Genomic DNA, 288,358 nt, shown 5'->3' with positions numbered 1-288,358 from the left:
TTATTGTGAAAGCTGAGCTCCGGTTTCCAAGTTCCGGTTTCCGGCTTCTTCGGCACCGCCGTTGAGGGGACAGGTGCAGGAGAGGTCCGCTCTCCTCCGCTGAGAGGAGACACCCTTTTTACCACCATGGGGGACTCAAGGAGTAAGTACTGTATACATGTCATATCACTATAATGGAGTACAGGGGAGCTGGGATATACATTACTGTATACATGTCATATCACTATAATAGAGTACAGTGGAGCTGGGATATACATTACTGTATACATGTCATATCACTATAATGGAGTACAGGGGAGCTGGGATATACATTACTGTGTACAGTTTTATATTTTGGACTCTTTATTCTAAAGAAAAATTAAATTTCATAAGCTTTAAGGGGGCATGGTTGGGGGCAGGGCTGGGGGTGGGGTTGGGGGTGGGCCGGGGGTGGGGTTGGAGGCAGTTCTGGGCAAGGTTGGGTGGGGCAACTGGTGGAGAGTAAGGTTTGTGCCTGGCTAGTAGGTCTAGACTTGAAATTTTAAGCCTTGTTCTAAAATAATGTACCATGAATCCAAAGTAGGATTCTTGATAAAAGGAAAGAAAACATGAAAAAAAAGGAAAAGAACACTTACAACTATGTCACAAACAAAATAATGGGCAGCACAGTGGCTAAATGGTTAGCACTTCTGCATGGCAGTACTAGGGTCGTTGGTTCAAATCCCAGCCCCGGTACCTCCTGCCTGGAGTTTGCATGTTCTCCCTGTGCCAGCATGGGTTTCCCCCAGGTACTCCAGTTTCCTTCCACACTCCAAAAGACATGCTGATAGGTTAATTGGATCCTGTCTAAATTGGCCCTAGTACGTGTATGTATGAATGTGAGTTAGGGACCTTAGATTGTATGCCCCTTGAGGGTTAGGGACTGATGTGAATGTACAATATATATATATATGTAAAGCGCTGTGTAAACAGATAGCGCTATAGAAGTACAGTTGCAAGAAAAAGTATGTGAACCCCTTGGGATTACGTGGAGTTTTGCATGGATTGGGCATAAAATGTGCTCTGAACGTCATCTAAGTCACAACAATAGAAGAACACAGTCTGCTGAACATAATACTACACAAACATTAGATGTTGCCATGGTTTAATTGCACATAACATGTAAACATTCACAGTGCAGGGAGGAAAAAGTATGTGAACCTTTGGACTTAATAACTGGTTGGCCCTCCTTTGGCAGCAATAACCTCAACCAAACGTTTAATGTAGTTGCAGATCAGACCTGCATAACAATCTGGAGTAATTTTGGACCACTCCTCTTCACAAAACTGTTTCAGTGTAGCAATATTCTTGGGATGTCTGGTGTGAATCGCTCTCTTAAGGTCATGCCACAGCATTTCAATCAGGTTGAGGTCAGGACTGGGCCACTCCAGAAGGCGTATTCTGTGCTGTTGCAGCCATTGTTTTGTTGAATTACTTGTATGCTTTGGGTCATTGTCCTGTTGCATCACCCATCCTCTGCGGAGCTTCAGTTGGCGGACAGATGGTCATACGTTTTCCTGCAAAATGTCTTGATAAACTCTGGAATTCATTTTCCCATCAATGACAACAATCCGTCCAGGCCCTGAGGCAGCAAAGCAGCCCCAAACCATGATGCTCCCTCCGCCATGTTTTACAGTGGGGATGAGGTTTTGATGTTGGTGTGCTGTGCCTTTTTTTCTCCACACATAGTGTTGTGTGTTCTTCCCAAACAACTCAATCTTGGTTTCATCTGTCCACAGTATATTTTGCCAGTAGTGCTGTGAAACATCCAGGTGCTCTTTTGTAAACTTCAAACATGCTGCAATATTCTCTTTGGACAGCAATGGCTTCCTCCGTGGTGTCCTCCCATGTACTCCATTCTTGTTTAATGTTTTCCTTATTGTAGATGTGTCAACAAAAATGTTAGCATGTGCCAGAGATTTCTGTAGGTCTTTAGCTGACACTCTGGGATTTTTCTTTACCTCACGCAGCAGTCTGCGCTGTATTCTTGCAGTCATTTTTACAGGACGACCACGCCTAGGGAGAGTAGCAACAGTGCTAAACTTTCTCCATTTGTAGACAGTCTGTCTTACTGTGGACACATGAACATCAAGGCTTTTGGAGATACTTTTGTAACCCTTTCCAGCTTCATGCAAGTCAACAATTCTTGGACGTAGGTCTTCTGAGAGCTCTTTTCTGCGAGGCATGGTTCACATCAGATAGTGCTTCTTGAAACCAGTAAACCCAAAACAGGTGTGTGTTTTTTAAGGGCAGGACAGCTGTCAGCAACACATCCAATATCATCACACTGATTGGAGTCAAGGTTGGCTCACTCCTGGCTCCAATTAGCTCTGGGAGAAATCATTAAGCTAGGGCCTCACATACTTTTTCCTCCCTGCACTGTGAATGTTTACATGTTATGTGCAATTAAACCATGGCAACATCTAATGTATGTGTAGTATTATGTTCAGCAGACTGTGTTCTTCTATTGTTGTGACTTAGATGACGTTCAGAGCACATTTTATGCCCAATTCATGCAAATCTCCAGGTAATCCCAAGGGGTTCACATACTTTTTCTTGCAACTGTACATGAAATAAATAAATAATGAAGAATACCATTTAACATTCTATTGGAAGCTTATAGCAGGGACAGCATCAAGCTTCTTCTTAAGCAACTGCCGCAAGGGCACATTTCTCAGTCCAAGCAGAAACTCATCATGTACTGGCCAGTCAGTCTCTTCTACTTCTCACAAGTAGCTTGTGCCTTTCCTTTGCAGACCCACCATAATAAACTCCTGCAGAGAATCTGCAAACTGAGTGGGTGTTTCCTCTTTGCTCTGAAACTGGGAAAAGAAGCATTTGCATACCACAACATTCAATGAGGTGTCTCCATTTAAGTTCCCCAATATACTTTTGATGTCACTCAGGGTTACTGCAGTGGTGTATTTTGGTTTTGTGCTGCCCTAGGCAACACTAAATTGAGAACTACCCCCCCCCCATCTAAATTGGAGCGAACGGAGCAAAGAGAGTAATGGAACATAAAATAATACGAGAGAGAGACATACTGCTGTATATAGACAGCACTACATCCATCATCAGAGGGGAGATCAATCAATGAGGATCTGACAGATTATCCCTTGGCAGGGAAATGCCCCACCTACCTACTCAGCTCACTCTCCACCCTGGCTGACAGTCAGCTGGTTTTCATGAATCATCCCATTCCGTGCTCCCTATTCCCAACACATACCTAGGGTGTGTACACAAAGATGGGATGGTAAGGCCACCTCCAACCTACCAGATCTTGTGTACACCCTCTGATGGACACCGGTGCCCTCCTGCCTGGCGTGGCCTTCCTCCACTTGATTCGTAACCTGGGCTGTGGCTCAATCACCAGCCTCATAGATATCACTGCTGCCAGGGGGTGGTACTGCCCCCCTGAAAAGTGAAGCCCTAGGCAAACACCGTGTTTGCCTTGCAGTAAATACGCCCCTGGGTTACTGTATCCTCTGGAGGTTGGAACAATAACATCTCCCTCCGGCATGTTAAGGCTATCTCTGCTTGAAGCTTACCTCCCCAGATAAATTTGGAAATTATTGCCTGAATTGCTTTGAAGAAGGTATGGTAATTGTTCTCAACAAGTACAACAAGGAGGAAAAACACTGTTTGATCCTGACTTCTCTGATCCTCCTCTTCTTCCAATGCCCCATTCTTATGTCCTGATAAGACATATTGTGTGGAGCCACTTTGCATATGCTCAGTTTGGTGTGTATTGCTAGAGAGGGGGTTTTTTATCACTGAGAGAGTGCATGTGATCAGCACTGGGCCAATCAGCACGGTCCAGACAGAGGTCAGGGGTTCTGCATTGTCCTAAAGCAAAATTAAAACTCCTCCTACAAGCTTTAATATGTGCTCTGCTGGACACTGATAGAAGTCACAAGACTGCTCTAACCGCTGATGAGAAAAGGTATTTAGCAGTTTATATTGACTAAAATAATTGCATGTCCATGTTGTGTGTACTGTAGGAGACCAGATATAGTGAATGCAGGGTCCTGGGTTTAGTAACACTTTAAATGCTGGGATAAGTGTATAAATGTAGCAGGGATTTATACAGCTGTTATCAGCTATTTAAGGGAAGGGAAGGGGTTAATGGTGACATCATTGGCTAAATATGGAAATTCCCAGTTATGTAAGGCAATAGTGTCAGTGAGTAGGAGCTCCTACGGAAGTGGTTGGGCGTTCAAATGAATGAAAAGCCAGCAGCACTTTAGGTGCTAACTGCTAACACATGCATAATAGATGGCAATGATCCAACCCTCGGTTCCACTGCGGCATTGCTTTCAAGCAATATAAGCTTTTAGTCACTTTTTGTCAGCAGAATTTATGAAGTGTCTCTTCTTCCTCCTGACCATATTGGATGAGTGGGTGCTCCCTCCTTTTTTTCCCCTTTGAAGTTTGGAAGCACTTCTTTTTGGTTTTGTGGACATTTATTCGAGAACGACTATATACTGTATGATAGACTTTATTTTCCATTATCACTTTTCCTTATTGTATCACTATGTTTTGTTTAGCACTGCACTTTTTAGATTGTATTTTTTGAGGATTTTGTTTCCATTAACCTGTGCTAGCTGTTTTTTTTTTCCAATCCTAGCGCAGAAATTCACTTGGTATTATATGTGTCAGTTATCCAGGATCAGGCGTTCCACGTTTTCAGTTTGTTGATCTCCCCATCTGAGGAAGGCTGCATCTCCGGGACATTATCCATAGGTCATTCATACATCAAAAGCCTGGCCTCTCCCTGGTATTGGCCCCTTGGAGAGTTAGTACTTTTGTCTTCTGTAGATATCTTCAGATTTTACACCTTCATTCACAAGAAACTTCATCACCACACGCTGTTCCGTGTATGCACTAACACTGCTATCTGACATCTTGATTGACTCGGTCTCTGAACTGGCCCGTGACATGTGCGCCGCCTATCAGTAATAGGACAAACTTGCCACTTACTACTGCATGTAGTACCGCCACGCTAGCATCCCTTTAAAAATAAAAGTCACAGTTTGACTTTAGTAGCCCTCGTATTTTAAAAGGGTAACCAACACAAAAAAATAGGGATTTTAAACAAAAGTGACATTTACAAAGAAAAAAATACAGTTAAATTATCAGAAAATTGCATTTCTTTGCTGATATTTTTAAAAAAATACAGACCCCTCCAAAGGTCCCCCAAAATGCATAGCAGACCATATGTCTGCTATGTATTTGGAGGTCCTTTGGAGGGGTCCATGTGCCTTTTTTTTTAAAGAAGCTAGAAGAGAGTTGTAATTTACTGACAATTGAAAACTTTGCTTTTGTAAATGTCAGTGCTTCTGCATCACTTTCTTTGCATCATAGAGATGTGTCCCTTCATACACAGGATTAGAGCATCCCCCAGGCAAAAGGAATTGGATATTTTATAATGTTTCACTTTAAGCATTTAAAAGAAATCACTGCTCCCAGCTGAATAGAATTTAAAACAAATGTTTGCATTGGTACATGTTACCCAGGACAGTGCCCACCTTCCATGCTATTTTTTGATAGCCTCTTGCCTATTAGTGCAGAAACATCAATAGGGTTTGGTTTTGGCATCTGAACTTCTATAAAGTTTACCAAACCTTGCTCTGCTCAAACTGAGTCCAGGGCATTTCATCTCATTCCTACTTGGTAATATTATAGCAGGATAGTCGACAACATACACTTGGAAAAAAAAACAAATGTTTCCAATACTTTGTTCAGATAAATCTGATGGATCCTGTCAAAGGCTTTTGCTACTTCTTATGTGAGAATTCAGAGAAAGCACCTGATTGAAGTTGGTTTAATAAAGTATATTGACAATCCTCTTGGTCCCACCTGGGGCCTGTCTTTCCTGCACAAAATTGACTTGATCTGGGTGGTTGTGTTCTGGCAGCACCTATAGTACCTATAGTAATTTGCTTGCTGAAGTTTTCACATATATCTTTGCATCTTTGTTTAGTAAAGAAATAGGACAATAATTCCCGTGGGAGAGGGGTCCATATTGGCTTTTGGTAAGACTATGATAGTCTCCTGGAACATTTCTTTAGGAAATTTCTTTAGGATGTCTTGAGGAAGTTGAATGATGAAACGTGTTGAGCGGAAATGACGGCAGCAGATTTGATTAGATGTGAGAATAATAGATTAAATAAACCACTTCATATTTTTAAATTGGTTACTCTATGAAGATACCTTTGTTTTGGTGCCCGTTCTGAGCTGTGGAAGAGCTAAGGGGTAATAGGAGTCATTCTAACACCTGTCCTGTGCAGTAGACGAGTGAAGGGGTGACTATACATGGAGAGTGAAATTGAATGGTATATGGTGGATTCCTTGTGAAGAAGGAGATGACCTGGATGTTTTACTAATTGCCGTTACCTCATAGAAGTCCAGTGAACCTTTCATTTACTCAAAGTGTCTGGGGTGGATATATTTAAAGAGCGGTTATATGGTGATTGCTATGTAATTATATAAAATTTTACTGTCTGGGATTTTAAAACGTGCTGCACTACAGGTTATTCTTTAGTTGTGATGCTGGTTCTAATGACGAGTTGAGGTTATCATGGTCCTGTATGCATGAAGAATGTTTAGTGAAAAGAAGAATAATTTGGATATCCTGCTGATCTTATGTGAAGTGTGTGCTTTGGACTTGCTTATAACTAGCAGGTCATAAACATCTGATAAGCCTTCTACCTACCCATAACAATGGGAGTTGAGAGGCTGTTGTATTTGTTGTTCTGTGAGCAGACCATTACATGTGATTTACATAAGTTTGGGGTAGATATTACACTATGAAGTTGTTTATGTTTTCATGCCAGTGCTATACTGAGGTGAAGTGGAGCAGAGGAGTTGGAGTCTGTTCTGTTGACCTGTCTATGCCTTGTTTGAAAGATCTGGTGGAAAGGAAAAAGCCTGGATTTCCTGCCATTCATAACCCTTTTGTGAAAAGAATTTTCATGATCCACATATTTTTAGGAGTCATGATCATCTGGCAAGCCTTTTACCTATCTGTGAAATATACAGCAGAACACTGTTGGATTTTAATTTTATTTTGTGAACAATATATCACTGACATTATTTAGTCAGATTCAACATGTTTTGAATGTACTGCATACTTGCACTATATTGTTTTTGTATAGCTCTGTTGTTTGTATATATATTTTTTATGTCACCGGCACTGGTTTCTAGTTTTTTATTAGTTTGAAAACACCAGGGGGTGTTATTGTATTACTAGCAGCTGGGGGATTATAGAGTAATTGATTTTTACTGAGCGCAGGAAAGAGGAGTATTTAATGTTTTAATAATTTAAACACTATATTGCCAAACGAATTGGGACACCCCTCCAAATCATTGGATTCAGGTGTTCCAGTCAGCTCCATGGCCACAGGTGTATAAAATCAAGCAACACAAAAAATGTCAACTGTCCCAACCTATAACCAGCCTCAGCAGTAAGGTGCACATGGAAGGGCAATGCACATCACAAACAAACAACGGATTTCCCAGCAACACTTACCAGCCAGCCTGCAAAACAACCATTGGTTGTTTTGCAGGCTGGCTGGTAATTGTTGCTGGGAAATCCTTTGTTTGTTTGCGATGTATAAAATCAAGCACTGTGGTACCGTGATAGGTTACCACCTGTGCAATAAGTCTATCTGTAAAGTTTCCCTGCTACTAAATATTCCACAGTCAACTGTTTGTGGTATTATAACAAATTGTAAGCAACTGGGAACAACAGCAACTCAGTCATGAAGTGGTAGGCCATGTAAAATGACAGAGCTGGGTCAACACATTCTGAAGCGCACAGCACGCAAAAGTCGACAACTGTCTGCAGCGTCAATAGTTAAAGACCTCCAAACTTCAAGTGGCCTTCAGATGAAAAAACAGTGTGTAGAGAGCTTCATGGAATGGGTTTTCATGGCTGAGCAGCTGCATCCAAGTCTTACATCACCTAGTGCAATGTAGTGGTGTAACGCACGCCTCCACTGGACTCTCGAGCAGTGGACACGTGTTCTCGGAAGTGATGAATTACGCTTCTCTGTCTGCCAATCCAATGGACCTGTCTGGGTTTGGCAATTGCCAGGAGAACGGTACTTGCCTGACTGCATTGTGCCAAGTGTAAAGTGTGGAACACCTGTCTTTACAAGCACATGAACTTTAATGGCATCCCAATAGGGTTCCAATTATGAGTTGGCACAGCCTTCCCAGCCACATTTCACATGAAGCATATTTACAGAAGTCTTTTGCTTGCATCTCTTCTCAGTTAAACAACTGAACCCTATATCAAACTTGGATAGGACAAGATTCTTTTGAACATTTCAACAGTCTACAAGTATATGCTTGTGACATTTGTTTAAAGCCCAACTCTGGGCTCCATGCCCCCCTCCATCCCCCAGTCCCTGGCCGCAACTTGGCTGTATTTTTTTTTCTTGTAATGCCTACCAGTCAAATTATGCTGCGGGGTCACCTTCTTCCTCTTCACCTCTTCTTTAGAAAGGACAGTCCTTACTGATATAGAGTGCAGCGCTGATGTCACCAATGCTGCTGTCTCTACCAGTACAGTGTGAAGAAAGGATGCCATGGTAAAACCCTCTTGGGGGGCCATGATGATTCAGTCACTGACCCTCACAGTAAGTCCTACTATCCCTATATAAAACAGCAAGGTATACTCTAATATAAACCATATAAAAGATCACTTTTGATTTCCTTGACTTGAACAAAAACATGCTATTGTACATGTTGATACTACTTACTGACAAGGAAAGTACATTATCTTATATTTGCAGAAAGATAACAAAGAGCACATAATACTTTTCAATATCTGTATATAAAAGCACTGTATCTGGGTACATTTTAAAGTAAGAAAAATATGTACAGACATTGTAGAGTGTAGTTTTTATGCTTTAATACAAATATGCAATTTTCAAAATGATTTATCTTGCAAAACAGTAAAAAGATTAGATACACTTTAGAAAAATACTTATACCATAGGAAAAAATGCATTTTTTGCTATATTTTATGTAACATGTTTGTAATTATTTATATTAAAAAAAGATGTTTAGAAAAGGTATACTAAAAATGATATCTCATCTTTCATGATGTGCATGATTTAGAAATGTCCCCAATTAGCCCTTATCATTTTGTTTTTGATGTTTTCTACCAGCGATGGTCACCTGTATGAGCTGCTGTCAGCTTTTCTATCTGAAGGTTTTCTGCTTATACTGTATGGTGAAAAGGTGACCATATATGGCACCCTGTGTTTATAGTTCTCTCATGTAATGTGAATGTCATTACCTGTCTTTCAGATTTGGCCAACGCTTAGAATGGCCAAATGTTGCCTGCTGCTGAGCATGAGAAATATTTTGTGGGCCATTTTTTAGATGTAAATGCAGCCTAAAGGTAGGTTTAGATGGATATTCCAAATCTCTCTGTCTTGGATGATGTGCTCAAACTCTGAATCAGGGTTTCTTAACCAGGGTTCCTCCAAAGGTTACTACAAAGAAAATAAAACAAAAGTGCACCGGCCTAGCACATTAACCTAGATACAAATTTATTGCAAACATATTAGATATACTCACAAACCAGTGAAGACTAATTACATAGCAAGTGGCAGTCACTGAGTATGTGTTCCACAGGGAGCCGAAAGCCCCGACATAAAAAAAGGGCCATACTAGGGCCAACTAAAGGCTGACGTGTTTTGAGGGAAACCCCTCTTCCTCAGAGCCAAGGGGACCAAACCCTCCTCTCTCAATATATCTCTTAGAGTCAAGAGCAGCTGACCCAAGGCCCCACCCTCCAACAAGGTGCGAAGTCAATAGTACATACATCAAACAAGGATGCTCTTACAATGTAAGACAAACATGGTGGATGAACATGTATACATAAATACAATATATGCACATATTAAAAATCCATATACATAATATATGAAAATATTAATAATAGCAAGTATATTCCAAAGGGGCATATTTGTTTTATTTTCTTTGTAGTTGCCTCTGAACTTCCCCAGTCGTATACGAGAGCAGCAAGGAGTTGCAAAGGGGTTCTTTGAGCAATCAGCAATTTCTGCCTCTCAGATAAGTTCCCACTGACACATTGATCTTTTTATCTACCTGTAGGAGAGTAATTCCTCCCAATGACCACAAGTGTAAGGAGCATTCTTCTCATTGGCCATCACACTAATGTATCAAGGGTTGTATATATAGTAAAGCTGGAATTTCCTGAGACTAGAAGTTATTTCAAGGGTTCCTTTGTGTTGGAAGGGTTGAGAAAGGCTGCTCTAAATGGTAGCTGAAATTGTTCCCTTACCTGCTTGGTGTGTTGATTTCATTGAACCCTTGCTCCCAAAGTGTATACTGTTTCACTGTTGTGGTCCATCTACAACATATACATATTTTGCAAAATGCATACTCCATAGCCTATACTAGTGCCAACAAGAGCACTTTTAAAGGTAATAAAAATATGCAGGCTGATAACTAGTAGGTTGCTGAGGTACAGACCTAGACTTGTCACAAATGTCCCAGACTTGTTCCCATCCAATGGTCCAGAGCGATGTTTAGGTGGGCATTATGCTGTTTAGATGTGTCCCTTGGAAATGATAACTTCTTGGAGCAAACCCAAATGATCTCCAATCCAAACACATTCTTTAACATTCTAATTTAATTTCCAAAGTAAACTTTAGTAGTTTTAAATTTGCAGCTTTCTTTAAAATAATGCCTGGCGATCCTACCAAGAATGTCTTTGTTGAAGCACATCCTGGTATAGAATAAGAAGGCTCTATTGTTGTCTCCCAATTGTGATCCCACATTGTTACCTTGTTACAAAGGCTTCTGATGCAAGCTACCAAGCAGCCATTTCAACACAAATTTTGTAGGCATAGCTCATCCACACTCCCTTTCGCCTTTGTAAATTTCGTTACAGACTTTTATTTAAGCAGAGACAGTCTGAAAGAAAACAACCACTGCCATGCTCTCTCTTTGTGATAGCAGTGACATGGGTTTACCCTGTATTAAACATCTATTTTTAAAATAAAGAGTTGCTATTTATTGTTAATAAAAATGTAATTAAAATTACATTAGCCCAAAACATTTTAGTTTCACTTAAAAATCTCTGGTGTAGCTTAGTCTTCAAATTTACATAATGCTGCACTTGACTCCAAGTTGGAAACACATTAAAGATTAATCCCTTCCGTGGATCTCAGAGGAAAAAAAATAATACATTCATGAGACTTGTTTTCTATTTAAAGTATTCCTCGATTATTATCAGCCTAATCTCTCATCAGTCTCCCAATACTCCCTTGCAGTGGCACCAAGGGTTTTTATAAATCTTAGGAATTAAAAATCACACGAGTAGCTTATAGGCATAGCCTAAGGAATCATATACACAAAGACTACCCCTCAGAAGCACATTAATAGAGTATGAACTAGGCCTTTCTGATTTGCTTTGAACTGGTTCAAGTTGCTATAAGTTGCTTTTTTATTATATGGGGAAGAAACACAGCTCAGATACAAACAATGGCCCACGTATGTTTTGGTGATGACAACTGCAATGTGGATGGTTGCTACAGTATGGGTCACTTACTACATTGTTTTATTATTAATGCACAGACTGCTAACATATTAAAAATGTAGATTTTTTTTTCTCAAACAGTTAACATTTGAAGAGTTAGAATGATGTGATGTTCCATTGGCAACATAAGTAACTAATATAAACAATTCCTTTAGACTAAGGGAGCACTACAGATATCAGTTTTAACCTTCAGAACACACAATATAAATATAAAATGATCATGGCTGACAATGGGAATCCTGTTGACCAATACATTTTGAGTTTTTAATTATATTTGCAGAGACACCAGCAGTAAGAAAGATTAGTCGTCTTTCTTCCTACACCCACACATTCTTCACATTAATCAGAGACTTATTAAAATAGACACACTTCTGATAAGCTCTCCAGACTCTAATCTTACTTTTGTGCTTTTAACAGAAATCTTTCTCCTTCAGGTCTGTTTAGACACTGAACAAAGCTTTAATTGAATTGAGAGAGAAGTAGATTAGGTGAGGTTCTTTAAAGATTATGTGCAGTTCTTTGTACTTTGAACCATTTTTATTATTAATAATTATATAAAGTTAAGCTAAATCCATTATATACAGGATGGAGATTAGACAAATGCCTTCTAGGGCAATGCTTCTGATAGAGAGGTCAGAAGACGACTGTCAGCTCTCAAACCCATTACTACTGTCCATCAATGACAAAGAGATCTATAAATATGAACGACAAACATGACCAAATATTACCGTGCTTTACTACAACTTCTGTCTCAAAGAACCTTTTGTAGTGTGTTTTTCTCATAATGTGCTTTACTTCAACTGCTGTCTCAAATACAATTGCTATATTTTGTTGTCAAACAGGTTAAAAACATTCTTCTGCTAAATACAAGTTATTGAAATGTATCTAAACCCAATAACTAAAGTCTCATATAATAAATAACTGGTGAGTGTACATTCAAAAGTCATTTTCATTTTTTTTAAATGGATGCTTTCATTGAAATAACACTTAGGGATCTGTTTTGAAATGCATAAATTGCATAAATGTCAGAAACATTTGGGCAAACTGAATGAAATTTCATCTTTTGTTTATGAATAGATTAACTCCTGTATCATCAACTCCATCTAGTGGCCAAAAATGTGGTATATCTCATTGAGGTATTTCAGAACACAATACTGTATTTTGGCCACTAGATGGAGCCGATGATACAGGAGTTAATCTATGTGAGAATATCGGGTGATATTTAGTTCAGATTGCACAAATGTTTCTGACATTTACATTGCATTGCATTGCATTTCTGACATTTGCTTTTGCATTGTCACCAGTCAAATCTGCTTTCAGCAGAGACTATAAGTGGTTATGCCAGTACTCATTACACTAACATGTTTCACTGTTGTCACCATTGAGAATCCCACCCTAAACAATTATACTTGGGCATGGATATATAAACTGTACGTGTAGGATGGGGCTTGGAACTGGCCCTAGCATTTTCCTCTTTGGCCATTAGATATCCCCATTTTCAGGGGTTTGGAAAGATTCCAGAGTTAGTAGCATTAATAGAAGGGGGGGGGGGCACCCTAGGTAAAGACTTAATAGAAGACAGAGAGCTTCCTGGATGTGTTGCGATGAGGAGAGTGATTACTGGTTTTCTCTATGTGGGTGGACCAGACCAGATCAACAATAGGCAGTTGGGTCTTATTCATTTAGTTTCATCTTACGGGGAAGCCTGTAATTGTGAAGGACTGTATGCTTTTTATAGGACTTCTAGCATACCCCTGTTTTGGCAGGCTGGCCGTAGGATGTACTTTAAATTATATGTTACCTTGACATTTGATATTTCTAATATGTGCCTGTTGTACTGTGTACCTGTGTTAAAAAGTATCCCCTTTTCTTTGCATTGCTTTCTTTGTGTCATATATCTTGTGATCCTGAAAGTTTCCCTTCTTTCCTATTTCAAAGTGACCATGTTAGGCATGGTAGCACATCCATTCCAGGTCAGTTTTCTGGCTTTCTTTGGAGTACAGTTGGCCTGTCCTCCAAAGGGCAGACTATCTGACATGCACCCCCCTTCCCCGCACAGGTAATGACTGGGAAGATCAGCATACTGCTGTATCTCTGTCCCCTGACTACATGCCCCCCCCCCCCCCCACAGTCTCCATCCCCAACTCTCCAAGCCCCTATATGAATAGGGCCCTGATGTGGAGTATGGGTAGCAGCAAGGCTGTCATCCAACATTACAGATAAGATTAGGTGCTCAGGCTTTGACCTTCACTAATGGCACCTTGTCTTTTACCTAAGCTGAATTATGGTAATTAATCTAATCAACATGTAAGATCTCAAGGTTAGTAATTATGGAGGCAGTTTGTTCTTGTCTTTGGATATCCTTTCCAGTTCCCTGTGGAACTTCATGGTACACTCTTGTGGTATCACATATATACAGTTTGAACTATACTCTCTCATACTGTCTAAAGAAGCAGACTTTGGGCTGAGAAACAAGTAACAACAGTACCACCATCCTACTATTTTTATTTTGGTGTATTCTGAAGGATAAAAACAAATTGTGCAATAACAAAAAGTAATAACGTATTTAGTCGGTGGCAAAGGGTATGTGTATGAGTAGATGGTAAATTCATTAGTGAAACTTAGGCTCCATATATTGGGCCTGGGGATGAATGCCCAGAACGCAGACTGCTTGCTGGAAAGTCCCTTTCCAGCAGTTGTCAACCTCTCATAGAATTTTACAGGCTGCTAATAGTAGGGCTGGACTGTGCACCTGTGCCTGCTACCAATACCTAAATGTCAGCCTTCTGCACTCACTGGGCCTTATATATGTGTGAACATTCTACATTTAATGTTTTATGAGATGCAATTTTAAAGGTAATTGTAAATAAAAATGTTTTATATGATTGGTTGATGGATATGTCTTTTTCACAATAATTGACACCTTTAAAATCCCTATAAGTGTAATCTACAGATAATCTACAGATTACATATTCTAAGTGGTGTCTTGACTCCTTTTTCTGGAGACAGTCCATATTTTTGAGTATCCTTAACCCCCAGTGGTTTGACCAGAAACTGGGAGGAACACTCTCAGTATACTCATGGTAAGAGGCATTAAAGAGGCCATCAATGTATAACTAGAACAAGCAACACTTCATCCTCCATCTGTCATCTACATAAAATGCTGGTCTAACATCTCTATTCCTGGCAAGCTGACAACAAGAAAGCTGGGTACATATGGGCCAAAAATTGTTCAAAAACAGATAGTTCAGCAGGAACCAGATGATTTTCGGCCCATTTGTACAGTCCATTGTCCGACATAAGCCAGTCTCACGGCATGCTTCTGTCGAATGAGCATATTGGAAAACCAATGGCTGCAAGCACTGATCAGTATGTTCTGGTGGGGGGTTGTCCCCCTGTCAGAATAGAATAGCTGGGAAGATAGTCTCACAAACATCACTTGGGTTAGGTCAGCCATAGACAGTTCGAATCTCAGGAACAGCCGAGATTCAAACCATGTATGGGCAGGCTGAATGTATCAAGTTGATCATTCGATTAACTTGGATCCAAGCAGCATGACAGATTTTAGATGTGATTATCACTAGTGTAATGTCAGATTTGATAGCTTTATAGTTTGGTGCTGCCTAAAGAATAATTGTGTGAGAGTAAGTATGTATTTAAGATATCTGTACAGTAATGAATTATACATAAAAAATAGTCATTATTGTGAAAATTATTGGTGGCAACAGAAGGGACTGCAACCTCTGAAGAACAGATTTTAATTAGACTGCTTTTCTTGGTGTTACTTGTATATAAATGACCTTGAAGAAAAAGGTTTATGAGTTCTATGTTTATCATATCTTTGTATTTTCCTTTACCAAATTATTTGCATCAAAGTAATGACTAAAACCAAATTTCCCTAAAGTTTCATAGTTACATCATCAAGCTGAAATCAGACACCTATCCATCAAGCTCAACCAACAGAAAAATGAAAAAAGATCTAGATTGAAAACCTGCATTAACAGAACCCTAAACGTACAGCTGATCCATTAGCATTCATTCCACCGTGTTTACATAGAATCTAAGAGTGCTGAGTATTATAAAGCTATGTTACAGTTAGTTTAAAGCCCAACCTCAAGCATAGCAAATTTTATGTATTTCAGATCTTTAGTCAACACATAAACAATGTCTTTCTTTTACTAATTTAGGAGTTCTCTAAGATCCATTGAATGGCACAACAGAGTGAAGAAAAAAGAGGCACAACACCAAAACTGGTGTCAATCACAGACCCTGTTCTGATGCAGTGGGAAGCTGAAAGTGCAGATCCCCACAGTATCTATCATAAGCTCTAAAAAAAGTTTACGGACTTTCTGTTGTAGTGGAAAAAAGAAAGTTTGGTGTTGATTAACCCCTTCCCATCAGCACCTCCCAGCCCTTTAAGAGTTTCAGAGGCGGGGCGGTTGGGGCGTGGTTTAGGGATCATGTGACCGCCGTGATGCGTCGTCACGTCGGTCACATGATCGGGAAAGGTTCCGATTGAAAAAGCGGACCGGGACCTTTCCGTGAGTACCGCACATGTGTGCTGGGAGCGCGCAGGGCGCGGGCTCTCTGCACATATGTTTTTTGTTAGATGAAAGCAAATGTGCGCCGCTCACCGTCTAGGCCCAGACTCCGGGAGGCCGCACATTTGTGTGCGGCTGGCGTAAAGGGGTTAACTATAGGCAAGCAGACTGGGCACTTTGCAGTTGCAATTGCTCCAGAGTGTAAATGAGATAAATCTTGACTGTACAAAGAATACCCAATCACATGCAAGGAAAATAAAAAACAAAAAACAGCATTTTTCTTGCACATGATTGGATATTGGAAGTCAGTAGAGCTCACCCTCATTTACTAAGCTTTGGAATAACCATACTTGCAGTGCATAGTCTTTTTGCCTTTAGCAAATCAATCCCGTAATGTATTGGTTATAATAAAACATGAAAGTTGCTGTGTGTGAAGTTGAGCTTTAACTTTGGCCAAGAAAGGTGTTTGGTGCTGAATCTGCATCACTACATAAGAAGCATTTCTATCCAGCATTCAGGGCTGAGGCAAGCCAAAACAGTTCCTGGCTATGCCAAAGACTTACTTCTAATAATAAAGATGTAAAAACTAATTGTATATATAGTGATAGTGTAAAGAGTCAAAATAACAAGAACATTAGATATCATTCAAAATATATGAATAATTATAATTCTGGTCAGATATGTCTTCAGGGTGTCTTCTACCCCCATTTTCCAGTAGATGTGTGAATTATATGACTTTCCAGGGTATTGTTGTTGGTAATGCTAAGCCTGGCTAATTTGGCTATATTTGTTAACTGCATTCTGAAATTTGACATTTTCAAAACTTTCCTCTGTCTCCAACACATGCTCCTTTAAAATGTAAGGGCCTATTCATACTGCTGTTGTGGTAAAGAGTGACAACATGCTTTACATGTATTTACGTAATGTGGTGCCATGCACATTCTGCATTTGTGTGATGTTGTGCCTTTCATTCATTCTGAGAGGCACCCTAACACACCTTGCCAGTGGAATTGTGCTGAGGTGCGTGGTGTTGCCAAAAATGATACAGGCACCTTTTTTTATGCATGTGATGTGGATATAACAATGCATGTTCATGTGCATAACAATGCATGTTAATGCACCTGTTCTGATGCAACACAATGGTGTAACTTAATGATGAAAGTACCAGTACAACTATCTAGGAGGAGGAACAAGTTTGTTGGGGTTTGAGTGCATATGATGACATCAAGGCACACATTTTTTGCAACAGGATCAAAGACTAAACTTCAGGGAGCGCATTCCCTTCTCCCCCCCTCCCCCCCCCCCCCCCTTAGTACTTTTTAGGAGGTTTTTTACAGAGGAATCCTCCCTGACACTATGAGGAAAGCCTTGACAGTACTTATTTTAAAACCTAGAAAGAATCCCACTAAAAGTGACTCCTAGAGGTTTATTTACTAAAGCTGGAGAGTGCAAAATCAGGCTCACTTCTGCATAGAAACCAATCAGCTTCTAACCTCAGCTTGTTTAATTAAGCTTTCACAATAAAACCTGGAAGCTGATTGGCTTCTATGCAGAGGTGAGCCTGATTTTGCACTCTCCAGCTTTAGTAAATGAACCCCCTACTGTCCCATCCCTCTTATCAATGCAGGTGTAAAGGTTTTGGCTAAATTCCAGTCCCTCAGATTAAATAGATGTGTTAGTGAACTGATGGAATTGGACAAATCTGGCTTTTTCCACTCTGGTATTTACAAACCTTCAATTTCCTCACACTACACATGAAGCGTTTAATAGTGTGAAATGTCCTTACCACCTTCATGTTTTCTGCAAATGTCATTTTGAGTCCAGATTTATTCACTGAAATATTATATTCTGCCCCTGGGGTGAGAATTAAAGCTAATAACTGTATTTCCGACCCTTTCTCCATTTATTGGGGAACCAGACAATGCTATTCTCTCTGGTCTACTCTTTTTTGCCCTTTGTCATGGAGCCCCTGGCAATTTTGCTGAGGTCCTCCTATACTATCAAAGGCCTGACCATACACTCACTAGAAAAATGTGTCCCTCTATATGCAAATGAAACTTTGATTTATTTGGAAGAACCTACAGTAAGTAATCTAAAACCTGATCTTTTAATGCTCCTTAGAGAGTTTGAGATTTAGATTAATTTGGGAGTAGTTTTACTTTTTCCTCTTCATTCAGAAACAATATGTGATACACAACACCTCAAGTTCAACAGCTCAGATATCAAACTTTTTTTTTTCATGTATTACATCTACTGTATTCCATGGGTATCAGCAGCATTCTCTGGCTATATAAACAGCACTTTTACACAGTATATCTGTTCTTACTCTATGATCCCTGCTGTACTTACTTCTCGGATCAGTGTTAAGCTGGCTGGCCTCTGACCCCATGGAGTTCATATCCATCATATGCTTCTATAACCCCATGATGTAGAGGTCCAGTACTTCTGGTAAGTATTTTGTTTACACATTGGTGGTGGAGCACTGAAGTTGACACAAATGTGAAGTTGCATTTTCACAGAGTTCTACGCTGGATATACTCTGAATGTGTTTTTTTTTCATATACTATCAATGTTTCAGCACATTTATTAATTAATTAATTAATTAATTAATTAAATTTATTAATTAATGCACATTTCAGTTTTGCATTTTGTTGCAGTTTGATAGTTCTGTGTACACATTCTAATTTATATTGTTTGAGTCAAGTGGCACTGTTTTGTATTCAAATAAATTGGGCGCAACTCTCCCATTAAGATTGATTTTCACGGATCTTTTTCAGGGTTTGTTTTACCACTATATAGACTTACCTCGACTAATATACTGTCCCCATGGAGGCTTTATTAAAATATGAGGTTCGCGGAATACCTCTCTTACAGCTGCAGCCCTGTATACTCAGTAAGGAGAATATATTATTAATACTTTGGCTCTGTATGGTATAGACTTCCCTTAATTTGTATGAATCAGCCATGCCTGTTATAGCATTTCCTTTGTTTCCAGTAGTAAAAGAAATGAGATTCTGTTTCTTTTGTTATAATGTTTTTGCATAAATTGAATACACACTTGTTTGTTTTGTATGTTATCTTTAAAAGTTAGTTAATAAAAAGAATAAAAAGCATAAGTAAAAAAAAAAAAAAAGAAAGAAAGGAAATTAATTTAATTTTAATTATTGAGTCACAAGATGAGGGTGAGGTTGCTAAACTACAGTAAAGAAAAATCAGGTCCCCCACCCAGCCAGTGCTGTGTGACATAGCTGTGTAAATTTCCAAGAATTGCTGCAATTTAGTTTTAAGATACAATAGATAGTTTACAAGCTAATCATGCATATAGATTATATACAGTACAGCAGGGGCGGACTGACCATTTGGGAACTCGGGCACTGCCCAAGGGCCCGGGGTCAGTAGGGGGCCCGATGAAATGCTCCTGGTACCTTTCATAGGCTTTTTTGAGTGTGGTTTGAGTGTGGGCGAGGACATAGGGGCCCCGTGATCCCCTGATGCCCGGGGGCCCCATGAGTTGTCAGTCTGCCCCTGCAGTACAGAGGTGCTGAATACAAAAGCAGAGCGAGAACCTAGAATGCTGCATGTTACCTAAGGGGAAAGCACTTTCCCTACCTAGAAGATCTGGCCCAGCTGACTAGTACAACTAGATGTAAACTGTGCTGTCAGTACCTAAAGACTTTGAGATCCACATTATTGTCATTGTGGCCCTTACTACCCAAACCTGTCGCTTCATATGTATAGAGTATATAGGTATATTTGCTGTTGTTCTCATTTGGTTCAATATATCTTTTCTGCTATGGGTGACAATGTGCATCAAGTGCCTCCTTTTGTGTGTGCAGACACATAGGGGTAGATTTAATGAAACTGATGTACTCAAAATCTGGTGCAGCTGTCCATGGTAGCCAATCAGCTTCTTACTTTAGCTTTTTCAATTAAGCTTTGGCAATAAAATCTGAATGCTGATTGGTTTCTATGTAGAGCTGCACCAGATTTCGCACTCTCCAGTTTTAGTAAATAAACCCTTAAGTGTGATTAGGTTAACAAATATTACACATGGATAGGTTTAAAGCAGAGCACAGGCAAACATTTAAGTACACAGCTGAATAGCATATATGGGAACTTTTTTTGGCCGACAAAGAATTTGTGATCCAGTAACCCCTGCCAGAACGTATAGCCAAGTCACTGACTTCAAATAAAACTAACGTCAAAACTCTTTTTTTTATAGAGTGGAGGGGAATTACAACACCTGTCAGTTTATATTGCTTTCTGTGCCACTATTAGGGAGATTCACCCTCTCTATTAGGTTTGTTTATCATTATCATGGAAAGTAAAAAATAATCTCAAAATTGGGGTGTGTTTCCTGAACAGGAAGAGTGGAGATATCTTCCAATAAGAACACTGGTTCTGGTGACCCTGATGATGACCAGGTGTTACTTCACTTTGGAGGGATTTTCTCCCACTTTGTTTTGGATATGGACATTGATGTGAAGGGGAATTTCCTTAATGGGACACAGATGGAAAAGATAAACTTTCCGGGGCTTATAACCCTCACATTCTCTATCCAAAATGAAGAAAAAGTTTTAAGTTTAGTTCTACTTTCAGTCTTCACCACTGGCATTAAATGTATATGTGTATCCAAATGACCATTTGGAAAACCGGGCACTGCCCGAGGGCCCGGGGTCAGTAGGGGGCCCCATGAGATGCATTCAAAAAAAGGGGGTTTGTGAAAAGAGATTCACAGAAAAGCGGCTACATTATGAACAGACCGTGACACTCAGAAAATTTTCCAAAAATTATGCTTTATTACACAGATATAAATATGACATATGGGCATTCGCCCTGGTTTACCATCACCTCAGTATGAGACAATAACACACAGACCTAAAACCATATAAAATGACATCAAGACCGGTCTAAATGTATGTGCAACAGAAAAAGTGACTGCAAGAGTCTAATATCTCTGTAGTACAAACACATAGGTAAACACTTCCCTGAAGAGGTGTATCCAAAAATTATACCATCGGTATACCATAATATTAAATAATGAATTACACCAATATCATAATGGTGAATCCCGAACAGGGAATCCAAAAATTATACTATGGATATACGTATATCACATGTATGAAATGCAGTAAGCACAATAAGCGTAAAAGAGGGGAACAGTAAGCCTCAGGCCTGTTTGGAAAAAGACATAAATGTCAAATATATGATGCAATACATTCCTGTGCCGGCACACGTGGTTGGGGCCCGTTCATCTGTTATGTGAACAGCTGTATCATAAAGCTCTTGAATGGAAATAAGCCCCATTTATTCCCAGGATGGGAGAAAAGGTGCAGATTGCAGCACTCTGCTTGAAATGGTGTCTTCACCACTGTATGTGGACTACACACCACCCTTTGTAGGAAAAGCAAAACATATCCCAAGGAATCTTCTGCCTGTTGAGCTATATGCGGTATGTCCTGTATCCTACACAAAGCACCATAATGTCCCCATCCTGTAGTGAAACAAATAATGTGGGAAGTCACTGACAGAGCTTGCACTCAATAAGATATGTAGGTCATATTGATCACAGAGGACCGTATATCTAATGTCCTGTAACAATCCACTCACCACCTGTGCCGTGGATAAAGGGAATGAAAGAAATGTCCTTCATGGATATTGCCAAACACGGCCACAGAGGCCCAGGAACCACCGCTGACATCCGCCGATATACCGCGGGTTCCAGCCCCCTCTCAGCGCCTGTACTGCTCACGCTTGCCTCATGGCATGTGAAGATGGCTTCCTCCTTATGGGTCAGCGTGCGTTCCACCTAGTGCGCATGACCGGAAGTGACGTATCTGACGTATGACGTCAACACGTTTCGCCGATGGGCGTATCTCACTCAGCTTCGTCAGGACCAATGGGACAGCTGCATTTCAATATCCTATTTATAGTGGGTAAAGACCCACCCATTTATGCAAAAGAGGTGACCTGCAGTTGTTCCTAATGGAAGAAAACAAGGGGGGGGGCTAAATACTTAGCACAGCTACTGGTCTTAATTAAAATTAAAAAGGCAGGCGGCTGGAGTCCACAGGGAGGGGAGAGGCTTAGTATTTTAACCAAAACATATATTAATCAAAGGTCATAAATTATATATACCAGTCTGTTGGGGCTTTTATCACACTTTAACCAGGAGATGGCGATATAAATCAAAGAATCACGAATTCCATCCACTGAATCGGGTTCTTAGGGAGACAATATCAATTATCAAAAGATACCAATAAATACCACAAGATGGCAATATAATCTGAAAATTCACATGAGGGTCATTATAACAAAAATACCCCAGTTTTTTACATCCATCCTATGGTATGGTTATTGTTCAGAGACGAAAGGTATTAAGGGACATATAACCAGACAGTGAGTCCTTTTGCATTATTTAGAGCTATATAAAAGACTCATATCGTAATGTCATCCATATTTACGTTGATATTCCCAATATACACAGGTTTATCGCAATTCCAGCCATTAAGAAAAACTGAGAAATGCCATCAACTAACCGCCACATGGCAGTAAATCAGAAAATCAACAGTTCCATCTACTGAATCGGGTTTTTTGGGGGAGACAATGTCAATTATCAGAAAATACCAACAAATACCACAAGATGGCAATATAATCTGAAAATTCACATGAGGGTCATAATAACAGAAATACCCCAGTTTTTTAACATCCATCCTATGGTATGGTCATTGTTCAGAGACAGAAGGTATTAAGGGACATTTACCCAAATAGTAAGTCCTTTTGCATTGTTTAGAGCTGTATAAAAAACTCATATCATAAGATCATCCATATTTTCATTAATATTCCCAACACCGGTACATAGTCCCATAAACCTATTTTTCCAAAAACACTTGGAGATCACACTCCACATTTAACCCCTTAGGGTACAGTGTATCAAGTTTATATATCCAATGTTTCTCCTTTTTAAGCAGTTCTCTATCAAAATCACCTCTCCTCTGTGGGAAGTGCAGTGCATAGAAACCTTTTACTTTAGTGCCGTCCAGTTTACCTCCATGATATTTAGCGTAATGTTGGGCAAGGTTACTATCAGGATCATTTGATCTAATATCTCTAAAGTGTTCACCAATTCTTACTTTAAGTTGTCTTTTAGTCTTACCTACATACATCTTTTTACAGGGACAGGTTAAGATATATAATACCCTTACTGTGGAACAGTTTATAAGACTCTGAATCTTATAGTGAGTGTTATTTCCTGAATCATAAAAGGAATCCGTGCGATCCACATATTTGCAGATTTGACATTTTCCACATTTAAACATCCCCTTGGTACGTGATTTTAACCATGTTGTTCGTTTTAATGGTTGATAGTCTGAATGAATAAGGAGGTCACCAAGATTTGGTGCTCTTCTTGCTACCATCTGGGGACGTTCACCTACAATCTTACTCAACCTGGGGCATTGAGTAAGAATCTTCCAGTGTTTTTCCAATATTAATTTAACATCTTGCCATTGAGCTCCAAATTGAGATCTCAGGGATTCCAGTGGGACAGTTTTTGAGATGTCGGAGAAACTGCTCAAACATCAATGATTTTAAAAAGGAAGCTCAGGATCTCTATAGAAGATTTAGGGAAAGGGGGTATTCCCACTCCCAAATTAGAAATGCTCGGAGACGGGCATATCAAACTGATCGTGAGGATTTATTATCTACCAAAAAGGAAGTGAAGGCTAGATTGAGTGATCAGCCTGTGAGAATGATTACCCAATTTGGAGCTCAATGGCAAGATGTTAAATTAATATTGGAAAAACACTGGAAGATTCTTACTCAATGCCCCAGGTTGAGTAAGATTGTAGGTGAACGTCCCCAGATGGTAGCAAGAAGAGCACCAAATCTTGGTGACCTCCTTATTCATTCAGACTATCAACCATTAAAACGAACAACATGGTTAAAATCACGTACCAAGGGGATGTTTAAATGTGGAAAATGTCAAATCTGCAAATATGTGGATCGCACGGATTCCTTTTATGATTCAGGAAATAACACTCACTATAAGATTCAGAGTCTTATAAACTGTTCCACAGTAAGGGTATTATATATCTTAACCTGTCCCTGTAAAAAGATGTATGTAGGTAAGACTAAAAGACAACTTAAAGTAAGAATTGGTGAACACTTTAGAGATATTAGATCAAATGATCCTGATAGTAACCTTGCCCAACATTACGCTAAATATCATGGAGGTAAACTGGACGGCACTAAAGTAAAAGGTTTCTATGCACTGCACTTCCCACAGAGGAGAGGTGATTTTGATAGAGAACTGCTTAAAAAGGAGAAACATTGGATATATAAACTTGATACACTGTACCCTAAGGGGTTAAATGTGGAGTGTGATCTCCAAGTGTTTTTGGAAAAATAGGTTTATGGGACTATGTACCGGTGTTGGGAATATTAATGAAAATATGGATGATCTTATGATATGAGTTTTTTATATAGCTCTAAACAATGCAAAAGGACTTACTATTTGGGTAAATGTCCCTTAATACCTTCTGTCTCTGAACAATGACCATACCATAGGATGGATGTTAAAAAACTGGGGTATTTCTGTTATTATGACCCTCATGTGAATTTTCAGATTATATTGCCATCTTGTGGTATTTGTTGGTATTTTCTGATAATTGACATTGTCTCCCCCAAAAAACCCGATTCAGTAGATGGAACTGTTGATTTTCTGATTTACTGCCATGTGGCGGTTAGTTGATGGCATTTCTCAGTTTTTCTTAATGGCTGGAATTGCGATAAACCTGTGTATATTGGGAATATCAACGTAAATATGGATGACATTACGATATGAGTCTTTTATATAGCTCTAAATAATGCAAAAGGACTCACTGTCTGGTTATATGTCCCTTAATACCTTTCGTCTCTGAACAATAACCATACCATAGGATGGATGTAAAAAACTGGGGTATTTTTGTTATAATGACCCTCATGTGAATTTTCAGATTATATTGCCATCTTGTGGTATTTATTGGTATCTTTTGATAATTGATATTGTCTCCCTAAGAACCCGATTCAGTGGATAGAATTCGTGATTCTTTGATTTATATCGCCATCTCCTGGTTAAAGTGTGATAAAAGCCCCAACAGACTGGTATATATAATTTATGACCTTTGATTAATATATGTTTTGGTTAAAATACTAAGCCTCTCCCCTCCCTGTGGACTCCAGCCGCCTGCCTTTTTAATTTTAATTAAGACCAGTAGCTGTGCTAAGTATTTAGCCCCCCCCCTTGTTTTCTTCCATTAGGAACAACTGCAGGTCACCTCTTTTGCATAAATGGGTGGGTCTTTACCCACTATAAATAGGATATTGAAATGCAGCTGTCCCATTGGTCCTGACGAAGCTGAGTGAGATACGCCCATCGGCGAAACGCGTTGACGTCATACGTCAGATACGTCACTTCCGGTCATGCGCACTAGGTGGAACGCACGCTGACCCATAAGGAGGAAGCCATCTTCACATGCCATGAGGCAAGCGTGAGCAGTACAGGCGCTGAGAGGGGGCTGGAACCCGCGGTATATCGGCGGATGTCAGCGGTGGTTCCTGGGCCTCTGTGGCCGTGTTTGGCAATATCCATGAAGGACATTTCTTTCATTCCCTTTATCCACGGCACAGGTGGTGAGTGGATTGTTACAGGACATTAGATATACGGTCCTCTGTGATCAATATGACCTACATATCTTATTGAGTGCAAGCTCTGTCAGTGACTTCCCACATTATTTGTTTCACTACAGGATGGGGACATTATGGTGCTTTGTGTAGGATACAGGACATACCGCATATAGCTCAACAGGCAGAAGATTCCTTGGGATATGTTTTGCTTTTCCTACAAAGGGTGGTGTGTAGTCCACATACAGTGGTGAAGACACCATTTCAAGCAGAGTGCTGCAATCTGCACCTTTTCTCCCATCCTGGGAATAAATGGGGCTTATTTCCATTCAAGAGCTTTATGATACAGCTGTTCACATAACAGATGAACGGGCCCCAACCACGTGTGCCGGCACAGGAATGTATTGCATCATATATTTGACATTTATGTCTTTTTCCAAACAGGCCTGAGGCTTACTGTTCCCCTCTTTTACGCTTATTGTGCTTACTGCATTTCATACATGTGATATACGTATATCCATAGTATAATTTTTGGATTCCCTGTTCGGGATTCACCATTATGATATTGGTGTAATTCATTATTTAATATTATGGTATACCGATGGTATAATTTTTGGATACACCTCTTCAGGGAAGTGTTTACCTATGTGTTTGTACTACAGAGATATTAGACTCTTGCAGTCACTTTTTCTGTTGCACATACATTTAGACCGGTCTTGATGTCATTTTATATGGTTTTAGGTCTGTGTGTTATTGTCTCATACTGAGGTGATGGTAAACCAGGGCGAATGCCCATATGTCATATTTATATCTGTGTAATAAAGCATAATTTTTGGAAAATTTTCTGAGTGTCACGGTCTGTTCATAATGTAGCCGCTTTTCTGTGAATCTCTTTTCACAAACCCCCTTTTTTTGAATGCCTTCTTTGGCTACTGAATGGAAACCAAACATTGGGTGACACGATAACTTAATTAACAACCTCTTAATAACTACCTATAATATATAGGCCCCATGAGATGCCCCTAGTACCTTTTTCATAGGATTTTTTGTGTTTGGGCAAGGACACAGGGGCCCCATGATCCTCTATTGCCCGGGGGCCCCATGGGTTGTCAGTCCGCCCCTGATGTGTATTAAACAAATTTTATGTATTTTATTACCTGTAGAAGCTCTCCTTCTGTAGACATCCAAAAGCCCTGAGATCCCTGAAAAAGTCCAAACTATGTGGACCTGCTGGCGGGCCTTTAGTGATTCTGCAGATTTTTGAGCCCTTACTTTGTGGTAACCTGTCCAGTTAGCCTAACTCTCAATCACCTTTGAGCATCTCCAGAGTCTTTACATTCCTGATTCTCCCAGAATTCCTGTTGTCTTGAGCTGACCATGTCCGGATTTCTCCCATGGTTTTTTTTTCTTCCTCATGTGTTATTATTTCATTTATGTTATTGTTTTCCTATGTTATCTTTCTAATGTCATGGCCTTCCTATGTTTTGCAAAGGCCCTTTTAAATGGTAAGTTCGCTTTTTTGAAAAAAAAAATAATAAATGCACATTTTTTTGCAGGTAAAAAAATATGCATTTATTTATTTTTTTTCTAAGGATCCTGGAGAGTATTGCATCGTGGTTGCAATCTCTGGCTCTTGGAAAACTCTCAGGATAGCTGTCTGCCCATGTTTTATATGGGTAGGCAGATATCTGAGAGCAGGAAGATCAATGGACTACAAGAGCCAGTGCCCTTCATTGAGAACTACAAGCTGTCAGCCACAATGGCTGTTGATATTTGTAGGCATTCATTCACAGGAAACTATATACTATTGTATGTATTTTCTGAACATTAGTAAATTTACTTTGAATTACCTTAATAAAGAGTTACGTGACCAAAAGCCCTGAGACTGCTACTGGTTACCGCCATCTAGAATGTTATGTCAGCAGCGTTCAAGAGGCACTCTATAGTATTCCCCTTCACTTCTCCCTTGGCATCTACAGTATATATAAGGTTGTGCAGGGAGGTGAGGGGAAGGCAGAGGAGTCAGTTTTGCACAGAAAGGAGAGGTATATAATGTAAAAGGAAGCAGGGGGCTGTGCTCAGAAATCGTATTTTCCTGGAAAAACAAGTTCAAAGACACATTGCAAGTGAATAAATAAATGATTTTTACAATTTTCATGCTTTCACCTGCAGTTTTTAAATTGGTAACAGGGTCTCTTTAAGCAATGAAACCTAATTAAAATTCTACCCCTAAATCAGCTTATTAGGCAACCAATGATATTCACATCTGTTTCTTCTTTCTTTCTGTCAGCAAGCTTCCATTGTTAGCTTAAAATCAGTATGAGATGTGGCATAACCTGATTGACTCGCCGCATGACCCTTCCATCTTCTCGTCCTGCTATATAAAACCTTGCAATGAGCTAATAAAAAGACAGATTCAGATGCCTATATTAACTGTATTTAACTGAAATCTATACATATTTTTAACCAACACATAATTGGATTAAATTGAGGTTGTATATATCTGGCTTGCGTTCAACTTTAAACCTCTAACATAATTTGCAAGCTAATGTGATAGGATAGTACAGTGACTTAGTGGCTAGCACATCTACCTTGCAGCCCTAGAGTTGTCAGTTTGAATCCCAACCATGTCACTACCTGCCTGGAGTTTGCTGTGCCTGCTTGAGTTTCATCCCCCCACTCCAAAGACATGCTGGTTGGTAATTGACTTCTTTCATGGCCCTAGTATGTGTATGTATGACCAAAGACATATACAGAAAAAAGAAATATTAAAATATGAAGAGCACATATCTTTTGAACATTGATAATCAAAAAGGCACATTGCCTAATAATCCATAAGTCATATATAGTATAATACAGACATTCAAACAATAAAAATATGCCTCTCTTATAATAAAAGAAAGGAAGAGAAAAAAAAATAGAACAAAATTTAGAGAGGGAAAAAAAGGGGAGAACATGCACCTCTGTGTCTTTTCCTATTTCTAGTCTTATACTGCAATCAGGATGTTCAACCATTTAATCTTAGCTATCTGCATGGAGTGAATCTCTTATTAGTACCACAGAGAGTATATTGCCCATCCAGTCATTATAGGTTTCTGAGGTTTTAAAAGTTATCCAGCCTTCCCAGATGGAGTAAAGAATCAAAAAATTGGACAGCTTGACAATTCTAATTTCCTCCATCAGACAGATTCTGGACATCCTCAGCAACCATTCACCCACAGTAGGTGGATTTGTTGATTTCCAGTGCTTAGGGACTAAGCTTTTTGGCTGCATTCATTAAATGGGGTAGCATTGCTTTTTTATACTTATGGACTGAAAATTGAGTTTTATGGAACAGGACCAAATGGGAGGAAGATAGATGTGATCTCATTTGCTAGTTCAAGAATTTACTTCCAATAAGCATAAATCAGAGGGCATTACCACCATATATGATATGGTACTTAGTTTATTATGTATTGTAATGAGTTGCTTTGTGATATTTTAATAAAAGGAGAAGACTAATTATGGAGGTGTAGCGCTACCCTCTTGAGGGTTGCTGAGTTTTTTTAGTCCCCCTAAGCCCTGAACAGCCAGGCAACAAACATTTTCCACACTTTCATACAAAGGCTTGGGGTTTTTTTTGTTGTTTTATAGGAGTAACCAACTTGATTGGGGTCTTAGGGTATATGGGATGCCCAGTGGCAAAATGGCAAGAATCCAGCAAACAGAACAAAATGGTTCCCAGGCTCTCTACTTATTCAGAAGTGGCATTTCCCTTTTCACAGATTAGCACACAGTTTTTGCAAGGAGCACTTGGTCCTCTTAAATGAACCTTCTCAGACCCCAGATGAATATTTCCTCATCCACCTGGCTGACTTGAAAATATCCCAGGGCAAATGATTTTGAGACACACAAAGAATATGATTCCAGGGAGAACTAGTTGGGTATTGCACCCAACCGCCCTCTCCCTTCTTTGGCCCAGGGGGTGTAGAAGTACTAGCACTGGCTTGTTCCTGTTGTCTAATGGGTTGCAGCTGCTTTCAGGCTGTACGCTGGACTGGCTCCTTCCCTGTTGACAGTCTGTCCTTCCCAGGTATACTGTGGGACAATGTAGGCCCTTCTATCCAGCTTCAGCCTGTAGGCAGACCCCTCCTTTTCTGGAGCCTCCTCCCAGGCTCTATACCAGCAGCACTCACTCACTTCATCTTCCGTCTGACTCCCCTGCTGGACAGACTTTCTCATATTTAAGGGCTGACCTAGCCACCATGCCAGGCCTCCTGCCTGGGGATTAACATGATTCTCTCCAAGTTTCTAGAGCAGGGGGAGGTAGCAGAAAAATTACCTGCAGAGTCCTCCAACCTAACCTAAAGTAACCTTGCTGACTCACTCCCAGGCTTACTCGTACCCAGGCTTCTAGAAAGCCTCTAACTAAACACAAATAAAAAACCTATGCACACTAGAGGATGTTACAGAGGAGATGTGAACTCTAAAGCCATTCCTTAGGGCCCAATCACATTTGTCCACACACAAACTGCAGCGGTTTGGACTGCAGAGTTTTGCGGCAAGCGTCGGTGGGATGCGCATTTAATCACATCAAACAGCTCCCTTTTCTGAAATTTTAACCAAAGAACACAAAGAGAAACGTCATTCATTTTACCAAGCAGCAGCATGGTGTGCCATGCTTGCTGTGCGGTGAGATGCAGGCCATCCAGAGAGGTGCAATATTATGCAAGCATGTTGCATAATATCCCACTGCTCTGGAATGCAGATAAACACGACACACAGAAAACTATTGTTTTAAGTGTCATTGTAGTTGCCTGCATTTCTCCATGAGAAAAAAATGCAGGTATCTGCAAGTCTCTTAAGACTGCAAGGCCCTTAGACTTGACACGGTTCACTATGTGGCACAGTTTGTACTCTTGTCATAAACATTCGGTGACCAATGCTGATCATACAGTAAACTCCAGGTCACAGGCGTGGTAAACAGTTTATTCTGGACAAATTCACTCAATCTGTTCCAACACATGAAAGCAAATTGTGCTTGGATCTCCTGTATAATCCTGTTTTCTATAACATAAGTATTCTTGTAATCTTTCTGTTGCTGCACGCAGGGTCTGTCATATTTGTCCTGCTTCCCTGTCAATGCATTACTTAAATCTGTCACAGCATAAAGGCTGTCTACTGGATGATTAATAAAATGTGTTATTATGAACAGGCTTGAAGGTTTTTCTTCTCATCACTAAGATGCATGGCACCTAACTCAGTATTTTGTAGTTGCGGCACTGGGAACACAAAGCCAATTGGGAGGTTCTGAAGAGCTGCCAGGTTTTCAATTTACCTATTCTTGCACATGAAGAAAAACATATAATATGTTAGTAAGGTATTCATAGGCAGATTAATTTCAAATAAAATCCAACTTTTTAATTAGGTTGGAGATCTTTAAGGTGTCCAATGACTAAACAATTTGCTAAATTATCCAATATGATTAAGATATGGACACCTATTACAGTTATTTCTTAGCAAGGACTGGTAAGGACTATTGCAAAATGTTACGTATATCAGTATTTCCATCATTCCAGGATCAAAAGTTGCCTAAACTATGAAGCAGAATTGGCCTGATCAACTCTCAAGGACAAATTATATCCCCTTCGATGTGCATGTATTTATACCACTGAACTGCTGGATCTGTTCATTCATCTCAGGTGCTGATGTTTAGAGCCAACAAATTTTTCCATATTTGGTAATTGAAAGATCTTTTATAGTCAGGTAAATGCAGATTTCAACTTTTTCTGCAAAAATGTTATGTCTTAAAAAAAAACCTACATCTATATGATCTGTGATATTTCTAAAAGTAAAACATTGTTTGATCGAATGTCTGCTACATAACTGTATATTATGTGAGCAGTCTTAAAAAATATAATTTCTTAACCATTTGGTTGGTTTATACAAGAAAGTCTTCATCTTCTTGGTGGTCAGTAGAGCAGCTTTATTGTGTAGTCTACAACACATCCAAAATTGTGATTTCTTTTTCCTGGAAATGTGCATTAGGCTTCATTTTCTAAAGGATGCCCGGTCATATTTGTTCCCTATATTTTACAGTTAAAAGAGAACTAAACCCTTCTATCTTTTTTTAACCAAGGAAGCTGCTATCTTAGCCATCTTGACCTGTATCTGCCATGGTACTGCATATGTGCTCAGTTATGACACCAGCCATTTGATGGTTTTACAGTTTGGTTGAGAACACAAGCTAATGTGACAGTATTCACGACATGGTGGGAATGTAATTGTTTTTTGAAACTCATAAATCAATGGGTTTAGTTCCGCTTTAATACTTGGATGAATAATTGAGAGTTTATTTAAAGATTAGGTGCATTTTATTCGAAGTGGAACCAATTGTAATGGTTTCCCAAAAGAGTTACATTCAAAGCATGTCTCTGATATGCAGGGAAAAATGGAACAGTCATTTTATATATCAAACATTTAGTTTTGATTAATTAGATGTATATTGATATATTGGATGTATATTTTGTTATTAGAAGTCTTATTGTGTACCAACTGTATTTCTTGTGTTAGAATGCTATTTACACCTCCAGCTCAGAAGATTGCTCGCTCTCTTTTGAAGAATTGCTCCCTCAAGGAACTACTGGAAGTAGCATGACTGCTTGAATGTCCATTTATATTTCAATGAACTCCACCTGAAACCAGAATGAAATTTAAAAGTAGTTAGAAAGTTAGGTTTCCACCCATCTTAGGACATAAATTGTATTAGATTTCCAAGCCAGTTAGAGCACTACTTTTGAATCCAACACTATTTATTGTGCTGCTCTCCCTGAATGAAGGTCTAACTACATGCTTGTACATCTACTTTTCAATCTAGCTTCAGGAGTCAAAATGTTACTGAAACCCATGAATTTGGGTTTCCCCCATCAGATTATAACAGCCACAGTTACTGGTGTGTTTATGTCAGCTCTCAACTGAATTTTAAGCCTCCTGATTGGTTGGTGTCTTAGCTGCTTACATGTGCACCACCATGGCAATCGCTGATCTAAACAGAGGCTAAGATGGCGCCATCTTCAGCTGCAAAGGGTAGGGGGGTTTGGTTTGACACAAAACCCCAAAGGCCATACCATAACTCACTAGGAATGAACTCTGTAATACCCTGTGTCTCTGCTTTGTCCAGTGCTTGGTTATGCTTCTTGCCCACAACCAGTGAAGTCCAGCTAAATAGTGATGAGAAACTGACACAGATAATAATGTCTTTCCCCTCCTGCACTGTAGTGAATTGCCATTATTTACAGTGATGATACTCTCTCATCACCCAATGTATGCTACATGCTCGTAAATATCATACTTGAAAAATACAGGTAAGGTGTCTTATAGTGATACATAAAATGTACTTCTCTTTTTAGTGTTTGGTGTACTTTAACCTATACTAGCATCTAAGCAATAAGCCTTCACTATCTTAGATTTGGTGGATTTATGCAGTGAACTTGATTTTGACTGACTGTGCTTTGTGACAGATTAAAGAAAACCATTTGGCCTCATCCTTGATGCATTTCTAATTCCTGGAAAATGTTGTTCTGAAGGGATTTAACATTACAGTTTCTTATTTAGTTTCCTATATTGCTTCTAAATGTTCTTTTGTGTTTCTCAGGGGACCATCTTTCTCACTAATGAAGACTGTCACTTGTTTGACCTCATCTGCACTTGTCTTAATTCTGTTACTAATCTAAGATCATTAACTCTACCCAATATACCACTTCCTTTTTACATAGCCAGATCCTTGACCTTGTCAGTCAACTGACAGTGTGCATCTGTTGTAAGGAATTTGCATTCTTACGTTGTTTCTAGGCCAATGAATATCTGTTGGGTTGCTGATTATCAATTCTACATTTGGAACTTCTGTGTAAATATCTTAAAATCACTAGTAAATGAAAAGCAGCCATGCACAGCCCAGTCTATGAAACAGATTCTTCTTCCAGTTTGAACACTGCTTGCAACAATCAATTTATGGATTGGGAGAAGGCCTAGGAGAGATAATGAATGCTCCTGACTGCTGGAAATGTTCAATATCATGGAAAGATTTCTGACTTGTTATATGGAATGGATCACGTATTTCACCATGTGTGTTCAACTAACACAGATCGGTTGGGTAGAGAAGAAGATTGTGGTGATTCCTAACTCTTGTCAACTTGCAAAAGAATCCCAACAAACTATGTATAAAATATTTAGTTCAAAACAAAGGTTTCTGATTGGATATGTTGGCAAATATATGAGAGAATGATATTCCAAAATCAGGGTGCCTCTGCACAGTGTGGTCCCTACAGTAATCTTGAGAAGTACCCTTCTGGGATACATAATGCAACAAATACACTTTAGGCTACGTCCTTACATGTGTATGCAATCAATACAGCAAACACACAAAATGGCAAATGCTAAATTTGTTAATAACCATTGGATGCCTGATGATATACCAGGGGATATTTTTTTCCATTACCTTTCTCCCAAATCAATATTTTTGCTTGTGATTATTATTTTATTAATATAAAAATAATCTCATTCATTGCTTTCCTTAATAGACAACCCCTGTGAACTCACAGTAGATTTATTAAAACTGGCACACTCAGAATCTGCTGCATGATAGCCAATCAGCCTCTAAGCTTGTTCAATTAGGGTTTAGCACCTATGCAGGTTTCAAAGCAAAATTGCACCAGATTTTGCACTCTTCAGTTATAGTAAATCACCCCCAAAGTGTGATAACCTGCACTATAATTTTTGCAATCTGACTTAGCACGTAGAAAATAGCACAAACTGTAATAATATAATACGCATGCAGTATATTTAATTGATCAGTGAACTAAACCTTTAATCTTTATGTAAAAAAATGTTTTTGATGGAAAACATTTGAACATAATGTAATGTAATAAAAATACCATATGTTGTATGATTTAGAGAATTGACCATAATGTGTTTTTTTTCTGAACAGGAGCTCTAAACTATAGGTACCATGCAGAATTTGTACTGCAGGTATAAATAGCTAGGCAACCACAGTCTCAACAGCTACTTATACCTGCATAATGTAATTTCACAGAGGCAGTCAGTTCTTTAAAGTGTTGCTGTGTTTACTATGCAGTTAGTCTAATGGCCTTCCAGAAGGGAAATTGATCAATTTCAAACAATCAAACACTTGGAAGGTCTTCTTTTCATCAATCTTGCATATCTGTCCTTCAGTGCAGGTCGATCAGCTCATAGAAGCTCTCAGCTGCCAGTGTCTTATGGCTGTGGCTTATCTTTGGAATCTCAGAGCACAACAGAAAACCATGTAAAACTAGAAATCAGAGATGCTGCCAACATTCTCTGCTGTGAATGTTTACTGTATGTCCCATACCAGGAAAATGCAAAGATTTTTTTAGGAATAGATGGTCAAATAAAATAAAAAAAGGAATAGAAAAAAAAACACCCAATACTTAAATAGTTGTAACGGTAAGTGACTTTGACACAAAAACATTAGCCAGTCAATGGGAATCAGATGCCTTCCCTTGAACAGCGTCTCTCTTCATAGTGGAGGAACAGCACAAGAGAAGGGTAAAGTGGTGTCAGCAGTGTTTATTTATTTATAACAGGTACTTATACAGCGCCATCAAATTATGCAGTGCTTTACACACATAATATAGTACATTTGCATCAATCCCTAACCCTCAAGGAGCATACAATCTAAGGTCCCTAACTCACATTCATACAGACACATACTAGGGCCAATTTAGATAGGAGCCAATTAACCTACCAGCACGTCTTTGGAGCATGGGAGGAAACCCACACAGCCACAAGGAGAACATATAAGCTCCAGGCACGTGGTGCCAGAGTTTGGATTCAAACCAATGACCCTAGTACTGCTAGGCAAAAGGGCTAAACATTTAGCCACTGTGCTGCCCCCAGTGGTGAGAAACAATTGTGCTACCATTCACATCTGATGACATTCACATCTGATGACATCACAAAGGTGGGTTTCTCACCAGGTGTCTGTACAGCAGAGACAGCCATTAAGAGGGGCTTTGCAGTGTGATAGTGATATTGCTATTTTGACATAGACATTGATTGCTGACAAGTGGCAGAAATGCAGCATGTCAATCCACATTCTTTTTTGTCCTGTAGCCATATTCTCCACTACACCCACATTTTAAAGCTTTGCAAGACATATTCTTTTATTTTTTTGTGTTCTCCCCTCCTCAAAAGCCACATGTTATTCCTCCAGTTATGTTTCCCCTACAACACACCGCATTTTATTCTGCTTGCTTGCCTTTTCACAGCAGTGCACAGGCCGTGCAGTGGAAGGGCAGTGCACTGTTTTGGAACACCATCTACTATCATACCTGCCAGAAAAAAAATGGCAGCACCTATGAGCAACCATCTGGTATCACTATAATGGAACTAACCCCGAATAAAGAGCACAGAACAATAATTATATTATTAAGCTGAAGGTATCCAGGGAAGGACATTCAACTGCTGGACCTCATTACTATTATTACTGTACTTATTACTGTATAAACAGGTGCACTTCCTATTTAATAGCCTATATAGTAATATGTGTTAAAAAATAAATAGATTAATAAATATACAAAAGCAAATAATTTGTATATCGTAACAATCAATATTACAGTGTACAAATACATAAAAAGTGCTAGTGCATATATAGACCATGAATAGACAAAAGTGTTAGTGCATGTTGTGACACGGGGTAGTTAGCTCTCGTGATATATGCGTTATGTCAGCGAGTCCGTGGCAGACAGGAACTATTTTTAAGGGCTTGGTATCTCACTTTTTTTTAAAAGAAAGTGAAAGTTCGCAAACTATATATATATATGACTAATATATATGACTATATATGACTAATCTAAAACACTGAGTATAAAATTTATGTGAAAAGCTCAAATACTCATAAATTACCAGTTTTAAGATAAACAAGCTGTTATCAAAAGTCTACTAAATTTTATCAGTTTAGTCAATCTATTTATTTTACCTTGTTTTTATATTACCAGTTCATGTAGGCTTTTCTGCAAGAGAAGTTCATAAAAATGCCTGGTGATTATCCACCATAAGAAGTAAAGGACATTGCACATGTTAGTCAGTTAAAGTCAAAGTGCTACCTGCTGTATGGGAACATTTAACATTTTTTGGCTACCAAGCCAAACTCTTAGTGTGGCTACAGAACTTCAGTAGAGTAGAAGAATTACTTGTCTGTAACCAACATGATACAGATCACACCACAATATCTGTAGCATTCATGAGTGTTTCAGTTATGTCTATATTTAAACTAAGTGTGCATATTGTGGAAAGTTATCAGCTTGATAAAACCCTTTAAACCCTAACCTGTCGATAGTCGTAAAGCAGATTACCCTGCCCAGGCAAAATCTGTGTTGAACAAGAATTTTGGAAAATTAGGTCATCATTAGACTGCTTCTCTTGTACCCTGATAATGTGGAATTTTGGCCTGGCATGTTAACCTGGATAGGTGAGTTGTGCCTAGAAGAATAAACATAGAGCCACAAACTACCAAAGTCTGGTTTGGATGCCTATTCTGTATTTTGGCAATAGGAATAGATTTCAGAGAGGATGAGGAGGTATGCAGAGTTAATAGTAAACTATAGAAAAAAAACTCTTCAAGAGTTCTTCTTCCAGGCCTTATTCCCTAATGCACTTGGCACAATACTAAGCACTAATGCAACCATTATAAAGTCTCTCAACAATGAAGAGGTTTACTAAAACTGAACACACCACAGGCTACTAGCATTTACGTGAAATGTTTGCCAAAAGAATCATCATCATTAATATGGATGCCAAGCAGTTCCCGCCAAGTCATGAGGCTTTCAGTGTGCAGCTGTTTCTGATCACCCAGCTGGTCAGATGTTTTCCAGGGCTAATGACTTGGCTTCAATTAAGAAAAATAAGACTTCTGTTTAGAGAAGTAAAATGGATTCTTCTATACTATATGTCATAAAAGATAAGGATGTGATTTGTTTAAAGTGTTTTACTATTTACTCAAAATACTGTCAGTTATGGTTGTGGAGATTGCTTAGCAGCCCCATGAACAAAATATGGCAGGCAGGTGCTCTTGTAGGAAACATTCACTGGATAGTTCAGAAGATTCATCCTAACTTCTTCTCAGAAATAAGTGTCCCCAATGTCCCTGCCATCATTGAATGCCCTTTCCTTAGTGCAGAATCTGACAATACAGAATAATGGAATTATCTGGAGCACATCATTCTCACCAGAATATGCTGCCCTGGGAATGGTTAGATCAACCTCCAATAACAAATGGCTTAAAGTACACTATATTGCCAAATGTATTGGGAGGCCTGCCTTTATATGCACATGAACTTTAATGGCATCCCAGTCTTAGTCCGTAGCGTTCAGTATTGAGTTGGCCCACCCTTTGCAGCTATAACAGCTTCAACTCTTCTGGGAAGGCTATTCACAAGGTGTAGGAGTGTGTCTATTGGAATGTGTGAACATTCTTCCAGAAGTGCATTTGTAAGGTCAGGCACTGATATCGAACGAGAAGGCCTGGATTGCAGTCTCCACTCTAATTCATCCCAAAGGTGTTCTATCGAGTTGAGGTCAGGACTCTGTGCAGGCCAGTCAAGTTCCTCCACCCCAAACTTGCTCAACTATATCTTTATGGACCTTGCTTTGTGCACTGGTGTGCAGCCATGTTGGAACAGGAAGGGGCCATCCCCATCTTGGTATGCTGACGCCTTAAGAGTTCCCTTCACTGGAACTAAGAGGCCAAGCCCAACCCCTGAAATACAACTCCACACCATAATCCCCCCTCCACCAAACGTTACACTTAGTACAATGCAGTCAGGCAAGTACTGTTCTCCTGGCAACCAACTAACCTAGACACATCCATCGGATTTCCAGACAGAGAAGCATGATTCGTCACTCCAAAGAACAAGTCTCCACTGCTCTAGAGTCCAGTGGCTGCGTGCTTTACACCACTGCATCCTACTCTTTGCATTGCACTTGTTGATGTAAGGCTTGGATGCAGCTGCTCGGCTAAGGAAACTCATTCTATGAAGCTCTCTATGCACTGTTGTACTAATCTGAAGGCCACACGAAGTTTGGAGATCTTTAGATATTGACTCTGCAGACAGCTGGCAACTTCTGCGCACTGTGCGCTTCAGCATGCGCTGTCCCCGATTTGCCATTTTACGTGGCCTACCACTTTGTGGCTAAGTTGCTGTTGTTCCCAGATGTTTCCACTATGTTATAACACCAATAACAGTTGACCGTGGAATATTTGTATCACATACCTGGTGTTAGAGGCCGATGGAGAGAGGACTTTCCTTGCGGCTAAGTTTCAGTCTCCCCTGAGAGTGGGAAAGCAGGAGTCTGTAGGAGTGCTCGTTGGTGGTCCACCCAGGAGCACAGCTGATGCCCTGAGATTGGATCTGCAGACAGGTGGTGCCTGTGCGAGGTATGCAAGCCTTCCGGGAAACAGAAGATCACAGGATAGCCAGTTCAAAGCCGAGGTCAGGTACATGTCTCAGGCACAGACGAGTACCTATCATTGGCAAAAAGTGGGCCATTTTGTATTCCACACAAACTGAATTTCATCTATAGGAAAAATAGATCATTGAGAACAAAAATAGTCCATAATGTACTAGACCAGGGGTGGGCAAACTTTTTGACTTGAGGGCCGCAATGGGTTCATATATTGGATCCGGGGGCCGGACCAAGAGTAGATGAATGATGTGTATGTGTCATCCATAGTAAGTATAGTAATATTCCCCCATAGTAAGCATAGTAATTAATCCCCCATATAGTAATTCATCCCCCATAGTAATTCATCCCCCATATAGTAATTCATCCCCCATAGTAATTCATCCCCCATATAGTAATTCATCCCCCATAGTAATTCATCCCCCATATAGTAATTCATCCCCCATAGTAATTCACCCCCCATATAGTAATTCATCCCCCATAGTAATTCATCCCCCATATAGTAATTCATCCCCCATATAGTAATTCATCCCCCATAGTAATTCATCCCCCATAGAGTAATTCATCCCCCCTATAGTAATTCATCCTCCCTATAGTAATTCATTCCCCATATTAATTCATCCCCCATATTAATTCATCCCTCATATAGTATTTCATCCCCCACAGTACTATTCCCCCCCAAGTAGTAAGCCAAGTCCCCCCTGTGTCAATTCACTTACCTTTGCTCCGCGCGTTCCTCTCGCCGTGTTCCCGCATCGTTCCGGTCTTCAGGGCGGACTGTGAGAGGAGCCTAGCTCCCCTCCCCTCACGTTCGTCACGCTGCCCCGCCTACACACATCCTGACAGCCACATTCGCGGGCCGGATTAAAAGGTCCGCCGGGCCGTATACGGCCCGTGGGCCGTAGTTTGCCCATTGCTGTACTAGACCCACCAAAGGAGATAAACTTTTTTTCTGACTTTCATGGTTTTTTCCATTGCAATAAATGCAAAGCATGTGAGACCACCAATAAATCTTCGAATATAAAGAAAAGAAAGAAGTTTGTTTCAGCTATAACAAATAAGGAATATAAAATCGATTCCTTTGATTCTTGTAATTAGTCACATGTGGTTTATGTTTTGGAGTGCCCGTGCCATCTCCAATATGTGGGAAGAACAGGGAGACAATTAAAAACTAGGATTGGTGAGCATTTGAATAATATCAGAAAAGGTTATGATAAACACAGTGTGTCCAGGCATTTCAAATTAAAACATAATAGTGACCCAAAATTAGCTACCTTTTATGGGAATGAAAAGGTAAAAAAACATTGGAGAGGTACAGATATAATTAAGGAGATATCCAAAAGGGAGACCTACTGGATATATAAATTAAATTCCCTAAAACCGAAAGGTCTGAATATAGACATCGACTTAAACTGTTTTTTGACAAATTCTTAGACTTTGGTTCAACATATTTGGGGAATAGAGGTTGAGTATATTGCAGGGTTCACTTCCTTGGTTTCCATAGTATTTATGGTAATTTCATAGCCTGCCTTTATATAAAGATGTAGACGAATTTGTTGTTTTGTTTTTTAGTTCGATATATTTGGGATATAAGGATTGAGTACTTTGCCAAGTTTATTCTCTCTTCCTTGGTAGTTATTATGAGGCAGAAATAGCTTGTCCTCATTATAAAGATGTTGGTGGTATATAGACCAGACGATGTTATTTTTTAGTTTATGTTTTTAGATTTATTTTAATATTTTTGGAGTAGAGGGTTTTTGATATGAATGGGGCTCCCCAAACAGATATCGTGCTGCTTTTGATAGTTTAATGTATTGTTTTTCTATTTTATTATAAAATGTTTTTGGAGAACAGTTTTTTACTATGAGTATGGCCCTTTAAATTGTCTTTGAGCCGTTTAGAAATACATTTGTTACTTTTTGTATTATTTTTTGTATTGTATTTTAAGGAAGACTTACTTATGTACGATAATATTTAGACTTATCAGAGTATGCAGTTACATATACTGGATACTCTGTTAATTATGCCATGTATTAAGTGAAGTGTAGTTTATTCCACACCGCTGTGAGTGGTTAAATCAATGCCGCGATGCAGAGTGCGTGCGGTATATCTAGGGTTGGTCTGAAGTCTGCATCCAGACCGCCCCGTGAGGGCGTCGTGGTGACGAAACACGTAGGGCATGGCCAACTGGATGCTGATGTTGTGACACTCCTCCTGTGTCTGTCGGAGAGGACCCGAGGTGAGCGGTGCTAGTGATTTATGCCTATGCCTTTGATGCTGTTGTTGGTCTAGACACCTTGCTTATAAGTGTGTTACTACATTAAAATATGCTTTGGTTTTAAATACACTGCACTATTATGCCTTTTCTTTGCCTTTGAACATGGCTCCAATGCCTATGGAGAATTCGCATATCCATCTAGGAGAGAGTGGTTGCGGAGAGCTTTTCCATGATTGTCTGGAATCAATCTTTAGTACAGAGTGGCGTTTTTTCACATCCTAAGGGATTCAATACTGCAGAATATTGCACCCTATACCTGGAATCAGAATATTCATTGCTCCCAAAGCAATAGCGTTTATGCTGGTCAGCATATAGCTCTGGTGAGTTACCCAACTTTATTTGGTGGTGGATTGCACATGGTGGTTTCAAATTTATTCTGTGGGACTTTGTCAAAAAGTGTTTGGACTTTCACATTTTGATTTTTGGACACTTTATGGTTTATTCACAATTTATTTAATTATTTATTTTTTGAAATGTTCTGTTTTATTTCATATTGATCTACGCACAGTTTATTGGGAGATTTTTTATGTCTTTAGCGCATTCCTATAGTTGAATTCATTTTGGATAGCCGATCTATCACCACTAGGATGGTAGTAAACCCCTCAGAGGGCAGCAAATCCACAATAAAGTCCATTGCAACCATTTCCCAGGGGCGATTAGGAATGGACAGGTTCCTCAGCAACCCCTATGCCTTGGTTTTGTTTCCCTTGCTGCGTAGACACACTGTGCAGGATTTTACATAGGCTCTGCAGTCTTGACTTAAATTAGGCCACCGAAAGGATCGCTGGATCAGTTCCATTATTTTTCGAATCCGAAGTGACCAGCAAGTTGATGGTCGTTGTGAGGGACCGCCGAGCGGCACCACTAGCACTCCACCGGTCAGGCGTGCCCAGAGCGCGGAATCTAAGCCCCAGGGCACTTGTTCACCAGGGCCCCTGATGGTGGGGATGGACTTGTAATACCCTGAGACCAGGTCGCCTCTACTGAGCACACCTGTCAGTGGTAGGGGTGTCCGCCAGGGGTTCCAACCAGGGAGAGCCAAATGTGAGGAGGTCGGGTGACCCTGATGGGATGGATGGATGGATGGCTGAGCAAGTGCGTAGTCAGACAGGCCGAGTCGGTAATGTAGAGGACGGTAAGGTACAAGGGAGCAGGCAGAGAATCGTCGGGTCACACGCCAGGTCAGCAACAGGAGGTCAGATCTACAGAGGGGCATCCAGGGAGAGAGGTCAGGCAAGCAAGGGTCTGGGCAGGAGAAATCAGCAAGGTCAAGAGCAATCCGGGTCAATAACTTACAGGATACAGGTTCACAGGATCAGGAATGCAGGTAAGACCAGAAGGCAATGAAATGACAGCTCAGGGACCTTTAAATATCCCGCCCTGCGCTGCCATTGGTGCCCAGCGGGCGGCCGCGGCTTCTACTGCGCATGCGCGAACTCGAACGCCGCGGCCGGCCCAGACCTAGTGCCCGTGTACTGGGAGGAGCAGTGCGCCTGCGCCGGGACCATCGAGGGACGGATCGCGGGGATCCCTGACATTGCCCCCCCCCTACGGGCAACCTCCGGATGCCCACCCGATCTCTCCACCACGGGTGATCACAAAGAAACCTCCGGACAAGCCTAGGTGCATGGACATTATGGGCTGGTTCCCACGAATTGTCCTCAGGGCCGTAGCCCTTCCACTTGATGAGAAATTGGGTCTGGCCCCCCCTTCGACGGCACTTCAAGATTGCCTCCACCTCGAATTCCTCTTCCTCTTCAACTGTTACGGCCTCCGGGGGCCTGGATTCCCATTCCGGGAAGGCATCAGGGACTACCGGTTTCAACAGGGACACGTGGAAGACAGGGTGGATCTTGAGTGTGTCAGGGAGAACAAGTTCATAGGCCACCTCATTGACCATCCGTTTGATGCAAAAAGGGCCTATGAATTTAGGTCCCAACTTTTTTGACGGGCAAAGCATCCTCAAGTTTGACGTAGCCAGCCAAACCTTCTCTCCGGGCTGCAACACCAGGTTCCCTCTTCGCTTCCTATTGAAAGCCCTCTTGTAGTCTTCTTGGGCTTGACGGATGGCTTCCTGTAATTTCTTATTGTTGGAGGTGAAGAAGGTCAGTGCATCCTGCGTCGCTGGAATCGGGCATTCCGGGACCAAGTCCGGGAGGAAGACCGGATGAAACCCATAGTTGGCGAAGAACGGGGACTGCCCAACTGCTGAATGGCAAGCGTTGTTGTACGCGAATTCTGCCAAAGGGAGGAGTGGCGCCCAGTCGTCCTGAGAGAATGATGTGTAGCATCGCAGGTATTGCTCCAGGGTCTGATTGGTCCTCTCGGTCTGGCCATTGGTCTGAGGGTGAAATGCCGAGGAAAGAGACAGCTTGATATCCAGGGCTTTGCACAGCGCCCTCCAAAACCGCGAGGTAAACTGCACCCCCCGGTCCGAGACGATGTCTTCGGGAACCCCATGCAGTCTAACGATCTCTCGAATAAAGACTTGTGCCGTCTCGGCTGCAGATGGAGTCTTCCGTAAAGGGATGAAATGGGCCATCTTGGATAAGCGGTCCACAACCACGAGAATTGCTGTGTGGTCCAGCGAAGGAGGGAGCTCGACTATGAAGTCCATGGAGATTCTCTGCCAGGGCCGTTCAGGGATGGGCAATGGATGTAGCAGGCCCCATGCCTTGTTCCTTGAAGGCTTGTTCCGCTGGCAGATGGCACAGGAGCCCACGTAGATCTTACAATCCTTGGCCATGTCCGGCCACCAGAAGGAACGCCGGAGAAGTTCCAGGGTCTTGACCGGTCCAAAATGTCCTGCCAGTGGGTGGTCATGGCAATGTCCCAAGACTAAGGTTCGGGCATCCTCTGGCACCACAATCCGGTCCTCCCTCCATAGGAGTCCCTCCTTGTTCTGGAGGGGGGCCCCATCGGAGGTAGACATTGCTGTGGACGCCCTCAGGATCTCGGAGCGAAGGTTTGTCTGAAGGGCCAAGAAATTTCCTGCCGGAAGAATAGTGTCGGGCACTGGGATCTCCTTGGTGTCCTCATACATGCGCGACAATGCGTCAGGCTTCGTGTTTTTCGAGCCGGGCCTGTATGTGATGTGGAACTGGAACCTCGAGAAAAACAATGCCCATCTTGCTTGTCGTGGGCGTAGACGTTTGGCCGTCCTCAGATATTCCAGGTTCTTGTGGTCCGTGAATATCAGGATGGGATGGGAGGCACCTTCCAGCAGGTACCTCCATTCCTCTAAAGCGGTTTTGATAGCCAGTAGCTCGCGATCCCCAATGTCGTAGTTCCTCTCCGCCGGGGTAAGTTTCCGTGAAAAGAATGCTACTGGGTGAAGTAATTCCTTGGCGCCCTTCCGCTGGGAAAGGATGGAGCCAACCGCGTTTTCAGATGCATCTACTTCTAAGATGTAGGGCAGGGAGGCGTCGGGATGACCCAGAATGGGTGCCGAGGTAAATAACCTTTTTAGTGCCTCAAAGGCTTCCTGTGCCTCGGGCGTCCATCTGAATCGCGTCCCAAGCTTAGTTAATTGAGTGATAGGGGAGACCAGACCCGAGAAGTTCTTGATGAACTTCCGGTAGAAATTTGCGAACCCAATAAAACGTTGGACACTTTTCCTGTCCGTGGGTTCAGGCCAATCTAGGATCGCTGAGACCTTCTGAGGGTCCATTGCGACCCCCGTGGTGGAGATAATCAGACCCAGGAATGTAACGCTAGCCTGTTCAAAGCAGCATTTCTCTGCTTTAGCGTACAACCCGTGCTGCCGCAACCGCCCCAACACCTTTGTTACATGTACCCTGTGCTCCCCCAGGGAGGATGAGAAAATCAAAATGTCGTCTAAGTAGACGATGACAAAGATGTCCAGGAAGTCCCTAAAGATGTCGTTTACAAAGTGCTGGAAGGTGGCTGGCGCATTGCATAACCCGAAAGGCATGACCAGGTATTCAAAATGGCCGAATCGGGTGCGGAAGGCCGTCTTCCACTCATCCCCCTCCCTTATGCGAACCAAATTGTAGGCTCCCCTTAAGTCCAACTTGGTAAATACTACCGCAGCCTTTAAGCTCTGGAACAATTCAGGTACCAGAGGTAATGGGTAACGATTTTTAATGGTGACCCTATTCAGCTCCCGATAGTCAATGCATGGCCTCAAAGTCTTGTCCTTCTTTTCTACAAAGAAGATCCCTGCACCTGCTGGGGAAGTGGAGGGACGGATGAATCCCTTACGGAGGCTATCCTCAATATAGTCCTTCAGGGCCCCTAATTCCAGCTCAGAAAGGGGAAAAATTAGTCCGAACGGGATTTCAGAACCGGGCAACAGATCAATCGGACAGTCATATGGGCGGTGGGGGGGTAGAGCATCTGCTCCCCGTTCACTGAACACGTCAAGGAACTTGTGATAGGCTGCAGGAACCACTTGTTTCAGGCTGTCATCCCCTTCAGAGCACAGAAGAACCTGGGGGACCCCCGGGCCCGAAGTTCGACACAGTTCCCGACAATATGGGGAAGGGAACGAGACAACCCCAGTTTCCCAGTCAATTTGGGGGTTATGGGCCCGCAACCAAGGGAGCCCCAGAATGACTGGGAAAAGGGGTGATGCAATAGCATCCAGGCGGAGGAGTTCCCGGTGCTGACCGGCAATGGAAGTCATAATGGAAGGGGTCTCCTGGTTGACTACTCCTGACTTTATCCGGGAACCATCAGCTAAAAAGATATGAAACCCCTTCTCCTTTGGGCGGAGGGGAATACCCTGCTGGTGAGCAAAATTGATATCCACAAAACAGCTGCATGCCCCCGAATCAACTATGGCCGACACCTCCACGGTCCTTTCGGAAAGCTGAAAGGAGAGGGGAACAACTAAGTACTGGGACGGGGTCATATCGCCAACAGATAAAGAAGATGAAGTGAACTTACTCAGTTTCTGCGGGCAGGAACGCACCATGTGACCAGCTTCGCCGCAGTACAGGCACAGATTCTGGGAGCGTCTGCGCTGGCGTTCCTCAGGCGATAGTTTAGGCCGAGCCAGGCCTAGCTGCATGGGTTCGGGGGCATCTTCAGCCGGCAGGTTCTGGATGCTTGGCCTAGTATGTTGACCGGATCCCTGAAATGACCCCCAGGGATTTCCGCGACCCTGACCAGACCTCTCCAATCTGCGCTCCCGTAGCCTACGGTCAATTTTAATAGTGAGTGCAATCAAGTCCTCTAATATCTCGGGCACCTCTACCCGGGCGAGCTCGTCTTTCAGAGCCTCAGATAGGCCCATACGAAACTGGTGTAAAAGGGCGAACTCGTTCCAACGAGTGTCACCCATCCAGCGCCTAAAGTCAGAGGCGTATTCCTCAGCCGTCCGCCGACCTTGTCGGAGTGCGTATAACGTGGCCTCGGCCGAGGCCGCCCGTTGTGGGTCATCATATAAGATGGCCATAGCGTTAAAGAAGCTGTCGACCGAAACCAGGTGAGGGTCATTGTTTCCCCTTAGTCGGTGGGCCCAGTCTTGGGGTTCACCCTGCAGCAGGGAGACAACAAACCCCACTTTCACTGACTCTGTCAAAAAGGTCCGTGGCTGTAGTTCAAAAAAGAGCAGACAAGAGTCACGAAATGACCGAAAACGTGTGCGATCCCCATGGAAGCGCTCGGGTAAGGGTACTCGGGGTTCCGCCATAGGGAGTGATGTGGGAGGCCCAGGAGCCGGCTCGTGGGCTGCTGCGACTGGAGGTGCAGGAGCCGGGGCCTGTGAAACAGGAACAGATATGGTGCAGGCCTGAAACCGATTCTCGATCTGCAGACATCTGTCCTGTAATGTGTTTACAGCTTGCGTCAGGGTAGACAGGTGCCTGCACACCTCGTCCAACGGGGTGAGTCCTCCTCGAGGCTCAGTCATGGCCTTCTGGTACTGTGAGGGACCGCCGAGCGGCACCACTAGCACTCCACCGGTCAGGCGTGCCCAGAGCGCGGAATCTAAGCCCCAGGGCACTTGTTCACCAGGGCCCCTGATGGTGGGGATGGACTTGTAGTACCCTGAGACCAGGTCGCCTCTACTGAGCACACCTGTCAGTGGTAGGGGTGTCCGCCAGGGGTTCCAACCAGGGAGAGCCAAATGTGAGGAGGTCGGGTGACCCTGATGGGATGGATGGATGGATGGCTGAGCAAGTGCGTAGTCAGACAGGCCGAGTCGGTAATGTAGAGGACGGTAAGGTACAAGGGAGCAGGCAGAGAATCATCGGGTCACACGCCAGGTCAGCAACAGGAGGTCAGATCTACAGAGGGGCATCCAGGGAGAGAGGTCAGGCAAGCAAGGGTCTGGGCAGGAGAAATCAGCAAGGTCAAGAGCAATCCGGGTCAATAACTTACAGGATACAGGTTCACAGGATCAGGAATGCAGGTAAGACCAGAAGGCAACGAAATGACAGCTCAGGGACCTTTAAATATCCCGCCCTGCGCTGCCATTGGTGCCCAGCGGGCGGCCGCGGCTTCTACTGCGCATGCGCGAACTCGAACGCCGCGGCCGGCCCGGACCTAGTGCCCGTGTACTGGGAGGAGCAGTGCGCCTGCGCCGGGACCATCGAGGGACGGATCGCGGGGATCCCTGACAGTCGTGGAATGTCTTGAAAACTTGGGATCTTACCTGGGGTACAAAGATCTTATCCTGGTGTCAAAGAAAGCCATCCTGCCTCCTTAACAAGTCATGTTCAGGTTCGACGCACCGTGCAGAGGCCTGTTCAATCGAAAACTTCAGACTGGGCTGGATTAAAAAAAAATTTTGGCCAGACAGGGTGGTATCGGGGGGCGAAGGTTCAACTGAATCCAGGAACATACGGGATAGAGCATCTGCCTTCCCATTTTTGGATCCTGGGCGGTAGGTGATATGAAAATTTAACCTGGAGAAATATAAGGCCCATCTAGCTTGCCAGGGTCTTAGGTGCTTGGCGGATCTTAAATATTCCAGATTCTTATGATCTGTGAAGATCATAATCGGGTGACTAGCTCCTTCCAAAAGGTACCTCCATTCTTCAAAAGATGTTTTGATCCCTAGAAGTTCCCTGTTGTCTATGTCATAGTGCCTTTCAGCTTGGCTTAGTTTCCTGGAGCAAAAGGCTACCAGATGGAGCAGAGCTTTTGGGCCTTGGCGTTGAGAGAGCACAGCTCCTATGGCCACCTCCGATGCGTCCACCTCCAGGATGAAGGGAAGTGTTGGTTCTGGGTGTTGTAATACAGGAGCAGATGTAAATTGCTTTTTTAATTGCTCAAAGGCTATTTGTGCTTCCCGGCCCCAGAGAAAACATGTGTGCTGGCGACTGAGTTGGGTAATAGGGGCAATAATGGTTGAAAAGCCCTTGATAAACTTCTGATAGAAGTTGGCAGAGCCCACAAATCTTTGGACCCCTTTCTTAGGTGCAGGCCAATCCAAGATGGTGGAGATTTTCTGAGGATTATTATTATTATTATTATACAGGATTTGTATAGCACCAACAGTTTGCTCAGCACTTTACAATATAACGGGAGACAATACAGCAACAATACAGTTCAATACAAGAGGGATAGGAGGGCCCTGCTCCTTGGAGCTTACAATCTAGGAGGGAGGGGCTAGTGGTACAAAAGGTAGTAACTGTGGGGGATGGACTGGTTGGAAGAGTAGAAGATTCCATTATTAGCTGAGGGCAGGATAGGCTTCCCTGAAGAGATAGGTTTTAAGAGATCGCCTAAAAGAGAGCAGAGTAGGCGATAGTCTGATAAATTGGGGTAGAGAGTTCCAGAGGATGGGGGAAGCGCTTGAGAAGTCCTGGAGATAAGCATGAGAGGAGGAGACAAGGGAGCTAGAGAGCAGGAGGTCTTGCGAGGAGCGGAGAGTATGGTTTGGGTGATATTTAGAGACAAGATTGGTAATGTAAGTTGGGGCAGAGTTATAAATGGCTTTATACGTTATTGTTAATGTTTTGAATTTGGGCAATGGGAAGCCAGTGGAGGGATTGGCAGAGAGGGGTGACAGATACAGAATGGTTAGCAAGGTGGATGAGTGTGGCAGCAGCATTCATGATAGACTGAAGACTGATAGACTGAAGAGGGGATAGCCTGCGATTAGGTAGGCCAATGAGGAGGGAGTTACAATAGTCAAGGCGAGAGATAACAAGGGAGTGAATAAGTTGCTTAGTGGTTTTCAAGGTTAGGAACGGGCATATCTTGGAGATGTTGAGGAGGTGAAGTCTACAAGATTTGGACAGTAAATGGATTTGGGACTGAAAGGGCAGATGGGATTACACCTAGTACCCTGGCATGAGGGGAGGGACTGATGATTGTGTTATTGATCTTGATGGGGAGGGGGCACGGACTGGGGGGAATACTAAGAGCTCAGTTTTGGAAAGATTGAGTTTGAGGAAGTGGAGTGACATCCATGCCGATATGTCACTAAGTAAGTTAGTAATGCGAGAGGAGATTGAAGAGGTGAGGGGTAGAAAGATAGATTTGTGTGTCATCAGCATAGAGATGGTACTTAAAGCCATGGGAGTTTATCAAGTGACCAAGAGAGGAGGTGTAGATGGAGAAGAGAAGGGATCCAAGGACAGAACCTTGAGGGACCCCAACAGCAAGTGGAAGTGGAGAGGAGGAGACAGAGTTATAGGTAACGCTGAAGGAGCGCTGAGATAGGTAGGAGGAGAACCAGGAGAGAGCAGAGTCTCTGAGGCCAAGAGAGTGGAGTTTTTTGAGGAGGAGGGGATGGTCAACCTTATCAAAAGCCGCAGAGAGGTCAAGTAGTAAGAGAATGGAGTAGTGGCCATTGGTTTTAGCTGTTAGTAGATCATTAGTGAGTTTTAAGAGGGCAGTTTCAGTGTAGTGGAGTCAGCGAAAGCCAGACTGTTGAGGGTCAAGAAGGTTGTTGTCAGTGAGGTAGGAGCTGAGGCGATTGTAGACTAAGCGTTCTAGGAGTTTAGAGGTAAATGGCAGCAGGGAGATGGGTCTTACGTTGTTCAGCTTGGTGGGGTCCAGGGAGGGCTTTTTATGTATGGGAGTGATGTGTGCATGCTTTAGAGGGGAGGGGAAGGCACCAGTAGAGAGGGAGAGATTGAAGATGTGAGTGAGGGAGCATAGGACGGAAGAAGAGGGTGACCGTAGTAGTTGTGAGGTGACAGGATCCAGGGGCAGGTAGTGAGACGGGCTTCTGAGAAAACCTTAGTGACCTCTTCTGTAGTAGCAAGGTCAAAAGAGGAAAGTGTTGAGGGAGGTTTAGTATAAGGTATGCTAAGTGGGATAGATGTCTGTGCAGTGGCAATGCCCCTACGAATTGTGTCAATCTTGTTTTTGAAATGATTTGCAATCTTGTGAGCAGTGAGTGAGGTACTGGGTGGAGGTGGAGAAAGTAGAGAGTTAAAAATAGAGAAGAGACAACGAGGACTGGGTGACAAGGTATTAATAAGAGTGACAAAGTAGACTTGTTTGGCAGCATGAAGGGAGAAATTGTATGTTAACAAAGTAGATTTATATAGGGTGAATGCTTGTTGAGATTTGGTTTTACGCCACAATAGCTCCGGCGCTTGGCTATGTCGTTTAAGATTTCTGGTGTCGTCAGTCTGCCAAGGTTGTAATGATCGGGGCCTGATGCTTTGTGTTGTTAGATGAGCAAATGAGTCTAATGTGGATGAAAGCGAACTGTTGTAGACAGTAGTGGCCAGGTCAGGGCAGGACAGAGGATAGAGTTGGTCAGTTGCAGAGTGGAAAGGAGCAGGGTTCAAGTTGTGAAGGTTTCTGCGGGTAATTGTTTGCTGCTTGGAGGGATAGGTGTTTGAAGACGAAACACTGTGAAGGTGATAAGATTGTGATCAGAGAGAGGAAAGGGGGTGTATGAGAAATTGTAGGGAGTGCAAAGATGGGAGAAAACAAGGTCTAATGTATTCCCATCAGAGTGAGTGGAGGACTGTATACATTGTGCTAATGCAAAAGATGAGGTTAAGTTGAAGAGTTGGGACGTAGACGGGTTGTTGACACTAATAGGGATGTTAAAATCTCTGAGAATGATAGTGGGTAGTTCAGAGGAGAGAAAGTAGGGTAGCCAGGCGGAGAAATCATCAAGAAAGCGGGACACCAGCCCAGGAGGCCGATAGATCACTGCAATCCTCAGAGAAATGGGAGAAAACAGCCGGATGCTGTGAGTCTCAGCCTCAGACATAATGGCTGGTTGATACTATCACAAACCTGGTGTCAGATTCCAATGGAGAGAGGGCTTCCCTTGCGGCTAAGTTCCAGACTCCCTGAGAGTGGGACAATAGGAGTCAGGCCCAAAGTGGCACAGGTCGCCTGTAGGAGTGCTCGATGGTGGTCCACCCAGGAGCACAGCTGATGCACTGAGATGGGATCTGCAGACAAGTGGTGACTGTGCGAGGTATGCAAGCCTTCCGGGAAACAGAGGATCACAGGATAACCAGTTCAAAGCCGAGGTCAGGTACCAGGTGGAATTCAGAGCAGAAGTAGTCAGATGGGATAGCAGATGTCATACACAGAGGAGCAAGAGGGAATATCCGTTAGCCAAGCCGAGGTCAGATCAGGGGTTAAGCAGAGAAGACAGGTCCAAGAGCAAGCCAAGTAAGTCGGTATCAGGAAATCTCAGATCAGGTACTGGGAAGCAAGAGATCAACCAGCACCTGAGAGAAGTGCAAGGCTTCCTTATAAAGGCCGTTTGGAGCCAAATTTGAGCCGATGTGAACGTCTGCGGCCATGCAAGGTACTGGCAGGGGTGCCAGGTCTCTTAACACCGAGGACAGAGCCCTGACAATTTGGTAGCAAGGAAATTTCACAGATGGAGTTATTGCACAGGTGGCAACCTATCACATGCTTGAATTCACAAATGTTCGTAGATGCAGCTGCATGCCTAGGTACTTGATTTTATACACCTGTGACCATGGAGGTGATTGGAACATCCAATGATTTGTAGGGGTGTCCCAATACTTTTAGCAATATAGTGTATACCTACACCCAAGAACAAAAATCTAATATATTGCACCTTACCACTTATTAGATGCTGTGGCTCATTCAATACTTTTTTTCAGGCTAGTTTTTTTTCCTGCAGGAACAGAAAAATACATGTGTGTCCTGTCACAAATTCAGCGTCTTTGTAATGTCCTGTGCACTGAACTGAAATGTTAAACAATGTTTTCAACCTTTACAGTAAACTAGAGAACACATTCCTCTATATTATAAAGCTGATGAGGAGGTGTCCTGTACTAATGTGCCAACAATGCTTCCTTATATATACAGTCTAGTGAATGAGAATTGTCAGCTTAGGGCTGAAGATCAGGTTACTGTCAGGATCAGCAGGATCAAAAAAAATGAAAAAAGCTTAAAAAGAACTAAATCATCCACCTATTCTAAAGACTGGTAAACTGCAATATAATACATTTTAATTGTTTGGTTTAGACAGACTCTTAGGCTACATATAGGCTACATATAGGCTACATATAGACATAAGACACTGCTAAGCAGACATGAAATGCATACTATTTGTAAATGTCTGATTATCTTAAAATGGAAAAACAGTCTTGTGAAAAGATGTACGAAAAAAAAATTCAGTACTGTCTGTGATACTTATTTTTATTTGTACTAACATATAATTTTTCAGGACAAGCTTTCAGGATATGTCCCCTTCTTCAAGGTCCAAGCAGTACTGGACCTTAAAGAAGGGGACATACTGTACCCCAAAAGCTTGTCCTGAAAAATTATATGTTAATGCAAATAGAAAAAAGTATTATGGACAGTACTCAATTGTTTCTGTCACAAGTGCACTAATATGTCTACAATCCCCTCAAGCAACAACACAAAACTTTTACAACAGAAAACAAATTCAGTTCCACTTTTTACAATGATGTACTGTTAAAAGGATTGCCTTATTCATAATTCACACAGTTTTTCTGATTTTTCTTTGATGAAAAACCAAATAATTTAAAGAGCTTTAAATACATTTTCCATATTTTACCCGTAGACCAAGCAGTCTAAAGCTCTCCATATAAGGGCTAAATGAGGGCTATTTTGTACCTTGGTTGTGGGTATCATCCACAACCAAGGTGCAAATTGGACATTCATGATCATTTTCACAGGCAGCAAAAGACTGTGGGTCACATTTGGGGGTTTAGAAGGTTTCTGGAAAAAAAAAAGAGATTTGGTATTAAGAGCACAGTGGATAGAGCACAAATGAGCAGATGTCGGGAGACCAGGGTCTAAAAAGGAAGACCAGATACATACAGTACAGGCTTCCCTTGGAGCACAGTTTCGTGAGCCTTTCAAGTAAAGTAGTAATCCGAGTGCATGTTAAAATTCTCTATAGGCAACCAAGGACGATATGTGTCTCCAATGGGCGGTGGAAAGCTGTCACCAAGGCACAGCTTGCAAAGTGTCTGGCCTTGAGCAGGGCTCCTGATAATGGAGACGGGTTTGACTTTAGAACTTCCAGGCTGATGCCCTAGGTCTGCCTTATAGGTGACAGTTGACAGTATAGACAGAATTGGACAGTATACTAAATGTGAGGCAGAATGGTAGTCAGGTTTAGGTGGTCAAGACAGTTGGTAAATAAACATTCAGTCAGTGATCCATCGCTGTAATCAGGAGAACAAAAAGTATAGAAAGAGCAGACAGGATAAAAAACTAAAGGCCATACAAGTTAGGAATCAAGAAAGGTCAAAGGGCAAACCCAAACACAGAAACAGAGGGATGGAAAGTGATGTCAGATTGTACTAACACAGTTCAACTAAAGCTGGCTATGCATTAATAGAATTTTGTTAGAATGTTTTCATTTTGAGAATGTTCAATCAATTTTCTAATTTTTATGGGGTCAAATAGACATTCACTTTCAACTTCAATGAGAAGAAAATTTGAAAAGAGCAGGATGAAAATATTTTCTCGAACAAAGGAACTAATTGTATATAGTTTTTGTTCCAGAATTAACATTCATTACAAAATCGAGTGTTAAAAGCTAATTTAAATTGGATGTGCTTTTGAACGACATTCATCCAGTCATCAAATGTACAAAGAAATGGAATATTTGTAAGAATGTCGGTTCAAAAATCTACTAGTGTATAGCCAGCTTAAGCTGAGACAACACATTACATTTGACTAGTAGAGAAAGGGCCTCTAAGTAACTACAAGCAAATAGTAGATGCAATACAGTTGTGGAAAGTCAAATACAAGTGCCAAAACATCCATATCATGCACAGGAAAATGTAAATTGCATGGATATGGCTCTAGCATAACTGTATTTCACATGCCAGCTATTCATTATCCTAGAAAATACTTTCCAGACTGGCAACTGCCCTTAAATGGCCTAGTTATAATTTAACCAAACCACACCCTTAGGATGTACTTGTATGTCCTCAGGTTGAAGTGGTTATATTGGCATAATTCCTCCCCCACCACAACTTGCCACCATTCCAGTGCAATCAAGGAGCCTGGCACAGCTGTGACTTGTCTGTCAAACTGCTAGAGGAGGAGCAGCAAGTATATACATACTAGCCTCTCATCTGTGATGTCAGAATCCAGAAGCAAGAGGTAATTGCATTTAAGATCTTCTCACCTCCAGTTTTGGTTTCTTGTTTACAAGCTGTTACTGGCTTGTAACGCTTCTGTTTAAATCAATCTCAGTTTGATCAGATGCTTTTGAAGGCAAAGGTGAGATCTGTGGTCTAATAGACCCTAGATATTTCAGTAAAAAATACTTGTCACTGCCCATACTATCACAAGCAGGGGCGAACTGACCATTTGGAAACTCGGGTCAGTAGGGGGCCCCATGAAATGCCCTTGGTACCTTTTTCATAGGCTTTTTTGAGTTTGGGCAAGGACACAGGGGCCCCATGATCCCCTATTGCCCGGGGCCCCATGAGTTGCCAGTCCGCCCCTTATCACAAGGCATGTTGTTCAACCCTTGAAAAAGCAATAACGTTGATTCCCCCCCCCAAAAAAAAAAAATTTAAGGGAGAGTGCAAAAAAAATGTAAATAAAATAAATAGAAGCATAAAAAAACTTTGGGTATTATATTGTTTTTGTGTGCACTAAAATGTATTAAATTGTATTTTTTTCCTGAACATTTGCTTTTAAAAATTGCTGCACAAATATTGCGTGACGTAAAAAATTGCAACAATAGTAATTTTATTTTCCAGGGCCTCTGCTTATAAAAATAACAGAAAATTTAATTCAAATACTTAATTTTCCTTTCCTGACGAGTGCCATGGCAGCACAGCTGGGTGAGGCCCTGCCCACCCCTTGCCTGATCAGGACGTAACTCAATACATTTTTGACCCACCTCAGCCTAGGAAAATTTTGATAAGTATTTGAGATTAATTTTCCATTTTTCTGATGGCTCCATGTCAGCACAGCTGGGATTTAACTAGCCGCACACGGGAAGGTAATGCAAAAACAATTTAATTTCACCTGGAAGCAGATGCCAAGACACCCCTACCGAAATCAGCTGTAGTCAAAGCTGCAGGTTCTATACAATAATGAGTCATGAAAGTATGGAGAGAAGACCATGTAGCCGCTTTAAAGATTGTTTCCGGGGAAATGCCCATGAGGTTGAAACCCCTCTAGTGGAATGAGCTGTGACCCCCTCAGGCACAGGTAAGCTTCTCTCTCTGTAAGCTAAAGATATGGTCTTGACCAGCCAAGTAGCGATTACTCTACTAGAAGCCCTCGAGCCTTTCCATGCACCATTAGGGATGGTGAAAAGATGCTCTGACTTCCTGAGCTCGGAAGTAGTGTCTCTCAATGAGCGCCCAACTTCCAATGGTATTGGGTCCTGTGAATTTTCCGAAAGGAGCATCGGGAGTGTAATGTCTTGCGTTATGTGAAACCTGGAGGCAACTTTGGGTACGAATACTAGCATCGGTCTAAGAACAACCCTATCTGGAATAAACAACACAAAGGGTTCTTTAAACCCTAAGGCTGCCAATTCTGAAACTCTTCTGGATGATGTTATTACCACGAGAAATGCTGTTTTCAGAGTAAGATGCCATAGTGAAACATGATGACTGAAGGTGTTTGATGAGAGCAAGTCCAACACCAGTCGCAAGTCCCATTTTGGGACAATCAGAGGCTTGGGTGGTCTTTGGCGGATACCTGCCTTAAAGAACTGAGCCATTAAAGAGTCTGATGCCCATAGGGTACCTATAAAAGCCAAGATGGCAGAATCATGAGCCTTCAGAGTACTCACAGACAGACCCATATCCAGCCTCGCATGGAGGAATTCCAATAAGTGGCAGATTCTCGAGGTATCTGGTGCAAAGCCATGCCTGTTTGCAAATTCCACGAACTTGCCCCATATCCTGCTATAGACTGTGTTAGTGCTGTCCTTTCTGGCTCTCATCAAGGTATATGTGACCTTAGTCGAGCCACCTAGATTGATCAGCCTTTGCCTTTCAAGACCCAGGCCATCAGCCTGAGTGCCGAATGGGTCCCTGCATGAGCAGATCAGGTGTTACTGGCAGAGGTATGGTTCTCTGATGTTCAATGAACAGAGTAGTGGGTACCAGGGTCTCTTTGGCCAATCTGGTATTACTGATAGAACTGTTACCCTCTCCTTTTGCATTCTTCACAGCAAGCTAAGAATCACTGGAATTTGAGGGAAGGCATACGCAGTCCTAAAGTTCCATGCCATAGTCAACGCATCCACCTTCATAGCTTGTGGGTGGCTGATCCTGAAGAAAAAAAAGAGGTAGTTTGGTATTCTCCGGGGAGGCAAACAGGTCTATCTCTGGCAGAAAGGCCCATGCCACTAAACTCCGAAAAACTTGAGGTGAAAGGCTCCACTCGTTGTTGTCCAAACTTGTTCTGGATTGATAATCTGCCTGGGTATTCAAGCGCCCGGGCACATACATTGCTGTTAGAAGTTGTAAGTTGGCCTGGGCCCATTCCATAATTGGAGTAACCTCCCTCAGGAGGGGAATGCTGTGGGTGCCCCCATGTCTGCGTATGTAGGCTACTGCCATTGTGTTGTCCAACTTCATCAGAACAGGTGCCCCCTGAATGATTTTTGTGAAAGTCAGGAGTGCTTGGAATGCTGCCCTCAATTCTAGAATGTTGGAAACAATATTGACAGCCCGAAATGGCCACTGGCCCTGGGCCCAGTGGCATCCACATAGGGCTCCCCAGCCCGCTTTGCTGGCATCCGATTGGACCACCTGCCACTGTATCTCAAGCAACAAATGGCATTGTAGGAGATTCTGTCATCTCGACCACCATTCCAGGCTCATTCTCATCTGGGAAGTGATTTGTATCTTCTGCCCAAGATCCTCCAATCTCCATTGTTCTAAGAGCGCCACCTGAAGGGGATGTGAATTCCATTGCACCCATTTAACCATTGTAACAGCCAAGGTCATAATTCCTAACAGCCACATGCATTCTATTGCAGGAAGCTGGAGCCTCTCCTGGGCTATTGACAATGTTTTCAGGATGCCTGACATCTTGTCCTCCTGTAACGCCACTGATGCTGCCCGAGTGTTCACTTCTGCGCCTAGGTATACCAGGTTCTGGGTTGGCACAAGGTGACTCTTCTCCCGGTTGATTAACCATCCAAAGTTCTCTAGTGTCTCCATGGATAACCTCCAGTGTGACAGATTCTTTGTTTTGATTCAAGAGCAGAATGTCATCCAAGTAGTGATATATTCCACTCCCTGCGACCTCAGGTACGCCACAAGGGCCAGAAGAATCTTCCAGAATATTCTGGGTAATGTGGTCAGCCCAAAGGGTAGGCATAGAAACTGGAAGTGGAGCTGCCCTACCCCAAACCGTAGAAATTTCTGGCAGACTAGAGCTACTGGTACATGGAAATACGCATCCTTGAGGTCCACTGATAGAAGCCAATCCCCTGGCTGAATGATTTTCAGAATTGTCTGGAGAGATTCCATTTTGAATTTGATTTTCTTGATATACATGTTGAGCCTCCTGAGGTCTATCACTGCTCTCCATGCTCCCGACTTTTTCTGCACTAGGAATAGAGGCATGTAGATTCCAGAAAAATGTTCTTGCCGGGGTACTGCAACTATCACTTCCCAGTTGAGGAGGGTTTCTATGTATTTCCATAAAACATCCTGATTTTCTCTTGCCAAAGATAATTTGGGCGGGACAAAGATTCTGCGGGGATGCCTCAGGAACTTCCAAGCATGGCTGAACCGGATGGTGGAAATTACCCAAGGTGGCTTTACCTCCTGTGCCCACACCTGACGGAACTTGAATAATCTGGTTCCTACGCGACAAGTATGAGCTGGCAGATAGTCAAAAAGACTTCTGGGACTCCTTACCCAGAGACAAAGTTGGCCTCTCTGACTTGGACCATTGACGATGAAATTGTCTTGCTGGCCTGTAAGACTTAGCATCTCTATCTCTGGTCCTTGGAGAATTTTTGCAAGCTGCATCTCTTCTGCGCAGGAGCCTCTGATCCTGGGGGATAAATCCCGACTTCCCCCCTGTGGCTTTTGCGATGGCAGTGTCTAACTCATTTTCAAATAGGGACTGCCCTCAAAAGGTATCTTAAACCATCCTTGTTTGGAGGCTGGGTCCGCCACCCAGAGCCCCAGCCATAGGGCTCTTCTGGCTGTCACTGCATTAAGCATGATCCTGGCCAACATCTTAATTAGGTCAATGGATGCCTCTGCCATAATGGAAGCTGTTAGCTTCAAATTGGAAAAGGAGGCCAAGACCTCAGCTTTGCTCAGGTCACTTCCCACTGCCGCTTCCGACTTCTGAACCCAGGACTCCATGGCCTTCAAAATAGCTATCAAAGCCATAGAAGGTTTTCATGCCCCTCCAGCAAGTGTGTAAATCTTTTTAAGATCCACTTCCACTCTTCTATCCAATACATCCATGAATGTCACTGCATCATCTAGCGGAAGGGTTACGTGTCTAGTGAGGCGCATAAGTGCTACGTCCACCACCAGAGGCTCCTCCAAACTCTTAAGACTCTCCGCCTTGAAGGGGTATAGCTTTGTGAACCAGTTCTTAACAGAGATTCTCTTATCCGCTTGGTTCCACTTATCCATAATTATGTCCTGAGTTTCTTCCATGAATGGGAAATTTACCCCCTCCTTTTTCATGTTCGTGAAAAACTTCCACTGCTTCTTCTGCGGTTCTTCCCCGACATCTTCCTAAAGCAGAGCCTGCCTAATCTCCTTCACGAAAGGCTGGACCAAGGCAAAATCAAAACCGTCATAATGGCCCTCCTCCTCCAAGGAAACAGCATCTGAGGCTGAAAGTTCCTGAGCCTCTGGAATCAATTGACTAGCTGGCGGCATCTGCGGAGACAAGGAGCTCGAGGTGGACGGCACTGGGGCGGCTGATGGCTGCAACTGTGATGCAAATGCTTTTAGCGTCTCCTCAAATGCCTGCTTCATTAACGATACCATCTCTGCCTTATCGGGCTATTGGTGTTTGGTTGCTTCTTTCTTGCTTCTCACAAGCTGCCTTGCCTGGCATGGCTCTTCTAGGGCATGCCCAGCATCCTCCTGGTCTGGGTTGGTCATAATGCGAATCTCTACCGTATAGTGATGGGCAGCACTGACCCCTAGAGGCTGAACGGGAACGAGAGGTCTCTGTCCTTTCCTGGGAATATCAGTCCCTTGCTGATGACCATCTCTTACTCCTTTCTGAGCTTCTTGTTTCTGACCGTCGGGAACGACCAAGACCCAAGGAGCTGGGGCAGCACAGACAAAAACAAAAATTAGTTGACTTAAAAAAAACACCAAAAAGAATATGTGCATCTGGTGACGTCTCCCCTAACTTCCCTGAGAATGCTAGTCTTTAGTGGGGGTAGGCATGTTATCATGCTGCAAAAAGAAAAAATCATGAGCATGAGGCAGAGCAGCACAGCGGATAGAACCATAGGAGCACAGCTTTGCAGGTGCAATGCATACCTGGAGGAAAGCAAGGAAATAGCAGGCACAGGCAGGCTGAAGGAGCACACAGCAGATGCTTTCAGCCAAAAGCATATTTTAAATTTTGGCTCCTTTAAGCCTCTCCCTGCCTCCTTTCTCCTGATTGGCTGAGTGGTCCACACATGCTCAGAACAGGCCGCAGCGTTCGCTCCACACTGGCCTGTACACACTGACCAAATGGCACCGGTAAGAAGCAGGGAGACCGACGCAGTTCCCCTTTAGAGCAGCACAGCAGATGAGCAGCCATCACCCTCAGCAGAAAGAAGGTTACCTCTACCAGCAGCCGCTGCTACCAGCAGCCGCCCCAGGAAAGAGATACCCCTACCAGCAGCTGCACGGGAAGGAGATTACCCCTACCAGCAGCTGCCGCAGGAATACTGACCACAGGTGCAACAACCCAAAAGACGGCAGTACTTTACCACGGCCTGATGCAGACCCGAGGACCAGCAACGGGACTCCCTGGTCAAACTGCTGTTAGCAGAGAAGTACAGGGACCATGCCCAACCTTTAGAGAAATTATGAATAGACAGCCAGCTATTAGACCAGCTAGGAGAGGAAACGCCACCTGTCCTGATTGCAGGAGGAAGAAAAAGGACCGCCTAGGCTGAGGTGGGTCAAAAATTTATTGAGTTATGTCCTGAACAGGCAGGGGGTGGGCAGGGCCTCACCCAGCTGTGCTGCCATGGAGCCGTCAGGAAATAACGTTTGGGGGGTTCTAAGTATTTTTCAGAATTGGCCTGTTTTAAAGTACACAAGAACACCTGAAATGATCTACATTCTACTAATGGTGAATTTGCATGAGAGCAACTTATAGGTTTGGCTAAATGGAAAATTTGGAATCTTGCCCTGGCATGACTAAAATTCTGCTGTAATCCATGGCTCCATGTAAATCAACGGAAGTTTAGGCTGTGTGTAAGAATAAATGAATCAAGAATTGTGAAGTGAAATGAAGAGAATTGAAGAGAAACAAATACTGTTAGTTTATTGTCAACATATATTCTAACGTCATTAATTTTTTTATTTCAATATGGGCTTACCTAATATTTGATAAACAGAAAAAGACCAAAAAATTTTATTTGTTTCTGTTATAACATTTTGAAAATAAATTATAGTTTTTTTATAAATTTAGGCCAAAATGTATTCTGCTACATTTCTTTAGTGAAAAAACCCTGAATTAGTGTATATTATTTAGTCTATAGGAAAGTTATAGAGTTCACAAACTATGGACTCTGTAGACCTGAAACTGTAGACCTGGAAATTGATCAGTCCCAATGTACGGACTGCCTATCTCAATACTTGAGGCCCTAAAATGCCAGAACAGTACACGTGTCCCCCAAATGACCCTTTTTGGAAAGTAGGCAGTCAGTCTTAGTAAGAGGCATGGCGCATTTTTTGAAGTTGTAATTTTTTGTCACAATTTTTATGAATATAAAGAAATTTAAAAAAGGGGTTTTTATTTCACTTTTTTTTTTTTTTACATACTGTCACCAGTGCAGGACAATTTATTTAGATTTTGTTTTCTTTTCTCTTTTTTTTTCACTGTGACCAGAGCAATACAGAGTTACCATAGTAACACTGTGCTACTCTGGGAATGAATTTCACTGCTACAAGCAAGCATTTTTACTGAATGAAATCGATCCATTCATGTGTATTGTTGTGATTAGCTGTGATTGGTCACAGCGATCACATGGTACCATGAGCAGGCCAGTACATTGATCAGTAATCCATTTCAATGTCTGATGGGCACAGCGGTTGACAGATGGCCCATGCGAGGCACATTCGCTTGAGGATGTCATATGATGTCCTCCCAGTACAATAGGGCTCCTGCTCGGCTGTCATTTTACAATGGCCCAAGAGGGAAGCAGTTAAAGAACTCTTTTTTTCATTTGAGAATGTTAAACATAGATCTTAATAAAAGTGCTGATTGTCACCTTCAACAAGCTACTAGCAGGCTTCAGCAGGCTTTCAACAAGCTTCATGTAGTGCTTAAGTTTACTGAAGCCTGTGAGCAGTTTGTTTAAAGTTAAAGTAAAAGTCAGGAATCCTATTAAGATCTGTTAACAATCCTAAACTGAAGGTAAATGGTGTTTTAATGGCAAAGAAAAGCAAAGGCCCTAACAGAGGAAAAACTAATGGGGCTTTTAAAGGCACCATACCATATGTAAACACTAGATACAAAGGAACATGTTTTATTATATATTTACATTTATATAAATGTCTTTTTCTGATTAAATAGGGGTGTGGAACCTATAAAACCACTACACAAGGACAGGTGAGATTAAATGTCCCTCCAGCTCCCATCCAATTTTCCTATCTAACAGGTGTTTTAAAGGCATCAACAAAGGTTGCTGAAAGCTCTGACATTTTCTGTATAAGCTTGCTGTACACACTGCTTTTATAGAAGTTAAATCCAGTATGAACAAGGCTGAAGAAAACAACAAGAAATGCAATAAACTGGCCTACTTTAAATTTTTCAAAACATAGACAAGGATCTGCAGTTTGCTAACATTACTACAATCTATGTAATGGTACAGTATATGTAACTTTCTTACAGTATCAAGGAAATATTTTACTAGTTTTCAAATGTCTCTACCAAAAGATGTTCTTGTCAAAGGACTATTTCATAGTTAAAAAAATTATTAATAATCTCATTAAAATACTTGGTAATATAGCGCATTCTTCATACAAACATAAATTATATCATAAACAACAGACTTTAAAGAAATTACTAATCAAGAAAGAAATCTAATAAATCAATCAACATTAAAGTTTGCTCTTCATCAGCTAAATTCATGGTACCTAGACTTATTTACATTTTAAACTGGATCACCTGGCTGAGCAGTGCTATTCAGTTAATTAACATAATGTCTACTGACATAGCAGAAGTTACAAAATTGCTGATTTAATTATGTTACTTTAATGGACGGTGAATAAGAAGAGCAAGAGATGAATTCTAATGAAAAAGGTGAAACCACATATGTACCACAATAACTTCCAGATTTTTTACTAAGGCAAAACAGATAGTCCATTGCAGTTGGGATAAATCCATTAACTGTAAATGGAATTCTTGTGATTTTGGCCATTGCCACAGTCATTGCCCCTCCATGTCAACTCTATTGCAGGAAGTTAATTTCTTAATGATTCTGGGCTTAAACTGGACCTTGCCTCTACTGACCACTTTTGAGCTCCTTTTTTGCAGTTTGGGTGAACAAATCTCCTGGTGTCTTTTCTTATGCAAATAGAAATTAATGATCTTGTTACAGTATAATTAAAAATGATAAATTAGTGATATATTTGGGGATATACAGTATCAAATTAGCTATAAATTGGTGATCTTGTTATAATCCACACCAGTTCTCCAACGATTTGCACAATCTTCTGCTCACTTATCTGCAGAAAAAAATGAAACAGCCATGATACTAGGTTTCAGTGTAGCTTGTTAGTGTGTGTGTGTGTGTGTGTAAACAAACACAATAATATCACCCAGTGAGTTACACAGGTTATTCACTACTGAAAGACATTTTAATCAAAGTATAGTATGAAGTCAATTAAACCCCTGGGGTATTGATCTGGTCAGTTAAGTAGCAGAGGGGGTTGTTAATAAGTTTCAGCTGCTTTGGTGTTAATGAAATTAACAACAGGTGCACTAGATGGGCAACAATGAGATGACCCCCAAAAACAGGAATGGTTTTACAGGTGGGGGACACTGACATTTTTTTCCCTACTCATCTTTTCTGACTGTTTTTCACTAGTTTTGCATTTAGCTAGGGTCATTGTCATGTCTGGTAGCATGAGGTGATACCTGGACCCTACAGAGGTTGCACAGGCAGTCCAACTCCTCCAGGATGGCACATCAATATATGCCATTGCCAGAAGGTTTTCTGTGTCTCTCAGCACAGTCTCAAGATCATGGAGGAGATTCCAGGACACAGGCAAGTATTCTAGGAGTGCTGGACAGGACCATAGAAGGTGCTTAACCCATCAGCAGGACCGGTATCTGCCAGAGCCCTACAAAATGACCTCCAGCAGGCCACTGGTGTGAATGTCTCTGACCAAACAATCAGAAACAGACTTCATGAGGGTGGCCTGAGGGCCCGACATCCTCTAGTGGACCCTGTGCTCACTGTCCGGCACCATAGAGCTCGATTGGCATTTGTCATTGAACACCAGAATTGGCGCCCTGTGCTTTTCACAGATGAGAGTAGATTCACCCTGCTCACATGTGACAGACGCGAAAGGGTCTGGAGAAGCCGTGGAGAACATTATGCTGCCTGTAGCATCGTGCAGCAGGACCAATTTGGTGGTGGGTCTTTGATGGTCTGGGAAGGCATATCCATGGAGGGACGCACAGGCCTCTACAGGCTAGACAATGGCACCCTGACTGCCTTTAGGTATCGGGATGAAATCCTTGGACCCATTGTCAGACCCTATGCTGGTGCAGTGGGTTCTGGGTTCCTCCTGGTGCACGACAATGCCCGGCCTCATGTGGCGAGATTATGTAGGCAGGCCCCCCACTCTCACCTGACCTAAAACACCTCTGGGATATCATGTTTCGGTCCATCCAATGCTGCCAGGTTGCACCTCAGACTGTCCAGGAGCTCAGTGATGCCCTGGTCCATCGTCTCATTAGGAGCACATGGGGGCCATACAAACTACTGATTAGCATTTTGAGTTGCTGCAATGAAATTTCAGCAAAATGGACTAGCCTGCTGCATCATTTTTTCACTTTGATTTTCAGGGTGTCTTTGAATTCAGTCCTCTGTAAGTTGAAAATTTTAATTTTCATCAAATGATGGGGCATCTTTATGTTCTTAACACATTACCCAGTCCATATCAGTATAGATATCCAGCATGATATTTTTCCCCATTGAGATATGATGTGTTTTCAAAGTGTTCCTTTAATTTTTTTTGAGCAGTGTATAATACGACAGTGGGAGTTGGTAAAAAATGACCTGAGCTATTGTTTAGCAGGCAAAGGTAGCTGAAAAGTGCTGCACAATCAGAACTTATTCATTTTGACAAAGGTCACTCTTTTCTCTTTATTATGGACAATAAAGTGCCTTGGTATGATAATTTAACCAGACACATGACATTGGGTAACAAAGCCAATGGTCATTTAAAAAAAAGTCCATTAGGTCACAGCTTTGATGACACAGGCCAACACACATTTTAGTGGCTCGAACACAAACTAGGCTACAGAAGAACAAGTTGATCAGCAAGATCTTTTCAAAAACTGACAAAAAAATTATAGAAATTTGACCATATCTAAGAAACTAGAGCTGACACAGTCTAGCCAATGCAATTGTCCTAAATCAGCTCCCCAAATAACCACAAGAATACCATAGGTCTGAAAATCAAGGTAACAACAAAAAATATTTTTTTGTTGGCCTGTGGATTCAGGGATCACTAAAATATCTAAAACTGTAGCTACCAGTGTTATTGCTAGACTTATGCAACTAGACCACATGCCACAGGTCTCCAACCCAGTGACTTGGGTTATAGGCCTGTGTTCACTATAAGGTTTAATGCCTATGTAATGCCTAATGATCAAAAAAATGATTGTGTATGAGTTTGTATGGTACTGTTTGTACTGACTGCTCAGAACTAGACATTCACCCACAGTGTCCATACCTTCCGCTCCCCGAAGGCTAAGGCATCAGCCAATCTCTACCCAGTACCATCTGCAGGAAAGCTAGAAAAGTTGCCTCTGACAAGAGTTTTCACTAAGACAGATGTTGCAATGCAGCACATTCCTGTGTGTCCCTACCAACCTATCCCAGGACTACACAGTGCACTAAGCCACTACAGCCCATTGGTGAATAGACAGGCTAGAAAAATAATTTGCATGATGATCCGATGTGGTACTGCATAAACGAGGGAAGGGGAATATACTGTCTAACAGATTATAATGTTGAGCAGGGAGCCACCTATTGCGTGTTCACTGCAATTGCAGCCTATTTTTATATCCCTTTCAAAAAAGACAGGAAGTGCCTCGTATTTTGTTAATAGAGTTTAACCACAAATCACTGCAGTACAATGTTAGATTCCAGAGGAACACACCTGTGAAGCTCTCTTCTTTTTCCCTCTGATACATACTGTACACTGTATGCTTGCAAGTCTATTTATTGTTTCCTAAAGTTATGATATATCTAGATTGAACAGTTATGTATCTGTTAGGGACCGACCGGCGTTAGCCTTTAGCGCTCAACAGACCGGGATTCCCCAGGGCGCGGAATTTAAGCTCCGACCTGCTTGTTCACCAGAGCCCCTGATGGTGGGGATGGACTTGGAGCAGGCCAAAACCAGGTCGCGGCCCCTGGGTGCAACCAGCTGTGGTAGAGGCACTTGCCGATGGTACGTAGCAGGTGAGAGCCTGATGTGAAGAGGTGGAGTGAGCGAAGTCAGACAGGCCAGGTCGGTAACAGTGGAGGCAGAACGGTACAAGCGGCTGGCAGAAGGATAAACGGGTCCCAGGCCAGGTTCAGCAACAGGAGGTCAAACGTACAGGATAAGACAGGAGAATGGTTGGATAAGCCAGGGATCAGGGCAGGAGACAGTCAACGGATCAGGGTCAGGCAGGGTAGGCAACAAGGCAATCTCTCAGGAACACAGGATAACAGGAAAAGACCATACGGCAACGTGAGCCCTACAGGAGCTGGTTTAAATAGCGTGCCCCACGCCATCATTGGTGCCAGGCACGCACCAGGCTGCGCGAGTGCGCATGCGCAACCGCAATTGCTGCCGCGGACGCCCCGGTCCTAAAGCCTGCATGTTCGTGTGCCGGCGTACTCCGCGCATGCGCAGACCCGCGTGCTGCAGCGTATTCCGCGATTCCTGACAGTATCTGATGTGGATTTGAAGGAGTGCTGTCTGCAAAGAAATGTGTTATTGTATGCATTTATAAGAGACCTGTGTGAAAAGCATATTGTAACCTCAGTTTATGTGATTGTATTGCAGTTTTACAGAACTATTCACAGAAGTAAATTCAGTTTTGGAATGAAACACAACAGTGCTTCCGTCAGCAGGGATGCCAATAAAGGGGTATCAATGGGCCTCTTGTAGGGGGCCCGGGCCCCGTCACCTAGAAGGGAGACCCAGCCTGCAGCTTCAGTCATATCAGTCACTGTGTATTTAGCTTAAACATACTGTGCCCCTCTCCCCGCAGTTTCCGCTGCCAGAGTCCTGGACAATCTTTCTCTCTGATGGGCGGGGGGGCTCAACTGTTCCCTTCTGAAGACTCTCAGCCTGCAGCAGCCAGGACACTGAGATTGCAGCTGTCGGGAACTTACACACACTAACTATCCTGTGCTGATGTGCAGGAAGTCCCTTGGTGCTTCCCTGATGGAGTAATACAGCTTGCCTTTGACACTGCCTGACTCCTTCAGCAAATAAGTGCTGAGGGATTCGGGCAGAAGATGAGCACTGGCAGACTGGCAGGCTGAGGGCAGCTGTATGAAGATCATTGTGCAGGTCCACTCAGCAGCCAGCCCAGCAGTGGAGACCCAGATTCCCGACTCTCAGAAGACAGGTACAGTGTCTCATGACATTACAGCACACTGCACACATATTTCCCTGTGCCATTTAGATGATATAGCAGGGAGCAGCAGCCAGATGTGATCATCATTATCGTCAATGATGATAGTCATACAATTACACAGTACAATGGCTTTGGGCCGCACCACCGGTTCTGTGTGATTGTCATGATGATAATGATGATGATCATGGAAAGAAGGACAGTGACATGCATTCCTAAAGTGGACCTTTAGGTTAAAAACAAAAAAAAAGGTGAACAGGCAGGAATTGTAATGCAGAACATACATGCTTTGACTCTTTTGCATTGAAGTTACCTACCTGCCTGTCTGCCCCCGTACAGTGAGCCACACATGCACAGCTCACTGCAAAAATTTGTCAATGCCGAATCTGGCTAAACTTCCATACATACGCAGGAATGAGGTCATCCCCACCTGGCCAATGTCAGTGACTGGTGATCAAGAACTGGAAGCCGGCTGCTCAAACAGGTCGATGGCTGGGCAGAGAGGAGCAGGACACCACATCACTGGAGCCAAGGTGAATATAGTTCCACATTAACCACTTGCCCTCCAGAGGATTTACCCTGCTCCCTGACCAGGCCATTTTTTGTGATACAACGTTGCGTTGCTATAACTGACAATTGTGCGGTCATGCAATGCCAAATCTGGTTGAACTCCCATACATGCGTAGGAATTAGGTCATCCCCACCTGGCCAATGTCAGTGACTGGCGATCAGAAACTGTAAGCCAGCTGCTCAAAGAAGTCAATGGCTGGGCAGGGAGGAGCAGGACACCACATCACTGGAGCTGAGGTGAGTATAGTTCCACTTTAACCACTTGCCCTCCAGAGGATTTACCCCCCTTCCTGACCAGGCCATTTTTTGTAATACGGCGCTGCGTTACTTTAACTGACAATTGTGCAGTCATGCAATGCTGCACCCAAATGAAATGTAAGTCCTTTTTTTCCCACAAATAGAGCTTTCTTTCTGTGGTATTTGATCACCTTTGCATTTTTTATTTTTTGCACTAAAAAAAAGACCAACAATTTTGAGAAAAAAAATAATATTTTTGGTATTAAGCATGTCCAGTAAAAACACTTTACAAATCAAATTTCATCATAAATTTAGGCCAAAATTGATTCTGCTACATGTCTTTGATAAAAAAAATCCCAATACGTGTAAAGTAATTGGTTTTTAATGAAAGTAATAGCACCTGGCACTGGGCAGGCAGGAGTTGAGATGTGGGGCGACTAAAGGGTTAACTGTGTTCTGTTTCACTGTGTATGTGCTTTGCACTGTAAGCAGAGCCATAGAAAGCAGTGTGCAGGAGCTGACAGGGGAGAGATCTGTGTTGTTTGTTTGGCCGTTACCTGGTGATTGACAGCTGAGGCTGTGAATGATGCGCCCCCTACCCGGAAATGCAAAGTCACGTATATACAGTTGTGTCCAAAATTATTCAACCCCCAATGCTGTAAAGGGGTTTAGGGACTATAGTGTACATTTGGAATTGTATTCAGAATCAAATCCTACAAGGACGTTGTAACTACCCAAATGCAACTAAAATGACATCAATTGTTTATGTAATACAGTAGTAAATGGTTCTTATGTGGTTTCTTCATTGCCACAATTATTCAACCCCTTAAAGACTACCACTCTGAAGAACAGAGGTTCATACAGGTGCTTTCCATCAGGTATTGAAAACACCTGTGGATGTCACCGAGCAGCAATCAAGCATAATAAGCACCAATTAGGCAGCTTTAAAATGACTGTGATACTCAGCTCCTTCTAGACATTTACTGGTGTGGTTACAAACATGGTGAAGGCAAGAGAATGGTCCAGGAAGACAAGAGAAGAGGTGATTTCTCTTCACAGGAAGGGCAATGGCTATAAGAAGATTGCAAAGATGTTAAACATACCAAGAGACACCTTAGGAAGCATCATTCGCAAATTCAAGGCAAAGGGCACTGTTGAAACGCTACCTGGTCGTGGCAGAAAGAAGATGCTGACTTCGACTGCTGTGCGCTACCTGAAGCGTAGAGTGGAGAGAAGTCCCCGTGTGACTGCTGAGGAACTGAGAAAAGATTTGTCAGATGTGGGTACAGAAGTTTCAGCCCAGACAATAAGACGCACACTGCGTAATGAAGGCCTCCGTGCCAGAACTCCCAGGCGTACCCCCTTGCTGTCTCCAAAGAATAAGAAGAGTCGACTGCAGTATGCCAAAAGCCATGTGGACAAACCACAAAAGTTGTGGGATAGTGTTCTGTGGACTGATGAAACAAAATTAGAACTGTTTGGGCCCATGGATCAACGCTATGTTTGGAGGAGGAAGAACAAGGCCTATGATGAAAAGAACACCTTGCCTACTGTGAAGCATGGTGGAGGGTCAATCATGCTTTGGGGCTGTTTTGCTTCTGCAGGTACAGGGAAGCTTCAGCGTGTGCAAGGTACCATGAATTCTCTTCAGTACCAGGAGATATTGGATGGAAACGTGATGCAGTCCATCACACACCTGAGGCTTGGGAGACGTTGGACCTTTCAACAGGACAATGATCCCAAGCATACCTCCAAGTCCACTAGAGCATGGTTGCAGAGGAAAGGCTGGAACATTTTGGAGTGGCCATCGCAGTCACCAGACTTAAATCCGATTGAGAACCTCTGGTGGGACTTAAAGAAAGCAGTTGCAGTGCGCAAGCCTAAGAATGTGACTGAACTGGAGGCCTTTGCCCATGAAGAATGGGCGAAGATACCCGTAGATCGCTGCAAGACACTTGTGTCAAGCTATGCTTCACGTTTAAAAGCTGTTATAACTGTAAAAGGATGCTGTACTAAGTACTAAGATTGAATGTCACTTGGGGGTTGAATAAAACTGATAATGCTGTGAGCACAGAAAAGACATTTGTGGTTATTTCATTATAACTGTTATGTTATATTTGTCTGACCTACAAGTGCCTCTTTAATGTAAATGTAAGCAAGATGACTGAATGATCAAAAGCAATGTCAAACTGGCCAAAACACTCAATTTCAGTGGGGGTTGAATAATTTTGGACACAACTGTATACATGATTTCACACATTCGTGCCACCCTGTAGCAGTATTTCTGATATAGGGCAAGCGGTTAGGCAGTTTTGCGTTTGAACAAAAAAACTGCAATTGGGCATTTGCTTCATCTGTATTTCAAGTGTTATACTGTAGAGTATTATATAGATTTATTAATGCTGCACCAGAGTGTCTCAATTTTCATTTGAGAATCAACAGTATATGAAGCTCTAACTGAATTTTTTTTATACAACTGTTATTTAGTTTATTTTGGCACATTTAAGGTGCCTGAGTAATGTCAAGCTACTGGAGATTGCACTCTGTATATTTTCCTTATATCAGGTTGTTTTCTCTTCATATTTAATATGTTTCATTCGTATACATCTTCCAGAGAGGCAATGTGGATGTGTGATTATTACATTTATTACTCTGCCACCTCATTTGGTGATTTAAGTGTGAAAATGTTTTCATAAGTTTTATGTACTTTTATTGGATTTTGGTGCAGTAAACCATCTTTAACTAGATCTGGCTTGTTGATGTGTTTTTCCACCTTTTTAATTTGTTTAGTTCCCCTAATTTGTTTCTTACTGCCTAATTCATGGTTGATATTATATGTAATTATTAAAGGTCTGTTGTCATCTGAAAATAGTATTCCTTTTAGATAACCAAATTTATAACACGGTGGAGAAAGATAACTATCCTTTGAAGATAAAGCTGCATTTTTTTTAGGGCAAGGTCAGTGGTGGGGTCAGGGGATGGATTTTGGGGGCCCCATCAGGTAGGCTATATGGGGCCCCATGATTTCTAACAGCGGCCTTGTCTGTCAGTTTTGTTAGCTTGCTGTCAGCCAACCGTTAGTAGGACAGCATAAGAAGTGTTATCATACAGGATAGAGCTGGCTTGAATACTCACCAGAGGGGGATTTATTGGCGCATTATTAGGCTGGGTTTGGAAGTAAGGGGGAGCATTAATAACTGATGTGGGCTTTGGATTTTGCAGTTTGGTGTCTGTAGGCAGGTGTGAGGCTTTGCAAGAAGAGATAGGATAGTTGGACTCTGAATGCTGAAATGAGGGGCCCTGGCTGATATTGACTCTCAGTGAGGAGACAGGGTCTGCTGATTAACCTTTAAAAGGAGGGGGACAGTCATGATGTGGACTCTGCATAATGGGAGCGGGGGTACTGGCAATACAGGGGATTAGAGTAGGTTGATATCTAGATAGATTTAGATACTTATATTGATTGCATTTACAACCATAATTATATTTTTAACCACATTTTAAAATGGTAGTAAGGTGAACACGGTATTCTGCAGCATGCTGAACAATACACCCTGTCCTTCCTCACACTGCATCTGACTTTTACATAAGCCCCTTAACCTCCTACTCCCCCTGTGCATGACCTGTACATAAATCATGAGCTGTATCTAAAGCACCATTACTAAACTTCATGTTTTAAGAGTCAGTCTATCCAAAAGTGATATCTGTGATACTTGGAGCCAGGTAGGCTAAGTCAGCAGTTTTCCTTTTTCCTGGATAATACAAGAATGTAAACTCTCTGCAAAATTTCCCCACTCTGTTCCTTTTCCCTTGTGAATTTTGAGTGTTCTTGCCCACCTTTCCATGTTCTGGCTCCTCTGTTCTATTCTCCATAATATAAGCCCTCATAATGACTACAGCAGGTATGCTGAACCAGGTACTAAGAGAGCAGAGACCTTTCTAATAGAGCCCCTGAGAGATACAGACAGACAATTTAAATCCCCAGCATTTACTAAATAGTAAAAGAAGAGTTTCAGGTGCTATTACCCTTTTATTGCCTTAGCAACATCATGTAGTATCCTAAATTGTATGGATATTTAATGGCATGTGTACTCTTGGAACAGCGTCAGAGAAGGAATACTCTTGCACTAGTGGTCAGTGGTTTGCTCATCTGAAAGCCCAGGGTAGAGTGCTTAATTAACAATTTGCAGCACTATGACTTTCTGAAGACTTGGTTGCTCACTGAGAAAACACTGGCTGAGCTTAGAGGAAAAGTGGGTACAGATCAGGGGCGGACTGACAACTCATAGGGCCCCCAGGCAATAGGGGATCATGGGGCCCCTGTGTCCTTGCCCAAACTCAAAAAAGCCTATGAAAAAGGTACCAGGGGCATCTCATGGGGCCCCCTACTGACCCCAGGCCCTCGGGCAGTGCCCGAGTTTCCAAATGGTCAGTCCGCCCCTGGTACAGATAAGTAAGACTTGGGTCAAGAAGTAGATAAGTGGGTTACATTTAATGGTAGGGAGAATTGCCAAGGAAACTAGCTCTGAACTGACATACCCTAAAAAATACTGTGTGTCCGATTGGCTGGTATTGGGGATGTACGTTCAGGTGGAGCAGTGTTGCCGCAGGTTATCACACATATTCACCCCCTTATTGTTATAATCAATATCACATGTGCCATAAACAGTTGAAAACATTAAAAATATGCGTGTTGAGCAATGTTAAAAAAAAAAAGTGTTCATGTATATGTCATTTTAAAAATCCTACAAATAATGAAGAAATTACACAGGTGGAATACTCTTCTGTTTTGTGTTCAGGTGCAACATCTCCACTGCCTCTTAAGGGTACACTGTCACCTTACTGACCTTGAAAATAGGAGGCCGTATGTGGATATTGCTTTTAGAGTCTGGACAGGGCTCTCATTGTCCATATCTCCCTGTCCTTGCCAGGTTGTAGAAGGGATATTTACATAAAACCTTAATAGCTGCTTATAGGATAATTTGACCAAAACTAGCATTCCCAGAGGCAGATACATTGATCTTGTAAGACTCAGACTGTTCATGTGAACACAAGTCCAAGTTGTGGCCTTACACATCTGATTCACAGATGCCTGGTGATGAAAAGTCCATGAAGTACTCACCGCTTTAGTAGAGTCGGCTTTAATGGGAAAAGGAGGCTTTTTATCTAGGAATTTTGCACAGCAACCTATCAAATCCACTTAACTACAGCAGACATAGAAGCGACAGAACCTCTCTCTCTCTCTCTCTCTCTCTCTCTCTCTCTCTCTCTCTCTCTCTCTCTCCCCCTCTCTCTCTCTCTCTCTCTCTCAAAACACACAGAAATTCTGTCTGCCTAAAAGAAGCAATGGCTGTGAGATAAACCCTAAAACCCCTCCTCACCACATCCCAGCAATGTAGAGAGATTTCCTTGCCGTAAAATAGAGCTGGACACAGAGAAAGTAACACAATATACTCATTGGGGTGACAAGAAGAGAACACCTTAGGGAAAAAGGAGGTCTTTGATTTTAAAAACAAAAGTGGGCTTGTGTAAAATCAAATGAGGCACACGACAACGCTGATAACTCAGAGACCTCTCTGGTCAAAGTGATGGCCACAAGTGATGGCTGGCCATAGATGGAGCAAAATTCAGCGGGTTCAATAGCAACCGTACTAATTTTGATCCATCTATGGGCAAACTGATTGAACTAAAGTCGATCTATAAATCAACTTCAGTACAACCAGCCTGTTGGGGTTTTTTCATACAATTACTGTAGCCAGCTATAGCTGGCAGCAACAGAATACAATAGCACAGCGTGAGGGATTCCCCCATTAGCACTGACTGTGTTGATGGGGAAATTAAGCGATTTTCTTTCTTTTATCCCATGGTTGAAGAAAAGAAAATTACGTACGTTATGGCCAGCCTTATACGATAATATTGGCAAGGAAGTGCCACAAATTGGTTTAAATGAGGGTCTTTGCAGCACTGACAATATTAGATTTAAATCCCACAGTTGGACGCTGGGATGAACAGGGAAAACAACATGTTCAACTGCTTGAATGACAGTATGAATTACTGAAATAATACCAAGAGAATGTTACATAGTTAGTCTGGCTGAAAAAAAGACAAAAGTCCATTTAGTTCAACATTAAAAAAAAAAGTTATAATCCTACACCCACAGTTGATCCAGAGGAAGGCAAAAAAAAGAGCAAAGCATGATCCAATTTGCTCCTGATCCCCTGAGAGGCAATCAGATATTCCCTGGATCAACTTTACCTATAAATAGTAACCAGTTATATTCTGTGTATCCAAGAAAGAATACAAGCCTTTTTAAAGCAATCCACTGAGCTGGCCAGAACCAACTCTTGAGGGAGTCTATTTCACATTTTCACAGCTCTCAGTTTGAAGAAACCTTTCCGTGTTTGGAGATTAAATTTCTTTTCTTCCAGACGTAAAGAGTGCCCCCTTGTCCTCTGTGATGACCTCAGGGTGAATACACCAAGTTTACTATATGAACCACTGATGTATTTATACATGTTGATCATATCCCCCCTTAATCTCCTCTTCTCAAGAGAGAATAAATTCAGTTCTTCTAATCTTTACTCATAGCTGAGCTCCTCCATGCCTCTTATCAGTTTTGTTGCTCTTCTCTGTACTTTCTCCAGTTCCCCAATGTTCTTTTTGTGAATCGATGCCCAAAATTGAACTGCATATTCCAGATGAGGTATAACTAATGATTTGAACAGGGGTAGAATGATATCTCTATCTCTGGAGTCTATACCTCTTTAATACAAGAGAGGATTTTGCTCGCTTTTGAAACCGCAGCTTGGCATTGAATGCTGTTTCTTATATTGTCAGAACTTTAATTTAAACTCCAGCTCTGCCCATTCATGGTAAACAACATGTTTGCTGTGGTCCCAACCTCTCCCCAGCATAAATTTCCTTTTACCCACTTAGCACCTTGGGAGGTCTTCTTCTTGGAAATTCACAAAACAATGCCTGGGGCTGTGTGCTTTGTAAACAACCTGGAGGAGATGGACATACAACTGTATTAATAGGGCCCATAAGTCATGCACTGCTTACATCAGAGTCCCACAAATCAGCAGAAGGTGCATTTCCCTACAACAAGCTAATTTGTGCAATAATGATGGAGTTCATTTCATCTTTAATTGCTTTATCCCATGTGTATTATTTCAGTTATATGTATTTTCAAAGGTATGTACTGACCTTTTAGCATCTAATAATATGTATTTTCAAAGGTATGTACTGACCTTTTAGCATCTAATAATATTAATTCCAAAAATGGACCTATTACACATTATCACTTACCATCTGATATTTCTTTATCTTCATTTTATGTGTGTATTTATGTGTACACAGTACTGTGCAAAAGTTTTAGGCAGACAAAATGCTGTAAAATAGAAATGCTTTCAAAAATACATTTTAATTGTTTATTTTTATTGATTTACAAAATGTAAAAGTGGGTGAACAGGAGAAAAAAATCATATCAATATTTGATGTGACTATCCTTTGTCTTCAAACCAGCATCAATTCTTATACTTGCAAACTTTTTACATTTACACAAAGTCAGGGATTTGGTAGGATTAGAGTCAGGTACAGTTGCAAGAAAAAGTATGTGAACCCCTTGGGATTACGTGGAGTTTTGCATGAATTGGGCATAAAATGTGCTCTGAATGTCATCTAAGTCACAACAATAGAAGAACACAGTCTGCTGAACATAATACTACACAAACATTAGATGTTTCCATGGTTTAATTGCACATAACATGTAAACATTCACAGTGCAGGGAGGAAAAAGTATGTGAGGCCCTAGCTTAATGACTTCTCCCAGAGCTAATTGGAGCCAGGAGTGAGCCAACCTTGACTCCAATCAGTGTGATGATATTGTATGTGTTGCTGACAGCTGTCCTGCCCTTAAAAAAGACACACCTGTTTTGGGTTTACTGGTTTCAAGAAGCACTGTCTGATGTGAACCATGCCTCGCAGAAGAGAGCTCTCAGAAGACCTACGATCAAGAATTGTTGACTTGCATGAAGCTGGAAAGTGTTACAAAAGTATCTCCAAAAGCCTTGATGTTCATGTGTCCACGGTAAGACAGACAGTCTACAAATGGAGAAAGTTTAGCACTGTTGCTACTCTCCCTAGGCGTGGTCGTCCTGTAAAAATGACTGCAAGAGCACAGCGCAGAATGCTGCATGAGGTAAAGAAGAATCCCAGAGTGTCAGCTAAAGACCTACAGAAATCTCTGGCACATGCTAACATTTTTGTTGACACATCTACAATAAGGAAAACATTAAACAAGAATGGAGTACATGGGAGGACACGACGGAGGAAGCCATTGCTGTCCAAAAAGAATATTGCAGCACGTTTGAAGTTTGCAAAAGAGCACCTGGATGTTCCACAGCACTACTGGCAAAATATACTGTGGACAGATGAAACCAAGATTGAGTTGTTTGGGAAGAACACACAACACTATGTGTGGAGAAAAAAAGGCACAGCACACCAACATCAAAACCTCATCCCCACTGTAAAACATGGCGGAGGGAGCATCATGGTTTGGGGCTGCTTTGCTGCCTCAGGGCCTGGACGGATTGTTGTCATTGATGGGAAAATGAATTCCAGAGTTTATCAAGACATTTTGCAGGAAAACGTACGACCATCTCTCCGCCAACTGAAGCTCCGCAGAGGATGGGTGATGCAACAGGACAATGACCCAAAGCATACAAGTAATTCAACAAAACAATGGCTGTAACAGCACAGAATACGCCTTCTGGAGTGGCCCAGTCAGAGTCCTGACCTCAACCCGATTGAAATGCTGTGGCGATTCACACCAGACATCCCAAGAATATTGCTACACTGAAACAGTTTTGTGAAGAGGAGTGGTCCAAAATTACTCTAGATCGTTGTGCAGGTCTGATCTGCAATTAGAGGAAATGTTTGGTTGAGGTTATTGCTGCCAAAGGAGGATCAACCAGTTACTAAGTCCAAAGGTTCACATACTTTTTCCTCCCTGCACTGTGAATGTTTACATGTTATGTGCAATTAAACCATGGCAACATCTAATGTTTGTGTAGTATTATGTTCAGCAGACTGTGTCCTTCTATTGTTGTGACTTAGATGACGTTCAGAGCACATTTTATGCCCAATTCATGCAAAACTCCATGTAATCCCAAGGGGTTCACATACTTTTTCTTGCAACTGTATATGTGATTAACCAATTATGCCACGCAGATGCTAATGATCACCCATTTCATATGTACTGTAGGTTGAAACAGTCATTAACTGAAACAGAAACAGCTGTGTAGGAGGCTTAAAACTGGGTGAGGAACAGCCAAACTCTGCTACTAATTGGTGAGGTTGTGGAAGACAGCTTCATGTCACAGGTATTTTAATACTGTTCGAAGTACGTGGTCGAATGTTCTGTAGGTTCAAATGTTCAACCGTGAACTGAACAGAGGAGTGTTTGGCCCATCACTATTTGGCTGTAGCAGGAGGCAGATTGTTCGCTGAAGGGCTAGAAAGCAGTACAATCATGAGTGTCTGCAGGCAACAGTGAAACATGGTAGAGGTTTGTCCAAAAAAGGGAAGCAGGGGAATTAAGGAATGTCGAGGCTGGTTCAAAGGATAACAGGAAGGTAGGAGTAGAGGGGAGAAACTTGAGAAATATCACAAGTAGATCAAAAACATCATAGGTCCAGAAATAACTGTAGACTCAACTCAGTGTTCCTTTGGTGCCAGTGTCCCCAGTTTAAAAATCCTTCTCTTTTCTTTCTGCAGGAGGACCATGTTGAAGTCCCCCCTGTGGTTGGATAGGTTCAGCATAAAAATCCCTTTACCTCAAGTAAATCTGGTGTTGAATTGTGAAAAGTAACAAAGTGTTTTGCAATTGGGCCCTTGTTTTGTTTGTTACACATACTTCAGAGATGTTCCCCTATGCAGTTGACGTTTAGTCTTGCCAACATATAATTTTTTGCAGGGGCATTCAAGAATGTAAAGAACCCGTGCTGTACTACAGTTGACAAATTGTTTTATGCAGTATACTTTCTGGCGGCGCATATCAGTGAACCTATTCCTTTGCTGTGCTTATGGGTCAACGGGCTGAACAATCATGAGTCACTGTCTCTTTCCCTAGTTGCCTTTATTAACCTATGGGTAGATTAATCAAAAATAATCCAGTGTGCTTAAAAGGGGCTCTGTATGATATTGGCGTATAACATGGTTCACTAGCCTTGTTTTGGTATACTGGGATGCCTGTGTAGGTGCCCACTTTGTACGACTTTATGTTCTTTAGCTAGTCCAACTTGCCTTTTTTATACAATATCTACACAGTGGGAGAACAAGTGAAAACTGTGACCAGAAGTCAGAGATGCAAATGAGTGCTCTGTGGGAAGACACTGGTTCCAAAATGATGAACCTAGTAACATGAAAATCATTAACCTTTCTGAATTTGATTTAAAAGAGAGACATACAGTATAAGGTTACTCCATAGGGGTTTATCCTTTTCACCCACGAATAGAATGGATAATTTTTAGGTATATAGGGACATCAACTTCTTTCTCTGGAAATTGTACCTAAGATTAGTCTAATCAGGAAGGGAAGATAATAGGGAACTTGTTGGATCCTTAGACGAAGGTGATAAACAAGCCATCAATGATTTAATCTCATAAATGGAGGAGGGAGCAGAAGAGGTGGATGAAGTGGAAAACCTTAGTAACCCCTGGAAAAGACAGGCCAAATTAACTATAAGATCTACTAAAATGCCCCAGATCAGAAAGAACCACTTGATATGGGTCTTTCTTGATCTGGTTCAGGAAGACCTACAGTTGTGTTCAAAATAAGAGCAGTGTGTTGAAAAAAAGCGAATAAAGCTCAAAATCCTTCTAATAGCTTTTATTTCCATACACACAAATGCATTGGGAACACTACACATTCTATTCCAAATCAAAACATGAAGAAATATATAACAAATTTGTGTTGTTCCTCTAAAAAAAATTGAAGAAAAGTGAATATTAGACTGTTCAAAAAATTAGCAGCGTTTGTATTCTTCTTTACAAACTCAAACATTCACTATATAAACTGAAAAATGTTTGAAGATTTTGCTTTCCTTTGAATCACTTAATTAATATTTAGTTGTATAAGCATTGTTTCTGAGAACTGCTGTATATCTGTGTTGCATGGAGTCAACCAACTGTGAACAGGTATTCCAGCCCAGGATGATTGGACTACATTCCACAGTTCTTCTCTATTTCTTGGTTTTGCCTCAGAAACTGCATTTTTGATGTCACCCCACAAGTTTTCTATTGGATTAAGATCCGGGGATTGGGCTGGCCACTCCCTAACATCAATCTTGTTGGTCTGGAACCAAAATGTTGCACGTTTACTGGTGTGTTTGGAGTCGTTGTCTTGTTGGAACACCCATTTCAAGGGCATTTCCTCTTCAGCATAAGGCAGCATGACCTCTTCAAGTATTCTGATGTATTCAAACTGATCCATGATCCCTGGTATGCAATAAATAAGCCCAACACCGTAGTATGAGAAACATCCCCATATCATGATGCTTTCGCAACCATGCTTCACTGTCTTCACAGTGTACTGTGGCTTGAATTCAGTGTTTGGGGATCGTCTGACAAACTGTCTCCGGCCACTAGACCCAAAAAGAACAATCTTACTTTCATCAGTATACAAAATGTTGCGCCATTTCTCTTTAGGCCAGTCAATGTACTCTTTGGCAAGTTGGGACTTTGCGGGGGCTTTTTGCAGATAGCTTGGCTTCACATAGGCGTCTTCTAATTGTAACAGTACTCACAGGTAACTTTAGACCTTCTTTGATCTTCCTGGAGCTGATTGTTGGCTGAGTCCTTGCCATTTTGGCTATTCTTCTATCCATTTGAATGGTAGTTTTTCGCTTTCTTCCACGTCTTTCAGGTTTTGGTTGCCATTTTAAAGCATTTGCAATCATTTTAGCTGAGCAGCCTATCATTTTCTGAACTTCTATATGTTTTCCCCTCTCCAATCAACTTTTTAATTAAGGTATGCTGTTCTTCTGAACAATGTCTGGAACGACCCATTTTCCTCAGAATTTCACAGAAAAATGCACTGTAACCAGCATGTACAACATTTGCTACCTTCCTTCCTTAAATAAGGGCAATAATTGCCACCTGTTTTTCAAAGAATGAATGACCTCACTAATAGAACTCCACACTGCTATTATTTTGAACATGCCCCTTTAAATTAGTGATTCAATTAAACAGAATCAGCAGCATGCATGTCATGACTGTTGGGTCTGTTGGATTTCTATTACTCTACTACACCTGCTAGTACATTATTTGCTATGTAGAAATATCATTTCTACCAAAAACAGTGATTGATCAGGTTAGTGGTGTCTGACTGCTATTATTTTGAATACAACTGTATGTAAATTAGATTAAGGTATGTCAGGAATTTATAATCTTGCATTAGATGAAAGATTAGCTCTTAAATAACTAAAGGAAGTACCCAATCTAGTGATAAAACCAACTAATAAAGGGGGAAGCGTGGTACTTTTGTCAAAAAAGGCCTAAGAACAGGTGGTTACGAGATAACTTGGGGACTCGTACACCTATGTGAGACTGAGCAGCAATCCGTTCCCTTCACTTGTTGCATCCTTGAATTTCAAACTGTCCATAGCATGTGAGGCTGGTCTGCACCAAAAAGAATAGGATTACCTACATGTGGAAGAATATAATACTACAACCATATATATCATCCCCAAGGTACATAAAAATTTAATAAATCCTCCGAGGCGGACCATTATATCGTCGGCCATAAAAGGTCCCTTGGAACGTACAGGTAAATACCTGGATGCACTAATTAAACAAATGGTGATGGGATTACCATTATATGTACTGGATACAAGAGATATGCTGGTGAAAATAACACAAGTGGAGGTGCAGACTGGGGTCATACTTGTTGGTATCGACGTTGAGTCCCTCTACACCTCCAACCCCCACCATTGGGGGTTGGATGTGGTGACCCGCTTTCTGGAAGCTAATTACCTTGGTATGGGTGCTCAAAATCAATTCATTTTGGAGCTTCTTGACTTGGCTTTAATAAAACAACTACTTCCACAGTTCTCAGGGGTTAGCTACCGCTAGGTCAGGGGACTTCCGTGGGGGCTCCTTGGGCACTGGCATATGCCTGCCTTCTTCTTCTTGGGTGGTGGGAGGAGGACACGGTCTTCTGTACCCCAATGTACTTCAATTTGCAGTTATGGCTGAGGTAAATTGATGACGTCCTGGTCCTGTGGCATGGATCGATAGGGGAATTGCAGGGTTTTTTGGCCAAGTTGAATATCAACAACAGGAACATCCAACTGAAAATTCTTCCTGCGCCAAAGAAACTAATACAGGATCTACCCTGCTGCTGTGCAATGTGATAAAACACACAAAATGTTCCCTTTAAATCCCTAAAAGGCATTTCATTCACCAAAATCTGGTGAGTGTAATTGATGTTGGTTTGCACGGGTGGAAGGTGGAAGTTTTCTTTGCATCTGAAGAATTTTTGGATTTCTTATCTTTACACAAATTTTTTGTGATTCACGAACTTTTGGTGTCTATTATTATGATGGACTTTCACTATTAATATTATTTATGATATATTTAGTATTATTATGCACTTTATAGATTGATTATATTTAGAGGTCTATGTTTGCGCTGTTTATTTATAATTGTAACAGGAACATCCAGTTGACATACACTGCTCAAAAAAATTAAAGGAGCACTTTGAAAACATCAGATCTCAATGAGGAAAAAAATCATGCTGGATATCTATACCGATGTGAACTGGGTAATGTGTTAGGAACGTAAGGATGCCCCATCGTTTGATGTTGAGCTGGAGTTCATTGTTTTCAGGCTGAGCTGGGATCACGTTGCCGTGTGCGGGAGGCTGAGGTGCCTGGAGAGCGTACAGAGGAGCCCAATGAGAGTCTGATGGAAAAGGCCAAGGAGCTGGTAAAATGAATATCCCCTAAATGTGCACTGTTTAGATGTTCCAGAAAGCAGCAGCCAGTGGTGTAAACGGCGCATGCGCTCCCGTGCCGTTCCTTCAGAGCTCTTTGCCATGCTCTGACATCATTGTTGCTCGGCCCATCAGACGGCCAGAGCCTGCGAATCCAGAAGGAAGACCAGGTGAAGATAGAAGCCCTGTGAGCAGTGACAGAGTGATCTTTGGTGGCCATGGAGGTTGGAGGCAGATTTAAATTCCAGTTTGGATTTCTGAGGTATATGTCTTACCTACAATTGGGGGATTTCTATCTATACCTGGAGATTGGAGGCTGATTCGAGGGGATCTTGGATTCCTGAGTCCAAATTTAAGGTGTTTTATTCACTAATATCTGGTGAGTGCGGTGTGTGATTAAAAAACAAACGGGTATGAATACTGGTCAAGGGTCTTGGAACAAGGACTTTATTCACTATATTTTATCTGTGTTACTTGGAGTGGGACTATCTCAACAAAAATTATTTTTTTTCTGCAATATTTGAGCTTTTGAGATGAATATAATATTTATTTGCACTGTTTTTATGTTTTTTTTTATTCCCTTAGTTGCTTTTATTAACCACTTGCCTACCAGGCACTTATACCCCCTTATGTACCAGGCCAATTTTCAGCTTTCAGCGCTGCCGCACTTTGATTGACAATTGTGCGGTCATGCAACATTGTACCCATATGAAATTTTGATCATTTTTTTCTCACAAATAGAGCTTTCTTTTGGTGGGCGCTTTACTTTTTGCGCTATAAATAAAAAAAGTGCAAAAAATTTGAAAAAAAAAAAGTTTCTTTGTTTCTATTATAAAATTTTTCAAACAGGTATTTTTTCTCCTTCACTGATGTGCGTTGATGAGGCAGCACTGATGGGCACTGATAGGCAGCACTAAAGGGCACTGATAGGCAGTACTAATGAGGTGGCACGGATAGGCGGCACTGATAGACAGCACTAATGAGGTGTCACGGATAGGCGGCACTAATATGCAGCACTGATAGGTGACACTGATGATGGGTACTGATAGACGGCACTGACTGGCATCACTGCTGGGCACTGACTGGCGGCACTGACTGGCACAACCCCTGGGCACTGACTGGTGGCACTGACTGGCAGCACTGCTGGGCTGCACTGGTGGGTGGCACTGGTGGGCAGCACTGGTGGGTGGGCACAGGTGGGTGGCACTGGTGGGCACAGGTGGGTGGGCACAGGTGGGTGGCACTGCTGGGCACAGGTGGGTGGCACTTCTGGGCAGAGGTGTGTGACACTGCAGAGTGGCACAGGTGGGTGCACTGCTGGGCAAAGGGGGGTGCACTGCTGGGCACAGGTGGGCGATCTGCTGGGCACAGGTGGGCGGAGCTAGTGGGCGCACTGCTGGGCACAGGTGGGCGGAACTTGCGGGTGGCACTGCTGGGCACCGATCATCAGGGCACTGATCATCAGTGCACTGATGATCGGTGCCGATCCCCGCTCTGACAACTGCCGGTTCTCGGCAGTACTTTCCTCACGATCTGACAGCGTGAGGAAAGTGCAGCCGAGAACCGGCACTTGCATTTCCCTCTGATCAGCGTGTCATTGGACACCGCTGATCATGTGGTAAAAGGCCGCTGTGATTGGCCTTTTACCACATCACGTGATCAGCTGTGTGCTGTAGGACACAGCAATCACGGAGATCGCCGGGTGCGCGCCCCCTGGGGCGTGTAGGAGAGCGCGTTCTGGGAGGACGTCATATGACGTCCACTCAGAACTGGCCGGCCGCAGTGCAGCCGTCATTCGGCTATCTGCGGTTGGCAGGTAGTTAACCTACAGCATGGGTGGATAAAAAAAAAATCCAGTGTGCTTAAAGGGGCTCTGCATAATATTGACTTATAACATGGTTCACTAGTCCTGTTTTGGTATAGTAGGATGTCTGTGTAGGTGCCCGCTTTGTATGACTTTATGCTCTTTAGCTAGGCCAAGTGTCTTTTATACATTATCTACTATTGTTATGATGATGTTAATATGATACTGTGGCTGTGTTCTCTGGAGATAAAATCCGGAAGTGCGTATTTAGCCTCTATATAAGCCTCCAAAACAACAGCTGCAGCATCCTGAAGAAGCTCATGTGACCTACTGAGCGAAATGCATTGTCATTTCACCTGCACTTCAGGATGCACCATGACACGTTCCAACATGGCGCTCCACAATGACTGCTAGTGACAATGCAATTTAACTTCACTGAGAAGCAGCTGACTAGACCATCGCATGTATCGGAGTACAGGCACCAAATACAGCTTGAGTGGGATTAATGTTGTTTGGAGCGGTGAGCTGTAATACAGTTGTGCTCAAAAGTTTGCATACCCTGCCAGAAACTGTGAAATTTTGGCATTGATTTTGAAAATATACAGTGAGGAACAGAAGTATTTGAACACCCTGCGATTTTGCAAGTTCTCCCACTTAGAAATCATGGAGGGATCTCAAATTCACATTGTAGGTGCATTCCCACTCTGAGAGACAGAATTAAAAAAAAATTCAGGAAATCACATTGTATGATTTTTAAAAAATGTATTTGTCTTGCACTGCTGAACATAAGTATTTGAACACCTGAGAAAATCAGTGTTAATATTTGGTACAGAAGCCTTTGTTTGCAATTACAGAGGTCAAACGTTTCCTGTAGTTCTTGACCAGGTTTGCACACACTGCAACAGGATTTTGGCCCACTCCTCCACACAGATCTCCTCTAGATCTGTCAGGTTTCGGGGCTGTCATTGAGCAACATGGAGTTTCAGCTCCCTCCAAAGATGTTCTATTGGATTTAGGTCTGGAGACTGGCTAGGCCACTCCAGAACCTTGACATGCTTCTTACGGAGCCATTCCTTGGTTATCCTGGCTGTGTGCTTTAGGTCGTTGTCATGTTGGAAGACCCAGCCACGACCCATCTTCAATGCTCTGGCTGAGGGAAGGAAGTTGTTGCTCAAATTCTTACAATCAATGGCCCCATTCATCCTCTCCTTAATACAGTGCAGTCGTCCTGTCCCCTTCACAGAAAAGCACCCCCAAAGCATGATGTTACCACCCCCATGCTTCACAGTAAGGATGGTGTTCTTGGGATGCAACTCATCCTTCTTTTTCCTCCAAACATGACGAGTGAAGTTTAGACCAAAAAGTTCTACTTTGGTCTCATCTGACCACATGACTTTCTCCCATGCCTCCTCTGGATCATCCAGATGGTCATTGGCAAACTTCAGACGGGCCTGGACATGTGATGACTTGAGCAGGGGAACCTTGATGATTTGAATCCATGACGGCGTAGTGTTCTACCGACAGTGACCTTTGAAACTGTGGTCCCAGCTCTCTTCATGTCATTGACCAGCTCCTCCCTTGTAGTTCTGGGCTGATTCCTCACCTTTCTTATCATCAGTGATACCCCACGAGATGAGATGTTGCAGGGAGACTGACAGTCGTCTTTAGCCTTTTCCATTTTCTAACAATTGCTCCAACAGTTGATCTTTTTTCACCAAGCTGCTTGGCAATTGCCCCTTAGCCCTTTCCAGCTTTGTGGAGGTCCACAATTTTGTCTCTGGTGTCTTTTGACAGCTCTTTAGTCTTGCCCATGGTAGTAGTTGGTGTCTGACTGACTGTGGGGTGGACAGGTGTCTTTAAAGAGCTCAGACAGGTGCTACTAAGTTAGATTGAGTGGAGTAGAGGTGGACTTTTTAAAGGCACAGTAACAGGTCTTTGAGAACCAGAATTCTTGCTGTTTCTTAGGTGTTCAAATACTTATGTTCAGCAGTGCAAGACAAATAAATTCTTTAAAAATCATACAGTGTGATTTCCTGAATTTTTTTTTAAATTCTGTCTCTCAGAGTAGGTATGCACCTACAATGTGAATTTCAGACCCCTCCATGATTTCTAAGTGGGAGAATTTGCAAAATCGCAGGGTGTTCAAATACTTCTGTTCCTCACTGTATATGTATGTATTTGCAAATGTGTGCTAACGAAACCCGTTTTTAAATAGGTTCATTTGGTTTTTGATAGTTGGCTAACTGGCTGGCAGATTGAACTGGCTTTCTTATCCCCCTTATTGATAAGTGATACCTACCCATGTTACTTGCTCATAATAGCCATTATTAGACTGGGGTTGGCTGGCAAGTTGAACAGGGTAGCCCTATTTATATTTTATATTGATTTTGAAAATATGACTGATCATGCCAAAAAATGCTCTTTTATTGAAGGGTGATGATCATAGGAAGCCATTTATTATCAAATAGTTGTCTGTCTCCTTTTTAAATTTTTAATAACAGAAATCATCCAAATGGCCATGATCAAAAGTGTACATACCCTGGAATGTTTGGCCTTGGTACAGACACACAAGGTGACACACACGGGTTAAAATGCCAATTAGAGGTTATCCTGGACAATTCTACTGTCAGTTATGGCTGCAATCTTTCTTGGTCTACCTGACCTTGGCTTGGTATCAAGAGATCCCTTAACTTTCCACTTTTTTTAACAGTACTGATTGGCATATTCAAGGCTTTGGACATCTTTTTATGTCCTTTTCCATCTTTATAAAGTTCCATTACCTTGTTACGCAGGACTTTTGACAGTTCTTTTCTGATCCCCATGGCTCGGTATCTAGCCTAATCAGTGCATCCACTTAAAAGCTTATAAACACATTGACTATTTATACACTGACACTAATCGCAATTTATAAAGCTACAGCCGTGGGACATTAACCTCTAATTGGCATATTAACCCGTGTGTGTCACCTTGTGTGTCTGTACCAAGGCCAAACATTCCAGGCTATGTAAATTTTTGATCATGGCCATTTGGGTGATTTCTGTTATTAAAAATTTAAAAAGGAGCCAAACAACTATTTGATAATAAATGGCTTCCTATGATCATCACCCTTCAATAAAAGACCTCTCAGCTTGATACCTTTGCTATCTCACTCTTGTCTACTGTGCTTAGCTGTAGCTGCATTAGTGTTGTTGTGGTCACCAACACAGCTCAATATTTCATTGATCCAGCAATGCCTGACACAGTGTCAGGACAGCAGGACTCCATTATACACTGCTCAAAAATATTAAAGGAACAATTTTTAATCAGAGTATAGTATCAAGTCAATTAAACTCCTGGGATATTGATCTGGTCAGTTAAGTAACAGAGGGGGTTGTTAATCAGTTTCAGCTGCTTTGGCACAATTGAAATTAACAGGTGCAACAGATGGGCAACAAAGAAACAACACCCAAAACAGGAATGGTTTTACAGGTAGAGGCCACGGACATTTTTTTTCCCTCATCTTTTCTGTTGTTCACTAGTTTTGCATTTGGCTAGGGTCAGTGTCACTACTGGTAGCATGAGGCAATACCTGGAACCTACAGAGGTTGCACAGGCAGTCCAACTCCTCCAGGATGGCACATCAATACGTGCCACTGCCAGAAGGTTTGTTGTAACTCAGAGCACAGTCTCAAGAGAATGGAGGAGATTCCAGGAGACAGGCAGTTACTCTAGGAGGACTGGACAGGGCCGTAGAAGGTCCTTAACCCATCAGCAGGACCGGTATTTGCTTCTTTGTGCAAGGAGGAACAGGATGAGCAGTGCCAGAGCCCTACAAAATGACCTCCAGCAGGCCACTGGTGTGAATGACTCTGACCAATCAGAAACAAACTTCATGAGCGTGGCCTGATGTCCTCTAATGAGCCCTGTGCTCACTGTCCGGCACCATACAGCTCTCTACAGGCTAGACAATGCACGGCGTCTTGTGGCAAGAATATGCAGGCAGTTCCTGGAAGATGAAGGAATTGATACCATTGAATGGCCCCCATGCTCTCCTGACCTAAATGCAATAGAACACCTCTAGGATATCATGTTTCAGTCCATCCAATGACGTCAGTTTGCATCTCCGACTGTCCAGGAGCTCAGTGATGCCCTGGTCCAGATCTGGGAGGAAATACCCCAGGACACAATCCATTGTCTCATTGGGAGCATACCCTAATGTTGTCGGGCATGCATACAAGCACGTGGAGGCCATACAAACTACTTAGTACCATTTCAAGCAGCTGCAATGAAATTTCAGCAAAATGGATAAACTTGCTGCATCATTTTTTCACTTTGATTTTCGGGGTGTCTTTGAATTCAGTCCTCTGTAGGTTGATAATTACGATGGAGCATCCTTACATTCCTAACACATTACCCAGTCCATATCCGTATAAATATCCAGCATATTTTTCCCCATTGAGATCTGATGTGTTTTCAGTGTTCTTTTAACCGCTTTAGCACCGCCCCTGCTACAGGGCGGCAGCGGTGCGCAAAATCACATATATATGTGATTTTGCATTTCCGGGTAGGAAGTGTGCACCCTACCTGCACTGCCATTCGCACCCATCAATCACTGGGTTCCTGACGGTGATTACTCGCCGGTGCCCAGTGATTGCAGAGGATCTCCGACGGTGGTGGGGAGAACTGTTAATAAACAAAACAGTTCTGTCAGTTCCTGCATATTGCTTTGCACAGCCATGAAAAGCAGTGTTTTTACAGCGAAGCACAAACACAGCACATGATGTGAAACGGCACACAGCACAGTTAACCTTTTTATCGCCCAATATGTTAACCCCTTCATGCACAGTGCCATTAGTACAGTGTCAGTGCTTTTTTTTTTTTTAGCACTGATCACTGTATTGGTGTCACTAGGGATCTCAGTGACACCAAGTCAGTCCCCCCCCCCCCCCCCACTATCAGAAGTCCCGCTATAAGTCGCTGATCGCCGCCATTACAAGTACAAAAAAAAAAGCCCAGTATATATACACCATTTGTAAACACTATAACTTTCACGTAAATCAATTAATTTACACATACTGAGATTTTTTTTTTTATAGCAAAGACGTAGTAGAATACATTTTGGCGTAAATTTGACAAAATTTGATTACAATTTGTTTTACTGAACATGTTTAATAGGAAAAAGTCAACAATAATTGTTTCTCAAAATTGTCGCTGTTTTTTTTATAGTGCAAAAAATTAAAAAAAACGCACAGGCGATCAATACCACCAAAAGAAAGCTCTATTCCTGAGGAAAAAGGACAAATTTAATTTGGGTGCAGCGTTGCATGACCACGCAATTGTCAGTTAAAGTTAATGCAAAAAATGGCCTGGTAAGTCCTCTGGAGAGCAAGTGGTTAATTTTTTTGAGCAGTGTATTTTAGATTCAACATGTGGTTGAATATCAGTACACTTAGTATTTGAAGATCTAGAGTCTATGGCAGACTATCAGTGAGTCCAACATTTTAAGTTATCTCAAGCAAGCATTGCCTTATACTTCCCACATGGGTTTAGATCAGGGGTGGGCAAACTTTTTGACTTGAGGGCCGCAATGGGTTCATATATTGAACCCGGGGGCCGGACCAAGAGTAGATGAATGATGTGTATGTGTCATCCATAGTAAGTATAGTAATATTCCCCCATAGTAAGCATAGTAATTCATCTCCCATATAGTAATTCATCTCCCATATAAAGTCCCCAAGTCCCCCGTGTCAATTCACTTACCTTTGCTCCGCGCGTTCCTCTCGCCGTATTCCCGCGCCGTTCCGGTGTAGCATGAAAATCTGTCTCCTATGAGGATCTGTCCCCCTCGACGTATCTGCGCATGTGCCACTTTCAGGCATTAGCAGCTGATCGGCGATCTCCGGCACATGCGCAGATACGTCGAGGGGGACAGATCCTCATAGGAGACAGATTTTCATGCTACACCGGTCTTCAGGGCGGACTGTGAGAGGAGCCTAGCGGGAGCCTAGCTCCGCGGGCCGGATTAAAAGGTCCGCCGGGCCGTATACGGCCCGCGGGCCGTAGTTCGCCCATTGCTGGTTTAGATTGACCGCAGATTCCGACTCCTTATGGGTATCTTTAACTAGTTAATGCTGGTAAACCATGTAAAATGACCGAGCAGGGTCAGCGCATGCTGAATCACAGAAGTCACCAGCTGTCTGCAGAGTCAATAGCTAAAGACCTCCAAACTTTGTGTGGCCTTCAGATAAGCACAACAGTGCAAAGATAGCTTCATGGAATTAGTTCCCATGGCTGAGCAGCTGCATCCAAGCCTTACATCACCAAGTGCAATGTAAAGTGTTGGATTCAGTGTTGTAAAGCACACTGCCACTGGACACTAGAGCAGTGGAGACATGTTCTCTGGAGTGATTAATCACTTCTCTGGCAATCCAAAAGACGTGTCCGGGTTTGGCGGTGCCCAAATGGTACTTGCCTGACAGCATTGTGCCAAGTGTAAAGTTTGGTGGAGGGGGATTATGGGGTGGGGTTGTTTTCCAAGTGTTGGGCTTGCCCTTAGTTCCAGTTAAGGGAACTCTTAAGGCTTCAGCATGCCAAGACATTTTGGACAGTTTCATGCTCCCAACTTTGTGGGAACAGTTTGGGGATGGCCCCTTCCTGTTCCAACATGACTGTGCACCACTGCACAAAGAAGGGTCCATAAAGACATGGATGAGCGAGTTTGGGGTGGAGGAACTTGACTGGCCTGCACAGAGTCCTGCCCTCAACCTAACAGACCACCTTTGGGATGAATTAGAGCAGAGACTGCAAGCCAGGTCTTCTCATTCGACATCAGTGCCTGACCTCACAAATGTGCTTCTGGAAGAATGGTCATACATTCCCATACACTCCTAAACCTTATGGACAGCCTTTTCAGAAGAGGTGAAGCGGTTATAGCTGCAAAGGGGGGACCAACTCAACATTAAAGCCTTTGGATTAAGGCTGAGATGCCATTAAACTTCATGTGCGTGTAAAGGCAGATGTCCCAATACTTTCAGCAATATAGTGTGTGTTTGTGTATAAATAAAACATACAGACACACACCTTGGATTCTTACTTTTTATGGCATAGAATCTGTACTTTGAGAGAGAACAGGGGTGTAGTAGACACCCTTATGTCCTCCCTTTTTTTATTTTCCTCTACTGTACTTCAGATACTTGGTTTTCTTGCCTGGAGAAATGATAGTTGTACACTATGGGGTTGATTTACTAAAACTGGGGAGTGCAAAATCTGGTGCTGCTGATTAGCAAGGTAGTTATTCAGGTTCTAACGGCAGCTTGTTCAATAAAGCTTTGACAACAAAAAAAAATAAATAGAAAAATGTAAGCTAGTTTCTGTACAGAGCTGCACCAGATTTTGCTCTCTCCTGGTTTAGTAAAAAAAACCCTATATGATTGCATTGTCATTCTCTCAAAGAATTTATTAGAAAGAAAATTAAAAAAATCTTGATACTTGTTTGAAGTCAGTAACTTAAGATGGCCACGAAAATAATTTATTTCAAAATTTTTAATTTTAAGAATGTTCATCTGATTTTAGAATTATTAGTGAGATCAAATGTAGGTTCATTTTAACCAGTGACAAGAAAATTTGAGTAGGATGGAATATTTTTCAAATTTCTCAGTGTGTGTGTGTGGACAGGTTGCCAACCTGGTTGTAGTCATGGAAATATTTACAAAAAGTGAAAAGTATTCTTCAATTGCAGTAACTTTCTGCAATGTAGACTATAATGTACTCAAAATAACTGAACTAATGTTAGGACATCGAATACATAGTTATTTTCATAAATGTACCATGAAATGATGTTAATGTTATTCTAGTTTAAATACAGCTCGTCATTACAGTGGTGATTCAAAAAATGTTTATGAATCTTAGGAGAAAACAATAGGCTGCAAATAGGAAGGAAGGTAGGGACAGTCCATCTACCTTTATAGTACAGTACAAATGTGTTTTCATTATGTCTTGTATTTTATGCTCAAGAGAAACAATGCGATAGAATGTAGGATTAGTTTGCAACAGCGAAAGAGTTATAGAAGCAGCAGTACAGAACTGAAAAAGAATTAAAGCATAGAAGGAAATAGTGAAGAAAAGGGAAGACTGCACACATGTAAAGACTGAGGCATTAACAAAACATTTAATATGTTGCTAATGGGTCTTTGTACTGAACACTATAGATTTTTTATTTCGAATATAAAATAAGGATATGGCTCTATGCATCAAGCTAGGCTACAGGGGAAAGAAAAAAAAAAAAGCAGAGTTTTGATATCAGGCCCATCAGTTAAAATTAGTATTTTGCTGCAATTTATCCAATTTTTAATCTTGCATAAAAGTAATAACCTGAAATACTGGTGCTCTCGCACTATGTGGGGTTAACTAAATTAATTTTAAATTAAACGAATATCAGGTTCAAAATGTAAAACCATGAGCTCTTTGCAATGGAACATGTTATCTCTAAAGGCAACCATATGAGATTGGGACTTTATACAAATACATTTGGCATCATTTCAACATACAAGATGCATAAGCCAGCCAAGTGATTTGTCGAACTGAAAATTCTCTCTGCAGGTCTGTAGATGGAACTTGTGTTTTGCTGTCAAGGAAAACAAGGAGCTTGCTCAACATGCTCAGTATAAGGATTTGTACTCTTTGAAAAAAAAAACAAAAACAAAAAACTTTTCTTGGAGTTAAATGAGGGACACAGGAAGTGTTTTACCTTTGGATTATACTGTTGCCTACAGGAGGATTGGACACTCAAACAAACTGTAGGCCAGCCCAAGATATCCCATCTTACTACCAGCATGTCTCAGTAGCAAAGCTGCACAAGAACATCATCAAACACAGAGGGGTGGGATGTCCAAAAGTAGACCAATTGAAGGGTCAGCAGCATACAAAAAAACAAACCGGACTACCTGCAACTGAAAGACCTTACATCCGAAGTTGTCATCAGGTGAAGCCACAATGTACACCTGGTAGAACTTGCCGATCATGTGAACAGAAGACCAGATGGCAGCCTGCAACTCTGGGATACAGTTACTTGATGTCAAAAAGACCAAGAGGCACTCACAAATCTAGTCAAGTGCGCCTTGACAGGAAAAGATAGAACAAGAACCTTGAAGACCATTAGCTTGGATGATGGTCTGTCTCAGACACCTAGAGACAGTCAAAAAAGCTGGTATGCCCTTATAGGGTTCATTCGGGACGACAAAAGGGGAATCAGTCTTCCCAAAGCAGTGGCTAAGAGTAGCATTTTGTGAACTGGTGCTGGACAGAGGAACAGGAGAGCATTATCCTGGTTGAGTTGAAAGGAAGAACCTAACCAAAAAGAAGAAAGTCCTTAGTCTCAACACCACCTTGTCATGGTGCAAAACCATAAACGGTTATTTGTAGAATAAGGTTATCTGTTCAGACACACATCTCACAGATCATGGCTACAAGGAATATAATCTAACATATCTAATATAATCTAACAATCTAATATAATAGAACAAGGTGTCTAATGGGTGCAAATGATGGTTTTCGAGATTAACAGTGGGAAACTGCCTGTGCAAAGGCCTTAATCAAGAGGTGAGAAGCCAATGGTTTCTGAAAGAGAACAGACATGGCAGAAACCAGACCTTCAATAATGCTGAGAAGCAAACAGTAGTCTAAACCTAGCTGCACGAAAGAAAGGAATTGTCCCCATGGAGAAAATTCTAGGTTGGAAGTGCCAAGACTCTCACCAAGTGAAGAAAGCTATTAACGTCGATGATGGACCTTGCAGGAGGTAGCATTCAAAACCTTTAGAATCATAGAAATCAGATTCTGTGATGCCTCATCTCTCAAAACCTAGGACACTTCTGGGTGTGGGGACCACTCCTCCAGGTCCAGATGCTGTTGACTAAGTTAGTCTACCTACCAACTGTCTACGCATAATATATGCATTATGGACAAGGCAGCAGGAACAGGCAGGTTATATCCAGGACAAGATCCATGGGTAAATTTTTTTTTTTCACCCTAGGTGCACTACTATGGTGTTGTCCAACTAAACCTAAAAAGATGACTTAGCAGAATGGTCCAAGGCTCCAGAGATATACAATACATCCTCACCCTGACAAGCTGGCATCCATCAGGTTGCTCAGCCATCATGCCAGAGACAGCCTGGTCCTCAATACCAAATAGGCCTATCTTGATTGACTTATCCCACAAATCGCAGAAGGTCTAGAGTGAGCTGGTCAAATCTAACTGCCTTGAAGAAGGCTACAATCAGGCCCAAGACTCATGCAAAAGCAGAAAAATCTCAAATCTAAGATCCTCGAATTTAAACACTGTGGCCTGACCTGTGTCCAGGACTAGATGCAAATTTTCCAAATTATTTGGTTCCAGCATCAATTTCTGAAGGTTAAGGATGCATCCAAACCATTGCAGGGGCTTGACGGTCCAAGATACGTTTGCCCAGAAGACCCTGTTGTGAATTCTTTCAACAGGAGGTAGTCTATTCCACACTGAGGATGCCACAAGAGTGAAGTAGTGCTAATACCAGGGTAAACATTGTGGGGAGCATCCAAGGTGCGGAAGAGAGGTCAAAGGGCAAAGCCAAGATAGGGCAGATGCCCCCCTACATTTGGGAAAGTAAAATCCTTGAATCTATTCTGCCACATGAACTGAAACAACGATAACCCAAAAGGACTTGATCAAGATCTGCTAATCTATGCAGTGAAAAAGGAAGGTTGTAGGTGAAAACCGAGGAGGGGGCAGAGAGCTAAACTCTAGTGTGTAGCCCTGGGATACCACCTTCTAGCATTCAAGCATCTAAGTTACAACCTGTTCAAGTGTTTGCAAAGGTTAACAAATGTCCCCCAGTTCTGGAAAGTGAAGCCTCACCTTCATACTGAGGAAGGCTTGTCTTCAGATTTGGCAGACAAAAAGCGCCACACGATGTGGGTGGACTGGGAACAAAACTTAGGGGGGTCTCAATACAGAGGGTGCAGGAGTACAGAATCAAAAGGGATGTTGAAGAGTTAAAGAGGGAAAGGACCTTGTTGTCTGTTCCTTGGTCTTCCTGAGGAAGATTGGTGCTCATAAGTAGCATCCCTAATAATGTACTCAAAGTAAATCCGAAAAATAATTTCTCTAATGCTACTTTAAGGTGAAACCACTTTTCTATAAAACCCTCCCCAAACAGATACAATGCTAATAAGCACTTGGGGGAACAAACAACTTGTTAGGATATTTCCATGCTCTATAGGGAAAGTTAGAGCAGTGGGTGCAATAGGAAAATATTTGTAGCCTTAGGGGTTCTAGAGGACACAAGACTGGAAATAGTACTGGTAGAAACAAAAGACTGATCCTCAAGAGTAAGCTCATCAGTGAAGACTGGAGCAACTCAGAAACAATGTCCGATGGCTCAGAAGCCACTAAGGACATGGTTAAATCAGATGCAAATCAAAGGTAAATAAAATAGGTGATTTGGGCCATAAAGTTTTGCATGATTGCATGAAAAACCTCACCCAAAAGGGCAAAGGAACAAGGCCCACACCTGACCAACCTAAGAGGCAATGAAAGAATAGAGTCTAGGAGCAGAGGGCAACAGGGTTCTGGGCTGCAGACATCTGGAACATCAGTATGTATGCTGCAAGTGGCCACAGATCCATTAGTAGAGTTGAGCTGGGGCACAAGTTACAGTGGGAGTCGTTCCTAGGTCACTAGGCAGCTATGTTGTGACTGCATGACAGCAAGGCCATGTAAGGCTCAGGGCAATGACAAAGCCTCAGGTTCTCACAAAACCCTGATAACTGGCAGCAGATGAGGGTTAAATGGCTTGGGGTGATGACAGACACGGTTTTAAAGGTTTTCAGCAAACTATGTAATTGAGATAGCTCACAAAGCAGATCTTAAGGCAGAGATGAAGGCTTTTTTTGAACAGAGTGCAAGTATGCAGGCTATTATCTCAGGCAAGAAATGCAATGTCTCTTTTGAGATAAAAACACACCTACCTGCCTGCTTGCAGTCTTCTGTGGCATGTAAATTAAGAGCATAAGTCACCATCACAGTCCCCGTGTTTCAGGATGACTGACTCCAGTGCAAGCTGGTCAATGGAGATGGCCAAAGACCAGCACCTGGGGAGAAGATGCTGATGGGGGACCTGAACCGTGTTAGAGAGGAGGCAAGTATATTGCCTTTAGTTCCGCTTTAAGATACACGAAAAGGATAAGGCAATGTTAGCAGATCTTGACCTGGAAAACGTTCTACTATCTTTTACCAAAAAAAAAAAAAAGTTTATAAAATGCATTATGTGGAACAAAGTCCCTGAAGGTCACTTTCAGGCTACCTTTGTACCATCCAGTCCAACAAGTTCCAGAAGCGCCCCCTAAAAGCCAAGCTAAGGACAGTCATGCCAGATGACTAAAATGGAAGAAACAAGCTCTAGCAGCTTTGTAAAGAAGAGGGCGGAAGAAGAATAAACTTGAATAAGAAAAAAGGTGCTAATAAAGCTACATTAGTTTCACACACATCAGAACTAAGAAGATATCCACCCTCTCAGCACCATAGCAAAAAAAACAAACAAACAAAAACATACTGGTAGGAGGGATTTGCCTGCGCTGCCTTACAGTTTGCTTTTTGTTTGTCAGCCACCAATTCTTCTGCAAGTAGCAACATACCTGAAGGTTAGATTTCTGTGACCCTCAACAGACTAGAAAGATGATCTATGTGCAGCTTAGGCAAATTTGGGTTCATTCAAAAAGTATGATCACTAGCAAATTTAAAATCCTATGCTATTGTGTACATCACTAGATTTACATTAGCTTCATATGTACCTCTACCTCTGTCAATCAGATGAAATAGAATGCAACAAATACATAATAATGTATTTTTAGTCTTAGAATCTCACAGTTATTTATTCCATTTTTGAGGAACTTCAATTAAACAAAAATTCTAATCATTCCACCATGCATTGTGCTGCAATGGTCACCAAAGTCTAGGAAACTCGAAGTCTTCATGAAGGCTATGACACAGTTCAAAAATGACTTCTTGTCAAGTCCCTAGGAACTTATGTCATAGGCTACTGTGTCTTGTGCTGGACTGGTCACCAAATTCTGGAGAAGCTTGTAGTTTTAAGTCACAGTTCAGACATTTTGTTGTATATAAGTGATCGCTAAGCTTTACAGGCAAGGAAGAATTATTTGCATCTGCTTATGTGTTATAAATTTATTTTCAGTGCCTGCGTAACTGACCATCATGATTAGCTATGTTTTCGAAAAAAACAATTTGCTGGAAATATCCATAAGCACAAAGCATGTTCATATAAAGTAATCAGTTGGCAACTCTATCGTGAAACTAATCTCCAGATGAATATAGGTTAGAAATACCATACCTAATTAGAATTGAAAAGTAATTACAACAGGGTGTATGTTGCTTTGTTAGATATTAGTTTTTTTTCCCATTTTAGTCTAAAAAGTATTTTATGAGGACAAGTAAAGATCATCACACTTACTAAAATCTGACTTTAAAATCTCCTGTAGTTCTACCAACAAGAATGTAGTGCAAGGGCCTGCCAGACTGAATACAAATTAACTGGATAGATTATTCACATCCCCATTAGTAACAAAACTTTGAAAGTTGATAGTATAAAAATTAGATGGCCATATTATAACACATGTGGTGAAATAAATAGATCCTTTTCAAGTTACAAGTCTTTTAAGATGGTGTGTGTATGAGGGAACTGTTATTTTTATAAAGCTAAATGCAAATGAAATGAAGCTGTAGCAATAGAGAATTAAATATCTAAAACAGAGTTTTTCAACAGCAGTTCGCAGTGACCAGCGTTGAGAAACTGATCTAATTCTCCAATTGCTACTGAAGAAAGAAAGAAACAGGTAATTATTAAAGGCAATGTCTGTAAAAGCAGAAGATATTCAGCAGGGTGGGAAAGTGTAGGCCATGACTACTGAGGTCGACCAATTATTGCCAACTCCAGTAAGTCATGGAATGTGTGATAAGAGCCTCTCACTTCACAATGTGCTACCAATTAAGGGTTTTTACAAATGAAGGTCTGTATATAAAATATGAATAGTGTTTCCCACCCTGGCAGAGAGATATGAATTATAAAGCACAGTGGAGAGAAAACAGAGCTGAAGAAAGAAGAGGCAGCAGAGAGAGACAGAAGAGAGAATACAGAGCTACAGAAGTGTTTATTGAGCATGCTACAGAGGTAAGCAGAGTACACAAGATGAAATCAAAACCACCATCAACCTCCCGACTTTGTTAGAAAATTAATTTTTAATTGTGCCGCAATCAAACTAGACTGAATTTTACATTTCTAATGATGTAAAAACTTAACTAATAGAAAATATACATGACCATTTTTTTTCCTACACAGATAAACAGAATCTATGAACTTCAACCAAATACATTAATTTCAGGAAAAAAAATGTACTTGTCCGAAAGAGAACCAAACAGCCAGCTCACTGAAGACATAAGCCGATTGCTGGATTCTAGTTAGTAGATTCTGAGCCATGTCTATAAGTCAGGTCTGTTTAAACATACAAAATAGTTTGAAGTTCTTTATTAAAACAGAATATTACAATGTAAGGTAAATTAAGACTAAAGGCACATAAACTTTGGTCCCACCTGGATGTCAGTTTTTTTTTTTTTTCCAAAAACTGCCACTAGTTTCTCATCTTTGTCAAAAAGGAGCTCCCTGCCATAAAGTACATGCACCGGTTTCTGAAATCACTTTACCAGTCTGCACATGCTCAGAAATCCACAACCATATTTCGAGTAGAATTACAAACAGCAGATGGCAAATATAGAGTTAAATGCACATCAGTCATGTCAACTTCAAAAACTACAGAAAATATTCAGCCACAAATAAGACGTTACTTTAGTTCTAACATTTAAATGATACGATTCACAAGAGAGTACAAAAAGATTAAGAGTCTACATTGTTTTCCGAAACAGGACCAAGACTTCTAAGGATCATCTCCTTGCCTTTTACAAAAAAAAAATTATGCTATTTTTTTTACTAAGAGACATCAAAATAGACCATGTCTAAAGGCAAACACCAACAAGAAAATAAAAACAGTAAGTTTTCCTCCCATTAAATGATTTGCTTTAAAAGTGAAAGAAATGTTGATGTGGGCACAGTACAGAGAGAACATGACTGATGCTTGTGTTGAAGTTCTGAGCAGGAGGAACCAAAGCTTAACCTCTTTACATATCTCCTGGTGCAAAATTCTGTAGTTCACATGTAACAATGTGCCCAAGATCATCTGCCTGCATTCTAAATGGTAAAAAGTTGGTAAAGAAAAAAAGAAACCTTACTATTTAAGGCACATGTCCATGGATTAAGAAAAAAAACAAAAAAACTAAAAATGTAAATGTAACCAGAAAATGTCTTCATAGTCACATTTGAAAACCTGCAGCCAAATGTATAACTGCAGTTTAAAATCAATTAATGTGATGAACCAAGGAATGATAACAGAGTGAAAAAAACAAGCCAAACTCTGGTCCCCACTTTCCTGAACAGTCTGTTGGTGGCAACACATGTAACAATGCGATTAACCCAGATGCTCTGCTTTTGTGTGTTTTTTTTTTTTTTTAAATTGTTGACTTGGAAAAAGAAACTCTCAGATGGTGGTTGTCGCCAATATTGTAGTTGTGGAGATCAATCAATGCCTGTATAGCTTCTTCCACTGTAGACATCTGCAGAAGAGCCATTTTATGGTCTCTAAAGATAATAGTGGAGAAACAAAAAGTTTGGTTACTAAGATCAATAAACAGGAAACCGCTCATTCCCAAAAAAAAAAAAAAATGATATTCTACATTTATACACTCAAAGACTTCAGCTTTATTGAAATTCAGAAGCATAATCAATTAACTAAGAGCCTGCATTTACGCTACTTCTCTAAGGCTGTCCACTATTTCAGGTGAGATGAAAACATGCCAAAGAATGAACAGTTGTGACAGATAAGTACTTACATGAACAAGGTACATTAAACGTGTGACATACAAAGTACAGGGTCACTTTACACGATCACATAAAATCTCCATAAAATACCCAAAAATGTGAGCATATAAGGGTATGTCTAAAGGCCCTTTATAGTAATAAGCATGCTACTTAAAGTAGATGTACACTCAAAACATAACACTAAACATACTCCATATACTAATTGCTATACATATCTGTTCTGCAGCCGCTCCAGTCTGGTCCTGTGCTGAGCTGTCAGCGGTGGCTTTGATGTGTAGGTGTGTGCAGGAGAGGCAGCTGACAATGGAAGCCCCATAGTAAGTCTAAGGGTGAATTCACTTTCCAGTTATTTCACTGCTGTTGTTGGTTCTCTCCTGCACACATCATCCGCCGCTGGAGACCAGACCAGATCGGCATCAGAAAATATAGCCATTTCTTCTTTACAGGGCTAGATAGATTAGTTTTAGAATGTGGCTGCGAGTAAAGTTAGTTTTGGATGAACTTCTACTTTAACAAGTTTTCCTGTGAATTACATATCTTCTTGTGTTATGCAAAATAAAGTACATCTATTCAGAGCAAAGGATTTTGATGCAGGGGATTTTGAAATGCACACAAATGTATATGGGTTTTTGTGCCTTTGCCACTCATTTTAATATGCCTGCTTGGCATGCATGAATGCAATAAAATGTGTCCTACTGTAGAACAACATACTATGCCAATGACCAAGAATATAAACTATCCACATTTTAAAGAGGAACCTCAATTGTGTATGCAAAAAGTCTACAGTACTGATGTTTGCGGACCCAGCAAATGTCATCCTTGCCTATGTGAAGAATAAGGCAGTGGGAGCAAGTACCTTATGGAAGTGGTACTTGCTAATCCCAAAAAACATAATTTTCAAATGTGTGAAGCAGAATATGCAAGAGACCAGAATATGCAAAAAAACCCGTAAATTTCTTTAATGAATGGGATTTCAATTTCAAATACATTATCATGTAGTTAAACATGGACCCTCAGTATTCTAAAAAAAAAGTAGACAGTTGCAAGAAAGTTTGTGAACCCCTTGGAATTAACTGGAGTTAATTAACTGCGGTAACTTATCATAAAATGTGATCCTCACCTAAGTCACAACAAATCGACAAACACAAAGTGCTTAAAGAAGAACCGCCCGGGATACCACCTAAAAATTACAAAAAGTAAACTGACCTATGTAAAACTTAAACTTTTAGTTTATTTATAAGCTTTACAATTTAGGAGAAATTTAGAATTCAATATCTGTGATGTCAGAAATCCAATTAAAAAAACAGCAGGTTCTCTCGGCAAAAGCAGGTGGTGTAAATTCAACCCATTTGCAGGGAAACAATGGCAGGAGGAGCTTCTAGTTCTCTGCTGTAGGTCACATGTTAACACATAGATGGCAAAAAATAAACTGATAGGGTTTATAACCCTCCCCTACTCTATCCAAAAAAAAAATAAGTTTTGCCAATAATTCCACTTTAACTCCAAGGGTCAATTTACTTTTTCCTCTAGCACTGTGAATGTTTAATGGGTCTGTTCAATAAAGACAAGAAATTAGAATTGTGTAGGTTATCAGCTTAAGCACATTGTGTTTGTCTCTTATGACTTAGATGAGGATCAAATAACATTCTATGCAAATTACTGCAGAAAACCAGTTAATTCCAAGAGGTTCACATACTTTTTCTTGCCATTCTAAAAGCAATGTTTTTACGTTATTAAACATATAGGATATCTTGCACACTGCCTATTTCTCTTGCCTTACATTCAAACTATTGCTAGGCTTTGCTGAATATGTGTATTACTCTATAGCACCATAAAACAATACATAATGGCATACAGAATTTAAAAAAACTTACTGAAAAAATTTGAATGCTTTGACAGTTCCTCCTGTGTTAGTGAACAGAGTGCGCAAATCTTCCTCAGTAATCGTTTGCCTGAAATGAACACAAAAGAAGTGGGAAATAAAACTTTAAAAGAAACACATTGCAAGTTAGAGTGTTTACAAATGGCGGTATATATACTGGGATTTTTAAAAATAATTTATTTTTTATTTTTTACTAGTAATGGCGGCGATCAGTGACTTATAGTGGCACTGCGGTAGACATTCTGACACTAGGGGGAACTGACTTGGTGTCACTGACAATCCCAGTGACACCAATACAGTGATCAGAGCTTAAAAAAAAAAAAAAAAAAAAAAAAGCACTGACACTGTACTAATGGCACTGTGCAGGAAAGGGTTAACATGAGGGGCGATCAATGGACTGTGCGCTGGGTGTGTTTTACTATGGGGCGGTGTCTGTGTGCTTCACTGTAAGCACACTGCTTTGGATGGCTGTGCTGTGCAAAGCCATCCAAAGCAGTGTGCCCGAGCTGAAAGGGAGGAGAACAGTTAGTAAACAAAACCGTTCTACTTCCCGTCAGAGATCATCAGTAATCACTGGGCGCCAGTGAGTAATCACCAACCAGGACTCGGTGGTTGACAGCTGTGGTCGCGAATGGTGGCGCGGGTAGGGATTGCGTACCCCCTACCTGGAAATACAAAAGCACACATATATGCAGTATTTCTGCTATAGGGCAGTTGGGAAGCAGGTAAGCATATAGTGAATACCGAATTTTATATACATTTTTTTCCATAGATAGGAGTATTTTTATTAAATCAATCATAACACAAGATATGTGTATTTTTAGATTTATGACTACTGATAATTTTATACATATTTTTCTTGTACATTATTTATGTTTAGTCCAATCGCATATTTTTAGTATACCAATAGAATATGAATTTGTTTTAAGCATAGATATGATATGCAATATGACCTTAGACACTTGTAAAGTGTATGATAATCTGGGGTCTTTATTTACTTGTGCATTCACTACACTGACAGTCTGGTGTCTAATATATGAGTAACCAGTAGGTTCAGCATAAGAAGGATTAAAGAATGCTGGTGTTGGGACCCTGAGAGGTTTGTGCTTCAGATCTTGGGAGGTTTACTTTAGTAAGTGCTGAGACAACACCATGGTGTGCAACTTGTGGGCTCAGCATAAGAAAGGTTAAAAGAATTCCAGCACTAGAACCCTGAAAAAATAATGTCAACCTAAATGACTATAACGGCTAAATATCACACATTAAGAACCTAAATATGTAGTGCATAAATCAGATATACTAAACAAAGTATATATACATGAAAACAGAATAATTGGCCACATACAATGGTGTCTAAATCAAACATAACTAATATATGCCATAAGTGAAAAAGACAATATCAAAGGTGAAAAAATATTCCATGCATGTGACTGTGCTTTAAGCTGGAACACACACGTGATCTCCACTTCTAAGTGCAAGTACTCTCCTTCAAATGGCAGCAATGCCTGCTCACCTCCCTTCCTCGACCCACACAGGGCCTCAAAGCTTTGAGGCCCTGTGTGGGTCGAGGAAGGGAGGTGAGCAGGCATTGCTGCCATTTGAAGGAGAGTACTTGCACTTAGAAGTGGAGATCACGTGTGTGTTCCAGCTTAAAGCACAGTCACATGCATGGAATATTTTTTCACCTTTGATATTGTCTTTTTCACTTATGGCATATATTAGTTATGTTTGATTTAGACACCATTGTATGTGGCCAATTATTCTGTTTTCATGTATATATACTTTGTTTAGTATATCTGATTTATGCACTACATATTTAGGTTCTTAATGTGTGATATTTAGCCATTATAGTCATTTCGGTTGACATTATTTTTTCTATCCATTAGAGGGAGTTCACATATTTTTAATATATATCGTGGTCACTTTGATTTACTATTATACTTTATGGAGACACATGATTGTATTCATGAGATACAAGCGCTTCACTAATTTTATGTTTATTTCTTGCACTTATTGGTATTAGTTAAAGTGACAGCAGCTGTATTGTGTCAGTTATTCCCATGAGCGCAGGAGGATCCCATACCATTTAACTAGAACCCTGAGATGTTTGTTCTTTGGCTTATGGGATTTCTTCAGTGGTTCAGTAACATCAAGCGGTTCCTGATTGGTTCCTAGCTTTCAAGAAGCCCCACTAAGACACGTGTCAAGCAGGATTGGTCCATGACATCAATGCACTACTGGAAGAAATTCTGATAGTCGCCAGGTGAACTAAATGACTGCTGTGCTGTACTGGAGTAAAAAGCACAGATGCCACTGCATGTACTATTACAAGTTCTGTTTACGTAAAATTTTGAGATATTTTATAAACTTTAAAGTGGTGTGTGACAGCCAGCCCCCCTGCAATACTTACCCAAGCCCCATCACGATCCAGCGATGTGCACAATAGTCTCGGCTCTCCGGGGACTCATCCTCCTCATTGGCTGAGACAGCAGCGGGAGCCACTGCTTCCCACTGCTGTCAATCAGGGCCAGTGAGCCAATTATGACAGCGAGGGGACAGGGCTGAGCAGTGGCTCTGTGTGTGAATGGGCATGCAGAGCTGCAGCTCGGGAACGAGCCTGCTTGGGTTGCGCCCATAGCAAGCCGCCTGCTCTAGGGGCACTAGGCAGAAGGGAGGGGCCAGGAACGCCATCAAGGGACCCGAGAAGAGGAGAATCAGAGCTACTCTGCATACCCACTGCACAGAGTAGGCAAGTATGATTTTTTTTTTTTAAATTGCCTTTAATATCACTTTCTAATGTTGAGGAATTGTTGCATGTGGTGAAAGCTATATTCTCAAGCAAGGTAATGTCTCCCTAAAATGTGTATATGTTGGAATTTCACAAGGAGTGTGTGACAGAAGGCCTAGCTATAATATCTATATGATGGCAAGTGTTTATCGACCTTCTATATACAGTATATGCCAATTCTTAATAGTGAGCACAATGTTTGTACATGTGTGGTGACCACAAGGTGACACTGAATGAAGAGGACTCTGGATGAATATTTATGAACATTTTGATTTCTTTGGACACTTTTAGGAGTTTATAAACACATTATTTGAGCACACAAGTTTGTGACACTTTTGGATGGAGAGACATTAACTTTTTTTTTTCACCAATTTTCGATCTTGAGAGTTATAGCAATTTATTTGATGTAAATGTTTTGAGTTGAGGGATTTGTTAGTAATTTTGTTGGTGCAACAATTGTTTTTATTTCATCACTATAAGATGTGGGAGCGCTACACTTTTTTTTTTATAAATTATACTTGGGGTATATATGATATACTCTTTGGTGGGAAGACTGGTGAAGGGTTAGAACCACGATCAGGGTACTGCAGATTACTGCTGTTATTCTGATCACCATTTTCACCAGCAATTTCCGCCAGAACAAGAGAGAGGAACTCTTCCAATGACAACTAAGTTGGGATTTCCATCACATTTGAAAGATATTATTACCATGTACTTGAGAAAGTAATCTGTCATCTTATAAACAAGAGTATTAGTGTAACTGTTTATATGTTGACATTCAAACTATGCACTTATATCTACTTATTTGCAAAATACAAGAGCCAGTGTATACCAATTTATTAAAAAAGACAAATATGCAGGCTGAAAAATGTATTTTATCTGCAAACCTTCAATACCACCCAGAATCTTATAAGTTAATAGATAATTATTAAAAACATTTTTCTTTTCTTCCTTAAAATTAAAAAAAAATAATAAGTTACTCAGTGTTTTATATAAAGTCAAGGGAACTGTAGTGATAGAAAAGTGGTACTACTCACGGAATGTTAGACAAATGAAGGGTTGCTGAAGGAGGGAATATATTCTGAAAGTTTTTAGAGCCAGGCTTCTTAAAACGATGCAGAGGGGAGTTGGCAAAGTCTTTTGTTAGCCCTTGATCATCAAGCCCTTCCCGAGGTAGCTGGACTGTTTGATGTTTAGACAATGTAACCCTGATTATTTTTCCATACATTTTCTGGCCATTGAGGTGGCTCATGGCTGCAAAACAAGCATATTAATGCAGTCAAGCTTTAGGATATCATTGCATCCATTCCAAACTATACATAATTTGCAAAGCAGGAAACCCAATCATTCTTAAATTAAACCGATTTACTCACCAAAGTACTTCCTAATTTCACATAAGACGAAATGTAATTTAAGAACTGTTATTAATCCAATTACAATCTGGAAGTGTGTCATCCAGTTTAAGTAAACAAGTATTATCCTGGGAGAAACGTAATTACAACGATTTGGATTTTACGTTGAAAAACAGAACAAAACAATGACTAATTAAATTAGTGAGTTATAAACACAAAGTTAATTTGTGCTTTAACTCAATGCGCTAAAAAACCCAAAACTCCAACAATACTACTTAATAACCACAACTAATCTAGTGAGAATGCTCGACTATTGAGAACATCTGTAACACAGTCTAACAGAAGCTGGTACGTTGGAATGAGCTTTAAAGTGGAACTAAAGTGCTTTAAAAAGGCAAACAGGTAGGCTTTTATTGCAGCACAGACTTGGTATGTCTTCTGCCATAAAAGCTTCTGCCTTTCCTGCTAGCAATTTTCTTTTGAGTGCATACTTACACTTTGTGTACATTTTGGGTATGCCTTTGGTGCTCGTATAATTAACTCCTGGAGAGATATACAGTGAGGAACAGAAATATTTGAACAACCTGTGATTTTGCAAGTTCTCCCACTTAGAAATCATGGAGGGGTCTGAAATTCACATTGTAGGTGCATTCCCACTCTGAGATACAGAATTTAAAAATCATGCAATGTGATTTCCTGAATTTTTTTTAATGAACTTATTTGTCTTGCACTGCTGAACATAAGTATTTGAACACCTAAGAAACATCAAGAATTCTGGCTCTCAAAGACCTGTTACTGTGCCTTTAAAAAGTCCACCTCTACTCCTCTCATTAATCTAACTTAGTAGCACCTGTCTGAGCTCTTTAAAGACACCTGTCCACCCCACAGTCAGTCAGATGCCAACTACTACCATGGGCAAGACCAAAGAGCTGTCAAAAGACACCAGAGACAAAATTGTGGACCTCCACAAGGCTGGAAAGGGCTACGGGGCAATTGCCAAGCAGCTTGGTGAGAATAGATCAACTGTTGGAGCAATTGTTAGAAAATGGAAAAGGCTAAAGACGACTGTCAGTCTCCCTCGGACTGGGGCTCCATGCAAGATCTCACCTCGTGGGGTATCACTGATAAGAAAGGTGAGGAATTAGCCCAGAACTACAAGGGAGGAGCTGGTCAATGACATGAAGAGAGCTGGGACCACAGTTTCAAAGGTCACTGTCGATAGAACACTACGCCGTCATGGTTTCAAATCATGCATTGCACGAAAGGTTCCCCTGCTCAAGTCATCACATGTCCAGGCCCATCTGAAGTTTGCCAATGACCATCTGGATGATCCAGAGAAGGCATGGGAGAAAGTCATGTGGTCAGATGAGACCAAAGTAGAACTTTTTGGTCTAAACTTCACTCGTCGTGTTTGGAGGAAAAAGAAGGATGAGTTGCATCCCAAGAACACCATCCCTACTGTGAAGCATGGGGGTGGTAACATCATGCTTTGGGGGTGCTTTTCTGCAAAGGGGACAGGACGACTGCACTGTATTAAGGAGAGGATGAATGGGGCCATTTATTGTGAGATTTTGAGCAACAACCTCCTTCCCTCAGTCAGAGCATTGAAGATGGGTCGTGGCTGGGTCTTCCAACATGACAACGACCCGAAGCACACAGCCAGGATAACCAAGGAGTGGCTCCGTAAGAAGCATAACGCAGTTATTTACCTGTTAACTGTATTTCCAGGAATCTTCTAGGACAGCTCACTTGAGAGATAGGCTCCTCCCAGGAAACACCCGCTCCACCTTTTTCCTCTATAAGTAGCCTCTCTCCCAGGGGACCCTCAGTATAAGAATATGACCGAAGGCCTAGGAGAAAGCATAAAAATGGTAGTAGAGACACAATGACGATTTCAAGCATGACGAAACCCTAGTACATAATCACACAGCAATCGGGAGGGAGTTACGCTGTCCTAGAAGATTCCTGGAAATACAGTTAACAGGTAAATAACTGCGTTTTCCCGAGTCATCTTCTAGGACAGCTCACTTGAGAGGAGTAGAATAGAAATACATGCTCTAGGGTGGGCCCTTTGTTCGTAGGACCTTCCTGCCGAACACCTGGTCCTTGCTGCCGATTAGGTCAAATCTGGAGTGTCTAGCGAAGGTGGCGAAACTGGACCATGTTGCGGCATTGCAGATCTGTCCAGGGGAGGCCCCCGCCTTTTCCGCCCAGGTGGCTGCGGTGGCCCTGGTCGAATGCGCCTTTAGGCTGGCCGGTGGTGACAGACGCAGCTCTATAACCTTCAGAAATGGCCTCTCTTACCCATCTTGTGATGGTGCCTTTGGAGGCACTGTCCCCCTTCCTTGGATCATCAATTCTGCTGTAGTCTCCCTCCAGGGATGGTATTATTATTTCCTGTGACTTATGAGAATGTGACGCAACCTTAGGTAGAAACGCCGAATCCGTGCGGAGGATGGTTCTGTCCCGCAGGCTAGTGCAGTATGGTTCTATTACCAACAGATCTTGCAGTTCGCTGACTCTGCGGGCAGACGTAATTGCTACAAGCAGGATGGTTTTAGGAGTCAAAAAGTCTAAAGGAGCACACCTCCAAAGGCTCAAAAAGGTTGTTGCTGAAAAAACTCTTCAGAACTGTGCCCAGGTCCCATGTAGGGTGCTTCGGCGTGGGCAGGACTCGGCGCCTAGAGATAGCTCTCAGGGACCTGATTACTAATGGGTCTGCCGCCAATCCTAATTCCAGAAAGTTTGATAGTGCTGCTACCTGCACCTTAAGGGAATTTGCAGCCAGGTTCTTATCTACCCCGGCTTGGAGGAATTCCCATGCTGTATGTAAGATGGGAGCCCCCGGCGACCCATTCCTATCTTTCCAGGCGGAGAACTTCTTCCAAGTTAATCATATACGGTGTTTGTCGATTTCTTCCTTCTGTCTAAGATGGTGGCGACCACTTTCTCTGACAGGCCTTTCCTGACTAGCCTGTCCCACTCAGAAGCCACGCTGCTAGGGAGAGTTCTCCTGGGTGAGGGTGTAGCACCTCCCCTTGCCCCCCGTAAATCGTGTGAGGGCGGTATCATCCATGGGTCCGTTGAGCTTAATTCCTTCAGCTGGGCAAACCATGGCCCTTTGGGCCAAAACGGTACAATCAGGATGACTTTGGCTTGGGATGACTGAATCTTCTGCATCACTTCCGGCAACAGTCTGAACGGAGGAAACCCATAGAGAAGGTCTCCCTCCCAATGCGGGGCTAATGCATCTCTCCCTGCACTCCTGGGGTCCTTCTGCAGGCTGCAGTACCTCCCCAGTTTTGTATTTTGGCTGTTGGTGAAGAGATCCGCGGAGGGAGTGCCCCATCTGGCGCAGGTTTGATTGAATGCTGTACGGCTGAGGCACCACTCTGTCTGAGTGACCTCTCTCCGGCTCATTTGGTCCGCCAACTGTTTGAGATATCCTTTCAGATGCGCTGCTGTGATGGACTCTAGGTTTGTCTCTGCCCAGCTCAGGAGGGTTTCTGCCAGATCCATCAGTCTCGGGGCCCTCGTGCCCCCCCTATCTGTTTAAGTACGTGACAACCGTTGTGTTGTCGGATAAGATCTGAACTTCCTTCCCCTCTCGTACCCTGGAAAGCCAACAATTCCTTGTAGTTTGATGATCTGCCCGAGATTTCCGCGTCCCACCTGCCCTGGGCCAGGCGGTCTTCCATGTGAGCACCCCACTCAGACATACTCACATCTGTGGTGATTCTTACCGGGCTGACCTGCAGCCATTTTCTCCCAGCCTCTAAGGTGTGGATGTTCTCCCCCCCCCCCCCTTTAGCGAATTCCTCATGCGTGTGAGGCGGATCCTGGAATCTAAGGCTGCTTGGCTGCCATCCCAGTGGGAGAGGACATGGTCCTGCAGTATTCTGGAGTGAAACTGTGCCCATTGCACTCCGGGTATGGCAGCTGTCATGCGCCCCACTAACCTCATTGCAGCACTGGCATACTAGGGCCAATTAACCTACCAGCATGTCTTCGGAGTGTGGGAGGAAACCCACGCAGTCACAGGGAGAACATGCAAACTCCAGGCAGGTGGTGCTGTGGCTGGGATTTGAACCAACGACCCGAGTACTGTCAGGCGGAAGTGCTAACCATTTAGCCACTGTGCTGCCCATTTGTGCAGGTCGCCATCCCCCGGAAGATCTTCGTATCTTGCTGCAGTCAGAGAGCTTTTTTTTTTTTTTTTTCCCCCGTTAGGTATAAGCGGGTATTCTTGGAATCCAGGGCATACCTCAGATACGTGATCCTTCTGGGAGGTATTAGCTGGGATATTCCCCCCCTATTGATTAGCCATCCCAAGTACTCTGGGAAGGAATTTGTGCACCGTACGTGGGATTCCACACCCCTCTCTGTATTTGCAAATAAAAGTAGCGGTTCTGCTCGGACATTGGTGAATATCCTTGGAGCCGATGACAGACCGGAGGGGAGTGCATGAAAATGGGAGTACCCAGAGGAAACCCCTGCAAGCGCGGGAGAACACTCAAACTCCATGCAGGGGGCGCCACGGTCGGGGACCGAACCCACAACCCATACACCGCAAGGCAGACGCGCCAACCACTATGGCTCAGGAGAGACCAGAACTCCTGGACTCAAACAGTCTGAGAGTCTCTGCCACCAAAGGAGCTGGGATTACAGATGCACGCCCCTGCATGCTGCCTCCGTTGAACTGAAATAGAATTGTTGCCCCTGCGCCTTCCAGCGCAACCCTGAGAAACTTCTCTGATTCCTCCCTTATCGGGACATGCAGATATGTGTCCTTCAAATCCATCTAAGCCATAAATACGCCCTGGTGGCAGTAGTTCTGTTCACTGTGTGTATGGTCTCCTTGCAAAACTTTTTTTTTTTTTTTTGGTCCCACGAACTCGTTCCCCTTTTTCAGGTTGAGTATCATTCCGCAGGTTCCCAACACCTTCCTTCTAAGGAAGAAATGGGAGTAGAAAACCACTCCCCCTCTCTTCCTCCTCCAGCTGGCAAATTACATTCTGCCCGAGCATCCCATCCAGGAGGTCTACTAACATGTCCGCTTTTCCCCTGTCCCTTGGCAGGGGTGTTGCGAAGAACCTTTGAGGGGGGGGGGGGGGGGTCTTGAGAACTCTATTCTGTAGCCATTCGGAATGCATCTAAGATAAAGAGTGATTTTTAGCCACTGTATGTGGAAGTGTCCCAGCCTTCCTCCCACTTGGCTCCTCCGGTCACTTGGACCGGTTCCTGGATCTATTCTGGTTGGGGTTGAAGAGGAAGTCTTCCATTCCCCTTGACTAATCCTTGATCCCCAGCCTGTGCCTAGTCTCCTTTTGTCGTATACTGCCTGTTGGGCCGAAACCCCCTCCGCCCTGTAGGCCTGCTTGGGGCTGGAAAGCCTTTCCTTCTGTTGGCTGACCTTTCCAGGACCGAATTTAGTACTGGCCCGAAGAGGCGTTTTCCCTCGAAGGGCCGACAGCAGAATTCGTATTTAGAGGCAAGATCCCCCTGCCAAGATTCTAACCAGATAGCTCTTCTGGCAGAATTTACAAGCGCAGTAGACTTTGCTTGTAAATCAAATAGCTTCCATCGATGCGTCTGCAGTGAAAGCCACAGTTTCCCCTAAGACCGGCAGCGACTTCCGGATCTCTCCTGCCGAGGCGCCTTGTTCTAGAAAGAGGAGCATCTGGCCTTGGGCAAGTTAAGAGTAGATTTTGTGCCTGAGCCTGGGTTTGAACCTGGGCCTTTTTGCAGTGATAGACTAAGTTGCTTCTCTCTGAGCCACACGGAATGCTGTCCCCACGGTGCAGCATCTTCTTCCTTGAATGGGAATCTCCACTTGAGGTATTTGGGAAAGAGCCTCCTTTTCCGGCTCTTCCCATTCCCTTCTGATGGTGGACCATAAAGTAGAATACGCATGGACTGCGTGGCCGCTCTTCTCTTTTTTTTTTTTTTTTTTTTTAGACCTGCATACAGCTGGTCATGGAGGGAGAGATCCGGTTGTTCCTCCTCCAGGTCATCTCCCTGAGGTGCCTGGTTGGGGCTTTGTCCTGGGCGGGACCCGGACTCTTAGAAATCAATGCATGTACAGGGAGAGCATGCAAACCATGCAAAGCATGCAGGAGGTGTCATAGTCGGGAATCAAACCCACAACCCATTCACTGCAAGGCAGACATGCTAACCACCAAGCCTCTGTGCCACCCCCCTGTGGGCCCACCTGGGGATGAGGAACATAGGGCACCCATCCGCCGTGCAGCCCCCTTGGGGCCCCTACGTGGCCCCCCAGCACCCAGAAAGCCCCTAGGTAGTGTAGGGAAGAAGGGCAGGGGGGAATGAGAGGGCGGGCGGGGTGGTTGTGGCAGCCAAAAAGGCCCTTACCTGCTGCAGGCCTCCCCCAGCCTTGACAGATCTGCCTCCATCCTTGCCGCGAACTCCCCCTTGGTGCGGCTGTTTTGCAGGGGTTAGCGGGCTCCGCCCTCTCCCTGGGGTCCTCATGCGCCGGCCTCCCTCTCACGGCCGCCGGTGGAAGAAGCGGCCGTGGTGTGGGCGAGTTCTACGGCCCGCCGCCCATAGCCCACATGGCGGCAGCGCCGCTTCCTGTTCCTGCGCCGGAAGTGACGTCACTTCCCGGCGCCCGGAAATGACGCGATTCCGGCGTCCTGCCCGACCACCGTCCATGCTGCAGAGATCCCGGAAAAGGTAAGCTCACCTCAGCCCAAGGGAAAGGCAATCCTGCCCAGGTCGGCGTAGCGGGCTCTGCCCCCCTGGAGAGCCCCGCTAGGACCATTTGGGGTCTGTCACCCCCACCCCAGAGGGGTTTACACGAAGGGGACCTGACTGAAGCCCCCTCACAAGGCCCCTGCCTTGCTTAGAAAAGGAGGAAAGGGTGGCCTCAGTACCTCGCCAGGTGGCCCTAGAAAAACAACAAAACGGGCGTAGCTCACTCCTGGCCTGAGGAAACACTAATACTGAGGGTCCCCTGGGAGAGAGGCTACTTATAGAGGAAAAAGGTGGAGCGGGTGTTTCCTGGGAGGAGCCTATCTCTCAAGTGAGCTGTCCTAGAAGATGACTCGGGAAATCAAGGTTTTGGAGTGGCCTAGCCAGTCTCCAGACCTAAATTCAATAGAACATCTTTGGAGGGAGCTGAAACTCCATGTGGCTCAATGACAGCCCCGAAACCTGACAGATCTAGAGGAGATCTGTGTGGAGGAGTGGGCCAAAATCCCTGTTGCAGTGTGTGCAAACCTGGTCAAGAACTACAGGAAACGTTTGACCTCTGTAATTGCAAACAAAGGCTTCTGTACCAAATATTAACACTGATTTTCTCAGGTGTACAAATACTTATGTTCAGCAGTGCAAGACAAATAAATTCTTTAAAAATCATACAATGTGATTTCCTGAATTTTTTTTTAATTCTGTCTCTCAGAATGGGGATGCACCTACAATGTGAATTTCAGACCCCTCCATGATTTCTAAGAGGGAGAACTTGCAAAATCGCAGGGTGTTCAAATACTTCTGTTCCTCACTGTATCATGGGCTGGCCAATCTAGATGCCTATAAACAACAAGCCTAGAAGAAAAATGGGCAAAGATGTCAGTAGGGATAGAACATTGAGGGAGATCACAGATATCGCATGTTAGTGTGCCAGAAAATACAAGTATGCTGTGCATACTTATGAAGAGTGCCCACCCACCACAGTTCTAATGGATAAGTTCACCTTTTAACCACTTCAAAACTGGGCACTTTCACCCCCTTTCTGCACAGGCTTTATTTTCAGCTTGCAGCACTGTTGCACTTTGAATGACAATTGCACAATAATGCAACAATGTACCCATATGAAATTTTTATAAATTTTTTTTTAGACAGATCAAACTTTCCTTTGGTGGTATTTAATAACCACTGGGTTTTTTTTTTTTTTAAATATTTTGCTTAACAAAAAAAAATTTTGAAAACAATTTAGTAATGTTTCTTCTTCTAGCACTGATGAAAAGTGCCATGATTATCAGTGTAAAAATGCTGACAGCCTTGCCGGGCATCAGCTGTTTGTTTCTCACAGACACAGTATGAGAAAAAGACTGCTGATAGCCGGCAAGTCTGTTTACATGTAATCAGCTGTGATTGGCCACAGCTGATGACATGGTAAAGGGAATGCAGTGATTGGCCCTTTGTCAAAATCTGTAATCAACTGTGTGCAAAAGGACACAGCGGTCACAAGAGTGCGCACGATGAGTGCCTCAGGGGGTGCGCAAGACGTGTTCTGAAAGGACTTCTATAGACGCCCTTCCAGAACAAGAGAACTACGCTGCAGCTGTCGTTCGGCTATAGAGCGGCATTAAGGTTAAAAATAAATAAATAATGAATGCACATGATTTTGCAGGTAAAATATGCATTTATTATTTTTTTCTTTCAGAAGTTCGCAGTGCATTACACCCACAATCAGTAGACTGCCTACAGCTTTCTGCCTGTATCTCTCCATGGGCTTTCAGTTTGAAAGCTACATGAAATGTGAATGAGCTGTGCGGTCACCAGTGCCTTTGCAGTTCATAGAGAACTACAAGTCATATTCCACGGTGGCAGACGGGATTTGTAGTTTGTTAATTCACAGATTCCTGTGAATGATCGATGCAGCTGTGTAGGCACTGTTTTAAACTGACAGTGGGTGTGGGGAGAAGAACCCCTGGGCGCTGTCACAAGTTAGGAGGGGGGTAACCAGGAGGTACGGGGACTGATGCAAAGCAGCATGTTACATTCTAAATGCTGGTGTAACATGTAACACACGGTGCTAAACATGAAGTATACTGTAATCAGCCCAGACTGCTAACGATTCAAGTTTTTAATACAAAGAAGAACCCACAGGTAACCTCAGGAGAAATACAGGCTACTCTGGATAAAGACGTTGTGGTTGTTTTGATGGCGCGCAATATGATGATATTTGAAAACAAATTAGCTGCATGGTTGAGTTGCCAGAAAGAGGCGTTTACTATGCCAATGTCACAAAAAGCCCAGTTACAATATACCAGATAACACCGACACACCTCACCAAGCTTTTTCGTGGCATTGGCGCAGTAAAGGCTTCTTTCTGGCTATTTAATCATGTAGCCCATTTTTGTTCAAGTATTGCCATATTGTGCTTCTTCAAAACAACCACACCATCTTTTTCAAGAGCAGCCTTGTATTTCTCCTAAAGTTGTGGGTTTTTCTTTGTATCCCAAATAATTGTTCTGGTAGTTGTAGCTACAATCTTTCTTTTTCTACCTGTAATTGGCTTGGTATCAAGAGATCCTGAACTTTCCACTTCTTAAGTGATTAACCAGTAATGGCCAATTCAAGGTTTTGGACATCGTTTTATATCCTTTTCCCATCTTTATAAAGGTCCATTACCTTGTTACGCAGGTCTTTTGACATTTCTTCTCTTCTCCCCATGGCTTAGTATCTAGCCTGCTCAGTGCATCCAAGAGCTAACAAATGCATGGACTATTTATACACAGAATTTAAAAAGCTAAAGATGTGGAAAAATAACATTTAATTGCCATTTTAACCTGTGTGTCTCACCTTGTGTGTCTATACCAAGGCCAAACATTCCATGGTATGTAAACCATGGGAGGGCCATCTGGGTGATTTCTGATATTATTTAAAAAGAAGCAAAATAACTATGATGATAATAAATGGATTCATATGATCACTATCCTTAAATAAGAGAGTTTTTTGGCATGATCAGTCATTTTCAAAATCAATGCTAAAGTGTCATGATTTCTGCTGGGGTATGCAAACATTTGAGCACCACTGAATATATGTACAATTTAATGCATTTTACAATAAAATAAAATGATTTTATGATAGAGACATTGTGTATTGCTGCGCTAAAGTTCCACAGGTGATGTAGCAGCTATTTGGTCCAAGAGGGCTCACCTGTATGTTTTTTGTAGCTGTGAGATAAATTCAAACAGCACATAACATATCTAGACAATGGGGGCAGAAACGCAGACTGTTTAGATGCAGGACAGTAGTATGGTAAAACAATGTCCTAGTCCAACCAAGCCTAAATCTGCTCCATTCTATGATTATTCTATCTACCCTGTAAAAGAAAAGATGTCTATACTTACCTATGATTATTCTATCTACCCTGTAAAAGAAAAGATGTCTATACTTACCTATTTTAAAGCCGTTCTGGTCCAGGTACATGATCAGGTCAGAGAGTTGGCTTCAGGTAGAGGAGGGACAGCAGACAATGGCTGCCCTATAGTAAGCATAAGGGTTAATTCATTGCCCAGACTGCAGCTGTTGTCTCTGCCTCTCATCTACATAGAAGCTGGCCAAATTATACTTTAAGACTCCAAAACATGCTTTGCAGATGTGATAAAGACAAGAAAGGCAACCTTGTGAGTCAGGTTAGATAGAGGAATATCTTTAATATGTTTAAAGGGCAGTCTTTGAAGATGTGACAGAACCAGACGGAGATCCCATAAAGTCACTGGGGAATGAACTATGAGAGAGCCCTATGTACAAATGCCTTTATTAGAATGTGACATGCAAGTGGTCTGCTAAGGTTGAGATTTGTCTGATGGAAATCAAGGCCAAACGCTGATCCAGACCAGATTAGGGGAACAGGATTTGTCCCACAAGAGATCTTTCTGGAATGGAATTTCCTTGTCTCACATGACGAGAAATATAATTTCCAACTGTGATGGTAGACTCTGCAAGAAATCTACTTCCTAGCTTTCAAGAGCATAAGGATGCCCAGGTTACTGTACCTCAGGACCTAGGCTTCAAAAGTTAAGCCAGTAAAAACTAGCAACAGAGAAGCAGGGTGACACAGATGATCAGTGGGCCCATGGAGAATCTGGCAGGAGCCTGACAGGGTCAGAGTAAAAACGTCCTCCTGGGCCAGTAGGATGCCATGGAATCACCGTAATGCCCACATTTCGATCCAGCGGAGCAGACAAGGAGGGAGCTTCAAAGGGGAAAAAGCGTAGATCACATGGGCAAAGACGGCAATGTGAGGCAAAGAACGAAAATACAGTGTACTGTCCCTGGATACAATATTCTTCACTTTAAACGCCTGAAACAACTTAGGACCAGATAGCTGCAAAGGCCAACAGACATATAGTTACACAGTTAATCAGGTTAAAAATGACACTAGACCATTTAATTAACCACTTGCCCTCCAGGGGATTTACCCCCCTTCCTGACCAGGCCATTTTTTGCGTTATGGCGCTGCATTACTTTAACTGACAATTGCGCAGTCATGCAACGCTGCACCCAAATGAAATTTGTCCTTTTCCCCCCCACAAATCGAGCTGTATTTTGGTGATATTTGATCTCCCATGTGGTTTTTAATTTTCGTGCTATAAAAAAAAAAAAAAAAAAAGACCGACAATTTTGAGAAAAAAAAACCCAATATTTTTGACTTGTTGCTATTAAACATGTCCAGTAAAAATTAAAAAAAAAAAAAAACAAATGTCGTCATAAATTTAGGCTAAAATGTATTCTACTAAATGTCTTTACTAAAAAAAAAAAAAATTCCCAATAAATGTAAATTGGTTTACGTGAAAGTTATAGCGTTTACAAATGGCTGTACATGTACTGGGATTTTTTTTTCTTTTTAATTTTTACTAGTAATGGCGGCAATTAGAGACTTAGCAGGACTGCGGCGGGCATTCTGACACTAGGGGGAGCTGACCTGGTATCACTGCAATCCCCAGTGACACTAATACAGTGATCAGTGCTAATAAAAAGCACTGACACTGTACTAATGGCACCGGGCAGGAAGAGGTTAACAAGTGGGGCGATCTGCAAAGCAGTGTGCAAGAGCTGACAGGGAGGAGAACTGTTTTGTTTACTAACAGTTTTCCCACCTATCGGAGATGCTCGGTAATCACCGGTCGCCGGCATCAGAGCTGACAGAGCAGGTCATCCAAGTACCTCTCAATGGGGGTACCTTGGGTTATCAACAATCCCAGAACCAGAGCCAACATCTTGGTAAACACCCTGGGGGCTGTGAACAGGCTGAAAACACCAAAAATTTATAATGGCAATCCTCCACTGTGAATCGCAGAAACAGTTGGTGAGGTCGGAAAATCAAGTGTGTAGGTACGCATTCTTGATATCTACTGATGCCCTTGATGAAGCAAAGCAATCACTGACTGGGTCGAGCCCATCCTGAATTTTTGTATTTCCAAGAGCTTGCTGAGAGCCTTGAGGTCCAGAGCGGGTCATGTGTCTCAGATTGACTTGGGAACTGTGAACAGTTTGGAATAAAAGCCATGAATCTTCTCTGCCAGCATAGCCGCTGACCCCTTGGGACAGTAGTCTTTCCAGGGCAGCAAAGAAAACGTCTCTTTTTAATGGTTCTGAAGATACCCTTGAGAGCATAAAGCATAGAATAGGACAGCAGCAAAACTCCAGCTGCAGACCCAGTTACCTGTGACTCCTAACCCCAGATCACTATGGCCTGGCCAATAAATATCCTCCCACCCATGTGAGTGGGGGTGACCCCTCACTGTGAGAATGATTTAAATGCAAAACCAGAGGACTTAGGAGTCCAGCTCTTTTTACGGAATTGTGATGTGGGCTTCTGCCTCGAGCCTGTACTAGTTGCTTATGAAAGGAACTTTTCTTGGATTCCAAAAGGAGTCACTGGTTGCTGACTGGTCACCTTTGCTTTTTTTTTCTTAAGGGGCAAGAGTGTGCATTTCCCCATGGTCACCTTGTAGAAGGCGGCATCCAAGGAAGGTTCAAAGTGTTGTCCCTCAAAGAGCAGCCTCTTAATTTGCAAGGAAGTTTCACCAACCAACACTTGAGCAAAAGAATCGTTCTCTGAAAAGACATCGTATCCACCCATGAAAGCTACCACATAAAATGTTCTAAGGCATCCAACTGAGAAACTAAATGCTCTCCGAAGGCCTTTCAAATGCCAGGATCTTCCAGATCTGATTCTCCGGAATTAAAATTATTGAATTCTCTGGCATGCACTTTGCCCAGATTTTAAAGGCTTTGCAATCTACCGTTGCAGCTACCGCTGGCAGAAGAGCCGCTTTTATTAGAGATAAGGATACCTTAAAAAGGGCCTCTAAATATTTCTCTGTGGTATTGTAAAGACTGGGACCTCATTCACCAGGACTGCATGAAAATAAAACTGCCAAAGAAAACCTATTTTTGCTGAATTCCTCTCCACCTGGAGTACTGGTAAGCAAAATGCTTACGTGGCATTGGAAAGAACTTGTGAATATTTTTGGCGGCTCCCGTGACCCAAAACAAGAGACTTTAGAGCAGCCTCTCTCAACCAGCGTTCAGTGGAACCTAGGGTTCCTCCAAAGGTTGCTAGGGATTCCTTGAGCAATGACTCATTTCTGCCTCTTAGATAAGTAACCATTGACAACACTGATCTTAACTATTTGTAAGGGGGGATTCTTCCCAATGATCACAAATGTAAGAAGTATTATTCCCAGTGACCATACCACTAATGTGCCATGAGCACAGTGTACTTATAAGCAGGGGTTCCCTGAGACCAGGGAAGTTACTTCAAGGGTTCCTCTATGTTAAAAAGGCTGCTTTAGAGGATGATTCCGGCAGCGGAAACTTAAAAGGTTAGTACATATCACATCTGCCGGAAAGCCCACCAAGAGAATTCTTAATACTCCACAGCTTCCATCTTCTTCATCCTGAGGAAATACATCAAACACCACATCCACTCTCTTTGCATCCCAGGTGTTCCAAGCCAGTGAGAACCCATGAGAGCTGATAATTCAGTCCAGATATGGCTGCAGGAAATTCCTGTCTTGACACAAAGGAAGTGGAGGATTGTGCCCCTCAAACAGTGGAAATACCAGATAAGGGCAGGCTTTCAGAACTCATATGACCCTTTAGGGAGTCACTGCAGGGCGAATTGTATAGGGGGGTCCTCCCTATCAAACTGAGGGATTTTGGATTTCTCTTCCTGAGAAGAGAGAGAAACAGCCTCCCAGCTGAGTGTCAGTCTAAAACCTGGACACACATACTGAAAATCTGCTGGTTCAGTAGGAACCATAAACATTTTGGTACATGTGTATCATTGTCCAGTGGTCATAGTGGAAAACTAGCATACAATTGGCTGCAAGCACTGATCTGAACAAATGTAGGGTCCCCACTGTCAGAGTACAAAAGAACAGTGGGAGAGATCCTTGCATCAACATCACTTGTGCATGTGAGAATCTGTCAGTCCCCCCCCCCCCCATTCAACCCGCTGGTATGTGTACCCAATTTAAGTCAGAACACCATTGTGGAGATCACCCCCCAATAGCTCACAAGCGTCCAAATACGTGCTGTGCCTGAAGAGGGCAGCAATGCTGCTGTGTAGGGCTGGAGGCACAGAATGAGCATTGCAAGCCAACATACCCCTGCAGTATAGGTTCAGGCAGCTCACCGCATATGTTACTGTGCCTGGGATCCATGTAACATGGTGCTGGTGCATGCACAGACACACAAGACGTCATCAAACACACAGAGGGCACCATACCACCCCCTTCTGACATACACCATTACTGCTGCTGTGCCAGAGTAGTTAGTAACTTGTGCCCCAAGTTAGTCTAGATAGGTAACAGTAGCCCTACGCAGGGCATCAAACATATACAAACTTCGTCCCTCCAGCAGGAACATCCCTGAAGAGGGTTTTTAGGGATTGGTTTCCAGCAGCATGTGCAACTCGGCTCTGGACCTGTAAGTTGCTGACTCAATAGGCTGTATTATAGGTACCTAGAACATCCTGGCCTGTAGTATGCCCTTGAGCACAGGAGTTTTGTCCTGTGCTATCAAGGTCATATTACAGATCATATGCTCAATCTTGCTACTAGAAAAAAGTATCTTCAGAAAAGATAGAAAAACCCCCCCCCCCAGAAAATCTAGGGGCCTCAACACCTCCTTGTCCCTATGCAGAACTAGAAAAGGATTCTTAGAGGATAAGGGCTGCCAGTTTTGACACCTCTCACAGATGATGGCTATATGAAGTACCACCTTGTGAGAGCGTAGAGGGAGGGCCAAACTGTGGTTTCTAAAGGGCAGAGAGAACCAGATTCAGGCCCCAAGGAGTTAAGAGGACAAACGGGGGGGGGGGGGGGGAGTGATACAAAAGGAACTGCTTGAACAAAGGGGGTATGAGGCCAATGGTCTCTGGAACAAGAAAGAGAGGGCAGAAACCTGACCTTTGAAAGTGCTGCAGACCAAAGCTGGTCTAAATATGTAAATCCAGAAAAGGTTCCTTCCAGAAGGATGAACTCCATCAATAAGAGCCACCATGGTGTCTTAATTTTGAAGTAACAGAAGAAGATTGACTGTTCAGTGGGATGCTCATTAGTCAAAGATGGAAGCTACTCAAAACTAGAGTCTCTGTGGCTGATGACTTAGAAGCAGCCAAGGTGGCAGGAAATCAAATACACAATCTGTATAAGGCGCAGGAGCTTGCTTGTGGCCTCTGTGATCAGAGTCCGCAAAACGCAAGGGCTCAAAGGTCTTCAATATAGTAAAAACCTCAGCTGAGGGGGCAAGGGATCAAGCAACACCAGAAGGTTCTAAAAGAGGACAATGATGGTATATACTCTAGAAGCAGAGGACAACATGACTCCTAGCTGCAGACGTAGATATCATCAGTAGGTCCCAAAGTTGTTAGAGAGTAAGCTAGGGCCACCCCGTATAGTGGGAATGTTACCCATGACCCCCCCCCCCCCCAAGTATATACCTCCGGTGCTTGGTTATTCACACCTTAATGAAAAAGGCCAGCAATGTATTACATACATACATACATGTAAAAATACAACAAACAATTCTTACCCAGCTGTGATTGGTTTCCATCAGCCATCTGTATAAGCGCACCGTCTTTCTTATTGTACAGAATCTTCACGCGCTGCACATCTCCATAAACACCTTTACATCAGATTCACAGAAAAGCAAATGCAAAAAAAAAAAACACATAAAAACATAAACTGAGGTCTAACGAACTACAATAAGATTTTAAGATCAAATAAAACAGCCAGACACCAAAAGTACCATTCAACCAGTCCTAACATTCACAAGAATGAAAAGCAGATCAAGATCTTGAACAGTGAACTTTGGATAAGAATATATTTGATATACCCTCAAAGCTATGTGAATGACAACAAAATTAAAGACCATGCAAAATAAATTCACATGCATTAAAATAACATGTCAATAGTGAGAAGAAAATAAAAATAAAGGGAAACTAAAAAAAAAAAAAATAAAAAAAATAAAAGCAGAAAAAAAAAAAATTCTATTCAACTTTACTCCAAAGTGCTAACTACAAATAAAATATAAAAAAAATAAAAAATAAGGTGAAAAAAAATGAAATTAATAATAAAAGTATAGTGCTAACAATAACATACCGAAGAGGGTAAACAGACTTTGGGGCGAAACCATCTTTAGAAGGAGAGAAGAGCAAGCAGCGTAAGACAAGAAGAGAGAAGAGTCGAGGAAGAGCGGAGATGAACAGATCATCCATAACGAAGGGTGGTTCCCGTAGAATGGTGAAGGTGGTCATGGATCATGGTTCAAGGCAGTTATTTGGGGCAAGTTGGTCCGAGGAACATATTGTTCAAGCAAAGAAGCATGAACATAGGGTTTGAAGGGGGAGGGTGAAAACAGACACATAATATGGGAAGAAGTTTGACAGCAGTGTTTAGAAAACATTGAGGAACAGGAAGAACATCACACAGGGAGGACACAAATATAAGGGGTAGGGGGGGTAGGGTAGGAGATGATGCAGAACAAAATAAAAAAAGAAGTGGGGAGAAAATAAAATAAAGGTCAGTACAAAGGAAATGCAGGAGTTTGGTCAGAAAAAAATGGTTGGCTTATGTACTGTACAGGAAGAACTAAAATGTAGTCATCCAAGACAAGTATGGGAAACACATTCATCAGAATACAAAGTAGTCATTTATTTTGACACAGGGAGGGGACATAGCAGATACAGTTTTATATTTCAGTGCATAAAGCACACTTGGCTTGAAATGCTAAGGAAATCTTATATGGATGGCTGGCAAATCATTTGAACATGCAGATGGCACAAACTAACATGTGACCAATGATTATCATTTTTAGCACAAAAATGGACTGCAGATTCTGGACTGAAGGCAGAGAAAATGTGATTCTACAGGTAAAAACATACCTAGTCATAAGGGTGTTCTACAACATGAGGTTGATCAATGAAACAATGTTTGCATACTCCTAACAATGGTTACTGATGTCTCGCACAAGCAAAAGGTCTTTAGTATAAACCCAAGAGCTGCTACCTTTTGGCTAGCCTGAGGTGGAAAAAAAAAAAAAATGAAATGGAGGTGTCTCGGCTATCAGGGGAATCTAGTCAGAGACCCAGTTTGCCTGCCTTCAGTCTAGATGGCAAAGAAACAAAAAAAAAGAAAAGAAAAGAAAAAAAAAAAAAAACACAGCCATCAAGATATCCTGGCAATCAAACTTCTCACATTTCATACCAGAATACACAGCACCCAAAGAGAAATGAAGGAATAGAGCAAATGGCAGTATAGGGATAGGAAAGACAGGTTTCAGAGGAAAGATACAGCATTAAAGAAGATGACAGAATGCCCAGTTACTGCAAAGAATAAGAGATTACTAAGACAGGAAGAGAGCTTCATCAAAATCTTTGGTAGCACCTTGAAAGAAAAACGTATTAGAGTAGTTGATACAAATAGAGATTTGTATAAATGAAAAAAGAAAAGCAAAAATTGAGTGTGAAACAAAACTGCCAATTAAAAAGGGAAAAAAACGACAAGGAAATTAATGCTGACCATTTTAAGTATGTACTTTAGTAACAGAAAACTATACAGATGGAGTGAAACGTATTGCAGTACATCGTCTAACTGCAGGTCAGTGGAGACAACAAGCATAGAGTGTGCACTCTCAGTGCACCCACACAGAGAGCGGGGCCTAAAAGATTTTCTATAGATGTCCTAAAGTTCAGTACCTTATTGACAAAGAGGGGGCAGTAGGCAAAATGGGTCCTAGAAATAATGGGTCCTAGCCTTTAAACTAGTCATAGTTGGTGAAGCTGTCCTTTTAGAATTATACCAGTAGTTTGGATTTTTTTTATAATTAAAAAATGTCCTTGTTCAAGCAACTATACATTTTGACATTTCAAGGATCCACCACTTCAGTGTTTGCAACAGTTCTTTACTTTACTTAGATTTAAAATCATATGCCTGTTTCTGTCAGGCAAGCAACTGTTTCTGGTAAATTTCCCACTAGCCCAAAGACAAGGGGTGCACCACAAGATCTGCAAACTTAAACAAACGTTCTGACAAGTGCACTACTATTATTTCTGTGATTACAGGCAAACAAATTGGAAGACCATTCTCAAAAAAATTTAATAAATGAGCCACACATACACGGAAAAAAAATTACAAGGAGTTTTGTGTGTATCTGCAACTGCTAGTCTGTAATTCCGTGTAGCAAATTACAGATTAAGCACTTTGAGCACTTTGGATTAGCCTTGCTGTGAAACATAGTTGATTAAAAGTTGAATTTTTCTTTTTTGCATGGCTGTATTGGTCCAGTTTGGACCAATGTAAGTGTGCATATGCTATACCTGTCTCATCACGGTGAGAAAAATAGAAGGTGATCTGTGAATGGCAGTTGTGCAGTGAGAGTGTGACCCAGTGTTCACTGCACAGCAGAGCAGCCACTCGGCACTATAAGCAGAAGATATTGTATCACTGTAGTACTGCTGGCTACTACAGCAATTCTCCAATTCCACCAGAATCGGTCAGATAGGGTAAATGCATAGTTACACCGGTCCAGCAGACCAATGTAACCATACAAAAAATACATACCTGGAATACAACTTTAAAGCAGAACTAAAGCTTTCTTTTTAAAAACTGCGAGCAGGCAGGCACTTTATTGCAGAAGAGATATGCAATGTCAATTCTGCAAAAGAAAAAACCTGCCTGCCTACTCGCAGTCTTCTTTAGAATGCAAGAAGTCAGGTATAGGATGCCGTGAGGGAATTGGGACCCTTGAAGAAGAGGTAACTATTGTGGATTTTGGTTTTGCTTTACTGTATCCAAAGATGGCTTTGCTGTGATTTCAGTTGACAAAACAGTGCTGTAAAACAAGTACTTAGGCTACAGTCAGCCTCCTGCGTTAGGAGAAATTACCAGGGAAATGCAAACAAACTTTATGCTTCCCAGACACTGTGCTACAATTAAATGTATTTGCGTGTTTACATGCACTTATATGCATTAAGACACAACGCTAATCTGATCCTGGAAATAAAAAAATCTATTTTATCTAAACACAGCTAAACGAAATGCATCTAGATGCAGTGTGATGAAGTAGAACTATAGGCAAAACTAGGTAGGGTGTCTCATTGCAGAGAATTCCCTTCACTTCCTGTCCCATAGCCAAACAAGAAGAGAGAGGAAATCTCTGCAAACTAAGGAAATTCTTTGGGAACCCCCAGCTCACCAGAACTGGTGTTCCCATTGAAAGATTTCCCCACTATTACTTTTCTGGGGACAAGCCAAAATTGGGGATTTTCTTTCACTGTCAATGATAATGGGATAAATAGAGAGGGTAAATCTCCCTAACAGGGGCACAGACAGCAATAAAAACTGACAAGTGTTCTAATCCCTCTTCACTCTATATAAATTAAAAAAAAAAAAAAAAAAAAGTTTTGCCTTTAGTTCTACTTTAAAATATTAAGTGAAAATATACGAGTTTAAAAATAGTTATAGTTAAATTGAAAAATGCCCACGCAATTCAAACTATATTGCATCTAAAACGCATGCATGTCATTGCCTTTGGGAATTAGGCCTTGGTTATAAAATCTGCTTCCTTTTATCAATTGGAAGACACAAAAAAAAGAAGAGAGACTATTACACTGCGTGGAAATACTGTGGCACTGTGCTAGTTACAAGGCAAAATTACAGAAAGTCATATTTCCCTCATTACTTCTTTATAATATATATATAAAAACAAAAAATACAACAATCATTGCAATGACCACCACCATCTGTATACATTTTAGGGTGGTATGGTTGGCTGGTACATCGGACCAACGAGATTTCATTTTTCTCCCCACACATTCTATGGTTACCAGATTAGCATTGTTTAATGATGTAAAAATAAATTTGATAAGATGTGTAGAAAACAAAAAAGAAGACAGGCAAGGATAAACTGTGTTTATGAGTCATGTACGTATTTGTTTTAAAACAGATTTGCTTCACTGACCTCTTCATTCAGATTGCTAACTAGAAGAACAGTATTTGCACTCGTTGAAACACCGTGGATACCAACACGGCTTGCAGCAGCAGCGGCCGCAGCAGCTGCAGCATTTGGTATCCCCAATGGACTTAATGCACCAGGAACAGCTGCGAAAGGAAACACAAAAATGCATTAAGGGGAAAAAAAACAAAAAAAACACAATACAAAAAAAACTGTGAACCCCATCCATAACAGCATCTGATGGAAGAACAGTTTTTTTATGGGAAGAACAGTTTTTTAGGGTCAGAGCAACCACTTCTTTCTTACTAAAATGGAAATTTTAAAGGAAAATCATAGTCCATTTTCAGTGAGCACATATTAAGTTTTGAGGTGTTTACCTTCAATTTTTGATGCAACTTTAAAATCACAAATCCTTTGAAAATGTTTACTATTGTATTATATGTAGAAAGGTGTAAATTAGCCACTGGGTAGATTAGCTACAGCAGTGGCTTAACAACTATTCAGATAAAATGGCAACAAAGGGAGTTCAAGATTTTAAATGAGTCAGCTGACTCAGACTGGTGAGAAGGGACAGTAATTGTAGCACTAGGTAAAGAAGGAAACAAAGCCAGAGCATGAAAAAAAACAAAAAACAACCAAATATGACTAGCCCAATCTACATAATATACGTAGAAACTTAAAGCAAAACTGTGTTTTAAAGAGGACATATATTGATTAGAGATTATTTTCATCAAGATGCTCTGACACAACCTAACTGCTCAAATGTTCTTTTTTTTTCCTTAGGATATTTTTTGCATGAGCTCCAAAATAATCTCAATGAGAAAATCAGCAACAGAGTTACAATCATGCCCTGTGTCAATGGGCTTTTGCTCGATTCAAAATGGGATTTGCATTCCATATATATCTATGGGAATGCAAAATCTTCTTGATACAGGTCAACTGCAGGTGAGAAGGAATTCAACAGGTCAAATGTACCTATCAATGAATTCTGACTGATTACATAAGCACCTCAAACATCTATTAAACTAATGCCATCAGTGCAAGCCCAAAGCCCATCGACACAGGCTCCTAGAGTAACCCAATTTAATGTTATCAAACATTGTTAATGTTTATTAAGTAGCTGTAAAGGCTGAAGTTTTTTTCACCTTCGTGCATTCTGGGTATGAAGGTAATAAATCTGCAGTGTGCAGATCTCCCCTCGCCTAACTTGCCTAAGCCAGATCTCAATTCATGTGCATGAGAACGGCGGCTCTCCTAGGCCTCTCCCTCCTCACTGGCTGAGACACAGCAGTGGTAGCCATTATCAATCACAACCAGTGAGGATGGAGCAGGGGGTGGGGCTCGGAAGTGTGTATGCACAAGTGCCACCAGAGAAAGCAACTTTCTCTGGGGGCACTCAGCAAGGGGGAGGGGCTAAGACCGCCGGTGGGGGGACCTGAAAAGAGGAGCTGATCGGGGCTGCTATGTGCAAAACCATTGCACGGAGCAAGCAAGAATGACGTGTTTATTTATTTTTTTTAATGATAAACTTTTAGTATCACTTTCATTTTGTTCCCCAAATCATTTATCTTTCATTTAGAGCATCAACTCTACTTAAAACTGCTTCCAGACTGCATTCAATATTACAAGGCCTGCAAGCAAAATTTGGACACAGCTTAAATCTGCTCCTAAGAGGAAAGCTGTACTACATGTAACTTCTGCAGGACTATAAAAGACAAAGAAAGAAATAGGATATTTTAGTATCAGAATGTTTTGCTTCCATTGCCAACATAACACTACTTACAGGTTAATCAAGCAAAAAGGTCACTCTAAAAATGTCAGCAAACTCACCAACAAAAATACTATAGGCTACAGAATAGCTTTCTGTTCTTATTTCACTGCAGAAAGGATTAAAGGCACTGCCAGCCTCAACATATGTGCATCTGTAGGATAGTTAGAAACAGCTATGGAAGGGATGGAGAATAGGCTTCTTGGGCTGGTTGGATGGGTACATTTAGGCTATCCATACAAGCTAAGATTTCTCCCATTCAGACTCACAGTCCAGATGGGGAAATCTACACAGCCTGCTAATGTATTCAGCCAACCAAAGCACCCATTGCCTCAATACCCAAACAGTGACTGCTTTAAAAACAACTTTTGTTAAGAGGGGTGATGTGGACACAAGTAATTGCTCAAATTTCTGACAGTTCAGCAGTAATGGGCTGAAACTGAAGACCTGTTTGGCTAGCTTTATACTAAATTTACATCTACGTTTTTCCCTTATGTGTGTTGTAATGAATGTTGTAACGCATGTTAAAGTAATAACCTTTTAAAAAAATAATACATGCACATCTTTTTGCAGGTAAAATGAGCATTTATGTTTTTTATTAGGAGCCTGTAAAGCATTGCATCTGCATTACAACCTGCTTTCTACTGAAAATAATACAGGCAGGATCAAGGCAAAACAGTTTACATAGTTATATGTATATGACAGGGATGCTGTTACATTGCCTTGGTTCATTCAAGTATTGTTGCAGCCGAAAGCTGGATGAAAAGTGGCTAAAATTGCTAGAAAACTGCTTTGAGTACAGCCAGTTACAACAAAGTAAACATTTTCAGAAATGAGCTCATATGAGCCACTGTTTAGTTTGCTGTCACAAGGTAATCAGATGTGAGTATTCCCAGATGCACAGAGTTGCTCACATCCTTGTCATTATTTATGTAAGCGGCTATCACCACCACCATATTAGGAGAACAATACAGGAGCCGCAGACAGAGCTCCAGCAACGCCTTAAACAGCAAAGCACATTTTGAGGGAATATGAAGTTCATATACACCTGCTGATTAAAACAAACCATATTTGTATCAGAGCTGCTGTGCGATATTGTTAAAAAGATCATGTATACCTAGAAGTGAGGTTTCCTTGGCGAATGCTGCAGCAATAGCTGGGTCTAATGCAGGCTGTCCATCTCCAGATGGCAGGTCTGGACGGGTATAGTCCCGACTTTTGTCATTATTATATTTTACGTTTAAGTTTACCAGTTTTGAAAAGTCAATCCGAAGGGTGCAGCAGGCATTGTAGATATTTTGACCATCTAATGCCTATTAATTAAAGAAAAATAAATATGAAAAGGCAAAAACTTGTACAAGAAACAAACCTTATACACTTTAGTTAACAAAACTTATGAACATTGATTGTTTTTTTATTTGCAAAATTTATTTCATATTAAAAAATACAGCTACATGCCCTGGCCAAAAAAAGCTGCCTAAGGTCAGAAAAAGCACCAAAACAAAAGCACATTAGTTTACCTGCAAGCATCTGTGTTAGTCTTTTAAGTCGATGTCTGACTTCTAAGTCAAGAAATGCTGCTCATGACTAGGATTATGCAGGAATCGAAGTATTCTGTTAATTAGCAGAACTATGGAGACTTATTTATGATGGATTAATATAACCCTATAATTTATCTTTTCTTGATCTGATCTTGATACTTCAGCTAAAGCAGGGCTTAAAATTTCAGGTCCTGAGCTACTAGACAGGCCTTAGAGTTACTCGCCACCAACAAACACAAACAGAGACACCTATACACACACACACACAGACATGTACATACATGCACACATACACAAATGCACACATACACACACAGGCACGTATAGACACGCATACACACAGATACATGTACATACACGCACAGGCACAGACACAGACACACACACACAGACACGCATACACACAGATACATGTACATACACAGAAATACACACGCACAGACACGTACATATACACACATGTACGTACATACACACAAACACACACATGTATATGCACACACAAACACGTAAACACACAGACTCATGTACATACACGCAGACACATGTACAATTGTACATGCATACACAGACTCCCCCCCCCCCCATAAAAATTTGCAGTACTTCATAGTTCACTCACACATCCGGGTACTGCACTCTAGGGGGTGGCAGAGAGCACAGCACACACTCCTTGCTTTGCTTTCACTGCGCTCAGCTATTGAGCAGTCTGAAGGCTCCCAGTGCCAAAGACAGGTCCGGCCTGAGCTCCGAGCCTGCTCAGCAAGATGGCCCTGGGGGGACACACTCAACCCCACCATAATTTCCACTCGCCATTGGCGAGCAGGCGAGTGGAAATTTCAAGCCCTGAGCTAAAGTATCAAGGACATCTCCCTATGAACCCTCAGACGTAAAGAATATGTAAGCCCAACATTTCCTATTCCTGATATGTGCCTGCTGTACCATGTGTCCCATTCTCTTTGTATTGCTTCCTTTGTGTGAAATCCCTGGCGTCCATGCCAGTCCCTCTGCTTTCCTATTAAAAACTGGTCACACTAAGCAGAACACACTGTGGTCAGTTCTCTAGCTGTGCTGGGTACTCGGCATGTTCTCCTCCAATGATCAGACCGGAGCCGACAACCCCCGCCCCTTCACTGGAAAGATCATTGTGTTGCGGTTTCTCCTCTCTCATCTCTTATGCAGCTGAGAACAGAGGGTATATGATCACTTATAAAAATAGGGAAAAAAAAGTATATCATGACATAGTATAAATCACACACGTTTTTGTATTTCATATTTTACAAGGTGAGGGTTTACAATCACTTTAAAGTATTACTAAACCCACAACAGTAAAATCAGTCTGTATATGCAGTAAATCATGCTGGATATACTCACTGTGGAACCTAAGGGGTTAATCATCTGCATTGTCTAAAAATGCTGTTTGATCCTGACTTCTCTGATCCTCCCCTTCTTCCAGTGTCTCCCTCCTATCTCCTGATAAGATATGTGGAGACACTCTGCACATGCTCAGTTTAGTGTATTACTAGAGGTTTTTTTTTCTTTTTTTTCCCGAGTGCATGTGATCAGCACAGGGCCAATCAGCACTGAGCAGACAGAGGTCAGGGGTTTTGGATCCTCCTAAAGCAGAAAGAAAACAACTCCTACAAGCTATAACATGTTTGGCTGGACACTGATAGAAGTCGCAAGATTGATCTAACTGCTGATGAGAAAAGGTATTTAGCAGTTTATATTTACTAAAATAATTGCACTTCCATGTAGTGTGTACTGTGGGAGACCAGATAGTGTTACTAAACACAGGACCCTACATTCACTCTAACTCAGAGATGAGGTTAGACAACTGACTGGCCATTGTCAAGTCTAGTATATGTAAACCTGAAAACCTGATCACTAAAATCCACATACGTTTTAAACAAGTTACTGTACTAAGAAAAGTCATTTTCAATATTTTAAATATGCAACATTCACTAAAATACATGGTTATCCCGCCAAGAAAGTTATTGTTTGGGTACTTCCTGCTATAAAGTTACAAACACTCTGATATTCCTGTCTCCTAATTGTGCTCCTATATCATCACCTTGCCACACAGGCTTCTGTTGGAGGCTACAAATGGTTTCAACAGACATTACACAGGTTTGGCACACGGTTGTCACCATCAGGAGGCGCATCCTGAGAAATGCGATGCAGCCATTGCTGGAGTGCATTCATGTAGAAAGGAAGTGACTGTTCTTACTGTCCAGGAAACTGCAACTTCTGCATTTTTATCTTTACATTTTTAAGACCTGTCCCCTGCTATTCAAGTGTCAAATGAAAAAGCCTAAGCGAGCAGTAGACGCTAACTGACAAATAAACAAGAAGGGGGGGGGGGGGTGAATCATAGTGACAGCAGGGGGGCAACTTGGTGATGTTAAGAGCCCAGCATCCAACAGGATCCACAGGGACTGATTTGAAGAATGATGCAGGTTTCTCCTTAAGCATTCTTTAAGCCAAGTTGGGTTCACTTTAAATAGTTTGCTGTAAAGGTTGTGCTTACCAGTTTTGCTTGCTGTGCATTAGCTGGGTCTCCATACTGTAGAAGGGCTTGAAACTGATTGTTTTTTGTAAAAGTGATTATCTTCAAAACAGTACCAAACTTTGAAAATATCTGAGTTAAAAACAAGAGCATCAAATTTGTTTAATAAACCACAAAAAAAAAAACAGCAAACAGGTAAGTAAAATTGCATGCAGTTTATACCCTGAATGATGCATGTACAAAATTGGAGCCATTTTCACCTAAGCAAAAAATTAAACTTACAGGTTTCAACTTCTCTAAAGGTGCTGAAGTTTTCACAAGTCTGTGAATGCTATTACTGAGAAAATAAACTATTACTACATTAGCACAGTGAATATACTCTACATAATTCTTTTAGAAATGCCTAGTTAGAGTTGGGATTAACTGATACACAAGCATCATAAACGTTGTCTGGTAGTTGAAGGGTTAACTTACCCAGTATAGTGGAAACACTGTAAACAGTACTCAGTACAGTGGAAAGCCTTACCCCATCGGGAAAGGAGCTATTCCAGTCTTTCCACTGCACTAAGTTAATCCTTCAACTACCAGGCCAAGTTTATAATGCTTATGTATCAGTTAACCATAACTCAACCCACGCATTTCTAGAAGATTTATGTACAGTATATATTCTTTGCCAATATAGTAATAGTTTATTGTCTCAGCAGTTTTACTACTGGCTATCTTAGTCTTTATAACTAAGCCTCCAACACCAATCCCAAATGCCAGTGACTTTACTTTCATTTTACTGGCCCATTAGGATGTACTTTTACCTACCTGGTGAAGGACATCAAGGGTGACAGGGTAGTACATGTTGTCAATAATTATTCTTAGGACAGGACTCTGTGCTGAGGACACTGTGGTCTCACTTCCCACAGTAGTACCCACAGTGGAATTGGTAGTCTGAACTGCAGATACAGCCTGAAGCACTGCTTGAGCGCGCTAAAACAAAAACAAAAAACACTGACAGAACTTCCAAAATGGTAGTGGTGAAGAGAAAAACAGTACTGTATGGACATAAAATAAAAATGAACTACTGTATGCTTTGGCACACATAAATAAAACATTACATTTCTTATCAGTTTATTTCTGAATGCTTCAAATTAAACTAATTATGCAGAAACAATCCGACCTGAAGATCAATCACGGCAAGTTTTCACACTTGCTCCCCTTCCAGCATCCACAGCAGTTCAGTTGACAGCTGTCCTGATTGTTGCACTGTGACCTGAAAATTGGCTGATTCGTGAAACTGGAGAAGAAAACCCAAGCCATTTTGTACAGAAAATTGCCTGTTTCACTTTCGCAGCACAATCTGGTTGTTCTGAGTGACAGCTCCACTACTGTGCCATTTCTGGTAGTATTAAAGTGATAGTAAAGTCTTTATATATAAATATATAAACAAACATGTTATACTTACAAGCTCTGTGCAGTGGTTTTGCACTGAGCAGCCTTGATCTTCCTCCTCTTAGGTCTCCCGACGCCGCTCCTGGCCCCTCCCTCCTGTCGGTTGCCCCCATGGCAAGCAGCTTGCTATGGGGGAACCCGAGCAGGCATGTTCCCGAGCCACGGCTCTGCATGTCCATTCACGCACAGAGCTTCGGCTCGGCCCCACCCCCTCTCTCTCCTGATTGGCTCCAGTTGCCAATCAGGAGTGAGAGTCCCTGGAGAACACAGGCTCTCATGGACACCGCTGGATCAGGATGGGGATCAGATAAGTGTTGGGGGACTACTACACAATTTTTTTTTTACCTTCAGGCATACAATGCATGAAGGTAAAAAACCTTGAGCCTTTACAACCACTTTAAGTAACTGACAGTAGCACCTAATGTATATATGTAGGAAATTGCATGTATTAGCAATATCATGTAAATATGTATGCTGAATTAACAGATCCCTTTTTACTTTTAAGAGTAACATCAGTGTGTTTTATTAAGCACAAATTTTGAGTTATTTATATCGCTACATAAAAGTGACATTTAATTTTTACTTGTCGTTTTGTATGCTTTCACAATTTTATTGCATCGCTCGTTTTAAACCAGCCCTGTTTGGCTGCGTTGAGCCTGTGTCCTATTCTGTAATTCAAGATATGGAATTTACAGGCAATTAAAAATATCTCATCTTAAATTGTACAGTACAAGACATAGGCAAAGTATTGACAGACCCTGGAACATCCCCATGAAATGAATAAGAAGGGTGGGAAATAACTAGGCAAACAGAACTGTGCCAAAAGGCACAATAGCAACGAGGTCAAAAAGACTTAACTTCAGATTGCTGCTGCAAGAAAACTGCAGTCGAAAGCTGATTCTGCAGAAGACTGGACATCTACCAGGTAAAAGAAAGTATGAACAAAAGGACCAGTTGGAAGCCTTACACAGCTGGATTTCAGAGGCACAATGCTTAAATGCCCAGGAAACTCCCACCAACCTGGTGGAATGAGTGCATAAAAGCTCAGGAGATTTTCCTTGAGCCTGTAAGCTCTAACAATCAGATTTCTTATCAAACTCGAAATTTGAATTGCGATTTGAAAAGGTGTTCCCTGTAAGGTCCTGAGGACAGGACAAAGAGGGAGTCCTTGAAATAATTAAACCCTGTGCTCTGGATTCTTTGAACAATGGTAGCAGCTGCTCTGCACCAGTGAGTGTCACCAAAAAATACCTCTGAATGCAAAGACCAATGATGTGGCTGTAGCACTACTTTTACATGTAAATACACCTATGCAGACAAATTAATGAAACATACAATTCAACAACATCCACAAACTGTGCAAATTAATAAATATGTGCAAACTGATGCAAAGTGCTATGCGTAAAAAAAAACAAATAACCATAAAGTTCAATAAAGTGCTCTTTAAAATATCCTAAAGTGTCCTTATGCTTCTTAATGCATGATAATCTTTCAGGTGGCAAAAATAAAATGCAATATTAATTCACACCAATTGCCAATTCTGTGTTCCCATCTGCACACCACACTCACCAGCCATCCATAACCCCTTAACCAAATAAGTGGGTCTTAGTGCTCTTGGTTTTATTTCTCCAAGCTCTCTCATTCCCGTTTAGGCAGCATACAGGTACCAATCCTTCTCCCTGGTTCAAGGGTTTTAGGGAAAAAAATATATGAAACAGACCAAGAACACTCCTAATAGAGCATTACTTCTAGTTTATTAAAAGTTTAAAACGTATTAAAAACGCTTACACAATTAGTGTTCTTGACAAAATGCAAGCTAAGATCACATAACATATCCAAGACACTCCTGTGTTCCACAGATCAGAAAACTAGCAGCTGGAAGTGACGTATTTAACATAAGGAAACTTCTCCCCTCCATCGGTTTGCACAGATCCCTCACTCCCAGTTAGGGATGCACCAATATATCAACGGACGAAATGCATCAGCCAAAGATAGTGTTATCGGCATTTTGGCGATAGGAAAAAAGGTGCAGATAATAATCTGTAGATTTTAGGGTGTGTCCTTCATAGGTAATGTGACTCAAAAAACACATCAAAAACGCAATACGTGAATTTTTGGTTTCCGTCCAGAATTTTCATTTCGGTGCACCACTACTTCCAGTTGTTCTTATTTCAGTCCATGGACATGTTGTAATGCGATTATTTTGCTTGCATTCTGTCAAGCACAATATTTGTGTAAGTGATTTAATATGTTTTACACTTTTACTAAACTGGCAATAATGCACTATGAGGAGCACTCTTAGTCTGCTACGCTTCTCACTATTAAATAAAAGGCTACTTTGCAGGAGGTCCCAAGGAGCACATGGTGTTGCAAGAGGGTCTGAAAGTGAGATACAGCTTGAAGAAAGTTTTTGTTTTTTCTTGTTTTTCAAAGGGAGAGTAAAGGCAATGGTCTCTGAAAGTGATAGGAAAAGGCAGTGACTGGTTTTTGCAGATTACTTAGGCTAAGTTCTGGTCAAGACCTGATTGAAGGAAGGCCAGAAGGCACAGAGTAATCACTGGAATACAAGTACCTGTGTTTACACTAGGCAAAGAAGCCATGCTGTTAAAGCCAGAGACTGTGAAGCAGGATGAAATAGAGGGCCTTGGGACAACAGATCGTGCCTGTTGGAAAGATTCCAAAGAACGTCTACTAGAGGTCCGAGTATGTTTGTGTACCTGATTCTTCTGGGCTAGTTCAATGGGAATCACTGTTTTCCTCTAACTTTATCTTTTTGAAAAAAACAAGGCAGAATGGCACTGTGGGGAAGGCATAGATTAGCCTTAACTGAGACCAGGCAATATTTATGGCATTGAGGCTAGGACTAGAAGATACTTGGTCCTGGCTACAAACAGAAATGTATTATGAATCAGGGGGCTAGGATATCTACATTTGGAGTTCCCCATTTCTGACATAACAGACTGAAGATGTCTGGAGGAAGGTCCCATTCCCCATTATCCTGGCAGCAGAGGTAGACTGCTTTCCAGATTTCCACTACTGGAATGTAAACTGAAGCATTTACTGGACAGCGAGTTTTTGTTCACCAGACTATTGGGCTGGTTTCCCTCAAGGCTGCAAAGGGCAGTGCAACAAACTACAGTGATTTTCAGTAACTGCAAAGCACAGAAAGCGCTGATGATAAAGGGAAATATGAAGATGGGCGTCTTGGATGTCTACGGATGCCATATACTCCCATTTTCTCAGACAATTATTGAACTTGCAGATTAAATGCTCAATTTTGGAATTTGATGGGATTTTTTGAGAGATTTTAGGTTAGTAGTACTGCTTAGACTTTGAAGAAGGGGACATTCCCCGAAAGCTTGTCCTCAAAATTGTATGTTAGTGCAATTAAAAAAAGTATCACGGACAGTACTCAATTGTTTAGGTCCAGAATAGAATGTTTACCCAGTTAAACTTTGGCACCATGAGCAAGTTTATAAACAGAATCCTTCGAACATGTCTTCAGGAAGCACTGGCACAACTAGTCCCTGGGAAAAGAGATGGCTCAGGGTTCTGGGACATCTGTGAAGAGAGGCAAACAGACACCCCCAGACCCCCTCCCCCCCGCACAACTCTTAAGAGTTAGGGTGCCCCTTCATTGGGAATAGGACTTTGGGAAAGACTGCTGGGCTTTGTGCCGAATTCTTGTGCCGAAAGGAAAGGATGAACTATTTTGAAGTTTTGACATCTTTGATTATTTGTTCAAGAGCCTCTCCATATAGACATCTTCTTTGAAAAGATATATGTTAGGCACTTTTAACAGGCAGTTTCAACAGTCTAAGCCTTTAGGCACATTACTCTGCCCAAGTGGAGATTAGAGCCATTCTGGAAATTTGGAGGAAGGAAGCACCTGAGGACCTTATAAGGGCTCTGGGTGAAAGTGTCGGTAAATTGTGCAACCTGTGGTGTGATGTCAAACCTGGTCATCCACCTACTGAGTTGAGTTTTAGCAGAAAATTTACACCGTAGTGAATACAATTCAAATATTGCCCCATTAAATAGTAATAGTCAGAAATAAACAGGGTGACCATATCTTACCTGTCCACGATGCTGGACTGTATATGAAAGCCCATGCTTTGCCCATCATAGTATGCATACCCCCTTAAGGGGTCTTCAGGGACTGGGTTCCATAGGGTTGGACCATAGCCCTGTACCTCTAAAGCACCCCAAGTTTGACTACACACTTTGTACGATGTGCCAAGGTGAGTGATGCTGGATCTAATGCCCAAAGCAAAATTACAGGCTGTCTTCACAGTGTGGGTTTCTGGTACGGCTTTAAAGAGTTACCAAGTCTGCGCCAATTCAGATTCACTGCTTCTATTTGTGATATTAGAAGGCAATGAGGAGTTGGTCAAAAATCAAATAAAAAAAAAAAAATACAAATTGTTAAGCTAAAGATTATTTTCTCTGTAAGTATAAAGACGCCCATTACATTAAGGCATTAGCAAAAAAAAATAAGGACTCACAGAGTGGAGTATGGGTATAGGATAGGTGCCCTGGGGGAATATGTTTAAAAGCTTCGCCAGTGTCCAATCACCTGAAGGTAAAAGCCTATGAATACTAGGCCTGTGTCTTGTACTGTATAATTAAGATTAGGGATTTTAGATAGGGTTCTTTTTTATTATAGCGATTAGTTAGATGCTGGTGGGGCTTAAGAGTGGGGCTTTAAGAGAAGTATGGGTTACTTTTTTTCTTTTTTTTTTTGCATAATCTGAATGCTGGTGAGCTGCTACCATGAAAAATTTTTATGCCCTCTGAAATGTACACCCTTTCTTCTAAAATCAAATAAAATACCTGTTGGAGGAGCTGAGGTCTCTCCTGCAGCGTTATCTCGACATTGCAGTCGGTATCCACCCCCCTCTTATTGACTGACATTGGCTCCTGACAGTCTGCATGCTCCCAAGACATCAGCAGAGCTTCAGCTCTTCTCACAGTCCCCCCTCTCCTCACCCCTCCCATCCAGGCTGTTCAGTTTCACAAACACAGGCAGTGTCTCTTCCCCTACTTCCCCCTACCATCAAGGTCGCCCGAGTTTGACTTAGACATGCAGCTGCTTTCTCCCTCCTTCCCACTAACAACTAGGCTGAGCTCTCACTGCCAAACTTTATCAGTTCTCTCTCTGCAGACTGAAGCAGAGAAGAAGCTGAAGAACATGTATTCATTCTTTTCTTGTACAGTACAGTCTCCTGGAGTTGGGAATCCCTCAGCATACTGTTATGTGCCTCTGTTTCTTGCTGACAGTATGAAGTCATGGAAACAGAGACACATGACAGGCAGGCACATTCCAGCTCGCATCTCAGAGGAAAGCATGGTCACAGCTGAGAGCTGAAGGAGGAGAGGATGAGGGGGATGGCTCACTCCAGACGTAACCACCCACTCCAAACTTTCAAACCTGAAGAGGACCATTACTCAGCCCTAACCATGGCTTGGAATGAGGATACAGGAAAAATAGAGCAACATAGGAAAGAAAGAAAAGCTGTTCTGTGGTAAGGATAGTTAATGCTATTTGTACTATCCCATACTCCTCCTTTAAGTACAACTTACATATATTTTATTTTTAACATGCTTTTATTTAGAGTGAGAGTCTATTCACCCTCATCTCTCATTCTGTTGGAGAAAAAGCCACAGAAATATGGTTCATTGTGATAGGTTATTATCTTGTTGATGGTTTGCTACAAGGTGTTTTCTCTGTGAGTTAAAAGCTCAGGTGTTTTTAATGTCATTAATCTTAAAAAAATGACCATGAACATTTTCTGCAAGATGACCTTTTGACAAATTATTACAACATAAATACCTGGTTGAGTGCGCTGTCTGTCTTGAGCTCTTTATGGTTAGAGTACTGAATATAAATCGGTTGGTTACGTAGATGTGGTGTCATTGATGTATAATAATTAACCATGGTGGCAGCTGCTTCTTCAGTAGCCAGTTCCAAAAACGCCTACAGTACATCAAGATATTATATTTACAAGAATGCACACGTAAACTAAAATGTCATTCCTACCTTCTTTAGTCAAAGTCTTGCCGCTTGTTTTGTTAATCTACAGTTGCATAAAGTCTGTGCTAGCAAATAAAATCACTGTATTACTACTAGAACACCATTCTATTTCGTATCTTTGAACATAGGAGACCGTACATCATGTCGATGTTTATATAAAACTGTTGCTGCTCACATCAATGATACAAGTTACTACTACTGATTGAAATCAGACAGAGAGAAACAGGATTAGAATTAGCACAAGCTCTGTGAAGATGAAAAAGTTTTTCCAAGAATATTATTACTGTGCAAATGTCACTAGTTTTATTCATCTGAATTTTACCATTTAAACTTAGCCATCATAATATAGCAAAATACAGTACCTTGAAAGTATTCATACCCCTTGAAATTTTTATGTGATAGACCAACACAAAGTGGCACACAATTGTGAAGTGCAAGGAAAATAATAAATGGTTTTCAAAAATAAAAAAAAAAGTGAAAAATGTGGCGGGCATTTGTATTCATACCCCGAGAGTCAATACTCTGTAGAACCACCTTTCACTGCAATTACAGCTGCAAGTCTTTTTGGGTATACCGCTACCAGCTTTGCACATCTAGAGTGAAATATTTGCCCACTCTTCTATGCAGAATAGCTCAAGCTCTGTCAGATTGGATGGAGAGCGTCTGAACAGCAAATTTCAAGTCTTGCCACAGATTCTCAATTGGATTTCAGTCTGGACTTTGACTGGGCCATTCTAACACATGAATATGCTTTGATCTAAACCATTCCATTGTAGCTCTGGCTGTATGTTTAGGGTCATTGTCTTGCTGGAAGACGAACCTCCACCCCAGTCTTGAATCTTTTGCAGACTCTAACAGGTTTTCTTCTAAGATTGCCCTGTATTTGGCTCCATCCATCTTCCCATCAACTCTGACCAGCTTCCCTGTCCCCACAACATGATGCTGCCACCACATTTCACGGTGGGGATGGTGTGTTCAGGGTGATATGCAGTGTTCGTATTTCGCCCCACATAGCGTTTAGCTTTTAGGCCAAAAAGTTAAATTTTGGTCTCATCTTACCAGAGCACCTTCTTCCAGGTTTGCTGTGCCCCCCACATGACATCTTGCAAACTGCAAATGGGACTTCTTATGGATTTCTTTCAACAATGGCTTTCTTCTTGCCACTCTTCCATAGCCAGATTTGTGGAGTGCACGACTAATAGTTGTCCTGTGGACAGATTCTCCCACCTGAGCTGTGGATCTCTGCAGCTCCTCCAGAGTTACCATGGGCCTCTTGGCTGCTTCTCTGATTAATGCTCTCCTTGCCTAGCCTGTCAGTTTAGGTGGACGGCCATGTCTTGGTAGGTTTGCAGTTATGCCACACTCTTTCCATTTTTGGATGATGGATTAAACAGTGCTCCATGAGGTGTTCAAAGCTTGGGATATTTTTTTAATAACCTAACCCTGCTTTAAACTTATCCACAACTTTATCCGTCTGGTGTGTTCCTTGGCCTTCATGATGCGGTTTGTTCACTAATGTTCTCTAATAAACCTCTGAGGGCTTCACAGAACAGCTGTATTTATACTGAGATTAAATTACACACAGGTGGACTCTATTTACCAATTAGGTGACTTCTGAAGGCAATTGGTTTCACTAGATTTTAGTTAGGGGTATCAGAGTAAAGGGGGCTGAATACAAATGCATGTCACACTTTTCAGATATTTGTAAAAAAAAAAATTGAAAACCATTTATCATTTTCCTTTCACTTCACAATTATATGCCACTTTGTGTTTGTTGGTCTACCACATAAAATCCCAATAAAATATATTTATGTTTTGGGTTGTAACATAACAAAATGTGGAAAATTTCAATGGGTATGAATACTTCTGCAGGTCACTGTATCACTAATAATGGTAACATTGACATAATACATTTTCACTGAAGCATGAGCCTTCAGCAAAATCACATTACATGTCCATTACAAAAAGTATATTAAAAACACACGGCTAGATGCAAAGTGGATTTAGATTTGTTTGTTATAGCGTTGTGAAAAGATGTCCAAATAACACACCTATGGCTGCACTGTATGCAAAGCACACCCAAACTCCTTAATGCAGAAGCTTTGGAGTGCAGACACACATGTACTTTCTTGAACAGCAAACCGTTTGAGAAAAACACACAGATGTGGACAAGACCCTCAAAAAGTGTGAAGACAAATTTTCTTTTGCACATTGGCACCGTATGCATCATTAACAAAACAAAAAAAAAAACAAGAGGGGGAATCAGCAATCCAAGCACAAGATTTCTGTCCTTTGGTACGAGTTATCTAACACAACAGACACAGCATTTAAAACAAAGTTGTCTTGTCTTATGGGGCACATTTTTTTTTTTCTTCCTTTATATTCGCTTAATTTGGCAATGTACGTATTCCATGACTGTGATGAAAATTTACTTGAAGCTCTGCACTGGCTTTGGATTAAAGTTGGCATGAAGAAAAAAGTGATGTTCTATTCACTCACCAAAAGGGATTTACAGTCCAGTTTCATAAATTTACAGTGGGTATAGAAAAGAATCACCCCCCCCCCCCTGTAAAATAATTACATTTTGTTGCTTTGCAACCTGAAATGAAGACAGACACAGTCTTTGTTTTATCCAGCTGTATTTACTCAGTGCAACTTATAACATCCACATGAAAGATTTAATACCAACATAGCAGAACAAAATGCAAAAACAGAATCACCGCGTTGGAAAAAAGATCACCAGCTTCCTTAAAATGACTTGTAAACTAAAATCAGGTGTAGTTAATAACCTTCTCAGTGGCACACAAAGCCATTTGACTTTCAACTGTGATCAGCTGTGGTCATTTTGATTAGCTCAGCATGAAAAAATCTTTCCTGGAGCTTTTCAGCTCCTAGTAGTGCAACTGAATCAAACAATCAACTATGGGTGGCAAGGCACTGTCAAAAGATCTCCAGGATAAATTGTGAACAGACACGAGTTAGGGGATGGTTCCAATAAAATTTCAAAGGCTTTATCAATGCCTAGAAGCACAGTGAAGTCTATGATTAAGAAGTGGAAGGTATTTGATACAACACAGAGCTTCCCTGGATCAGGATGTCGCTGTAAACTGGATAAAAGAGCCAGGAGGAAACTGGTCAGAGAGGCTACCAAGAGGCCTACAGCAACTCTGAAGCAGTTGCAGGAATTTATGACAAAGAGTGGTCATGGTGTGCATGTGACAATATCTCAAATTATCCACAAATGTTGCTTGTATTGGAGAGTTGCAAGAAAAATCCACTCCTCAAGAAAGGCCACATGCAGTCATGACTGAGCTTTGCCAAAACACATTCTGAAGATTCTGAGGCCACATAGAAAAAGGTGTTGTGGTCATATGAGACTAAAATTGAAAGATTTGGCCTCAACACTAAACAATAGGTCTGGCAGAAATACAGTTCACCATCCAAATAACACCATTCCTACAGTAAAGTATGGAGGTGGTAATATCCTGTTATGGGGTTGTTTCTCTGCAGAAGGGACTGGAGCACTTGTCAGGATAGATGTAAAATGGATGGGGCAAAATACTGTCAAATTCTTGAGGAAAACATGCTGCCCTCTGCCAGAACGTTATCAATAGAAAGAAGGTTTACCTTCCAACATAACAATGACCCAAAGCACACAGTAAACATGACCACACAGGTGTTGAAAGAGAAAAGTGAATGTCCTTGCATAGACTAGTCAGAGCCCAGATTTAAACCCCATTGGAAATCTGCTGGATGACTTGGAGACTGAAGCCCACAAACAGTCACCGTGAGATTTAACTGAACTTGAGCAGTTCTGAAAATACAGGTGAGCAAATATTGTCTAGTCTAGATGTGAAAAGTTAGCAGTGATATATCCCAACAGACTAAAGGCTGACATTTGCTTATATGTGATCAGCTCGGTTTGGATACAGCTGACCACGTGGTAAAGAGCAAACGTCATTGACTCTTTACCCTGAATCGATGATGCGCTGTGTCTGAGGGACACAGCCCACCAACGCCATGAATGGGAGGACATCATATGACGTCCTCCCAGAATGAGAGGTCCCGCCCGGCCATCGTTCTACAATAGCCCGGGTGGGGACCAGTTAAAGGCCAGTACAGATGGGCCAAAAATCAGCTGGTTTAACGGGAACTGGCTGACTTTCAGTCTGTGTGTACAGCTGTCTGTTCAACAGAAGCTCGTCTAAAAACCAGCTTCTGTTGAACAATCATGCTGGAAAACCAGCATTTGGATCAGTGCTTGCAGCCACTGGCTGTGAGCGCTGATTAATGTATTCTGACTGGGGAAGCAGAAGGGGTGTCCCCTATAAGAATACAATGTCTCAGAGAGAAAGATCCCCGCACCAACATTGCCTGTGTTGATGCAGTGATATGTCAAGAATTTTTGCGGGTTGAACGAAATAAAAAATAAAATTGTGGGCACCCATTCTTGAAAGCCTGCAAAACTCAAAATGGTTACTAGTCAACTTGGAAAAATCACAAGTAATTCTAAAATGTGCAAAGAAATAAGCTATGGAGGTCATTTTATAGACATAAAATACATAAATATACCTGATTCTTTCCTTTCAGCATCAGAATGTTTGTCACTTTCCCAAATGGCAATCCCAGAGCAATAACTTCGGTTTCGGTAACTTCTCCAGGAAGTTTTCGAATATGGAGCACCCGGGATGGTGTGCTCTCCATTTTTTCATCACTTTTGAACTTTTTGTTATCATTACCATTGGCTACAAGGAAATAAGAAATTAAATTGAGTAAAAAATCAGCACAATTCCTAAAATTCAAAAGCATTGGTATGTCTCAGATTGCCCCAATAAAATAATCAAGGAATTAAATTTATGTTCTATTTCATAATGCTCCACTTTCGAACATGTAATCTGAATGGCTCAGCTTAACCATTTGCTATTATTATATTGACACCTCCATGATAATTATTAAAAGTCAATTAACAGGAAAAAAAAATGCTTTCGGAACAATTTGTAAAAGCAGAACTGCAGTTCTGCCATAAAAAAAACAGTGAGCAGACTTTTATCGCACATAAATGCACTGTTTGTCCTGCAATAAAATGCCCCTACCTGCCTGCTGTCTCCTCTAGTGCTGTAAACTGAGCTGCACATGCATAGCTCAGCTTAACGTGATGGGCCCAGTTCCAGGATGACTAGCTCCTGTGCATGCGCTGGAGTGACGTCATCCCCCACCAGCCAATGAAGAGGCTTGAAGACCAAACACTCAGAAAATGCCTGCATAGGACTGTTGGACGGGTAAATATTAAGCCTTTACTTCCGCATTAAGTTACCTAGATCTCAATGATTTTTGCATAATAGTAATTTTTAGGCTTGCAGGTTAATTTTACACTTCAATATAAAGGAAAAAAAAAAGATATTTGTACTTGCTTATAAAATCTATTGACTACCTGGGATGTCCCAAAGCAATGCACATGAGGGGAGGGGGAAACAGTAGCCATCGTCAGGCCCAAAGAAACCACTCCACAGCCCACAAAACACTGCGGGCAGAAGCAGTATCCTCAGCTGGCCTTGCATCCACCTGATAAAAACCTTGTAAAAGGTGTGTACCGAGGCCAGGTCACAGCCTTGCAAACCTGAGCCACTGATGCCTGATGATGGATAGCCCAACAGTTTTGGTAGAGTGAGCTTTCACTTTGAAAGGTGAAACCTCATCATTCAAGCCATAGGCTTAGGCAATAAAAACTGATGAATCTACTGTGAAATGGTCGACTTTGTAACCACCTGACCTCTCCTAAGACCTTCAGGAAGGGTGAACATTGAATCCAGTTGCCTGACTGCAGCAGACGCTCTCTAATGCCTGAAAGACTTTTGCAATTTAGTGTGCAGGCAGCTGTTTGTAAACAGTTGTAGAGCTGTGCGGTAGGGACCAGTGTGATGTGCGTTTTAACACATCACATAGCTTCCCCCCATTTTTTTTTTTTTAACTTTAAATAAAGTGTACAAACTGACAGCGACACACAAGGCTATCCAGAGAGGTGCGATTATTACTACCTTGCACAGTGTTTTCATACATGTGAAATCCACCATCAGGTAAGGATTGCTGCCCCCTAAATTAAGAAATACACCTGTCTTCTTGTTGCATCACTTGTACTGTGATATCTATCAGCTCTGGTGCTTTGCAACTCAGGATAAAACCTATGCACACCAAGTTTAAACTGGGGTCTTGCCATAAAGTCTGTGTCTGCCTTCATCTCAGTGCAAGCCTTTATTCTATAGGGCCAGGCACCACACTTGGGGTAACACAAATGCTAGATTTTAATGACGCTACAGTTTCTACAAGCGGTTGGTGTATATTCCATTTTTGCTATGAGAAATGGTGAATGAAGTAGAGTTATCTGGAAGGTATCATTTCAGGTAGCTGTCAACATATGATCATTCTTTAACCCAGGAAAATTCTACTTATTCTGGCAAAAACATCTGTACTTTTTCTAAATAGACAGTTTAGAAAATTGAGTCATGTCTCTAAAAATGGAAGGTTAGAACAAAACTTGATGGAAAAAAGATAGGATTCAAAGAGGCACTTCAATTTCCATAACATATCAATAAAGAGTTTTTGTTCTTTCAGAGCAGAAATCTCTTTTGTTTTGTTTGAAAACTGCCAATGTAAAACATTTAGGTCTCTCTTCATGGGCATTTTTGCACCTGTTTTACTGTCTTCTCCCAGTAGAAAATGACCTTGGAATAAGTGAGGAAAGTACTACTGAATAGAGTCTTTACAATGTCATAATCATCTGCAATAATTCCATGCTGTATGTCTGAATCCCATTTACTAGCTAACAAAAGGCTCTACACATTCCAAACAGCTTTACTTTTAAAGTGTCCTAAATGTAAGCTTTTACAAAACTACTATTCAGATCCAGCAGGAACAAGAAAAGAAAAGAAGCTCCCGTTTGACGGACCAGATGATGGCTGTTTCAAGGTAAATTAAAATAAGTACAGGAACATTACAATAGAAAAACTGGATGCTTTTTAATCGCCCATACAGTTGAAACTTATGGAATCAATGACAGCACATTCAGATTGCGGTGGTGGTAGTGGGGGGAGGGGATAAACAAATAAGAGGTCTTATACGGAACAGGCATTAACCCTTTGGCACTAATGAAATGTATTTAGAAGCCAGAATAAAGTGAAAGCCAAAAAAAGGCATTCAGATTTCAATAGGTTGGACCACTTTAGAAACCATTAATGTTCCATATCCTGCTATACTATGCTTACTTTAAGAAGGTCAAGAAAACGAAGTAATGAAATTGAAAAATTCTGAAATTACCCTGAATAATCACAAACTAGTTGGGTTAAACAAGAGGACTGGTTAATCACATCTGGTACTACGATTTTGACGCATACGGGTTCCTGATAAGTTCAACACAGATTTTTGTGTAAAAACAAACTATAGGCCTGCCCATGATAATTCTTCCTACTACCAGCATGCCTTACTTTTGCAGCAAAGCAGTACCGGAGAGTATTATCACAAATATAGATGGTTGGGACCAGTGTCTTTCAATCGACTCCAAGAAAATAAAAAATTATGTGCCATACCTTTTCTGACACTTTTTGAAAAATAAGTATTTTTTGCTAGAAAATTATCTAGAATACCCAAACATAATATATTTATTTTAAACCAGAGGCCTTAGAAAATAAAATGGTGGTTGCTGCCATTTGCCATACAGTATTTGCACAGCAGATTTTCAAACAATTTTTTGGGGAAAAAAAGTACACTTTAAATCCTAATGCACAAAAGCACAATACCCAATTATTTGGTAAAATATAAAAAAAATATGTTACACTGAGTAAATAGATACCAAAACATGTGACACTTTAAAATTGCACATGCCGTGTAATAGCAACAAACTATGTTAAGTTTATTATCCATAGGCGACACTTTAAAAGCCTTTACAGTTTACACAGGAGGTCTTGTGCTAGAACTACTGCTCTTAATTTAACGTTCATGGCGATACCTCACGTGTGGTGTGATTGTGGTTTACGTATGTGTGTGGGGCCAGGACGTGTGTTTGGACAGGGGTGCTTTAATTTTTTCTATTATTTATTTTTACACTGTCTTAATTTTGTTTTGATCACTTTTGTAATAGCAATAGGCAGTGACAGGTACTCTTTACTAAGAAATCTAGGGACTAGGAGACCCCAGATCTCTCCTCTGTCCTTCACATGTTCCCATCTTTTCTCCAATTTTGGTGTGATCAGATCAATTTAAAAATGGCGCCGTTTACATCCGGAGAAACCCGAAGTGATGAATGCTCATTGCTTCCAGTTTCTGAGACCATAGAGATGATCGGAGCAAGTCTGGTCTCCAAACAGCTCTTTGGTCAGCCGGCAGAAGCATCGGCTGAACACTTGGACAGAAAAGCCTGAATAAGCCACAGAAGGTGGCAGCAGTGGGAGCTTATTAGCTGCTAGGATTGCTTTTACAAGAAAGCTGGGATCATGCCTGCTTCATCCTGGTAAAACCACTCAAAGTCAAGCAAGTGGTTAAGCTGACCATAGACTGACCAAAATGTGTCAAATTCAGCAGGGAAGATGGTCTGGCAGACAAGAACAAAAATATATTTTTACGGACCCATTCTTCAGAGAGCAGGAAAGTCCATTGGAGGGCACGAATCCTGTGTCCGAAGGGCTAAAGGGAACAAAAAAATACTTGTGTGTGCAGAGAAGGAAGCACCATGCTCATGGTCTGGTTCTCTCTCCTTTTAAGAGAAGGTACTTTCCTCACCAGTAAGACGCCTGATGATGTACGCAAAAAAGATACCCTCCCTGGAGAGTAAAATCTGCTAGGACAACTGTTGACGTCCACAATCCACAGCCCAACATGTGAACCAAGGAACTTGCCGAAACACCACCACCATCGAGATGGAGAGCACAGAAGGATGGTTGGAGCCAAATACAGGGCAATCTTAGAAGAAAACCTGTCTGCAAAAGACTTGAGACTGGGGCGGAGGTTCACCTTCCAGAAGGACAATGACCCTGAACATACAACAGCTACAATGGAATGGTTTAGATCAAAGCATATTCATGTGTTAGAATGGCCCAAAGTCCAGACCTAACTCAAATTAAGAAGCTGTGGCAAGACTTGAAAATTGCTGTTCACAGACGCTCTCCATCCAATCTGACACAGCTTGAGCTATTCTGCAAAGAAGAATGGGAAAAAATTTCACTCTCTAGATGTGCAAAGCTGGTAGAGATATACCCAAAAAGACTTGCAGCTGTAATTGCAGAGAAAGGTGGTCCTACAGAGTATTGACTCGGGGGATGAATACAAATGCACCCCACACTTTTCACATATTTATTTGTAAAAAAAATTGAAAATCATTTATCATTTTCCTTCCACTTCACAATTATGTGCCACTTTGTGTTGGTCTATCACATAAAATCCCGATAAAATACATCTATGTTTTTGGTTGTAACAAGACAAAATGTGGAACATTTCAAGGGGTATGAATACTTTCAATTGACTGTACATCCACCCCCTGAGCCCCATACAGAATGCAGTGGAATGTCTTGCTAGAGGGTGGACATTAGGAGCGAAGGTCAAATAGCCCTGCCAACCACGTCAAAAGATGCCAGTTCCCAGGCGGAGTAGGCAGTAAACATTGGCAATGCATTCAAGCAAGAAGGCAGGTGCCAGACCCCGCTCCATAAGGCCGCAAAACCGCAGCCTAATTTTCAATCCAGCCCAAGTGTTGCGTGCATGCATGGGAGGGCCCTTGGAGATGAAAACCTGACCCAAGTAGGTGGAGGAGCCAGTTATTAAGGCAATGCCCTCATGCAAGATGGAGAATGCCACAGCCTGCTCCATTAGACCGCAAAATGCAGCCTAAGTTTCCAGCCAGCCTGCCAAGTATGCTTTACCCGCAGGAGGGCCCCTGAAGGAACCCAGGCCAAAGTAGGCTGCAAGAAGGATCAATTGCAGCCAGGGAGGAAGATGAAGGCACATCCCCAAGGTGCGGTGAAGAAAGAACCCACACTACACATCCCCTACAGTCACCAGGCAAACACCAAATGGGGACAGAGAGGGTGATGCACAAATCTGCTGTGCAAACACAGTACAGCAGACCCCCTCTGACTGAAACCAAGGGGCGCCCATACAGATGGCAACAACGTAGGAAAATGTGAGATACCTGACTCAGGTGAGCCCCGCGGCGGATTAAAGTTAAAAGGATTCCAGAGATGTGGTGTTGCAATCCAGCAGCAGTACATGAGAATTCTTCCTTTGACACAAAGGAACTGGAGGAAAGTATCCAGGAGGTAGTGGAAAGATCAGACAAGTATAGGGAGTCAGAGCCGCACAGAACTAGCCAACTTCCTGGAGATATATTGGAAGAAGAATTACATCTAGGTTCATCCATGCCTAATCTGTGTGCCAAATAACACTAGCTGTGCAATTATCAGAGTGAAACCTTGTTACAGAAATTTGAGTTCAGAAGGTGCAAAAATAACTTACAGTGCTCAGCATAAATGAGTACACCCCCAACAGATTTGTCAGAAAACCTTTACTTTACTTTCAGAATCAACATTTTCTATAGGACACTACACTATAAAATACTCTCACAAATGTGGGCCATAGATTGCAAACAAGATTTGTTAATTTCCACACAAAAAAGTATTTTTCCTAACAAATTCATTCAAGACCATGTTCCAAAACTGAACACACCTCAATGAAAGTCTTAGGAGCAAAGCTAAATTTTAGACAACAGAAGAGAGTGTAATTATTCATTAAACAGGTGTCCAGCAGACAATTGATTATAAACAGCATTTCTTAACAAATAAAACCCCTTTCAACTGCATGCTGTCATCAACAGCACCACATGGAAGAGAAATGTAAAAGAAAGAAGGCCTGAGAAAGAAAATTAGTTCTTTACACAAGAAAGGGGATGGATACAACAAGATCAGCAAAGCTTTACTCAACAGTCAGAGTACTGTATTAAAAGTGATATAAAAATGTAATAAAGATGGTACTGCAACCATCTCACAGAGACATCCAAGGCTGTCCATGGAAGTTAACACCTCAACAGGAGCATCTTCTGATTATAAGGGTTGAAGAAAATCGCCATGTAAGTTCAATGCAGTTACCTATAGAAGTAAAAAGCCAAACTGGGGTGATTGTTTCTCGTGGTACAATATGACGTACGTTGCAGAGGAATGGCATCCATGGGTGCCATCCACAAAGGAAGCCTCTCCTAAAGCCCGTGCAAAAAAAAAGCCTACCTAGAATCTCCCAGGGCCCATGGTGAAAAGAAGACGACTACTGGGACTCTGTACTCTGGCGTAATGAGACCAAGATCAACGTTTTCGGAACTGATGGCTTCATAACTGTATGGAGTCGCAAAGGTGAAGAGTAAAAAGAAAAATGCATGGTGCCTAAAGTGAAACATGGTGGTGGCAGTGTCCTTCTGTGGGGATGCATGAGTGCTGCTGTTGTCGGGGATCTACATTTCATTGATGGTATCATGAATTCACATATGTACTACTCTATAGTGAAAAAGAGGAGATGCTACCATCATTCCGTATCCTTGGTCATCATGCACTTTTCCAACATGGCAATAATCCAAAACACACATCTAAGGCCACTGTTGCATTTCTGAAGAAGAACAGGGTGAATGTAATTCAGTGGCCAAGTATGTCTCCTGATCTGAACCCAATCGAACACCTGTGGGGAATTCTGGAGAGACAAGTTGAGCATCACACTCTCCTTTCAGCATCCAGGATCTAAAAGAGGTTGTTGTAGAAGGATGGAAAAAGATTCATTGTTGCAATATGTCGCCTACTTGTTCATTCCATGCCTAGAAGGCTTGGTGCTGTCCTTACAAATCAAGGTCATACAAAATATTAGATATATAGTAGTTTTTGTTGTGGGCTGTATTCATTTTTGCATTAACTAATTTGAGTAAAACTGAAGATTTTTTAAATCTAAGTTATATTAACCTTACTTTCATGTAATGAGCTAAACAAATATTCTATACAACTCAATGAAAACAAGAACAATTTCCCAAATTTTGACAAAAAACTGAGACATTAACTAAAAACTTACTTTTCAAAAGGTTGTACTCATTTATGCTGGAGCACTGTATTACAGTAAGACAACGATCTACAGGTCAGACTGTAAGAAGGGATGGAGTCCAAAAACTCCAAGTCTTATCAAAGCTTTTTAGAGAACCCCTAGCAATATAAGTGAAATGGTATAAAGGAAGAGTTAAATTAATCAGTTGTTTCCATTCTGGGAGGGTTGGTGGAAAGGACCGTATCCAGGTATGCATGGAAGAGAAGCAGGGCTGATTCAAGAAAAGCACATATTTGTGACCACGTCACAGAGCATGGAAATGTCTGCAGCCTGGCCACACTAATGAAAGCATAGGGGGTGGGGTCACTCTAATTTTAAGCTTATGCAAACATTGGGCTGTATAGTGAGTCTGATGGTGCAGTTTAAGTTGTAGAAATCTATCTTTAGACAAGATGATCGATGTCATATAGGTTACCACAACCTCATCCCAATCGCCTTGAGACAATTGGGGGAATCATATCATGCCATTTGGTTCAAGCTCTGATATGAGATTACAATTTATTGAGTAGTTCCCAATAATATCGATAATAATTTGCTGAAGCAACACTAAAACGCAATTAAAGCGATTAAAAAGGCAGACGTTTTTCTTGTCTTCATGCATTCTATGCATGAATGTAAAAAAACCTGTGTGCTGCTCCCCCCACGGCCCCTCCCTTATACTCACCTGAGCCCTCTCCCGATCCAGAGATGTGTACAGGAGCCTCCTCAGTGGCTGAGACATCAATCACAGCCATCGAGCCAATGAGGAGAGAGCAGGGGGCAGGGCCAAGCTGCAGATCTGTGTCTCTTATGAATGCATACAGCAGGGCACAGGAGCAAGCATGCACCAGTGCCCCCCATAGCAAGTCACTTGCTATAGGGGCAACTGGTCAATGGTGAGGAGTCCTAGCAGGGGACCCGAAAAAAAGAGGAACGGGGCTGCTCTGTGCAAAATTATTGCACAGAGCAAGTAAGTATACCATGTTTGTTATTTAAAACAAATAAACCTTTAGAATCACTTTAAATTTGGTGTGAACTGTTTGCTGTAGCTGAAGAAACAGAAGAACATTTTTCATGGGAATGTCAAATTCTGCTTGAATTACAGAGAAATCCTTCATTTTATCCTCATGGAGTAAATAATTACCCCAATTAGAGTTATTAACCCCTTTCCGTCGAAAGTACGCCAATATGCAGCCTTTTGGCAGGTTGGCCTTGACGACAAGAGGCTGCATATTTGCGAGCCAAAATGTAACCAAACTGTGCTGAGAGCACATGCCATGCACGCTCCCGCTACAGTTACCAGTGCCTGACAGAAATGCGTCTTTCCGATCATATGAATGCTGTGGCAGCCAATCACGGTGGTCACATGATCATAATACCCACCCTGCCTCCCGGCATCAGACACTCCTCAAGGGCCTGGAAGGGGCGGCATTAAGGAACGAGTACCATGCAGCAAACTTTACCCATCTTGGCAAGTCAGTGTCACAGAGGCCTTCAGGGACTTGACTACTCAGCTGGACCTGTACAGCACTCTGTCAGTCCTGAAGGCAATGAATCATTGCACAGGGTCCCTTTTCACAGAGTCCAGTACTGACTGGCAACATTAGAGGCCATCCTATCCATCCAGGTGCCATTCTTCTAAGCAGGTGTAGGCAACAGATCTGAAAAATCCAGTCACCTAATCCCAGATGGAATCACAGTCTGCACAGATATACCCATAAACTAAAACAATAGCTATGAACAGAGGGGAGGGGTTATGCCTGGGAGGAGAGGTCCTGACTTTTTTTTCAGTGTCCAACCACCTGTAAGTGGCAGCATAACCCCACTGTAAAGGATATGAATATGTCCCGGGATGTATGATAAAGAACATTTCTGTACTAAGTAGCTTGATTAAAGAAAAAAAAATAATAAAAGCTAGGAAAAACACACATATATATATATATATATATATACACACATATACACACACACACACACATACAGTCATGGCCGAAATTGTTGGCACCCTTGATATTTCTCCAGGAAATCATGTATTTCTCACGAAACGTATTGCATTAACACATGTTTTGCTATACACATGTTTATTCCCTTTGTGTGTATTGGGACAAAACAAAAAAAGGGAGGAAAGAAAGCAAATTCGACATAATGTCACACAAACCTCCAAAAATGGGCTGGACAAAAGTATTGGCACCCTTTCACAACTGCGGATAAATAAGAATGTTACAAGCATGTGATGCTCCTGTAAACTCACCTGGGGCAAGTAACAGGTGTGGGCAATATAGAAATCACACCTGAAAGCAGATAAAAAGGAGAGACGTTCACTTAACCTTTGCATTGTGTGTCTGTCTGTGCCACACTAAGCATGGACAACAGAAAGAGGAGACGAGAACTGTCTGAGGACCTGAGAACCAAAATTGTGGCAAAATATCAACAATCTCAAGGTTACAAGTCCATCTCCAGAGAACTAGATTTGCCTTTGTCCACAGTGCGCAACATTATCAAGAAGTTTGCAACCCATGGCACTGTAGCTAATCTCCCTGGTCGTGGACGGATGAGGAAAATTGATGAAAGATTGCAACGCAGAATAGTCCGGATGGTGGATAAGCAGCCCCAAACATGTTCCAAAGACATTCAAGCTGTCCTGCAGGCTCAGGGAGCATCAGTGTCAGCGCGAACTATCCGTCGACATTTAAATGAAATGAAACGCTATGGCAGGAGACCCAGGAGGACCCCACTGCTGACACAGAGACATAAAAAAGCAAGACTACAGTTTGCCAAAATGTACTTGAGTAAGCCAAAAGCCTTCTGGGAAAACGTCTTGTGGACAGATGAGACCAAGATAGAGCTTTTCGGTAAAGCACATCATTCTACTGTTTACCGAAAACGGAATGAGGCCTACAAAGAACAAAACACAGTACCTACGGTAAAATATGGTGGAGGTTCAATGATGTTTTGGGGTTGTTTTGCTGCCTCTGGCACTGGGTGCCTTGACTGTGTGCAAGGCATCATGAAATCTGAGGATTACCAAAGGATTTTGGGTCGCACTGTAGGGCCCAGTGTCAGAAAGCTGGGTTTGCGTCCAAGATCCTGGGTCTTCCAGCAGGACAATGACCCCAAACATACGTCAAAAAGCACTCAGAAATGGATGGCAAAGAAGCGCTGGAGAGTTCTGAAGTGGCCAGCAATGAGCCCAGATCTAAATCCCATTGAACACCTGTGGAGAGATCTTAAAATTGCTGTTGGGAAAAGGTGTCCTTCCAATAAGAGAGACCTGGAGCTGTTTGCAAAGGAAGAGTGGTCCAAAATTCCGGGTGAGAGGTGTCAGAAGCTTATTGATGGTTATAGGAAGCGACTGATTTCAGTTATGTTTTCCAAAGGGTGTGCAACCAAATATTAAGTTAAGGGTGCCAATACTTTTGTCCAGCCCATTTTTGGGGTTTTGTGTGACATTATGTCATATTTGCTTTTCTGCCTCTGTTTTATATTTGTTCCAATACATACAAAGGGAATAAACATGTGTATAGCAAAACATGTGTTAATGCAATACCTTTTTTGTGTGAAATACTTGATTTTCAGGAAAAATATCAAGGGTGCCAACAATTTCGGCCATGACTGTATATTATATATACATACACACATACATGTGTATATATATATATATATATATATATATATATATATATATATATATATATACACACATATACATACACACATATATATATATATATATATACACATACATACATACACACACACATACATACAGTGGGGATCAAAAGTTTGGGCACCCCAGCTAAAAATGTGTATTAATGTGCATAAAGAAGCCAAGGAAAGATGGAAAAATCTCCAAAAGGCATCAAATTACAGATTAGACATTCTTATAATATGAAAACAAAAGTTAGGTTTTATTTCCATTATTTACACTTTCAAAATAACAGAAAACCAAAAAATGGCGTCTGCAAAAGTTTGGGCACCTTGTTAGAGTTAATATCTTGTACTGCCCCCTTTGGCAAGTATCACAGCTTGTAAACGCTTTTTGTAGCCAGCCAAGAGTCTTTCAATTCTTGTTTGAGGTATCTTTGCCCATTCTTCCTTACAAAAGTCTTCCAGTTCTTTGAGATTTCTGGGCTGTCTGTCACGCACTGCTCTTTTAAGGTCTATCCATAGATTTTCAATTATGTTGAGGTCAGGAGATTGTGAAGGCCATGGCAAAACCTTCAGTTTACGCCTCTTGATGTAATCCCCTATGGATTTTGAGGTGTGTTTAGGATCATTATCCATTTGTAGAAGCCATCCTCTCTTTAACTTCAGCTTTTTCACAGATGGCATCAAGTTACCATCCAAAATTTGCTGAAATTTTATTGAATCCATTTTTCCTTCTACTCGTGAGCTGTTCCCTGTGCCACTGGCTGCAACACAACCCCAAAGCATGATTGATCCAACCCCATGCTTAACAGTTGGACATAGGTTCTTTTCATTAAATTCTGTGCCCCTTCTTCTCCAAACGTACCTTTGCTCATTCCGGCCAAAAAGTTCAATTTTAACCTCATCGGTCCACAGAACTTGTTTCCAAAATGCATCAGGCTTGTCTATATGTTCATTTGCAAAGTTCAAACGATGATTTTTGTGGTGAGGACGTAGAAGAGGTTTTCTTATGACGACTCTTCCATGAAGACCCTATTTGTACAAGTATCTCTTTATAGTGGAATAGTGTACCACAACTCTAGTGTCTGCCATATCTTTCTGGAGGGATCATGCAGTCAAACGTGGGTTTTGAATTGTTTTTCTCACAATCCTGTGAGCTGTTCTGTCTGATATTTTTCTTGGTCTTCCAGATCTTGCTTTAACTTCCACTGTTCCTGATGACTTCCATTTCTTAATTACATTCCGAACAGAGGATATTGACATCTGAAAACGCTTTGCTATCTTCCTATAGCCTTCTCCAGCTTTGTGAGCTTCAACTATTTTCAGTTTCAGTTTTCTAGACAACTGCTTAGAAGAACCCATGGTGCTGATTGTTGGGGCAAGGTCAGATGAGTCTGGGCATTTAAAACCTTTGAGATTGACATCACCTGGTCTTCCCAGACGATGACTGAGAACAATCCATGACACTGGCAGGTCTCAGCTTGGCAAAGGGGGCAGTGCATGCTATAAATTCTACAGGGTGCCCAAACGTCTGCAGACGCCATTTTTTTGTTTTCTGTTATTTTGAAAGTGTAAATGATGGAAATAAAATTAACTTTTGTTGACATATTATAAGAATGTCTAATCTGTAATTTGATGCCTTTTGGAGATTTTTCCATCTTTCCTTGGCTTCATTATGCACATTAATACAAATTTTTAGCTGGGGTGCCCAAACATTCAATCCCCACTGTACATATATACACACACAGGAGAGCGCCCTGCCATCCAATCACATTCCTCTGATGAAGCCATGTGACCCTGTGGCGTAAAACAAAGGGGAGGGGCTTGATTACATCAAGACACTCGGGACACAAGATAGTATGGCAACTATACACTGATGAAAGCTGAATATATTGATCAATGTGTACACTGAAATTAACATGTGTGGAATAGTGTGATGCGCTGAGGCACCTTTCAAATGTAAGCACATAACTGGAAGTTAAGCACTATATTTGGTGGTTTCTTTTTCCTTATATATGGCTGAGGAGAATTACTGAGTGGAGGAGGAGCAACGTAGGAGATTATATAAAAAAATTTAAGATGAAGAAGAGCATTTAACTGCTTGGGAATGTCATTATAAGCCCTATATGAGGGACAAAAGCGCTATACGACCTTACTTAATGGTTCGATTGTATACTCCAGGTGAGAGTACATCAGGTGGATCACATATAGAGATATGGGCACGAAGAGGTAATGGAATAATTGGAGAAGTGACACCAGTTAGGACTGATATTGGACTTAGTCACTAATATTTTGCATTTTATTGTATTTTATTTTTATTGTATTTTTTAATTAATTTTCACTTTTGGAGAAAATATTATGTCTGGGAGATGTCCTGGCTTTTTTTTTTTTTTTTTAGTGTCCAACCACCTGTAAGTGGCAGCATGGACCCATTGTAATGGATATTAAGATACCCTGTGTCCTGGGATGTATGATAAAGAACATATCTGTACTAAGAACTTGTTTAAAGGAAAAAAATAATAAAATCTATCAGAAATATGCTTAAACCTTTCTGTGTCCTTTCCTTGCCAGCCCGCCTTTAAAAAGAACAACATTTTTCCTTTACACTGCTCACCTAATCCTTTAGCTAAAATATTGGTTCAATTTGCTTAGAAATGTAAGGTACATCATTTGTTATATAAAATAAAAAAAAAATCTACTTTGTGTGTAAAGGGTTGTACTTACCAGTCACAACTATGCTGTTTAAGTTAGAGCTTGGACCATTAAGAACACTTCCTGACAGCAGTTCGTCAGAACCCCTCTATAAAAAATAAATACATAAATAAATACACACACATAAAATGATCAGAATGAAAATGAGGCAAATGGCCAACAGGTATGGCAATTACATTAGTCAACATTCTTCAAAGCTGCACTTTATTTTTTTATCCTACTTTTCAATTTTCTTGAAAAGGGGAGTTCACACAAAACACATACAAATACACTTGCACACACTGGGAATGCATGTACGTCAGGCAAGTCAACTGTTGGCTTTCAGGTGGAAGCAACCTTTCCACTTCCACAGAAGTATAGCTTTATATGCCTACTTCACAACCAACATTTTAACCAAAATGTTTTATGCATGTTAACTGTTAAAGCATGCACAGATCACTGCCATACTTGAAAAGCTGTTGCTGGACCCCACCAACCTGAACAATTTAAGACCCATTTCCCTGCTCCCGTTTACCTCTAAACTCTTAGAACACTTGGCCTACAATCACCGGAGCTCCTACCTCACTGACAACCTTCTTAACCCTTTACAGTCTGGCTTTCGCTCACTCCACTAAAACTGCCCTACTAAAACTCACTAATGATTTACTAACTGCTAAAACCAATGGCCACCACTCCGTATTTTTACTACTTGACCTCTCTGCAGCTTTTGATACTGTTGACCATCTCCTCCTCCTCAAAAAACTCTCTTGGCCTCCGAGAATCTGCTCTCTCCTGGTTCTCCTCCTACCTATCACAGTGCTCCTTCAGCAATACCTAGAACTCTGTCTCCTCCTCTCCACTTCCTCTTTCTGTAGGGAACCCTCAAGGTTCTGTCCTAGGACCCCTTCTCTTCTCCATCTACACCTCCCACCTTGGTCAGTTGATAAACTCCTATGGATTTAAGTATCATCTCTATGCTGATGACACACAAATCTATCTTTCTACTCTTCACCTCACCCCTTTAGTCTCCTCTCGCATTACTAACCTAAGTGATTACATAGTTAGTCTGGCTGAAAAAAAAGACAAAAGTCCATCCAGTTCAAACATTACAAAAAAGTTATAATCCTATACCCACAGTTGATCTGGAGGAATGCAAAAAAACCCAGCAAAGCATGATCCAATTTGCTCGTGCAGGGAAAAAAAAATTCTTCCTGCTCCCCCGAGAGGCAATCGGATATTCCCTGGATCAACTTTACCTATAAATGTTAGTATCCAGTTATATTCTGTGTATCGAAGAAAGAACCCAAGCCTTTATTTAAAGCAATCCACTGAGCTGGCCAGAACCAACTCTTGAGGGAGTCTATTCCACATTTTCACAGCTCTCACTGCGAAGAAACCTTTCCGTGTTTGGAGATTAAATTTATTTTCCCCCAGACGTAAAGACTGCCCCCTTGTCCTCTCTGATGACATCAGGGTGAATAGCTCTACATCAAGTCCACTATATGAACCACTGACATGTTGATCATATCCTCAATTTCCTCTTCTCAAGAGAGAATAAATTCAGTTCCTCTAATCTTTCCACATAGCTGATCTCCTCCATGGCTCTTATCAATTTGGTTAACCTTCTCTGTACTTTCTCCAGTTGCCCAATGTTCTTTGTGTGAATTAGTGCCCAAAACTGAACTGCATATTCCAGATGAGGTGTTATTAATGATTTGTACAGGGGTAATTATGATCTCTCCCTCTCTCTCTCTGGAGTCTATACTTCTTAATACAAGAGAGGATTTTGTTCTCTTTAGAAACCGCAGCTTGGCATTGCATGCCATTATTAAGCTTGTGATCTACCAGAACTCCCAGATCCTTCTCCACCATTGATTCCTCCAGTTGTACTCCCCCTAGTATGTATGATGCATGCATATTCTTAGCCCCCAAGTAAATAACCTTACATTTATCAACATTGAACCTCATTTGCCACATAGTTGCCCAATTAAACAGTGCACGGAGGTCAGCTTGTTATTTGAAGACATCCTGTAAGGCAGTTATTCCACTGCACAGCTTGGTGTCATCTGCAAAGACTGAAATGGGAATTATAATCTCAGACCCTATATTGTTTATAACTATATTAAAAAGTAAGGGTCCCAACACTGAACCTTGGGGTACACCACTGATGACCCCAGACCATTCAGAGTATGAATCATTAACCACTGCTATTTGAAAACAATCTTTTAGCCAGTTTTCTATTCATTTACATACGGATTTTTCCAAGCCCGTAGACTTTACCTTACACATTAGCCGTGTGTGGGGAACTGTGTCAAACGCTTTTGCAAAATCCAAGTATACCACGTCCACCACCACCCCTCTGTACAAGGTTTTGCTCACCTCCTCATAAAAAGAAATCAGATTTGTTTGACAACTTCTGTCTTTCATGAATCCATGCTGTCTGTTGCTTAAAATATATTTTTCCAGCAAGAACTCATCCATGTGATCTTTTATGAAACTCTCCAGTATCTTCCCAACTATAGAAGTTAGACGAACAGGTCTATAATTTCTTGGTAAAGATTTTGACCCCTTTTTAGATATAGGCACCACATTGGCCTTACACCAATCCAGTGGTACTATGCCAGTCATTAAAGAGTCCCTAAAAATTTGAAACAATGGCTTTGAAATGACAGAGCTCAATTATTTAAGGACCCGTGGGTGTATGCCATCCGATCTAGGTGCTTTATTCACCTTTATTCTGTCTAAATATTTTAGGATATCAATTGTAAGCCAATGTGGATCATCTGGAGTTGTGTCAATACCATGCCCATTATGGTCAAGAGCTCCCCCATGCTCCTTTGTATACACAGAGCTGAAGAAGGTATTTAATAAATTTGCCTTCTCTTTGTCCCCTGTAACCCATTCTAGATTATTTTGTAAAGGGCCTACATTCTCGGACCGGACCTTTTTACTATTAATATATTTGAAGAATTTTTGGAGCTGGTCCTATCTTTGCAATCTGTCATTCATTTTCAATTTTTGCAGCCTTTAAATTTCCTTTTTGCATTCTGTTATATCCTTTGTAATGTTTAAACGATGATCGCTTTCCTTCATTTTTATATTTAATAAAAGCTCTTTTCTTATTATCCATGCCTTTTTTAACTATGGCAGTAAGCCACATAGGTTTGATTTGTAGCCTTTTCTAAACTTGTTGTCCATGGGACTATATTTTGAAGTATGTTCACATACAGTCTTTTTGAAGAACTATTATTTCTGTGTTGTGTTCATCGATGCCAATATTCTCTCCCAGTCTAAGTCTTGGAGAGCAGGTCTGAGCCTTGGAAAATTAGCTCTTAAAATTGATCGTTTTTATTTTTCCCGTATGTGTTCGCTGTTTACAGCTCACAATAAATGAAATCATGTTATGGTCACTGCTACCCAGATGTTCTTTTATATGGACATTTGTAATAAGCTCTGCATGGTTTGAGATTACCAGGTTCAGCAGAGCATCTTTGCTAGTAGGAGCCCCTATGACCTGTACCATAAAATTGTCCTGTAATAGGTTTAAAAATGTTTGCCCTTTAACTGTTCCTGCAGTACCATTACTCCAGTCAATTTATGGGTAGTTAAAATCCTCCACTATTATCACTGTCCCAGCCCTTGCAATCTGTGCAAGGAGCGGAGTCTACACCTCCTCATTAACATCGGAAGGCCTATAGCAAACTCCAATGATTACCTTTGTAGTATGCACCCCCATGTGCAGTTCCACCCGTAATACTTCCGCCTCATCACACTCTCCATCAACTAGGTCCTCTTTCACACTTACTCTGAGATCACTTCTCACATAGAGACAGACACCACCACCTTTCCTATTTACCCTGTCTCCTCGAAAGAGAACATAGACAGGAATATTAATGGCCCAGTCATGTGAAGAATGAAGTCAAGATTCAGCAATACCAATTAAATCAATTCTCTTCACGCACCAAAGCTTCCAACTTACCTATTTTGCTTGGCAGACTTCTGGCATTGGTGAACAAACACTTTAATTAATGGACACCTTGTTCACAAGTATTTTGCATATTTTTTATTTCCATACAAATGGTACCAATTCCACTGGTTGTTTTCAACATGAGAACCTTCTTATCTGCCATAGCCTTCCCCCCCATCTTTCCCCATTCCATCCACCAATAAGTACTGACCTCTGTCTGATCTGTCTGCCCAGTTATAGTCTAATTCTCCCTCCCCCCTCAATCCTAGTTTAAATACTCCTCCAGCCTTCCCATAAACCTCTCCCCCAGCACAGCACACCCCCTTTTAGGTACAAACCAGCTCTAGCATATATGTTGCACCCCAATGAAAAGTTAGCCCAGTACTATAGAAACCCAAATCCTTCCCTCTTACACCAGGTCTTCAGCCATGCATTGAGTTCTCTAATCTCCACCTGTCTTTCCTGATTTGCGCATGGCACAGGTAATATTTCAGAGAATATAACCTTGGAGGTCCCTTCCTTCAACTTGTAGCCTAGTTCTTTAAATTGATTCTTAAGGAGCCTCCACCTTCCATGTATTCTGTCATTGGTTCCAACATAAACTAAGACAGCTGGGTCATGCCCAGCCCCTCCCAGTAATTTATCAACCCGGGCCACCACGTGCCAAACCCTGGCACCAGGGAGACAGCAAACCATTGGGTTAAGGTGATCCTGGTGACAAATGATTCTATCAGTCCTTCTGATAAAAGAATCCCCTACTACCACCAGCTATCTAGGCTTTCCTGCACTACCCTCACCACCCCTTCCAGATGGTCTGCTCTCCCTGCTGTTAGGGATAGCAGTGACATCCAGGGCTGGCACCCCTGAGCTTACCACAGCCACATCTTCACCCAACATAGCAAATCTGTTTGGGTGTACAAACCCCGGGCCAGCCTTCCATTTCTGTGAGCCCCTACCACTCCTTCTCGTTACAGTAACCCATCTTTCTACCATATAGCACTCCACTTCCTCAAATTAGATTTCTCTAAAACGGAACTCCCTCTCTCATTGGCCTACCTAATTGCAGGCTTTCCCCTCTTCAGTCTATCATGAATGCTGCTGCCAGACGCATCCACCTTACCAACCGTTCCATATCTGCCACACCTCTCTGCCAATCCCTCCACTGGCTTCCCATTGCCCAATGAATAAAATTAAAAAAAATTAATCTTGTCTCCAAATATCACCCAGATCGTCCTCTCTGCTCCTCCCACGACCCCCTGCTCTCTAGTTCCTTTGTCTCCTCCTCCCATGCTCATCTCCAGGACTTCTCCAGAGACTCCCCCATCCTCTGGAACTCTCTACCCTAATCTATCCAACTATTACCTACTCTGCCCACTTTCAGGCGATCTCTGAAAACTTTTCTTCAGGGAAGCCTATCTTGCCTTCAGCCGATAACCAAATACTCTATTTCTCCGATCAGTTCATCCCCCACAGTTATTACCTTTTGTACCACTAGCCCCTCCCTCGTAGATTGTAAGCTCCAAGGAGCAGGGCCCTCCTAAGCCTCTTGTATTGAACTGTAAGGTTGCTGTATTGTCTCCCTTTATATTGTAAAGTGCTAAGCAAACTGTTGGCGCAATATAAATCCTGCATAACAATAAATAGGATGGGATATATCTACTAACCCGTCTACACCGTAGTGTAGAGTTGTCTGCATAAACTAAATATTCCACGAACAGAGGATAATTTTTTTCTGGGTCCTGGGGACATTTCCCTCTCTTTTTGCCTATCATCATCAGTGAAAGTGGAAGAAAAAAAAAAAAAAAAAAAAAAAAGCCGACGACACTGCCAGATCAACTGTGGGAACAACCCACTTTTTATTAAATATCTCCTCAAACAGGTATTGGCCTGCAAAACAATTGGAGGGTGCGCACCTCCTATTTGTAGTTTCCTAATCAGTATAAAGGATGTCTGGGAATAGCAGGTGTTTGGAAAAGTTTTAGCAGACTCAGGCTAGGTTCCCACAGATGCAATGTGGGGAACCGCATGCGATTCAGACAGGAATCATACCAATGTATTTAATGTTATTTTTTGTTTGCTCTTTTTGCACTGCCCTTTTAAAACATTTTTTAATCACTCATCACAAAAATGCATGCATCCTTTGTCATAGAAATCATTAGTGACAGGTCCTCTTTATGAAGAGAAATGGGGTCAATAAGACCATACATCTTTCCTCTGCAATGTAAAGCATTAAATCAAAAAAAGCATTGATCTAGCGCTTTAAAAAAAAAAGCGCTGGGATCATTCCATGGTTTCTCAGTTAAGGCTGAGAACTGCCAAGCAGCGGAAGGTGGCAGCGGCGGCCGGTAGCAGCAGCAGGGGGTGTTTTTTTCGGCACCTGTATCCGTGCTTTTTTTCATATCGGCCAATAGGGGTGTTAGACTAGTAGCAGGACTTGTGAAAACCTGTAGGCTTCTGCATCTTTAAACTGACATGCATAACATCAGTAAGAGTCAAAAAATCCTTTCTAGGCCCGGGAGGTATGGCAGCTGCCTGTGACTCCTCAGGGACAGCCTCATCTGGCAAGATATTATGAGACTCTTCATCAGACAGAGCCTCTGCGGAAGGCTCAGAGCTTGTTATGGCTTGTTACTAGGATGTGACGCCATTGGATGCTCACTCCCAGCATTGGAGAAGTGTAAACAAACTTCTGGGTTTTTTTATTTTTTGCTAAACAAACCCAAAACTGAAAATTTTGAAAAAAAAATGTTTTTTCTTAGTTTTTGATATAACATTTTGTAAGTAAGTGATTTTTCTCCTTCACTGATGTGCGGTAATGAGACTGCAGTGATGGGCACCGATAGGCTGCAATGATAGGTGGCACTGATGAGGAGGCACTAGTAGGTGGCACTTGATGGGCATTGACAGGCATCACTGATGGGCACTGAAAGGCAGCACTCATATGGCACCGATAGGCGGCACTGACAGATGGCACCGATAGGCGGCAATGACTGGCACTGAAAGGCAGCTCAGATGGGCACTGATATCTGGCACTGATGTGCACTGATATGTGACATTGATGAGCCACTGATGGGCATTGGCAGGTGACATTGATGGGCACTGACAGGTGGCACTGCTGGGGCTACACTGATCATCAGTGCCCTGATGATCAGTGTACATGTCCCCTCCGAGGAATGCCGATTACCGGCTGTCTGCTCCTCTCGACCTGTCAGCGTGACAGCTCGTAAGAAGAGAAATGCCAATAACTGGCATTTCCCTATTTACATGTGATCAGCTGTGATTGGGCACAGCTGATCATATGACCGAGCCGACATCTTCGGTTCTTTCCGTTGATCCGCTGTGTCCCAGGGACACGGCGCACCACTGATCAGCGCGCTGCGTGCTCCCGGAGTTTACTTAAACGAATGTCAGACAACAATATCCATATATTAATGTGCATTAGTTAGATATATACAACATTGTAAATGCAATTAAAGGCGGAACAGCGCCCACTTCTTCAGGAGGCAGCCAAATTTTGTGTATCTGTGGAGAGTCCGTGTTACAGTGAATATAAAAAGTCTACACACCCGTTAAAATGTCAGGTTTCTGTGATGTAAAAAAATTAGACAAAGAAATTATTTCAGAACTTTTTCCACCTTTAATGTAGAAACTCAATTAAAAAACAAACTGAAATTTTAGGGGAGAGGAGTAAACATAAAAAACTAAAATAATGTGGTTGCATAAGTGTGCATACCTTCTTATAACTGGGGATGTAGCTGTGCTCAGAATGAAGCAATCACATTCAAAATCATGTTAAATAGGAGTCAGTACACACCTGCCAGCATTTAAAGTGCCTCTCATTAACCCCACATAAAGTTCAGCTGTCCTAGTAGGTCTTTCCTGGCATTTTCTTAGTCGCATCCTACAGCAAAAGCCATGGTCTGCAGAGAGCTTCCAAAGCATCAGAGGGATCTCATTGTTAAAAAAAACGTATCAGTCAGGAGAAGGGTACAAAAGAATTTCCAAGGCATTAGATATACCATGGAACACAGTGAAGGCAGTCATCAAGTGGAGAAAATATGGCGCAACAGTGACATTACCAAGAACTTAAGGAGTTGCAGGAATATCTGGCAAGTACTGGCTGTGTGGTACATGTGACAACAATCTCCTGTATTCTTCATATATCTGGGCTATGGGGTAGAGTGACATGACGGAAGCCTTTTCTTACAAAGAAACACACTCAAGCTCAGCTAAATTTAGCAAAAACACATCTGAAGTCTCCCAAAAGCATGTGGGAAAACATGTTATGGTCTGATGAAACCAAACTTGAACTTTTTGGCCATAATTCCAAAAGATGTGTTTGACGCAAAAACAACACTGAACATCACCAAAAGAATACCATACCCACAGTGAAGCATGGTGGAGGCAGCATCATGCTTTGGGGCCGTTTTTCTTCAGCTGGAACTGACTTAGTCAAGGTAGAGGGAGATCCATATACCAGTCTATATTGGCACAAAACCTTCAGTCTTCTACTAAAAAGCTGAACATGAAGAGGAACTTCATCTTTCAGCATGACAACCCAAAGCATAGATCCAAATCAACAAAGGAAAGGTTCACCAGCAGATTAAAGTTTTGGAATGGCCCAGATCTAAATTTTGATCGAAAATCTGTGGGGTGATCTGAAGAGGGCTGTGCACAGGAGATGCCCTCGCAATCTGACAGATTTGTAGTATTTATGCAAGGAAGAATATTGCCAAAAAGACCGAGTGCTGTAATGAAATCAAAAGGAGCTTCAACAAAGTATTAATTTAAGGGGGTGAACACTTACACATCCATAATAATTAAGTTTTTTATTTTTACTTCCCTCCACCTAAAAGATTTGTTTTTCAATTCAGTTGTACAGTTTATAGGTCACTTTAAAAAGAAGAAAAAAAAATATTTAATAAAAAATTAAAAGCACAAAAGGACAAACTAAAAAGAGTTCTGTCCGGGGGCTGAGAGTGGAAAGGACCTGGAGCTAAAAGCAACCAGTGGGGGGGGGGGGGGGGGGGTCACAGAAAACACTGAGAAATACAAATAGACACCAATAAAAGTAGTAATATAATATAGTGGTGAAAGTGAAAGAAATAAATCTATACGTAAAGAAACAGTAGCTGATTAAGGCTCAGACCAAAAAGTAATGATCGTAGATTATATAAATATAAAAATAATATAAGGGTTCAAGCATAAAGATATATACAAATCCTATGAGAAAAAAAAAAGATTAGGTGAAAAAGTCAAACTAATCCCAGAGGGAATAGTGTATCCATACCTGAATGATACCACAGCCAAATATAACCACTGCGATATGTGAAACAAGTACCAAGAAGAAAAAGCACCTCTCCAAGGGAAGAAGGCCCTACTATATATTGGCCCGGTTTCAATAAGGGTCTCCCCCACTCAATGTCATGCGTGGGACCAAAAGGGTTGAAATGACCCTGTGCATGCCATTAATTCTGTCGAAACGCAGCCAAAACAAATGGAGTGCAGGACCACTAATGCGCATGCGTTAAAGGTCATCAAGGCGCATGGACATGCATGGCAGGTAAGAGTAGTCACATGCATAGAAGCACAATATGACCATGCATGCGTCTAGTGCAAACAACCGGCAAAGGGAACCACGGGAAGCACGCCAGCCGGCACAGGACTGCGACAAATGGACATAGAACCACCCAGATGGTGACGTGAGCAACTGACGCCAGAGCGTGGGTCCCAAAACCCCCTCAAGGGTGAAGGAACAAAAAGAACACGCCGATGCCAACAGTCATGGGCCAAAAACAGCCAATACATACGTGCAGCCACATAGATGGCATACTTGAAAAAAAAAAAAATGCTAAATACTAAAAGTATTCAAAATCATACAGGAAAAAAAAAAATTGGACTAAAGAAATATGAAACCACCATGGGGCCACAGGTGGCATCAAAGCTCCCAGAAACAGAACCCACCCCAGGAAATCACAACAAGCCAACCAAAAGGTCCTGCAAAATATATTTTAAAAAAAGCATTAAAAAAAAAGCACAATGTCTCTACAGCACAAAACCATCAACCATTTACTAAAAAAAAAACAAAAACCCACAATATTTACACAATAATGCAAAAACAGAAAAGAATCGGAATAGACAAATTCCATCAGATAGGGAAAAAAAAGTTTGAAAGAAGCGGATTAATGCAGGTTGGGGGAAGAAGTAGCCCCTAGTGAGTGAATCCACCTCATAGATCTCTCTCTCCAGTATTTTCCTATCCCAGTCAGTCCCTCTCAGGTCCCAGGGAATATGATCAAGGGCCAAGAAGTTAAAATTGAAAGAACGGTATTGGTGGTTGATCCCAGCATGGTAACTAACTGGTGAATACAAATCCCCTATTTCTATAACACAGGTGGTTTGGTCATATATTCTGCGCCAAAATTCAGGTATGGTCTTTCTGACATAAAACACTCCACACTCACATGCAAAAAAGGTAAACAATAGCTTGTGTGTGTGAAAATTAAAGTAGTTAGGAGAGAATTTCTTGCCATTCAGGAGGACAAGGTTTTTATTAGTGTTTATAAATTTGCAATATTCACAAATGCCACACTTAAAAGTATCTTGTGGTAAATTCCTTTTTAAAGGCTGATATCCAGTAAAATCACTATAAACCAGCTTGTCTTAAGGATGACACATGGCGGAACACAATGCTGGGTTTGGGTGCCACATACTTAGCAATGGTGGGATCATTAGCGAGCAAGTACTAATAATTCAGCAAAACAGCTTTTACAGCATGGTGTTGGCAATTGTATTAAGTGCTAAATCTTACAGCATTGGTCTCCTTTTTTTTTTTTACTTTCTTAGAAAATAACGGACTCACGGGACTGAGTTTTGGTACGATTGTATGCCTTCTTCAAGCATTTTCTACTGAACACCCTTAGCAAGTAGGCGATCTTGTAATTTTCTGGCTTCCAACTCAAAGACATCATTGTCGATACAATTCCTCCTTAATCTAAAAAATTTTCCATATGGAATTGATTGTATTAAAGGCAATGCATGAACACTGCTTGCACATAACAATCGTACAAGCAAGCAGTGGCGGTGCAATATACAATAGGGCCTTCTTCCTGTGAGGAGGTGCTTTTCTTTTTGGTACTTGTTTCTTGGTTATCTTTGGCTGTGGTATCATTCAGGTATGGATACACTGTTCCCTCTGGGCTTAACTATGTTCGTTTGACTTCTTCACCTAAACTTTTTTTCCTCACGACACTTGTATATATCTTTATGCTTGGACCCTTTTATTATTTGTAGAGGTCTTATATAGTCTACTATCATAATTAATCATAATCCTAATTAGCTACTGTTTCTTCACTTATACCTTTATTTCTTTCACCACTATATCACAAATTTATTGGTGTCTATTTCAATTTCTCAGGGTTTTTTCTGTGACCCCCGTTGGTTGCTTTGGCTCTGGGTCCTCTCCACTCTCAGCCCAAGGACAGAGATCACTCCCTGGATTCACTCCCACACCATTGATATTCTCCACATATCCATTTCTGGATTGTCATTCTGTACTTTTAATTTTTTATTAAAGATTTTTCTTCTTTTGTTGATATGTAAGTATGTTTATTTGGTTAATGGATAATCATTGTTGAGTGGTTTGTATACCACATAAGTTAATTTTTCCGGTTTGTTTTTGGGTTTTCATGTAACATGGTCTCTCCACAGATACACAAAATGTGTCTGTCTCCTGAAGAAGTGGGTGCTGTCCCACAAAATGTGCCAAAATTCTAGCCTGAATTTACTGAGTAGAGGAAAATAAAAACCAAAGAAACTAATTTGTCCAATTTACCCTCTTACCTGTCCGTTAAGGCCTCAGAGGACAGAAACTATCTACTGTATCCCAATAACCAACTGTAGGAGGTACAAGATGGAGCCCACACGCAAACTAAACTGGAGCCTTTCCCCCGCAGTGCCCCCTAGTGGCAGAAATTCATTTTTTTTGTTTGATAACTGCACTGAGATGTACAATGTTTTGTTTCACTTCAGCTGAGAGAACTTGCAATAATATAAGGCTTTACGTAAAGTCTCAGAAATCTTTCATTAAGGTCTTTATATTATAGTTTGAATACCATGTCATAGATGTATTATTTATCATTGCAAAAGAACATATTCCAAACTTTTCTCTTTTCCAGAAAAAAAAACCAAAAATAGTCTTTTTTTCCAGGCCTTTCCATCTCTGGTCCTGTCTGAAGGAAGGATAAAACCTGTGCGACAGAGTATTTGCAGAGATGAAGATTTTCCTTTTCAGACCAAGCAAAATGTATTAACACGTGATGTTAAAACCAACAAGAAATGGGCTTCGTGGCCTTCAGCAAGGTGGGATCACAGAATACACAAAACCCCTGTTCCTCAGGACTTGAGCTTTAAACAGCTAAGTCACTAAAGCCAGTGATCATGAAGTAGGATGGAACACGGGACCTTAAGAGACTAGGTCCGGATGGTCCAGTAGAGCCCATGAAGAGTCCGCTTCAAGTTTGACTGTGTCCAAGTACCACACTCTCCTGGGCCAATTCAGTGAAATGAGAATCACCTGAATGCCCTTCCTCTCTATATTCCTAAACAGACGAGGCTGTAGCTTGAGAGAAGGAAACATAAATCAGGTTGAACAAACTCCAGATAGTGACTAGGGCACCTACCCCACAGGACCGAGCATCTTTGGCCTTAAACCTGTCTGGACAGCAGTAGGTCTACTTCTGGGATCCCTCAAAAAAGCTGGTGAAACGCCTACAGGTGGAAGGACTACTTCTCCAAGATCCAGCTGATTTGGTTGGTGGTTTAGGAAGTCCACTTGCCAATGTTCCATACCAGAAGACTGAGTTCTGCCCATGTCAGAATGATACCCACTTCTCAAAGAACGACCTGACTTATGGTTTTGCCTTTATGATTTATATACACCACCGCCATGGCATTGTCAGATTGGACCCTGATTTGCAGTCCCCAGATCAGGAGGGTCAAAAGCTGAGGGAAAACTGAACCCCCAGATCTTCAGAATGTTTATCAGCATCTGAGCTTCCACTGATGACCACGTTCCCCTGAACCAAAAGGGAGTCTAGAACTCCTTCCCAGGTTGACATCCAACATCAGTACTTTTTACATTAGTTTGAGAAAAGATTTCTCTGACTCTAGCACCAGGCTGGATAGCCACCATTCCAAGGATAAGCATTTAAGTGTTTAGGATATGAATCAATCCAAGGACAAAGTCCTTTTGTTCTAAACTGCTAGGATGTTGAGTTTCAACAGTCTTAGTAGCATTCACTGCATACTAACACATTATGACAGGCTTACCTGTCAAAGGAAGCCCTCCAGCACTGCAACGTCAGCACTCGGATGCTTGAATCTTCACCTGATGTTCCTAGAGTTCTGTCTGTTCAGCCTCTTGAAAAGCTTGGCCACGATGATGTCACTCCCGCACATGCGCACGGGAGTTACATCGCCACAGCACAGTCCGGGTGCCATGCATGCTCTGAGCAACACATGAGCAGCTCAGTAAACATGACAGCTGACAGGCAGGAGGAAGCCTTTATGGCAGAAGAGACCAATGCGGTCTCCTGTCAAAAAAAAAAAAATCTACCTGTCGGCACATTTTAGATAAGTGGGTTGAATAACACTTTTAATGAAACTGCGTGTATAGGACTGCCCTGAAGGAGGCCACCCTCAACTCCAGCATCCTTATGCAGAAGCAAAATGGGGAAATGGAGGCGTTCCAGGAAACCCAACTTTGGGCACCTTGAACCAAAAGGTCCAAAGTTTTTGAGATTGAGAAACCAGTCCAAGTCCTACTGGGCTTGAACCTACTGCTGCATATTAGACCTTAGACAGTCTTCTCAATTACACCAGTAGGAGTAGATAGTACAGATATCCCAGAATGGGGTATACAGGTGGATGTCCTTGCAGACTTCTTTTTTGCAAGTGTCCAATCAAGCAGCTTGTGTCCTGTAATGTACAGCTAAGAAAGCAGGATTAAGGGACCTGGTAAGAGTTAAGTTTTTAGAAATGTTTCAAGACAGCACAGGATTCCTCCCCCTTGTAGTTTTATGCCAATATTGGGATTGTTTGGCCTGTTTCTGGTCCTTTTTTTTCCCCGATATGGAAGCATTAGTGATAAAAACTTTTTCTATTAAATCTAATTTGTTTATCCTGTATGGAAGGCAAATCTGTACCTATAATGTGCCATACTGCTAGATTACTGTTAAGCAACCGCTTATTTAATCAGTGAATTCAAAAGATTGGGAAACAAAAAAAAAAAAGTACAGGAGAGGAACTCCACTCTTACTTTAAAAAAAAAAAAATAAATCCTAAAACTTGTCCATGTATAAAAGGGAAAAAAAACATACTTACTAGTCCATCAAGTCCAGCGGTGTCTTGATTGTATGGAAAGTTCTCCTTACACTGCTCCTCTCTGGTGATGCCATCTTGAATTGAGGTCTGGCCATGTGCAGACATGCTGTTGTAATCTTTGCAAGTTCTGCAGAAGCTTGTAGATCCCTTGGAGTATCGGTGCCGGACACCCTGTGCATGCGCAGACATGCTGCAGGCTCTGCCAGTAAGATCCTGCAAGCTGCCTCCTAGGATGCATGATGCGGATATCCCAGGAGGCAGTTCACAGATCGTGCACACATGCAAAAACACCACAAGGGATCCAAGAGTGCCCCACGGCATTCCTGCATGTGCAGGTTACAGGGTACGTCATCCTCACCTAGGTGAGAATTAAGGACCTGGACTTTATGGGAAAAAGTATTTACTTACCGTATTTTTCGCTCCATAAGACGCACTTTTTTCCCCCAAAAAAGGGGGGAAAATGTCAGTGCGTCTTATGGAGCGAATATGGAGCAGCCGGTCTGGTATTTCCGCCGCCGCCACCATGGCAGAATACCAGGCCGGCCGCTCAGCTCTTCTCTCCTGCAGGACCTTACCTGTTCCTCTGTCCAGCGCTGTAGTCTTCCCGCGCTGGTTTCTGTGACAGCCAGGTGCCCACTGCGCATGCGCGAGAAGCGCTACGCTTTGTGAATGGTCCGGCGACTTCTGGGACACGTGACAGGTCCCAGAAGGCGCCGGGCCATTCACAAAGCGCAGCACTTCTCACGCATGTGCAGTGGGCACCCGGCTGTCACAAAAGCCGGCGCGGGAAGAAGCCAGCGTGCCCACACTAAAGAAAGGACAACTTCAGGTACCCGCTCCCTCTCCCTCCCCAAAGGTCCGCAGTCTCTTGGTCATCCCCTGTACTGTCTGCAGTCTCTGGTCATCTGTACTATGTCCGCAGTCCCTGACATTTTCCCTGTACTACGTCCGCAGTCTCTGGTCATCTCCTGTACTGTGTCCGCAGTCTCTGGTCATCTCCTGTACTGTGTCCGCAGTCTCTGGTCATCTCTTGTACTGTGTCCGCAGTCACTGGTCATCTCCTGTACTGTGTCCGCAGTCTGTGGTCATCTCCTGTACTGTGTCTGCAGTCCATTGGTTCAGAATATTCTTTTTCACCTCTAAAACCTAGGTGCGTCTTATGGTCAGGTGCGTCTTATGGAGAGCGAAAAACGGTAATTTTTTTCTTTTTTTTTGCAATTGTGCAATGGGGGGGGGGGTTAGGAGAGGAACATTAGAAAAGGAGTGAAGGCCCCCTACAAGTTCAAATGCGAGGTGGCCCATGTCAGGGACCAACATTCTCATTAAAAAAAAGCAGCATATTTTTGTGAACCACAAGACAGGGAAATAAATTATAAATAGTTGTAATCTTTTAATTTAGCATCAGTCATGTAGTGTGGGGGCATACCTTATTACTACATTCAAATAAATTGAAACTAACTGGCCCTAGCACAGATAAATGTAAATCTAATGTAGATTTTACTATCAGACTGTAATATTGTGGATACTATTAGTACAACTCAAAACATGCAAAAAACCCTTTAATGCACTTCTTTAAATTTTTAACACACATCCCAAAATTATACAAACATAAAATTAGTGAAACAATAAAAAAAAAATCAATTAATTCATACCTTAACACCAACCGCAACATCAGTAACAATGCTGTAAAAGAAATAAAGAAACATTATATGAACACTAGGATCTGTTGATTCAGTTTTGGAAAAAAAACTCATAATTCTATAAAAGAAAGAGGGCTGAACCTAATACCATAAGACATCACTAAACATAAACCAGGATTAAAATAGACTAGGGTTGAAACAAATCAAGATAATGGATTATGAAAATAGTTGCCAACTATTTGTTTATGATCGATAAATTGGTCAGCGGATTAGGTGGCCTGCATACAGAATGCATTATTTGTCAACATATCAAAAAATACAGTGCAGCACACATACAGCTCAGTACACCGTTCATACAGGTCAGTAAGTGCCTGAAAAACTTGTGAATGTGAAATTGTGAGGAGCAATGCCTCATGGGACATGAAGGAAGTGATTTAAAGTGATTGTAAGGGCAGAAGTTGTTTTACCTTTCTATAGAGGCACTCTATACTATACTTTGTGACTTGCTATAGGGGCACTCTAAAGGCAGGAGGAGCCAGAAGTGTCAGCTGGGGACCATAGAAAATGAGAATTGGGGCTGCTCTCTGCAAAACTATTACACAGAGCAGGCAAGTATGACAAGGTATTTAAAAAAAAAAAAATCTAATGTTAATCACTTTAAGGGTTCTATGTTGGAAAGATCAGCATATGAACCTAGAGAAGCTGGAGGCTGATTGGAGGTAATACAAGGAATTACAATTACATTTTGAATAAAAGTTTCCCAGTATTGTGAATTATATTTAAAATTATTCTATCCATGCAAAAAAAGTCTCAGCCTTTAGTACTACATTAAAGTGTTACTGAACCCATAACAGTAAAATCAGTCTGTTTATGCAGTAATGCATGTTTGTGGAATCTAAGGGGTTAATCCTTCACATTGTATAAAAAAAAGGATGTTTAATCCCCTTTTTTCTGATCCTTCACTTCTTCCAGTATATCCTAAATATCCTCTGACAGAACAGAGGCTGGGGGGCAAGCTGCACATGCTCAGTTTGGCGTGTAGTGCTAGAGAGTTATTTTTTTCTTGGGAGAGTGCATGTGATCTGCATAGGGACAATCAGCACTCTCCAGACAGAGGTCAGGGGTCCTGCATCCTCCTACAGAATGAAAACCCCTCCTACAAGCTGTAACCAGTGCTTTGCTGGACACTGATAGAAGTCACAAGACTGCTCTAACTGCTTGTGAGAAAAGGTATTTAGTGATTTATATTTACTAAAATAATTGCATTGCCATGTCCTGTGTACTGTGGGTGTCCAGATACAGTGAATGCAAAGTATTGTGTTTAATAACACTTTCACCACTTGCCTTTACAAAATATTTACCCCCCCCCCCCTTCATGACCAAACTATATTTTGTTATACAGCACTGAGCTACTTTAACTGACATGCAGCTTACTTTAAGTGGTCATGCAGCACTGTACACAAATGAAATTTTTTTTTAAAACATTTTCTCCACACAAGTAGAGCATTCTGTTGCTTTTGTTTTTTGATCACTGCTGGGTTTTTTTTTGTTTTTTTTGCGCTATAAAGGAAAAAGACCAAAATGTTTTTTAAATTTATAAAACATCCAATAAAAGAGATTTTTAAAAAAATAATAGTCCTTCCACATTTTCTTTTTCTTTAAATATGTTATATTGTAAAGCACTGAGCAAACTGTTGGTGCTATATAAATCCTGTATAATAATAATAAAATAAATAAAAACGGTGATCTCCGAGTCCGATATATTCTAGATCTGACCTCTGACAGTATATACAGTATATATCTCTTCTGTCTGTGATTAGATATTTTGTTCCCTAACCAAAAAGCTGGTTATGTTTATTTACCACTGCATTTAGACATTCAAAAAAAAAAAAAAGTCTTTTTTTAAATTTACATATGAACTAAATTATACGCCACACTTTTTTTTTAGGTTTTTATCCAATTAATGGAAAGCATTATTGGCCAACTTATCGGTTATGAAAATAATCATTAGCTGTAGCCCCTAAAATAGACAATGCACAGTACTGATGAAATAAAAAAGTAAGATGCAGGAAACCTGTACCACAGCCAAGCTAGCAAAATAGAAACCAGCAGGAAAAAAAGGCATTCAAACTCTGATTAATATAAGCTGGAATGATAAATCCAAATTAGGCATCAAAATGAGCAAATGAAAATCACATTCCAGCAAGTTTGACAATACACATCTCTGTTTAGGACAAAGTACTACACATGAACTAGCCAACTAATGCAAACCCCTATGTGCCCGCAGTCATCGCAGATTGAATTTGCAGATGTATCCAAAGATCTTTTCTAAAGATTTTAAAGAGTAAACTTATCTTCCAACAGAAAGTATAGGCAGTGAAATTGGAACCAAAAAAGGACTCCATGGGTTCAATAAAATGCCTAAACTAATGAAATTACCAAAAAGCTGACAACATAAGCTGTCAAGAGGTACCTTTACTTTTAAACTTTTTATCCCCATAATGTCTACAGCCCTTCCTACGTAGCTGTGCAAACAGTATAGTATGAAGTTGCCTTTACCAATGTATGTTTTTGGATGCATGCTCATGTACTACCATCCCAAACCTGGGCTAACAACATGGAAAAGCATGAAGAAAGCATTTTCAGATTTTGAAGTTTTTAGTGGCTGCAAGCAAACCACTTGCCCCCCAGATGATTGACCTCCCCTTCATGACCAGGCCATTTTTTGATAGGCAGCACTGCGCTATTTTATCTGAGAATTGTGCGCACATGAAACATGGAGGACGTCGACAAAACGTGTAGGGTGGAGCCTTGGAGTGACGTCACTACGCCCAGTGAGCTGTCGGCGTCAGCTGACACTGAAGCGGGCTTTTTTGAATTTGTGCTGTATATGTTGTTCAAGCTAGTGTGGGCTTTGACACTACGGAATGTGAGTGTAATTTATGGACTGTTTTTTTATGAATAAAATTACCTACGATTTTACACTATCAGTCCCCTCTCCTCTTCCTTTAGGAGTGTGTGATGTCAACAAGATATTAATGTGCATTGAATCGCCTCCCAGTTGCCGACCATCAATCTGCTGATTGTTGCTCCCACAGCGAAAGCATGTGTGCTGGTTTATAATCTGACCAGCATGTTGCTCTGGTGAGTTTATTGAATTCATCTGCTGCTGGATTTTTTACGGTTTTGTGTTTATTTCAAGAACAGTTTGGAGCACTGAAGTTTAAAATAACACCTTTTTTTCTTTATTAATTTGCACATTGGAATTTGATTGACGCAAAAAGTTAGTTTCAAGTATATTTTTTTTATACCCAAGGACACTACTATTGGACATTGTTTTGATGTTTGATATTGATTTTTTAGAGAATATATTTTTCTTATGATACTGGATATTTATTTGTTTGATAAAATGAGTTTATGATATTTTATTTGCAATTAAGATATTTTTGGATTTTGATAACTTTTTTCTTCTTTTAATTAATATAGATTTTCTTTTTATGTTCTGATGATGGTTTTTCGTGATTATTATTTGGCTAGAGCGCTACCTTTTTTCTATCTTTGTCACTGAATTATACATGCCTGTTTTATTACCACTTTTGTGAGTATATCTCCTGAATCAACTAATTGTTTACTGAGGTAATGCACAAGGTCTGTGCTCTGTTTTTTGTTCTTCACTACAGTTTGTATCAAGCTTCCCCAGCTTTGTTTTAGAGCTGTACAGCCTTTGATCAGTCCTGGACGAACTTCCATACTCTCTAATAGTATTGGTCCATCGGCCCTTTACTGATCTGGGTCCCTGTGCGCAGAAGATTTTGCATCTGAATCTGAAGGACATGTCTGAAATTGGCGGTTGCCAGGAGAACGGTACTTGCCCGATTGCTTCCAGGGGTAAAGTTTGGTGGAGGGGGGATTATGGTGTGGGGTTGTTTTTCAGGGGTTGGGCTTGGCCCCTTAGTTCAAGTGAAGGGAACTCTGAAGGCATCAGCATACCAAGACAATTTGGACAATTTCATGTTCCCAACCTTGTGGGAACAGGTTGGGCCTCCTCCTGTTCCAACATGATTGCACACCGGTGCACAATGCAAGGTCCATAAAGACAGAGTGTTTGGGGTGGAGGAACTTGGCTGGCCTGCACAGAGTCCTGACTTCAACCCGATAGAACACCTTTGGGATGAATTAGAGTGGAGAATGCGAGCCAGGCCTTCTTGTCTGACATCAGTGCCTAACCTCACAAAATGTGCTTGTGGAAGAATGGTCAAACATTTCCATAAACACTCCTAAACCTTGTGGACAGCCTTCCCAGAAGAGTTGAAGCTGATATAGCTGCAAAGGGTGGGCCAACTCAATACTGAACCCTACGGACTAAGACTGGGATGCTATTAAAGTTCATGTGCGTGTAAAGGCAGACGTCCCAATACTTTTGGCAATATAGTGTATCTGAACCTTTTCTGCAGACAGAATGCAGGCATGGGTTAGTCTTTTAAACTTTATGGGTTAGACCAGGGGTGGGCAAACTTTTTGACTTGAGGGCCGCAATGGGTTCATATATTGGACCCGGGGGCCGGACCAAGAGTAGATGAATGATGTGTATGTGTCATCCATAGTAAGTATAGTAATATTCCCCCATAGTAAGCATAGTAATTAATCCCCCATATAGTAATTCATCCCCCCTATAGTAATTCGTCCCCCATAGTAATTCGTCCCCCATAGTAATTCGTCCCCCATAGTAATTCGTCCTCCATATAGTAATTCATCCCCCATATAGTAATTCATCCCCCCTATAGTAATTCATCCCCCATATTAAGTCCCCCCTGTGTCAATTCACTTACCTTTGCTCCGTGCGTTCCTCTCGCCGTGGTCCCGCTTCGTTCCGGTGTAGCATGAAAATCTGTCTCCTATGAGGATCTGTCCCCCTCGACGTATCTGCGCATGTGCCAGTTTCAGGCATTAGCAGCCGATCGGCGATCTCCGGCACATGCGCAGATACGTCGAGGGGGACAGATCCTCACAGGAGACAGATTTTCATGCTGCACCGGTCTTCAGGGCGGACTGTGAGAGGAGCCTAGCGGGAGCCTAGCTCCGCGGGCCGGATTAAAAGGTCCGCCGGGCTGTATATGGCCCACGGGCCGTAGTTTGCCCATTGCTGGGTTAGACCCTCTATGGAGTTTTTATTTCTGAGTGGGCACATTGAGATGATTCACATTTTAAATTCCACATTGACTGTTACCAAGACAAAAATTTAGGGAGAAATCAAATATTTTAGAGAGGTCACAAAAGCAAAATGCAAAGATAATTTAACTATTTGGGGCAAATGTTTTTAGTGCCAACTGTATAACAAACTTCATTTTGGGGAGATTTACTCCTATTCACTTTTTTAGAGCTTACAGGAAGTAAAGGGAAATCTCACCAGTGGCAAACTAATAGCAGCAAAAAAAAAAAAAAGCCTCTCTACCCAAAAATACTTATTTTTAAGTATTTTTATTAGATTTTTATTAGATGCACCAATATATTGGCCGCCAAAAAAAGGGTTATCAGCCAAAAAAAAAGTGCTGATAATGGCTTTTTTAAAAAAAATTATTGTGCAGCATATTTAAGTTTTTTTAATTTATTTATATACATTTCATTTTATTTTCGGTCCAACTTTATATAATTTTTTTTTTAAACTGTCCATTTCAGTTTTGGTTTTCGGCCAAGTGCATCCGGAATTTTCAGTTTCAATCCAGAATTTTTATTCCAGTGCACCACTACTTTTAATAAATGTTTATTTTTTTCTTTAATAGATCATCCATATTAAAATAAAAAAAGAATGAACACTTTTTTGTGCATAATCCCTTTAAAAACAGTCACACGCATATTAAACATAAATTTAAAACAAATTGTAAGAAAAAAAAAAAAAGATCTGCCATTATATAAACTAAATGAACAGATGTCTTAGCAGATGTTGCAATATATATTCAACAAATATTCATATCAAATATAACATGGCTGCAGCTAGCAGGTTTAGCACTAGATTTAAAAAGCCACTGCCAGACAATTCATTAACATAAGAATATAGTAAATGCCAACTTAGGCGCTTTAAACAGGCAGTTCAGCTATATTATTACCAAATATATTAATGACACTGCTACAACTGAGATTTAATGACCTTTACATGTTATTTATATACGTTTTAAAAATATCTTAAGATAAAATGGGATTACAAAAAAAAAAAAAAAATACCTTATTGGGAGTAGAATGCTTAACCAAAGGACAGGTGTGAATGGGCCCTTGGCACCTATTCACACAATGTGCAGTAAAAAACAAAAATAAAACAGTGTACTCAACTTTTGGCATTGTGCCTTTTCTGCATGGCCCACTGGTGTTATAAAAAAAAAAAAGATCATGTGCAATTTTAAACATTGACAGTCCATTCATATAGACAGAATGTTCATTTTAGCATCATGGGCCCTAATGGATTTTTGCAAAACCAGGGACTACAATTTAACTATGATAATTTTTTTTGAAAGATTAACATGCAAAAGGTACGAATTAAAACACAAAATCAAATTACATAAACTAAAGCCAAACCATTTTTTTTTAGCTTTGGAGAAAGTGGCTTTGGCTAGAGTGGTAAGGGGTTACCCTGATGGCGCAATTCACTATATTTGCTTTCTCTCACCTCAACTATTGCAACCCCCTCCTCACTGGATTACCTTTAGGCTATCCCCCATTCAGTCCATCATGCATGCTGCTGCCAAACTCGCCCACCTTAGCAACCGTTCAGTGTTGGTACCCTTTGCTGAACCTTCCATCCTGATTACAATTCAAAATACTACCTACAAAGCTATCCATAACTCCTTGCTACATAACTAGCCTGTTCTCAAAATAACAACTAAATCATTCTCTTTGTTCCTTCCAAGACCTCCCACTCTCTAGCTCCCTTGTTACCTCCAAGACTTCTACAAAGCATCTCCCATCCTCTGGGACTCCCTACCCCAATCTGACTGCCTTCTACTCTGTCCATGTTTAGGTGATCCCTGAAAACCCTTCTCTTTAGAGAACTCTATCCTGCCTCTAACAACTGTATTTTTACTTTCTCCATCAGCTCATCCCCCAGTCATTACCTTTTTGCATCATTTAACCCTCCCTTTTAGATTGTAAGCTCTAAAAAGCAGGACTGTTGGCGCTATATCAAATCTGTATAATAACACAGGTCTGCAAAAAATTTTTTTTCAAGAGCTGTTTTGGTTATTCCACGTAATCTTTATGTTTTTTGGTGTGCTGAATCCGAAAATGACCTCCATTTTGTCATAGGACATCACGTTTCCTAACAATTTAACTATGTTAAATAAGGCAATATTTCAAAATAAATGGAAATAGACTTATAAAATTAAAGTTTTATTACAATTTTTTCATGAAAATCCTTTTTTGAACTGAAATGAGCTCACCTACACACACTAAACTCGATTCTTCTTCCCTGTGAGGCTCCTCTAGGTGCATTTACGCTTGTGAGTAGCATCTGGAATGTCTCTCTGAAGCATCCAACAGTAGTAATGCTCCATTTTCCCTGGTATCTCCTTTCCATCTCTTTAATGTCTTGGCAGAATCGTTCACCTTGTTCCTCACTCACAGCTCCCAAATTTTCAGGAAAGTAGTCAAGGTGGGACTGGAGGAAATGCACTTTCAAACTCATCAGGCAACCTAAAGCTTGAAATGCTTTCAGCATTCGTCCGACAATCTTTTTGTAGTGAGGATATTTGTTATTGCCTAAAAATTTCTGTACGAATTATTTAAATGCGATTGACCCTTCTTTTTGAGGATCCGTCATGGTATTGACAAACTCTTGATCAACTATTATAAGCCTTCTAATGTCTGGTCCGATGAACGCAGCTTCCTTCAATTTTGCCTCTGACAGGCCTGGAAACTTGGTGACCAAGTATTTGAAGCATTCTCCATCTCTTGGAAGTGATTTTACGAATTGCTTCATCAATCCCAATGTTATGTGGAGAGGTGGTAGAAGACCTTTATGGGAAGGTACCAAAGTTTCTCGGAGGACATTTTTTTCACCGACTGTTAGCACCTTCGGCTGCCAACTCTTCTTGGTCCAGTGATTTTGTCGGTCTCAACTGTCCCATAGACACAGAAAACAAGGGTATTTGGTATACCCAGCTTGTTGCCCGAGCAGCATGCACAAGACCTTCAAGTCCCAGACACTTGCCACCATGGTCTTCATATTGAAGTTTAAGAAGAACCAATTCCAAGTTCTCGTAGGTTTCCTTCAAGTATACGGAATGACTTACAGGTATGGAAGCGTAAAAACCACCGTTGTGGAGTAAAACTGCTTTGAGACTTATTTTTGAAGAATCTATAAAAGACACCATTGCTCTGAATCATATTGGATTTTAAATTGACCTATCCGACCTTCAACATCGATGCAATAAACCAACTTTTCTTCCTGGGCGAAGTAAGGAACGAACTCCTTTTCACGATGTCTGAACCATGAAGATGACACTCCTGGCAACAATAAATTCCTGCTTTTCAGCCTTGATCCGAGTAACTCAGCGGCATCTTTGGGAAGATTCAAGTCTCTTACCAAATCATTCATCTCCTCCTGAGAAAACAATTTTGGTCTTGTATCATCTTCAAAGTCAGAACTTGATTCGTCATCTGGTTCAGGTATTACTTCACCTTCACCTCGGAGCTAGGTATCTCTTCCAAGGTAGCAGGGGGCTTGGGTACTGGTATATCTGTGCCATGGAGGATGGGACGAATCGCTGAGTGAAGATTGGGGTATGAAATGGAATGCTTCCATTTGGAATTAAACCCTTTCACATCGCATGAACAAAAGTAACAGTCGTCACTATGGTTCTTTTGCTCTTGCCATACCATAGGAATCCCATAATGGAAAGATTTTTTCTTACCCTTGAACAAGTTTCGGAGGTCCTCAACACACCGTTTGCATACTTTATGAGGCACCCAAACTTTATCTTGATCTCCAATTTTAAGTCCAAAGTATGCTAAGTATACTTTTTTCACAAAGTCTGTAATATTCTGCTGTTGCTTCAACACTGTATATTCACCACAGATGAAACAGAAACGGTCTGGCGAATTAATACACTTTTGCAGAGCGGTTGAAGAATGACAAGCTAATAAGAACTGCGATGAAAAAGTGTAAACAGCCTAGAACCAAGAACCTGATGATGATTCGTGCACAAGTGTGGTCTGCAGGAGAGAGCAGCTCTGTGTCCGTACAGGAGACGTCACAGTGCTGGCCACGCCCCCCTGCACTGACCAGAGCTGCTGCTATCTGCCCTGTGTCTCCCTCCCACTGGATTCTTCAGGAAAGATTAACCCCTTCTACCATTAGAAGCACAGACTCAGGGCTGAGGCTTACACATACAGCATGCTGCTGAGTATCCCAGTAGTCAGATATGTCACTCAGAGCAGCACTTGTATTCACCCCCTTGCAGGGGGGGGAGGGGCAGAGATTGTTTACCTGCAAATAACAACAAAGGGCCAGAAGAGAACTAGGGAAATGAGGAAATAGAATTTTTTTCCCCTAAAACTTGCTTAGCTTATGTATATATTGCTGACCATCAGATTTACAGTGCTATATTTTATTTTACATAACTCAGACAACCCCTTTAAGGTTTTTTTGGCATTTTATATCTTAAATGCACTTCTGTGAATAGTAATTCGGACTTTAAATTTGGTTAAAAACCCATAATATAAAGAAAATACCAAAAATTTTAAAAATGTGACAAATTTGAAGACAATTTTGCATTTTGTGGTAAATCATGACGTCTAGGAGTTTTTTTCAATATTTTATTTGTTTTCAGCACACCAAAATACATGGAAATTAGATGAAAATAATCAAACAGCTTTTTAGTTGCAGACCTGTGTAATTATATTTATTATGCATTACAATGTACGTTGATAAAAATGTTTATGTATATCCACCGATTTTAATAAAACCGCACGTATTTTAAAGCAGGTCAATACTGGAAAATGGCTGCTGAAAATAGGCTCATGTGTTAATAATAATTAATTTGAACATTATTACAGCATATCTTGATTTTATTTATTATTTTAAATGTCCACTGTGACGAACACGGTGCCCAACCCCTGCCCTTCTCACCAACTTGTGACAAAGGACTGGCCAATCTCACACCGCGCTGTCACTTACGTAACAACGTCACTCTCAGTTGCACCCTTATGACCAAATACAGCTTCTTATAAATATGCATTTTTCTGAATGCATTCCATTTACAGTCTGCTACTATGCAGACTGTCCAGCATGAAATTAGCTTAAAAAAGGATATAGATATGACAGTCTCGGAGATCTATTTCTCATAGGTGGGTTGTGGAGGCCTACTCCACTCTGATACCTCCTAGCATAGAGGGGTGTTTGGTTTCAGAATGCTACCCAATAACTGATGAAGATGAATATGATTTTATTCTGGCTATACTGTGATAATTTCAGAAGTAATGAAACACGCTGAAGTTTTAGAGTCTCGGCTGATAAGCAGTCTATCAGAAATGTATATTACACAACCTTATGGCCCAATGTCTATTCTTTTTCTTAGTTTCCGGATTGCTTGAGTTTTAGGAGGTTGACAGTTTTATTAGGGTTTCCAGACTGGAATGGTGGATTGGGATAATGGGCATGAGAGGGCCTGTATCTGTCTGCGTCTGATAGGAAGGCTCTGGCATCAGTTAAACAGTTAGATATTGCACCAGAGGCTTCCAGGGCAGATGAAGAGAAGGGAACCAATGCTGCTATTCACCAACAAGTGTTACAAAAAGTCTTAACAACATGGTGTCGTTGCCCTTTCACACAGCTTTGAGGGCTCAGTAAGCGTTACCACGATTACAGAAAATAGCAGGGTTGCAAAAAAATAATTTCAAATGTTTAAAGTTGATATTTGTACAATATTATACTGTATGATTCTGTTTAGACCGTTTTGAACTCAGTCCCTGTTGATGCAAACTTGTCACCAGGATTAACCACTTGCCCTCTAGAAGATTTACCCCTCCTTCCTGACCAGGACATTTTTTGTGATACGGCGCTGCATTACTTTACCCGATAATTGCGTGGTCATGCAATGCTGCACCAGAGAGCTACAAAGCAGCATGTTCTTGCTGACAGGAGAGAGATCTGTGTTGTTTAGACAAAGATCTCTCCCCTCTCAGTCCTGCTGACGATCACCGAATCCTGGTCAGGATTTGCCGGCCGGAACCTGGTGATTGACATATTCAGCAGCCAGAAGCGGAGTGGGTAGGGAAGCACACGGGCTCCCTACCTGGGAATGCAAAATCACATACATTTACGTGATTTTGCACAGCGGAGCCACCATGTAGCAGTATATCTGCCATGGAGCGGCTCTTAAGTGGTTAAGCATACAAATATATTTTAACCCACCAATTGCCACAAATTGACATTTGATATTGAATGGTCAGACAGGGTTCAGCTTTCACAGGGAAACACTATCAGGTTTTTTTAATGTGTTTCTATTGGGGAGATTTTCCCATCACAACATTTCCCCAGTTAATAGATTCACAAATCATGGGTTACAGGCTGCTACCTTCAAGTGACTAGACACTGGCAAAAGCTTTGCTGGCTCCGCCCACAGTGCCCCTATATAACCCTGCCCACTACATGAAGCTCCAGTTTTGCAAGCAAGCAATTAAGTGATCACAAGTTAGAGAGGAAAGAGACCTATGTCCTGCACTGTATGTCAAGAAACAGAATTCACAGATGTGTCAAAATTCCTTTTGTCTTTATTGTGCAGTACAAAACACTGGAATCAAATCAGACTATGGGACATACTCAAGCAATATTCAAGGGTGGGCAATACAGCTAAACAGCTGTAAATAGGCCCACAGGAAAAACAAGAATGGTCAACAGACTGTTAACAGTACCAGGGATGTTCAATTCCGATCGCCCTACGCCCAGGACATGTAGTTCCGGGAATCAGGCAGGTAGTTTTTTTTCTACCTTTAGCCCTGCTGTGGGCAAGCAGCAGGCTCACCTGTCAGGGGGAAGCGTATGGGCAGCAGCGCTGCCGCCTGATTGCTTCCACACAGCGCCTGCCTCTGTTTTCAGAAAATGTATAGTGTTTGGGGGTTTTATGTAATCTTCAGGCATAAGCACTGACCCACCCTTTCCTGAGGAGCAGCCAATCAGTGCTCATTACACCACAAGGTCTCTCTCCTCCCTGCTAGTCCCCGAATGCAGTGCTGGAGAGAGGCAGGGAGGGGAGGAGGAGAAAAACAGCATTTATGCTAAAAATATTACACGTTTAAGTTGCCATAAAGCCCCTTTTGTTTTTAAAAGCCCCAGACATTCCTAAAAGCACCTCCTTTTTAAATACGGTTTTGGTTCAAATTTATTTATTTTTTTTTATCTGGACAAGTAGATTGTCATGAGGGACAAGTAGATGGGGGCACTGATTTAGTCCATGGACAAGTAGTTTATTCAAAAATTTCCTGACCCCTGCGTACACCTGGCTGCTGAAGCAAGCAACACCACAGACTCAGTCTCCTAATAATCAACTGTTTGGGAGAAAATTAAAAAAGGGGCCAGATCCTAGGGGATACATTGTACATATCTTGCCTGCCCTCGAACCTAAAAAGGGAGCAAAAAACAAATATGTTACACTGTGTGGAAGGACATGATGGGGGGGTTAGAGAATACAAATTCTTGAGAATAAGAAGCATCATGGAAGTTATTAAACCGATTTTCAAACCACTCTATCCCTATGTGGTAGAAACCAAAGATAAAAGTACCACTACTGGTGGGAAAACAAGCAGGATGATCCATTCCCATTAGTGGAATCCCTAAATTTGGACTGAATGAAGGACTAAAAAGGAACTCAAGATGAGGTTTCCTCAGACCACTAGGTGATATCTACCTTACCAGAGTCTGTAGAGCAGAGAGAACTCAATCTGCCAGAATAATGTTAGAGGCCATTAATCCCATGGGATGGAATGAGCTAATGTAGGGAATATCCAGAAAGAAGAGATATCAGAATTGGCTTGGCAAGGCTGCCCGGCAGCCATAGGCTAAGGAAGAAGGATGATCAAGGTAAGCAAGTGTCAAAAGCTCCTATACACTGAGGATGGAGAGGAAATTAACCACCTAAGAAACCCTGGGAAGAGGGAAATGGCAACCTTATTCAAAAAAAAGATTATTGGCAGGGAAGTCATGCAGCACAATGGTGAAGACCTGGCGAAAGAAATACAGGATGGATGCTCCCGCCTGGAAACATGTGAGTTAGTAATCTGCAGTCAAAAAAGGTGAGTCATGGCTCAGGACAATACCTGGGGACAGAAGCCAGGAAGAAAATGCCATAGCAATACAACGTCCCAGGTGCCCTGGGTTGTTAAACTAACCTCCTCAAGTAGAGGGGATTAGGAATCAGAGACCTGAGAGAAATAAACTACTTTTTGGCTATCTCAAAAGAGAACCTGCAGAAGAGAAAAAAAAACATAGCAACTGAAAAACACTGACAAAAAGGGACTTTAAAGAATACAGAAGCATCATGAGGTCATTACTCATTCTGCCCCATCATCTTACCCTTACTCCTGGAACCAGCAAACATATCTGGCTCCTAATATTGTTCCTCCCCCTGCCAGACAAAAAGTAAATTAAATAAGGTAAGCTACATTTTTAAAGGAGCCGAATAACAAATTTAGACAACTGCACCTGCGGCTAAACTGGATAAGGTCCAGCATATCTGCCTGTCCTGGAAGGTTTGGGTTCTTTCATAAAACTTCTCCTGGATCACAGCTACACACAATGGGTAGGAAATATAGCTGCATATTCACAAACAATGCGACTGATTCAAGCATCCCTTGATGAATGGGGCTACAGAGTGATGAGCACTACTGTGCTCCTGCTGAAGCAGCATTTTTGCAACATGTGCACAGCATCTCCATCTTCGTCTGTTGACCCCATGAACTCCCCATAACATATGGTATATTCTTCTTGATGACCCCTTCATTCATTTTTCTTTTTTACAAGTTTTTAATACATTTTTCTCACAAAGGCACCATTTGGCATATTTTCATGTACCAATTAAATTTAAAACTCATCAGTAAGTATTTAATCTAGAAATATTTTTACACTATTTGTTGCAATCTATATTATTTACGAAAACAAAGTAAAGTAGTATTAATCCATGATAGAATACCGTCCTTTACATTGAGCATCACACAATTAGTATACAATATTATTTGTGCCCCAGTCTTTATTATTGATTCCCCCCCCCCCCCCATACAGGAGCAAACCCTGTGCACAACAGTACAGCCACTGGCGTTCAGTTCAGTTAGCACATGCTTATTAAGGGCTGCTGGAGCTGTCTGACCAGTGCATGCATGTTAGCAGCTCTGGTCTGAGATCTGACAACACATGACCGACATAAGCGCAACAAGATTTGCCAAAACTGTGCCCAGCAACGTATGTGCAGTACTGTGATTAGATGCCAAAGCACTGGCAGGGCACAACACCAAATCTCAGAAAGACAGGAGCCACCTCTGCGCACGCGCTAGCCAGCAGCCCCCACTGCACACAGGGTGGTCGGACACAGCCCCAAATCTCAGAATGGTAGCAGCCCTTACTGCGCATGTGTCAAACATGCAAGGCACCAGGTTCACATGTTAGGGTGTTACCAGGGAGACACCCTTAAGGCAAAAAAAAAAAAAAAAATCAAAAAAAGGAAACATTCATATGCTGGTAATGCTATAAAGACTGCACAAAACTGGGTACAAGAAGCAATAGTGACTTAAAGCGATACTAAACACACACGGTTTAATTAAGTGTTCTTGCATGGCAAGACCACTTATTGTTATCTCACATATATATTCTTATTATAGCCAAATTTACCACCCTAACTCCTCCCACAGTTTTTACACTACATAGACAGTAATATACCGAAACGTGTGGATTGTTCCCGATTGGTGTACTATTACTTTGTGGAACGTTTTGCCAAATGGTTCACGAAATATCGGCGTTTTTGTGGTGAAATTGGTCCCATAGGAATGAATGGCGGAATGTTCAAAACTAGAGCTGACCAAAGCTAGAGTGTGAGCTGAAAAATCAGGACATGATTTCTAAACTACCATCACTCCCTGATTTTCAAGCCCACCTACACAAATCGTATATCAAAATGTTCAGCTATCCCAGCTGCCACTAACAATGTCCATGGCTAAGCCATAGTCCTGATAGTTTTTACAATATGACCATTTGTTTGCAACCCACGCCGCCCATTGACCTTTTCACAGTTACTCCAGCCACTCCAACCACACAATAGTTACTCAAGCCACTCCACCCAGTTACTCCGCCCACTCCAGTTGTAGACTACTGGTGGAGGCAAGAACACACAATTTCCCCAGAAATTGTAGCTTTTCTAGTTTACATTATCCTTTCTCTTTCTGTATATGGATGATGGATCTGTAATTATTTATATTAAAAAAAATATCTAAGTACCTTTTTCCTAATTGATATACAGCCGTCACATGACCCAGCTCTTTCCCAGCCTGTCTGCAGGGAAACATAAGCAGGAGGAGCTCCTAGTCCTCTAAGGCTGGTCACATGTTCAAAATTAAGAAAAAAAAAAAAAACACAGCCTTTGGGATACAGTGTAAAAATAATTAATATCAATAAGCTGTTTTAAAATCCAAGATGTAATATCCCACCGCCATTGCGTTCAGCTGGTTAGTGGCCATGGAAGAGGAGGTATACACCCACATGTGTGACTCTATAGTCACATAAGCTGCTAAAGAGGAAATGCTCAGCATAGAAACTACTGAAAACGGAGCATGTGCACCAGCTGCCAACACTGCTCTGCAAAATCCCCAACTGTAATAGGGGACATGATCAAAAGGGGGAGATAGCAAGATGAACCAGGATTTTTGCAGAATACAAAAAATGAATCCCATAGTCAGTATGAACAGCATTTATTAAGAGTTTGTTATGATGTGGGTTTAGTGACACTTTAACCACTAGCCTACAGGGTACTTATACCCCCCTTCCTGCCCAGGCCAATTTCCTGCCTTCAGCGCTGTCACACAACTTGCATTACATTTTTATAATTTTTTTGAGACAGATAGAGCTTTCTTTTGGTGGTATTAAATCACCTCCGGGATTTTTATTTTTTCTTAAACCAAAAACCACTGAAAATTTTGAAAAAAAAAAAAACAACTTTGTTTAGTTTTTGTTATACAATTTTGTAAATAAGTGATTTTTCTCCTTCACTGATGTGCGCTAATGAGGCTGCAGTGATGGGCACTGATAGGTGGCACTGGTAGGTTGCACTGATGGGCATTGACAGGCATCACTGATGGGCACTGAAAGGCAGCACTGATACATGACACTGATAGGTGGCATTGAAAGGCAGCTCAGATGGGCACGGATATGTGGCACTGATGAGCACTGACTGCTGGCACTTCTGGGGCCACACTGATCATCAGTGTACATATCCCCTCTGCGGAAAGCCGATTACCGGCTCTGCTCTCCTCTCGAGCTGTCAGCGTGACAGCTCGAGAGGAGAGAAATGCCGATAACCGGCATTTCCGTGTTTACATGTGATCAGCTGTGATTGGACACAGTTTATCACATGACCGAGCCGACATCTTCAGCTCTTTCCGTGATCCGCTGTGTCCAAGGGACACAGCGTACCGGCGATCGCCGTCCATGAGCGGTGAGAATGGAAGGACGTCATATGACGTCCTCCCGGAACGAGAGAACCACCTTGCGCCCGTCATTGTACTATATGGTGGGCGGAAGGTGGTTAAAAAAGGTATGAGGCTACATTTATTAATTTAAGTTATAGAGTTCACAAACTATGGTATATATAAGTACTGACACCCAATCTAATTTGAGGCCCAAAAATGTCAGAACAGATATCCTCCAAATGACTCCTTTCTGCAAAGTAGACATGTCTAAGGTATTTCATAAGAGGCATGGCAAGTTTTTTGAAGTTGTATTTTTTTTGTCATAATTTTTTGGGGAAAAAAAATTGAAACATTTTCACAATTTTTTCTCGCTTTTTTTTTTTTTTTAATACTGTCACCACTGCAGTACAGCATCATATAACTGGTGTGGCGATGATCAGGGACACTGACTGGTGACAGTACCAATTTTTAAAATGTTATTTTTATTAAATTTTTCTCTTTAGGATTTTCTTTTCATATTACACTATGACCTAAGTAACACTGTACTACTTTGGGGAAGTGATCAGTATTTTATTTTTTAGACAATTTGATTGCTTATAGTAAAAAATTTCAAGCATTTAAACTGAATGAAATCGATTCATTCAGGTTTTTGTTGAAGGAAGGCATCCATTGTTTACAACTGTCATGTGACCTGTTGTGATTGGTCACAGCAGCTCAAATGGTAAAGGCAAGGGGGCCGGTACACAGATCAGTCATCGGCTGTGTCCAAGGTATACAGCCAGTGACAGATCTTGCCACAGCACGGCCCTGCAGGCATGCACAAGCCGCGATCCGGGAAGGACATCATGCGACGCCCCCCCAGATCGCTGAGAGTCCCGCCGAGCCGTCATTTTACTATTGGCCAGGCGGGAAGTGGTTAAGTGTTTGGGCTGGTTATTGAGATGTATTTTTATATTTATCTAGCAAGCAATGGGTAGGCAACTTGTTTATATAAAAAATGTGACTGTCACATAATAAAATCAGTAAAAAAAAACAAAGCTGCTAGCAGCCAACTCTACCTGCAGCTTTTGATTACCCCATTCAGGTAGGGCAAAGCTCTGGCACTTCCTGGTAGCGTTGGAACCTGCATGCCCCTGCCTTCCTTACAAATATTCCTACTGGCCAGTAAGGCAGCCCCTCATTAAAAGGGGGCAATATGGATGTGCTTTTGGGGGCAGGAGGGCATAGCAAGCTCTGAAGGTAAGTATGACATGTTTGTTATTTTAAAAAAAATAAACATTTTGCCTTTAGAATCACTTTGATTGTGACTATTTGTAGCATTGTAAAATCTGTACCTGAAACAATGTTAAGATTTAGGAATATTCAAAAACAGCACAGGTAAGACAGGTAAAAACAAGGGACTGCTTTTAATCTAGACAGTTCAAATACGTACCTTGGACTGATGCAATAAGTTTAGTTTATGACTATTCATACTTTGTGTTAATCACAGTGTTTTCAAGTACTCAACCAGAATCAATTTTGAAAGTAGCAATATATTTGCTTTACTGACAGTCAAGGTGAAGTCACCCTTCTGGGAATATGAAAAACTTTTATATTTTAATAGAGGACTTTTGTGAGGCCTAATCTCATTCAGCCCATTGTTTTGTCTGTCTCTTCACCAGAAGGCTTAATTAACTCCATCATGCTGTATTTATGAAGGCGGATGCAGCGGTCACAATGAGCAGGGTATCCCTCCTCCCTTCCACCATGAGACAGAGCCATGTAATGTGCTGACTGTTCTCACTGGATCAATGCCAAGACACAAAGGACCGATTCCATATGGTCACAACTTCCACCCAAAGAGTCTCCAAATCAAAGCTTTCTATTCCTTCTATTTGTTCCTATTTACTGCAATGCGATAAAGACAAAAACAAGCCAAGCCACACTTCGTGCCAGACAAAAGGAATGGCATTAAAAATACGTTTTACCTTAAAGACAGTCAGTGTTGCTAATCGTGTGGATGAAATCACTAAAGCTGTAGAGATTAGAACTATGACTCAACTGTGTCAAAGCAGACATAGACAGAGGTCTTATCAGTTATAATCAATAACTAAACCTTTACATGGCAAGACCTAGCATACATTAGGCATGTTTAGGGTGCACTATGCTGTTAATTCTGCACATTATACAATGCTCATTCTGCTGGAATCTACATCAAAGGCAAAGCAAGCAGGACTTTTCCCAATGCCCTGCATCAGTCATGTGCTTAAAACATGAAGAAAAGAACAGGTCAGATCTTAAAAGTGTGCTGTACATGGCAAGAATAATCACTACAAGTTAAATGAGCAAGGTCAACCCAGCTGGACAATACCAAAGCCATTCAAGACAGAAAAACCTTGCAATGTGCATTGCCAGAAATTTGGGGCAAAAAGTATAGACAACATACTAATGACACAGCAGGGATGCACAATTTATATCACCTGATGGCCAGAACATACAGTTCCAGGCACCGGGCAGGTAGTTTTTTCTAACATCTAGCCCTGCTACAGGCAAACAGCAGGGTTTACTTATCAGGTGGAAGCATTCAGGTGGCTGCGACCCCAATTTAGCCCCTTGGACAAGTAGTTTTTTTTTTGTTTTTTTTTTAATTTCCACACCCCTGCAGTTTTTTGAATTTAGGCTGAATCACAAGTGTGTGTTGCAGTAAAACATACACTATATTGCCAAAAGTATTGGGAGGCCTGCCTTTAGAAGCAGTCTTATTCCGTAGAGTTCAATATTGAGTTGGCCCACCCTTTGCAGCTATACAAAATTGGGAGCAGGAAATTGTCCAAAATGTATTGGTATGCCCAAGCCTTAAGAGTTCCCATTACTGGAACTAAGGGGCCAGGCCCAACCCCTGATAACCAACCCCGCACCATAATCCTCCCTCCACCAAACTTTACAATTGGCACAATGTAGTCAGGCAAGCACTGTTCTCCTGGCAACTGCCAAACCCAGACACGTCCATCGGATTGCCAGAGAAGTGGGATTCCTCACTCCAGTGAACACATCTCCACTGCTCTAGAGTCCAGTGGTGGCATGCTTTACACCACTGCATCCAAAGCTTTGCATTGCACTTGGCGATGTAAGGCTTGGATGCAGCTGCTCAGCCATGGAAACCCATTCCATGAAGCTAACTGTTGTGCTAATCTGAAGGCAACATGAAGTTTGGAAGTCTTTGGCTCTTGACTCTGCAGACAGTTGGCCACTTCTGCGCACTGTGCGCTTCAGCATGTGCTGACCGCACGCTGTCATTTTACGTGGTCTACCACTTCGTGGCTGAGTTGCTGTTGTTCCCAGTTGCTTCCACTTTGTTATAATACTACTAACAGTTGACCGTGGAATATTTAGTAGCAAAGAAACTTCACGGATGGACTTATCTCACAGGTGGCAACCTGTCCTGGTACTACGCTTGAATTCACTGAGCTTATGAGAACAACCCATTCTTTCAAAAATGTTTGTAGAAGCAGTCGGCATGCCTAGGTGCTTGATTTTATACATATGTGACTATGGAGGTGATTGGACCCCTGAATCCAATGAGTTGGAGGGGGTGTCCCAATACTTTTGGCAATATAGTGTACCATTGCTGGTTAGTGTGATGAAATTAATTTTTCAATGGCTATGCAATGCACTGTAGTTGTAAAGTGTTGGGTTACCAAAAAAGGGTCATGTCCAATTTTGCACAAGCTGGGGTGCGTTAGCAACCCACTGAAAATGAATGGGCTCTTAGAAAGGCTAGTTTAGTGATGTATAAAAATAATACAGAGGATATAGAAAAGAATCATCTCCCCCACATTTTGTTGCTTTGGAGCCTTAACTGAAGACAGACACAGTTTTTGTTTTATCCAGCTGTATTTACTCAGTGCAACTTATAACATCCAAATAAAAGATATAACACAGACATGGAAAAAGAAAAATTCAAAAACAATCACTTAGTTAGAAAAAGAATCACCCCCTCCTAAAAATGGCTAATCACCTTCTCAATGACACACAAAGCCACTTGACTTTCAACTGTGATCTGCCATGGTCATTTTGATTAGCTCAGCATGAACAGAGCTTTCTTGGAGCATTTCAGTCCCTGGTAGTGCAACTGAAGCAAACGATCAATTAGGGTTGGCAAGACACAAGTCAAAAGATCTCCAGGATAAAGTTGTGGAAAGGCAAAAGTCAGGAAATTGATACAAAAACATTTCAAGGGCTTTATCAATGCTCAGAAGCACAGTGAAGTCTATTATTAAGAAGTGGAAGGTATTTGGTACAACACAGATCTTCCCTGGATCAGGACGTCACTCCAGAGTGGATGAAAAATCCAGGAGGATCTGCAGTTGCAGGAATTTATGACAGAGTGGTCACTGTGTGCATGTGACAATATCTGAAATTCTTCACAAATGTGGCTTGTATGGGAGGGTTGTATGGGAGAAAAAAAGCCACTCCTCAAGAAAGGCCACATTCAGTCACGACTGAGCTTTGCCAAAACACTCCTTGAAGATTCTGAGGGCACATGGAAAAAGGCCTCAACACCAAACAATATGTCTGGCAGAAATCTAATACAGCTCACCATCCAAATAACACCATTCCTACAGTAAAACATGGTGGTTGTAATACCCTGTTATTGGGGCTGTTTCTCTGCAACAAAGACTGGAGCACTTGTCAGGATAGAAGCAAAAATGGATGGGGAAAAATACCATCACATTCTTGATAAGAATCTGCTGTCCTCTTCCAGAAAGATCAATGGAAAGTAGGTTTACCTTCCCACATGACAATAACCCAAAGCACAAAGCAAAAATTACCAATCTCTGGAATGACTTGAAGACTGCAGTCCACAAAAACAGTCATCAAATTTAACTGAACTTAAGCAGTTCTGCAAAGAAGAGCGACCAAATATTGAAAAGTCTAGATTGCAAAGATAATAGAGATATATCCCAACAGACTATAGGCTGTAATTAACCACTTCTGGACCAGCGACTTACCCATAGGAATTTCGGTGGTTGCACCAGAGTGATGCACAGGCATCACCACAGTACTGCTTTTAGAGCCCACGGTCGGCTCTTTTGTACAAGCAATCAGAGTGGCTACTAGCTGCTTGATTGCTAGTACAAGCAGTGAGAGGTGACATCCCCTCCCACCACTCTCTCGGGATCTCCCCCAACCAGAATTGGCTTTGATCAGCTAATCCTAATTGTAAACCGGAAGTAAAGTGGTTGTTCACCCAGATTACAAAAATTAAACTGAACATTTTAGCTAACTCAGTAAAGCAGCACAATTCATTGTGCACAATCTGGAAGGGAAACAAGCAGCCTTTCATCTGTAATCCTCCCCGCTTTTCTACTACAGAAAAAATTCTGACACATGCAAAAATAAAAAAGTTAAGGGAGCATGTCTCCTGCTGCCTCAGCCTGACTGGAGGTCTGTTACGTTTCAAGTGGTTGTTAACCTCATATGTATAATTTCTGAAACACATAGTTTAATAAAAATCCAAAGCGCTGTATTTTCATCTCTAAGACTGTCATAGCTCTCTGAAAATCTCCAATCCTTAGGAGGTGGAGTCCTGACATCACTGACCCCACCTCCCAGCTGTACACACCATCTCCCAGCAGGATGTGACATGCACGTACACTTCTAGCACCGTGCGCGCTGCTAAGCTGGCACTAGTGAGTGTACAGATGGGAGGTGGGGCCAGTGATGTCAAGACTCCACTTCCCCAGCTCAGGTGTGTAGAAACGCCCACAGATCGAAGATTTTCAAAAGAGCTATCACAGGTTTAGAGGTGAAAATACAGAGGTAAAAATATGGCACTTTGGACTGTTATTGAACAAAATAAGAAATGGTGCATGTGTTTAAGAAATAATAGATCTGAGGTTTACAACCACTTTAAAAAAAAATAAAAAAATTATTAGTGCCCCTGTCAACCCACTCCCCCCCCCCCCCCCCCCCATGATGCTCACGTGGAAAGGTGAACGCACTTGTCGTTAATACACACACAGCGTTCATCCCACACATGTGAAGTATCGTCGCAATCGTCAGATCATGGGCAGTAACTCTAGCACTAGATCTCCTCTGTAAATCTAAAGTGGTAACCTGTAAAGGCTTTTAAACGTCGCCTATGAATGGTAAACTTTACGCCATTTGTCGCCGTTGTACGAAGGCGAGTAATTTTAAAGCATGACATGCTTGTATCTATTTACGTGGCATAACATTCTTTTATATTTTACAAAAAATTTAGTTATGAGTTTATTTCCCCCCCCCCCCCCCCCCCCAAAGAACTGTATTTGAAAAACTGCTGCACAAATACTGTGACATAAAAAAAAAAAAACCCCACCAATTTATTCTCTAGGGCCTCTGCTGTAAAAAAAAAAAAATTATATATACTGTTTGGGGGTTCCAAGACATTTCCTAGCAAAGAATACGGATTTTAAAATGTAAACAAAAAGTGCCAGAAATGGCTTGGGGCTGAAGTAGTTGGTTCAACAAAATACTGACACAAGGGGGTGATTGGTCTTTCAACTCAGATTCCATTTTTTTTTCTGCCTTACTATTACAGGTAATTATATAGCGCCGTCAATTTACACAGTGCTTTACATATATTTTGTATATTCACATCATTCCCTAACCCTCAAGGGGTGTACAATGTAAAGTCCCTAACTTACATTCATACATACACATACTAGGGACAATTTAGACAGGAGCCAATTAACCTACCAGCATGTCATTGGAGTGTGGGAGGAGTACCCAGAGGAAACCAACACAGGCACATGTTGGTGTTGTATCTTTCATTTGGATGTTATAAGTTGCACTGAGTAAATATAGCTGGATAAAACAAAAACGGTCTTCATTTCAGGCTGCAAAGCAACAAAATGTGATTATTTTAAAGAGGGGGTGATTCTTTACCCACTGTAGGTATCATTTGGCAAACACAGTCATGTGTCTGTAAATGGCCTGGTTTTGACCTAAGTTTATGAAAGATTATTCATTTGCAAAATTTTTAAAACAGAAAGAAAGACATGTTTATTTTTTCAAAATTTCATTTTTTTTGTTTATATAGCAAAAAATTAAAAAAAATAAAAACCCAGTAGTAATTAAATAGCACCAAAAGAAAGCTCTGTCTCAAAAAATGCTAAAAATGTAATTTGTATACAGTGTTCCATGACTGAGTGATTGGCATTCAAAATCTGAGCTAAAAACTGAAACTGAGCTAAAATCAGAGCTAAAAACTGAAAATTGACCTGGGCAGGAAGTGGGTGAAAGTGTGCAGTATTGAAGTAGTTAATGTGGGCAGAGGCTAATAAGGGGCCCATGAATAAATTTAAAAAAAGTGTACAAATATGCAAGGGATGGGCAGTTCCTGACTGCCAGGGTGAATGAAAGAAAACTATGGTGACCAGGGGTATGACCATATGGCTGTAGATGAATAGTCAATGACCAATCATCTCCCAGTCACCAGCAATCTCTCCCTCTCCAAGCACAATTTGCCTCTAAATTATCCGTTTGAGCCCCAAACCAATTCTGACATTCCTCTCTTACATGTAAAAATTAGAACTTTTGCTAGAAAATTACTTAGGACCCCCAAACATTATATATATTTTTTAAGCAAAGATCCAATAGAATAAAATGGTGGGAGTTATAATTTATTATGTCACAGGGTATTTGTGCAGCGGTTTTTCAAACACAATTTAAAAAAATAAATAAGCTTTAAGTAATTTTTATGCACAAAAACAATATTGTTTGAGAACATAAAATATGTTACACCAAGTAAATAGACACCCAATAGTTATGCTTTAAAATTCTGCTCGTGGAACAGTGTCAAAATATGGTACCTAAAAATTTTCATAGTAGAAGCTTAACAAGCCTTTAAAGGTTACCAGTTTAGTTACACTGGAGGTCTTGTGCTAGAATTATTGCTCTCACAATAACACTTGCGGCAATACCTCACATGTCCGACGAACGTTTACATATGCGTGCACAACCTATGTATATTCACGTTTGCGCACGAGCATGAGAGCGCCTAAAATTTTTATTTTATTAAAATATTATTATATTATTTTTACACGGTCTCTTATTTTTTTTTATTATCATTTACAGTATAAGGCTATCACAAGGGATGAACAACATCCCTTGTGATAGCTGGAGCAGTAACAGGTCCTTTTTATGGAGGGATTTGGTGTCTATTAGACCCCAGATCTCTCCTCTGCTCTTCAAAGCATCAGGTCAAACACAATCAAAATCAGATCCAGTGGTTAATTAGCTGGACGGAGGTTGCTTCTACTCTGCCTCCATTCCCACTCCCTGTACCTGCCCACACTCCAATCCCAAGGCATGCAATGAAATGCATGCCGAACATCAGACTTCTATTATGGGGTTCTTTTCCCCATCTCCCAACCAGGAGACGTGCATCATAGACTTTGACAGCACAGCCACACCCAGGGCGAAATAACTTGCAGTGCGGAATGTAAACAACACCCTGGGGCTGCAGAATCAGAATCATTTCCAGAGTGATGTGAGCTTTGTGTCAGCGGAGAGGAGCAAAAAGAAAAAGTAAACTTTGTACAGTATGAAAGTGCACTTATTTTTAGTGTTACTAAATCCACAACAGTAAAATCAGATTGGATATACAGTATCCATGCTTGTTACGCCCTCTGCACAACCTAAGGGGTTAATCCTCCACATTGTATAAAAAGGCGGTTTGATCCTGTCTCTCGGATTCTCCCCTTCTTCCATAGTCCCCATCCATCTACTGATAGTACAGTAAGTCACAAGACTGCTATATGCTGCTGAGGAGAAAAGGTATTTAGCAGTTTATATTTACTAAAATAACTGCATTTCCAAGTTCTGTGCACCGTGGAGGATATAGTGAATGCACGGTCCTAGGTTTAGTAACACTTTAACCCTTTTATTACCACTAAGGATTACATCAGTGATGGCTCTTGCACACATTGCCCTGTGCTGTAGCAGCCAGGGATGTGTGCATACTTATTCACTTGACTGTCGGCTTTCTTGTGGAAGTGATTCAGTCAGCTGTAAATCTGCCGAATCACTGCAACGCAACAACACGCGGTTTGACATGTTTGGTATTTATTTACTCAATACAACCTCATAGTTTAAGTCTTCCTAAAATAATTGTACATTATATTGCGTTTCTGTGCACTAGAGTTACCTTTAGACTCCATGCACATTAGCATTTTTTAAGCTCCTAGAAGCTATTAGCATTTTTTTTTTCTCTGCTTCTAGAAGCTAAATACTGGTATCCTATGTGTCCATGCACACTATGTTAGGCTATTAGCATTTCTGAGCTTCAGCGTCTAGGAGCAAAAAAAAAAAAATCTGTTTATATACAGGTTTCTGGAGAAAAAAAAAAACGCTCTCCGAAAAGCTACTAAAAAACTCCTAACAACTTTTTTCTAGCTTATTTTTTTTTTCAACATGTGCTATAAAAATGCTAACTCTTCTAAATGCTTCTAAAACACTACAAAAAAAAAAAAAAAAAAATAGTGTGCATGGAGCCTTAGTACATTTTTAACTTATAATCTGGGTTTGATAAACCCTTGCATTTTTGTGACATAAAACAAATTCAACTATCCAAATTTTATTTTCCAGGGTCTTTGCTTTCAGAAAATATATGTTCAGGGGTTTTAACTAATATACAGGCCTAAAATGTGAATGTTATACTTGTGCAAAAGTGGATCTGGCATCGATGGGGTTAAAGCTGGCTGTGCTGTGTCTAGATCTGTCCCATGCGGTTAATGTATAAAATTCATAGCTGGTGAAAAACCCAAACATATACATATTTTATCACATATACACACTGTGCACATCCAAAACAGGTACAGAGGCACTCACAGGCCTTGCAGCAGAGAAAAATCAAAGCAACAGTGTTTTATTGTCAATGTTATCATGGAGCTCAATTCATCTTTCTCAATTTAATATGAGCCGCTGCTGCTTCGACTTCTCTCCGCTGCAAGATCCATGAGTGCCTTTATACCAGTTTTGGATTTGTATGGATTTCTTTGTGGGTGAGCACCTGGCCATCATATACACTATATATACCTCATGTACAAAAACAATGTTTGAGTAGCTTTTATATTGACAGACACAAATCATGAGCCATATGTAATAGTCATTATTGCAGTGCTATTCACATATCCATTACATAGCATGCTTTCACTGAATTGGTGACAAGCCACTACCCTAGCAAAATGCAAGTAAACACTGATGCTTGTCAACACTTAACGCATGAAAAAAGACACTAAACTTCAGCAGGCCCCTCTGCCAAACCCTTGCTAAACTGAATGCCTTTACCACACCACATATGATCATTGGAGAAGATTTTAATTTAATCATGTCCCCCCACAAGGATAGGAAGGTGCTATTTGAAAATCGCCCCCTCGAAGCGGCAGTGTTCCTCTTCAAAATCTTTTCGCAAATTGATAAGTGAACATCGTCTCTTTGATGCTTGGTGGATCACACATCCCCTTCATAAACAGTATACGTTCTACTCCACCCCTCATCAGAGTTTCTCCCGCTTGGACCACTTTTTCGTTTCTGCCCCCTTACTCCCTCTTTTGGTTTCATCCGAAATCAATTCCATTACATGGTCTGATCACGCTTCTTTGTCTCTGAATCTTTTCTTCTCGGATTCTTTGCCGAAAGCCTGTCATTGGCGTCTCAACGAGACCTTTCTCACTACTGCCTATCTCTGTGAAAAACTCTCCCGGGGATTGGATATGTACTTCCAACACAATGTTGGCTCGGTGACTTCTTCCTCGACTCTTTGGGAGGCCCACAAGGCCGTTTTTTGGGGACTATGTATCTCTATAGGCTCCCGTTTTAAAAAATCCTCAGCCAGTGCCAAGGCTTCTCTCATCCGCCAAATTTGAGCATCAACTGCTAATCAAACCGTCCATAACACGTCTTCGTAGGGTTACTTCTCTACGCGACCAAATCAAAGCTCTTGACTCACATAGATCTGTGCAATCACTTCTTTGGGTCAAACAGAAATTTTATAAACTTTCCAATAAGCCCCACCGCATGCTAGTCAACAGGCTTAAAACGCAATCCTCTCCCTCGCTGCCAGACCATCTTCTTCAATCAGATGGTACACCTACATATGACCCTCATGTAATGGCCTCACTTTTCGGATCATATTATAAGACTCTCTACAACTGTTTAACCCCAGATCTCCATCCTCCTCTTAATAAAACGTCATTCGATGCCTTCCTTAAGGCATTCTCTTTGCCGCAGATATCACCTTCTGATCTTTCGGCCCTATTACTATGCCACCCACCTTCGTTTTTTAATCTCCCGGTCCACCAGACGCCCCCCTAACAAATGGGCTGAGATTGAAACCTTACAACTTACTCTGACTCATTTATGCTCTCTGCTCTGGGATATGTCAGCAGCGGCCATCGCTTCTCACCGACACCTTTTACTTGAACCCATGCAATTCTCCTTGTCTATCTGGAGGAGATGCAGGGCTAAATTTGCTTTGTCCTCCGACTGCTCCCCTCTGACTAATGTTCTCTTTAATCCCTCCCTTCCGGATAGTTTGTCCTTACACTGAATGCTCCCATGGGCCTCAGCCGATCTTTTTCAACTGCGTCATCTGGTCCATCCCGTAACTCGGAAATTTAAATCATTTTCCGACATCCAAAAAAATACCCAAATACCTCCCCAGCACTTCTATGTTTATTTGCAGATACGCCATTTTTTCTCCACCCTGTCACCCTCATTGACTCTGGAAAAGCCTACACCCTTTGAGCGCCTGTGTATTCAGGGCCCACATCAAAAGGGCACAGTCTCCAATACATATAAGCTCCTGCTGGATGTTCCTTTCTTAACTATTGATACCCATCGCTATATGCGTAAGTGGTCCCAGTTTCTCCGCTGTGACATTGACCTGTTGCAGTGGAAGAAAATGTGGGAGTACGCATCCAGATCCTCTATGTGTGTAGTTTATAAAGAAAATGCTTACAAAATCATAATATTGTGGTATCGAACCCCTGATGTGCTCCATTCTCGTAACCCGAGTGCTTCTCCTGCCTGCTGGCGCTGCAGGAGGGAAACCGGCTCCCTTTTTCACATTTTGTGGGATTGTAGGCTTATCACTTCCTTTTGGGAAGAGGTTTTGGCCTTGCTACAACTGGTTTTACATACCTCTCTCCCTTTTGAGCCTCTTTATTTTGTATTGGGCCTGCCCTTTCCAGGTCTCTCTAGACCGTTGAGGAGACTCTCCGTGCATATTTTGACGGCGGCCAGGAGAAGCATTCCAATGAGCTGGCTCTCCCCTACACCCGCCTCAATGTTGACATTAAGATTATTGCAGATATCAGAAAAATGGAATATCTAACTGCTTCACACGTCGATTCTATAATCTCGTTTGAAGCTGTATGGAACCCGTGGGATGTTTACACCTCTGGTCAACCTGCTTGACTTGTGCGGACTTGATCATTCTTCCACTGTTGCCCTATTGTCATTGTATACTATTATTCTTTCTACCCATATTATCATCATCGATGATCCCTTAGTTTTTCTTTGCCTTTATTTCTCTTTAAAAATGTCATGTATGTATATACATGTAAAAAATTTAATAAAAATGTTAATCACAAAAAAAAAAACTTCAGCATGCCTAATTACAGTGCCTTTAAAAAGTATTCATACCCCTTGAAATTGTCCACATTTTGTCATGTTACAACCAGAAACGTAAATGTATTTTATTGGGATTTTATGTGATAGACCAACACAAAGTGGGACAAAATTGTTAAGTGACAGGCCAGGAAAAGAGAAGCAGCCAAGAGGCCCATGGTAACTCTAAAATCTAGTAGAAAAAAATTGTCTTCAGAAGTCACCTAATTAGTAAATAAAGTCTACCTGTGTGTAATTTAATCTCACTATATATACAGATCTTCTGTGAAGCCCTCAGAGGTTTGTTAGGGAACATTAGTGAACAAATAGCATCATGAAGATCAAGAAACACACCAGACAAGTCAGGGATCAACTTGTGGAGAAGTTTAAAGCAGGGTTAGGTTATAAAAAAAATCCCAAGCTTTGAACATCTCACGGAGCACTGTTCAATACATCATCTGAAAATGGAAAGAGTATGGCACAACTGCAAACCTACCAAGACATGGCTGTGCACCTCAACTGACAGGCAAGGTGAGCATTAATCAGAGAAGCAGCCAAGAGGTCCATGGTAACTCTGGAGGAGTTGCAAAGATCCACAGCTCAGGTGGGAGAACATGTCCACAGGACAACTATTAGTTGTGCACTCCACAAATCTGGCCTTTATGGAAGAGTGGCAAGAAGAAAGTTATTTTGGAGAGAAAGCCATAAGTCCTGTTAGCAAGAAGCCATGTGGGGGACATAGCAAACATGTGGAAGAAGGTGCTCTGGTCACATGAGACCAAAATTGAACTTTGTGGCCTAAAAGCAAAACGCTATGTGTGGCGGAAAACTAACACTGCACATCACCCTGAACATACCATCTCCACCATGAAACATGGTGGTTGCAGCATCATGTTGTGGGCATGCTTTTCTTCAACAGGGAAGCTGGACAGAATTGATGGGAAGATGGATGGAGCCAAATACAGGGCAATATTAGAAGGAAACCTGTTAAGAGTCTGCCAAAGACTTGAGACTGGGGAGGAGGGTCACCTTCCAGTAGGACAACGACCCTAAACATAAAGCCAGAGCTACAATGGATCAAAGCATACTCATGTGTTGGAATGGCCCAAAGCCCAGACCTAAATCCAATTGAGAATCTGTGGCAGGACTTGAAAATTGCAGTTCACAGACACTCTCCATCCAATCTGATGGAGCTTGAGCTATTTTGCAAAGAAGAATGGGCAAAAAATTCACTCTCTAGATGTACAAATCTGGTAGACACATACCCAAAAAGACTTGAATCTGTAATTGCAGAGAAAGGTGGTTCTACAAAGTATTGAATACAAATGCACGCCACACTTTTCAGATATTTGTATAAAATTTTTAAAACACATTTATCATTTTCCTTCTACTTCACAATTATGTGCCACTTTGCGTTATCACATAAAATCCCAATAAAATACATTTACATTTTTGGTTGTAACATGACCAAATGTGTAAAAATTTAAGGGGTATAAATACTTTTTCAAGGCACTGTATAACTGAATGCAGTTAGTACTCTTATAGCTGAAGTAGTGGGTAGACTGGACAGATTAGCAGTAATCCTAGGAAAATGACTTTGGTTGTGGCAAATGTAGTCAGGACATTAAAAAAAGAAGAGTAGACCCCCCCCCCCCATTTATACTTACCTAGGTGGATGCAGCATTGGCCCAATGCTGCATCTGTCCCTAACCAGCTCCAAGTGTGAGAAGTCAGCAATCACTTGGCCGCCGAGTTCTCACAGTCGTTTTAAGAAGGGAGTAGGGACTGTCAGTCACCACTGGTGCTCTGCCCCCCCCCCAACTCGCTGAGGGGCTGAGCCAGGTGCCGCTCCAGCCTCTAGGGTGGATCCTGACTTTGAAGTTAGAATCTTTTCCCAGCCTGAACTGGCTGAGTGGCATCAGCCAGCAGCAAGCTCTAGCCCACTGTCAGCTCAAAGAAGGTCACAGGAGTGCACAGCAAACTGCACTCCTGTGATCCAAAGGAGAAGTACAGACAAAAGAGCTTTAGCTGTACTTCTCTTTTAAAGGATAAGTGTACTTTAAAGCAGACCTTATTCCTTCCAAAATACACATTCCTGTGTTACATGCTACTCCGCAATCATCCACCATTATTTAATATGTAATTTTCTTATTTTATCTAATTTTACATTTCTGGGTTCCTCAAGGAAGCAGTGACAGACAGATGCAAATTCTGAAGGGGGGGAGGAGGGGGTAGGTCCCCTTTGAGACAAAGTATACTTATCCCATTTTGCCCTTTTGCTTCAATCTAACCTAACCACCCCCCTCCACAGATGCATACTTGCCTTGTTCTAACCACCACGGTATCCAGTGTTTGATCTCCATAGGGCTGCCCCCCTTCATCTCCCATTGAAGTATCCCTAGTTCCCAAATCGAAAGTCAGGGTGCAAAGTGACTATGCTAGGGTAGATCTGCTTCAATTCTTGGCATAGCCAGATAAAATCAAAAAAAGGAGGAGGGCTGGAAAGGTCACCAGGTATTTCATAGCAAAGGAAGCAATAGAGAGAGAACAGAATATATTCATAAACAAATACATGATAACCCAAACACATACATTTTAAATTTTGGGGTAACACACTTTAACAGCGCTGTGACCTAAGGAAGAAATGTGTTGCATCTTCTGTGAATACAGCCAGTCCATACATTTATATGATGTTTAGTTATTCTAGAGCTGACTTCTTTCTTGTAAACAGGCATACTACACAATGGTGTGAATATGCATACGGAATACATATGCATGGGTATATACAATAATTCTTGGAAGATGCAAGCATATTTCAATACAAACAAAAAATCACTTGCTAAACAAAACAATGGCAGACAGTGAGATTAAATATGCTGAATGACAGGCCATATAAAGCAGGAATACTTTGCAAGAGGCCTAGACATTCACATAGCATGTGGTGATTGATTACCCACTCACGCTATCAAAGAAAAACCATTCTACGCATGCTCATTACAATCGCAACTCAAAAACAATCTTATAAACGCACCACACATGATACAATTTGCTCAGAACTATCAAGTTTCTGCCTTACCCAATCAATATTCATTTTGACCACTCAGAAAAATTCTAGACATCTCGCCAAAAACACAACCACACACAATGCAATCATCAAAAGGGTAACAAAAAAAAATAAAGTAATGGGCACATTTATTGTGTACACAACATCTGTGCATGAACATAATAGTCACACTGCTGAATGTGCACACTTTTCATTGTATTTATTTATACAGCAAATGGATGTTTGTCTTTATTTGTAGCATTTCCCCTTTCAACTCAATAATTCAGAGTTCTTATTCTTGAAAGTTGTAAACCATAGCAACTAATCGCTATTGGTCCTCAATCATTCAGTTTATAAAGGAGTGAGCAGCAGTCTGGACAAATCAATGACAGGCTGAAAGTCAGCATGGTTGTACACACATCAAAGCATTTAGAGTTATAGAGGGAAGAATAAGCAGCCCTGAAAAAAATGTCTACATCCAGGGATGCTAATCCGTCCCTGTACAGATGTAAATGCTCAGATGTGCACACCGCTGTGGTATTTGTCAGCCCGTCATTGATTTGTTCAAGCGGCTATGTGCAAACACTTGTAGCCTCCAAACGGCCAAGTGAGTGAAGCCTTAAAGTATTTGTACACAGATCTCTGAAACCATATAGAAAGACAGAAAACAGCATTTGGAAACTAACTTTCCCCCCAAAAAAAAACATTTACATAATTTTCATGTTTTGGCAAGACATACTAAGTCGCCAACTTCCATTCCCTCATAGAAATGGGCATGTCCTTATGGCAAGGGAGCGAGAACATTACATCACACACCTTAGGAAAGAAAGTTGCCCATCTGTGTGTGCTGCTCTCCTACAGGCTGCAGTGGCTGGCTATACAGGTACACTATGTTATACACAGGCAAGGCATCCTGTATCTCTGAGGAGACTTTGGTACGCAAACTGACCCCACCAGCATATGGAGCTGCTTCTGTGCTTAGTGTGGTTAGACTGCAAAAGCAAATTAGGGGAACTGGCAGGATCACCAGGTATTTTTCATAGCATGATATCAAAAGATAACAGACTACCATCTCAAACATCTATATGGACAAGAACACATATACAAAAGAATGCTATACATTTTAGAGTAACACACTTTAGGAGCCTTTTAATATAGAAACGTGCAACAGGAAGAAGGGTTAGCTGCATTCTGGAGAATTGATGAATATAGTGTATATTTATTGATCCATAGGACACACAAAACACCAGGACATGAATACAGGACCTGTTAACGCGTTTCACACGATCTCCTGCTTAATCATAACAAAGAAAACAACAAAAGTGCTGTCTTATCTATATAACATACAAACAAATACCTATGTATTAGTTAATAAAGAACACCTGCCCTAATCAGCACTCCTGAATCCTGAGGATACGCCTACTAATACATTGTAACAAAACATATAAAACCACTGTATCAAAAACAGTGATCTAAGAACAACAAGAAAGGAGGAAAATAAAAATGAAAGCGAAGCGGAATAAAAAGAGAAACAAAGAAAAGAAAAGAATAAATGAATAAAAATTATGAAAAAATTATAAATAAAAAGTAAAATGAAATAACATACAAAACACAGATAAAAGCAAGTAAATATCCCAAGAAGATATGGGCTAAGAAGCCACATTTGTAAATCAAAATTTAAATAATATATACAAAAAACATAAACAACGCATATCCACTTAGGATAAAGTACAAAAAAAATCACAGAAAATCACAATGTATTAGTAGGCGTATACTCAGGATTCAAGAGTGCTGATTAGGACAGGTGTTCTTTATTAACTAATACCTATATAAGACAGCATTTATGTTGTTTTCTTTGTTACGATTAAGCACGAGATCATGTGAAACGCGTTAACAGGTCCTGTATTCATGTCCTGGTGTTTTGTGTGTCCTATGATCAATAAATATACACAATACTCATCAATCCTCTGGTGTGCGGCTAACCCTCCTTCCTGTTGCATCGTATGTGGTGGCGAACCAGAGCCTGCACCTGTCATGGATTGATCTGGATTATTTGCCTGAGCGGTATACCTCTGTACTTTGGAATACATAAACGGGCATTACAATGCATGACAATGCTCAAAAACTAGGTGTGTTGCCTACCATGCATATGCATTTTTATGTGCGTTGACACACATTTTTATGCACGTTAAATTGCTATCGTCGCTTGTACGTAACAAAATCTAAAGCTTTTTTACTCATTAGATATGTATTGTGTTGCATTAAAATACATACCTGTAGCATTAACGTAATGCATGGTGCATGACACCATTGTTGTAGTGTGAACATGACATAGAAAACAATTGTTTCCTATGTGTCCTTGCGGTAACCTGGGTTGCAGTCTTCCGGTGCAGTAAACCGCAGGTCACTGAAGCATGTGTGGACAGTGCCTAAAGTATCCGTACACTCACTCATTACAATCTGAAAAGCTTTACCATATTAAAGTTATTTTTAATATTTGCAAATATATTTCAGTAAAATAAAAGCTGGTGAGGGTCCCTGCTCAGGCACTTCCTGATATAGGGCGACAACACTCTGTCCTCATCTCCCAACTGTTCTCCTGCGTTGTCACCCTCCCCAATAATAGAGACTACGTGTCTGTGCACCATTTTCACCATCAAGAAACGTGCTGGATAGCCACAACTGGAGTGCATACACGTAGGAAGAAGTGGAAATAAAGAACCGGCAGAAGAACAGCAACGCTGAGATGCAACAAAGTATGAAAAGAAAGGAAAAGTAAGGTTGCACTGATGCCAAGTACTCGGACTCGTGTAAATGCTCTGATACCTAAAACCGATACCTTTGGGGTACGATTTGGGCCCATACAAAATGAATGGGCTCAACTTGCACTGCAAAGAATCACGTGATTTAAACAGGAATGCAGTGCAATTCCTGTCTGAATCACATGTGGGTTCCCTGTCAGTGAGGTGAGATCTGAGACATTTATTTTGTTTGGCTCTAATTGCACTGCACCCACAGGGAAATCACATGCGAATCGGACAGGAATCGCACCACATTCCTGTTCAAAGCACTTGCGATTCTTTGCAGTTGAGCCCATTCATTTTGTATGGGATCAAATCGCACCACAAATGTGTTGGTAATTGGTATCAGCGAACATTGGTAGAAAAAAAAAAAGGATCTGTGCAACCCTAGGGGACAGCATAAAAAAAACACCATTCATTTTTATACACGGTGGGAAGAACTCAAAGTGAAAAATAGTGTTTTGCACAGAGCAGCCCCAATCCTCTTCTTCTCGCCACTCCTGGCTCCTCCCCCTTAACCAGTACCCCCAATAGCAAGCCACTTTCTCTAGGTACACTCATACATGCTTGCTCCCAGGCCCCGCTCTGTGAGCCCATAAAACACAGTGCGCAGCTTGGCCCTGCCCCAACTCCTTCCTCACTGGCTGTGCTTGCCAGAAGTGGAAGTCAATGGCTCTTGCTGCTGTCTCTGAGTCAATGAGGAGGCAGAGAGCCAGGGCAGCACCTGTTCTCATGCACATTGCTGGATCGTGATGGGGCTTAGGTGAATATTGAGGGGGCTGCGGGAAAAGCTGCATACTGAAGGTTTTTTACCCTCAGGGATAGAACACACAAAGGTAAAAAGAAAATAAACTTCAGGCTTTACAACTTTATTAAAGCTGCTGCACCACCTTCCTGGCATCAATCACTCTTGTGGACGTGGTGCGCCAAATTCAAGAAGAATCGGTGACACCATTGGTTCTGACAGCAACTTGCGGTTCAACATCCTCGCCAAATTCAAATAAAACATGGACAGTTCGTATCATAAGAAAGTGGCGCTAATTAAGACATACTCTCTTTTGATGTATAGAAAGTAACCCTGGCATAGACAGATTTAGTCATGTTAACTTGCATACATTCTATAAGTGGCGCAGCGTGCATCAAATTCAAGTCCAAATTCTAGACAGCTATGTGAATTTGGCGCATGCTGCATTACTTTTAGGGCTGATTAACACCAGATGCAGTCCAGTGCGTTTTTTTTCCTGCATTAAAAACACACAAACAGTTTTTTGCAAGTATTCCAATGACCCCAGTTCACACCAGTGCAGTCAGTTCCAGGTGCAGGATAAAATAGAACAAGCTGCATTTTTTTCTGCACTGGAACAGAACAAAACACATCAAAAACACACCAGAACAGAGTGTGGTGTGAACTGTATGTACAAAAGCATACAGAGTGTGTTTTTGTGGTGTGAACTGACCCTCAGAACATGTGAGACACTTTTACAAAATCTGTCTGCGCCAGTCTCTATGAATTCCAGGAAGTGTCTTGGCATTCTCCTAGATTGTAAGCTCCAAAGAGCAGGGCCCTCGAACCCCTCGTGTATTGTATTGTCACTGCATTGTCTCATGTACTGTCCCCCACTATAATGTACAGCGCTGAGCAAACTTTTTGGCGCCATATACTGTATACTAATAATTCAACATTTTCGTGGCCCTAGGTTCACACCTAAGCGTTTTCTGCAGCATTTTGCAGAAACGCAGTACAGTCCATTTAACATGATTTCCTATGGAAAATGTTCATATCTCTGCGTTTTCACCCAGTGCGTTTTTTTGGAAAAGGTCAGAGACTTTTTTTGAACGCAAAAAGTTGCGTTTTTTGTTCCATAAACGTCAATGGAAACACTGCAGAAAAGCATGTATTGTGTTTTTTCTGCGTTTTGCATTTTAAATCTGCCTAGCAACAAGAAAAATAAAATAAATAGAAAAAAATAGAAAAAACTGGTCAATTGCAACCTGCATAGGTGTGAACCTAGCCTAAGGGTCCCACCATTGTGGTGCAATTAAAAGAATACACAGTGATGTGCTGGCGTGGTGCCATTCATTCAGGCACAATGCAGCTTCTCAGTGTGTTGTGCTGACAAAAATACCACATGCAGGATATTTGGCGCCTTGTGGTGTGCTGGGCAGGGAATTCAAATAAAAGAACCGCGTTAGCGTGCGTGCATCTGGAGCAGACCAGCTTGGCGTGAAAGGGCCCTTAGGATTGACATCGAACTGTCCTGACTATTTAGTCCTCATTCATGCTGGACGCTTGGCCATCTCTCCTAGATGCTTTACCTCCTTGCAGCGGCGTTTTGCGAGAGAAAAAAAAAAAAACACCTTGATGCTTGTAAACACATTTAATGTGTTTACGTTTGTCAAATGCTTCATTTTATTGGCCAGAATAATAATGAATACAATTTATAATTAACACTCAAGTTTGCCACAAATTTAGACACGCTTCCATGCATTTAAACGCATCAAGCGTTATTTTCGGCTTCCGGATGCAGCGGCAGTGTGGTTTTTGTTCGCCTCGGAATGCCTATGTGTACGTGAACAAAGACTAACATGCAGGAGCATTTAGAAGCAGAAAAAAAAAACCTCACCAGACGCCAAGCGCAGCATTCAAAACATCCAAGGTGCACGAGGCCTTAATCGTGACCCTGCTAAAGTCATGGCAGTACAAGAAGCATTTTCATCGGTTGCTATGGATTACTGATCTCTAATTAAACAAAGCAGCACGCTCCCAGAACAAGGCCCAGCCATGCAACCATTGACAGCTGCACCTGCTAATTGCACCACAATGTCCACTGAGAGGCCCAGGGAGCAGAGGCAGCCCTGAGAACAAAGATGACGTCTAAACAAGTGATGGGAGGAAGGCTCCCCACTGCAGACACCACCATTCTGTTCTGGGGACAGACAAGGGCCCCGCTCACATAGAGGCCTTTACACAGCCTCCGTCCCCCCCCCCCCGAGCCTTTCCTAGCGCGCCCCTCCAACACGAGCAGGCCACGGCTTAGGTGACCGTCCCCACAGCCAAAATCTCACTTCCCGCCTTTGTGAGGTGCAGCGAGAGCCCTCCGCTCACCAGAACACCGTCTACGGCCATTCGGCAGCTTTCTTTCCACCCCTCCGCTACACACAGCCCTGCCACATACCCGTCCATGGCCGCGCCGCTCACACACTCCTTATGTTCTCTTGTACAACACCTCCGCTACTCCGCTCACACAAACAAAATGGCGCCGCCCGACTGTACGGAAATTGCCGAGTCCTGGGCGAGCCGCGCGTCGACACTGTACGGAAATCGCCGAGCTCGGCGCGCCCACAGAGACTGTGTCAGGCTTTTCTCCGAGTCCTGAGAGAGGGAAAACAAATGGCGCGCTGACTCCAGGGAGAGGTGTCTGGAGAATATCCAGCCGGCCTCGTGTCACAGGATGCTCTTATGTCATGTAGTGAAAATAATAGATTCTGGAAGGCGGAATAAAGAAGAACACTGGCTTGATTTTTAACGGTTGCTATTTGTTTCTTTGAACATATGACATTGATTCCAAAGCTGAAACGTGGGGTAGTGGATTCAAAATCACGGAGGCCTGATTGGTGACATTTGCTTTTAGCAAATCGCATGTTTGTGTGATGACCTGAAAGAGAACCCAACAGATTCCTTTATTCACATTGATCGTTGTGGATGAAGAAATCTCTGCCAGAAAACTGTGTGCCCAACATGAGAAGCTCCTGCCACACATCCACCCACTCTTCTACTGTTGGGCATACATATACTGTTCTCTTTTTCATCCAGCCTGTGGGCTGAATGAAAAAACCTAATGGATTCCTCCATTCACAGCAATTGATGTGGATGAAGAAATCTCCGCCATAAAAAAGTGAAAGATGTATATATTGAGCACAGGAGCTAGCGCTCCCTGACTACTCACACTCCTAATGCTTTGCATTCACATTCTTTTTTATTTGTAACTGCAGATAGAGAAATCTCCCCCTGCAGCACTGCACACACTGATGTATGTAATCTGAGAGCAGCACCCCACTGCTGTCATAATACACAGACGGGCGGACTGACCATTTGGAAACTCGGGCACTGCCCGGGGTCAGTAGGGGGCCCCATGAGATGCCCCTGGTACCTTTTTCATAGGCTTTTTTGAGTTTGGGCAAGGACACAGGGGCCCCACGATCCCCTATTGCCCGGGGGCCCCATGAGTTGTCAGTCCGCCCCCGTACACAGATCAGTGCTTTAGCTGACTGGCATTCCTGCAAATAACAATATAACATTAGCTCAATAAAACAACTTTTTTTTCCCCTTTCTTTGTAACTTAAAGCGGAGCTGCACCCGAAAGGGGAAGTTACGCTTTAAGGACTGCTCCCCATTAAGGATTGGCACCTTTGGGGAGAGGGTACCCGAATTTGACAGGAACCCACTTCCGGTCCGATCGCCTAGGCCAGTGGTTCTCAACCTGGGGGTCGAACAACCCTTTCACAGGGGTCGCCTAAGACCATCAGAAAACACATACAGTTGCAAGAAAAAGTATGTGAACCCCTTGGGATTACGTGGAGTTTTGCATGAATTGGGCATAAAATGTGCTCTGAACGTCATCTAAGTCACAACAATAGAAGAACACAGTCTGCTGAACATAATACTACACAAACATTAGATGTTGCCATGGTTTAATTGCACATAACATGTAAACATTCACAGTGCAGGGAGGAAAAAGTATGTGAACCTTTGGACTTAATAACTGGTTGACCTTCCTTTGGCAGCAATACCCTCAACCAAACGTTTCCTGTAGTTGCAGATCAGACCTGCACAACGATCTGGAGTAATTTTGGACCACTCCTCTTCACAAAACTGTTTCAGTGTAGCAATATTCTTGGGATGTCTGGTGTGAATCGCTCTCTTAAGGTCATGCCACAGCATTTCAATCGGGTTGAGGTCAGAACTCTGACTGGGCCACTCCAGAAGGCGTATTCTGTGCTGTTGCAGCCATTGTTTTGTTGAATTACTTGTATGCTTTGGGTCATTGTCCTGTTGCATCACCCATCCTCTGCGGAGCTTCAGTTGGCGGACAGATGGTCGTATGTTTTCCTGCAAAATGTCTTGATAAACTCTGGAATTCATTTTCCCATCAATGACAACAATTCGTCCAGGCCCTGAGGCAGCCCCAAACCATGATGCTCCCTCCGCCATGTTTTACAGTGGGGATGAGGATTTGATGTTGGTGTGCTGTGCCTTTTTTTCTCCACACATAGTGTTGTATGTTCTTCCCAAACAACTCAATCTTGGTTTTATCTGTCCACAGTATATTTTGCCAGTAGTGCTGTGGAACATCCAGGTGCTCTTTTGCAAACTTCAAACGTGCTGCAATATTCTTTTTGGACAGCAATGGCTTCCTCCGTGGTGTCCTCCCATGTACTCCATTCTTGTTTAATGTTTTCCTTATTGTAGATGTGTCAACAAAAATGTTAGCATGTGCCAGAGATTTCTGTAGGTCTTTAGCTGACACTCTGGGATTCTTCTTTACCTCATGCAGCATTCTGCGCTGTGCTCTTGCAGTCATTTTTACAGGACGACCACGCCTAGGGAGAGTAGCAACAGTGCTAAACTTTCTCCATTTGTAGACAGTCGGTCTTACCGTGGACACATGAACATCAAGGCTTTTGGAGATACTTTTGCAACCCTTTCCAGCTTCATGCAAGTCAATAATTCTTGATCGTAGGTCTTCTGAGAGCTCTTTTCTGTGAGGCATGGTTCACATCAGACAGTGCTTCTTGAAACCAGTAAACCCAAAACAGGTGTGTGTTTTTTAAGGGCAGGACAGCTGTCAGCAACACATCCAATATCATCACACTGATTGGAGTCAAGGTTGGCTCACTCCTGGCTCCAATTAGCTCTGGGAGAAGTCATTAAGCTAGGGCCTCACATACTTTTTCCTCCCTGCACTGTGAATGTTTACATGTTATGTGCAAATAAAACATGGCAACATCTAATGTTTGTGTAGTATTATGTTCAGCAGACTGTGTTCTTCTATTGTTGTGACTTAGATGACGTTCAGAGCACATTTTATGCCCAATTCATGCAAAACTCCATGTAATCCCAAGGGGTTCACATACTTTTTCTTGCAACTGTATTTCCAATGTGTAAAGAGCAGCTACTGTGTAGAAAGCAGCTACTGTGTTGAAAGCAGCAGTATTGGAGGTAAAAAGACACTTCATTAATTATAATTAATGGGTAAATAATTTTATGGTTGGAGGGTCACCACAACATGAGGAACTGTATTAAAGGGTTGCGGCATTAGGAAGGTTGAGAACCACTGGCCTAGGCGATCAGAAGCGGAAGGTGTCCTCCCTCCCTCCCTGTAGTCCTTTGGGACATGTGACAGGTCCCAGAAGACAACAGGACCATTCACAAAGCGCAGCGCTACTTGCGCATGCGCAGTGGGTACCCGGCTGTGAAGCTGTAAGCTGTCACAGCCGGGTGCCCACACTGAAGATGCCAGCCTCCTGGAATACAGGATGGCCGGTGAAACGAGCTGCGGGGGACACCACGGGACCGAGGGACAGGTAAGTGGCTGTTTTTTAAAAATCAGCAGCTACAGTTTTTGTAGCTGCTGACTTTTATTTTTTGATAGTTTGAGTGGAACTCCCCTTTAACTTTTCAGGCTTTGATTTTAAGGCCTCTCAAAATGTGATAGACATTTTCCTGACTACCTAACATCTTTAGAGACCCTTCTTGTGCAGAATTGTGTGGACCCCTTTATTGTGCCATGCTGCACCCTAGACTAAAAGTCTACTACAGTGTGGTAGCGACGGAAGCAGTCCTTGAGGCAGAGGCCAGGTTGGCCAGGACAGGAGGGATAAAAAAAGTGTGTGCAGCACAAGATCTTTTTTGGGGTGACTTTTGTGTTGGAGTAGATTGGAGGACATCTGCAAAAATGCCTCTTATGCAGCCAGCTAACTGCATCTGGATTTGGGCTGGGGGCCACAGCGTCTCCTGGATGCAAAAGGGCTTAGATGATCCCTTCCTGAAATTTTAGGAAGGATCCAGTTCTTCCAGTAGCTTTGTAAATAACAAACACATATTAGAATGCAGATTGAGATAAATATATAGACACTTTTTTGTACCAATTTCTAGCTCTGTGGGAGACTGAGTACGGCATCAGCATTTGGTTGTTGAAGTCTACAGCTCCCATATTTAGATTACAGTCATAGAGGCTTTTCAACTACACCAGAAACTGTGTGAATTTGGGCCGTCGTGTCTGGGTGAATAGAAGACAGGAAGAATACATCATGTTTGTCCTTTCATTTTACTGCTAGTAGTTCTTTATTCTGCAAACAGTCTTTCTCCCCCGTTCTAAGTGGGGTGTTAATGAGCCATTGGGGGAAGACTCTGCGATAAGGTCACACGGTGCCATAGCAACCAATTTCTTGTAGGAACAATTGTCTAAATGGGGGAACACTTGCATAAAAGTTGTCTATGTTTGGATGGACTGAGACTTGACATCGTAACCTGCATTTCGGCTTCTGGACCCACGTGTTGCCCCTTTGATTGATCTTGCATGTATTGCATCTTAATCCATATGACAAAATGATGTGCACTATTTTATCCAAAACTATTCACTTTAACATCCCCATTACTACCTACCCATTCTCCTCCCTCCCTCTTTTTTTTTTTCTGTTTTTGTCTCTTTTACCCCTTCTCTATATCTTTATCTTCCTCTCTAACTATTCTTCTTTCTGACTTTTCTTTCTCTTGCACCTTTTACACGCCTTCATTGTTCATGTATTCTATACAAATATTGCATTTAATCTCCCATATAGGCGTGACTGATTTCACATGGCTCACACATCCCTGCAATGGACGCACATATCATATCATATAAATTATCCTGTGCTAGCATTACCCAACACATCACACCCCCTTAACTTAAGGGCTCACAAATACATAGGTCATTAAGCAATATACCCACTGCGATTTATCTATTATACTCTTTGTATATACTGGTTTGCTATATACATGTGCAATAAGGATATATTTTATACCGTTGTGTATTCTGATTTAAACCCATGGCCCGTCTGCGTAACGAGATGCTACATGTTGTGTCTATGTTCGGACTGTGATCCATTTTTGTATGTACACTGTTATACCCTGCTTTTCTTTTAATAAAATATTTTTTGAAAAAAAAAAAAATAAATAAATAAAAGTTGTCTACGTACAGATGGTACTCCATATGGAACACCAACCCCTCCCCCCATTCAATCTACTTTTTCTTTTCATTCACTTACTGCCACTTCTCTTTTTTTGGCCTTTCTCTTGCACTTTTGTTTGGCCCATCTGTCCACCTCACAATTCCCATATTCTGCAGTTCTAATTTTTCACAGAAGTCACTGAGTTCTTCTGGGAATCTTAGCCTAGCTGATTTCCAGTCTTTCCACCCAATCAGACATGCTGGGAATCCCCAGTTATATCGAATTCTTTTTTCCTTCATCTGATCCAATAAGGGTTTCAGCAATCTGCTTCTAGCTAATGTCTCAGAAGAAATCTCTGCAAAGACTTGTAGGTTCGTTTCTCCATATTTAAGTGTTCTTGCATGGCAAGACCACTTACTGTTATCTCACATATATATTCTTATTATTATAGCCAAATTTACCACCCTAACTCCTCCCACAGTTTTTACACTACATAGACAGTAAAATACCGAAACGTGCGGATTGTTCATGATTGGTGTGCTATTACTTTGTGGAACGTTTCGCTGAATGGTTCACGAAATATCGGCGTTTTTGTGGTGAAATTGGTCCCATAGGAATGAATGGCGGAATGTTCAAAACTAGAGTGGGAGCTGACAAAAGCTAGAGAGTGAGCTGAAAAATCATGACATAATTTTTAAACTGCCATCACTCCCTCATTTTCAAGCCCACCTACACAAATCTTATATCAAAACGTTCAGCTATCCCTGCTGCCACTAAGAATGTCCACGGCTAAGCCATAGCCCTGATAGTTTTCACAATATGACCATTTGCTTGCAACTCATGCCACCCATTGACATTCATTGAAACTCCACTCTAGCCACCTCAAATTTGAAGGGCAATTTCTAAACTGCCACTGTGCCTTAATTTTTAATATTTCAGAGACATACTATGCATCAAAATGTAGATCTGGGTCTTGTGATTCTCACAATATAAAGCTCTTCGGTGTAGGATTTATAATTTTTAAACTACAATCATTTGAAGATGGCAATCGCCAGTGAAGTGAGCAAGTTGGAGCAGTTTGTTTTTAACTGCTCTTCCCTGCCCTTGCTGTAGAGTGAGTTGCCATAGGAATCCAGGTGTGTGAGCAGGCAGCAGAGTGACAAGCCACTCCACCTAGTTACTCTGCCCACTCCAGTTGTAGACTACTGGTGGAGGAAAGAACACGTCACACAATTTCCCCAGAAATTGTAGTTTTTCTAGTTTACCTCTGGGATCTCCTGTAGCTTTTTCCATATTTTTTCTCTATCCTCATAATCATGGAAGGAAATGCACAATCACGTCTCTAGGGGTGTCTGATGCTACTTCTGGTGGATGTCTTAATCTATGGATTCTGTCAATCTTCACAGGATCTTTGACTGCCTAGCAATGGATTGAACACTTTATTTACTTTTTCCTGGAGGTCCTTTTCATGTGCATCTTCTGGGAGGCCCCTGATCCTTAAACAATTTCTTCTCTCTCTGTTTTCTTGGTCCTCCAGTTTGTATGAAAGCTTCCTCTGTTCCCTTTGCATCTCTTCCAACTGCATTTTGAAGTTAAATATCTGCTGAGCCTGTGTCTCCATTTTCTCCTCCACGTCTTCCACTCTGGACAACATTCGTCCAAGATCCTTATGAATCACCACCATTTCCTTTTTCATAGAAGATTCCAGTTTTGTAAACATTTCTTCCATCTCTATTTTTGTGGGGATTTGTGATATGATTCCCTGTTGTTCTGGAGCATTTTTTTTTATGATTAACATTTTTATTAAATTTTTCACATGTATATACATACATTACATTTTAAAGAGAAATAAAGGTAAAGAAAAACAAAGGGATCATCGATGATAATAACATGGGTAGAAAGAATAATAGTATACAATGACAATAGGGCAACAGTGGAAGAATGATCAAGTCCACACAAGTCAAGCAGGTTGACCAGAGGTGTAAACATCCCACGGGTTCCATACAGCTTCAAATGAGATTATAGAATCGGCGTGTGAAGCGGTTAGATATTCCATTTTTCTCATATCTGCAATAATCTTAATGTCAACATTGAGGGGCGTGTAGGGGAGAGCCAGCTCATTGGAATGCTTCTCCTGGCTGCCGTCAAAATATGCATGGAGAGTCTCCTCAACGGTCTAAAGAGACCTGGAAAGGGCAGGCCCAATAAAAAATAAAGAGGCTCAAAAGGGAGAGAGGTATGTAAAACCAGTTGTAGCAAGGCCAAAACCTCTTCCCAAAAGGGAGTGATAAGCCTACAATCCCAAAAAACGTGAAAAGGGGAGCCGGTTTCCCTCCCTCAGCGCCAGCAGGCAGGAGAAGCACTCGGGTTATGAGAATGGAGCACATCAGGGGTTCAATATCACAACATTATGATTTTGTAAGCATTTTCTTTATAAACTACACACATAGAGGATCTGGATGCGTACTCCCATATTTTCTTCCACTGCAACAAGTCAATGTCACAGCGGAGAAACTGGGACCACTTACGCATATAGCGATGGGTATCAATAGTTAAGGGAGGAACATCCAGCAGGAGCTTATATGTATTGGAGACTGTGCCCTTTTGATGTGGGCCCTGAATACACAGGCGCTCAAAGGGTGTAGGCTTTTCCAGAGTCAATGAGGGTGACAAGGTGGAGAAAAAATGGCGTATCTGCAAATAAACATAGAAGTGCTAGGGAGGTATTTGGGTATTTTTTTGGATGTCGGAAAATGATTTAAATTTCCGAGTTACGGGATGGACCAGATAACGCAGTTTGAAAAGATCGGCTGAGGCCCATGGGAGCATTCGGTGTAAGGACAAACTATCCGGAAGGGAGGGATTAAAGAGAACATTAGTCAGAGGGGAGCACTCGGAGGACAAAGCAAATTTAGCCCTGCATCTCCTCCTGATAGACAAGGAGAATTGCATGGGTCCAAGTAAAAGGTGTCGGTGAGAAGCGATGGCCGCCGCTGACATATCCCAGAGCAGAGAGCATAAATGAGTCAGAGTAAGTTGTAAGGTTTCAGTCTCAGTCCATTTGTTAGGGGGGCATCTGGTGGACCGGAGATTAAAAAACGAAGGTGGGTGGCATAGCAATAGGTCACAATATCTGGTACTCCTAAACCTCCCCTAGAGCGTAAAGAAAGGAGTACAGTACGTGCAATTCTATGTTGTTTGTTATGCCAAATAAAACGTAAGAGAGATTTTTGGATGGAATGTAGCTTGGACATAGGGATGGGGACGGGGAGAGTTGCAAATAGATACAAAAGTTTGAGTAGTACGGACATTTTTATAACATTTATACGTTCAAGAAAGGAAATAGGTAAGGTGTCCCAAATTTTAAGGAACGGGAAATAGCGACAAATAGGGGGGGGGAAATTAGCCTCATATATGGAATGGTAGGAGGAAGTAAGGTTGGTACCCAAATACTTCAGCGAGTGGGTACACCAACGATATTGGTAAAACGCTTGGAGAGAGGTTAACATGTTGGGTGGGATATGAAATAGGAGTGCTTCGGTTTTGGATGTATTTACCTTGTAGCCTGACAGGGTCCCAAATAATTGTAAAGTTTTATGAAGGACCGGAAGAGAGGTGCAAGGGCTAGTTAGAGTTAGAAGGATATTGTCTGCAAATAGAGACAATTTGTATTCACGCCCATGTTAATGTATCCCTCGTATGTCAGGGTTAGATCGAATGGCAATGGCCAGCGGCTCTAGGCAGAGGATAAACAGTAAAGAGGAAAGTGGGCACCCATGCCCCGTACCGTTCGATATCCTAAAAGAAGGTGAAAGAAACGAAGACAATCTGACCTCTGAGGACAGGGAGGAGTAAAGGACCTTCAAGGCCGCCACAAATGAGCCCCGGAAACCATATCTCTCCAAGACCATAAACATGTAGGGCCAGTTAAGGCGATCAAAAGCTTTTTGACAATCCAAACTCAGCAATATAGCAGGGGATGAAGCTCTGTTAATCAGGTCGATCAGGTCAATAGACCTCCTGGTATTGTCCGCAGTGTGTCTGGCCGGCACAAAGCACACTTGGTCCCTGTGTATGAGCTTGGAGATGAATCCGGAGAGCCTATTGGCCAAAATCTTAGTAAATATTTTGTAATCAGAGTTTAGCAGGGCAATGGGGCGGTAATTGAATAGAACGATCCTTATCAGGCTTGGAAATAACGGAAATATATGCACGTGAAAAATCAGCCTGAGGGGGGACACCTCTTAAGAGATCATGAAACAAAGAGAGAAGATGGGGGGCCAAAATGCCTATGAACGTCTTGTAATAAGAATAAGGTAAGCCATCAGGTCCCAGTGATTTGTGATAAGGGAGCTGCTTAATCGTATCATACAGCTCCTCAGATGAGATATTGGCATTAAGGGCCGAAAGATCAGAAGGTGATATCTGCGGCAAAGAGAATGACTCAAAGAAGGCATCGAATGATGTTTTACGAAGAGGAGGATGGAGATCTGGGGTTAAACAGTTGTAGAGAGTCTTATAATATGATCCGAAAAGTGAGGCCATTACATGAGGGTCATATGTAGGTGTACCATCTGATTGAAGAAGATGGTCTGGTGGCGAGGGAGAGGATTGTGTTTTAAGCCTGTTGACTAGCATGCGGTGGGGCTTATTGGAAAATTCATAAAATTTCTGTTTGACCCAAAGAAGTGATTGCACAGATCTATGTGAGTCAAGAGCTTTGATTTGGTCGCGTAGAGAAGTAACCCTACGAAGACGTGTTATGGACGGTTTGATTAGCAGTTGACGCTCAGATTTGGCGGATGAGAGAAGCCTTGGCACTGGCTGAGGATTTTTTAAAACGGGAGCCTATAGAGATACATAGTCCCCAAAAAACGGCCTTGTGGGCCTCCCAAAGAGTCGAGGAAGAAGTCAACGAGCCAACATTGTGTTGGAAGTACATATCCAATCCCTGGGAGAGTTCTTCACGGAGATAGGCAGTAGTGAGAAAGGTCTCATTGAGACACCAATGACAGGCTTTCGGTAAAGAATCAGGGAAGAAAAGATTCAGAGACAAAGAAGCGTGATCGGACCATGTAATGGAATTGATTTCGGATGAAACCAAAAGAGGGAGTAAGGGGGCAGAGACGAAAAAGTGGTCCAAGCGGTAGAAACTCTGATAAGGGGTGGAGTAGAAAGTATACTGTTTATGAAGGGGATGTGTGATCCACCAAGCATCAAAGAGACGATGTTCACTTATCAATTTGCGAAAAGATTTTGAAGAGGAACACTGCCGCTTCGAGGGGGCGGATTCAAATAGTACCTTCCTATCCTTGTGGGGGGACATGATTAAATTAAAATCCCCTACAATGATCATATGTGGTGTGGTAAAGGCATTCAGTCTAGCAAGGGTTTGGGAGAGGAAATGTAATTGACCCGCATTTGGGGCATACAAGTTTAACAGGATAAGGGGAGAACCAGCAAACATACATTTCAAAATGATATAACGACGTGGGTCGACCTTGTAGGAAATGACCCGAAGGGAGCAGTGCGTCCGGATCAAAATAGCCACTCTGGCTTTCCCAGTCGGATCAAAAGCTGAGTAGGAGTGGGAGAAAAACCTCGAGGCAAAACGAAAATAGCCAGTCGACTTAAAATGGGTCTCCTGGACAAAAATAATGTCTGCTCCTGAGGATCGAAATTGCTTCAAAGACATCCACCGTTTTTGGATGGAGTTAAGACCTTTGACATTGTATGATAATAACCGTAAAGTCATCATTAGATAAATATATAAATAGCAAATGTACCCATATAAAGAATAATGGAGATATCATCGATGAGGCAAATCTAAGAACAGCAGGGACATGAAACATTAAAATAACACAAAAAAGAGAAAACACAGTGGGAGACACAGATATCCATGAGGATATAAACTTGGGAACAACAACTGGACCCAAGTCGTCTAGGCCAATGGCTAGACAAAATCGGGAGCAGCACGACATCCGGCACATCAGGAAGGTCGTCAAACCCGGCCATGGAAACCAAAAGTGAAAAATGCACCCAACAAGGGTTCGGCCGGCCAAAGAAAAAAAGCCTGTGGAAAAACCATGTGTGAAGCAGGAAAGAAGGATCATCAACGGATTCACAACAGAAGATCACCCCAGAAAATCATAAGGCAGGCGGATCGGTTGACCGAGGAAGACGTGGACAATGTGGGGTGCGTGAGGGTCTCTTCCGGCCTCTGCGAACTGGAGTCCAGATCCTGTTGGGGGTGGCGGAAGGACGTGATGGAGTAGATGGCAATGAGGACACATCATCTGACAAAGGTGGAAGTCCCAGCTGTTTTAGGAAAGAGTCTGCCTCTGGAAGATCACAGAGAACAGCTTGAGTATTGTCCCTTAAAGGGGAACCCCCACCGATACAGGACACGGTGTTGCTGAAGGTGTGTGGTGATTGGCTTCAGAGCTCGCCGTTTGGCCAGGGTAATCAGGGACAGGTCGCAGAAGAGTTGGAGTCTGTCACCTTTAAATTTCAGAGAGGATTTATGGCGAACTGCTGTTAGTAAGGCTTCTTTGCTTTGAAAGAAATGGAAGCAAACTATGACATTGCATGGTCTGGTGCCTTCAACAGGTTTCAGGCCCAAAGAGCGATGAGCCCTATCCATTCGCCATTCAGCCTCTGGAACCATAGGAGCAGTTGCGATGAAGAAGGACAGCAGGTGACGGTGCAATTGAGCGTCAGCAATAGATTCGGACATACCGCGGATATGGATATTTTGGCGCCGTTCTCTGTTTTCCAAGTCCTCTTGTTGGTGCTGCATTTGGGACATGGAGTGCTTCAGATATGCGTTGTCTTCCTCCAAAACATGAACGTATTGCACCAATTCACCAAACTTATTTTCCAATCGATCTGTGCGGTCTCCAATCTGAGCTATTTCCCCCCTGAGATCCAAGGCCAATTTTCCAACATCAGCAGAAATGGATGCGGTGATATTGCTTAAAAATATTTGCAATTTATCATCCAACGCTGCAAGTGTGAGAAAAGATGATGATGCAGCCTGCTGGAAAATCTGGGTAGAGGGTTGCTGAATCCCTGCTGCATGGTGCTCTAAGGCCCCTCCATTTATATTCTGGGGGTCAGAATCCTCCATGTGGGGATAGATCAGGGCAGAGGCTGTCAGGTGTGACATGTCGCAGGGAGGTGCAGTACCCTCCGTGGCCACTGGGGGTCCGGGATCGCTCCCCGGGCTCCTGTTATCACTAGAGGCCGGGGATTGCGGCCTTGAGAAAAACCGCCGGAGCGGTGAGGCGCACGGATCCTGTGGCTGCGGGGAGGGGGGCTTCCAGCGACCTATCTTCCCCTTGAGAGCCTTTCCCTGGTGCCAGGCCAGGTGCCAAAGGAGTGGGACTCACCCGGAGCAGAGAGAGAGCAGAGACAAGTGACGGGGACGGGTGAGTCCATGCTGGCCGGGGATGAGTGGAGCTCAGCAATTAGGCGACCGCCATCGTCCCTGGTCGCACATGCGCCCCGTTCAGGAGCATTTTGATTGTTTATACTGTCAATATTTATTGATTCATTGGTCTGATCTTCCTGAACTCCAAATGAGAGTCTGGACTGCTCCCCATCATGTTTTCTTCCTCCTTCCTGTTGTTTTCCCAAGCATTGTATCTCTGGGCTTTTTTCCTGTACTGGCACATATTTCTTTATCATGCTAGTATTTGTGCTGGATTGCGGTGTTTTTCCTCCACCACCTTTAGTGGATCTACTCCTCATGTTAACTACCCTAGGTCACAGTTATTCTATTCAATGTTCGCAGTACTGTATTCTCAACCTCCAGGGGAGCCCATCTCCAGAAGTTTTTACAGTCCTGAATATCAATTATAGCTTATACATTATTTGTGGCAATGCTTGGCCCCTGAGATACCCCGACTCCTTAATCTTCTGACCATCCAGCCCCACAACTCATGAATACAAATTACTTAGTAACAGAAAACAGTAACAGGCTTTAAATTTCTTGCCATTGCCCACGGCAACTCCTGAAGAACTCCTGAAGTTCTGAGTCTGTCTGTTCTGTTTCTGTGCTGTGTTCTCTTCTGCCCCCATTGGGGTCTTGTATCCCTGGTTGTAGTATCACCTGAGAGGGGGTCTGGGTGGGAGCTCAGGGTGTCCTGATCCAGGTGTATCCAACATCCTCTGGTATCTCCTGATGGTACAGAGTAACTTCCAGCCAGCCTGCTTGCCCGATGCAGGCCCTATACGGAGAGCATCCTCAGGGGTCCTTCACAGCTCGGGCGCTTTCTCCTCTTTTCTCCCAGGGCCTCCTGTGCTCCAGCAACCTGCTCCTGGTCCACTGAGGACTCCAGGATCCGAGCCCCCAGATCTCTCCAGCAAGGCCCACCGCCGCAACCAACCGCCACTTGAAGAGGGACACCGCACTGCTCCGACCGGGAGCCAACAGCTGGCCAGGTGCGAGGTGGTATAGTGAATATCGGGCCACTAGCAGTTTGTATTTGGTGGGCGTTGGGAGCTCCTGCACCTAGGACTCTTCCAGCATCATGGTCAGGCCACTCCCCCCCAAAGAGCTAAATTTTGGTCTCATCTGACCACAGCACTTTCTCCCAATCCTTCTCTGAATCACTTAGATGTTCATTGGCAAACTTCAGATGGACCTGTATATGTGTCTTCTTGAGGAGGGGGACCTTGTGGTCGCTGCAGGATTTTAGTCCATGGTGGCATATTGTTTTATCAATGGTTTGTTTGGTGACTGTGGTCTCAGCTGCCTTGAGTTCATTCACAAGCTCCTCCCATGTAGTTCTGGGCTGATCCCTCTCTTTTCTCATGATCATCCTTACCCCATGAGGCAAAATCTTGCATGGAGCTCCAGACTGAGGGCAATTGATGGTTATTTTGTATTTCTTCCATTTGCAAATAATCGCTCCAACAGTTGTCTCCTTCTCACCAAACTTCTTGTTGATCATTTTGTAGGCTATTCCAGCCTTCTGCATGTCTACAATCGTATCCCTGATGTCCTTTGACAGCTCTTTTCCCATGATGGTGAGGTTTGAATGGAAGAAAGAGATTCTGTGGACAGGTGTCTTTTATGCACATAAAGAGCTGTCGTTAGGAGCACCTTCTTAAACTGACAAGACTAATCTCTGTACCATGTGAGCACATATCCAGTCTGTGGGAGCCAGCATTACTGTTAATTGGTAGGGGATCAAATACGTATTTTACTCACTGAACAGAATTTTTGGTTGATATTCTGTCTCCATCATTTAAAATACACCTATGATAAAAATTATAGACCCTTCATTTCTTTGTAAGTGAATAAACTTACAAAATCTGCAGGGGATCAAATAATTCTTTTCCCCACTGTAAGTAATGCACTTACAAGAGATTAAAACCAAATATATTTTTAATAATAAAAGCAGTGTTACAGCAGTGTTACACTCTTTCCCTTTGGTTTCTACAAGGTATTAAGATGTACTAAGTGTATTGCTGGAAGGATGAAAGCAAAGTAAGAATGAAAGAAAATCCACCACTAGATAAAGTGTTATATGACTCTGTTGCGCAAGCAAAGAGTCCATCAAATCTGGTGAGTGTGGTTGTGAAAGGGGGGTCACTAAAGAGCACCTTAAAGAGCACCTGTCATCTTTTTGAAGAGCACCAGTCACTTTTTATGTCGATTTGAGCACTGAGCACTTTAAGAAGACGCATACACATTAATATGGATTGCCTTTTTTACTATTGGACGTTTATTTTGGATGATTTGATAATCACTGCATATGTTACACTGTTGAGCACTGTTGTTTAAATCTTTTTGATAAGATTACACAGTTTAAACGATTTGCCAATATTTTGGTCAGAATTTTTGCATCCACATTAAAGAGCAGTAGTGGCCTATAGAAGGTACAGAGTTCGGGGTCCTTCCCTTGCTTGGGTACAACAACAATAATGGCCTCTGACATTGAAGATGGAAGACAGTCAGTATCCAGAGCTGTCTGAAGGAGAAGGAAATAGTAAGGGGGTATAATATCAATATTAGAGGGGCGTGGTCTGCCGCGGCTGGATGATGGCCGCTTAGAGAGAGAGCTCCCGCCGGCCGGATCCCTCTACACAGCCTTACGGAGGAGCGGGGTGAGTGAGTGCTGTCTCACTATGGGGAAGTCGGACCGGACATCAGCCGGTGCCCGATCACGATCCCCACGGAGCCAGGGAGCGCAGGGGCGGCATATACAGGAGCTCTTCCGCTCCCAGCAGCAGAGGGAAGGGCCGCAGCCATCTCCTTCTCCCTCTGCATCCCCCTCTCCCCCTCCCTCTGCTGCCACTGATATAGCAGATCCCTCCTGCTCTGCCTTGTCGGCTGCTCCGGACACAGTGCCTCACCATGACATCCATCCTGCATCCCAGTCCCTGTCCTTAAGGGATCTTCATGCAGTTGCAGCAGACATCAAGGCCACCCTGTCTGCCACGCTCACTAATGCCCTTGGAGATTTACGGGAGGATATAAGGGCCATGGGCTCACGAATGGAGCAGGTGGAGTCCACCTCCAGGCAAAACAAATCTGCCATTTTAGACATACGACAAAAATCAGTGAGGCACACTTCTACTATCAGAGAACTTTGCAGACATGTTGAGGATCTAGACAACCGTGGCCGCAGACATAACATTAGAATCCGCAGTCTCCCAGAATCAGTGGAAACTAACGATATCCCCAAAGCGGTAATGGCCATATTTAATGACCTCCTTGGTCGCCCGCCAGCAACCCCAATCGACATCGAACGTGTACACAGAGCAACCCTCCCTAGGAGGGGAGACGCAGACCCACCCAGGGATGTCATTTGTTGCCTTGTAAGTTTCCCGCTCAAAGAGGATATCCTCAGATGTGCTAGAGACAGAAGGCATCTTTCATATGAAGGCGCAGAATTACAACTGTTTCAAGACTTATCCAGCATTACCCTACAACAATGCCGTGCATTACGTCCCCTTCTGGACATGCTCCGATCACGTAACATCACTTATAGATGGAGGTTCCCGTTCTGCCTCTCTGTACAAGCTAACGGACAATCATGCAACCTGAGATCCCCTGAATAATTGCCATTGTTTTGTTCCTCCCTGGACATACCTCTGATTGACCTACCTGACTGGTACAGCTCCATAAGATTGCCACCAGTTCAGGGCCCGGGATCGGTGGACAGTGCTATGGATTGGCATGCTCAATCTAACCGTAGAGGTCGGATGCCTCCGACGACTCCTCCGAGACTCCCCACAGGGGGCGCAACAGCCATCCTCAGCCCGACGGCCTCTCCTGCACATAGGAAGCCGCGGCGCGAAATCTAATAGTCTGGAATCCCCACACAGCAATGCCTTTCCGGCGCATGTTTTCGCCAGGTTCCTATATTTTGCCACTTCCACGAACGCTTTCTTACAGTTTTGCCACGAAAGTTCCAGTTACTTCTTCGTGCACTGATCAATGCCTGCTGAACTTACACTTTGCGACACATACCTCTTATCCACCAGGATGGCATCCTCTGCTCTACAGAACTTACATACAGTTATGGCCCTGTATACACTTAAAGGGCCTCCTCACTTCTCCCTACATGATATGGGAACGGACATTGACCGCATGCAAACCGGTTCCACCCCCCACATTGGGGAACAGTTTTTTTTGGATCCATCCAGGTCATCGCTCAGACACACTCAGCTTCCCATGGCAGTCTCTCCGCCCCCCGCTGTTTCTTGACCTGCGCCTCTTCACAGCCTCCTGGGCCCTCTGACCATCCGTCTGCATTCTGGAAGACTTCCATCCTTCAGCTCCGTCCTTCTGGTATTAAATGAGCTTCACTCTTACGTCCCTGAAGATGTCCTGCGGCCTGCAAGAGACTGCTCAGTATTACGCTGTTCGCTCCCCCTACACCTTGGACTGCCCGGCACATCTTGGTCCTTCGGATGAAGCCTCTGCCTAATTTGTAATGTATTCTCTTTGTGGGATTGTGTCAGTGGCCTAATTTCTCTCTCGGGGGGCGGTTTGAGGGGATATGGTTACTGCATGCTGGGATGGGCAGTAGCGTTATAGGGGTTGGTACTGTACGTGGAGTTTAGCTGTGTGGATGAGCATCGCCTCCCTCTGCCACTAGATAGTTCACCCGGATTTGAGTCCTCCTTTTTTCTCTCCGGGTTGTCCTTACCTATTACTTTGACTGACGAGGTTCACCTGAGGACTATCACACCCTCGATCACCCTCGTACACATCCCCCTTTCGCCTCCTCGTCCCCTTTACTATGCTGAATTGGGAGAGGTGATGCTCGTCCCCCCTGCTACTCGGAGGATTCAGAGGTCATTTTGTTCTATGGGTGTGTGGGTTTTTTTGTTTTTTTTTAATATATGTATTTGTAGGTGTATGTGTATAGATATGTATATGTATATATATATATATGCATATCAGCTAGCGCATTTCAGATTTTAAGCTTGCATGCCTGGTTTTGATCCTAAGAAGCTTAGTTGCTCACCGGTGGTTGCTTAGGGGTTTATGTGTGTTAAGCCTGTTATGACACGATTTCACCTGTTTTGCTATTGATGTCTCGTTTTCCTTACGCCTTATGATACGGTTTGCCTGTAATATTTGTGAGGGCCCCTCACTACTCTACTCATAATGCTGAGTCCCTAACCAGTCTTGATCTCACACTAGTATAGGCTATCCTGGTTTATAAGCGTCCGTGCACTTTTTATACACATAGTGTAATGTTGCTCCTCGTTTCGCGGCCCCCCACTCATATTGCGCCTATGCCCATTCTCCCAGTTCTCACCCTTTGAGCGTTACGTTACATTTCTTCCCCCGCAGAGGACAGGTGGTCATTTTCTGGTTATTTAATCTATAGGACTCCCGACACTATTTGCACCCTTCGTACCCCGCATCCTTCCTTTTTCCCTCTACATTATTGCTCACAGAGGGCTGCCGGCCGGCAATGGTTCACTTCCTAGTTCTACGTCGACTTTGACCCCCACACAGTGAGCTCAGTGAGCTTATACTGATTCCTCTATTCGGCTACTATTATTATCTCTTTTCTGGTCTCTCCTTTTTTTCCTCGCGCTTCTCTCTTTTTCTTCCTGAACTTCCTTTTCTTTTTTTTTTCTCTTCTCACGTGGAACAGCGGGTCTGTTCCCCAAGCCGTCTATTGCCTATTTTCCTCTTTTTCTGTTCTCATACTCCTGTTTTCTTTTCTTTCTCCTTCTACTTCCCCCCCCCTTTTTTTTTTTCCCCCTTCTCCCCTCCTCCTCCCCCCCCCCTCCTGATCCATAATACACCGTTACATCTGACTTAGACGACACTAGATAGCAATCATGCTCTCTTCCACCTCAATGTCGGGTCATTTGTCTTTGAAAATCCTCTCACTAAATGTAAAGGGTTTGAACACTCCGGAAAAACGCTCCATGCTTCTTTCCTATTTACACAAACAGAAAGCAGATGTGGTCTTTGTGCAAGAGACGCACTTTCGGCAAGACTCCATTCCCAAGTTATATAATTTCCACTTTCCTACGGTCCTCCATCCCACTAACCCTCTAGCTAAATCAAAGGGGGTGGCCATCTTGTTCGCCAGGCACCTTCCGTTCCAAATAACAGATTCCCTGGCGGACCCCGAAGGTAGATATCTGCTTATAAAGGGAGTCTTTGCCAACAGACCAATCACACTTGCTAACGTATATGCGCCCAATATTAAACAGGTCCCTTTTATGCGTTCACTCACCTCCACTTTAGCGGCTTTTCAATCAGGGATGCTGATACTGGGAGGTGATTTGAATGCTCCTTTGAGCCCTCTGTTAGATTCCTCTTCGGGATGTTCTTTTTTGCCTTACAAGGCTCTTAAGCAAATACGCATACAACTACAGCTCTTGCAACTACATGACTCCTGGCGTATCCTCAACCCTACCGTCAAGGACTACACTTTTTTCTCTCCGCCACACAACAAATACTCTAGGATAGACTACTTTTTTCTGTCGCAATCAGATCTCCCATTCCTCCATGCTGCTACCATAGAACCGATGACTCTCTCAGATCACCATCCCATCACTATGTCTCTACGGTTCCCCACTGCTCACTCACGCTCAACATATTGGCGTCTGGATGCTTCCCTTCTAGCGGACGCTGCTATTGAACAAGAGATCCGCTCTAAGATGATTGAATATTTCTCTTTGAATAGCTCATCAGACACCTCTCCCCTCACGCAGTGGGAAGCTCATAAGTGTGTTATACGGGGTATCCTCATGGCTACTGCGTCGAGACATAAGAGAGCCAAGCAGGAGCGCCTGAGACTCCTCACAGACAGGATTCACTCCTTGGAGAGAGCGCATAAGCGGACTCTGGCTGCGTCGACCCTTGCAGACCTTACGAATACTCGCTCACAACTTCTTACGGAATTGGGTAAGGTTGTTAGGAAAAAATACATTCTTTCACAAAAACTGTACTACGAATTCGCAAATAAGAGCGGGAAATTTCTAGCTAGAGCGCTTCGTGAGAAACGAGCCAGCATGACGGTACATAAAATCAGGGGCTCTGATGGCACTGAGGCTACATCTGACCCCGATATTGCCTCCCACTTTGAACGCTTCTATAGAGATTTATACAATCTCTCTCCGGAACGTCCCCCTATACATACAGACAGGTCCAGAACCTCCTTGATCTCCGAATTCCTTCGCCTTTACGGTCCTGCGGCCCTCTCCGAAGATCTGGTTCAGGCTATGGAAGGGGACCTGACCTTAACTGAGCTTCAGTCCGCGACAAAACAGATGAAACCGGGTAAGAGTCCGGGCCCTGATGGTTTTACAGTAGCTTACTACAAATCTTTCCTGGATACCCTGAGTGTCCCATTTCTTTTGGCTTTTAATACTCTCTCTCATCCTTCCCGATCGCGAAACTGCCTTTTGGAGGCTCACATCACAGTTATCCCTAAAAGTGGGAAAGATACCACCCAGGTCTCTAATTACAGACCCATTTCCTTGCTGAATGTGGACATCAAGTTATTCGCGAAGATCATCGCTAATCGTCTTCTTCCCCTGCTCCCCTCCCTGATTAACCTAGACCAAGTGGGTTTTGTCCCTGGGAGAGAAGCAAGGGACAATACCATTAAGGCCCTTAACCTTAACCATTGGCTCCATAAGTCTAACTCTCCTGGTTTTTTTCTCTCCCTGGATGCAGAAAAGGCCTTCGATAGGATTGCGTGGGACTTCCTGAAGGCATCTCTAGTAGCACTGGGTTTAGGTGAGAAGATGCTTAACTTCATAATGGCCCTATACTCCGATCCGACAGCTCGAGTAAGGGTGAACGGTCATTTATCGAATTCCTTTCATCTAAGGAATGGCACACGGCAAGGATGCCCCCTCTCTCCGCTCTTGTTTGTCCTCTCCCTTGAACCTTTGCTACAGAAAATTCGCTCGAATTCCGATATCAAGGGGTTTAGGGTAGCGGACAAAGATTACAAGCTCGCAGCCTACGCAGACGATATTCTCCTATTTCTTGCTGATCCTCACATCACCTTGCCCAACCTACTGAAGGATTTTGCCCTCTTCAGATTCTTATCGAATTTTAAAATTAACTTCTCCAAGTCTGCTGCCCTTAACATTACCCTGCCTGCTGAGCTTGTCTCCTCCTGTGAGCTCCAATTCCCATTCCATTGGGAAAAGGAATCCTTACCCTATCTCGGTATTCAGCTTACCCGTAATCTGGACGACCTCTATGTGAAAAATTTCCTTCCCGCTCTTCGCTCTCTGCAGGAAGACCTTAATAAATGGCATCGTCCTTCCTTCTCTTGGTTTGGAAGGGCAGCAATAATCAAAATGAATATACTTCCTCGCCTTCTATATCTCTTCCAAACATTGCCAATTCATTTACCCCTTGTCTTTTTTATATCGTGCAAAAGACTTTGCTCATCATTCCAATGGCATCATAAGCATCCGCGCATTGCTTTCTCCCAAATGACCCTTCCTAAGCTTAGAGGTGGAATTGGCTTCCCTGACCTTCACCGCTACTACTGGGCATGTCACCTTTCCCGGGTAGTTGATTGGCACATTCACACTGCCTCCAAGGACTGGATATATATAGAAGATGCGTGCTCACCCTTACCCCTGGCATCGATTCCTTGGCTTCTGCCGCAGCACACGCCTCATACCCTTATCACTCACCCTTTGGTGGGGCCTACCTTAAAAACTTTTCGCTTGGCTTGTAAATTTGCATCCATCTCCGAAACACCCAACCCGTTAACCTCTATTCGTCTCAATCCTGATTTCCCTCCAGGAATGCACAAGGACTTCTTACTGAAACTTTGGCCGCGTAAACAGATCTTGGTGAAACATTTTCTCCACAAAGGCAAGGTGAAAACACTCAGAGAACTGACTGAAAGTCTGGATGTCCGCAATTTCCCTTTTTGGGTATATTTTCAGATTAGACACTATCTGCTTTCACAGAAACCCCCTTTCGACTGGGGCCGTTCTCTTACCCCTTTTGAAGCTATCTGCGCTAAAGCTGAACCACGAAAGCACCTGATCTCGGAGATCTATCCCCTCCTACTGGAGAATCGGACTTATGACTCCCTCCCATCATGTCGAGCGTGGAATAGAGATCTTGAAACTAACCTATTGGACTTAGACTGGGACCGGGTATTTAAGCATTCTCATAAATGCTCCCTCAACGTCTCGACTCAGGAAAATGGCTACAAAATAGCCTCGAGATGGTACTGAACCCCTTGGAAAATTCATCGGTTCAACCCCGCTTTCCCCAACAGTTGTTGGAGATGTGGGACCTCAGATGGATCATTCCTTCACATCTGGTGGTCTTGCTCTGTTCTGCAACCGTTTTGGCAAGAAGTACACAGGCTAGTGGTGTCTGTAACTACCTTGCCTGTGGATTTCTCTCCGGCTCAATTCCTCCTCCATCACTCTTCCCTTTCCGGGGGGCAGTATTTCAAATCCTTAGCTATGCACATGATCAATGCAGCCAGACTCTGCATCCCTGTCCTGTGGGGTTCCACACGCCCCCCTTCTATACGCGATTGGCTCTCCCGAGTGGGTAAAACGGCAGTTATGGAAGAACTGATTGCGACTGCACTTGATACCCCTACAAAATTTTCCCACACTTGGGCCTGTTGGACTCATTTTCTGACTACCCCCGCATATCGATCTCTTATGGACCAACCTGTTTGAATTGACTTTGGTTCCCTACTGTTGTAACTCAGTTGTATTTGACCCGATGGTGGTCAATAGAGATGAGCGAATTATTCAAAAATTCGATTCGGCTGATTCGCCGAATTTGCGGAATAAATTCGATTCGATGCGAATTTATTCGCTGCGAATTTAACTTATTAAATGGGTTTCTAGGCTTCAGAGAGCCTTTATATTAGTGCAGAACACTGTACCTTTAATTTAAATGCCCTTGGAGTCTGCTGGGGAAGAGAAATAATACTGTCAGTCAGTATGACATGTAGATGAGTGCCGTCGATCTTAGAATCACCGCACACTTCACTCATTTGGGCAGTCACGGGGCCAAAACCAGAGTGTGGAGCCACAGTGTGGCGGTGGAGGCAGCAGCAATGGGAGGCCATACAGCACCCTATGACAAAATGGAACCCACCAGCAGTGTGAGGAGACCTGAAAGTGGCACATGGCAGAGTGTGGCGATGGAGACAGCAGCAATGGGAGGCCATACAGGGACCCATGAGACACTCTGGACCTGGCAGCAGCATGAGGAGGCGGTACAGGGGCCCATGGCAGAGTGGCAAAGCGTAAACAGCTTAAATTGAAGGCCATACAGAGGCCTATGTTAAAAAGTCCCCCCAGCAGCAGTGTGGGGAGACGACTATCAAGAGTCCAATGGCAGAGTGGCGGAGCAGAAGCAGCTTCAATTGAAGGCCATACACAGGCCTAGGTTAAAAAGTCCCCCCAGCAGCAGCGTGGGGAGACGACTATCAAGAGTCCAATGGCAGAGTGGCGGAGCGGAAGCAGCTTCAATTGAAGGCCAATAGTGGTTGTGAAGCAGAAAGTCAGTTTATTGTACACAATCGGTCAATTGCAGCTTGCCGTTGGCTGGAAACTGTACGTTTGTGTCACTGGAATGCACTAATCACCCAAAAAATATTACCGCCAGCCGGCGTGTAAATGGATTTAACTCTTTGAACGTACAATAGTGGTTGTGAAGCAGAAAGTCAGTTTATTTTGCACAATCGGCAAACTGCAGCACCAACTGTGCACGACAGCCACCAAAAAAAAAAGGGTGTATGTCACTTTAAATTTTCGATTCTTTGATAGCTGTGGCCCTAAGTAACGGTTCTGTGTCCCTGAGTAACGATTCTATGTCCCTGAGTAACGATTCTGTGTCCCTGAGTAACAATTCTGTGTCCCTGAGTAATGATTCTGTGTCCCTGAGTAACAATTCTGTGTCCCTGAGTAACGATTCTGTGTCCCTGAGTAACGATTCTGTGGCCCTAAAGTCTCTGTGGCCCTAATGCAGGCCATAGATGGGTCGAAAATCGGCCGATTTTTCGGCCGAAAATAAAATCGGCCGATTTTCGGATCGTTAGTGGGCTATTTGGTCGGCCGTTTTTCAGTATTTTGGCTGGTTTTTTTTCTGTAAAGTTGGAAAAAAAATCGGCCGATTTTGCCGATCGGCCGATTTTCGTGGCAATAGTGGGCAAATCGGACGATTTTTTGCCGATAAAAAATCTGCGCATGAGCAGTGACCTGCAAGAGGAAGACAAAAAGAAGAAAAAGAAGAAGAGGAAGAGGATGAAGAAGAGGATGAAGAAGAAGAAGAGGAAGAAGAGGATGAAAAAGAAGAGGATGAGGATGAGGAAGAGGAAGAAGAAGAAGAAGAGGATGAGGATGAAGAAGAAGAAGAAGAGGATGAGGATGAGGATGAAGAAAAAGAAGAAGAGGAGGATGAGGATGAAGAAGAAGAAGAAGAAGAAGAAGAGGATGAGGAAGAAGAAGAAGAAGAAGAAGAAGAAGAGGATGAGGATGAAGAAGAAGAAGAAGAGGATGAGGATGAAGAAGAAGAAGAAGAGGATGAGGATGAAGAAGAGGATGAGGACGAAGAAGAAGAAGAGGATGATGGTGAGGAAGAAGAAGAAGAAGAAGAAGAAGAAGAGGATGAGGATGATGAAGAAGAAGAAGAAGAAGAAGAGGAGGAGGAGGAGGATGAGGATGAAGAAGAAGAGGATGAGGATGATGAAGAAGAAGAGGATGATGAAGAAGAAGAGGATGAGGATGATGAAGAAAAAGATGATGAGGATGAAGAAGAAGAAGAAGAAGAAGAGGATGAGGATGATGAAGAAGAAGAAGAAGAGGATGAAGAAGAGGATGAGGATGAAGAAGAAAAAGAAGAAGAAGAACAGGATGAAGATGAGGAAGAAGAAGAAGAAGAGGATGAGGATGATGAAGAAGAAGAGGATGAGGATGAAGAAGAGGATGAGGATGATGAAGAAGAAGAGGATGATGGTGAGGATGAGGATGATGAAGAAGAAGAAGAGGATGAAGAAGAAGAGGATGAGGATGAAGAAGAAGAAGAAGAGGATGAGGATGAAGAAGAAGAGGATGAGGATGAGGAAGAAGAAGAAGAAGAAGAAGAGGATGAGGATGATGAAGAAGAAGAAGAAGAAGAGGATGAGGATGAAGAAGAGGATGAGGATGAAGAAGAAGAAGAGGATGATGGTGAGGATGAGGATGATGAAGAAGAGGATGAGGATGAGGATGAAGAAGAAGAAGAAGAGGATGAGGATGAAGAAGAAGAAGAGGATGAGGATGATGATGAAGAAGAAGAGGATGAGGAAGAAGAAGAAGAAGAGGATGAGGAAGAAGAAGAAGAAGAAGAAAAAGAGGAGGATGAGGATGATGAAGAAGAAGAAGAAGAAGAAGAGGATGAGGATGAAGAAGAAGAAGAAGAAGAAGAAGAAGAAGAAGAGGACGAGGATGAAGAAGAAGAAGAAGAAGAAGAAGAAGAAGAGGATGAGGATGATGAAGAAGAAGAAGAGGATGAGGATGATGAAGAAGAAGAGGATGAGGATGAAGAAGAAGAAGAGGATGATGGTGAGGAAGAAGAAGAAGAAGAGGAGGATGAGGATGATGAAGAAGAAGAAGAAGAGGAGGATGAGGATGATGAAGAAGAAGAAGAGGATGAGGATGATGAAGAAGAGGATGAGGATGAAGAAGAGAATGAGGATGAAGAAGAAGAAGAAGAAGAAGAGGATGAGGATGAAGAAGAAGAAGAAGAGGATGAGGATAAAGAAGAAGAAGAAGAAGTAGAAGAGGATGAGGATGAAGAAGAAGAAGAAGAAGAAGAGGATGAGGATGAGGAAGAAGAAGAGGATGAGGATGAAGAAGAAGAAGAGGATGAGGATGAAGAAGAGGATGAGGATGATGAAGAAGAAGAGGATGATGGTGAGGATGAGGATGATGATGAAGAAGAAGAAGAAGAGGATGAGGATGAAGAAGAAGAAGAAGAAGAAGAAGAGGATGAGGATGAAGAAGAAGAAGAAGAGGATGAGGATGAGGATGAAGAAGAAGAAGAAGAAGAAGATGAGGATGAAGAAGAGGATGAGGAAGAAGAAGAAGAAGAAGAAGAGGATGATGGTGAGGATGAGGATGATGATGAAGAAGAAGAAGATGAGGATGATGAAGAAGAAGAAGAAGAAGATGAGGATGAGGATGAAGAAGAAGAAGAAGAGGATGAGGATGAAGAAGAGGATGAGGATGAAGAAGAAGAGGATGAGGATGAAGAAGAAGAAGAAGAAGAAGAAGAGGATGAAGAAGAAGAAGAAGAGGATGAGGATGAAGAAGAAGAAGAAGAAGAGGATGATGATGATGAAGAAGAAGAAGATGAGGATGAAGAAGAAGAAGATGAGGATGAAGAAGAAGAAGAGGATGAGGATGAAGAAGAAGAGGATGAGGAAGAAGAAGAAGAAGAAGAAGAAGAGGATGAGGATGAAGAAGAAGAAGAGGATGAAGAAGAAGATGAGGTTGAAGAAGAAGGAGAAGAAGAGGATGAGGATGAAGAAGAAAAAGAAGAAGAAGAAGAAGAAGAGGATGAGGATGAGGAAGAAGAAGAAGAAGAGGATGAGGATGAAGAAGAAGAAGAAGAGGATGAGGATGAAGAAGAGGATGAGGATGAAGAAGAAGAAGAAGAAGAGGATGATGGTGAGGAAGAAGAAGAGGATGAGGATGATGAAGAAGAAGAAGAAGAGGAGGATGAAGAAGAAGAAGAAGAAGAAGAAGAAGAGGATGAGGATGAAGAAGAAGAGGATGAGGATGAAGAAGAAGAGGATGAGGATGAAGAAGAAGAGAATGAGGATGAAGTAGAGGATGAGGATGAAGAAGAAGAAGAAGAAGAAGAGGAAGAAGAGGATGAGGATGAGGATGAAGAAGAAGAAGAAGAAGAAGAGGATGAGGATGAAGAAGAAGAAGAAGAAGAGGATGAGGATGAAGAAGAAGAAGAAGAAGTAGGATGAAAATAAGAAGAATTCCAGTCCAGCAAAAAGTGTATCTGCAGAGAGCTCCGCTATTTCTGACAGTTCTCTGACAGTTCCTTCACATTTACAGCGGTTGAAACATTGTATCTATTTGTTTCCGAATAAAAACATCTGTATCCTAAATGGAAACAAATAGATACAATGTTTCAACCGCTGTAAATGTGAAGGAACTGTCAGAGAACTGTCAGAAATAGCGGAGCTCTCTGCAGGGACACTTTTTGCCGGCTGTAGAAGGGATGAAAATCGGCCGATCGGGGAAAATTCGATTCGTGCATCCGAAGTTTACTAATTTTCGGATTCGGCTCGAATCGAATTTTTCCTAATATTCGAAACGAATTCCACTTCGCCAAGTTCGATTCGCTCATCTCTAGTGGTCAACATACTCCCCCTCCTCCGTGTACATCCCACATTTATTTGACACTAATGTTAATTTAGACTTCTACCGCACCTGATATGACCCGTATTGATGATCAAATAATTTTTGCAGTCACCCCTTCCCTCACTCCCTTCTACCCACGTGTTTCCCTCCCCCCCCCCCTTTTTTTTTTTCCTCTTCCCCTTTTCTTTCTCTTTCTTTCCTTCGTGCTTCTCTCCTTCCTCTTTTTTTTCTCCTCTCTTATGCTTGTACAAGCTCCAGATAATTATTCCGCAGAGCATTAGGCATGATGTCAACATCTTATCTCCTTTCCCATTAGCGATTTCCATGACAATTTACTCCCATATACGCTCTCCGCCACCTCAACTATCTCAAACCTGTAGTTTGGACTTCTGCTTAGATATTGTACGCACCCTCCTTTCCTCCATAGCACCATACTTTGAGACATTAATGTAGAATGCCTGGTGCCTCCTTGCTCTAATCGTTTGACAAGCACACTGGAATATTGCAGGCACAACCTTGTCGTGGTTTTACTCATCCAATTTGTTCATTTCTGCATTGGATTTCATGCTCTTCTGTATGATATATGTTTTGCCATATGCCCTATGTTCAACCCGTTTGAAATTTTATTCTGTCTTGTATCAATCTGTGTGTTTTGTTTTCAATAAACACCTCTTTTTTGGAAAAAAAAAATATCAATATTAATTCTATGAAACTCCGTAGGGAGGCCATCAGTTACCAAACTGAAGTGAAGTAATCGCTACTTGGACTTCTTGTAGAGTGATGGGGGCCTCCATTCGCTATTTAGCCATTTCAGATAATACCAGGATATCGATGTTATCTAAATAGGAACCTAAAGTCTCAAGAGAGTAAGTGTAAAGGTGGGTGTGATACGGCGCAAACTGAACATTAATCTGAGGGGAGTATGATATCTGCCATCATCTACTCTAATGTTGGCAATATGGGTGTTCTCCACTCGTTCGGCAGCCAGCCAGGAGAGAAGCTTACCTGGCCTTTTTCCCTGTTCAAAGACATACTGAGATTGGGAGAAAATAAATTTTCTACAAGTGGTAGCTTGTAACAGCACAAGTTCCCGATAGACAATCAGCATTTCTCTATAGGTTCCCAGATGCTGCATAGCAGCATAACTGGTTTCTAGTGCCCGGGCAGGAGCCTCAGCCACAGAGAGCTGAATCCAAGACTCCTTCCTAATTTTAACTATAGTAAATTGATATTGGCCTCTAGCGCATGCCTTAAAAGCATCCCAAACTATGTCTGGTCTAGTGGAATGGTCATTATGTATCCAGTAGCTCCTACTTTTCGAAGACATCAGTGGCTCAACCCCCTCATTAGTAATCCAGCGCTGTGACGGCCACCACCGCTCAGAGCTAGCAGCTGAGGCAGTTGTTAAAGTCAACAAGGTGGGCTTGGTCCAAGATGCCACGCAGAAGGATGGAAATCTCCTTAATGCGTGAGAGCAAGGAATCACTCACATACATTAAGTCAATGCAGGAGAAAGTGGCAAAGGTAGCAGAGTGACAGGTATATTGTTTCTCCCGGGGATACTTTCATCGTCGTGTAGACAAAAAACCTCTGCCCATCGGGATAGTGGGGAGTCCACTGCTGCAACTGAGTGTAATTTGTCTAGGCTAGGATTGGGCAGCATATTAAAATCCCCTGTTAAAACAACATTATTGGTAGGGTATTGGGCCAGGATAGACCCTAGTTTATCCAGGACCAACAAGGTCTCAGAGGGTGGAATATAAATCCCTCCAATAACCATTTCAATATGATCATACAATGCATGGAGAACCACATATTTCCCATTAGGGTCCAAATGGAGATCCAAGAGCTGGAAGGGTAGTATCTTGTGAACTAGTATGCCAACTTTGGGGGAGTACGATGAAAATGTAGCATGATAATAGGAGCCTACCCAGGGTTTTTTGAGGGAGGACACTTGATTATCAGTGAGGTACGTCTCTTGCAATATACAGATATGGGGGCGGTAGCGTTTTAGAAAAGAAAACAGGAGGGAACATTTAAATCCAGAGTTCAGTCCCATTATGTTCCACTAAATCATTGTTAATGGAGCCATGGTGACAGAAATATATAATGGGTCAACCACATGTACACTAACCCTTTGTTTGGGCCCAATAGGTCTCCCATTTTTCTTAGTATGCATAGCAGATTAAACAGAAGTGAAAGGTGGGCCATAGCCCACCGTTTAGAATCTCCCAGCCACGACGATATGTGCTTAAAAAAACCAGCAAAACCATCTAACAGTAACACCCTCACCACATCAACCCACAAACATGGGTGTGCCTGAAACCTCAAAACAAACAAGGCCACTGGCCACTGGACAGCAGCAAGCCAAAAGGTACCTGAGAAATACAGTGTAAAAGTCTACTAATAGTCCATAAGGAAGGTGCTGCCTTTGAAGACAAAAAGGATAACATCCCTGCAGTTGAGAAATCACTCAGATCACTAGGGGCACAAAGGTTAGTAGTATGAATCATCAATATGAGTTGCATATAGTGTGACTAGAACAGCCTATCAGGAACAATTTTAACACCGCCAACAGAAATAGAATCTAGAAAAATCCAGCTTGGTAGGCATTAGAGTGTAAGCAAAAGAGAAAAAAGCAAATAATAAACATACGCATTCTATGTGCCCGCTCCACCGCAAAAAAGGGTGAAAATGGTGCCTGTGGAGGTAAAGTGTGGAGGAGGTGCTCAGTGAAGGCCGCAGGCTCAGGATCTTCGAACCCCTCAGGCAAGCCCATGATACGGAGGTTGTTTCTCCGGTTGCGATTTTCAGCATCCTCTGCAAAAAAATTCCAGTGCTTTGACCTTAGTGCAGAGAGTATGGAGAGAGGCTGAATGATCTTGCAGAACATCTTCTGACTCACCTACAGGGTGTTTGGTCTCGGACATACGGGACCGAAATCTATACATATCCTATGTCCAGCTGCAGGGCATCAGTCTTACCCGTCAGGGTAGTTTGGCAGTTAGCGATAGCTTGAAATAGGGCTGTGAAGTTGCCCCTTTCCCAGAGTGCAAGGTCTGTATTCTCCTCCTGGGTCGCCATATTGGATGCCTCAGCAGGCCGGGGCTCCTGTTCCTCCAGACATGGAGGATGGTGCAGAAGTGTTCCAGGACACCAACGATGGTCACCCTCAAGTCATAGCAGCTTGGGTAGCAAAGATGGCAAGACAAGGTCATCAGGAAGCACTGAAGCTGCATAAAGCAGGATAAATGGCTGACATGAATGACAGCAGAGCTTTCATTCTTCATGCTTCCTCTTCGGTCACCATCTTGCATACACTACCCCATCTTTTCCATTATTAAACCCTATTTTGAAAAGTGTTGAAATTGTCTCTAAGGATTTTAATGCTAACTAAAAGAATCCCTGTCTCTTGAAGAGTGCTACTCTAGTATAAATCTCTGATTATACCTATCTGTGGTGACAGTGCGTGTGATGATTGTGCGCAATAGAGACATGGACGCCAAAGCCATCTTGTTAAGGTCTCAGCCATTTTGTCTCTCCTTTCCTCCCTCCTCCCTCTAGAAATTGAATTTGTAGCTGGAAGTTGTAAAAAAACTTCAAAAGAGCCTCTTATCTTAAATAAAACACAAATAGAGACTCAGCTCCAGAGCGGTAAATCGCTAATTAGTCTTGTACAGGATGTCTGTTTTGAAAACCACTTTCCTCTGCACTATCATAAAACAATAACTCAGCAGTCACACACCTGACCTGTTAGGACATTAGGGCTCTAAGAATGCAGAGCGTGCCATAAAACGTCGTTTCCACATGTAACCATTTCACATATAGTTCATAAAAATCAACAGGAACTGGGCACATTCATATTAGGTATATATTTGGATAGATAATTTTTATGTGAGCCCAACAAGATCATAATTATCTATATTAGCACATAGGAGAGAGAACAAAGCAGTCTCTTCCCTCCTGGGTGACAAGGGTACACTGTGTTTGGCATCCCTGGGTTTGAAATATAATTCTGAATATTAATCTGACAGTTGCTAGAATACCACCTGCACACACTGGAAGTTATTAACATTAGTATGAAACTGCAGTTGGGACTTGGTCATTTACATGGTGGCCTCCTCGCACCCATCCCCAAACTGGATGATTGGTCATTTGTTCTCAGGCGACACCCCTTTAATATCATAGAAAAGGACTGACAGGCCTGGAGAAGAAAGATCTTGTTTAACATCAATCAGGAAACATCTAACGGACTTGAGAGCCAAGGCAACCTTGTTGTTCAGACACTTGGACTCTGCTTAAACCAAGGACATTGCACGCATTCTGCCTTCTTAATTCCTTTCTTTTATTTCTCTGTTGCTTTATTGTTCTCTTTACAGTATGTCTTTGTAACATCTTTTTCTGTAAATATTTTCATTGCACCGTTTTGACCTTTTTAGTAATAAACTCTGTTTTGAAAAGTGATGAAACGGTCTCTAAAGCTTTTTATGCAAACTAAAGAATCCCTGTCTCTTGAAGAGTGCTACTGTATGTAATAATCCTCTGAATATATCTGTCTGTGGTGACAGTGTGTATTACAGATTCTTATGCTAATATCATAGTGTTATTGCTAGGATTTGTGAGTTTCCTCCTTCTCTGTAAAAAGGCAGTGGTGGCAGTGTGAAGGGTTAATTGCGTAATTAACATAACCCAGTAACAATTGCTCTCAGGCAGCTGACACATAGATTGTGGTCCCAGGAGCTTAAAAATCTTCCTGCAGGGTGCAGCTGAGAGTGGCATTGTTATGTAAATGACTGCACAGTGTGAGATTGGCCAGTCCTTCCTCATGAGTTGGTAAGAAGGGCAGGGTCTGGCACTGCATTTGTCATGGTACCTAGTGGTGACTATGGGAAAAAGAGCTACTGGCTAGCAATTAGGGACTGCTTGCGCACTAGAAATAAAATTAATTGCTAGTGCTAGTAGAGATCAGGCATGATCTTGCTAACACTGCGGTTTTGCGGACAATGTATCAGAGGTGGCAGTGATCAGAAAAATTATACTAACACTATACTTGCTGGGATGGGGGCTAAATGCAAGTGCTGGCAGTGATCGGGTTTTGGGGACACTATACTATTTGGGACACTAGTATAGTTCTGAACATGACCAGGATACGTACCCAGAAAGACTCTACTAGATACTAGAAATAGCGGTGATCAGCGGCTTATAGCTGACTGTGATAGTGTGGCGGGCAATCAGGGACTGGTGCTAACTGTTACTGTCTGGGAGGGATGATAACTACAGCTATTTGAAGTCAGCTAGTGGCACTAATACAGTGATCAGTGATAATACTGTACACTGTCACTATGCTAATGGAACTGGCTGGGTGACAGGGTTGGTCAGGAGGGCAATCAAGGTGTTAAATGGTGCCTAACAAGTGTATGTGTGCTGCTTTACTCATAGATCTCCCTGGCCTTCCTCCCTGATTTCAGCTCTGAATGGTAAGTGAAACCAGGAAGGACAACCAGTTTACTAACACACAAATCTTTGCTGTGATTGTCCACAACAATCAGCAGGTTCACAGCCAAAATCATTGGTTGTGACCCTGTTGATGTGTCCAACCACAGCAGGAGAGGCAGGGGGCATGCACATGTAAACCTGTATGTTTGGTGCAACTAACTGTTACGTCGCCTAGCCCTGGGGAGCCACCCACCAGCAGTAAATGTGCTGTTGGCAGGTGGCAAGTGGTTAAACACAGCAAAACATCACCATGGCACATTTGTTATACTTATTATTACATACAATGATCAGACATAACATTATGACCACTGATAATGTGAATAAAACAGGTAAAGTGTATAACGTTTATTACCGTATTTTTCGCCGTATAAGACGCACCTGACCATAAGACGCACCTAGGTTTTAGAGGCAGAATACAGGAAAAAAAAAAATTCTGAACTTATGGACTGCAGACACAGTACAGGAGATGACCAGAGACTGCGGACAGCACAGGGATGACCAGAGACTGCGGACAGCACAGGGATGACCAGAGACTGCGGACAGCACAGGGATGACCAGAGACTGTGGACAGCACAGGGATGACCAGAGACTGCGGACAGCACAGGGATGACCAGAGACTGCGGACAGCACAGGGATGACCAGAGACTGTGGACAGCACAGGGATGACCAGAGACTGCGGACAGTACAGTTGACTGCTGACCTTTGGGGAAGTGGGGAGCGGGTACCTGAATTTGACAGGTACCCGCTCTTACTTCTGCAGAGTTTTTGTTTGATCTTACCTGTTCCTCGATCCAGCCGCGCGCTGTCTTCCCGGCGTCTGTAATGTGAACCAGTTCTAGGGTCATGGGCAGTCAAGGCTCATAGATGGTCATGAGGAGCTAAGACTTGCCTACGTAGTCCTATCCAATAGAAGAGCTACTGTAGCTCAACTTGCTGAAAAGGTTCATGCTGGTTCATATAGAAAGGTGTCAGAACACACAGTGCATTGCAGTCTGTTGTGTATAGGGCCGTGTGGCCCCAGACCATTCAGGGTGCCCATGCTTACCCGTGTCCACAGCCAAAAGTGCCTATAATGGGCTCATGAGCATTAGAACTGGATCATGGAGCAGTGTAAGAAAGTGGCCTGGTCTGGTGAATCATGATTTCTTTTACATCATGTGGATGGCTGGGTGCATGTGCGGCACTTACTTGGGAAGAGATGACACCAGGATGCAGTATGGGAAGAAAACAAGCCGGCAAAGGCAGTGTGATGTTTTGGGTTATTTTCTGCTTTAAAACCTTGGGTCCTGCTATTCATGTGAAGACTACTTTGGAGTCCATTATAAATAGATATGCACCCATGCTTATGGTGTAAAAAAAAATGTATCCTCTGAGGGCATGATCGAGCAATTATCATTCAAGGTGGGACTGTGCCAAAATTTTAAAATTGGCCTGGGCAGGAAGGGGGTGAAGGTGTCTGGTACTGAAGGGGTTAATGATAACCCAAATGCAGGCCACAAGCGCACTGTGTTTTCCCGCACTGGATTGCATGGCACAGAAATACCATGCAATGCGGTTGCAGTGAGTTTCCAAAAGTCGTGCATACCCTGCTTTTGGTGTGGTGTTAAATCTCGTTCTACAAACTTCTGGAATGTGTCCAGCTCACCTCTACTGGAATGTGTCAGGTAAAACTCTGATCTTAGTTTGAAGGTCACTCACCGCCAGAGTGTCCGATCACCATCAGAATTGGGGGATGAGCCACCCTCCAAATCCAAATCAACCAGAGTACAAATATTGCGAAAATCAAGTTTCACATGATCATCCTAAACCTTCTGTTCTGGAAGTAAAATATCAAAATAGTGCCTCCTCAGTGTAACATTTTCAGCATTTTATCAAATAAATAAAAATGTCAGGAGGAGAAAAAATTCAAACTTTTAGGTAATATAGATATCCCATCAAAAGGTTCAAAACATTAGATTGATTCCACATGTCTGTCCCCAAAGGGAGCAATGCCCCTCACTTCTCAGTGTTTCTTCTCCCTTCTGGTCATTTGCCATAAATAATTTCCTTCACCATATGATCAAGTTTGTTACTCAACTGTTTATCTAGTTGAGCAAACTTTTGCTATAACTGAGAGGACTCCTGTTCACAACTATGTACAACTATTACATATGTAATGTGTTCACTACAGATACATCGTAACCTTAAGAACTGTCCAACAGGAATACCCCATATGTTATGCCTGTGATGTGCTGAACATGCTTGAGACTGATTGCTCACTGACACAGGTTTCCTTAATAGTTTTTTTTTCGTTTCTGTTTTCTATTTTTTTGTTTTCCTATGTTCCTTGTTTTTGCTTCATATTTTTAATGAGAGGTCTTTTGATATTGAGCTTTGCTGCTGAGTTAGCAGTGTTTTACTACAGTGTGGTGTTTTGTTTGTTTCATTTACTTATTTATTCAAGTTAAAGTGGAACTTCACAGAAAAGGAGAAGTTCTGCTTTAAGGCCTCCTCCCCCCCTCCTCTTTCACATTTGGTGATCTTTTTGGGAGGGGGTAGCTAATTTTGACAGGTACCTGCTCACACTTCTGCTTGGATCACCTAGGAGATCCGAACAGAAGTGCTCCTTCCCACCTCCCTCCCTGCACTCTTCCGGGACACAGCACAGGTCCCAGAAGACTGTGGGATCAATCACAGTGAGCAGTGCGTCCCGCGCATGCGCAGTGGACACCCAGCTCTGAATCCAAAAGTTGTCACAGCCAGGTGCCCACAGCTAAGATATAGCTGCCAGGAAACGAAGATGGTACACAGCGCCCCCTCGGGTGAGCACACTGCTGGATCTGGGGGCAGGTAAGTGTCTGTTTATTAAAAGTCAGCAGCTAAAGTTTTTGTAGCTGCTAATTTTAATTTCTTTAAATTTATTGCAGTCTCTGTTTGAAACATTGTTATTATAGTTTTCACTATGTCTTTGATATTAAATGGGGAGTTTATTATATGAAGTTTCACTGTATTTATGTATTTGCTTAGTCTATATGAAAGTCTGATTAGAAATGTATGTTTGCTAGTGGTTGACTTAAATGGGGTTAGCACCTTGATTGTAGGATATTATTAAGTGCCTGTGATATGAAATGCATTAATTATGTTCCCTGTGTAACTGTACTGTTGTGAAGATTCTTTTTGTGGAAATAAAGAAGTTGGAGTTTCAACTTTTAGGTGTGCGGTCACCCACCATCATTCTCTTCAGAGACTATTAGGCAAGAAACTATTCTTATTTTCTAATAGATAAACTGCAGCTGCCCATACTGTAGCTTCTTGAGTGTGAATCTGAATCCTTGTCGTAAGCTTAATTCTGTCCTATTGTTATTATGTCATTTGCAGGGTACCAGACAGCTAGGTCTGTGCTACTGTATGTGGGTAGTGGTCATCTTCCAGTATATTAATAGGTGAACCTTTTTCTTTATTGAGGCAGCCAGGTGCTTGGCTAAAGAGATAGAGTGATTTAGGACACTGTGCTGCAATGCTGCCTGTGCTCCCAATGGCCTTAGAGATATATATTTTTACAGGCTGAATAGTAAGGGATTTCTTCTTTGCTGCGAGAAGACTAAGGTGTATACATCCCTGCTACTATGGAAGAAGTAGTTGTCGTGATTGGGACTTTTAGGTGATTTAACGCTTGGTGACTGCTTGTTTTACTCATGAGGTTCTGTGGAAAGGTCCGTACTTTATTTTAATTAAGACAACATTGTCCTGTTTTATTCTTATTTCCATGAGAGTATGTGTTCTTTTGACATTTCTTTAAAAATGTCCCCTCTTTCGATCATGTGTTGGATTGTTTAGCTGGTACAAGCCTCTTGAGGTGCAATGTACTGCTGTTTCCTTAGGGTGCTTTCCTAGGGGTTGTTTTTCATACTTCATGTTTAAACTTTTATCCTCCACACCATTTTTTCTAGGTGAGTAGGTAATTTTATGGAGTACATAATCCTGCTACAAGCCTGCTGCCATATGCTGCAGATTGGAGTTGCTCCAGGCAGATTCACAAGTGAGCTGACATCTGAAAAGGGGGACCCCTTTTGCTGTATCGATGGGACTGATGAGAGGACACTGTTGCCACTAACCTGTTGCTGCTAGCAGAGACTGAGCACATAGGGACTGATCATCTAATTAGCAGCATTATTTACCTCATGCAAACTTTACTGGGACTGTACTCATGTGCACCACCGTAAAGACTGGGCCCCAGTGCGAGATGGGTGAAAAACTAGGGCTAAAGACAGCTCACTCAGATAGTTGCTCCACAGGAAATGTGGAAATGTGCCTATTGCCTATAGTAATATGTACTGCTTTGGGGAGTCTTAAATTTCATTCCTGCCATTTATATAGAGTGCTCTCTAGCATGGATACAGCCTACTGTTTACAGAGGAATTATCACAGTATTGATTATCTTTGCTTTTATAGTTTTCTGAAGCCATCACTTGTTGCTGATTTTGTAGATTACCAGGTTTAGCAATAATTTAGCTGCATAGAACTCCATGTTATGCTGCTATAGCCTAGTAAGTATATTATCTAGTGAACTGTGACTGACCTAATCTTTTACTTACTCAGTTATGTGCATACTGCTATTTACTGCAACCAGTGACAATATATTGGGTTAATTTATCATTAACCAGTCTGATGTTTGCTTTTTGATACTGAACCTTAGTTGCAGGGTATCTATATTTGTGCTCCCATCTGCAGTGCAGTATCCATTTGGTTAACCTGGTGAGTTGAGACATAAGAACAGAGAACCCAATCTACCAAGCAGCCCCTGTGGGGGCAGCACTACCTTACAAGATAATTTATATGTAGGTTCTGTTATTTTTCTCTTCTGGTCTACAATTCTATAGCTAGTTTTAGCTCAGGGCATCCGACAGCAACCTCTAGTAGTTAGAGGTTGCATGACAGGTTAGAAGCTACTAGGTTCTAAGTCATAGAGTAGATAGGCTGACTCTGAGTTCCAGTATTACAGCATGGTTTCTACTGGTGAGAAGCTACATTTCACAGTTGGAGGATCTCCCCATCATTGCCGATCTTGTCTTCAGCAAGACGCACGCTGGTTAATTTTTGAAGAAGAGAATCTTTCACAGAGAACGTGTTCTGGGTGGAAGGACTGCCAACTTTATTATCACCCCCAATCTTACACTTGGAAAACGTACTGGTTTTATTTACCTGCATGTTTAGTACATCATCCTGTTTGGGGAGGGTGATTTCTCAAAACACCCCAAAGAGGCCTACACATGCTTAGTGTATTTGAGGTGTATTATGCAGTGTGCATGAGTGTATTTGGTGTGCATGTTGTGGTTTGTTAAGTGTATTTGGTGTGCATACTGTGGAGTCCTAAGTATAATGATGAGCATTCTGTGTTGAGTGTTTTTGTCTGTATTTTGTTCTCTGTTTAAAGTTTTAAAGATCATTTACACATGCGACTGGGGGGCAGTAAAAATAGGCCACTGAGGTGTGGTTTTAACAACCATGACCACTCTCCAAATGCTGCAATGGTGGCCATGCAGGATTGTGCACGTCGCAGCAAAAATTATTCCCCATGTCATGTTTGGCGGGCAGAACGTCCACCAAAAGCGACCCATTGAAGTAACTAGGGCCAAGCCTAGCTTGGCTGCCCAAAGAAAAAAAAACAATTTCAGGAAACAACAGTGTTGCATCCTGAATATGTGTCAGCTGCTTGTTTTAGAGAGGCGGTAGGGGCTGCTTCCCATGTAAGTGAGTCCTAGAGTGCATACTTAGTTGCGGGAGTAAATGTAATCAAGTGCATGGTGTAAAGTGCTAATGTGATGCAGACTAGAGTATCCTAAATGTAATAGGGTAAGGCAGCACCATCCACTAAATGCAATCCATTCAAGGGAAGTTGCAGCATAGTGGTGCAGACTTTTGGGGGTTAAAGCAGACTTTGAAAAGTTGTTAAACTACCTGTAAAACATCCTCTGAAAAGCTCTTTATACCACAATGTAAACAAGTCCTTACTGTGATAAAGAGTATGCTGCTTGTTTTGGACTGTATGTCACTGCATAAAGAGTGTATTTGTGCTTTTTGTGGTGTTCTGAGTGTAGCATATGGTAGGCATACTAGGAATATTATGGCAGTTAGTGCTGTGATGACTGAAGAGTGTCACAGTGCTATTTTGTGAATTTGGGGCACATAGTGGTGTATGCTGAGTATATTGAGGTGCAATTTGAAAGGTGGTTCTACCACTGCTTACCTATAAGTCCTCACTCCACAGCTGTCACCACCCAAAGTAAAACCTCTCAACAGCTAGGACTGAAAAACTGAAAAATCTCCATAGCTGCCCTGAAGGATGAGAGCACCTAAAGCAACTGATATTGTACACTGAGGGTGTTTTCTGTAAACCATGCCACTTCCTTTTTTTTATCCAGCAGAGTACTGTTTCATGATGTGACTGTGCTATACTGGTGATCTTGAATGTTACCTGCTCTTTGGGTGGTTTGGAATGCTGCTAGCATGTAAAAGCTAAGTAGTTTATCACTATTTAACCATATCCATGTTTTGTTAGTCCCATTAGTGAACATGCATAGTTTAGAATTTACTTTTTATACTTGATTTAGGCTCCTTGTTCCATTGATACACCAATGTCACCCTGTGCAAAATATCTTCATATGGGTCACTAAATCATCTAAACCTGGCCCCGGCACCAAGCTGTGCATCATAGGGGTATGGAGCATGTCCCATGTTCCTACATAAATTAGACTGACCAGACATCCCCGATTTCTAAATACAGTCCTGTTTTCAGGAGGCTGTTCTTAGAAGAAAAAGACTGTTTCTAAACGTGTCTCCGTTTAAGAGTCCAGAGTCAGTAATCTGTTTGGCAACTTGTTACACAATTCAGACAAGCTGCCTACTCATTCATTATTCTATTCATGTTCACATTTTGTCCCACTCTTTTGACTTTTTAACTGTTAAAGCCAGGTAGATTTTCCCTATAGGTGTTGTTAGCATTTACATATTGTTTTTATACCATTTGAATATTTATTGAAATGGGGGTGTGATTTTGTAAGTGTGGTTAATATTGAAAATCTGGCCACCGTAATATAAATGGAAGTACCAGGATTTTAGTGATTGTAAGTATGTGTCTAAATTTGACACCAATGAATGCCTATGACAGGATGGAGGTCTGTTTGGGGGTTTTATTCTTTATGGCAAGTTGTCAGGAGCACGTAACACTCCTGACCCTTGGTAGTTGTTGGTCTCATTCCAGTTTTGGCTGAGCTGCACTCTCCCTGTCTGTCTACCTGCAGGGTGATTGCTAGACACAGCTTCTGGGTGATGTTCATACCTCTTTTAAGCTGCCAAGCCCTCAGTGTCATGCTGCTGGTAGTGTTTGCAACACATGCCTCAATCTCCCTGTTCCCTTACCTGTTCCCATGCCTTGACCCTCATCTTTGCCTGAGCCTCGCCCTGCCCGTTAGTTTGGATTTCCTTGTCATCAGCCTCAGGTTGGACATTGACTATGCTCTGAACTCATCTTCCATTTGACCCTGATTACTCGCTGAATGCTACCTGCCGTAAACCCGGAATGCCACTGACTATTCTGCCTGTCTGCCAACTGCAAGTACCTGTTCACTGTGCTTGATTCACACCTACCCCGGTGGTTTAGCCAAGCACTATAGCATGTAGGGGCAAATTATTACACTTAGGAGTGCTAGCCTTATAGGAAGGGGGACTGCTATAGGCGAAGAACACAGAAGCCAGCTATAGTGCCTGACTATCAACCCTAGAGGTAAGGATGACACTAGTTTTCTACAGGAAGGATTAAGTATTAGATCTCCACCACTACTAATGTTTATCCACCCTCGCATGCCTAAAGCAGTAGTCTTGTTAGTGTTTCCTGAACAGATGTGAATCTTGGCACATTTGCCTTTTTATTGTATTCTCCAGCCATTAATCCTGCACATTTAGGGAAGTTAGAAACTTCTACAGCAGCTGAACATAGGAAGCAGGGAGTAGATGACAAAAAAAATCTAGAAATAAAGTCCCTATTTGGGGGCATAGTTTTAAGTATGCTGGACATGATCACATAATCAGAGAGCTCTGGAAAATTGTTTCATACTCATCTTTCAATGCCTCACGTGATAATGGGGAAAACTGGAAGGCCCCCATTCTCCCAGACAACTCCTGTGTTGTCAGGAAGCAACAGAGCAAACAGGTCTTTACTTAGAGAGGATAACTTAGAGGACAACCTAGGGTTCTGTAGGCTGTGGCTTCTCCAATGCCTACAAACTTGCCACTGGCATCCCAGGCCACTTTGATTGGATGCACTGCAGGTTGCATTACACAGTGGTTGGCACTTATTAATCTTGTCGCATCCACTGCGTCTTTTATTCATCATCACAAAAAGCGATCTAAGTATTCAGCACTGAATTGCAACACTGAATTTTTTAAACAAAGATGTACAAAAAAAATCCTTTTATTGATATATCGTCATTAAGAAGCACTTTTTCTAAAAATGTTTAAAAAATGTATAATTAAACAAAGAAGATGATTATGCTATGCCTTGAAAAGCTTTTATTTCATGCTCAAATATACATCTTTTATCCATATACATTTTTCATCAATAAACAGAATCCACCAGGCAGGTGGGGACTTCTATCCACTGTATTCCACCGAACTGATAGAACCTTCTCAATGCGCCTCATGAAAAAAGTCCACTTCCTCAAAACAACACGAACACAGTGTTAAAATCATGTTAATGAAAAAACAGAAATATCTAAAACTGAGCAATTGTCAAGAGTCTTACCCAGGGACTGTGAATGTAAATCCTATAAGGGGGGAGAAAGCACCAGCAGAGCACTCTATTTCCAGATCGTCTGTGAAGCAACCACCATATTCCATTGTATCATTGTATCCATTGTAGAAAAGACAAAGCTCTGTATTTCAAATAAAATGTAATGGATAAAAGATGTATATGTATATTTGAGCAGAAAAAAAAACACTTTTCATGGTATGTCTGGATTAGGTTTACTACTTTGTAGGAATGGTAGACAACACTAACCTCTTAATGCAACTGGATGGGTTAGAATAACCAGTAGAAATGACAAGGGTCCCACCTCTTCTTCTACTCTCTCGTACCCAACATTATCCCTTTACAGGCCCCTGCCTACCTCCATTCCCCAAGCTGTTTTACTCTCCCCACCTATTCCTTTCATCTACCCTCCCTACCCTTCCACCCCCTGTGCTTTGTTTTTTCCATCATAACCTGCCCCTTCCTTCTCCTTTCTCATGACTACTACCTCTCTTTCATATTATTTCACAATCCTAACCATAGGTAACCCTCAGTTCATTTGTTAAAAAAAAAAATAGGGTAAGGGCAGAATGCAAACGCAAGCACATTTGGTGAATTTTGCAACATTGGTTGTTATATGCAGTATGCTAATGACTTGGAAACATATGTGCCTTAAAAGCATTGCACTATAATTTGTACACAACGTTTAATGCTTAGAGATATCACAGTGTTTGCATTCTCTTTTTTCTTTCTAAACTTAAAAAAAAAATTATAAAATGAGTGTTTTTGGCACATGTTTTTATACAGAGGTACGTAAAATAATAAAGTTGACATATCCTGGCAGCAAAACATATAGACTAAAGCTCTGGCATTTATGATTGGTGTATGACCCTCAGGCTTCCAGGTGCTAGTGAAGTTCAGGTAATATACAGTATGCTTTACAATCTTGTCTTAAAGATGAATACAAATCACTTGTCAAAATCTGAACATCTGTGTAAACATGGCAGCAAGAAAGAGTAACAACAGCAAAGGGACTATACTGATGATTTTGAAAAGCTGTTGTAATAATAAATTATATTTTGTCTTCAGTGATATTTATTATTACTCTATAAAATTCATGATGTAATTTGTGCCAAATTCTTTTAGTCATACACCAGACTTTTAATATTAATTGATAATAAAAGAGTTTTTACTTTAAGAGATCAAAGATGTGAAATACAGTTATAGAATCATAGCTTATTATGCTCATATGGAAGTGCTTTAGGGTTTTGAGTCTTAATTTTATCATCAATAATGTTCAGGTGAAAGATTAATGATAAAATTAGCTTTATGCTGTTCATGGAAATCATTATATTCACTATATATTTGAGCTTCTTGCAAATGATATTTGTAACATTTAAGTATACTGTATGCATGCAGTAGTTACAGAGATGAAACTATATGCAATGTGCATATTTGTGTTTATTTAATCCAAAAATATTCAGGAAGCCCGCCAGGGGCGGACTGACAACTCATGGGGCCCCCGGGCAGTAGGGGATCATGGGGCTCCTGTGTCCTTGCCCAAACCCAAAAAAGCCTATGAAAAAGGGAAAAAGGTACCAGGGGCATCTCATGGGGCCCTCTACTGACCCCGGGCCCTCGGGCAGTGCCCGAGTTTCCAAATGGTCAGTCCACCCCTGAAGCCCGCTAACCGTTTAGCTCACTGGTGTAAACGGCTTCAGTGTATGACCAAGTGGGGTTTATTTACTAAAGCTGGAGAGTCCAAAATCAGACTCCCTTCTGCATAGAAACCAATCAGCTTCTAACCTCAGCTTGTTCAATGAAGCTTTGGCAATGAAACCTGGAAGCTGATTGGTTTCTATGCAAAAGGGAGTCTGATTTTGGACTCTCCAGATTTAGTAAATAAACCCCAGTGTGTCAGTGGGGACCAAGCAGTTAAGAGAGTTGTGGCAGAACAGAAGACCCACCATCACCAGAGGCTCCACTAAGGTTAACCAGTTTAGCTCCAGAAGGTTTTACCCCTTTCAAGACCAGGCCATTTTGTTGTTATTTGGCACTGCGCTGCTTTAAATGGCTATTGTGTGGTCATGTAACACTGTACCCAAATTAAATTTATATTTTTTTTTCTTTTCACACAAACAGAGCTTTCTTTTGGTGGTATTTGATCACCATTGGATTTTTTATTTTTTATATAAATGAAAAAAGACTAAAAATTTTGAATATGAAACAATATTTTCTACTTTATGTTATAATGCATAACCAATAAATAAAAATTGTAAATTTAGGCCAAAATGCATTCTGCTATATGTTTTTGGTGAAAAAAAAAAAAGAAAGCTGAATGTGTTTTGGGTTGTAATTATAACTATGCATATTCTGTGTGTGATAAATAACTTGTTTAAATAACAGCTTTGTGGGGAAAAAACTAATTTTATTGCATTTCTTAATTTTTCAAGAAACTGTGAAAAAAAATTACAACCTAAAAATACTCACAATGCTTCTTTCTAAATACATTGGACCATCTACTTTCCAAAAGGGGAAATTTGGGGGCTATTTGTACTGTCCTGGCATTTTAGGAATCAAGATATGAGACAGGCAGACATTACATCAGGTCGTGGCTCTGTGGCTTACGTATGTATTTGCAAATGTGTGCTAACTAAACCCCTGTTATAAACGCATACTGTTAGACAGGTTAATTCGGTTGTTAGCAAGCTGGCTGGCAAGTTGTCCAAGAACATTGTTCTCTCCCCCTTTTTTTCACTATGTGATGCCTGTTTATGTGTCCTTGCTTCATAAGCCAGTTATAGACTTGGGCGGGTGGCCACTTTTATGCATGTTTGAGTTTTTGGTACGTGGGTGCACTAGGGCCCTGGTTGCCATTGTGCTACATGCTGGGGTCCAGTGCACTCCTTTGCCTTTAAGAGGGGTGGCTCCCTCAGGTCCACCTGCCCTTGATCTATCCATTAAATGCATGTGCCTCTACTATGGGGACTCATAAATTTTAGAGTTAGGCCACAGATGATCAGGGTGCCGTGTCGTGGCTCTGTGGCTTACGTATGTATTTGCAAATGTGTGCTAACTAAACCCCTGTTATAAACGCATACTGTTAGACAGGTTAATTCGGTTGTTAGCAAGCTGGCTGGCAAGTTGTCCAAGAACATTGTTCTCTCCCCCTTTTTTTCACTATGTGATGCCTGTTTATGTGTCCTTGCTTCATAAGCCAGTTATAGACTTGGGCGGGTGGCCACTTTTATGCATGTTTGAGTTTTTGGTACGTGGGTGCACTAGGGCCCTGGTTGCCATTGTGCTACATGCTGGGGTCCAGTGCACTCCTTTGCCTTTAAGAGGGGTGGCTCCCTCAGGTCCACCTGCCCTTGATCTATCCATTAAATGCATGTGCCTCTACTATGGGGACTCATAAATTTTAGAGTTAGGACCACAGATGATCAGGGTGCCGTGTCGTGGCTCTGTGGCTTACGTATGTATTTGCAAATGTGTGCTAACTAAACCCCTGTTATAAACGCATACTGTTAGACAGGTTAATTCGGTTGTTAGCAAGCTGGCTGGCAAGTTGTCCAAGAACATTGTTCTCTCCCCCTTTTTTTCACTATGTGATGCCTGTTTATGTGTCCTTGCTTCATAAGCCAGTTATAGACTTGGGCGGGTGGCCACTTTTATGCATGTTTGAGTTTTTGGTACGTGGGTGCACTAGGGCCCTGGTTGCCATTGTGCTACATGCTGGGGTCCAGTGCACTCCTTTGCCTTTAAGAGGGGTGGCTCCCTCAGGTCCACCTGCCCTTGATCTATCCATTAAATGCATGTGCCTCTACTATGGGGACTCATAAATTTTAGAGTTAGGACCACAGATGATCAGGGTGCCGTGTCGTGGCTCTGTGGCTTACGTATGTATTTGCAAATGTGTGCTAACTAAACCCCTGTTATAAACGCATACTGTTAGACAGGTTAATTCGGTTGTTAGCAAGCTGGCTGGCAAGTTGTCCAAGAACATTGTTCTCTCCCCCTTTTTTTCACTATGTGATGCCTGTTTATGTGTCCTTGCTTCATAAGCCAGTTATAGACTTGGGCGGGTGGCCACTTTTATGCATGTTTGAGTTTTTGGTACGTGGGTGCACTAGGGCCCTGGTTGCCATTGTGCTACATGCTGGGGTCCAGTGCACTCCTTTGCCTTTAAGAGGGGTGGCTCCCTCAGGTCCACCTGCCCTTGATCTATCCATTAAATGCATGTGCCTCTACTATGGGGACTCATAAATTTTAGAGTTAGGCCACAGATGATCAGGGTGCCGTGTCGTGGCTCTGTGGCTTACGTATGTATTTGCAAATGTGTGCTAACTAAACCCCTGTTATAAACGCATACTGTTAGACAGGTTAATTCGGTTGTTAGCAAGCTGGCTGGCAAGTTGTCCAAGAACATTGTTCTCTCCCCCTTTTTTTCACTATGTGATGCCTGTTTATGTGTCCTTGCTTCATAAGCCAGTTATAGACTTGGGCGGGTGGCCACTTTTATGCATGTTTGAGTTTTTGGTACGTGGGTGCACTAGGGCCCTGGTTGCCATTGTGCTACATGCTGGGGTCCAGTGCACTCCTTTGCCTTTAAGAGGGGTGGCTCCCTCAGGTCCACCTGCCCTTGATCTATCCATTAAATGCATGTGCCTCTACTATGGGGACTCATAAATTTTAGAGTTAGGACCACAGATGATCAGGGTGCCGTGTCGTGGCTCTGTGGCTTACGTATGTATTTGCAAATGTGTGCTAACTAAACCCCTGTTATAAACGCATACTGTTAGACAGGTTAATTCGGTTGTTAGCAAGCTGGCTGGCAAGTTGTCCAAGAACATTGTTCTCTCCCCCTTTTTTTCACTATGTGATGCCTGTTTATGTGTCCTTGCTTCATAAGCCAGTTATAGACTTGGGCGGGTGGCCACTTTTATGCATGTTTGAGTTTTTGGTACGTGGGTGCACTAGGGCCCTGGTTGCCATTGTGCTACATGCTGGGGTCCAGTGCACTCCTTTGCCTTTAAGAGGGGTGGCTCCCTCAGGTCCACCTGCCCTTGATCTATCCATTAAATGCATGTGCCTCTACTATGGGGACTCATAAATTTTAGAGTTAGGACCACAGATGATCAGGGTGCCGTGTCGTGGCTCTGTGGCTTACGTATGTATTTGCAAATGTGTGCTAACTAAACCCCTGTTATAAACGCATACTGTTAGACAGGTTAATTCGGTTGTTAGCAAGCTGGCTGGCAAGTTGTCCAAGAACATTGTTCTCTCCCCCTTTTTTTCACTATGTGATGCCTGTTTATGTGTCCTTGCTTCATAAGCCAGTTATAGACTTGGGCGGGTGGCCACTTTTATGCATTTATGCATAGACATTACATCAGGACTGGTCAATTTTCAAATATACTGTATATACCATAGTTTGTAGACTCTATAACTTTCACACAGATAAAATAATATACACTGATTTGGGTTATTTTTACCAAGGAAATGTTAGAAGAATACATTTTTGCCTGAATTTATGAAGAAGATTATTTATTTGCAAAAGTTTGTAAAGGAAACTAAGAAAAATATGTTTTTTGGATTTTTTCACTCACCGTAATTTTCGCTCCATAAGACGTACCTGACCATAAGACGCACCTAGGTTTTAGAGGCAGAAAACAAGAAAAAAAATATTCTGAACCAATGGACTGCAGACATAGTACAGGAGATGACCAGAGACTGCAGACATAGTACAGGAGATGACCAGAGACTGCAGACATAGTACAGGAGATGACCAGAGACTGCGGACACAGTACAGGAGATGACAAGAGACTGCGGACACAGTACAGGAGATGACCAGAGACTGCGGACATAGTACAGGAGATGACCAGAGACTGCAGACATAGTACAGGAGATGACCAGAGACTGCGGACACAGTACAGGGAAGGACCAGAGACTGCGGACATAGTACAAGAGATGACCAGAGACTGCAGACATAGTACAAGAGATGACCAGAGACTGCAGACATAGTACAGGAGATGACCAGAGACTGCGGACACAGTACAAGAGATGACCAGAGACTGCGGACAGTGCAGGGGATGACCAGAGACTGCGGACAGTGCAGGGGATGACCAGAGACTGAGGACAGTACAGGAGATGACCAGAGACTGCGGATAGTGCAGGGGATGACCAAGAGACTGCGGACAGTGCAGGGGATGACCAAGAGACTGCGGACAGTGCAGGGGATGACCAAGAGACTGCGAACAGTGCAGGAGATGACTAAGAGACTGCAGACAATACAGGAGATGACTAAAAGACTTCAGACAGTACAGGAGATGACCAGAGACTGCAGACAGTACAGGAGATGACTAAGAGACTGCAGACAGTACAGGAGATGACTATGAGACTGCAGACAGTACAGGAGATGACTATGAGACTGCAGACAGTACAGGAGATGACCAGAGACTGCAGACAGTACAGGGGATGACTAAGAGACTGCTGACCTTTGGGGAGGGAGGGGGAGCAGGTACCTGAATTTGACAGGTACCCGCTCCCACTTCCGCGGAGTTGTCCTCCCTTTAGTCGGGTGCCCAGTGCGCATGTGCGAGAAGCGTTGCGCTTTGTGATTGGTCCGACGCCTTCTGGGACCTGTCATGTGTCCCAGAAGACGCCATACCATTCACAAAGTGCAGCGCTTCTCGCGCATGCGCACTGGGCACCCGGCTGTCAAGCCGAGATCCTACACTAAAGAAGCTGGCGCAGGAAGACTGTTCAGCGCTGGACCGAGGAACAGGTAAGGTCCTGCTGCAGAGCTGAGCGGCCGGTCCGGTATTCTGACATGGCGGCGGTGGAAATACCAGACCGGCCGCTCCATATTCGCTCCATAAGATGCACTGACATTTTCCCCCCTTTTTTGGGGGGGGAAAAAGTGCGTCTTATGGAGCGAAAAATACGGTATATAGCAAAAATATGTTTTTTGGATTTTTTCACTTATATAGAAAAAATTGTCATTCAAAGTGTGACAACGCTGAAAGTTGAAAAATTAGTATGTTGTGGATGAGCAAGGGGTAATTAGTACCCCTATGTAGTAAAAAAAAAAGGTGAAATTAAATATATACACTGACAAAAATATGCTCAAATCCTTTTTTTTTTTTTTTTTTGTATTTCAATGGTTTTTATTAATTTTAAACAGTATAAAACGGAGGCAACAAAACACGCCCACGCAGGGGCTATCAATTGCACCGATAGAAAATGTATAATAGAGCAGACAACGCTCTAATTCCAATAAGGCAAAACGCATGCCCGCGCAGGGGCTATCAATGGCACATAGGTTACAATAACATCAGTGAAACTCAGATTATTGCAACTAAAGACAGCTATCCACTGTCACATCAAAACAAACAGAAAAGGAAAGAAGAAAAGCAGAGAAGAAAGAAAGAGAAAAAACAAAAACAAAAACACACACCAGAGAGCAAGGGTCCATGAGCGCCAATACAAAACTCCATCACCTCCCTACACTGGCCGGGGGGAGCGTGGGAAAGGCATATTGCAACCATGGTTCCCATATTTTCAAAAATTTATGTTGAGAGTCATTGCATATACTCGACATCTGTTCATTGAGCATCATAGTAGTCATACGATCCCGCACCCCCTGAAAAAGTACAAACGGACTCTTCCAGGCCTGGGCAATTGTCCTAGTGGCCGATAAAAACAAATAGGAAGCCAATCGCTGCTGACGAGCCAAGAGGCCCGGTATGGGGCAATGAAGCAAAGCATACCGAGCATCCCGGCGTATGGAGAGATGAAACAAAGTGAAAAGGAGGCCAAACACACGAGACCAAAAACGAACCAACCTCGGGCATGACCACCAGATATGCAGTACATCTCCACGATGGCCACAGCCCCGAAAACATCGATCACTACAGGCAGGGTTAGCCTGGGCCAAACGAGCCGGCACCCAATACCAACGAAACAATACCTTATAGGCTGCTTCTAGCGTGGTCGTATTAAACGAACATTTAGCTATGAGTGACCAGGCTTTATTCCAGTCCTCCGGATCCACAGCCACTCCCAGGTCGCGTTCCCACTGAACTACATATGAAAGAGAAGTGTGCGACGAGCATCTGTTCAAAGCTGCGTAAAGAAGGGAGATAAGGCCCGGGGCGCCTGGACGCTGCTGGCAAAGCCGTTCAAAGGCAGATGTCTGATATGGGAAAGCAGAAGCGGCCCTCAGCGAGAGTAGCCAGTGCCGCAATTGAAGGTACCGAAAAAATTCCGCTGGGGGAACATCCCGAGACTCCCGGAGGACATTCCAGGTGGGAAAGGACCGAAAAATCAAAAAGTGTCGCACCTGTGAGAAACCATGAGCCACCCACCAAGAAAATGCCCTCGGGTGATCTAGACCCGGTGGGAAAAGAGGGTTATGAACGATTGGAAGCAAGGGCAAGAAAGGTGACATCAGGCCACTGGAGTAACGTACCGAGTCCCAGACTCGTAGGCCATGGAGCAACATCGGACTCAGCACCGTAGGGCGCAGGGCAGGGGGAAGCCATAGAAGTGTCGATAGTGCGATAGAGGCACAATTAGGCAGTTCCAGCAGGACCCAGAGAGGAACATCGGAGGAAGCGTGCAACATAGACAGCGGGGCAATTTGGCTCGCCTGATAATACTTAGTTACATTGGGTACCCCAAGACCACCTTGGAGTCTATGAGCAAAGAGCGTATTTCTAGAAACTCTGGGATGCTTATTGGCCCAGTTAAAACGCATAAACTTCGCCTGAAGCAACCGAAGAAAATGAGGGGGAACTTGCACTGGGAGGGTGCGAAAATAATATAACAATTTCGGCAAGATGGTCATTTTCACTGAATGAACCCGTCCTATCCAAGACAGGTGCGGAAATTGCCAGGAATGCATAAGAGAAGATAAGGAGCTAAGCAAAGGATAATAATTTGCAGCAAAAAGGGAGTCATAGGTGGGGGTCAAGCGAATGCCCAAGTATTCAAGAGAAGAGGAAGCCCACCGGTAAGGGAAGTGGGATTGTAGGCGCGAAACCAAATCTGAAGCCAAAGTAATATTGAGAGCAACGGTTTTATCCAAATTAATACGTAGACCCGAGATCAAGGAAAAGCGCTCAAGAACCCGTTGCAAATTAGGAAGCGTCGTCAGAGGATTAGTAAGGGTCAAGAGGGCATCGTCCGCAAAGAGGCTCAGCTTAAACTCCTGTCCTGCGTATGGAACCCCCGATACATTGCAGTCGGTCCGGAGCGCTAAAGCCAGTGGCTCAAGCGCCAGGACAAAGAGCGCCGGGGACAGCGGGCAGCCCTGCCTCGTCCCTCGCCCAACAGGAAAGGGATCCGAGAAATACCCAGCGTATTTAACGGAAGCCAAAGGAAAGGAATACAAGGCTTGAATCCAAGAGAGAATAGAATCCCCGAAACCCCAGCGAGACAGCACAAACCGCAGATATTCCCAGGATAGAGAATCAAAAGCTTTATATATGTCCAAGGACAGTAAGAATCCTGGGATTTTCCGTTGTTGCAGAAAATGTATAAGATGGACCACCTTACGGACATTATCACCCGCCTGCCTCCCGGGGACGAACCCTACTTGGTCCCTGTGGACCAGGCTACACAAATATTTATTGATGCGAAAACTAAGGATCTTGGCCAATATTTTCAAGTCTTCATTAAGAAGAGAGATGGGCCGGAAGGCTTGCGGTTCCTGGACATCAGCGGTCGTCTTAGGAATCATAGAGATATGTGCCCTAAGTGCGTCCGGAGAGGGCAAGGAGCCCTGTCGTAACTCATTAAAGTAGGCAGCTAAAAAGGGCGCCAATAGGGCTGAGAATTTTTTATAATAGAGACCGGAGAAGCCGTCTGGACCTGGGGCCGCGGTGGACCGTAAAGATTTGATTGCTTGTAGCACTTCCGGTACGGTGACACCTGCGTTGAGGGCCACCTGTGCTGCCTCGGTTAATCCAGGAAGATGGAGGTCCTGAAAGAATGCCTCTGCCTGGGCCACAGGGAAGTTTTTTTTTTTTTTTTTTTTTTTTTAAATCCCAAAATAGTCACTTGATATAAATTCATCTTCAATCACGTCATCTAGCGATGCAGATCCATGTCATTCATGATGAGCAATGTCCACTGACCCAGAGAAGGAACAAAAACCTATTGACCATCAACACATTCAACTCCCATTGCTCACTTGCTGTGAATGATATCTCTCAGTCCCCACCACTAAATGTAAACAAAGGGACAGGCTCTCCCAGGTGATGTCATTGACCAGGTATGGACAAGCTATTCCCCATATTGAGGGCATGTGGTTGGGTATGGTTCAGATGGAGGCATGCAAAGTCATCCTCTTCTTCCTGGCCAGCCGGGCTACATGCTTTCATAAGGATCTGGAGTGGATTTTTTTTCGTATATGGTTCCCCCTTACACTCCAAATCAGACTTAAAGGAGAAGGGATGGGTTAAATAATTAGCAAATATTACCATCATCACAAAATCAGCTGTTTTTTATTTCATGCTTCCAACTTTGCGGGAACAGTTTGGGGATGGCCCCTTCCTGTTCCAACATGACTGCACACCAGTGCACAAAGCAAGGTCCAAAAAGACATGGATGAGCGAGTTTAGGGTGGAGGAACTTGACTGGCTTGCAAAGAGTCCTTACCTCAACCTGATAGAACACCTTTGGGATGAATTAGAGCGGAGACTGCGAGCCACGTCTTCTCGTCAGTTCCTGACCTCACAAATGTGCTTCTGTCAGAATGGTCAAACATTCCCATAGACACACTCCTAAACCTTGTGGACGGTCTTCCCAGAAGAGTTGAAGCTGTTATAGCTGCAAAGGGTTAGCCAACTCAATATTGAACCCTGCGGACTAAGACTGGGATGCCATTAAAGTTCATGTGCATGTAAAGGCAGGCAACCCAATACCTTTGGCAATATAGTGTAGGTGCTAGGTTAGGTAAATTTAGTTCTTAGCTCTCCTGTAAACCAGCTGCCTGTAATTACTCTGGTTTGCTCTGAGTTTCACAGGCTATGAGTTTGGCTGCTTCCCCCTGTTTTCTGAATGGTTTTGGAAAGTAGTGGGCTGGAAAAGTCAAGCATACAGTATGAATATTTATATGGTCCCAGTCAATCCCTGGGGGAGGGTGCCAAAATGGTGGCTGGGAGAGAGCATAAATAGTCTGATGCTTGGAGCTGCGGGGTTCTTGTCCAGGAGGGGGAAATCTCAGCCTGAAGGACTGCTGTCCTTCTGGGCAGTGCAGCTGCACTTCTTCTCTTGATCATCAAGATCCCAGATAGCTGCGGGGCTTATTCTACTGAACTTTGCTGGAACAGACTCAGGGACAGGGGTGGACTGACCATTTGGAAACTCGGGCACTGCCCGAGGCCCCGGGGTCAGTAGGGGGCCCCATGAGATTCCCCTGGTACCTTTTTCATAGGCTTTTTTGAGTTTGGGCAAGGACACAGGGGCCCCATGATCCCCTATTTCCCAGGGGGCCCCATGAGTTGTCAGTCCGCCCCTGCTCAGAGATCTCTGTTTTGGGGATCTAGTCTAAAGAGTTCATGGGAGAAATGTCTGACTGATATTGGAAGGAGGTATCATACTATCCAGAGACATTTGTGAGTACATATTGATGTGGGAGATCCCATTGACTCTATGCTGCTAATATCCTTCTTGCATCAGAGTCAGCTTGTGCTTAAAAGTGGACATTTTCTACAGAGTCCCTGTCTAGCTCAGCCCACTGTGTTCTGCTGCAAGGGATGTGCTAGGAAACTTTCAGAAGGAGACAGGTGTCCTCAAGTTACTACTTAACCGTGCTGGAGCATCCCATAGTTATTCTGCACCCATCCAAGTTCACATTTTCACTAAAGCATAAAAAAAGGATACCCCTAGACTAATCATTGAGCTAGAAGAGTGACTGAGACTGTGTGCCTTGCTGCGAGTGCACTTACTGGGGAAAGTACCTTGGGGCTAAATCAGCAGGTTTGGGGGGTGAGCGCTACATGGTTGGGCAACACTCATCATAATTGATGTGGATCTACATTGCATGTCATAACTGATGTTGAAATTACAATGCATTGTGGGACATTGTTTACTTTTTATTCAGTAAAAGGATTCTTTTTCACAGTGTTGTTGTTCTTGTTTACTTTCTCAAAAATGTTTTCAATGAATAACATTGGGTATTAAGACCCCATACTCACTCACGTACAGCCTGACTGGCCAGAACATGGGGGGCAGCACCCCCCCATCCTTAAGCTTTCAAGGCAACATGCCTCCAACATTGTTGGGGTTCCTTGCAAGTGAGAGGCAAAGCATCCCTAACCTGCAAGGCAGCTTGTCCCCATATTAGAAGGAAAAGGGCCTTATCCCCGCATTGTGTCCCCCAAAAGGGATATGGGGGCCAAAGGAGGAACTTATCAGAATCTAAAATGCTACTTTGAGAAAACTGGGGCCCCTTAGATATTACCCCTTCTCATACATGAAGGAGCACAGGGCACATAGTTACTCATTTACAGAATATATTTGAAATGTAAATATAAACAATTTTACTGAAAATAACAAACTCAAACTAACAGATAAACAAAGTCCCTTGATGTAAATTCAGTGTCAATCATGTCACCCAGAGATGTAGATCTATGTCAATCTTGATTAGTGCTACCCAACGATGTTAACCCACTGCCATGTTGACCAGTGCCATGCTGACATCATTTAGAGGTAGTAGTGCTACTGCTGCTAAATGACAGACTTGTTTGTTTACAAGCATTAGCTGGGGGGTCAGGTAGGAAAACTGGCCAAATATGGCCAATTTATTTCACCCGTTTACTGAGCAGAAAATAGAAAATAGGGTCCATGAACCCAAAGCTCATCCCTATTCACTTTATCAAAAATTAAAAGAAAGGTTTTGGCTTTAGATATAGTGTATGAATACTTTAACATTATGTTTCTCCAATCAGCTCTGTGATGATACTAGTAGAAACCAACTAAAGCTATTGGCCTCAGTTTTCCTTTTGGAGAAGAAATTACTGAAGACCTCTTATTAAGACAAAGTATTTACATTAACGAAGTGTGGAATTTTAATGATATTTTTTGCCGCTTCATTTTTATTATTTGCTTTTCTCCCCCAATTTGCTTGCATCTCATGAATAGATAATACAATTTGTTGCATTAGTTACAATAAAGGTTTCCAACAAACTATTTCAAATGTGTTTATAAAAGAATATAGGCAAAAATGAGCTGATTATGATAATATGCATCTGTTAAAAGAAAATTATCTTGTGCATTTCTTGGTAAAAATTACTAAATTTTCATTTAAGTACAATTTAGATATATTCTTTAATCGAGCCCATTAATGCTGTTACTAGGAGCAAGCAATGAAGCGGCTGGTACAGAAGGCACACTGAGTGGGTCTATAATCATTGTCTTTTGTCCTACAATCTATGCTAAAGTATAAAATGTTCATTTATTAGTTACTTGCATTTGGCAGATTATATCATATAAGCCTCTAGCAGTCCTTGGCAAGTTCATTTGCATAATGTGTTGTTATGTCTAAACTGAAAACTAAATGGCTCCATGTGGTCTTTAAATGACAAGTGCTTGTCAGTCTTATGCCATATTCAGAGGTAATAGATCCAAATCATAACAGCACTCACTGTGATGTTAAAAAAACGGTGTATATTTTACAGACTATTGTACACTTTGACAGCTAATAGAAAGTTAACAGATCAAAAAGACGTCTGCAAAAATTCCTTATCTGGAGATTAGAAAATATTGATAAATCAACACCAGAAGTTCATCCTATAAGCTGCTCCATTTCTCTTCACAGGGTGTGACTCTTCTGATATGTGTTTTTTTTTTTTTTAACTTTTTGATAAATAGCTTGGGAGCCCTCCAGTGGATGAACTCCCCCCCCCCCCCCCCCACACACACACACACACACTTCCCCCCAGCTACTAATATTATATGTTGGGTTTGTGGCCGAGAATGTATATACTTCACCTTTCCGGCATTGATATTAGTGGGACCAACAGTCAGTGGCACATGATGCAGATTATGGTGTCTGTTTATGAACCAGCAGTAATAGATCGCTGCTCAGTTCTCCGGCATTCTCGGAGAACACAGTTCTCCTGTGAATGCCGTTTATGAAGCATATGTAGATCAGTTCTCCAAACGAAGGGAGAACGGTCTACAAACGCTGGAAGACGGCTAATTTTACTATAATCTCGCGAGATTACAGTAAAAGATCAGTTTACTAAACAGAGGTAAATTATCTCTGCTTAGTTTTCGGTCCCTCCAATTCTCCAGCTCTGGGCTGGAGAATCTGGAGGGAGAACACAGATCTCCAGAGAAGGGCTGAACATATTCTCCTGGGTGTTATAAACTGTGAATGACCAGAGAATAGCTGTGAAACTCTGAATCTCAGCTATTCTGTGTGTCATAAACGGACACCTATATACTGTAGCTACCTGTTCCCCTTACACACCTGCAAATATAGCCTCTAAAATCCAATGAATGGATGTGTTGCCTAGCAGCCTTGGTGCATTTTGTTTTACTTCTACTTTAGTATTTTGCTTTGTAGAGCACAGTGACCAGAGACGATCCTTATGTCATCACCTACTAGACATTCTGTTTAGGAGGTTCCAGATTCTTGTGAAAAACTGGTGTAGCTGTGCATGGTAGCCAATCAGCATCAAACTTCAGCTTGTTCAATTAAGCTTTGACAAAAATCCTGGAAGCTGATTGTTTTTTATGCAGAGCTGCCCCAGATTTTGCACTCTTTTTTTGCACAGTTTTAGAAAAACAACTCCAGTTAGTTCTTTCAGCTTGGCAACTAAGCTCACTATCAGTGGGTTGGACCTACCTTTGACAAAACAGGAATAAAAATGTTCTAGAGTAGTCCTTTGGCAGCCCTCCTCTTTGGAGAGAGGATATCTGTTATAGCTCTCCCATTCTGGTGTAAGGAAGTCTTCCCTCCTCCCACATGGCCACATCATTCATTCACAGTTTTCTGTGATTGAAAAGACTACAAGTACCATCAGCGATTGCAGTTGACAGCTTATAGTTCCCAATTATCTGCGAGGGCACTGGTGTGCTCTCTTGTAGTTCATTGATCTTCCTGCTCTCAAGTACCTGCTTACCTATATGAGGTGTGACAGACAGCTGTCCTGCAAGTTTGCAGGAGCTTGATGGTGCAATGCTCTGCAGGCTCCTTGGAAAAGTTATAAGTGCACATTTTTTTTTACCAGCGAAATGTTTGTTTTTTTCTCAGAAGGTGAACTTAGCTTTAATCCCCAGGGATGGAGCTGGGGTTTAGAGGATAACACTTCTATTTTTAAGCCATGTGGGTCTAAGAAGATATTCTACTACAGGCATCACTGGAACAGAGTTACATTTAAACCACTTGTTTTCTGAGGCTATATATCCACCAGAAGAAGTTCTGCATGATACTTCTGGATAACGTGAGACACATAATGACTGATAACCTAGGAGTTGTAGGAGCCCTGTGCGAGTTATGGCTATTCCACCTACTTTTTCCTCTTGTCCTACCAAGTCCAAACAAAAACATTGAAAACTGCATACAAGTCCGGACCTACCTTTCTTCACAGATGCACGTATGCAAGTGATACACCCTTGGGACAAGGTATTCCTTGGAGGGAGTTTCACTTACAAGCTAAGGTCCTTTCAGGTGGAGGCATCAAAGATTTAGGAACTAAAAGACACTTGTACAGTTCCCCTGTTACCCAAATGCTGATCGCCTGTTACCCAAATGCTGCTACAGCATGGGGATGGAATGACTGCACTGAGTGTCATCTCACATGACCATCCCAAAGGGGTATACACTAATGCTGAATGATATGAAAAAAATGTGCCATAATAAACCATGACCTTTTGTAGCACGCACCTTTCACCATGCCCACCAATCGCTGTGGCACCATATGGCACATTTTACATGGTACATTTTGTTTCACCCTCTACCATGAAAAGGCTAGGTGGTTGTATTTGCCATTAAAAAATGTTTTGGTCCTGCTCTGCTCTGTGCCATGTATGGTCCCACAGGCTGCATTCCTCACCTTTTTTAAATACATGATCAGGCCATCATGTCTTTCCATCATTGGTATGTTCTCTCTTGCGACTATTGTATGATTTGAAGTGACAGTCCACTGGCCTGTGGCTATATCTTTTCCCAACACCAAATTCATTGTTATCATTGTATCCTGCCATTGCTCTGCAACTTGTAAAATGTTAATAGAAATCTATTAAAACAGAAAATGTTTTGTATAATTGCAAAAAATACCCATTGAATCAGAATTGCAGTGTGAAACAATTTTCCTCATGTGTGTTGACAACACTGCTCCTCCATAGATATAGTACAGTGAGTGTGTTGTCATCCAAGGACAGGATGATAGGACAATGAGGTAAAACTAATAGAAATAAAGCCTGAAAAAAGATAACTAATACAGCCACAGCATCTAAGGACTGGTTAGCTGCAAATAATAAATGTTGTTCTTGGGTTTAGATATACTTTAATGTAAGAAAAATTATCAGTGTGGGTTACAGCAGAAGAGCTGCCAAAAATAAGATAAAAATGAATAGCCTATTAAAAGATAAAATACAAAATCAGCTTTTGCTGTAATGTTGACCTTCAGTCCAGAAATTTCATCTGCAGTACTTTTTACTGTGCTAGATGTTCTCAGTTTGATGGGCAACATCATTCAACCCACTTCTTCAAAACTTAGGTGGTTCTGGACTGGCTCCAGCCTGTGGATGGAGACTAAAAGGGGAAGCAGTACAGCGATTAGCTCATCTTTCTGTTATTCTGCTTTCTCTTACTATTAGCAGGCTTCTTGTTAACACATGAACTGGCTGGCTACTTGTAATGCCTTTTCTGTTCACTGCCCAGCCCTGCTTTACAAGGTCTGCATGAGATTGATAACTGGTCAAATTCAGGTGCTTACACTGCTTGCATTAAAGAATACATTTAACCACCTCAGTACCAGTATGTTACACCCCATGCCTTTCAAAGCCATGTGTCAGTGTTCAGCTCTGCAAAGTGTGAATAAACCTGGGTATACAGTTTTTTTTTCATTCAACCAGCAGGTTGAACGAGAAAAGAATGACAGAACTCTGCAGCAACACACCTGCCACACCTGCCTCTGATGATGTGCGTGGCACGTAACGCGTAAGGAGGAACCTGCTCGCGCTGACATGTTGAAATGCATTTCAAATATACGGTATGTCTGTAAAAATACAAATCTACATTTTTGGAATGCATTTACAAATATATGTAAACGTATATGTTAAAATGACCTTTTATATGTTAAAAAAAATCGGAAGAATATATTTTTGAAATATATTGAATATGGCCAGAATTGTAGTGTTTCAAATATATGGCAATATATTTGGGAAGAATATTTTAAAATATATTTCAAATATATTTTTCTTCCATATGGAGAACACCAGGTATGTCACACAAAGGAAACAATACAAAGAGAACAGGATACTTTTTCTTACAAGTACATGGTACAGCAGAGACATATTGGGAGTATGAAATGTTGGGTTAACATATCCTTTAATAAACTTCTTTACTTGGTCATGCAACACTGTACAGTAATGAACTTTATTTTTTAGACGACAGAGAGAGCTTTCTTTTGGTGGTATTTAATAACCCTTGGTTTTTTCATACATAAAGGACTATAAATTTAGAAATAAAAACTATTTGTTCTACTCTTTCTGTTAAAATAAAAATGCCAGGCCTGTACAAACAGGGGATGTCCCAAGGTGATCTAATATTTGGAAACAAAGAAACTTGCTGTTACCGGGGTGGTTAAAATTGTGTGCTATTATAGTCTAATGCAATTAAACAGTCCACCGCAGACCAATATTTAATTTATAGGAGTAAATTCCAAGCAAACTTACCCATTTAGGTTCCATGCTCTTCCCTCCTCCAACAAAGTCTCACTGCTCCTGGTGCATTCTCCATGCCATCAATCATTGCAACAGCAGATGGGTGGAGCTGGGACTTTAGCACACATTTATCCACCAGCATCTTTGGTAAATGAGATGAATTAGTCTACACAACTTCATGCAAAACTGAAATATTAGTGTTGGGAGAAGAAGCCTTTAAAACATGCAGCTTGGTAATAGTGTACTAGATACACCGCACCATTAATTTACAGTTCACACACAGAGTGGTGTGGGTGGGGGTAAAAGGGTTAATGTACAGGCCAAATACAGAGGATAGAAATGAGAGTGTTAATGGCCAGATATGCAGGATAAGAAAGCAAAGTAGTTATATACAGGTTACATACAGGAGACGTACAGGAGAGCAGGGCAATGAAAGGGTTAAAAACAATCATAGTAATACCTGATCTGCTGCAGCCTGTGAACCTCTGTACTGAATGAATGCCTAAGGCCCCTTGCACACAGGCGTTCCATTTTTTTCATCAGTGCAGTTATGTTTTTTTCAAGCAAAAACAGATCAATTTACATCTGTTTTTCATCTGTTTACATCCATTTATTCATTCATTTACATCCTTTTTTCATCCGTTTACATTTATTTTTCATCCATTTACATCCGTTTATGTACATTTAAGTCAGTTTTTTCTTCGTTCCGTTTCTTTTTTGTGGAAGAAAAATAGGGTTCTATTCCGATCAAAAAAACAGATGTTAACGGATATAAACAGATGATCATCCGTTTACATCTGATAGTCCATAGAAATACCTGGGTGTCCGTTTTTCATCCATAAACAGACAGATGAAAAACGGACATACAGAACGCCCCTGTGAAAGAGGCCTTATTCATTCATTACTTATGCCCTTCCTTTGTTCTCTGCTCTGAAAGGAAGGGGCAAGACTCTCAGATGCCAACAGTACTACACTATTTACTTCTGTGACAGCTGTGATTGATCATCACAGTGGTCACAAGTCACAGAGTTAGCCTGTGTGGCTCTGTGCCTTTAGCCTCTGTTCTACTAATGACAGTTCACCACAACACACATTTAAAGTCAATATTTATTCATAATGAACAGGTTGACTTACTGCAATGTACTTTAACCGCTTCCCAACAGCCCTATAGCAGAACTACTGCTACAGGGCGGCATGGGTGTGCAAAATTCTGTATATGTACTTGATTTTGCATTTCCGGATAGGGATTTCTTTTTTAGCAAAGACATGTAGCAGAATACATTTTGGCGTAAATTTATGACGAAATTTAAATTTTTACATTTTTTTACTGGACATGATTAATAGAAAAAAGTAAAAAATATTTTTTTTTTCAAAATTGTCAGTCTTTTTTTTTATAGCGCAAAAAATAAAAATCGCATAGGCGATCAAATACCACCAAAAGAAAGTTAAATTTGTGGGGAAAAAAAGACCTACATTTTATTTGGGTGCAGCGTTGCATGACTGTGTAATTGTCAGTTAACGCAGCTCTGTAACGCAAAAAATGGCCTGGTCAGGAAGGGGGGGGGGAATCCTTAGGAGGGCAAGTGGTTAAAGCGGTAGTAAACTGCATAAAAACATAGAAAAAACACTTCCTGCAAGGCAATGGCATAATGTGCTAGTATGTATCATATACTAGCACAATATGTGAAACTTACCTTAACACGAAGCCCTCCAGCGGTGCGCTGTCACTGCTGCAAAGGCTTCCATCTTCACCCGGTCTTCCTTCTGGGTTCGCAAGCTCCAGCCATGTGATTCGCAATGAGGTCACTCCTGCTCATGCGCACGGAAGTCACGGGCCACGGCACATTGCTCTGAAGGAATGGCACAGGTATGCTGTTTCTTCAGAGCACATGCGCCAACTAAGAAAATCCCCAAATATCTCCTAAACAGTGCATGTTTAGGAGACATTCGTTTTACCTACAGGTAAGCTTTATGATAAGCTTACCTGTAGGTAAAAATATAAAAAGTGGGTTTACCCCCACTTTACCAAATTACATAACACATCAGAACAGACCTGATAAATCTATATGGGCTCTAAATGTTTCAATCATCCCAACTTAGATACAATTTTCACATTATGTTTCTGGGGTTTAGTTAAACCAAATCCTGATGTTCCTCCAACTAGTGCCAGCTGGCCAGAGGAAAGCAGTAAAGCCCAAAGTGCTGTCCTGAACTGAATTCTATTAGCACCTTGAGATCAAGATAAACTGTGAAAATAGATTTTGTGATCATGTCACAGATTGAGGAGTGATTAAAACAGCCTGTATATGTGCAGGTTAAGACATCTAAAATGTATCCTTCTTTTCTGCTATTGGCAGTCTATCAGCCAATCAGCTACAAAAGATTTGTCCATTCATCAAGACAGAATGTATTGTTCAGAGAACAATAAGGAAAGCAAAACAGAAGCTGCATTCATAAGAAATGTAAACCTCAAAAGATCTTTCATTTCACTCGATCAATATCCGAGGGGGTAGGAACGTTGGGGTAATGCATAGTTGTCAGCAGGTCTATAATGACCTTCCCTGCAGATAACATGCATATGAATGAACCATAATAATTACTCACCTGCCATTCTGCAGTACTGTGTACTGCTTTCTAAATCAACCCCATTAACTCCCATTATAATCCCTAAAAAAATGATTCTGGCAGTTAGACAGAGAGAAAACAGCATGATATTTGCAGCTGGTACTTCCCGAAGAGGCCTGCAGTACAATTCTAAGCAAAGAGGAAAAAATGAAATATTATACTGTGAATTTTAAATAAAGGGGTTTATTGACTAGTCAGATGAATGAAAATCATCAGCAAATCCTCAGTAGCACATTCATCATAAAAATCATTATCACAGTCTACTAAAGACATCTTTGAAATAAATTGTCAAACCTTGCCAGCTATGGACCACTCATTGCTATTATTGGTACAATTTCCATGCTTAATAAAACAGCCTCAAAGGATAACTGAATCTAAAAAAGGTTTTCTCTTGGGATTGTCTTATTATTTAAATGTAATGTTCCTAGATATTAAAATGTAATGAGCAATATGCAAATGAAATATTCATGAAAATTATCATCTGCTAGTTTTTACTTTAAATTGATTTTTGCAAGGAATCACAGATATTTCGTCTCATGCAGCTATTAGTTTGGTCTACAGAATGAAAGCTTGGTCCTAAAAACAACCTTTACTAAAATTGGTTCATGCATTCAATATTGAAGGTGATATACTATATATTTTTTACTTAACTAAGTCGACCTGTGTTCACTTTGAGAACCAAATGATGTCCAGCAGAACTAATAAATTAAAATGACTGGATATTTGAAGCATGTACAGCTGCACCAAGCAAAAAATGTCCACCTTTAGCAAACCATCTCCTTGACACATGTGATCTTGTGTTATGTTTCTTTGTTCTCTCTGATATAAAAATAATTTAATATTAGCTCAGATTAAGCAGATTCACTGAAAAATACATATTTCATTATCTTCAATGTTTTCCATGTGTACCTTATTAGAATTCAAAATCCAAATAGACAGCCAAGTTTCTAGAATACAACATACATTGCTGGCTTTGGGTGTCTTTGTGCTCTTTCTTGTCTTTATCACAAATGTCTGAAGATATTTCTGGATGTCAGTGTCTGAACTGCAATCAGGGCACAACCTTTCTAAAATAAAAGTATACTTGCAATGAGTGTGGCTCCACACAGAGCAAAATGGGAGAAAATGGTTCAATATCAGAGATATCCCTTGCTGTAATCATAAACCATAACATAACATCTGCATGTTTCATAGTAAATCTGCATATTGGAATGTTGGAAAGTTCAGCAATAGCAATTTAAAATTCATCAATTATCTTCTGTCATGAAATAAGTTTTAAGTGTAGTTATCAGAAATTATAGTAAGTGGAAGCAGGCTGTAAAATTACGCAACTGGCAAATTCACAATGGTGTGGTTGTAAACCCTTACATATACCCACTAACATGACTAGCCTCAGGTGATACACAGAAATGGAACAAATCCTATATAGATTTTCTCCAAAGCCTCCCCGCTTTAGCCATTCAAAGTACATCGTTTGCACAGTATTTCTCAGCTACAGAAGTCAGGGGGTGGGGATCTGATGTTACACACTGCACAGCATAGAGAAGAGAGGTTAGTGTAATCTGAGACTTGAGCAGAGGTAATGGAAACACCCCCTCTACATAGTCTCATAGGGAAACCCCCACAGCTGAGGCTGCCAATCACCTGTTGTGTGCTGAAGGGCGGGGCCATCTCTTGGGATTGTCCGGTGTTGGCATAAACTGTAAATTTTGACTCATGCAGATAGCAGAGGGATGAAGGAGGAGACAGAAATCACAGAAAAGACAGAAAGAGGTTTATATCCACTTTAATTGTGAAGTGTCATTAGGCATATGGTTTATAGCATGTTACATTTTACAATACTTCAGTGTAAACAGTGCTTTTTTTTAAGGTTTTTGCAAACATGGCATGACAATATAATTCTATGACCTCCCCAGAATCACACAGTCATGTGATATGACATCAAATGGGCATCTGGAGAGCAATATAGTAGCTATAGTCATTTGTTGGCATTTAATAACCTAAAATACACCTGCACACCACACTTCACTGAACTGAAACATTAGGTTGCTAGTTAACACTAAAAGGTAATCTTACCCTAGCCACAAATGAACACAAACTAATCCAAATCAGTGTAGCAATACCAGAAACATAGGGTAAGATAATAATGAAAAACAACAATATTAATGATGATAATATCATCATATGAAGCACAATCAGTGCCAAAAATATCAATAATGAAAAAATTAAAGTGCATCCAATATAACAGTTACCAACAGTGTCCTTAGGGTGCATTCAGTATTTTAGTTCCAACAATGTCATGACTATCCGTGATCAACATAAACACTGCAATAAAGGAAAAACTTCACAACCAATTTTTCTTCCTGGACTTTCTTTTGTTGGTTCCAGCTATGCGATTTTTTTTTGCTCTTTTTACCTGTGGAATACCACTCAGTGCGGGAGCCCTCCACTTTTGAGCAAGTCTGTTTATCTGGTGAACCCATTCGACTCTCGCTGTCACATTTCTATGCTACACTGATTGCCCCTCGAGAGCTCCAATTCCTTCAACAATGGGAGAGAGACTTGAACACAAACTTTTCTCCTAACCAGAAAGAAAGAATCTCACTCTTTGCCCCCAAGACCTCTCGCTAGTAGATATCAGGAAGGGGGATACAAACTTTTTACATGTTTGCACCGGACGCCTGTGGTACTTCATTGTATATTCCCACAGGTTTCGAATTCCTGCTGGAGGTGTCTGGAGTCTGGAAACCCTGCTACATACCTTCAGGGAGTGTCCTAAATTGAAAGATTTTGGACAATGATAGAGCAAGATACTCACAGAGGTATCTCTTGGAGGAAATACAGTGGCTTTTCTGCTGCATGTGATGCTGCATTCTAATAAATGATAGAAAATTAATTACTTTAGCATCTTCTCAATGCAGACAAGGCTTGCATTTCTGCACTGTGAAAGAGCCCTAACCCACCTGACAAGGCGCAATGGCTCACCTGAATTTCAGAGATCCAGCAAATGGAAAGTCTCACTATGATACTTAAAGAACAGGAAGAGAAATGTTGGAAAATCTGGACTCCATACTTTTTCTATAAAGATCAAACATCTCTTGCTTCTGAATGGTAATAGAGGGCTATGCCTAGTCCTGACAAACACTATGAAATGGTGGAGTGATCTGGGGAGACAGGGGGGACTATTCAACCTTTATTAGTCTCCCCCACCTCTCTTTTTCAGCCTTGCTTTCTTCCCTCTTTTCTCTCTGTCTTGCAGTTCAACATCTATTTTTTCATAAACAATTTAATAAAAAATGGGATTATTGGTATGACCTGATATGTAGGCAAGATAGGCTGTTGGGCCACCACCTTTTTTACAATTTACAGGATTCATAGATCCTTATCCTATGTAGGTTTCTTGGCTATGTAGTGCTGCCTCTTGATTTATGTATAAGCTACTGTATGCCTAACTGTTTTGACTTTTGCACTATCATGTTGATTCTTCTAAATAAAAATTTAAACAAAAAAAGAACTACCATGGTGCTGTGGAGTGCTATGGTAGTTCATTCTGTTTTCCTGTCTGTGTGCATCTGCCTGCCCATATGAGGTACGAGCACACAGATATACAGACAGGTCTGCAGGAGCCCTACATTGCCCCATGATCTGCTGATCGTGGGTGCCATGCTTTCTAGGCTCCTAGTAAAAAAAAAATTAAATGCACATTTTCTAACTGCAAAAAGATGTGCATTTAATTTTTTTTTACAAAGGTGAACTTATCCTTTAATGATATACAAAATGCTAGCAGTAACTTCAGAGCTCAGGCTGAGTCAGACAGTTGATACGGTTGGGTAATATAGTGGCAGTAGATGTAGAGCTGAAGAAGACAACTGAGACAGTGGCAGGAGCTGGAGCTGTGAAATGAAAGGTGGTATTGTGACGTGCCTGTACCAGGGGCAGTAGCAGAAGAGATGGAAAGGAAAAGAAGCTGAGGCAGAGGAAGATAAAGAGCTAAGCAGGAGGACATATACAACTCAGCAGGAGGGGAGGTGAAACAGAAGGACATCTGAACAGGAGGCAGTAGAAACAAAGCTATTAACTAATAAAGGAAAGTACAGTAGAAGCAGAGCTGAGATGCAAGGATGATACTGTAAGTACAGATGAGCAAGAGTAAGGACAAAGAAGCATCACAAATACTAGGAGGATAAAATAAAATAAGATCTGAAAAGTGACAACTGGCCACTATCTGGAGTAGGACTGAGAATGGAATATAAAAAAAAAGTCTGGAGGAGAAGTGAAAAGTTGCAGTGAGAAGGTTTAGTGACACTCGACCCAGGTCTGGAGAAGAATTTAGATGATGTAAGGAGGACAAGTGATACCTGGTCCATTTCTGGAGTAGAAATGACTAGGAAATGGAGAAAGACTAGCAAAGATTTTAAGACATTTCAAAAAGGATGAGGGGGTTATACCCTTTGTCCTCATTGATATTTCATGTATACACAGTGGGGGAGATTTACTAAAACTAGTGAGTGCAAAATCTGGTGCAACTCTGCATAGAAACCAATCAGCTACCAGGTTTTATTGTCAAGGCTGAATTGAACAAGCTGAAGTTAGAAACTGATTGGCTATCATGCACAGCTGCACCAGATTCTGGGTGGTCCAGTTTTAATATATCTCCCCTAGTATGTACTTCTCTGTTTATTTTATGTTTCCTCCTACAGTCCCCAAATATTCTTGTAGTTAACTAGCTGCTGCCCCAACAAGCCCTGCCATTTGTATATACAGTACATATGAGACTGTGGTAGGAATATGAGGACGAATTTCTCTGGGGCTGTACTAGTGCCAACACAATATAAATAGGGGAAATAAAGAAGTCAAAGACCCTAATGGAAGTAATCGAAATCATAAAAAAAAATCAGCATCCATTCAAAAGCCAGGCTTTAATCTTATAAAAAGAAAATAGTGATTTTTTTTTTGTATGGAACCTTCCCTTTCTTAATATACTTTGCAACAATATATGATTTTTCATCCTGTCTGCAAATAATTTCATTTTGTAAAACACAAATGGTGCATGTCCAACGGAATGTTAATACTTCTGTGGAAAATCACAATGCAAGTACACAATTTGTAAAGTCAGCAAATTGCAATGTAGAAAATTAGTGGCATGAATTCCTATGTCCATTGTCCCTAATGCAAGGTAGACCTGCAGATAAAAAGAAAGAAATATGTACATTCTCTTAGAGAACCAGACTAAGGTCTTTGCTACAAATTGAAAGCAGAACTCCAGGCACTCTTTTTTTCCTAAGTAATCTTTCTGCATCCAGCCTGCTCATTGGACAATGAATCAGAAAAAATAATCAAATAAAAAAATTACAGGTCATAACTGAGAATAATGAGAATTAATATGTTTTTTAACTATGTATATAAATAGCAGTGGAGCTCATGTTCAGTATGAGGATGTTATTAGTACAATTTCAAATGCACTACAATGGCACAAAATTAATATCTTCAAAAAATAGACAAAATAAAGGTGAACTCACCTCCACTATGCACAACACTGAGGAAAAAGGCTGATATGTTCAAATATTGCTTTATGCTTTAACGCAGGGAAATGCCTCTTCTCCCCCAGCAAGATATAACACACAGATCCCCCCCATTTCCACAAGTCCTTCTACCCTCTTAGATTGTAAGGAGCAGGGCCCTCCTAACCCTCTTGTATTGAACTGTATTGTTGCTATATTGTCTCCCTTTATTTTGTAAAGCACTGAGCAAACTGCTGGCACTATATAAATCCTGTATAATAATAATAATAATACATTCTCCCCCCTCCCCACCTTAAGGGAGGAACCTCAACCTCCATTCTTCTGCACTGTCAGTGTGGAGAAACAAAATGGTGTTGCGGTTCCATCCCTTTTTTTTGACAAAAAAATATAATGGAGTTTATTTAATAAAACTAGAGAGTGCAAAATCTCTGCTCTGCATAGAAACCAATCAGCTTCCATGTTTTTTTTTGAACAAGCTTAAGTTAGAAGCTAATTGGCCACCATGCGCAGCTGCACCAGATTTTGCATTCTTCAGTTTTAGTACATCATCCCCAATGTTTAATTTCCATTACTTTACGTTTTATTTCTTGTCCTGTGTTTGTTCGGTAATTGTGAAATTCCTTTCACATTTCATAAGACTGACATATGTTTCTGTAGTCCTTGAATCTGATGATATGATTTGGTTATGCTACTCATGACCTGCTATGTACCTTTAGCCTATACTGTGATGGTTCCAATAAATAATTGAAAAAAAGGTGAATAAAGAGCATATACCACATGGATTACATTCATGCATCCTTAATAGAGTTGAACTCAGTTACTTTGCAACCATTGTTGCTAATTTTTAGAGACTTTTAATAGCTTGTTTGGCACTGGTAGACTGATGCAAAACAAACGTGGTGCCTACAGTATATTTATAAAGAGAGGAAGGATATGTGGGGGTTTATTAAAGGAGCACAAACAAGAGTATCTGCTAGAACACAATATCATGAGGGATATTGAGATAAATACTGCATGAAGTTTTGCAATAAAATTAATCATGCGGGGTGCTGTAATATGGGACAGACAAATTCACCGGTAGCTCCGCATGTCACAGAGACTATAGCCAACTCCACAAGGTCATTTTGCACCTGATCAAAGCTCTTTTACTCCTCAACCCTGGGGGTAAACACCTCCTACATGCCTACACCTAAGAAGCGTCATGGAAGACCTGCTTGGAAATACATAACAGCTTATCTACTTTGTGCCTGGGAACATAAGAAGATGTCCCAAGATGGTGCCCAGTCCCAGCACATCTCCCTGGAAAGATAGATGTTTGGAGATCATGAATACCCGCTCCATCTCACTAAAGAGGACTTAGATACAGGACTGGCTGCTATGTATTAAAAGCTAACAGACAAATTTCAGAAAGTGCATAAGACTACAATCACTCTAACTCAGGAATTTGCTGCACTGGGGAGTTGAACAGACAGGCTTAAGACTAAGCATGATGTACTCAGCCTAGTATATAATTATCTCAGGAAAGATCATGAAACATTGTCTGAGCCTGTAATGGATTATAATGGATCATATGTCTGCAGTTTCCAAACTGTTTCAATCCCTCCTCTCAGATGCCCATCATGTTAATTTGCCTGCAACATAATTCATAGGGCTCTTCACCCAAAATCACATCCCAAGGACCTAGTTCTGTGTCTGTAAGAATTCCTGGTTATGGAGGAACTCCTGGAGGACTCATGAAATATTTCATATAGTATAGAACTGGAAGACATTAAAATCCAGCTATTCTCAGATGTTGATTCAGCTACTCTTGATAAGAGGTGTAAAATGAAGGAAATCACCATGGTTTTGATTTCTGCCAGAATTCATTATATATGGGGGTTCCCTGTTAAATTGATTGTACCCCATAATGGCACAGTCTACATGACTTACTTGGTTACAGAAGGGAAAGAGTTTGTGGTGAAATTGGGCCTTCTTGACCCCAAAGCAGTTCTTCTACACCCTTCTCATTCCCTATCTTGACCACTCCATCTACAAGCTGGGACCACAGAAGAATGCATCAAGAGATTTGTCAGCCTGAAGACAGTCTTTTCCTTGTCTATTTTTCCTCTATGTCTACTACAGAAGAGTCCTCATCTGGAATCTCTTACATCCTTCAACATAGACTTCCCTCTGAAGCTTTCCTTCTTGAATATCTTCACCGGGACAATCCACTAAAGACACCCTGTGCTGTGGTAATTGTCTGCTCAATATCTTACCAAATTCACTTTACAGTGACTAAGTCTTTTTCCACCAACATATATGCTCCCTTACTCTCAGGTTTGCAAGTACAATATATAGTATTCTGGTGGGTCTTTTGTACTCTCCACACTGCATGTGCTGTTCATATCCCTATACTGACTAGATTTGTTATGGAGTACAAGGTTGTATAGTTCTATGATACACTGCTCAAAAAAAAGAAACACTTTGAAAACACATCAGATCTCAATGTTGAAAAATATCATGCTAAATATCTATACTGATATGGACTGGGTAATGTGTTAGGAATGTAAGGATGCCCCATCGTTTGATGGAAATGAAAATTATCAACCTACAGAGGACTGAATTCAAAGACACCCCAAAAATCTAAGCGAAAAAATGATGCATCAGGCTAGTCCATTTTGCTGAAATTTCATTGCAGCAACTCAAAATGATACTCAGTAGTTTGTATGGCCCCCACGTGCTTGTATGCATGCCTGACAACATCAAGGCATGCTTCTAATGAGACAACAGATGGTGTCCTGGGGTATTTCCTCCCAGATCTGGACCAGGACATCACTGAACTCCTGGAGAGTCTGAGGTGCAACCTGGAGTCGTCAGATGGACTGAAACATGATATCCCAGAGGTGTTCTATTGGATTTAGGTCAGGCAAGAGAGGGGGCCATTCAAAAGTATCAATTACTTCATCCTTCTGGAACTATCTACATACTCTGGCCACATGAGGTTGGGCATTGTCGTGCACCAGGAAGAACCCAGGACCCACTGAACCAGCGTAGGGTCTGGAAATGGGTCCAAGAATTTCATCCCGATACCTAATAGCAGTCAGGGTGCCATTGTCTAGCCTGTAGAGGTGTGTCCCTACATGGATATGCCTCCCCAGACCATCACTGGCCCACCACCAAAACGGTCATGCTGAATGATGTTATAGGCAGCATAACGTTCTCCACGGCTTCTCCAGACCCTTTCACAACTGTCACATGTGCTCAGGGTGAACCTGTCCTCATCTGTGAAACGCACAGGGCACCAGTGGTGGACCTGACAATTCTGGTGTTCAATGGCAATTGCCAATTGAGCTCTATGGTGCCACTAAAGGACGTTGGGCCCTTAGACAACCCTCATGAAATCTGTTTCTGATTGTTTGGTCAGAGACATTCACACCAGTGGCATGCTGGAGGTCATTTTGCAGCTCTGGTTCATCCTTTTCCTCCTTGCACAAAGGAGCAGATACCGGTCCTGCTGATGGTTTATGGACCTTCTACTGCCCTATCCAGCTCTCCTAGAATAACTTCTTGTCTCCTGGAATCTCCTACATGCTCTTGAGACTGTGCTGGGAGACACGGCAAACGTTCTGGCAATGGCACGTATTGATGTGCCATCCTGGAAGAGTTGGACTGCCTGTGCAGCATCTGTAAGGTCCAGGTATTGTCTCATGCTACCAGCAGTGACACTGATCATAGCCAAATGCAAAACTAGTGAAAAACAGTCAGAAAAGATGAGTAGGGAAAAAATGTCAGTGGCCTCCACCTGTAAAACCATTCCTGTTTTAGCGGTTGTCTCATTGATGCCCATCTAGTGCACCTGTTGTTCATTTTATTAACACCAAAGCAGCTAAAACTGATTAACAACCCCCTCTGCTACTTAACTGACCAGATCAATATCCCAGGAGTTTAATTGACTTGATGCTATACTCTGATTAATAAATGTTCCTTTAATTTTTTTGAGCAGTGTATATAATATTTGGTCAGATTGGCAGTTGCCTTCTGACTCTATTGTAAATTTTCTTTTTGTTTTTTTTTTTTGTATTGTTTGATGATTCTTAAAACGACTTTCTAGAGAACTGATACCTATTCCTTACTGGTATTTCAGTCACTCTGACTGGCAACTTATCCTTCTATATATTGTCCATTGGTTTTGCACAATTTGGTAATGGCACCTCCATGGGTCCCAGGACTTTTTGTCTCTGTTGCCAAATATGGGCAGTTTTACAGTTGACTCTGTGTTCCTTTTTGTTTTCAGATTATTTCTCATAACACCCAGGGACTCAACTCTCCCCATACACAGAAAAATGCTTTTCTGTTAGTCATCCAAATTATTTTGAGAAGTCTTACAGACAGAATTATTTTACCAATATCACTACTAAAACTCAAGAAGTTGCTATGTTTATAAGAAATTCTCTGATGTTCAACACATATATAAAGACCCAGACAGCTGATTTGTCATCATTCAGGGATCAGTACAGGGCCAGACACTGACTATAGCTATTGTGTACGCATCTATTGAGCCCTATGTTTCATTAAAAAAAAAAAAAAATATTGTAGTCTTAGATAGATATCACAGAAGCAGAGCTGTTGAAACGGTAAAGCTTTTCCAAAAACTTTGACAAGATTACTTTGGTCACATCAGTTTATAGATTCTTGGAGGGCTCTCAATATTGGATCCATTGAATATACATGTTATTTCCATCCCCATGATAGCTATACCTTTATAGATTATATCTTCAGCTCGCTGGTACTTTTGGCCAATTCTCCCTTCACTTCCATGCATACTTGCCCCTGGTCAGACAATCAAATTATATCTTTCACCACTTCAAGTGTTGGTCTTTCTACCACTCCCTTTGCATGGAGATTGAACAATTTTATCTTAACAGATCATGTTATTTTAAGACAACTTTCTGACAGACAGGAGGAATATTTTTGGCTTAATGATGTTGATTTTGCTGCTACCACTTTATGGTCAGCACATAAGACTATTATGAGAGGCCATCTGATAGGTATCACTGCAACTAGAAATAGAACTACACTTTCTGAGATCTGCCTACCTACTACAGCCTTGTATAAACTGTATAACCTCAATAGTTGAAACAAACCTCCAAAAAAACTTTGATAAATCAAAAAAGAGTAGTTCAATACACATTACTATCAGAGCATGTAGTGAAGGCTTTGAGGTAATCAAAAGCTACATTTTTATTACGTCAGCTCTGCTTCTGCCATGTCCTCTAGGCAGTTGAAATTTCCACATTTTTACAAACTTCAAAAGGGAACAGGAAAGATGGGAAGCACCATCTAAGTACAGTAATAAAAAGCAACCTTTAATAGAGTAGCAACAATATGAACACACAATACAAAAGACTGTCACGCTCATTATAATAGGATGGCACTGTCACTGCAACCCCGTCCAGCAAGACTCGCTCAAGGGGGGTTGGGTTTACCCAACCTATGGCACTAATATTTAGCTGTTAGATGTGCACAACTTTTCCTACACAAATTCCTTGGCTCAAATTTGAAACATCCTCTATTTGTCCCTTTCATTTGCTTGGCCTACTCTGGTACAAATCTATCCATCCCACATATTTAACTCCCCTAAATGCAATAGTATGTCAATCTCTACATCTATGTTTTTTTTATACAGTATGAAATATAAATTGTCCTCTCTGGTTCCACCTTTAGCCTCATGTTTGGGTGATGTCAAATTTCCAGCGACATTCTTCTCCAGATTTAATTTTTCTCTCTGTATGGACTATAACCTAGTTTCTCTAAGATCCCTAATAGGGGCTGCTTTTAGCAATAATATAACCTCTCTCACTCCCATTATGCACTGACCCCTACAAAACCCCTTTCACATTTTTAGCAGGTATGCTTCTCTTTCCCTAGAGGCAGATGTACGATCTGCTCAATGTACAGCTATCTTAAGAGTCTTAACTTTCCTGAAAAATCCTCCCTGATGGTTTAGTGGAAAGTTGATTCTGCTTTAGAATTTCTCCCCCCAAAACTGGCTGGCTATGCTTTCCAAACTTCATAAATGCATGTTCTACTGCAGTTCTGGAAATGACTATCAAGCTATACACTAGGTGGTGTGTGACCCCCTGTAAACATCATACTATATTCTTAATGGTCCCTGCCAATTGTTTTCCGGGGTGCTGGACCCCAGCACTTTAATTTACATTTTTTTGGAGCTGTGAAGTATTACATACTTTGTGGCAACAGGCTGTTTGTAAAACTATAGGCTCTCAACTTACCATGAACAATGCCAATACGCCTTTCATTTGCATCCCAGATGTGCCTCCACCTTGTGAAAGGTTACTGAACTCCCTATTTAGCACTATTCAGTGGGTTATTGCCCTTAACTGGGGCTCTGATTCTGTAATATGGCCTCAGGTAATAGCACAAATAGAATCTATTAAAAAAAATGGAAAGTATATACCATACAATTTATGATATCATGCCAGTTTTGAAAGGAAGTGGGATTATTGATCCTCTTAGTGAGATACTCTTGCATTATTTTCATTTGTTTTTGGGCCCCTATCTATACCTGAGTATTGTTGATTTATGTTTCTGATGAGTTTTCTTTGTCCTATCACCCTAAAAGTTTCATGGATATGTTATTAGCCAATTATTTATTTACTTTTTGCCATTTTTTGTGCCATTTTTCTGTGGCACATAGAATACTGATTTATATGTTGGTGATGTACGGGCTGATATTCACGTCTGACCTACTGATGTGTTTTGTTTGTGTCTTTACCCTATACATTTGATGGCAGGTCTTACCTAATTTGTTATTCTACTGATTGGTTTATTGTTTATTTTTCTTTTGTTTTGATCTCAATAAAACCACTTGTAAGCAAAAAAAAATATTAATCATGCAGTATGTATCTCAGAACTAGTCAATTCACTAAAAAACATATGCTAATTAACACATATGGTGCCCATTTTGTGTGGTATTTAACTCATAAATTTGTATTTACTCAACCCCTTATTTTGTCTCAGACTGACCTATGGGTGCAGCGGGAAGTGAAACATTTAGCAGTGGTATTACTTCCACTGCCAAATGTGACAGGTACAGTATGCCTGCCATCATCCCATAAACTATGACTCATCCCTGCCCTGCCCGGCCCGGCCCATTTAACTGTCAGCCAGGGATTCCAGACCTGGCTGGTCTCTGGATTCTCTAGCATGGTCTGTGGCAGCAGGGAGTTCAAGGGGTTTTTCTTTCTGTTAATGCTGTATACAGTAGAATGTTTTTATGTTATGTTTATGTGCTCTATTCAATGAATGACACGTACTACACTGTGGACCTAGGTGATTTGTTGAGTTGCCAGGGAGTGAGGACTTTGTCAGATGACCAATCCAGTGGACACCTGTGCCTGAGGGTCTTTGCCTCAATTCATTCACAGTGCCTTGTTATGCTTGGTTATCCCAGTATTCAATTGCAGTTGATTACAGCCACATACCTCCCAGGGGGTGTTTCAGATCACACCCTCTACAGCTAACAATATGGATTGGTATGCATTGGTAACAAAGTTTTTCATCCCCCTTGGCAACTCCAACCTGTCTGGCTGTGATTAAATCATGGAGAAACAAATTAAATCTCACATGGTTTCATATTGGGAAATTAATAGGAAATCAATATATATCTCAACCATCAAAAACATTAGAACTGTCCACAGTAGCACCCTCCAGGACATTAGATACTTATTATAGCATACCGAACAATGGTTTATATAAGACTCCTGCATCCAACCTTTCACTGAACTTAGTCAAATCGACAGTGACTTATTCCAGCATAGGACAGAACTAGTGCACTTCCACTATCTTAGACTAAGGGAAATTTTATTTGAAGGGGAGACAGAAAAGGAAGCTTTTAGCCAATTTGACAGCAGACCCCTCTGCACTAATCGACATCCTGAGCTTTTAGAGCACAGACAGAGGGATTCAGACCAATTCTGCAGACTTTCTTTGAGCAATTTCAAAGCATTTGTGACCCCATTACACAAAACAATATGGCCCTGATTCACTATTGGGCGTGGGCGCATATTTATGGGCTTAAGCCCAATTTTCATGGGCGTCCGTCCATTTTTGACCCTGCAACCTAATTCACTATTGAGCAGAGCCCATAAGCAGACGCCCAATCTAATTCACAAAAAGACACACGCCCGGAATCAGACTCACAAAAGCAGACTTGCTAAGAAGCACGTCTAACACCATGAAAAATCACTGTAGAGACATGTTCACTTAGAAATTTGCTTTGCCAAATATCAGGACTTCACTTTAAACAATATCTGCTATTTCCAAAA

The 288,358-nt window shown here is 41.9% G+C and overlaps 1 protein-coding gene across 1 annotated transcript; it reads right to left on the bottom strand.

The window, feature by feature from the left end:
• Positions 1 to 98,756: 98,756 nt before the first annotated feature.
• On the bottom strand, positions 98,757 to 212,951 carry PTBP2 (polypyrimidine tract binding protein 2). The gene is made up of 14 exons (XM_089677279.1): positions 212,816 to 212,951; positions 174,516 to 174,546; positions 158,547 to 158,622; positions 144,654 to 144,826; positions 139,881 to 140,024; positions 133,421 to 133,585; positions 132,629 to 132,739; positions 129,678 to 129,873; positions 126,799 to 126,938; positions 122,940 to 122,973; positions 122,371 to 122,463; positions 106,261 to 106,477; positions 102,428 to 102,505; positions 98,757 to 100,313 (listed from the first exon to the last, which is right to left on the bottom strand). The coding sequence occupies exons 1-14, from the start codon at positions 212,821 to 212,823 to the stop codon at positions 100,184 to 100,186; spliced, it is 1,596 nt and encodes a 531-aa protein (XP_089533405.1). The 5' UTR covers positions 212,824 to 212,951; the 3' UTR covers positions 98,757 to 100,183.
• Positions 212,952 to 288,358: the final 75,407 nt, after the last annotated feature.

Source organism: Staurois parvus, unplaced genomic scaffold (assembly GCF_062004578.1).
Source record: "Staurois parvus isolate SC_StPar_1 unplaced genomic scaffold, SC_StPar_1.0 ptg000183l, whole genome shotgun sequence".
NCBI lineage: Eukaryota > Metazoa > Chordata > Amphibia > Anura > Ranidae > Staurois > Staurois parvus.
Note: the sequence above shows the minus strand (reverse complement) of the source record. Positions and strands in the feature narration are given on the sequence as shown.

Coding starts and splice junctions, on each gene's coding strand:
- PTBP2 (XM_089677279.1), bottom strand. Junction 122,974..126,798: donor TTAGCAATCTGAATGAAGAG/GTCAGTGAAGCA, acceptor CTCCTTCTAAAG/ATGGTTTCGCCCCAAAGTCT. Junction 102,506..106,260: donor CTTCATTTGTCTAACATTCC/GTGAGTAGTACC, acceptor TGTTCATTTCAG/GCAAACGATTACTGAGGAAG.